The 288,358-nt window shown below is 42.0% G+C and overlaps 1 protein-coding gene across 3 annotated transcripts; it reads right to left on the reverse strand.

Moving 5' to 3' along the window:
* Window positions 1–6,656: 6,656 nt before the first annotated feature.
* Window positions 6,657–238,211, reverse strand: LOC126162762 (ankyrin repeat domain-containing protein 65-like). 3 transcript variants are annotated; one of them, XM_049919449.1, is made up of 6 exons: window positions 238,119–238,211; window positions 229,459–229,626; window positions 222,730–223,008; window positions 28,918–29,146; window positions 15,429–15,545; window positions 6,657–7,228 (listed from the first exon to the last, which is right to left on the reverse strand). In XM_049919449.1, the coding sequence occupies exons 2-6, from the start codon at window positions 229,544–229,546 to the stop codon at window positions 6,742–6,744; spliced, it is 1,200 nt and encodes a 399-aa protein (XP_049775406.1). In that variant the 5' UTR covers window positions 229,547–229,626; window positions 238,119–238,211; the 3' UTR covers window positions 6,657–6,741. The 3 variants fall into 3 exon arrangements, with proteins under 3 accessions (XP_049775406.1, XP_049775407.1, XP_049775408.1); XM_049919450.1 differs by lacking the exon at window positions 222,730–223,008 and having other exon boundaries at window positions 28,918–29,425; XM_049919451.1 differs by lacking the exons at window positions 222,730–223,008; window positions 229,459–229,626; window positions 238,119–238,211 and adding exons at window positions 35,928–36,095; window positions 45,018–45,138 and having other exon boundaries at window positions 28,918–29,425.
* Between the last annotated feature and the right edge of the window lie 50,147 nt (window positions 238,212–288,358).

Here is a 288,358-nt window from a genome sequence, read left to right on the forward strand (position 1 = left end):
TATTGACAGTGTCTGCTTACTACGCTGTGTTGCACGGAATCAGTTGGGAAAGTCTGATTTACACTGGACGAACCTGCCGTTTTTGTATGCTCAACATATCCAGTTACTTCAAATAAATAGGCTAACACGGTCTTACCAGCAGATCTCCGGTCTTCCCCATGTGATCACCGAAAGTTAATAATTATTACAAATTTTGTCAGGAGATTGACTGGCAATTTTCGTCGCACTGAGACTTCGAAATTGCTTCACTGCCTTATGGAATTTAAGTTAAGCTCAATTTAATCAGGATAGAACAGTATTGACCTGTGCGAATGTGATAAGCCTGCTTTGTGAATGAAAATTCCTTAATATACCTATGTTTTTACTATCCTGATCACTGAAGTTAAATGAGGCCGGTGTGAGAGAGGTTTTTAAATTTTAAATCTCACAAAAAAAAAAAATATTAAAAGTTCACTAACTTTATCTCTAATACTTTGTATATTTTGATGGAATATACTAATTCCCTCATTACTCGGATACCTAAGCTTTGTCGAAAGTGGTTCCTCTGTTAGAGAGACTTCCCTTAAGCAGAAATACCTATCAGCTGACTTCAATCTAAAAAACGTTCAGCTCTAACACCCACTACTACCGGAATTTTCCAAGGAGTGATCCCACGACCCCCACCTATGCTGTCACTTATAAGCTTTGCCAACCTCCCCTTCCCATACCTGTTGAGGTGCAGGCCATGTCTAGTGAAACCCGTCTACATCTACATCTACAACTACATCCATACTCCGCAAGCCGCCTGACGGTGTGTGGCGGAGGGTACCTTGAGTACCTCTATCAGTTCTCCCTTCTATTCCAGTCTCGTATTGTTCGTGGAAAGAAAGATGGTCGGTATGCTTCTGTGTGGGCTCTAACCTCTCTGATTTTATCCCCATGGTCTCTTCGCGAGATATACGTAGGAGGGAGCAACATACTGCTTGACTCTTCGGTGAAGGTATGTTCTCGAAAGTTTAACAAAAGCCCGTACCGAGCTACTGAGCGTCTCTCCTGAAGAGTCTTCCACTGGAGTTTATCTATCATCTCCGTAACGGTTTCGCGATTTCTAAATGATCCTGTAAGGAAGCGCGCTGCTCTCCATTGGATCTTCTCTATCTCTTCTACCAACCCTATCTGGTACGAATCCTACACTGCTGAGCAGTATTCAAGCAGTGGGCGAACAAGCGTACTGTAACCTACTTCCTTTGTTTTCGGATTGCATTTCCTTAGGATTCTTCCAATGAATCTCAGTCTGGCATCTGCTTTACCAACGATCAAATTTATATTATCATTCCATTTTAAATCACTCCTAATGCGTACTCCCAGATAATTTATGGAATTAATTGCCTCCAGTTGCTGACCTGCTATTTTGTAGGTAAATGATAAGGGATCTATCTTTCTATGTATTCGCAGCACATTACACTTGTCTACATTGAGATTCAATTGCCATTCCCTGCACCATGCGTCAATTCGCTGCAGATCCTCTTGCATTTCAGTACAATTTTCCATTGTACAACCTCTCGATACACCACAGCATCATCTGCAAAAAGCCTCAGTGAATTTCCGATGTCATCCATAAGGTCATTTATGTATATTGTGAATAGCAACGGTCCTATGACACTCCCCTGCGGCACACCTGAAATCACTCTTACTTCGGAAGACTTCTCTCCATTGAGAATGACATGCTGCGTACTGTTATCTAGGAACTCCTCAATCCAATCACACAATTGGTCTGATAGTCCATAAGCTCCTACTTTGTTCATTAAACGACTGTGGGGAACTGTATCGAACGCCTTGCGGAAGTCAAGCAACACGGCATCTACCTGTGAACCCGTCTCTGTGGCCCTCTGAGTCCCGTGGACGAATAGCGCGAGCTGGGTTTCACACGACCGTCTTTTTTGAAACCCATGCTGATTCCTACAGAGTAGATTTCTAGTCTCCAAATAAGTCATTATACTCGAACATAATACGTGTTCCAAAATTCTACAACTGATCGACGTTAGAGATATAGGTCTATAGCTCTACACATATGTTCGACGTCCCTTCTTGAAAACAGGGATGATCTGTGGCCTTTTCCAATCCTTTGGAACGCTACGCTCTTCTAGAGACCTACGGTACACCGCTGCAAGAAGGGGGGCAAGTTCCTTTGCGTACTCTGTGTAAAATCGAACTGGTATCCCATTAGGTCCAGCGGCCTTTCCTCTTTTGAGCGATTTTAGTTGTTTCTCTATCCCTCTGTCGTCTATTTCGATATCTACCATTTTGTCATCTGTGCGACAATCTAGAGACGGAACTACAGTGCAGTCTTCCTCTGTGAAACAGCTTTGGAAGAAGACATTTAGTTTTTCGGCCTTTAGTCTGTCATCCTCTGTTTCAGTACCATTTTGCTCACAGAGTGTCTGGACATTTTGTTTTGATCCACCTACCGCTTTGACATAAGACCAAAATTTCTTACGATTTTCTGCCAAGTCAATACATAGAACTTTACTTTCGAATACATTGAACGCCTCTCGCATAGCCCTCATCACACTACATTTCGCTTCGCGTAATTTTTGTTTGTCTGCAAGGCTTTGGCTATGTTTATGTTTGCTGTGGAGTTCTCTTTGCTTCCGCAGCAGTTTTCTAACTCGGTTGTTGTACCACGGTGGCTCTTTTCCATCTCTTACGATCTTGCTTGGCACATACTCATCTAACGCATATTGTACGATGTTTTGAACTTTGTCCACTGGTCCTCAACACTATCTGTACTCGAGACAAAACTTTTGTGTTGAGCCGTCAGGTACTCTGTAATCTGCTTTTTGTCACTTTTGCAAAACCGAAAAATCTTCCTACCTTTTTTAATATTGTAAGTAGGCTGTTTATGTTTTCTTATTGGCAACGTTACGTAGCGCTCTGTACGAAAATCACCGGCTGTGCTGTGTGCAGTCTGTGGCTAGTTTGCACTGTTGTCTGCCATTGTAGCGTTGGGCAGCGGCAGCTGGATGTGAACAGCGCGTAGCGTTGCGCAGTTGGAGGTGAGCCGCCAGCAGTGGTGGATGTGAGGAGAGAGATGGCGGAGTTTTGAAATTTGTAATACTGGATATTATGAACTGCTATGTATATTATGATGTTTCAACACTATTAAGGTAAATACGTTGTTTGTTCTCTATTAAAATCTTTCATTTGATAACTATGCCTATCTGTAGTTAGTGCCTTCCGTAGTTTGAATCTTTTATTTAGCTGGCTGAAGTGGTGCTCGCTGTATTGCAGGAATTCGAGTAACGAAGATTTTTGTGAGGTAAGTGATTTGTGAAAGGTATAGGTTAATGTTAGTCAGGGCCATTCTTTTGTAGGGATTTTTGAAAGTCAGATTGCGTTGCGCTAAAAATATTGTGCGTCAGTTTAAGCACAGTCAAGTATAATTGTTCTAAGGGGACTGCATTAATAATATGTTATTTACTTTGTAAAGATGTTTAGACATTATTTATAACGTTCTGTTTTAATGCTCATGTGTTAAGTTAATGTTTCAATAATTATTCTGATCTTTTATGTATGTACTCATGTAATAATTCCTGTAACACTGATGTATATGTTATTCCAATTCTTTTGTAAAGCCTGTACTTCTACAAATGTTATCTGTATTGTTATGTTTTTAATGATGTATATTGTACCTTTGATATTGTATTCTTATGTTATAAAATTGTAATTGACACCAGTTCATCATATTATTAACTTGTAAGTTCCATTTCACTGCACACGTTTCTGATGATCGTACTGTATGGACAATATGTGAGAAGTAGGGACTGTTAGTGTTTGCACGTGTGTTAATAATTCAGCAAGGGACTGGATAACAGCATTGCTGGTTCTAAGGACAATTCCAAAAACTTTGTGAGTGCACAAGTGGTGGTTATGGACTTGCTATATTATCTGCAAGACTCTTCAATGGTGATTGTGCACCTGCACAGTCACAACAGATGGCTGCTGGCCATCTCTACAAGGACTACAGTGGCTCTGCATCTTTGATGACCCACCAATACCATTATTTCTACAAGGACTGCAGTGGGTCTGCACCTCAGATTGCCCACCAATACCATACTGTCTACCAGGACTACAGTGGTCTGCTCTGTGATGACCTACCTACCAATATTCTACAAAACGTCCAATGACTCTGATGTGGGTTTGCTCTGTTGTGGCCCATTACCTGTCAGCATGTCAAGAGTCCGCACTGTCTTTCCGTTGGAAGGACAACACTACTTCTTCAAGACTGCATGGAAATCCACTACTTCCGTGTGCATTTTCTTTTACTGCTCAGACTTTGAGAAAAACACTGCAATTTTACTGTAATGAACAATCTGGACTGTCTCTATGGACTGTGAGAACATTTTAGATTTTGACCAACATTGTATCAATAAGTGTGTGCATTTGATTTCTTTGATATTGTAATTATGAAAATTTTTTTCAAATCTCTATTGGTCACTGTCCAAAACAATTTGTAAAATTTTTTTGTGGGGCGCATGGGGGCTATGTAAGTAGGCTGTTTATGTTTTCTTATTGGCAACGTTACGTAGCGCTCTGTACGAAAATCACTGGCTGTGCTGTGTGAAGTCTGTGGCTAGTTTGCACTGTTGTCTGCCATTGTAGTGTTGGGCAGCGGCAGCTGGATGTGAACAGCGCGTAGCGTTGCGCTGTTGGAGGTGAGCCGCCAGCAGTGGTGGATGTGAGGAGAGAGATGGCGGAGTTTTGAAATTTGTAATACTGGATATTATGAACTGCTATGTATATTATGATGTTTCAACACTATTAAGGTAAATACGTTGTTTGTTCTCTATTAAAATCTTTCATTTGCTAACTATGCCTATCAGTAGTTAGTGCCTTCCGTAGTTTGAATCTTTTATTTAGCTGGCTGTAGTGGCGCTCGCTGTATTGCAGTAGTTCGAGTAACGAAGATTTTTGTGAGGTAAGTGATTTGTGAAAGGTATAGGTTAATGTTAGTCAGGGCCATTCTCTTGTAGGGATTTTTTAAAGTCAGATTGCGTTGCGCTAAAAATATTGTGCCTCAATTTAAGCACAGTCAAGTATAATTGTTCTAAGGGGACGTTTCAATATTTCTATTTACGGCTGAAATCGTTCTGATAGACTCCACCGACACCACTGAAATGTGATCCATGCCTTCTGTCATCAGCGCACCACCAAGTCTCATGTTATTACGCCTGACGGCTGTATTAAGATGAGGCCAATCTTGACGCTGAAACAGCCCCACGAAATGTACATTCCTGTTGCCAGTCTGAGTGGCTATCTTTCCCAGGTCACCATCTATGTCATACTCCCCATTGCTATCAATACTGTTACCAGCCCCACCCACAATCACTACGGCTCCTCTTTAGTAAAATCCCTACATTACCCCCCTCACCCCCCTATGTTAACAGTCTCCTGAGCCAATCCTGCATTAGGCTTCACAATGCTGGTGACCGGGTATTCACTCCCCAACAGTTCCTGCAACTGCTGGCCGACACCTCTGCCATGAGAACTACCTAACAGCAGAACCTCTTTCTTTCTCTTCGACTTTGCAACTGTCCTAGCCACCATAACTTCTGAGGTCTGCTGCGTACTTTCTACATCTACAGCTACTAGAGATTCCTCTCCACTAGACTCTGACAGTTGGTCATATCTATTGCAAACACCTATAGTAAAACTATCTGAAAATCTCCTTCTCCTAGCAGATCTCTTGCCATCAGGCAGCTCCCATTCCGCAAGCCCCTTCTCCCTCCTCATCCTATCTAGCTCCTCCTGTGCGTTTTTCAGCTGCACCTGAAGGGCTGCTGCTCTATCAACTTACTTTTGCTACATACACTGCAGTTCCAGGAGAGGATCTCACCAGAATGCCCACTGGCTTCCCCACTGCATTTCCCCCAGTGAAAATAATTCGAACACGTCTCACACCGCAATCCATTACTCACGAACCTGCGGCAAATCCCACACTTCTCACTCATGGTAAAACTTAACACTTATTGAAACACGAAAACTACTTTATCTAATTTCCGCTACTACAATAAGAAGATGTTAAAAAAACTGACTACAATAATCAAAAACTTACTCTACAAGGGAATTAACTACTATTATTAACGGTATTAATCAACAACAAATGAGAAAATAACAAAAGACTAAGACAGAAAGAAAATCAAACGTCTAATGACACAGTAACGAAACTGAAAACAGTTCCAAAACGCTCTTCTGAAATTATTTCACCAGAAAACACCAGGAACACCGGTTGAAGACTAATAAAGTTCATAAATAAACCACTATACACAAACAATTAATTAGTACTTAGCTTTCGATGCGCCGCTACAGCTGCACCTGGACATCGCGGACTGTAAACACAGGTAAGAGGTTAAGTTGCTCGATACGAAACACTGACAAATATCAGGCCACAACACAAGAAAGGCAGAGGTGAATGATGAAACCACTAATAAGCCACCTATATAGTAAATATTATCACAAAAACCGTTAAAGTATGTGTCTGAAACCTAAAAGTATATAAAAACTTAGAGAGCGATCTCACACGCAGTCACGCAGTCACGCGCTTATGACGTCACACCACTAGTTACAAGTACTACATAAATATGGGCACAGTATGGTTACAAAGAATGAGTAGAGGGTTAACTTTTTTGTATTCTTTATTTTAAAAGTAGCGAAAACTCCTGTGTCGGATGCCTTTTGGTTCCACAAACTTTTGTTAGACTGCTAATCTCGTGTTAGTACTTCTGCCACCTCCTGTTGGTTCCTGGACCTGGCGATGTCCAGTGGGGTTAGCCCGGTGTTTTCCCTGGCCCCGCTGTCGGCTCCGATGTCGAGCAGTGCTTGCGCCGCCTCTGGCTGGCCTTCGCGTGCCGCCAAGTGCAGTGGCGTCCACCCCCACGCATCCCTGGCGTTGGGATCGGCTGAGGACTCCGCCAGCAACCGCACCACAGCCGCGCTGCCGCCTAAGGCAGCCATGTGCAGAGGCGTGTAGTCCTCGTTGTCCCTAGCGCTCACGTCTGCTCCAGCATCGAGAAGAGTCCTCACCGCTTCGACGTGCCTGTTCCATGCCGCAGTGTGCAGTGCAGTCCTCCCGTAGATGTCCTTTCCGTCTATGTCTGCCCCTGCCACCAGTAGAGCCCTCAGCTCTTCCACTCGCCCGTGCTTGGCTGCTTCAATCAGCTTCATGTATTTATCATGTTCTGAAAGGCTCCTGCACAAAACAGATAAATCTCACTCTTTACTACAGACACCGACCCACACACACACACACACACACCCAATCACTCTTACACACACACACACACACACACACACACACACACACGCACACGCACACACACACTGTGTACCTAAATTCCTGTAGCCGTAATTTGTCTGAAGGCACACAGAGTAAATACACGCTTCAGGAACTTGTCTCGATTGCTGTTCTAAATGCTGCTCTAAGCCAGTCTTTGTTTTCTCGAAGACACTAGAGACCACGTGCTGATCATGTACATACTGAGAAATGTAGCAAACTCGCTGCAATGACTCAAATAGATAAGACTTACATTTTGGTACTACAACATGAGTGTTGCAGGTCCTCCGGTGTTAAGATAAAGGCAGGACAGACTCCACACATCTCTTCAAATTAATTTTAATCGATATGAAACACTTACATTGCGATAAATTTAGGCAACTTTGGTGGTTTGAACATTGCACATTGTTACAGAAATCATCGTATTACACAAAAGCATTACAGCAAAGGAACATTTTTATGATGTACAATGGCTTGTAAACTTCAAAAAAATATATTAAATGCCAAGCAAGATGCTGCTGAAGGGAGCAACAGATGGAAAATTAGAAAAGACACTGAAAATGACATTCAATTTGATTTTTGCATTTAAAAATTATTTCTAAATCATCCACACAAGCAACGCATGTTCCCATAGAGGGTGGCTGATTCATGAAGCCATCCCACACATTGAATCTAACGAGAGGTAGACGACGTTTCTTGATTAAGTTCAAGGCACTCTACACATTCGATTTCTTCAACATTTAAATCATCTGAGGAAATATTGAGTAGGGAAATACCATCATCATCTCCTTCTGAAACTGTGTCTTCAAACTAGCGCTTCTTTGATGTTCTTTTTCCTCTGAGTTTGAGGATTTGATTTTTTTTAACTGCTACATTTTTTATGGACAGGCTTTTCCTTTCTTCTTTCCTTCAGTGATTTTTCCATCTTAACATCGCCATGAAGTCGTCGCATGTTAGATTCATTGCTGACTGTTTTCTTTTGGATTTATTTCTCTGAGGTAGTGTAGGAACAGGTGAAATCTGTTCCTGCAAATTCATCGAGTTTCTCCACGAGGAGTCATTAAATTTTTATTGGAACAGCACTTTCCATGGGCAGCTGATCGAACAGTACGAATTTATGAAATGTTTGCAAGTAAAAGGGTGTCCTCTTAACAAATTTGTTTCAGACGTTAGCGTTGATGGCTGATTTGGAGTGAAATCAATAGAGACAGATTTTGTAGTTGGGAATTCTGTCTCCGTATTATTAATGTCTGAAACAAATGTCATGCTTAGAAATTGCTGCTCTCTTAAGCCGTATTGTTTCAGTAGCTCTAAATCTGGATATGCCAGTCTGAACAGACGCAGAAAGAGTCTATGCTTTGAAGAGTAACTCTCCAAACCGCTGGCTTCTAAGTCTTTGCATGCAATTATTGGCAATCCATGTATGTCAAGTCTCTTTAAAGTATGATTTTAGCGGGTTGAAAAACGATAAGTCTAGTGGCTATAAGAAGTGTGTCATATGGCTAGGCAAACGAACTATCGACACTTAGTTTCCAACAGCTAGAACCCAGAAGGGGACAGGATTCGTATGAGAGGCATAACCCTCTAGCAGAAACAGAACAGGGCCAGGTGGCTTCCTAGGAAGGAAATCGTTTTTGAAACAATCCATGAAAATATCAGTGTTGAGATAAGCGGTTCCTCCTCTCATAACAACAACTGATCCTGTAGACATGTTATCTTCAGCCTCTAGTTTTTTATTTGTCCCTTTGTAAAAGCAGTGATGTGATAAGAAATTTCCTTCAGCATTGCAGCACGCCTCTCCACCCGAAGCAGAAGTAATAACATGGACATCTCTGCCGCCTTTTGCGTCCACAGTCTTCTCATGCTCATTGTTTAACTGTAGACCAATTTTTGTCTACGTTGTAGATACTACCTGTTTTATCCAAAAGCCCATTTTCTGTCAACGTTTCTTTCACTAGATCGAAGTAACGATTGGCTTCATCTCTATTCATTCCAATCGCTCTGGCAACAGAAAGTCCTCACGCATTTCTGATGCTTAAGTCTGTATTGCGTTCTAAAAGCGAAAGAAGCCAATCCTTCCCTGTAATTTCCTTTTCGTGATTGAATTTATTTTTCAATCGAATCTGATCAGCTAAATTGAAAGCCATTTGCTTGAGGTCTGATGGTTTGGGAGCAAATCCACATGCTTGCAATTTCTTTACATGGGTAACTAATTTCCTTTCTGCATATTCATCCACGTATGAATATGGTCCATACCCTGTTTTCTTGAAATAGCTTGTAGCAGATCTTCTCCTTAATGTTCATTTTGGAATATTTTTCAGTCGAGCTGCTTTCCATTTTGTATTACCTTACTTTTTGAATGGTATCATGGCCTCGGTCAAAACTTCTGCAGCCCATTTTTCCCTGTCTGTTGTCGTAATGCATTTTCTCGGCATTTTCCTGTAAAACTAAATCGTATGCACTCCTGTTAGCATTGCAAGGATTGCTGCATCTGTCTCACAGTAAGGGTGTGTCAACTGTCCGTTTTCATAGAGACAGATGCCTTGCCGCTATTTTCACCAAAGAAAGAAGCCGTTACTAGACCCTTATAATCTACCACGTTTCTACTGCAGGATCTAACGACTAATCCCATATCTAATAGTGAATACTATTAAAAAGGGATGGTGAAAAATTTCCTTGACTTACCTAGGTCTTTCTTAAATTTCTCCTCTATACTTCACTACTGAAGTACAAAACACTTGCAAATAAATTGATCGCACCAGCGGTTTCAACAACAATGAGCGTCGCATGCACAACAATGTCCACCAAGGAATTTCGTGGACGTGCGCCGTCAGTCACCCAAGTCTTTTACCTTAACTGTTCCTTGTTGTTTATAAAATAAGGTCATTAAGAACAAGCTTATTTCACTATTATCCGAAATGTAATATTAAGACTGATAAATCCATCAGCCATCAATCGATCAAAAACCAACTTTCTGCTTCTCCAAAAAAGCAGCTGATTCATCTGAACATCATACACTTCATACCCTCAAAATGGACCTTACTGTTCTTATAACTGTCAAACGCTTGTTGATCTTTTCTGTGTAATGATGACGCATAAAAATCGAATTCTGTACGCCTTTACAACGGATAACAGCATGGCTGTCTCTTTGAGCCCCACAGTGCTGTCCTAGGCATGGCCCTATTGAAGGTGTTGCACCTTTGCCCTCCTCTAGTTTGCACCGCTTCTCACGGACCAACAGTCGGATTTAAGATTACTAGTGATGTAGCAACTTATTTTAGATCACACAGAGCACTGAAAATGGTCAAGGTCACAGATAAAGATTCAAAACAATCTTACAAAATCGAGTCAGATCCTCAGCTGTGGATCTTGGCAATTTGGTTTGGTGCAACCAAGCTGAATGGCATAGACTGCTGCCGATGTAAAGGCAAGCAGATGCGAACTGATTAGGTTCAGTGATGTTGCAAGACCTTTATCCTACCACGTTCTGTCATTATTACTGTGCACTTTCTGTAACCTGCTCTTTAATTAGGAACTACCTGCCTCATCAGTAGCTTCTAGTGCAAGAAGTCCTCTGCTCAAGTCGACGGGTGTTCTGAATTGCCGAGTTACCGGATGTCTGTACTCTGTTAGGACAATAATACGCACACTGCCGTGCCTCAGTCTTCTTGTCTGTTGGAGCTGAACTCCTTACTCTAAATCTGCAGCTTAAGCTCCTCCAGAAGTCACCTACAGTAGCAGGATCTAGCGTTTTGCATTCGTGTGGTCACCGGAGCAGGCAGTAACGTCAGCCTGTAGCAGTGTGCCTGAGCTGCGAACCAAGGACATCCTCTCCTTCTACTCAAGTTAGTTGTGGCAGAAGACGGTGCGTCAGACAGTTTGATGTATGGCGTTCCAGGCACTGATTTTGGTGGGTATAATAAACGACTTGTAGACCACTACTAGAATCGAGATTTTATTCTTAGAACGAAGTCAGCTTAACCTTCTTTTTTAACAATTCACTTGGAGAGATATTTGAAAGGAGTTCCTTCCTTGTGAATCATGAATGTCTTTAATCTTCCCATCTCAAGTCGTAGAACCCTGACCTAACTAACAAAGAAACGAAGTCTGATCGCACCAATAGAGAGCTGTAGGACCTGTTATGATTGGTCTATTCTTTTGAGGCACGTATTTGGAGACTGATAACCTTTAATATTTTTCCTGAAAAATTTGTAGGTGTTTTTTATGTTTTTCTTTAAAATCCTTCTCCAATTTACTTAGTCTACTTCTGCTGTATGCACATTTCAGTCTTCGAATATCTTTCGTTATTGGTTTCTGGACAATATGGAAATCTTAGCATGTTTCTGTGGTTCTGTTTTTACTACACTTCTTCTATGGTGGCATTCATCATTCAGTGGCCTGATAACAAGTTGTGTTCCACCAACTATATTTGCATTTCCTGGAACTTTGTCTTCAGTGAATTAATGCAATACCTTTTGAACTATCCTCTCAAGGTCTGTTCTACTTTCTGTTGTATTTTCTTTAATTTATACAACACTTTCTTGGTTTTTTGGTTATCTTCAGCTGTTCTGTTTCCGGTATTATAATTTTGTTCTGTGTTAACTTGCTGGTACTAGCACAGTCTTTACTCATAGCAATTGATGATCAAAATCTAAAAATCCTTTCATGTTCCAGAGTTAAAAATTTGTCTTGCAGTTTGGTTTGTCATGGCTACTTAATCTATTTGGAATTCTCCCCACATGTTTAGAGCGTTTTCAGGTTGGGGGATATCGTCTTGGACCTTGATTCCGTTGTAGTAATATAAAAGTATTTTGACACTAATGTGTGAGATGATCCCCTTTCTTGATTGTGCATTAGTGCACTGTGTATGGGCTTAAGATTTGCTTTTACTTGTTACCATTATCTTGTTGTGTGTTAACGTCCCCTAATATAACTGAAAAATGCGTTTCTGCTATGTTGTTTGTTGTTTCTTCTATGTCTGAATAAAGTCTTTCAAGTCTTGTAGTTTCTTTTTCTTGCAATATTTTGTCATTACACATACATTGATGACTGTGCAACTTTTGTTTCCATATCTGAAGACAATTGTGAAGATCTTGTCTCATATTAAACTGGAATGTAATGTTTTCCCTGTCACTGATTTGTGTACTGCAATATTGCCGGTACTCCCTTCCTAACAGCGGGTTTTGCTATGTATTTCCTATTGTTTTCGATGTTGAATGGTTTTTGTTGTGAAAGTTGTCTCTTGTTTTGTGAGGAATATGATGGGAAATTTTTCTGGTTCACCCGTAAGCTGCTAAATTTTACCAAGTTCGAAAACGTATTTTCGTTGAATGTGTCACTATAGAGTTTGTGAAGACGCTTCGAGAATCTCTGACTCTGCACCCTCTGATGTCATTCCAGTTCTCCCAGAAGTACAGCACATTCACTGTGGCCAAGGATAGAGGATATTTTTCCTGTTTATCTACCACATTTGTTTCAAATTGAAAGTGGTTGTGGTGATATCTGTTGGAAATCACAGTTATTAAAGACATCATTTTTGAGACCAAGACATATTTGTCATATCATCACAAACTTGGTGAACGGAATGTCACCGCTAGCTACTGGATGCCAGAACAGAAATTAATGGGCTTAGGCCTGTCTTAGTATTTGGTCTGCCTTGGGTATTTGATTACCACATGACCACACACATCTGGGTGGCTTTCCCTTATCCACCACCTAGGGGGGGGGGGGGGAATCCCAACGGAGTGGCTGTTTTATAAGGTGTTAGTATAGTGAGATGCAGGTACATAAAATTAATGCTTGACTTCTAGACCTCGTTTCGAATCACACAATTACAACGGTCCTCAAACGAGTGTGCCTGGGCAGACAAATTAACAATATGTTCTGTGAAGGAACTGTTTCTGCTTATTCTATTTTCCTTTTCAGAGGGTGTTAAAAATATTCAGTACAACAGATCCTGCAGCCATACCACTAAGAACCTTCCACCTTCTAAATCTGTGGATGTCTTACAGCTCCCTCAACCTCTAAGTAAAATTGCTTTTCCACCGTGTCACGTACAATACATACTGTATTTAGTTTTCTTTGGTTTGTACTCGTAAGAAAATATATCTGCTGTGTAGCTGTGGTCTTTGAGTGGTTGTGATTTTAACTAAGACTGCGTGCGGTTTATGTTTAAAGCAGTTCTTTGTAGCCTCTCATGACCTGTGATTTCTGTATGTAAGGTATTTTGTTCGTCCCTGCAACTGCCTATCGCCCATCAATGATGGAAGTCTTCAATTTATCTCCTTGAACAAAATAATTGTTATTAGGACCATGCAAGTTATTCTTTCTCAGCAATTGTACTACTCTATGCCCTTGATTTCTTATTCTCTTTAACAACTAGTTTTTCACTTCCTTTTCCAAGTGTTGTCCTGGTTAGTTTTGTTTTCCTCTGGTCTAAATCTTTCATGTCCTCGTCCGATTTTCGACTTATCTCGATTTTGATAACCTACTGTGGTTCCTTCACGAAAGTTTTGGTGACACTTTGTACTGGTGCTTTTGTGCTGTTAAGTTCATATATTTCCGTGCCTTGTTTCTGAATCCAGTCCTCTAATTTGTTTTATGTGCCATTCTCTTCTGAGATTCTGCTAATTTCGTTTTCGGTATGTGGTACACAGTTTAAAGTCAGCATGACTGCCCGGATTTCTCAGTTATAGAGAGTGGAAGCCTTAACTGCAGCGCACCTGCAGAGCTGGCTTCTGCTCCCACTGTGTCTGCTGTCTCCACGAATTATTTCCATACTCTACCTACCACCAGAAGATTTCATATACATCTATCGTACTGCACAAAATTACCACCCTCTACACATTATGTATCTCCAGTGATTGTATTCTCACATATGCTGGGATAAAAGCTGATACTAGCGTTGAGAAAACAAAGATGGAAAAATAAGTGACAATAGTTACGGCGACTGCTGCTAACAAGCGAGAAATCCACATTAGAGCCCCATGTATTACAAATTTGCAATGTTAACTACATACGATAAGGTCCATAAAGGTCATTTATAGAAAAATGTATACTAAATAGACATACTTAAATGCACACTCTAGAAAGGGTCAAGTCATTATTCAGCTGCTGAATGTTATTAGTTTGCCTTTATCTGCTCAATATTAATATGCCATTTGGTTTCGACAACTATCACATATTTTCATTTACAATTATATATTCATATAAAATCGAGATTTCCTTGAGTAATGCGGCATGAAAACAGTCTGAAAGATGCATTTCCTTTTGAATTGATATTGCACGCAGAAAACTATGACTGAAAACAGAAATTGCATCCAACACAGCAGTATATTCACTATCTTTGGGGAAGAACTCAGGTATATAGGATCTTTCTCATATAACACCACTGAGAGACTCGTTGGTGATGAAACTGAATACAGTTTACCCTGTGAACCGAGAGAAGGATGCAGAGAAACACTTCGCTCCTTACCGACTATAAAGTCTCAAATCTATAAAAGTACAAAAAATTCTGACAACGATAACATCTGCTTTATCAAAAGATTCAATAAACTGACATTTGACTCATTAATTAATTAATTAAACCTGTCATGATTAAGGCTGTAAGGCATTCTTTTACATCAGGCCAGGGTTTCTCTCATACAGTATCTATTACACCATAGCCACCTAAGAAATATCTAATTTAATCTGACAACTAGTACTGAAATGATTTGAATTTGTGAAGTGTGAGTTAATTATACCATCAACTAAAAAAGGTAATACTAGCATTACTCATAGAACTACAGCTACAGCCACTAATAGTCATATAGTAATAATAATAATGACAATAATTGTGACATTAATTACAATAATTAATTACATGTCGATGGGGATTGATGATAAGAACAACGCAACACTCAGTCCCTGAGCAGAGAAAATCTCCAACCGAGCCAGGAATCCAACCCGAGCTGTTAGAAATAACATTCCGTCGCGCTGACCAGTCAGTTACCAGGGGTGGACACAATAATGTTATAAGAAGAATTTCTTTCTGTACTGCATAGATGTTTCGTAACACATGGATAGCGGTCCCTTTAGTCATACTACGTATGTGAACGCGTGTAGCGACTGAACTCACCGAAACGGAGAGACGTCGTCGGCGTCGGCTAGGGCGGCGCCATCGTCACCTGGGAGGGGCGTCTGGTCGTGGTCGCTGGGCCAATGAGCGGTGCTTCCCTCTGCGGAGGCTGGCGTGCTGCACAGAGAGGCATCACGTGATGTGCGAGGACGGCCACTCCCGTTGGAGGCTTGAGTCCTCCCTAAGGCATGGGTGTGTGTGTGTTGTCCTTAGCATAAGTTATTTAAGTAGTGTGTAAGTCTAGGGACTGACGACCTCAGAAGATTGGTCTCTTAGAAATTCATACACATTTTAACATTTTTGATGTGCAAGGAGGGTGAGGTCTGGTGGAGGCCAAAGGTTACTTTCTACCCAGAGTACTGCCCGTGCACAAACGATGCAGCACACACTGCTGATGACAGTAGAGCGGCTTCTGACACAAGTGACTTACCATCGACCTAATCGGTTTATGCACTGCTTCTCCTTGGTTCCATCCTCTCGCCCAAACCAGTAGCTGAGCATATGAAACTACAGCTCCATTAAATTTCGAGTGTGCAGCTAAATAAGTTTAGCTTATGCTTCTAATATTTTGGCTGTACATCATTCAGCCACCTTCAGAGTGAGCCGAGAGACTGGGCTGGCTGTGGCACAATCCACCACTCTTCAACCAAGTGATACACTTAATAAAAAGATGAAAACAGGACACATAAAAAGCACCAAAAGGAGGGACATAAGAACATAAAAAGGGGAAACAGTAGGGATTAAAATATACATTTACATGGAGACATGCCCTGTGGGACATTTAAAAAGATCGACATAAAGATAAAAAACATAGTTGGCGATTAATGTAACACATAAACTACACTAAAGTCACACATACAGGCTAAAAGTTGGCCACATTATTAAAGCACTCCAGAGTGAAGACACTTTAAAATCACTATAGTAGATGGAGCACACATGACAGAGAATAAAAGCTTTCAGGAGGGACATACCTCTATAGGGGAGGCCTGAGAGGAGGGGAAAAGAGAGGCGCGGAAGGGACAGTGGTGGAGGGGGTCAGAGGAGCTAGTATAAAAGAAAAGGAGGTCAGAGAGCGCACCAAGGGGCAGGACATGACAGGGTGGGAGAGGGAGAGGGAAGTTGGGAGGGAGTTTAGAGACCAAGAAATGGTGCACTGGCGAGGGAGGGGGGTGGGGGAGGGAGGAAAAAACTGCTCAGGAGAAGGGAAGAGGAAGGAAGAGAGAGCCATGAGGAGTGAGAGGGGGAAGGTGGGGTTACGGTTGGTAGGAGGAGTAGATATCAGGATGAAGCACATCATCCTGTAGAAGTAGGTGCTTAAAGTTGCGTTGTGAAAGGAGATGCAGGGTGTGGAGATGGAGTGAGGGCGATACACATCTAGATCTACATCTACGTGATTACTGTGCTATTCATAATGAAGTGCCTGCCAGAGAGTTCAATGAACCTCCTTCAAGCTGTCTCTCCACCATTACAATCTCAATGGTGCGCAGGGAAAACGAGCACTTAATATATCAGTGCGAGCCCTCATTTCTCTTATTTTATTGTGATGATCATTTCTTCCTATGCAGGTGGCTGCCAGCGCAATTTTTTTGCTATCGGAGGAGAAAACTGGTGCAAGTTGAGCTCTGCAGCTGACGATAACCCTAATGTCAGCGTCAGAGAAGTTGCTGCTGTACAAGGTAACGTTGACCACGTAACTTTATGGGGAGTGCTACGGGAGAACCAGTTGTTTCAGTACCATGTACAGCGTGTGCAGGCACTATCAGCAGCTGATTGGCCTCCACGGGTACACTTCTGCGAATGGTTCATCCAACAATGTGTCAATCTTCATTTCAGTGCAAATGTTCTCTTTACGGATGAGACTTAATTCCAACGTGATCAAATTGTAAATTTTCACAATCAACATGTGTGGGCTGACGAGAATCCGCACGCAATTTTGCTAACACGTCATCAATACAGATTTTCTGTGAACGTTTGGGCAGGCATTGTTGGTGAAGTATTGATTGGGCCCCATGTTCTTCCACTTACGCTCAATGGAGCACGTTGTCATGATTTCATACGGGATACTCTACCTGTGCTGCTAGAACATGTGCCTTTACAAGTTTGACACAACATGTGGTTGATGCACGATAGAGCTCCTGCACATTTCAGTCGAAGTGTTCGTACGCTTCTCAACAACAGATTCGGTGACCGATGGATTGGTAGAGACGGACCAATTCCATGGCCTCCACGCTCTCCTGACCTCAACCCTCTTGACTTTCATTTACGGGGGCATTTGAAAGCTCTTGTCTACGCAACCCCGGTACCAAATGTAGAGACTCTTCGTGCTCGTATTGTGGACGGCTGTGATACAATACGCCATTATCCAGGGCTGCATCAGCGCATCATGGATTCCATGCTACGGAGGGTGGATGCGTGTATCCTCGCTAACGGAGGACATTTTGAACATTTCCTGTAATGATGTGTTTGAAGTCACGCTGGTACGTTTTGTTGCTGTGTGTTCTATTCCATGATTAATGTGATTTGAAGAGAAGTAATAAAATGAGCTCTAACGTGGAAAGTAAGCGTTTCCGGACACATGTCCACATAACATATTTTCTTTCTTTGTGTGTGAGGAATTTTTCCTGAAAGTTTGGCCGTACCTTTTTGTAACACCCTGTATATCTCTCAATTGCTGTAGGTACTATTTCTTTGAAACCATTCCCTAACTTTTCTACGTTTACTTGATCAGTTCGGAAGGAGTACTGACTGTCTCTTAAAAAGGCGTTAAGAGCATTTCAATAAGTGTTTTAAATAGATATTCTTTGCGTTTCTTTCTTATGGTTGTAGGAGTTACGGTATTCAGCATAGCAGCTACTGCCTTGTGGTCGCTAACCCCTGTATTCGTCACGATACTATTTGTCCGTGATTATTTATTGCTAAGAGGTCAAATATGCTTTTGCAATTATTTACGCTTCGATTGGGCACATGAACTAATTGTTCAAAATAAGTTTCTGAGAAAGCATTCAGTACAGTTTCGGATGATGTTTCATGCCTGCCTCCGGCTTTAAACTTAAAAAATTTTTCCAGCAAATCGAGGGTAGATTAAGGTTACCATCGACTATAATTGTACGAGTGGGATACCTAATTGAAACAAGACTCAAGTTTTCTTTGAACTGTTTAGCAACTACATCTTCTAAGTCGGGAGATCGGTAAAACGACCCAATTAATAGTTTAGTACTATTGCCAAGTATAACCTCTCCCATACTATTTCGCAGGAATTATCTACCTCAATTTCACTACAAGGCAAACTACTTCTGACAGCAATAAATACCAATTGTATTTCATCTATCCTTTCTGAACACTCTTAGATAGTTAGAAAAAATTTCGGCTGAACTTATTTCCGGCTTTACCCAGCTTTCTGTACCTATACCTTTCGAGCTTCAGTGCTTTCTATTAGTCCTTGGTGTCGTGATTCTTTACCAACAGAAGTACGACAATTTACAACTACAATACCGATCGTTTCTACAACTAACTTGCTGTGTTTTACCTGCCCCCTTTTAGATGGACGCCCTTTCTGTGCTTCCCTGAGGTCCTCTAACCTAAGAAACCGCCCACTCTCTTCCACACAGCCCCCACTACCCGTGTAGGCGCTTCCTGTGTGTAGTGCACTCCAGACCTATTAAGCGGAACCCGGAAACACTCTACCCGATGGCGCAAGTCAAGCAATCTGCAGCCTACACGGTCACAGAACCGCCTGAGACTCTTATTCACACCCTCCACTCGGCTCTGCACCAAAGGACCACAGTCGGTTCTTTCGACGATGCTGTAGGTCGTGAGCTCCGCCATAATCTCGCAAACAAACTGGCAGTCTTTACCATTCCCACTAGCCGCCCAAAACAAGAGAGAATCTCTTCCGATCCAAAGCGATATACGTCATTGTTACCGACATGAGCCACCACCTGCATTTGGCTGCTCCCTGTACTCTTCATGCAATCCGGAAGCAGCCATTCCACATCCGGAATGACTTCCCCCGGTATGCACTCGGAGTACACACTGGCTTCCTTCCCCTCCTTGACAACCATGTTTCTAAGGGGCCCCATTACGTACCTACCGTTGGAGCTTCCAACTACGGAAGGTTACATTTTATCGTGAAATGGGGTGATAAAAGAATTATGTGGACACGGTTTTCGCTTGCTTCGTTTACCACACAAATGAAATTCACTGAAGTGCCCAAAAACTGTTACGTCTGCGTAATATCGTGTAGGACATTCCGAGAACGCAGTGTGCCGCAACGCAACCTGGATGGACTCGAGTAATGTCTAAAGTAGTGCTGGAGGGAACTGACACCATGAATCCTGGAGGGATGTCCATTAAACCGTACATAAAACTGCAATAGTACGAGGGGTGGAGATCTCTTCTGAACAGCACATTGCAAGGTATCCCAGATATGCTCAATAATGTTCATGTCGGGGGAGTTTGGTGGCCATCGCATTGTGTTTGAACTCAAAAGAGTATTCCTGGAGAAACTCTGTCAAATTCTGGACGTGTGGTGTGTCGCATTGTTCTTCTGGAATTGCCCAAGTCCGTCGGAACGCACAATGGACATGAATGGATGCAGATGATCAGACAGGATGCTTACGTACGTATCACCTGCCAAGGTGTTACCTAGATGTTTCACGGGTCCCTCATCACTCCAACTGCACACGCCCCACACCCTTACAGAGACTCCACCAGCTTGAACAGTCCCCTGCCGACGTGCTGGGTCCATGAATTCATGGGGTTGTCTCCATATCGGTACATGTCCCTCCGCTCGATACAATTTGAAACGAGACTCGTCCGACCAGGCAACATGTTTCCAATCATCAACAGTCAAATGTTACTGTTGACGGGCTCAGGGCAGGCATAAAGCTTTGTGTCGTGCAGCCATCAAGGTACAGGAGTGGGTCTTCGGCTCCGAAAGCCCATATGGATGATGTTTCGTTGAATGGTTGGCACGCTGACATTTGTTGATGGCTCAGTACTGAAATCTGTAGGAATTTGGGGAAGGGCTGCACTTCTGTCACATTGAACGATTCTCTTCAGTCGTTGTTAGTTGCAAGATCTTTTTCCGGCCGCAGTGATGTTGGAGATTTGATGTTTTACCGAATTCCTGATGTTCACAGCACGCTCGGGAAATGGTCGTACAGGAAAACTCCCACTTCTTCGCTATCTGGGAGATGCTATGTCCCATCTCTCGTGCGCCGACTATAACAAAACGTTCAAATTCAGTTAAATCTATATAACCTGCCATTGTAGCACCAGTAACCGACCTAACAACTGCGCCAGACACTTATCGTCCTATAAAGGCGTTGCCGACAGCAACGCCGTATTCTGCCTATTTATTTTTCTCTGTATTTGAATACGCATACCTATACCAATTTCTCCGGCGCTTCAGTTTACGATGCCCTTCATGTATAAGTGCAGCGGGATCGTCACCAGATGGCTTCGCAAAGTTTACAAAATTGTCAAACTCGTTGGTAAACGTATGTGTCCGAATCCTGCTTCTAGGGTGGCTAACTGAAGGTATCAAAATACGAGATAGTGTGTCCCAATAGGCGATACTGCAGCGTATTAAGATATCTGTGGGGTCGCATATTCGGAAAAAGCCATCCTGCGCTAGGAATCTAGACTCGTAGTTATTCTGCGTGGCTTGAACTACAGTTCGTTATACACTCTTAAAATCAATAATTCCTGATAAAGCCCAGCTTCTAATGGTCTGCGCTTCTGGCGGTATGAGGACCGAAGTTCTGATACTCCCCAACAAAGGTGAGCTCCTACTTTAGTCAGGATACAGCTGCATCTCACTAGCGATGTCTCCCGTAACAGGCACCTTCCATTAAAATTCAAAATAATTTTTGATAATGATAGTATTCTTTTGTTAAATTAAAAACAATGTCAGGTTAGAACATAATCAGACCTTTTCTCGAACTATATTCTGTGACTGCATTCCAGCGTCTGACACCTCTAAATTCACACCTGCAGACCTTACAAATTATTGAGTTATATTTTGCTTCTAACTTAGAGAGAAACGAAACGTAGTTTTCGTTTGAAAACCACATTCTATGCTTTTCTTGTCAATTGGGAGGTCGTCGAATTTCGTATCTGCTTATCTCTTTTGGATCACTGTACACGTCCAATGAAATATTAATAAATATTTTCTCACACAGTGTGAATGCCTTATTCAGACCTGTAGCGCTGAACAGTTGAAACTATTTTTCCCAGCGTGTTTATAATTTTACTCTGAGATCAAAAATTTTGTGCTCATTACTAAACATCTATTTTCTGTTACTCGATATCACGTTAATGATAGTCCCTGCTGCATCTGCTTTTTCGTTCTGCCTGCAACTTCCGCAAATAATTTTATAAATGTTAAAGAACATTGTCTTCGATAACTTAATTTGGACCAGACTGTTTTCGAAACTGATAGTGCTAGTGCTCCTGAGTAAAGTGGAAAAGTAATGCTGTTGAGCCGGGCACTTACATTTCAATGGGTAACGTGAAAGAAAAGTATATCATTACCAGTTTCACTCATGCCAAAAACTTAATAATTACTCATTTAGTTACTCTCTGTGATGTTTGAAATGGTATCTTTGTAGAAGATAAAATTTTACTGCGCGTGTGACTAATCTAAAAATACTTACCCCTCTAAATAATAATATTATCTCAATCCTATAAAGCAAATCCCGCTAAAATAATTTCGCAGTATTCTGTTTGGTATTTTGTGAGTTCTGTGACACAGTTCTTGCTAGCTCTTACAATAATAATCCTTTTAAACACCAAAAATTATACGCATGAATGTTTTACTCATCCAAACAAAAGAAGCAACCACAGAAAGGCAGTTGGCATCTGCCACAACGAGCACGTAATGGCCATGTGGAGCAACCGCACGAGTGACCAGCTGGGACTTTGACTGTGGACGACTCACACAACTTCTTACGAACTGCATCTACTGTAGTGCTGCTAGTCAAACCACTACACACTTCGCGACCGCTGTTGACATCCTATCCTTCCGTGGATAACGTTTAATTCGTATTAATTTCTAATGTTGCTTATACTACGTCTGCCTGGTGTGATAATATGTAGCTGCTGTAGCCTAATATAGGCAGCAATGGGGCGAAAAAATTGAGAAAATTCGTGACGTGGCTGTACACTCCGTGAATGACTGATGTAAGACTTAGTCATTGGCTGTGCCAAAAGTTTTGTTCTGTCGACTGTACATACCTGTACACGTGTCAGTAACTAAGCAGGACAGATATGAGATCTTGTTGGACAACATTGTTTGTACGCATAACAGTAAGAATCACACAGAACTGGGAATGGCGATTACCTTTTTTTTATTTAATGTAGCACTATAACAGCAGATTGTGTACGTAGCTCGTATGTCAGGGATGAGGCTGTGGGAGGCACAGCTGATAACAGGGGAATAGCAGGATTTCAATTGAGTGGGGATGAAATTCAGAGGAGCAAGGCGTAACAATACATCTGTATGTTGACAATGAGGAGTGCAATTGTCGTAAAATATTATTTATTTATTGTAAGAACTGTAGGTAAACAAATTAAATGCTGAGCACGTGGACAAATATCTCGATATTAGGGTAGCTGCAGACATTATCAACTGCAATAAAGCGGCTCCCTCCAACGCAGAGTATTCTGATACGTTATTGGGATGAGGAGAAGAGGAGTAACCGAGATTGTAGCTTCGCTCTCCAGCTGATGGCGATAATAAACGTCGAAGGGTACATGGAAATTTTCCTGCCACTGTGTTATTGCTTTAAAGACAAGAGTTTAGTTAAGTGCTACGGCTTATAAAAGTCCGTTTAAGAGTAATTAAATGTTATTAAAGGCAAAAGAACATTACATAAATAAAAGTTTGTGAATAGATGAGTTATTTTTCGTTCCAAACGAACTTTATTGGAATGGTTAAGTGTTCACATGTACGTGCATAGACAGTCATCTCCCTTGATGAATGAATGCGTGGTCGAGTCTGCGCACGGTCCAGTTCGAGCGGAATAGGTCTCCTCTCACTGGATCTGTTATAATTTTATCAGTAACTTTCCCCCTGCTGACTCCAGCATTCGAATATCATGGGCGTGCACGACTGCACGTAACACGTAGTGACGTCTGCCCATAGCGAAGCTGTATAAGTACGGAACGTTTCAGAGAACGACGGAATCTAGCAGCATCAGCGGCGTGGAGCAGAAGAGGGCTGCAGCGTTCCATCACAATTCTCTTTTAGATCACGGCGACTGCGAAAACTCTAGTAATGCAGAAATGCTTCCAAAACTTGCTAGATGAACTCTGTCCTGATAAATGGTACTTAGGCATTCAACGGGCGTCACGGACTTTTTAGTATTACATATTCCATATAGCAGAACTATTTGAAACCTTAATAATTGATGAGTAATAAGTAAATATACAAACATTAAAAAGATACAAAGATTTTGTGATATTATGAAACAGTTCTAGTAAAACTTTTAGAAACCATCAAACTTACGGCTCATAAACTGAAACATTGACGTATAAGTATATTTGAATCATAATGGTCGTCGAACACTTCACTGATGTGATGTATATTGAATATCATATGACTGCAAATCGGAATGAGTGAGAGAGGAAAATCATTATAGTAAGCAGAGACAATATTTATACACACATTTACGCCTGAAAACTGATCGTAGGTTGTTACTCCAATGAATTAAATTCCTTTTCATAGTTGTGTTCAGTGTAACTGTAATCATCAGACCGTGATTAGACGATTTCCTAGGGAATGAAGGCGTCAGTATGAATTTAATTAATGAGAAAGAGGTTACATAAGAGAATGGGTACAGTTCAGACTCAAGGATACTTGACTGTACAGAGAAAGAGGTTAACTACTGTGACTTCTGTCAGTGACCAGAAGGTACAGGATAATGTATGTAAACTGAGAGATAATCACTGAAGGGAGCATCTGTTACGTATGTTTTTTGTCTGTGTGTGTGTATGTGGGGGGGGGGGGGGGGGAGGGGTCGGGTGTGGTTGTTGTTGTTGTGGTTGTTGTTGTTATTGTCGTGGTCTTCAGCCTGAAGACTCGTTCGATGCAGCTCTAATCATCTCCTAGTAACTACCGCAGCCTACATTTTTCTGAATTTTTACTGTATTTATCTCTTGGTCTCCCTCGACGATTTTTTACACCCACACTTCCCTCCAGTACTAAACTGGTGATCCATTGAGGTCTCAGAATATGTCCTGTCAATCGATTCCTTCTTTTGGTCAAGCTGCGCCACAAATTTCCTGTCTCCCCAATACTGTTCAGTACCTCTGCTGGACCCACCTAATGTTCAACGTTCTTGCATCACATTTCAAAAGCCCCTGTTCTCTTTTACCTAAACTGTAAATCATCCGGTTTTCAATTTTAAATTTCACTTTCACTTTCATACTTTGCTATACCCCAAAGACATACCTTTAGAAAAGACTTCCTATCACTTAAGTCTTAATTCGTATTAACAAATTTCTCTTCTTCATAACCTTTTCTTGCCATTACCAGTCTAAATTTTATGTCCTTTCCACTTTGTCCATCATCCGTTGCTTTTCTGGTCAGACAGCAAAACTCATCTACTACTTCAATTGTCTATTGATGGATTAGTAACTCAAACAGATATAACGGGAAGGTCCTGGAGTAAGTAACCACTGCAGAACCCACTGGATGGCGTTTAGTAACACCACAGAGAACGTCAAAGAAGACAGACGGGTAGAGACTGGACGGTAGCTCCTGAAAGAAGCAAGTGTGACGGTTGGCCCAGTGAAACCCCCTCCCTGTGTGTGTTGTAGCAGGTGGTATACCATAGGGTGGCGCACATACTGAGGCGCAACTGAACAGAATGGGCAGGGAAATGTGAAACAGAGGCTCAGCGTCACGTGGAACTGACCCAGGCTGCCGTGTTGTTGTGAAGCCTGCATGTGTACTCACGCCACTTTCTTTTATAGGTGTCATCTATACAGGCTTCAGTTGAGAACAACAATCTCCTATTTGAAACATAGTGCACTTCTTAGAAGTTATCCCCAATTCATTAGTGGTTGGCGAGAATCAACGTGTTTTCTTACGGAAATTGTGGGCATATAAGACAAATGTACCTAGAAAGTAAAAGAGAAATTTGCAACACATCCAACTACAGTAATCATCGGCGTTACTACATGTAATTTATGAGCAGATCAGGATTCACAGCATGGCAACATAAAAAAAATGGCTAGTTTTAAATGGGACAAACTTGCTCCTCATCTTCATCTTCGCTTTACGCAGCGCGATTCCATTTACAGGCAAGTCACTGTCGGCAGCAGCACAGACAGCAAACAACAACATAGGCTACTTTCGCATAAACAACTTCACAGTGATTTAAAAATGAACGTAAACCGTCTCGACTCGATGAAAAAAAATATTTATTTTGAGGTATCCGGTTTCGGTCAGTTTTTGACCTTCTTCAGGTACTCATACTATGATGGCAGGTGGTGTGGTGAATGCAGCGGGTGTTATAACTCCACGAAGGTCCACCACTGTGTTTGTTATAACTCCACGAAGGTCCACCACTGTGTTTACTTTAAAAAAAATTTCTGTTGGTGGAGACGTAACACCCTCTCCATTGACCACCACTGCCACCTACCATCATGGTGTGAGAGTCTGAAGATGATCAGAAATTGACCGAAACCGATTACCACAGAATACGAGGCGTGTTTTTTAAGTAAGTACCGCTTTGAAATTAAAAAAAGACGTGCTAAGATATCTCAATAATTTCATTTTTACATGAAATCCTGTACCTTAATCTACTTTTCTACATAATTTCCGTCAATATTGGGGCACTTGCCATAACGTTGTACCAGTTTTTGAATACCCTCCTCGTGGAAGTCTGCCGCCTGTGTTAACCACAGCATCACCACTGTTTTGACTTCGTCATCGTCTGGAAGACGCAGATCGCCCAGGTGTTTCTTAAAGTGCAGGAACAGGTAGTAGTCACCGGGCGCAAGATCGGGGCTGTACGGAGGATAATCTAGAGTTTCCCATAGAAAATATGTGATGAGATCTTTGGTCTGATACGCCACATGCGGACGGGCATTGTCTTGCAGCAAAACGATGCCCTTGCTCAACTTCCATGAACTGTTGCTTTGATTCGGGTGTGACGTAGGCCACCCATGATTCATCGCCCGTAACAATTTGGCTTAAGAAATCATCACCGTAGTTGTGGATCCGCTCAATAAAAGTCAATGCTCTGTCTAAACGTTTGGTTTTGTGCACATCCGTCAACATTTTCGGTACCCAACGTGCGCACAATTTTCGGTAATTCAAGTGCTCGGTCACAATTCCATACAAAACACTACGAGAAACAATAGGAAAGTCATTCGGCAAGGAGGAAATCGTAAAGCGTCTGTTTTCTCCCATCCTATTGTCCACTTCCTGCACCCAACTTTCATTAACGACCGAAGGACGCCCAATCCGTTGTTCATGATGCACATTTGTGCGGTCATCTTTAAATGTTATCACCTACTTTCTTACCATTCCATCACTCATAATGTTTTCTCCGAAAACTGCACAGATTTCACAATGAATATTGATCGCTTTTAGGCCTTTAGCACTAAGAAATCTTATAACAGCCCGTACTTCACAGTCGGCGGTACTCACGATTATCGGAGGCATCTTAAACAGTCAGTACACAACGTAAACAAGGAAGAATCAGACTGTAATGGCGTCAGTGCGTAGATTAAGGTACAGGCTTTCATGTAAAAATAAAATTATTGAGATATCATGGCACGTCTTTCTTTGATTTCAAAACGGTACTTACTTAAAAAACACGCCTCGTAAACGTTTTTTTTCGGTCGAGACTGTATGTACTCATTTTAAAGTATTTTTTTGGGAGATCACTGTACTCCACGGGAAATGATCTCAAAAAATAATTTGCTTACAGTGATCTGAGTTCACCGGCAGACATAACAAATCCTGCACATCCGTGTGACCTGCCTGCAAAGCATGCATGTTACTGTATCTGCTCTGTATGTGTCCTCGACATCACATCACTGGGTCCACAGCTGGAATGCGCCCACAACTTTTGCTCGGAGGCATGGTGCCAGAAACTAAATAACAGCTTGTGGCACGTATGCAATTTAAGAGAACTACTGATGATAAATACAGACGAAACAATTTATGAGCTTATGAAAAACAGGGGCTTTCCAAGATTTTTGTTATCTAGTATCTGCTAATAAATACAGTTAAATTGCTAGTTTCAATGAAGCTGTTATGCTTCAAATGGCTCTGAGCACTATGGGACTTAACGTCTGAGGTCATCAGTCCCCTAGACCAACAACGACTCTAAGGAAGGCCTCGGCGCTTGTCCGTGATGTCACGTCAGCTAGGCACGGTGAACGTCAGGTCTGTTGCAGGCATACTCATAATGGTGGTGTCTCCCTCTCCGACACAGGAAAATGTGAAACTATTGGCGGTAGTTGACCAACACACGTTGTTCTGAGAGATTTCTGCAATCAATTAATTGTGCAATTCATTACACTTCTTAACAAATAGTGTACTCCTGAACTTAAATTTCCACCTGATATACAAAAACAACTTCATGGTCCAGCAGCAACGGAATTCGTGCTTCTTTACCTTATTTGTAAATCAGAGGAAGTTACGTTTGTACTGGGTTGCTTTTACAAGAAACTGTGAACGTATTGGCGCTCTTCTTTAGGTATCTTGGTTGACTATGGGGTGAGGAGCACTGAATGTTAATGAAATGTCTTGCGATTGTACGCGTTGGGGGAGGGGGTGGGGGACATAAGAAGAGGCAAAAGAGAGATACTTTCTAATGTGCATGTTTAAAACAGTTTAAGCTTAGCAGTATTTTCGATGTATGAAGCTATTTTGTTTCCTGTTTAGAATTTCGTTTTCAACGACTGTAATCTAATGACTGGCAACAGTCGGACATTTACACATGTAAATTAGTTCACATTTCCAGTGACGACGTCAAACGAAAATAAATAAATAAGTAAATAAATAAAAGAAACGAGTTCATTGTAAGGGGGTTGGGGTAAGTTTCAATAACAAAATGGATCAAATAAATATAGTTACTGGAATGTAAGATTTCCGAAGCTGGCAATGGGGCAAAGCATCTTCTCATATTGATCTACGTTTGTTTCGTCAGGATTCAGTAATACAGAATTATGATCTTCATTTCTAGCTTTATGATAGTAAGAAAATCTTTAAAGAAATCAGCAGACTCCAAAACAATTCCAAACCTTTTTTCCAAAAATAAGAGATTTATAGTGATAAACATGCCCAGGCGTTTCTGCCTGCAACAGGCCTGGCGTTCGCCGTGCCTAGCTGACGTGACGTCACCAACAAGCACCGAGGCCTTCCTTTGAGTCGGTGTTGCCTACACTCAGTGGCAAGTGCAGTAGTCTTGGAAATACGCACCCACGTAGAACTGGGCCGCAGAGATGCTGGTGTTGTGCTTACCTGTTTTCTGCGGGTGGCTCAGACAACAGTTGACTCACTTTGATGAGGTCTTCTGTGTGAGTGCGCATTGCGTCGGCCCAGCCCTGCGAGGCCATCACGTCAAAGATTCGAGCCTTGATGAAGGCGAGGGCAGCGTCCCTGAGGTCAGTACAGGAGTACCTGACAGCAAGGACGGCCGCGGCGGCCGCAGTCTCCACAGAGAGTTGCGGGGCCGCCTGCAGGGCGCAATCTGCCGACGAGTCGTACTGGGGAGCCGCACTGGGCACGCGGGGGGCCTGCAGAGTGCGGTGGGCGGCCAGCAGTCTGCGCAGCTCCCGGCCGTCCACGTCCAGGAGGCTGACCCGCGGCCTGCCGAGGTCCGGCGCGCCGGGGCGGAGCGCGGAGGCCCCGGCGCCGCCCACCAGCAGGCGCGCGCTTGCCGACAGCCGCGACACCACGGCGCCGTCCGCAGCGCCCGGCACCGCCGCCCACTCCCTCACTTCCTGCAGTGACTCCACCACGAACGGTTCTGAAACAAGCAGCCATTGATACGTCCTCTGCCCTTACGCGGCACTCCCTGTACTTGTGAAAGCCACAGGCAGATCTACACTGAAGAGCCGGAGGAATACGTACATCTGCCTAATATCGTGTAGGGACCTCGCAAGCACGGAGAGGTGCTGCAACACAACTTGGCATGGGGTCGACTAAAGTCTGAAGTAGTGTTGGAGAGAGTTGACACCACGAGTCCTGCAGGTTCAAATGGCTCTGAGCACTATGGGACTTAACTTCTGAGGTCATCAGTACCCTAAGAACTACTTAAACCTAACTAACCTAAGTACATCACACACATCCATGCCCGGTGCAGGATTCCAACCTGCGACCGTAGTGGTCGCGCGGTGCAGACTGTAGCGTCTAGAACCGCTCGGCCACCCCAGCCGGCAATCCTACAGGACTGTCCATAAATCCGTGATAGTACGTGGGGGTGGAGATCTTTTCTGAATAGCACGTTGCAAGGCCCCACAGTTATGCCCAATAATGTTCATGTCTGGGGAATTTGGTGGCACGGGAAATTGTTTAAACTCAGAAGAGTGTTCCTGGAGCCACTCTGTAGCAATTCTGGACGGATTGGGTGTCGCATTGTCCTACTGGAATGGCCGAAGCCCATCGGAACACACAATGCACGTGAATGGATGGAGATGATGAGACAGGACGCTTACGTACGTGTCACCTGCAAGATTCGTATCTAGGCGTATCAGGGGTCCCATTTGACTCCAACTACAAACGCCCCACACCATTACAGAGCCTCTACCAGCTTGAACAGTCCCCTGCTGACATGCCGGTTCCATGGATTCATGTGGTTATCTCCATACACGTATACCTCTATCCGTTCGAAACAATTTGAAACGGTACTCGTTCGACGAGGTAACAAGTTTCCAGTCATAAACAGTCCAATGTCAGTTTTGACGGGCCCAGGCGAAACCTAAAGCTTTCTGTCGTACAGTTCTCAAGATCACACGAGTCGTACTTCAGCTGCGAAAGCCCATATCGGTGATGTTGCACGCTGACACTTGCTGATGGCCCGGAATTGAAATCCTCATCAATTTGCGGAGGGGTTGCACTTCTGTCACGTGGAAAGATTCTCTTCAGTCGTCGTTAGTCCCGTTCATGCGATATCTTTATCCGGCCGCAATGATGTGGAGATACAATATTTTAACGGATTCCTGGCATTCACTTTACACTCGTGATATGCTGGTACGGAGAAATCCCCACTTCATGACTACCTCGAAGACGCTGTGTCCGATGGCTCGTGCCCAGACCTTAGCACCACATTCAGACTCACTTAAATCTATATAACCTGGCATTGTAGCAGCAGTATCCGATCTAACAACTGCGCCAGACACTTGTTGACGTATATAGGCATTGCGCCGAACTCAGCGACGTATTCTGCCTGTTTATATATCTCCGTATTGGAATACGTGTGCCTATACCATTTTTTTTTTTTTTTTGCTTCAGTGTTTATTGAATCTTATTGGTTAAAGTTATACATCACGAATCACTTTCAATAATGACAATGATATCCTTTGTGTGCCAAATTGACGCCACCTTTTAACGCTGACAATAACAACCTAGCGGAAGGGGAATTTACATTCGTCTTATGAAAATAGCACTGCGTTTATATTTTAGTGTTCTGACAAACATATTTATTGTATTAATGAAATGTTTTACCAGATTCCATACGTGTTTGGAATTTTTCAATTAAAATTAACACAAGAATGAATGAATGTTGTGTTCTCTACTTCCAGGTTCACGACCTCTACATATGTTTAAAATATGTTAGAGTAAAGGTCAACATCATTGAAGAAAATGATCGATTAAATTTTTATTTTTGGTGATCATATAATCGGTAGTACAAATTACTGAAAGTGTGTTGATATTCCCAAGAGAGTGCTAAAAGATATTTTGGTTCAGGAACCTTGTTACACATCTGCACCTCTTTAATAAGTATAATATAACTCAACAACAGTTAATAAATTTGGGTTTTTCCATCGTTTTAGGTTAGGAATAAAGTACCTGCTCGTTTGTTATGAGTGTTATGGTAAAATCTTGGTGCTGTTGGGGTAATAGCTGGCAAACTATAATAAAGTCACTTCTAGAATTTCCTTTTTGTTTCTTAACGTTTCCTTTGCACAAGAAGCCGCCGAATAGGTGCAGAACGTTTCCTTAATTAGTTTCTGCAGTTATGTGCTTCACAGTGCCAATAGGCAGTTCGATGGGCTTACGTTTTTTAACGAATGTCTCTCGTTATTGACAAGAGTCACAAAGTTGCATTCAATCCATTATGTCACGTAACTAATTTCTAGTAGAGCCCTCCTCTTTCTCATACGATCTTAATTACCTAAATAAAGAGCGATTTGACGTCAAGAAAGAGTGATTCGACACTTTTGTTGCTGCAAATTGCCTAGAAAATTGTGAACACCTACCGCTGCTTCTTAATTTATTGTTTTCTTTAAATTTTAAACATTTATTGGCTGTAATTCAACAACCGTACGCTATTTAATTACAGAACGTATATACAGCCATTTCGGTTGTACAAAATTTTGTTGGCAATTGACCACGGTTCCGACTGCACTAAGGCAGTTTTCATAGTGTGATTACATATACCCCATGTAACTTTATTTTCCGATGAAGATTACGCTAGTACAATAGAAACCGTGGTCAATTGATAAAATGTTATGCTACGGAAGTAGCTGTATTTACTTTCTGTAATTAATTGTTTTCTTCATGTTCTATGCGAAATATGAAAGCAGTTCTTGACGTGACCTACAATGGAACGGGATTAATAAATTTGCCATTGGCTGAAGGATATTTTAGAAGTTATGCTCTAAGTTCCAACCCACTCCCTAGTGGACTTAAATGCAGAAGCCATTTTCTAAACACAGTCCTTGCAAAATTTATTCCAATCCCTTATGGCGCGGTTGAACGGCAACCTTCTTTACTAATTAATATTAAAAGACAGTCCTAGGTTGCAGAATCTTTATTAGGTTCTAACCGACGAGTTTCACTCGTGTAGGGATGCGTCAAGCTACCTCGTGAGACACCGGTCATCAATGTCACTCTGCGCTTCTATGACTGATAGCCCACATCGTTCGAGATAGCCTGACCGTGCCCCACCCGCATGACGGGCAAAGTTTTTGAGCCAGTAAAGAGTTTTCTGCAACCGAGTACTGCTTATTAGTATTAGCAATCCTTACAGTTTCTGTTCGATACATCTTTCTTCTCTCCAAAGTAGAGTTAAGGGCGTGGGCTTTGTAGGGAAGTTACCGGAGCTCCAAGTGATAACAGAAAGCACCAAAAGCTGGCTAAACTCGGAGATAACTTGAGAAGAGATTTTTCAGACAGGCCAAACTGCGTTCAGAAAGGATAGGCTAAATGCAGTTGGTGGTGGCGGCAGGCCAAACTGCGTTCAGAAAGGATAGGCTAAATGCAGTTGGTGGTGGCGTGGTTGTTACTGTTGATAGAAGCTTACCTTGTAGCGAAATTAAAGTAGATAGTTCTATTGCGTTAGTGTGCGCAGAAGTCGTCCTTGGAAAACGGAATAAAATAATAACTGGATATTCTTACCGATGACCCAACGAAGACGATACAATTGTTGAAATGTACAAAGAAAACTTGATTCTAATTTCAGGAACGTACCCGACGCGTAGAATTGCAGTTGGTGGTGACTTGAATCAACCCTCGATATGATGGCGAAAATACATCTTCATATCCGGAGGTACGCATAAAACATCATCCGAAATTATGCTAAACGCATTCTCTAAAAATTATTTCGAGCAATTAGTCCATGAGCCACTTGCGTAGGAAACGGTTGTGGAAACACACCTGAGCTAACAAGGAGCATCAAAACTGATACATGGATTAGTGAACACAGGGTTGTCGTAGCAAGACTGAATACCGTACCCCCAAGTCCTCCAAGAAAAAACGAAAGATATAATCGTGAAGAGGTCACATACTCCGAGAAGCGTATGGGGACGATGCGGGAGATCCGCACCGCCAACTGGGCAAGGTCCTAGCGGAGGTGGTTTGCCATTGCCTTCCTCCGACCTTAATGGTGATGAATGATGATGATGAAGATGTCACAACAACACCCAGTCATCACGACGCAGGGAAAATCCCTGACCCCGCCTTGAATCAAACCCGGGACCCTGTGCGCGGGATGCGGAAACGCTATCGCAAGACCACGAACTGCGAGCAACCGATACCTATTTAAAGAAGCAGACAAAAATTCGCTTGACGACTTGCTCAGAGACGGTCTTCACTCCTTGCAAACTAACAATGTAAGTGTAGACCAGATGTGGCTTGGATTAGAAGATATATGTCGACAGTAACTCAGAGGTTTACACCAAATAAATTGATAAAGTACGGAGCTGATGCCCATGGCACACAGAACAGCTCAGAACACTGCTGCATGAACAACGGAAAAGGCGTGCTACATTTAAGCGAATCCCAAATCCCAAAGATTGGCGATCTTTTACAGGAACTCGAAATATAGCGCGGACTTGAATGACAGATCCTTAAAATAGTTTCCACAACTAAACTTTATCTCGAAACATTGGAGAAAATCTAAAAAGAATCTTGTCGTATGTAAATTACGCTCGCTGCAAGACATAGTAAATGTCTTTTCTGAGCGACAGCAATGAAAACACAATCAATGGCAGTGCCGAAACTCCTTCACCAAAGAAGACGAAGTAAATATTCCAGAATTCAAATCAAGGACAGCTACCTACTTGAGTAACTTAGAAGCAGATATCGTCGGATTAGTTATGAAACTTAAATCACTTAATAAAAAATAGGGCTTGCGCTCCAGACTGCATACCATCTACGTTACTTTCAGAGCATGCTGAGGCAAGAGCTCCATCATTAGAAATCATATACAACCTCTCACTCTACGAAAGAGCCCTAACCAAAGACTGGAAAGTTGCACAGATCACTCCAGTATTCAAGGAAGCTAATGGGAGTAATCCACTAAATTACAGGCTCATATCATTAACGTCAATATCCAGCAGGAATTTGCAACATATATTGCAGCAGCTTGTAATGGTTTGATAGTTGTCAGGGAGAATTCCAGCTGCTCACGAATGCCAACCGATTCATCCACAGCGTTGACAGTGGAACAAAATTTTGGCTGGCACAATGTTTCACGAAACAGTAAACAAATAATGATAAAATAAGCCTGCTAACTTCTTCATTGATCCCGACACTAGTTGAAGTATGACCGTCTCCAAGGAGATCAGGTGTATTTGCTGCTGTTTGATCCAGTGTATGATTCACTCCTAAATCACTAAAGCTAAAAGTGTTACTAGTTACAGTTAAGATCTGAGGCTATTAGTACGTAAATTGTGATTTCTATTAGCGCAGCAGGAATAAAGTTGCTAATTTCCTGATTTTTTTTGAGATTATACTCGTTAAAAATTCCGAAACAGTGTTAATCTACGATACAAGGAGATAAATTGCACTCCTGTTGAGGTGGAAAGATAATTACAACCCAGTTTGTTAGTCATAGTGTGTTCTACAGAACCAAAATCACAGAAAAAAACTTGCTGCGAAATATTTTATGAACGACACTCGCAACTTACGTAAAATTCTCAAAAACTAACTTTCACTAGTGGTTATGTACACAGAAATCCGGGGTAAACGATTCTTTGAACGAGGATACTGTACTTAAAAATGTATAAACTACAAATATTGATTGCAACTGATGCTATAAGACAAAATACGTCTTCCGCAGTATGAAGTGTATGAAAATACGGAATGCATCACGACAAAAGCACAATGTTTGATACAATTACCAAGAGAAGCACTTTCAAATATTTTGTTTTTGAACCTACGTTTCAGGGGCGAATTTATATGACAACTTCTTTTACCAGGACACAAAGGAAATAACGGAAGTCGGTCTGTACACGTAGCTATATGAAAATAAATGCACGAATTTTTCTCATTTTGCAGTTAGCTGGTTTCATGTCACCTTTTACACGAGGCTTCCAAAGCTGGACATTACTATACTGTATTCCACAAGTACGACGCCAAGTGTGGGGCACATCACAGCACGTATTCGGCTTTGGGTAGCTAACAGTGTGTAGGTAAATCTTTTCGAAAATTCTATGGCCCAACACTCAGGCTACTATTAACAATCTAATGATTTATACGTCTATCAAGTAAATAAACAGCATTCGAAGTAGTACACTCTGTAATACCAAAAGCAATGATATACTGAAACTCAATAATGTTCCAAAGTTCATCCACTACAATCACATGGTTTCAGTACGACTCAAAACAGTTATTAAATCACGAAATAGAACTACCACAGTGATATACGTTAGCATCAAATGAATTACTTGGGCCATGAAATGTCTGTAGGAACAACGAGAAAAAATACTTACCTAAATTGTCCGTTATTACCTTCATTACTTACTAAAAAAAATATTGCTTATCCTGCACAGATTCATACCAAATAAAAAAAGTAAAAGTCTTACCTCTAATCGACTCTACGTCGCTGTAGTCAGTAGCTGTCACTACCGCCACAAAAATGCAGATGAGCCAACTGATGCTACTGCGCGACATAATGGAAGGATGAAGATGTTTCGTTAAGTAAAAGTCTTTTCTCTCAAAATATCTTCGACTCTTGCACAGCGTTGAACAACCTGCAATTTTGTGAATAAATACAGTTACAAAAACTAATTTTCTTTCAAGAAGCTATGTAGGAAATTACGAAATATACATTTATATATCAATATAACATGGATTACATCAGTTTTCAGGGTGAAGTATCATTTCATTCTTCCCAATTCATAATGGATGGTTCAGCTAAGCGATGTCCATCAAAACTTTAGGAGACCATTGAATATACCATAAGTCTGTTTGGATATGATTAATTATACGGAAATGAGGTCTTTCGTCGTACCTATATTAACTGCACTCATACCCTATCAACTTATTTTTTTTTAATACTAACAACACAAAGAAGGAGTTGTGCGACGTAAACGGAAGCTGGTAGTCGTGTTTCTGCATCTAAAACATAATATCCGTTCATATTTTCAAATTTGGCCCCAGTCGCTTAAGAGTGGTGCAAGTAGCTTCACTATGAGGATGCAGATCAGGTTTGCTTTGAATAAACTCTGTAAGGGTCGTGAGCGTTAGGGACCTTTGAGACTGGAGGCGGCGATTTAATGTCAGTCAAGAATGCTTTTAAGGCGACAAAGGCGCTATTATCAACATCTCAAGAGTATGAACAAGGTCGAGTCAAGCGAAAGCTCGTTGCAGAGCTCTGTGGAGGTCTGTTGGATTTTCTGTTGGAAAGTGTTTCTGCGTTGGTGCCAGTGATGGCCGTGTGGCTGAAGACTTGCATTCAACCAGTCTGCGTGCTAGACGCACTGGACATACACCGAGAGCTACAGTGTGGGTTGCAATTTCGTATGAGAGCTGTACCACTCTCCTGATTATCTCACGCACGCTGACTGCAGTATGTACAGTGTGCACAATGTGAATCTGGTGATTCGACCTGTTGTGCTACCACTAATCAATGGCATTCAATAGGGTGTTTTCCGACAGGATTCCGCTGGCCCACATACCGCTGTTGTAACCCAACATGTTCTTCTGAGTGTCGACATGTTGCCTTGGCCTGACAGATCAGCGGCTCTGTCTCCAGTCGATCGCATATGGGGCATCATCGGACGACAGTTGCAGGGTCATCCACGAATAGCGTTAACTGTCCATGAACCGACCGACCAAGTGGAACAGGCTTGGTTCTCCATCCCACAAAACGAAATCCACCACTTCTGCAATACAAGAGATGTATGAGTGCATCCCTGCACGCAACATTTTCGCGTATCTTCTGGTTATTGCTGTACCAACATTTCGCATTTAGAATGGCTTATATCGGACTTACATTAACCCTTTCGTGGTTGATGGGTCATATATGTCCCACTAACTTTGAGCGCCAGTTCGAGTGTCGGGATATATGTTACCCAGCTCTGCACGGTGCAGCCATCTAGGAACGACTGTACTGAACCTAAGAAAAAATCAGGACTGCACTGCAAAGGCAATAGAGAAGCGGTGACTACTTTTGTTGACTGGCGTGTATATATGGCCGCTGCAACGCCACTTATTGGTGTCATTCTTCAGTTTTCATCATATCTCACTTTCCAGCGACGTCTGAAGTAAGTAATTCATCTTATTATTAACTTAATAATCATTTTTAGTACAAGTAGAGTGTGGAATGTACTTCTCAGCGACTGTACTATCTTATAATTGAAATAAAATTAGTGGGACACATGTGTCCCAGCAGAGATTATTTGTAAAGATTAGCAAGACAATTGATTAATGGGTATTCATCCAGGAAAAAGATGGGATCAAAGCCCACTTTCTTCCCAGCAAAGAGAGAAGACTCTAGTGTGCCAGATGACGTCCGGCTCGTGAACGTAGGCAAACATGTACCGAAAGACAGTGGTACTAGGAAGCGATGCAGATTCTGCAGCACAAACTCTAAAGAGAAGAGAACAGAAGTTGTTTGCACTGCTTGTGGTGTACCACTCTGTGCCACACCATGTTTTTCCAAGTTTCGTGGCATGTAAAGTTTTGTAAGTATTGATCATGTATCATGAAAACTGAAATGTAATGAATATTTTTTACACTGGTTCTACACAAATAAAAAGATTACATGCATGTATAATTTGTAGTTATTTTATTCCCTGCAAAATCCTGTTTATGGCTAAAAAAATTAAATTACAAAATCAGTCAGTCAGCGGAAAAGGTATCTTGCGTTGGTTCATGGGACATGTGTGTCCCACTTCCTGTTGTGAAAAAATGGAGAACTTAAAAAATATTTTGGTGGTGAAAATATAATAATGGGACTGAAAAGAAACTGCTAGCACCTTAATATTTTAAAAATCTGTAAAAAATGAATTTTATCCACGAAAGAGTTAAGCTGTGATCTTGCAATGTTAATCACTTAAAAACATTACCTATTGAAATATATTCCAGAAATTTCATTACTCTATTAATTATTTTTTTGCATTGCGATTTTTTTCCGTCAAATTGTGATGTTACGAGGTGACGAGAGGTATGGAGCAGCCTTAGCAGCGCCGTTAGCTGGCTAAGTGAGCCTTAGGCAGCTAACGACAGGCCAGAGGGTAGTTTCCAGCGTGGTGGTGGGCGGAAACCGCTGCCTGACGACTGTAGTGGCTGATAATGAGTGCTGACTCGAATATGGGTGTTACAGTCTCCTGAACACGCTACAATGAAACCAAAGACGCTGCTAAAAACTTGGCCATGAGACCAGATCATTGCAACGCAGATCACAATTTCGCGATAATTATTGCAACAGTTGTCGAATGTATGCGATTATGAATATTACAATAGACAGTAGGAAACTAATAACCACCGAACATTCTGAGCTGTCAAAGGATATGAGCTACGAAATGAAGTCTAAGGATATCAGTAAGAACTGCACAATTCTCATTTCCTTTATTTTATTTGCTCTAAGAGTTTCAGTCTGTTTTATAAGAATTTGAGTGTGTTGATGTGCGATTACTCTGAGCTTCGCTACAGCTGCACGTAATATGTAGGCAGCGTGAGCTACCCAGTTCCGTTCCCGATCAGCCGAGTTAATGAATGTTTAAGGTTTGATAGTTAACTGTTAGTTTGCTGATCGTGGAATTGGGCATTAGTAAAGCTGCTAAATAAAAAACAAACGTTGTACGTTATGTAAAATCTAAATGCAGAAATGAACATAGGACAGGAGGACACATCTATTAGGTTGGATACATTCGTTCCTATAAATTTAGTCAGCGTACTATTTTGGGGTGTGTAGAAAACCATACACGATAAAACTTTAGATTTTTAATAGTACCTTACGTAGTGTTTTATAGATTGTGCCACGAGAAGCCATAACATTACCGCAGTGAATCTAAGGTTAGTATAATGCGTGTGTGTGTTTGAGAACAGACTTAATTTTGGATGTTGCTCCATACTAAATGTGAATTCAGTGCTATTAGTGTAGGTTAATTGAGCTCAGGTTTTACTTTAACTTTAGGTGGGACTTGGTATATTCTGGTCGCACGAGACCCAGAAGGTGGCCACTGTATCCGTGGCCGAAACGTTGGTTCCTCCGCGCTTTAAAATTTTTTTTTAGATCATTTTCGTGGTATGACACTCCGAAAACTTTTATGTCAACCGACTCTGGTTGCAAAAGCATACGTAGTTTTATTATGATCACTGTATCAGTGATTGATTTTCGAAAATTTTTCGAACTTTAATTTTGTGCTTCTGAAGATCGACACAGCAATGGATGTAGAGGCACCTGATGTTCGTGGTTGCACGTTGTAAAGAGTAATGAACAATATTTCAGTTCGTGTTTGATGAAGGTACAATATCTCTTGATCAAATGGTTCAAATGGCTCTGAGCGCTATGGGACTAAAATTCTGAGGTCATCAGTCCCCTATAACATAGAACTACTTAAACCTAACTAACCTAAGGACATCACACACATCCATGCCTGAGGCAGGATTCGAACCTGCGACCGTAGCGGTAGGGCGGTTCCAGACGGAAGCGCCTAGAACCGCTCGGTCAATCCGGCCGGTAATATCTCTTGACTGTGAATGTTTTCACATGGGTTTTCGTAGTTGTTGCTTTGAGAAACTGTTAACCGTTTAAGCTTCACTGTTGTACTATACTCACGATTACTTGTTAATAACTTTGATTTGCATCCGCACTGGTGTGAGGCCACCGTTCACTGATATTCGAACAATGAGCGGTGGGTCATTCCATACGTGTATGCAAGCAAGAGCATTCAAGTACGGTATGCAAGCAGCCCCTACGATACACAGAGGCGAGGTGAGGAGTCTGGCAGCCTCTCCTCTCCAGGCCTCTCCACGTCTGCCACCGCTGCCAGAGGAGAGGGCGGTGGTGTGTTTACAAACAATATTTCATGCTTAGGTGTTACGTGTTTCTGACATCAAATCGAGTGTTTTTTTATTTGTTAATTTGTGACTCTGCTGGAAAACAAGGAAATATGATACTTTCTACTGTGCCAGTACAGAGCTGAATAGTCTGAAAAAGATATACAGTATTTCGTATCGCGATAAATTCAGTACTCTAGTACTCTACTTCTTTAAGAGACCTTTAAAGAAAGGAGAAACAGCTTTATGTATCAAAGAATTCGACGAGTTTGAAAGTAAAATTGTATCTACTGACGCGTCATAAAATCCTAAGGAGACTTAATCTTGTGTTCAATCTGTAAAAGAGATCGAAGCCGCCTGTCCAGACTCTATGTTACCAAAATGGCATGCTAAATCAGGAATACACAGAGTGAGCTGAAATACTAAACCTTTTCTTCAAAAAAACGACTGAGGAGGATCATCCTGTTGTCTCTTGTTTCAACTGTCACACGAAAGTGTAAACGACACATACCGAAATAAGCGACCTCGGGATAGTAGCTCCAATTGCTCAAGACGAAATTTTACTGGGCCGGACGGTATACCAGTAAGCTTATATGTAGATTACCAGATTTAAGTTGCTTTTCTTCTAGAGGCAGTTTACCGTAGGTGAACGCGAGGGAGAAGCGTTTCTAATTAATGGAATCGTACTTTAAAATTCTGATGACGTTAGGGAAGAAAATGAGAGGGAGAGGTTATCTACAAATAATACAGAAACGAGACTGCAGCTATAACGGTCAGAAGTCATGAAAGGGAAGGAGTTACTGAGACGGAAGTTAGACAGAGTTGCAGCCTATCCCAGATGCTGTTCAATGTGTAGACGAGAAACAGTGACACATAGAAGGGAGAGGATGACGCCACATCAGTTACGACACCAAGGGAATAACTTCGATGGTACTAGGCGAAGCTGTAGAGATTAAAAACTGTAGGGAAAGACAGAGACTGCAATACGAGCGACAAATAACTGAGCACGTTGGATGGAAATGTTAGTCAATGACGAAGAGGCTGGCACTATGATGTTTGTCCACTACATTTTCATTACGTCAGAGACAGCGAAAGACTCGGAAGATCAGTTGAACGGAATAGATACCGTCTTCAAAAGAGGTTATAAGGTGAACATCACCAAAAGTAAAACAGTGTTACTGGAATTTATGAGAATTATTTCAACCGGCGCTTGGGGAATCAGTGTAGGACATGAGACACTGAAAGGAACAGACAAGACTTAGCAATTTGTGCAACAAGTAACTGATGATGAGCGATACAGAAAGCATGTAGAATGCAGACTGGTGACAGCAAGAGAACCGTTCTTGAAACTGACTATCGAATATAAATGTAAAATGTTAAGACCTTTTTCTTAGGCGTTTTCCTGGAATGTATCATTGTTCTGAAGCAAAAAGTGGACAACACGGAGATCAGAGGAGAAGAGAATGAAACGTTTTGAAATGTGACGCTACATAAGAATTCTGAAGACCAGACGTCTGTACCGGATAACTGGTGAGGAGGTGACTGAAGTGGAGTGCTGTCTTGCAGCCTCTTCCACTGGAGTTCACTGAGCACCTCCGGAACGCTTTCACGCTTACTGGATAAACCTCTAAGGAAACGTGCTCCACTTCTTTGGATCATCTGTATTTTCTCTATCAGTCCTACCTGGCAGGAATCCCAGTCTGACGACCAATATTCAAGTACTGCTCGAACAGGTGTCTTGAAAGCTAATTCATTTTTTTGCTGCAGAACATTTCCTGAGAATTTCTCTAGTGTATATCAGTCTACCATATGCCTCTCCAGCGATTAATTTTATGTGGTCGTTTCGCTTCATATTTTTCTGTAGGCACACTTCTAGATATTTAACAGATGTAACTTCTTCCAGTGATTGTTCTGTAATCTCGCAGTCATACAATAAAAGGGTCCTACTGTTTATGAATTCGCAGTATGTTACACCTTTTTATGTTGAGGGAGAATTGCTAGTCCCTGCGTGAAGTGTCGATACTATTCAGGACTTCTCCACTTCTCTAGAAGTTTCTAGCGTTGCGACTTAACTGTATTCAAACTTATCATCCGCGAAAAGCGTGATGCAACTTCCCACCTTATCTACTAGGTCGTTTATATATATTTTAATACGTAATAGTCCTATAAGGACCCCTTGGAAAACACCCAAAAACCACCTTTACATGTGAAGACTTCTCTCCGTTTAGAACGACATGCTGTGTTCTCTTTGAAAGAAACTCTTGAGTCATGTCACACATTTTGCCTGATATTCCGTACTCTCGTATTTTCTTCATTAGACGGATATATAGAACTGTACTCTACCCCTTCCGAATGTCGAGGAACATGGCATCTGCTGGTTTTCTGTGTCCCGTAGGCACATATAACAACACGGGTTTGACACGATCATTGTTTTGGAAGCCATGGTAATTCCTGCAGGGGAACCTGTTGAACTCCAGAAATGTCATAATACATGGTCCAAAAATCTACAGCAGACCGATGTCAGGGATATAGGCCTACAGCTTTTTGCGTCTGTATGACGACCTCTCTTGGAAATGTGAACCACCTGAGTCTTCTACCAATCACTGAGAACGCTTCACTCCTGTAGAGACCGACGGTGCACTGCTGCCAAAAGAGGAGAAAATTCTTTGGCATACTCCGTGTACGATGGAATTGGTATATCGACAGGTCAGCAGTCCTGTGTTTAGCGATTTCGGTTGTTTCTCTGTCCCTAGGAAACATATATCGGAATTTGTAATCTTGCCACTCGTGCCACGGTTTGTGGGAAGGTTCACGGAGCGACCTTCGCCTGTGAAACAGTTTTCGAAAACGACGGTTAGTATTTCGGTCTTTCCTGTGTCATCATCAGTATCAATACCATTATGATCATACAGTACAAATGGACTTGCGCTCATGTTGTTTACGAGTGTATAGGCCTGTTACATACGCTGATGCGGATGCTGGTTCGCTTATGGATGGTATTTTGTCTGATAACATAACCTCGATAACGGCTTTGCCGCAGTGGTAACTCCGATTCACATCAGTTCATCAAACTCAAGGGCTTGGTGCTTGGCCACCACTTGGGTGAGTGATCGACTGGATCTGTCCGGTGCTGTTGCCAGATGCCTATGTGAGGCCAACTGAGAAGCTACTTGACTGGGGAGTAGCGGCTCCGGTCACGAGAACCGACAAGGTCCGGCAGAGCGGTGTGCTGACCATCTTCCCCTCTAAATCCGCAGTCAGTAACGCCTGTGGGCTGAGTATGACACAGTGGCTGGTCGGTACCGTTGGGCCTTCCGAGGCCTGTTCATGCGTTGTGCATCATGGAGAGATTTACTATTGAAATTTCGGGACAGCACTTTTCAGGAGGAGTCGTACAACATATAAATGACCTGGGTGACGATCTGAGCAGTTCTCTTAGGTTATACGTAGATGATGCTGTAATTTACCGTCTAGTAAGGTCATCCGAAGACCAGTATCAGTTGCAAAGCGGTTTAGGAAAGATTGCTGTATGGTGTGGCAGGTGGCAGTTGACGCTAAATAACGAGAAGCGTGAGGTGATGCACATGAGTTCCAAAAGAAATCCGTTGGAATTCGATTACTCGATAAATAGTACAATTCTCAAGGCTGTCAATTCAACTAAGTACCTGGGTGTAAAAATTACGAACAACTTCAGTTGGAAAGACCACATAGATAATATTGTGGGGAAGGCGAGCCAAAGGTTGCGTTTCATTGGCAGGACACTTAGAAGATGCAACAAGTCCACTAAAGAGACAGCTTACACTACACTCGTTCGTCCTCTGTTAGAATATTGCTGCGCGGTGTGGGATCCTTACCAGGTGGGATTGACGGAGGACATCGAAAGGGTGCAAAAAAGGGCAGCTCGTTTTGTGTTATCACGTAGTAGGGGAGAGACTGTGGCGGATATGATACGCGAATTGGGATGGAAGTCATTACAGCAAAGACGTTTTTCGTCGCGGCGAGATCTATTTACGAAATTTCAGTCACCAACTTTCTCATCCGAATGCGAAAATATTTTGTTGAGCCCAACCTACATATGTAGGAATGATCATCAAAATAAAATAAGAGAAATCAGAGCTTGTACAGAAAAGTTTAGGTGTTCGTTTTTCCCGCGCGCTGTTCGGGAGTGGAATGGTAGAGAGATGTTCGACGAACCCTCTGCCAAGCACTTAAATGTGAATTGCAGAGTAGTCATGTAGATGTAGATGTAGATGTAGATATTACTTCCACCCACATACATCTCGCGTATTAACCACGAGGAGAAAATTCGAGAAATCAGAGCGAATACAGATGTTTACCGACAATCATTCTTCCCACGCAGTATTCGCGACAGGAACAGGGTTGGATGAATCAGATAGTGGTACCGAAAGCACCCTCCGCCACACACTATTAGCTGGCTAGCGGAATATGATGTAGGTGTAGAGTACCCTCTGCTACACGTCATTAGGTGGCTTGCGGAGTATGATGTAGACGTTGATAAAAAAGAATTCGGCTCTACCTATAGTTTCCCCCATCTTCACAGCCACAGCATTTATAAATGAGTAACAGCGGGAGCAGGATACTGTCAAGTTGAGCAGAGTGATACACACAATACGCTGCTCGGTGACAGCACGTAGAGACAGACTTACCCGGTGTCCTCTCGCAGCCGCAGCAGTGTGGCCTGTGCGCTGGCGGTTCGCTGGCGCCGCCATTTATCGTCCTGCTGGCTTAGACAGGCCACAGATGAGTAGTGAGACGGGGCCCCCCGCCCCACCCCTTTGCCCGCGATCTCTCCCTGCCCCCCTCACCACTGATCCAGCGCTCCCTCCCTCCGCACTGCCACCGCAACGATAACCTATGGACACGGCCGATGTTTGATGTGTTCCGGCAAAACGTCACACACCACTGACCCTATGTGTGAGCGATAACTGCGGCGACTGCCCTTGTGGTCGCTGTCAGCTGGCGACATTAACCTGCTCGATCCCCCAGCATGCATGCTCTCGACCGCAGCGGGCTGTTCATCGGAGAGCCCTCTCTCAACCCTCCCGTGACACACCGAAACCGCACACGGAACTAGTCGGTCTCAATAGTCATCACGCATATACAGTCCGACCGTCTGCTGCCTCAACAGTGATGGTGACTTGGCGTCGAAGATAGTCCTCGGATTTTTTCAAGCATGCGGTGGAAATCGCAACCAGATCTGTAGACCAACTAAGCTGTGCAACGGCCCTAACAGTCCCAGAGGTTTACTATGGAACTAATATCCATCGATCTAGTGGGGTAGTGAAGGTACGATTGTCCTCCAAACGGCGGAGGTACCGCTAAGGACAGTGCACATGGCACACCATCTTGGAAGACTGGAGTGCCCATGGCATAATAATCACGAATATGTGAAACAAAGGGCAATGCTTGCAAAACAATAATGTTAAGATAAACCTCGCTGTTCATGTTTGTGTAACCTGAATGAATGGGCCCATCTACGAGAATCGCCCACAAATACCACAGACCCAACTCCATAATGAACCACATCATCCATGCGTTGAACACCCCATTTTGCCGTTGGTGCTCTCGGCTACTCATAACATTTGATTAGAGGCGAATCTATGACACATCGTTCGCACTACACGCCTACAGCCAGCTACAGGCCACTTTCAGTGTTTTCGGTCCCCCTCAAAAGGTGAAGTCTTACTTGGTGCTGTAATTTTTGTTACGTGCCTGACTATAAATGCATGTTACATTCAGTTCCCTTCTCAGTATTGACATGTGCGTGTATTCAGTGAGAGTAGCAATTCCTGCTGATTTTGAAATCGACTCTCATTGACGAACTGAGCACTTTTCTTCAAACATTGACGCTTAGGCCGGCCGCTGTGGCCTAGTGGTTCTAGGTGCTCCAGTCCGGAACCGCTCTACTGATACGGTCGCAGGTTCGAATCCTGCATCGGGCATCGATGTGTGTCATGTCCTTAGGTTAGTTAGGCTGAAGTAGTTCTAAGTCTAGGGGACTGATGACCTCAGATGTTAAGTTCCATAGTGCTAAGAGCCATTTGAACCATTTCTGACGCTTAGGATACATTTATGACCAGTGTCCACAAATCACGTTATATGACTTCAAGTTGCACACCATTCCTTGTGGACACGTTGGAGAGTCCAGACTGATTCACCTAGCAATCGAACAGCTTCACTCAAGCTGTAGTCAGAGACGCGACCAAACCACAAAATATGTTTGTTCTAATTTATTACCACTCTCACTGTGGTGAACACATAAAAAAATATGGCACCTACAAACCACTTAACTGCTTTTACAGACGTCCACTGTGAAGGTTCACATGACTACCTTGTACGAATTCCGCACCATTTACCCGTACCTTTATCTTCGAATCCTCATAGAATTACCTTTGATAGTCCTTCTTGAGGTCCTCAGTCTGAAGTCTGGTTTGATCTAGCTCTCAAGGCTAGTCCATCTCGCACTAGCCTCTCCAACAGCCGCAAGCTGCATCTATTTGGATCTGATTACTGTGTTCTCTGCTACTTTATCCCCCATTCTCACTTCCTTACCTCACCAAACTAACTACTTCTTGATGCTTAAGGACATGTCATATGAACCGACCCCCTACTTTTTGTCGAGTTGCGCCATAATTTTCCTTTTTCTCTGATAAATTCTTCTGTATACTCATTATTTATTCGATCTACCCATCAAGTCTTCCACATTCTTTTATGCCATCATTTTCCAAAATCTCCCATTATCTTCTATTCTGAAATGTTTATCATCCACGATTCACTTCCGCGCTGGAATACACCAGAAACAAATACATTCAGAGCAGCCTTTCCTACACTAAAACTGATATTACATGTTAACGAACTGCTCATTTCAGAAATGCTTTCTTGCTATTTCCATTGCGTGTTTTATATGTTGTCTATTTCATCTACCATCACTTAGTTTCGTACCACAGTAGCAAAACTAATCAGTAATGTTCGTCTTTGCTTTCCTAATCTAATTACCTCAGCTTCGCCTGATTTAATTCAGCTACAATCAATTACCCTCGTTTTACTTACGTTAATGTGTTTCTTATATCTTGTTTCAAGACACTATCAATTCAATTTAATGGCACTTTTGAGTACTTCGCTTCTCTGACAGAATATCAACGTTATCGATAAACTTCAAAAATTTTAGTATCCTACTAGACTTTAATTCCAATTTCAAATTTCTCCTTGGTATGCTTCTTAGCTTGCTCAACATGCTGAGTGAACTACATCACGGTTAGGTCACAAACCCGTAATATAACCCCATATATTTGCACTCTGGTTTCTCTACAAATTTTAATCAGAATTTCGCTCAGTGTATTTAATCCTTGGTACTTCACTGAACGTTGTGATTAGCTTACTCTAAATCTTTAGAAGCAGTAACTGTTGCTTTGCCTTTCTTGAATCTATCTTGCAGGATAATTCCGGAGGTCAGTATTGCCTCCCTTGTTTTTACATTTCTCGAGTTCATAAACTGATCTTCTACCAAGACGGCTACTATCAATTTTAGAATCTTCTGTAACTAAGTATTGTACTGCAATCATGCTTATTAAAACCGAAGGTTCGGTAGTACTTATGCGTATCAAAAACTGCCTTGTTTGGAATTCCAAATAAGGAATCTGAGGTGTGACATTCTTCCTGAAGGCTGAGGGAATTTCAGTTCTCTCGTATAGTATGTTCCGAACTATGTGGAATAATTATGTCATGTTGGGGTCTCCTACTGACTGAAATAACTGTAAGGGAGTGTCTTCTACTCCAGGACATATTTTCCACTTAGGCCTTTCATCACTCTGCTAAATTTTTGCGGCAGTGCCTTATTTTCACAATGATCTTCACATAATTCCTATTGTCTTTCTATAATACAGTACTCAATTTTTTCTCGTATTTTCCATTGATTATCTCTTTGTGTTCACCCTGTTACGTGTTACTCCCATCTGCATTACAGACTCGGTACAGCCGCCATTTCGTCTTCCACTCAAGCCTGTTCTCGGGCGCATTTGCTTGGTTCCTGTGCTTCCCAACCTCGATCTCCATTACTGCCTGAATAACCTAGCCAGTGGTTGGATCTTTACAGAATACGGGGAGTAGCTTACAGTTGTATCACCTCTTACTTTAACAACAGACAGCAAAATGTCATTATTCACAGTGTTGTAAATGATTCTGATGTAGGGTCTGAGTAGGGTACGGTCAAAGGAGGAGGGGTGTCCCAGGGATGAATGTTGGGGCCACTCCTGTTCCTTATTAATATAAATGGTATGCTCTCTAATATTAAGGGTAACTCGAAAATAATTCTGTCTGATGATGACTCAAGCTTGGCAGTAAATGAAGTTGTGTGCAACATTGGCTCGGTTTCAAACAGTGCCGTTCATGAGATAATTTCTTGGCCTGTAGAATATAAACTAAGGTTAAATCAGAGTGAGACTCAGTTTTTACTGCTTCTAACACACAATTCAACAAAACCCGACGTTTTAATTGCACATTTTTAATGATTTTCACATGAAAAGGCGATGTGTCACTGCCACAACTAAGAAGCGGCTATGCGTAAATTACACAATGTATATCAAGTTTCTCCGTGACATCACATTTAACTTACACAGTTTCTCTTTTGGATTTATTCATTTCCCCAGAAAATTTCATTTGGTTTTAAGACCAACATTCAGATTCGCTCTAAAAGCGTTTCCATTTATTGCTGATAGTCAGTTGCACTAGAGACACTGAGCAGGCCTAGGAAGTCTGCAGCAAAATGAGGGTTGGGTAGCTATGTTCTATTGATACGCACCACTTACTTGTCTTTTTTTTCTTTGTAATGACCTGACGGCGTGCCCTGGGGGCTGCTGAGAACATTTCGGATTGTGTGGACTGTTCCTTGCTTGCCACCTCTCACTAGATCTGCGTTTCTCATTGTTCTGATTAAACGCTATGCAAACTGTGGCGTCGTGTACTCCATAGTATACCACGACAGGCTGAATGAATTCCTTCTTATCAAGGGCAGTCAGTACAGGTTCTGCTGAAACGAAGTCTAATGCATTCGTAAAAATCTGTGACAGCCAGACACCTGTTTCACTCCTGTGTTCCAGAGTTACACCAACGACTTGCCAGTGTTCCATCGCCCTGTATCCCCTACTAAGTCAGCTTCATTTTTGGGCTTTTCTTTAAAACCAAATGTTCTTCTTCTACATGTTGATTATAATATTTCCTAGATATAACGGACAGATAACTGATAAGTTAATACTTGTTTATGTGCTGACCGTCTCCTTTCTTGTCAAGTAAAGCAGTTAAAGCATTGTCTTCGTATGGAAAGTGCTATACATCACTAAAATTCTGCACACGCTTCCTCTAGTATTTATTACTGTCTTGCGACATCTGTTGGAACTCCATCATTTCCTAGGATCTTTTCTTTCTCCATGCTAGGAATGTGTTTATCTACAACATCTGGCAGTACTTTCACAAAGTAAGTACAACCATTGAACGTTCTTTCATATTCTCTGGATGGTTACCTTTACACTGACATATGCTCTTAGGTTCCTGTAACCGTTTGATTGATATTCTGTCCTTTTAATTAACAATAGAGTTCTGAAATAATTTCTTCTGATCCAGTTACTTTTACTAATATTTCTTTAGCACAATGCGTTTTAGAAGCACGCTGTCATCATAACATGCAGTTCAGTTATATGTACTTTGGATGTGTGAATAGTTTCATTTGCTGCATGTGCCAGTGAGGAGATGTATCATAATACAGCCCTATATAGAAAGATACATTTATTTTAGTGTGTACATCAAGGGACTAGATCTTTATCTTGTGTCATTAGTGTCTTCACCTACATTTTTGTGGAGACTTCGTTGTCTAGCAGTCAGAGCACAGTAACAGACACATCACAGGTTCACTCTTCCAAAATTCAGAAGGTTACACAATTCCCTTTACACCATGCTAAACATTCTTAGCTCCAAAGATAATTTCAACTGTCAAGATATTAATATACAGACAACATGGAAGCTTTCCTATGCAGATGTATTCGTCTATGGCAGATATTAAAAAATCTGATTAGATGGTAAAAAGTTTCTTTTTCGTTAGAGACAATGTTTTCAATAAAATAAACAATCCATATTAGAGAAATTTTTGAAGAAATTAATATTTACGACCGTTGCTGCCATTTGTCAAAAGTATATTGACAATAATAGGTTTGTGGTGCTCACGGTTCCCAATGAAATTAGGCATAAATACTTTTAAACAGAGTTTTTTCCATCTTCATTATATATTAATTCCTATCAACTGAAATTAGGTTTGTTTTTCGCAGTTAAGAATGTGTAAAAAGTAAAAATCTGAATACTAAAAGTCAGGTTACCTTCCCATTCGGAAAGTAGGTACACTCAGTGTTACAACCAGTTGTCCTTTTTTAGATTTTATTACGCAAACCCAGATTTCGGCTAGTAGCTAGCCATTCTCAATTAACTATTTTTTATTCTCAATGCTCGTAAGCCCCTGTTGTTCTGGTGTTAGTCACAGTTCTTTCAAGAACTGTGACTGACGCCTCAACAACAGGGACTTGCATTGAGTATAGTAAACAGGGACTAACATGCACTGAGAATAGAAAATAGTACATTGAGAATGGCTAGCTACCAGCCGAAATCTGGAGTCGCGTAATAAAGCCTAAAAATGGACGACTGATTGCTGCACTCTATAATGTATAAATAGTAAAAGTGTTAAGTTCTTATATATTTGTTATAGTGCTCTGTGCGCCTCGCAACTAAATTTCAAGAAAAAATGTAAGTAATTACACTAATTCTACAAGTTAACCGTGCAAATCACTTAGTGTATGCACTGAAGTAAATATATCTTTCTGTACAAGCTCATAAAGCAAATAAACCTAATCTCTCTGAAACGTCCCCTTAGAAAAATTATACATGACTGTGCTTAAACTGACACACAGTATTTTTAGCGCAACGCAATCTGACATTCAAAAATCCCTACAAAAGAATGGCCCTGACTAACATTAACCTATACGTTTCACAAATCACTTACCTCAAAAAAATCTTCGTTACTCGAACTACAGCGAGCGCCACTACTGCCAGCTAAATAAAAGATTCAAACTGCTAAAGGCACTAACTACTGATAAGCGTAGTTAGCAAATGAAAGATTTTGATAGAGAACAAACAATGTATTTACCTTAATAGTGTTCAAAAGTCATAATATATATAGCAGTTCATGACATCCAGTCTTACAAATTTCAAAACTCCACCATTTCTCTCCCCACATCCACCACTGCTGGCGGCTCACCTCCAACTGCGCAACGCTACGTGCTGTTAACAGCCAACTGCCCAAGACTACAATAGCCAACAACAATGCAAACCAGCCACAGACTGCACACAGCACAGCCAGTGATTTTCATACAGATCGCTACGTGGCGTTACCAATATAAAAACCTAAACAGCCTACTTACAACTCTTTATATCGATATGATGTATGTGTAATTGTAACGCTCCCAATGGTAGCAACACGTAGCCAAAAAGCATCATGCTACTAACATATTCATAAAAATATTTTTACTACTAACATATTCATAAAAATTATTTTTTAAATGTACAATACACTCACCGTCCTCAAAACGTTCCATATAACATAGATATATTTAAAAGTAGCCTTGTTACAGTGTATATTTTACTCCCATTTACCACTTTTATATTTTCTGCATCTTCTACTCCTTGCGTAAATATGTTTAATGAGTAACTTCCCATTTCGTTTATGTCTGTATAACAAGTATTTTCCAAAACGAGGAGCCGTGTCATTGTCACTTTCCAATCGTACCAAACTTGCAGCTTAAATGAACGTATTACAAGTTGAAGCATTATTTGCATAAAATCGTATTTGTAGAGTTGAAAACTTTTGTAATTTTGCGGTAAAAGTTTTACATTTCGTACTACTGATAGATGAACTTTGCAAAACCGGGATGCATTTCCATGTAAACTGCATAAAATAACCTTAGCACACAATATTTGTGTCAAATAAATTAAATTTTGTGAAAGTAGTCTACTTAACAGTATGCGTGTGGTGAAATACGGTAATGTGAAATACTACAGATGTAATAAATATGGCATCTAAAATACATATATAGTGCTTTGTGTCGTTGTTTCCCCCTCACTGAGCTCATGTAGTAGAAGAAAAGTAACGTAATTCTTTAGCCGCAGTATCTGAGTTCGTTGGAAAGATGCCGTGGTGAGTGATTCTCTACGAGGAAAGGATGAAGACGCCGGCTGACGGGGTCACGAGGCGAGGACACTGGGTCTTCTGAGATACGGCGAACCTCAGCAGAGCCGCGGCGACAACTGACTCTCGGACGCGATCATGTCGCGTCTGCAGGCAGGCCGGACTAGACCCGCGGGAAGCGTGACCGCAGTCCCCTCAATTGTACTGCATTTCTTTCTTCTATAACTTTTGTCTTTCTGTGGTCATCAGTTTCATGTAATATTTTGTGGATAATTTTGAAGCTAGGTACCTCTTTATACAATTAAATAGAGCGGGTTTTACCTTTATATACATTCCGAGAAAAAAAACCACGGCGCACAATGAAGGAATTACCCGAATGGAACAGAAATCGGTAGACGTGATGTGTCTGTAAAGACGAACAAATGATATCAGTTTCGGTTAAAATTTGAAGATACTTTCAAGACAAATTTAACAAAGTGCGTAACGCATTGGACCATTTTTGGTCCTTACTCGAGCAGTTATACGCCTTGAAATTGATTGATAGAGTTTTTGGATGTCGTCTCGACGAGTAATTTGCCAAATTCTGTCAATTAGCTCGTTAAATTGTCAAATTTCTGAGCTGGTGGGACGGCCCTAGCATTAATGGTCCAAATGTTTTCCAAAGAGGACATATCCAGTGACTTATCTGTCCAAGGTAGGGTTTGAAAAGCACGACCACAAACAGCAGAAACTCCTGCCTAGCGCGGGTGGACGGTATTTTGCTAAAGTTTAAGCTCAGAATCGCTTGCGATGAAGGGCAACAAAACGGGGCGTAGAATATCGTCGATAGACAGCAGTACTGTACGGGTGCAGCGGATGACAACCAAAGGCGTCCTGCTACAAAATGATATGGCAGTCTTGGCTGCCGGGGACGAATTGCGTGTGACAGTCAGACTGTTCCCTCTCTGCTCGGGCATCAGTTCGACGCGGCACTCGTCACTGAAGACAATTCTACTGCAGTGAATGGGATTCCAGACCACGACGACCTGATGTACCCAACAGGGATGGGGTGGTAACTTTACTGTCGGCTGCCATATGCTTGACAAGCAGAAGTGATGGTCTGGGGTGCCATTTAGTTTTATAGTACATCGCCTTAGGTTGTCATCCGTGGCACCCTTACAGCACAGCGATACGTCGACGATATTCTACACCCCATATTGTTACCCTTCATGGCAAGCCATTCTGGGCTTATATTTCAACAAGATAATGCCCTCCCACACACAGCGAGAGCATCTGCTGCTTGTCTTCGTGCTTGCCAAACCCTACCTTCACCAGAAAGTTTGCCGCATCTCTCCACAGCTGAGAATGTTTGGAGCAGTATCGGCAGGACTATCCAATCATCTCGGGAATTTGACAATCTAACGCACCAACTGGACAGAATTTTCCTCTTAGAGTGTATTAACAGGTATTGTCTATGGCAACATTTATGGACTCTGGTCTGCCAGTGTCGTTGTTCTGAGTTCAAAGCTGTTCCTCTCATTAGCACAGGACTGGGAATGTGGACAGTCCTTTACTTCACGTTATGTTTTGAAACATAACGAAATGACAGGTAAACAAATGATCATAGTGTTAGCGCTACGATCACCACAACTCGAATGGCAGGAAGCAGAATACCAACTCTAAAACCAGAACTACAACACTTGCAGAAGAGCAGCCACAAAGTTTGCCACTGAAGACTGCTTTCAAAACCGAAGACCCAAATTCCTTACTTCTGTTTCAGTCAAACGATGCCTAATGCTCTCTATGAAAATCTACATATTCAGTGGGGGTTTGATTTTATCGTGGTCTCACGTACGAAAATTCGCACCGTCTTGCCATTCCTTCAGTTTTAATCTGCAAATATAAAACAAGACTATGGCATTATTGTCCAGGATATCTCCTCTGGGGTTATTCGCCTATCTCATACAGGTCGTCGAACGGGGAATGAACTCGGGACGCCGGCCGGATGGGCACTACAGTCAGGGAACGCGCGACCGCTACGGTCGCAGGTTCGAATCCTGCCTCGGGCATGGATGTGTGTGATGTCCTTAGGTTAGTTAGGTTTAAGTAGTTCTAAGTTCTAGGGGACTGATGACCTCAGAAGTTAAGTCCCATAGTGCCCAGGGCCATTTGAACTGTTTTTGAACTCGGGACGCCGTGTTTCAGTAGCAGAGACTCTAACCACCATTATTGTTGTTTTGGTTATTTTACACATTCACCCCTTACAGCTCGCCGTTATTCGCCTTTCATGACGTGGGTTTCATCTTCCAAGAGAAAAACCGAATTGTATTGTGTAAATGCTCCACTTGCCGATAATAGTATTCATTTCACTTAAATCGAAACGAAACTAATTTCCTTTTATGGCCTTGCCGTTTGGTAACACAGTAAGGCTTTTCTCTCTTTGTTGATATTAAACACTTAAAGTTTCCATTGGGAAGTATACCGTTACGTTCTCTTCTTTATGTTCGAGAAACGCTTAGCTGAAATCATCCTCGTCGTAGAACAAAACAGTTTTCTCCTCTTATTTTTAAAAGGCCACTAGATCACGAACTGAGGTTCATAACCGACAAAATATGTCCACCCACAGCATGTGGCACGTTAATGTTTTGTGGTTTGTAATTTTGTTTCGATACCACTTTTTTATGATTACGTAACCTGTCTGTAACATTCTGGTGACCTCGGGTCTCTTTCACACGCACGCCTACAGTCTTCTTTCAACGCACTTCGTTAGTTACCAATGGAGATCCGAATGGGGAACTATTTTGCTTCCATCATATTTTACCAGAGACGGCGCTATCATCTTTTAATGTAACATTAGAGCCGCATGTCCTCGGGAAAAATAACGGCGGCAGGCTCCCCTTGCTCTGAACCGTTCGCAGTACTAACATAACGAATCCACGTTTACTAATTTAACAAGGTCAGAAAAGCAATATTCGAAAATATAATGTACTCAATAGTAGTTACACACATAAGTGCAAATCATTTACTTCACATTCATAGTTTGGATGCCAGGAAAGTCGCTTAAATGAGAATGGTATTTGTACATTCACTCATCAAATTGTACAAGCCTTGAATAATAGTATATCGCCAGTTGATATTCTTTGTGATTTTACCAAAGTGTTTGTTGTGTGAATCATCATACTCCCATAGAAACACTCAAGTTTTGCGAAACTGGTGGCTTTATATATTGCTAATTTGAATCATACTTGAAAAATAGAATGGAAAAGTTGTGCTGAATAATTCAGATGATGTCGGAAAATCAGAAAAAAATTAGTGACTGGGAAAAAGAAATCGGAGAGGACGCCCCACAGGGTTAAATTCGGAGGCCACTCATATGTCTTGTATTACGTGAAAGACATTTCACTTAACATTCAACAACCAAAATTTGCTCTTTTAGAAAAATATACTAGTGGTTTAATAAATCTTTCTAGAGGGGCAGCAACCGAGGAGTTGCTAACTGATATTTTCCATAGGATTAATAAGTGATTCTCTAAAAACAGATTCTCTCTAAATTTTGAGAAAAAAGCAGTACATTCATTTTGGTACAACGAAAAGTCTAATATCAAGACTGATGTACCTCATGAGCAGGAATCAGTAGGTAGGATAGAATGCTCCAAATGTTTCGGTGCACATATTGACGAAAACTTGAACTGGAAGAAGGATATTACTGAGCTTCTCAAACAGTGAAGTTCAGCTTCATTTGCTCCTCGTGTAATTGCTAATCTTGGAAAAAACGTATCAGCTTTCTGACATTTATGCATATTTCCACTCAAGAATGTCTTACCAAATAATTTTTTGGGGTAATTCATTCCCTAGAAAGAAAGTATCGATTTCTCAAAAGGGAGCAATAAGAGTAATATATGGTGTTCAGACACAGACATCAAATAAGTACCTCTTCAAGAATCTAGCCATTTTAACTGCACTGTTGCAATACATATACTCGCAAATGAAATTCGTAATAGATAATGCATCAAAATTTGAGACGATTAGTGATTCCCATACCTCACAGTTTGAGAAGAACAGTGATTTCCCTACCTACAACACTAGAGGGATGAATGACACTTATTACTCACTGTTAAAACTGTCATTGGTTCAGAGAGGAGTTCAAATGCAGCAACAAAAATTATTGACCTTTGCCCAATAACGTAAAATATCAGACAGGTAGCGAAACAAGTTCTAAATCTAATTTAAAGTCATTCTCCTGGAGAACTCCTCCTACTCCACTAACCAGTTTCTGATTAAAAAATGGTACCCAGTGAAGAGAAAAAAAATCGTAGTTGCATGTGTAGGACTAAAAATAGTCGTGTTTACTTAGTATGCATATTCTGTAAATTGACTCGTTTCGCATCATTTCGGTAATGGAATCGTTCAGAGGACCTATGGAACATGTAACTAATTAACTAAGTAAGTCATCTACATTGTTCCATCCGCATATATATAATCAGTTGCTTATACTCAGTTTTCGTCTGTTAGAATTCTCAATCCTACAAATGAAAACTTTTAGTAACATTACAAAACATCTTTCGTTTGGTTTTCCAAAGTAACTGATCCAATAGGCAGTTATCTAGTTCAAACTTCGTCACAATCACAACACGAATCATGTTTACTAATCTGGCAAAGCTCTTCGGCGTTTCATTAACATTGACTAAACCCTTAAAACGAACATAGTGATCTTTATACGAGTGATCGCCGACGGTGTAAACTGTTCGTGGTGAAGCAAATTTAATATTTCCGTCTCTTTTCTCTTTATAAAAGACTAGAGGAGCTTACAAAGCTACTGCTAACAGATTTTCAGCTCTAAAGTAATGCATGCCCACTATTGCTATTGTAGAGATACGCAACGCACTCAACCTCGCTATACTATCATACCTTAATATATGGCCAATAACTATTGTTTAGTTAAGTGATGTTCTTCCTGGTATTGTGTCAATCTACAGCAGTATATTTATCGAAGCGGAAGTAGTGACATATCTTGCTGCGAAAAAGTACGTATTATTGCTGTACCTTGGGCGCAGTTTTAATTAAGCTAAATTTACACTGAAGCAGGGCCAAGTTACTGATAACACATGGGGCTAATGTGTCTCGTTCCAGAAAGAGAGAGCACTATCAAATTCAGTGGGCCAAAAGAGGCAGAAGTATTAGATTTGCTCCACCAAGAACAATTTACACCATCGGAAATCAGTCGTATAAAAATCACTAGGTTCGTTTTATAGGTTTACTCAATTTTTTTGAAATACCGATTTGCCAGATTAGTAAACATGATTTTTGTAGTGGCTGCGACGAAGTTTGAACTAGATGTTTCAGGCAGTTTATCTTAAGTGCCTATTGTATCAGTTACTTTGGAAAGGCAAAAGATAGTTGTTTCGCATTGTTACTAAAAGTTTTTATCTGTAGGATTGAGAATGTTAACAGTCAAAAACTGAGGCTAAGGAACGAAGCTGCAGATGGTACGCACTCTAGCGACATCAGAACAATAGGGAACGGTGAACGATCCCATAATGTCATGACGTAAAGTGGCTGTGGCATGCTAACTTCCGACCAACAACAGATCCCCATGAACATCTCAGGGCAGTTTGCGGCAGTGTTTGACCCCAGCGTACAGGAGATTTTGCTTCATACCAGACAGAACAAGGCCTTCGATGTGTGCCAAAGAAGCCAAAAACCATTTTATCAGTTGACACTGTGTGCAGCACCATACGTACGGTAACAGTAAATTTATTTCATTGCAGGTCAATGATTTATTTTTCGTATACTTTTAGTGAACATTGCTGCTTAATCTTAACCCTATAATGCAAAATTTGTTCTTAAGCAACTTCCAAACGTCAGTTTTTTTTCTGCTACGATTTTCCAAGTTTCGTCCTTGTATGGACTACGATGCTTTCAGACAACGTATATACGGTCTGATCCAGCCATACTCTGTTCTATTTGCCGTATAGTTTCTAAACGGTACACATCTGCAGCAGTTGGCATGCTAGGTTATGTGAGCAACTTTTACTGATGTAGCTGTTTAATTCGATTCTGAGACGTTGTTTTCTCTTGTGTGACGAAAACTGTATATGACCGAAAAGAGAGATCTTGAAGGTGAGTTAGTACACAAATGTGTTACCAAACTTTTCCTGAGATTTACGTAAATGATGTTTGAAAAAAAGTTGCATGCAGGGAACATTACCCCTATACCGAAGTTTGTAAACGCGTCTGTAACATTTCTGTTACTGGTACGATTACTCACTTACAGCACATTGGCAAATGTTTGGAAGATGTATGGTATCTCTCTATTGTGATGGTGACGGCATGTAACACAGCAACTACGATACAAAGTAGTGTATGAATGTCTCCCGGTCTCAATTCCATTTTACTTGCATTAAAAACCACAAGTAATTACTTTATAATTATAACTTAAGGAATTCACGAAATTCAAACAGATCAATTTCACACCGCCCATTAGGTGACGTATGTAAACTACTTACCTTGTATTTCAATTAACATTAGACGGAGCACGTGACAGAAAATAATTGGACGCCTAGACACTGTGTGTTCGAGGTATATCAAAAGCCGTAAAATATTTCCTGGAGTTCTGAACCCTTCAGCTTAAGAACTATTTAGTTTAATAGTACTCTACAGAAGGCAACAGAGGACAGTATCTAGTGAGTTAGGTTGGTATGTTACTGTTTGTAGGCTTTCATTCATTTTCAATAACGAGTAAAACTACTGTGACTCACGGGCATGGAAGCGTGTATTCAGTGGAGGGGGTGCCAGCTGAGGTGTTAGCGCACATGAAACAAGGCGTCGTTAGTGAGCTGGTATAGATGCAGGACTCATAGATGAATGCATGGCAAACTTAATCGTTTCGATGTAAAGTATAACTTTTGCAGTACTAACGTTTTTCGGACAGTGCTCCGTGTGTCTGAAACACCTGTGTAGTGACAAGTTATTGCGAAATTATTACACACGACTATTGTGCACGAAGTATTGTGTAGGAAGAGACTGAATGCCTGTGAAAGTATCATTTTCAACTGCGACGATCCTCAGAACAACGGTAGATCGCATTCTAGACGAACTATGCCATCGCAACGTAATGGGTGAGTTGTTTTGATGCATGAATTTGCACTTGTGAGAATTTGTAAAGTTTTGTCTTCAAGGTTTAATGATGCAGAAGTCGGACTCTTCGCGTGTTTGAAGTGTCGAATCCTGATCGCTTGTTCAGTGTTATTATGCGCAGAGGAACTCGAGCATATTTTAGAATCATTATGAAAAGACTCGTGTGGCAGTGACATTTTTAATTGCTGGTAGTGCACGTTCTGTGACATAATTATCGTTTTTCCGTTTATACCTGTTTTAAATTACAAAGTGCATGATGTAGATTTTGGTGTCTTAGGAATGGGTGACGTGTGTAAAATTTGTTTTTGTAGTGAGTACCTGATTTGTTATAAGGATTACATTGAACATGGTTGATGGAAGTGTCACTAGAAGGGCAAAGGGAAAGCTTTTCGCGTGCTCTTGTCTTGAACAATAGATGCCAAGTACAACTACAACTATCAGTCCTAAATAGCGTAAGGTGCTGATTGTACGAGCGTTGCACAGAGAGTAATGTACCGCATATTTTTCTTCAACAGTTCTTTATTGAACATAATGAGAACTGCACACACGAAAGAATGGTGTTTTATCTACACACCCTATTTTCCACGTGATCTCCGTCCCGTTTATGATCTTCCTCCAGCGTGAAACGAGGGCTTGTATGTCCTGTCGGTGCAAATCCTAGTCCTGGTGGCGGAGCCAGTGCCTCACTTTGTGAATCAAGTCCTCATCATCCTCAAAATGTCTTCCACGAATGGCATCCTTTAATGAACGATAACATCAACTCGCTGCACCATGTCAGGTGTGACAGCCGTGGATGGTCTCCCCGACCGCATCAAATCTTGGAGCTCCACCGAATCGCCTGCTGATGACCTTACCCTCCGTGCCCAGCGACAAAATGTGCTTGTGTCGACACCAGATGCTCCATACGCTTTGCACAAGCGTTTGTGGACATTCCCCACAGTTTCTTTTTCTGCGGTGAGAGATTCAATGACGGCACGTTGCTTGTAACGTGCCTCACCTATAGACGCCATTTTGAAACTGCCTTGCAGCTACGCTACCTGTCGAAAGTGACGGAAACTTGGTGCGATGACTCAAGAGACTTCAAATAATACATTCGTAAAGTTTCGCATTTGTAGCATTGCTTTCGTCTGAGAAAAAGAATGCTGTGCATTGCTTTCAGGGCAACCTTCGTAAGAAGGCAATGCACCTCTCAGTTATATTACATGGTTCATTGCAGTTATGAGCTTATTATTTGGGGCTAACAAAGCCTACTTCCCAGGCCACATCCAGTTACTACGATAATCCTTGAATCATTCATTACTGACTGTACCAACGAGTGGGGCAAAAGCAAGGCTATCTCTGAGTGCCAGTTTAACAAACGGTAAGATATCGGAGTTACTGACGCTCGTGGCATCCTACAGGCGTGTGAAGCACCTACACACGCAATTAACTGGCCACTGGCATCCAACCGATACAATTCTGCCTAATTTAAGTTTAGGTTTGTGGTAGTCAGATGGAAATCCAATCCACTACCGTTCTTGCTCAGTTCTAAATGTGAGCAGCCGGTCCTGAAACAGTTTCAACACTGTGAAATTGCTGGAAAACTTTTCCATCACGCCGCATAGCTGCAGGAAAAGTGCAGTGGTAACATACATGCGAGTGGACTGTCTTTTATAGGAGACAACCAGGTTCGGAAAATACAGTTTAACATTAGCCAAGAAAATGTAATTTTGAATTTTCGGGAATTAATGAAGACGAACAGCAGGATTTCGCAGTGCGAACCTGTCCGCAGACTCATTATCAAAGAAATTCTTCATTGGTATGGCCATAGTGTCCGTAGTTGCCTTACAATTCTTGAGGGTATTTTTGTTCTGTCATTATAACTACAAGAACACCATAGACGAAGCAATATTGAAACAGATATGAATATCATAAAAATCAGTAAAGATAGACACCTCTTCCCTTTCCATGAAAATTTTGACATATAAAAGCATTACCACAAAATAAAAAGTTGCTCGGTGGTCAAATAAGTATTGGAATCCAGACTCTATATGGAGTAATTGATGAAATTACTTGGAAAGAGAAGAGTCTTTTCCATCCTTCACCCTGCTCACTCCCCTACAACCCCCCTCCCCTACTCACAGTTTCATTTCACTTGTTGCCCCTCATCTTATCCTGTGACTCACACTCCATCACACTGCTACATACTTATGTCCTCCCCTATACTGACAAAAAAATCCTCCATTACTATTCCATACCTACTCTTACACAGTATTTAAATACACAGAAACATAATGAAATAGAATTACATACATACAATAATAAATAAATATGAAATATAGGACAAAGTAGTGGGAAAGTTATGTTGGCAGCACTACAAAACACAAACCACAACACATACTTAGAAAAAAGATAACAACAGAATACAGTGGTGCCCATAAATGTGTGTTGTGAAAAATATAACAAATGCATAGTGCTGCAGAACAAATAAATATTAGACCAAAATTATGAGCGTTTAACGCAGTAAAGTAACGACGTGCTAGCAGACGGCATTTCCCCATGTAAGCGAGAAATCAAGTGAAAATCACTGTTAGTAGAAATCAACATATTCTTAATGAACTGTTTTTCGATCTAAAAGCAAATCAAACTCTAAATATTTTAATTACAGACCACTGATGACGCTTTACCTCAATAAAGCGAAACGTGTCTGGTGAAAAAAAATCACGCACCTTTGTAGTCGCAATGACAGAACAAAAATACACTCAAGAATCATTATCAAATAGTCTGTCAAAACACCGATCAGTAACCGTCAAAGGAAAGTGCTGATCAAGCACGCGGGCGAATGACACCGGCACCCAGCAGGCCGCCCAGCTGGTCGTCGTGCCCCGTGCAGCCAAACAGCCAGCTGGCCAGCCGAGTCGTGGAGTACCTCAGGCGGGCCGAGCGGCAACTGCCACTGCACTACGAGGACCAGCAGGCCACTGCAGAGCACCACTGCGAGCCGATGCTGCAGTATGTCAAGTGACCGAAAATTGTTTCGTTTTGTGAGAAGCGTACTAGTAATTAGTAACCATATGGCTGAGCAAGCAGACAATCCTCTTGATGAATCACGTGAACAACGGAATAGAGATTGTATGTAGTTTACCCCAGTATGCAGCTTAAGGGGAAAGTAAATGAGGAGCGGACAATAGATAGTTCAGACCACTGTCATGCTAAAAGTATTAGGATTTCGGAAGATCCAGAACAACTTGTTGTCGTTGTTGTGGTCTTCAGTCCAGAGACTGGTTTGATGCAGCTCTCCATGCTACTCTATCCTGTGCAAGCTTCTTCATCTCCCAGTACCTACTGCAGCCTACATCCTTCAGAATCTGCTTAGTGTATTCATCTCTTGGTCTCCCTCTACTATTTTTACCCTCCACGCTGCCCTCCAGTACTAAATTGGTGATCCCTTGATGACTCAGAACATATCCTACCAACCGAGCCCTTCTTCTAGTCAAGTTGTGCCACAAACTCCTCTTCTCCCCAATTCTATTCAATACCTCATAATTAGTTGTGTGATCTACCCATCTAATCTTCGGCAATCTTCTGTAACACCACATTTCGAAAGTTTCAATTCTCTTCTTGTCTAAACTATTTATCGACCATGTTTCACTTCCATACATCGATACACTCCATACAAATACTTTCAGAAACGACTTCCTGACACTTAAATCAATACTTACGTCTTCTGAAAAAAATACTTGCTGGAAATGAAAATAGCCTGCTTATGACATTCTTGAGTACATGGAGCACTGAAATAACTGCCGTATGTAACACAATTAGGTGACACAATTATGGGATATCTCCCAATATCGCGTCAGATGTCCCTCTGCCCGGCGTAATACAGTACGTCGACGTGACATGAACTCAACTGGTCGGTGAAAGTCCCCTGCAGAAATATTGAGCCATGCTACTGTGGCGTTCGCTGTGTTATTCAGTGGTTTGGTATTTAACTAATTTGTAAATGGAAATGATAATCCTATTGTATTACATTGAGTAATTACTAAATAATTTTTCTCCCGGCTAAAGATTTGATCAAGTTGCTAAAGAACTCCAAGTTAACGTAGTGTTAAGGTGTTGTCTGTAAGTTGTGTAAGTGTCACTAAATCACAGTTCATACAACAGATTCTATACAACTATTGATTAAGATGGAAACAGTTATCCTCAGCAAAATGATCATTAAAACCACCGAATATCAGCTGCGCACAACACTGACGTATGTTACCTGAAACAATATTCTTCGCAACTCGTGCCTAATTAATTTCGGCTCCATACATCAGCTAGAAAAGTTTGTTATAACGTTCGTGCTATGAGCACTGTTTCTTAAGAACCAATCTGATTCGAATTATTTTCATTAAAATGAGTTCGACACCACCGGTGCACATTTATTTTTACACATTTGTACCACCTTCGGCATTTATTCTGCAGAGTTGCGTAATTTAAATTTGAATTTGCCGCTGAGATAATTGTTAAGATGGCGGCAGACAATTGATAGAGACTTTCTATTGGTAGAGCAAATAAGTAAATATTTAAAATGGTTATTGAACGCTATAAAATCTACTTTCCTATTGTGCACTATTTAGACTTCATCAAGCAAACATTTGATTTGTTTCTAAGGAAAACATAGACAAACACGCGATACAAATCGCTATCATCAATGGCTGCGCTCGTTGCAGCGGAAAGAAATAATTAACACAGATAATGCTTACTGAGAGAGGAATTAGAGTTGCAAATAATTATTCACTCATATTTACAATAATAATAAACTCTATTTTCAAGTAATAATTAACAAATAATTACAATTTCTTAACAGACCTCAGTTTCATATGCGTCCGCAACTTACAAAAGCCAACCAACAAAAGGTAAAAACAAAGGAAGACAAACGCAGATCATAAAAGGAATTTACAATTATCATTATCTTTGTATGATACACATCGATATGTCTCATTAAATCATAGAATATTATATAAATAATTAATATTTACAAGTTTTCATTGTTTTTTCATACGTCGAATACATAATGTTTATAACTGTTAGAGGCATAATTTCCTCTCGTCGCACTGTAGCCAAAAATTTATCTCGTGGATGTTACACTACCTTCACAGCCGTCCATAATTGGGAAGTTGTTGCCGGTGTAGGATTCTGTGCACGAACTGACCTCTCGGTTCTGTCCCATAAATGTTGGACTTGATCTTCTCGAACTGTCCAGAACGTTCTTCAATCCTATTACGAACAGTTGTGCCCTGGTGACATGGTTCACTGCCATTCACAAAAATTCCATCATTGTTTGGGAACAGAGAGTCCATGAATGGCTCCAAATGGTTTCCAAGTAGCCAAACATAACCACATATAATCAACGATGGACTCCGCAGAACCAGAGAACACAACCCATTCCATGTAAACACAGCTCAAACTATTAATTGAGCCACCACCAACTTTTACAGTGCCTTATTAACACCTCTGTCTACGGACTGATAACGGCCTTGCCGCAGTGTTGACACCGGTTCCCGTCAGACTACCGAAGTTAAGCGCTTTCACAGGTCTAGCATTTGGGTGGGTGACCGTCTGATCTGTCGAGTGCTGTTGGCAAGCATGGTGCACTGAGCCCTTGTGAGATAAACTGAGGAGCTACTTGACTGAGAAGTAGCGGCTCTGGTGACGAAAAGTGACAACGGCCGGGAGAGTGGTGTGCCGACTACGTGCCCCTCCGTATCCGCATCCAGTAACGCCCCAGGACTGAGAGGATGACACGGCGGCTGGCCGGTACCGTTGGTACTTCCAAAGCCTGTTCGGATGAAGTTTACTTTCAGTTTTTCTGTCTTTGGGTCCGTGGGGTCTGCAATAGACTCGAACTCTAACATCAGCTCTTACCACCTGAAATCGGACTCATCTAATCAGGCCACGGTTTTCCAGTCGTCCACGGTCCAATCGATATGGTCACGAGCCCAAGAGAGGCGCTGCAGGCGATGTCGTCCTGTTAGAAATGGTATTGTAGTTGACCGCGTGTTTTCGCAGCACATTAACACCAAATATCGTCGTACTGTGCTAACGGATGTGTTCGTCGTATGTCACACATTGATTTCTGTCGCTGTTTCGCGCAGTTATTGCATTCAGTTTAAAACCTCAGAAAACTGCTTCCCAGGTTATGATGCACAATTTAGTCTTCTTATAACACAGTGGATACGTCACAGAACACCGCTACAGAGTCCACATCACACAGAAGCGTATAACATAGAATGCTTCACAAATAAATGTTCTTAGTGTGATAAATACCTAGCAGCACCATGCCGTTGCAGATAGCAGCTTAATGATATGCTACTTTGGTCATAGTATTTTATAAAATCATCCATAAACCACCACCGCTTGGGCTGAAGTCATGTCACAACACAGACGTACATACGGATAATATTCCTCTGTGCTTTACTGGATATGACAGAACTGTTGTCAGAGCTACACTATGTGATCAAAAGTATCCAGACACTTGGCTGAAAATGACTTACAAGTTCGTGGCACTCTCCGTTGGTAATGCTGGAATTCAGTATGGTATTAGCCAAACTTTAGCGTTGATGACAGCTTCCACTCTCGCTGGCAAACGTTGAATCTGGTGCTGGAAGATTTCTTGGCGAATGGCAGTCCATTCTTCACGGAGTGCGCCACTGAGGACAGGTATCGATGTCGTCTTCACGGAATGCGGCACTGAGGAGAGGTTTCGATGTCGGTCGGTGAGGCCTGGCACGAAGTCGACGTTCCATAACATCCCAAAGGTGTTCTATAGAATTCAGGTCAGGACTCAGTGCTGGCCAGTCCATTACAGGGATGTTATTTTCGTCTAACCACTTTACCACAGGCCGTTCAATATGAACAGGTGCTCGATCATGTTGAAAGATGAAATCGCCATCCCCGAATTGCTGTTCAACAATGGGAAGCCAAAAGGTGCTTAAAAATCCCTATAGGCCTATGCTGTGATAGTGCCACGCAAAGCAACAAGGGGTGCAAGCCCCCTGCTTGAAAACATGAGGCTGGTCCCGGCGAAGGTTCGAGTCCTCCCTCGGGCATGGATGTGTGTGTTTGTCCTTAGGATAGTTTACGTTAAGTAGTGTGTAAGATTAGGGACTGATGACCTTAGCAGTTAAGTCCCATAAGATTCCACACACATTTGAACATTTGAAAACATGACCACGCCATATCACCATCGCCTTCGCATTTTACTGTTGGCACTACACACGCTGGCAGATGACGTCCACCGGGCATTCGCCATACTCACACCCTGCCATCGGATCGCAACATTGTGTACTGTGATTCGTCCTCCACACAACGTTTTACCACTGTTCATTCGTCCAATGTCTACGCTCCTTACACCAAGCGAGGCGTCGTTTGTCATTTACCGGCGTGATGTGTGGATTATGAGCAGCCGCTCGACCATGTAATCCAAGTTTTCTCACCTCCCGTCCAACTGTCATAGTACATGCAGTAGATCCTGATGCAGTTTGGAACTCCTGTGTGATGGTCTGGGTAGATGTCTGCCTATTACACATGACGACCCTCTTCAACTGTGGGCAGTCTGTCAGTCAACAGATGAGGTCGGTCTGTACGCTTTTGTGCTGTACGTGTCCCTTCACGTCTCTACTTCACTTTCGCATCGGAAACAGTGGTCCGCACACTCCTTCGGTGGATGACAGTCTTATTCTGCAATCAGCGATGATTTTCGCTGTAGTGTGATCGAAATTTGACATCGATGAAGAGGAAACATTAAACTTCAACCACCCTTCCTATAAACAATATGTGATCCACTCTCTGGCCTAGCGTAGCTATTTTAAGTGATTCTCCGCACCAATTATAAATGTTTTACGTAGTACATGCGATATCTAAGGTTCCCAACAGATTTCTATCCACCGCTCACCTGTAGCGTCCATGATTAGCAGCCATTAAGGATATATTTGCCAACTTGGCCACCCTGCTACAATACTCGATTGGACTGGTGGAACTTACAGACTGCGAAGTAGCATAATAAAGTATGGAACGCTCATGTGGTGGTGAGGGTGCTGACAGTGGTGATGGTAATGATGGAAGCTGTAGTTTGGTGGGCATTTTGCCACATTCAGAGTGTACTTAGTTTGTCATTCTGACAGATTTTGGAGATATTTTGATAAACTTGTTTGCTGTAACATGCATCAGGTGAAATTTTATGTAGTCTAGACTGATAAAACGTCCAAACTTCATTTGAAATAGTTCATAAAAGGACGCATTCACTGTGAATTTTTGGCATGTTATTCAGCTGTGACACTCCAACACGATAAACAATTGAGGATGGTAACGCTATGTCAGTGAAGTCTCCTTATGAGCACAATCCTTCATGGTTCTAAGTTTGGAGTACAAGGTGGCGATCAATGACCTCTTTAATAATGCCAGAATCCAAGATGGCTGACTTCGTGTTGTGACTGCAGTCCTAAATAGTTATTTCAGTTCCCGTAACACTGTGGTCATCTGCCCCCACTAGTCATTCTCAGCGCTCAGTCTTACAAGCCATCAAACGGACTCATCACTTGTGCCCCATATCCTATAGCAAAAGTTTGATCATCATCACGAAGCAACACCAAGGATATAGCACCTCAACGAAGAATAAACTGACAAACATCCGTTCCTTTCAGTAAGCCTGTCAGTGAGTCTCCAGGTCTCAGCTGATACAGATCTGCAGAACGGCAGGTTAAGTGTTCATATTTTCCTGTCTTTTCCTCATAGTATATTTATTAAGTTTCCGTTTAAGAGGTGCAAGCTCGAATTTCGTAAGTGTAAATTCAGGCAGTGTGCAGCACAGTTTTCTTCTCTTCTGGACAGACAGCTATAAACCTCACTGAAGCATCAGCGTCCATTGATGACACATCTGGAGGGTGGTAAGTTGCATGTTTACTACTTTGCCTGCTGTTTACTTCTTCGCCGGCCGAAGTGGCCGTGCGGTGAAAGGCGCTGCAGTCTGGAACTGCAAGACCGCCAGGGTCGCAGATTCGAATCCTGCCTCGGGCATGGATGTTTGTGATGTCCTTAGGTTAGTTAGGTTTAACTAGTTCTAAGTTCTAGGGGACTAATGACCTCAGAAGTTGAATCCCATAGTGCTCAGAGCCATTTGAACCATTTTTTTGTTTACTTCTTCAGTTAGTCCTTTTAGGACTGGTAGGGTGTGTGTATGCTGTGTGCAGATGCAGGAGGATCTGGGCAAAATTCGCGAACAGCTGAAGGCACTTTTGGTTGCGGTCAGTCACATTCAGGCTGTTGCCTCTGGTGGCGGGTCACATGTGGCGCCTCAGGCGTCGCTAGTTTCGCCCATGGGCTCTGCACCTCCTAGAGTATCTCACACATTGGCTCCACCTTGACATCAGAATGAATGGTGGCTGGTAACACGATAGCGTCACTCGAGGCGGAGGGCCAATATGGAGACTGGTCGTCGGGCCTCCCCCAATCACTCTGTGAGTGGACAGGTGGCAGCCACTTCAGCAGGGTCAGAACAGTTACACGGGGGGGGGGGGGGGGGGGGTTGGGTTTGCTAGTTATCAGGAGCTCCAATGTTAGGCGCGTTTTCCAGTTCCTTATGCAGATAGTGTTCAGGGCCAGAAAGAAAGCCGATGTGAAAGCGCTATGTCTGCTGGGGAACCTCATCCGAGATGTTGAGGTGGCCTAATTGCGGCCATCGATCATGCAGACTGCTGTCATCTGCAAGTTGTGGCTCACGTCGGCAACTACTACGTCTGTATGCCGCATGGGTCCTGAGGCCATCCTCAGTTCATACATGCGGCTGGCGGAAGTGGTGAAGGCTGCTGGCCTCATACATGGGATGCAAGCAGAGCTTGCAATTTGCAGAATTGTTCCTAGAGTTGATGGGGGTCTTTTGGTTTGAAGCTGGTTTGAAGGTCTCAACCAAATTATTCTTCTACTCTATGACGGCCCTTACTTTAGATTTCTTGATTTCCATTGTTGGTTGGGAATTTGTAGGACTATCTTTGATAAGTCAGGGGTGCACTACGAAAAGGAAGCGGCTGCTCCTGTAGCAGAGTATTTGTGGAGTGTACTTGATTGCTTTTTAGGCAAGGCGAAAATACATGTTTAAATCTGGAGGTACGAATAAAGCATCATCCGAAATTGTGTTAAAGGCATTATCTGAAAATTATTTCGAACAATTACTTTATGAGTCCACTCGAACAATAACCGGTTGCGAAAACACACTTAAAAACTTTGGAACAAATAAGCCTGAGCTAATAACGAACATCAAAATGGATACGTGGACTAGTGAACACAAGGTTGTCGCAGCGAGACTGAATACCGTAACTTCCAAATCCTCCAAAAATGAACTAAACAGATTACCTATCGGAAAAAGAATATAAAAATTGTGTTAACGCCTCCCTCAGAGACAATCTCCACTCGTTCCAAATTAACAATTTATGTGTAGAGCAAATGTGGCTTGAATTTATAGAAATATTATCGAGAGATTTATACCAAATAAACTGACAGATAGAGGAGTGATCCCACTTGGTACATACAAGACATCAGAGCATCTTACACAAATAACGTAAAAATCATACCAAATTGAAACGAACAATAAATCTACAAGACTGGCGATCTTTTATAAGAGCTCGAAATTTAGCGCGGAGTTCAGTGCGAGATGCTTGTAATAGTTTCCACAACGAAATTTTGTACCAAAAACTGTCAGATATTTCCAAAGAGATTCTGGTCGTATGTAAAGTTTGCTAGCTGCAAGACACGGTCAATGCCTTCTCTGCATGATAACAATGGAAATACTATTGACTATTTACTGCTAAAGCAAGGTTACTTAACACAGCCTTCCCAAATTCCTCCACCAAAGAAGACGAAGTAAATGTTCCGCAATTCGATCAAGAACATCTGCCAACGTGAGTAACTTAGAAGCAGATATCCTAGAGGTGTAGAAGTAACATACGTCACTTAAAAGAAAATCTTACAGTCCCTACCGTATAAAAATTAGATTCCTTTAGGAATATGCTGATGCAATACCTCGATACCGAACGGTCGTGCGTAATCGCTCGCTTGACGGAAGACCAGTACCCAAATGCCGGAATATTGCACAGGTTACACCAGTATTGAAGAAAGGCAATAGGAATAATACACTAAATTATAGACCCATATCATGACTGTCGATAGGCGGCATAAATTTGGAACACGTACTGTGTTCGATCATTACGAATTACCTCAACGAGAACGGTCTATTGACAGGCAGTCAAAACGGATTTAGAAAACATCTTTGTTGTAAAACACAGCTAGTTGTTTAGTTACATTAAGTGCTGAGTGCTGTCGACAAGGTACTTAAAATTTACTCTGTAGTTCTACATTTCCGGAACGCATTTGACACCGTACCTCACAAGTGGGTAGTAATCAAATTGCGTGCTTATGAAATATGTCCCTGTTATACGAATAGACTTGTGACTTTCTGTCAGATAGGTAACAGTTCGCAGTAATTGACGGAAAATTATCAAGTGAAACAGAAGAGATTCCTGCCGTTCCCAAGGTACTGTTATAGGTACTCTGCTTTTTCTTCCGCATGAACGACTTAGGCGACAATATGACCAGCAGTTTAAAGTTCTTTGTAGATGACGCTGTCGCTTATCGCTTTGTAAAGTCATCAGGAGATCAAAACAAATTGCAAAACGACTCCGAAAAGCTAACTGTATGGTGTGAAAAGGGAAAGTTCAAAGGAGCGCTGCACATTCTGTATCGTCGGGAAATAAGGGGAGAGAGTTTCATGTATGTAACACAGGATTAGGGGTGGTCATCATTAAGATAAAGGCGTTGTTTGAAGCGGCGGGCCGGCCGGTGTAGCCTAGCGGTTCTAGGCGCTTCAGTCTGGGACCGCGCGACTGCTCTGGTCGCAGGTTCGAATCCTGCCTCGGGTATGGGTGTGTGTGATGTCCTTAGATTGGTTAGGTTTAAGCAGTTCTAAGTTCTAGGGGAATGCTGACCTCAGATGTTAAGTCCTATAGTGCTCAGAGCCATTTGCACCATTTGTTTTTATTTTTTTAGTGGCGGGATCTTCTCACGAATTTTGTCAAGATCTTTCTGCTCCGAATGCGAAAATATTTTGCTGACGCCGACCTACATAGGGAGAAACGACCATCATAATAAAATAAGGGAAATCAGAGCTCGCACGTAAAAACACAAGTGTACGTTTTTTGCGCTCACAGTTTGAGAATGGAGTAATAGAGATTTTTTTGAAGGTGGTTGTGGTGAACCCTCTGCAATGCACGTAAGAGTGACCTGCTGAGTATCACTGTAGGTGTAGATGTAGATGAGGCTACAGTTTGAAGTACTCTGAACACTCGCCAGTCGATACGCAACATGAAAAGTCAGACCAGGCTCAGAGTAAAGCACTCTGACTTTCAAAATTTTATTAGCAAATTGTCGAAGTGTTCCGAACAAAGTTCCGGAATTTACTGAATTTAGTGATCCGTGTAATGTATATCCGAAAGGCAGATTAGCGTCGAGGCCATAGGATGGGGAGTGTTCATTGGAGTTGACGAAAACATTGTCTCTATTGAGGTCGAAGTTGAGAGTGACAGTGAAGTTATCTGGTCGTGTATAACAGATGTAGGTGAAACCAAGATAAATGTTGTATGTTTTTACCGGCCACCTGAGTCTGTGACGGCTCTACAGTCATTCAAAGAAAGTCTACGGTTAGCAGCAGATAAATATCCATATCATGTGTTAGTAGTTGGAGGCGACCTTAGCCTACCGAGTAGAAAATGGGGTGTGTATGGTTCAATGCAGGAGCTACAGACAGTCATGCGAAGTTCTTTTGAACACGTCTTCTCAAAACTGACTCGAGCAACTAGTTCGACAGTCCCCATGCAATGGAGATATGTTAGCTCCTGTAGCTATAAACGGACATTATCGACAACTTCAGTATAGAAACGGGAATTTACGATTATGGTGTCATTGCAAATATTATTACGAAAGTTAATGCACCATTTAAGATGGCTAGGAGAGTGTTTCTGCTGGAAAGAGCAGATATGCAGTTTTTTGCATCTCACTTAGACAGTGAATTGACATCAGTTACTTCCAATAAGATAGACTTAGAGGAATTAAGGGAAAAGTTTAAGCAGATTGTAATCGTGATCTGGAGAATTATGTGCCTAGTAAGTGGATTAAGAAAGCAAAGCACCCACAATGCTTTAATAATGAGCTTCGGGAAATACTGAAGAATCAGAGGCTGTTGCACTCTCGGTTCAAAAGAGAAAACGCAAATGACGACAAGCAAAAGTTCGTAGAGATTAGTGCCGAACATTTTCAAAGATAGAGGAAAACACCGGTGTTATCTTTTCTTGCAGGATTTCCTCTGCTCGTGGCATACGTGGAATGGAGTACTTTTTCTCTCCCTTTCACTAAATTACCAGGAGTGTGAGAGGTAGAGTGTATAGGAAGATTATTCACTATTTCTTCGACACACACCTAGAAATTATACCCATTTGGTCTGTTTATGAGGCATATAGGTCCTCATAAAACTATTGAATCGCAAGTCCAGCATTTATTTCATCTACTCAGCTTTCGAGAATTCCGTCCATTTAAACAAGTGAAATTTCATGTATTGTCACGTAAACTTGATTCATACTTTCCTACCGTAGGAATACAGTTTTGGTTAAATCCACAGCGACTTCCTTCTCATCAACACGAAGATATCATTTACACAACTCGAAGTCAATTCTGACACAGTTCTCACTTAAGAACTCATTACCAAAAATACACCTTTGCATCAAATCTTCCATTAATAAAAAGATGTATTCCTTGGCTGTGCCTCTTACTATCACATTAACATGGGTTTGGATTGTCGCTGGTTTCGACATACAATTCACTGCAAGTGGGATCCTATAATTTCGAAATGGGTACGTTGACGGCTTATGGGTTTTACTTGTTTCATCAAATAAATGGCTCAATTGGTTCAAGTGGCTCTGAGCACTATGGGACTCAACATCTTAGGTCATAAGTCCCCTAGAACTTAGAACTACTTAAACCTAACTAACCTAAGGACATCACACACGCCCATGCCCGAGGCAGGATTCGAACCTGTGACCGTAGCAGTCCCGCGGTTCCGGACTGCAGCGCCAGAACCGCACGGCCACCGCTGTCGGCTTCATCAAATAATACTCCAGCCTTAACACTGATCATTTCCCAAGAGTCGAGAAAGATAACACTTGGGATAGTTTCTATACTAGCTTGGATAGATGCTTGCACCGTTTCCCTTCATCCTTCAACACACGTGTGAAAATTGTCCTCCAATTCATCTCTCAGATCTAAATCTTCACTGTACCTTACCAAGCGACTGCATAAATGAGTTTCACGCCCACTCCATTGTACGGTCAACATTGGGGGGTTAACTGTCGCCGACATTAGTTTGTTGAACTAGCCACTACAGGACGAATCTCATTTACAACTTCGACAATATTCACTGTGGGATTTTGATTACGCCGACATGTGTCAGGTTCATGATTTACTTCAGGATTCTGAAGAGTAGCAGATTCTGCTGACTGGTGGTTGTTTGAATTACTTTGTTTTGTATTTGAACTGTGATGTGTTTGAAGCGCCGGCGGTGGGACGACATATCCGAAGAGAGTGTCAGCTGATCGTTCGTTACTTTTGTGGCGCTTCCTGATTCATTCCATTCCCTTTCCTGTGATTATTTGCAGTACTACTAGCCCTTGCATCTTCATTTATTAAATCAGTAGAGTCTAGTACAGATAATAACTATTCCAAAGTGGATTCAGTTACGTGTAATAATTTTCCTGTAATGTGAAATGACAACTTGCCTTTCAGTATATGTGCATATTTATGTGACATAGGTTCATTCTAGACATAAGTGTTTAACTATGTCTCAATACACTTTCTTAGTCTTGCTTGTCTAGGACTATACAATTCTGGATTAAAGACATTCCTGCACAATTTTTCTTGGATGCATTTGTCCAATACCTTGCCAAAAAGGAATTTTAGAATTTAGCTTCCATCATTATCGTAGATTTTCAAATTGTTCAAGCGAATGACAACATTCTACAGTCGCTATAGCCCATAGGGCAGTCTCGCCCTGGAAGAACACTCTGATGAACTGCATCTTTTGTGGGTCAGACCACGTTCTAGGCAATACACTTCTAAAAAAAATTTATTCAAATAACAGGATCTGCAGTTTGGTTCTCTGGTGTGAACACGTCAGACTGTTTATGTTTGAGGAAACTTCTCACCAATAAGGCCGAAATAGCCGGCCGGCATGGCCGTGCGGTTCTAGGCGCTTCAGTCTGGAACCGCGTGACCGCTGCGGTCGCAGGTTCGATTCCTGCCTCGAGCATGGATGTGTGTGACATCCTTGGGTTAGTTAAGTTTAAATAGTTCTAAGTTCTAAGGGACTGATGGCCATAGATGTTAAGTCCCATAGTGCTCAGAGCCATTTGAACCATTTAGATCGAAATAAGGGTGGATCCTGCCACTAAACTGCTAGTGGTATCGTTTTGTGACAATTTGTGTACCTGAACATACGTCATCAACACAGGCATGGTTTTGCAGTATCTGACAATGACAGTGGCCACTGGCTCCATTTACTTGAGCTAATGTGATGTGTTATCACCAATTTGCCTTAATTTCCTTTCCACACGATCAGTCTGACCAATTAACTTAACCTGAACCTCTTGTTGCCACTTGAGCAGATCCTGAGTCGACATTTTCCTCAAGAAACCACGTTCGTTTTTGACAGATTGCACTATGATGCCCCGTTCAGCACGTACCCCTGTGAAAGTCTGATCTGTCGCTTTCCTTAGTTCTGCTTCAAATTTTTCAGTAATTAGAGTACCCTTTTCTTCTATAAATTCCTCTGTTTTGCTTTCTGGTTCAGCAAATAGATTTTCTACCCACGAAACTGTTTGTTTCACAGCGAGCTTCAGATTCATTTGCTCTAGTTGCAAAGTACCAAAACTTTTCAACAAATATTTCAAATTTTCAAGAAGGAATTTAATAATATTCCGGTATTTATGTGATCCGGATCTTAACACATATGTTTCGTGGTTAACCACTTCTACTTTCAACTGTACTAAATGATTCTTAACTAGTTCGCTGACGTCCTGCACTTGCTGTTTCAAAGTAGAAGAGTCATTAGACATAGTGTCTTGCTTATGAACTGTGTCATTTATTCTCTGACTCATAGAGGATACGTTACTCTTCACGTGTCTTGTTTTTGATATAATGTTGATAAGTCAGCAGACAAGCTTTCTAATTATTGCAAAATAAGTGAATTAGAATCTTGCGCTGTAGTAAGAGATTCAGTCATCAGGGCGGATGTTACATTACTTACTCCGATAATACGACTAGAAATAATTGCATCTGGATCAATTGCGGGACTTAAACTCACAGTATTAACCTTAGCAGTAGAATTGGAGCTCATAATGTTGGATTCTGTATACGCGTCAGTTTCAGCTGGTAACATGCCAGTGCTCGCCGCAGCTGAACTGGCACTTATGTTTACATCAGCGAACTCGCCGTTAACCGTATGAATATTCTCATTTACAGTATTAATCTGCACAGCTTTCAGCACTTACTGGCGAGCTATCACCGTAAAAATGGATAGTAACTTTCTAAAACGTTATCGCTCTTACTTAATGCAGCTAAAGGTGTCGCAGAGGCTATGCTTGTTGCTCGGTAATGCATGTGGCAAGACGTATTTTTAGTAACAGATACTGATCACACTAATGAATGGCACGCACATAACAACGGTTACCTGTCATCTGGCGGAATTTCCACATACTGTAATTTCAATTACCAAAACTGTGAAGAGTCTAACTAAAAATAAAAAAAAAACAAGTCTCAAATCCAAGGAAATTTATTTCTACTCAAGTGGATGTATTGAATTTAAAAGCATTAAGTGAATTTCTTCTCTTTACCTGGTGCTGTACACGCAAACAATCGTCGTTGTTGTTGTTGTTGTTGTTTGCTTGAATCCAGAGACTGGTTTGATGCAGCTCATCATGCTACTCTATCCTGTGCAAGGTTCTCCGTCTTCCAGTACCTACTGCAACCTACATCCTTCTGAATCTTCTCAGCGTATTCATCACTCCTTACTAATACTTTCAGAAACGACTTCCTGACCCTTAAATCTATACTCGATGTTAACAAATTTCTCTTCTTCAGAAACGCTTTCCTTGCCATAGTCAGTCTACATTTTATATCCTCTCTACGTCGACCATCATCAGTTATTTTTCTCCCCAAATAGCAAAACTCATTTACTACTTTAAGCATCTCATTTCCTAATCTAATTCCCGCAGCATCCCCCGATTTAATTCGACTACATTCCATTATCCTCGTTTCGCTTTTGTTGATGTTCATCTTATATCCTCCTTTCAAGACACTGTCCATTCCGTTCAGCTGCTCTTCCAGGTCCTTTGCTGTCTCTGATAGAATTACAATATCATCCGCGAACCTCAAAGTTTTTATTTCGTCTCTATGGGTTTTAATCCCTACTCCGAATTTTTCTTTTGTTTCCTTTACTGCTTACTGAATATACAGATTGAATAACATCGGGGATAGACTACTACCCTGTCTCACTCCCTTCCCAACCGCTGTTTCCCTTTCATTCCCCTCTACCCTTATAACTGCCATAACCTATCCATTTCCCTTTTTAAATTTTCTAACCTACCTGCCCGATTATGGGATCTGACATTCCATGCGCCAGTTTTCTTTCTCCTGATAACAACGTCCTCCTGAGTAGTCCCCCCCCCCCCTCCCGGAGATCCGAATGGGTGACTATTTTACCTCCTGAATATTTTACCCCAGAGGACGCCATCATCATTTAACCACACAGTAAAGCTGCATGCCCTCGGGAAAAATTACGGCTGAAGTTTGCCCTTGCTTTCAGCCGTTCGCAGAACCATCCCAGCAAGGCCGTTTTGGTTAGTGTTACAAGGCCAGATCAGTCAATCATTCAGACTGCTGCCCCTGCAACTATTGAAAAGGCTGCTGCCCCTCTTCAGGAACCACACGTTTGTCTGGCCTCTCACAGATACCCCTCCGTTGTAGTTGCACCCGTAACTCTTTGATTTCAGGTTTTTTTCTTCCCGATTTTCTTCATTTTTACTGAATTCAGTACGCTTTCTCATCTCTTTCTGGTCAGGTTTCAATTTTTTGTGCATATAATTAATGGCTCGTTGATTTCGTTCGTTATCCATTCTCATGTATCGTCGCATATAACAGAAAAGAACTAAACTGGTAAAAAGTACACAGCGTAAAATTCAAGTCTTTCTAACGAAGGCACCAGTATAATATGCCTTCTCCTACCGAGAAGAAATTACGAGTACATTGGGAAAAAATTGTTTATATTTTGAGGATGAAAATTCGGGCTCCCAAATCCTAATCTGCGATCGCGTGAAGTTTATTATCACATGCACGCCAACTTTATTCGTGATTGGACATCGAATTTCGTAATGAAATTCTAACTGCCGGCTCTAGAAGAGTTTGTTACCGTTAGCAGCGATCTCCATGAAATGTAGAAAATGGCTGATAACTGTTCATAGACAAGCCAATACTCCTGAAAGCGTTACAAGTTGTTGCAGGAACACAAACATCTGGCCTGTCACCTATGAAAATGGTGGCAATTACTCCTACAGTAAATACTCGTACACCATTCTCAGTTGATGAAATTATTATTATCTAATATTCAGAAATGTTTACACAAGGAATGGCCAGGGCAGGAGGGTGTAGGCTAGCAGAAGAAGAAGACAAGAGAGGGAATTTCTTAATGAAAAGACGAACAACTTATGAAAATTCAGATATAACATTTTGTTGATTTTCATCGCAATAACAGATATATCCTTTAAATTTACCTCCTTTGGCCATCTGCATGAAAGGTCATTCAATTACAGATACTGAACAGGATTTATAGCACGATATATAAACAACTTTAAGAATCATTAGACACAGACAGGAAAAGTAGTAGATGTGAGTCCAGTGTGAATACACACGTAGTTTAACATAAGAGAAACAGTTATAGATGGATCCTATGGGGTAGAATGGATAGAGGCTATACTTACAAACCAAAATAGTTAATATTAGGTACCCTTCATCGACCTCTCGGCCCCTCCCGCTCGCTCACGACGCAGATGATGTTGTTGTAGACAGTTCCGAAAATAACTTCAATCTAATTTCAAATAGGCACACTACTCGTACAACTACAGTCCTTGGTGACTTCAATCTACTGTCGATATGCCGAAGAAAATACGTATTTCAATTCTGGGCCCAACATAAAACATAATCCGAAATTGTATTAAATGCTTTTGGTGAAAATTATTTTGAACAATTAGTTCAGTAGCCCAACACATATGTAAATTGGTTTATTCATTTGAAGCTCGAAGGGGGCGATCTATTGTAAGTACTGAGTAAAAGAAGACCTTCTTGGCCGAGAGCACTATAAAAATTTTATTGTATATACCCAGTTTCGGTAAAACTGATGTACCATCTTCAAATCTTCATGAAGGTTATTACAAAAATCTTGTAGCTGGAACACGGTGTTTGTAATAACCTTTATGAAGATGTGAAGATGGTAACTTAGTTTTACAGAAAACTGTTACCTATAACAAAGTTTCTTATAGCGATCTCTGCTAAGAAGTTTTTCTTGTCCTGAGATGTGTAAATGGTTACAATAATATACTTGACGTTTTAATAACAAATAGTCCTACGCAGATATTGATCATCAAGCATGTGTATGACGGGGTACAATCTTTTATGAAGGCAAGTTTAAGTGAACAACGTGCGGCTATGAAATTTTGTTTCTGCTCAATGAAAATGCTGTTGAAACTGCTTTAATGTTGAAAACAGCTTACCAAGATGACGCTATGGCAGAAACTCAAATATACGAGTGCTTTGCTCGATTTAAAAATGGCGACATGTCGATCGATGACAAACCTCGTTCTGGACGTCCATTAACTGTCAGAATCAACGAAAATATTGAAAAAATTGGTAGCTTGTGCTCACAGACCGTCGACAGACAATTTATCAACTGTCAGACATTAGTCAGAGATTGTGCACCAGTGTTCATCAAACAATACCCGTTTGTGGCAGACAGGAGACTGATTCTTCGACCACGACAACGTACCTGAGCGCACAGCCATATCTGTTAGAGAGTTTTCGGCAAAACAGTGGCAGGGTTCCACTGCTCCACGCATCTTACTCGGCTGACCTCGCTCTGTGCAACTTTTCCTTATTTCCACGCATGGAAAAGGGCATGAAAGGACACCAATTTGACAGCTCTGAAGATGTTAAGAACAAACCGAGGGAGGAGCTGTCAGCCATTTCTAATGATAACTACAAAAACTGTTTCGAACAGTTGAGGAAACGGTGGGACAAATGCATTAGTTGTGATGGAGAGTATTTTGAAGGGTATAAGGTTGTTTCGTAAACTGTCTGAAAATACATAGCTTCAAAAATACTTCCGGTCTCTTTGGGTAGAGTCTTGCTATCTGGACGGGAAAGCATCTGACAATGGCAGATGTAGGAGTGATATAAAACACAGACTGACAAATTGTAAGAGAAATGTGTTACAGCCTAACGTATAATTTAATTCTTTGGAAGTCTTTCCTGAGAGCGTTTGCGTTCAGTACAGCTCGTCGATGACGATAAATAGTTCACACAAGAGGGAATGCGAACCTCGTGAAACGCAATACAGAGAAATAGCTCAGAAGATACTGCAGAAAAATGTACATTATATGGGTAGATGGCGTAACTAATGAAGTGGAACTGAATTGAATTGTGGATAAAAGAGTTTTGTGAAACGACTTCACTAACACAAAAATTAGTTTGACGGATACATTCTGAAGCATCAAGAAATGGGTAATTTAATGACGCACGAAGTATATTAATTTAGGTATGCAAAATGGGAGACTTGTACATATGCCGACCTGACAAAGCTTCAAATTACTCACGGCAAATTAGAGGGCTAACGCCATCGACAGGCGCCAGTATGCTGACAGCAGAAGGGCCTGCATTTTTTTTTCTTTTTTCTTTTTGAGTCATCAGTCTTGAGACTGGTTTGATGCGGCGCACCACGAATTCCTCTCCTGTGCCAACCTCTTCGTCTCACAGTAGCACTTGCAACCTACGTCCTCATTTATTTACTGTATGTATTCCAATCTCCCCCTTCTTCTACAGTTTGTGCCCTCTACAGGTCCCTCTGCATACCAAGGAAGTCATTCCCTAATGTTTCAACAGATGTCCATTCTCCTTGTGAGTGTTTTGCACAAATTCCTTTCCTCTTCGATTCTGCGTAGACCCTCATCACTCCTTACCTTATCCCCCTAATTTTCAACATTCGTCCATAACACCACAACTCAAATGCTTCGATTCTCCCCTGTTCCGGTTTAGCCACAATCCTTGTTTCACTACCATACAATACTGGGGTCCAAACATACATTATCAGAAATTTCTTCCTCAAATTAAGGCCTATGTTTGAAACTAGTAGACTTCTCTTGGACAGGAAAGCTTTCTTTACTGGTATCCTCGTTGTTCCGTCCGTCATTGGTCGTAATCCCACTTCTGAACCTTTCTTTTATTCGCATCACTGTTCGATGATATGATTTAACATTAGGGGCGAAAGACCTTTTTTAATCGGAGCACAACTTTCTTGGTCATCCACTCCTATTATCCCCTCTTGGCTCTTGTACATATTGGATGTTACCCCCCTCTCCTTACAGTTTACTCCAATTTTTCTCAGAATTTCGAACTTCCTGAACCATTCTACATGGCCGAAACGCTTTACTATTATCAAAGTCAGGCCTACCTTTCCTAAAGGCTAACTGATCGTCATCTAACACATCCTCAATTTCCTTTTCCATTATTCCATATGTTATTCTTGTCAGCAACTTGGATGCGGGGGCTGTTAGGTAGGTTGTGCGATAATTCTTCCACTCGTCAGCTCGTGCAATCCTCGGAATTGTGTGCATTATATTTGTCCGAAAGTCAGATGGTATGTCACCAGACATGTATATTCGACACACCAACGTGAATAGTCGTTTTGTTGCCATTTTCCGCAATGATTTTAGAAATTCTGATAGAATAGTATCCATCCCTTCTGCCGTGTTTGACCTTAAGTCCTCCAAAGCTCTCTTAAATTGTGAGAGTCCAATAGAGATGACAGGTGGCTAACTTAAGCCGTCGGCTGAAAGTGGTGCGCCAACCAGGCAATCTAAAGGCGGGCTGTCGAGACTTTCAGAGGGCAGACTGCTATAGAGAGCCGGCCGCTGTAGCCCTGCGGTTCTAGGCGCTGCAGTCCGGAACCGCGGGACTGCTACGGTCGCAGGTTCGAATCGTGCCTCGGGCATGGATGTGTGTGATGTCCTTAGGTTAGTTAGGTTTAAGTAGTTCCAAGTTCTAGGGGACTGATGACCTAAGATGTTAAGTCCCATAGTGCTCAGAGCCATTTGAACCATTTCTTTTTACTATAGAGAGTTGCATCAAACCAGCCTTCTGACTGCAGAGCACAGAAACCAGCGCAAGTCTGGCTTATTTAAGAGGAGATCGCGCGATCTCCAACTTCTGTCCAGTAGATTATTTACAGTGAACTAACATGCCCTTCTCTCTCTGACAGCTACTTTTAGACGATCGAGATCAGTGGGACACGGTACGTTGTGTGGTCAGTCAGCTGACGCTTCTCTGGATGATTATTTACCCGTCACTAGATGGTTTAAATGGTTTAAATGGCTCTGCGCACTATGGGACTCAACTGCTGTGGTCATCAGTCCCCTAGAACTTACTTAAACCTAACTAACCTAAGGACATCACACACACCCATGCCCGAGGCAGGATTCGAACCTGCGACCGTAGCAGCAGCGCGGCTCCGGACTGGAGCGCCTAGAACCGCACGGCCACCGCAGCCGGCTCCCGTTACGAGAGGCTGTGTCTTACCGCCGAAACTGCTGGTAACGGCAGTGCATGGTTTCTGACGAAGCGCCACGTTCAAGATTCCTTGGTACCTCAGGACGTAGCCTTCGATTTGGCACCACAGAGGCGAGTATAGAGTCAATAAAACTATATCCGAAGGTGGGCAATACAGAGGGTGAGAGCGACGAGCAGTGATTGAAATATTAAAGTGGACGCAATGATCAGTAGTGCTGCCCGTAAGAGGTTGCTTCCGGATAAGTTAAAAAAGGTGTAGCTACAGGTTCTTTTTATGAGGATACATACAGAAAGCTGTCTTAACATCGACGTATAAAATGTGTTTGCCACATTCTTTGTAGTAAGGATTACGCAACGTAAGAAATGTTGCTGAGGGATATGTGCGATTTTCCTGTGGCACGTTTATAGTACGGTGGGGTGGCCCTGTTTTCAAACTTTCTTTTCTTTTTAGTATTCTTCAGCCTGGTGTTGAGTGCAGTGTGGGCTCAACAGGTAATGTAGAAGGGGCACTCTCGGCCGGTACAATTGAAAGCATGATTCGAATAACCACATGAAGTCTTATTTGTCTCAGAAACCAATGTTCATAAATACCTTGTTAGCCAGTAAGTTTAATAATTCCACATTATTTTGCAACATAGTAAAGACATTTTCTATCCGTTCCCAGATTCATCACAAACTGTGACGTTAGCTAGTAAAATAATTTCAATCGCAGGATAAATAAAGTCTTGAAAATATGTATCAGAAAATATCAAGCTCATTGATAGAACCACGTAGATATCTCACGTATCTCGCTGAGGTGACGACAGAAATCTATCCTTGGAAGATAATGATATCATATAGTCAAAGACATGGCTAGGCACAATAGCTAATAATAGATGGCTCATTGGTCCCACCATCTGGAAGCCACAAGGCCTTTATAAGCAGCACCTGCCAGCTCCAATGACGTATCGTTCCCAAGACATGGCTAGGGACAATAACTGATAATAGATGGCTCACCTGGTCCCACCATCTAGAAGCCACAAGGCCTTTATAAGCAGCACCTGCCAGCTCCAATGACGTATCGTTCCCAAGACATGGCTAGGGACAATAATAGATGGCTCACCTGGTCCCACCATCTAGAAGCCACAAGGCCTTTATAAGCACCATCTGGCAGCTCCAATGACGTATTGTTCCCCGAATGCAGGCTGTCCCCGACAATCTCGCTTCTGGAACGTGACTGCCCTCCACGGGTCAGGGCTGCGGACTGCTATACAGCTTGCTGTGCTGGAAACTTCTCTCGCTCACACAGACCCAGCTCGTTGTGATTTCTAGAATATTAACGTTGTCCTGGGGTGTCTCGTTGTGCACTGCTGTGAACGTTGGTACACACTCCCCACACAAGCCTGTACGCACACTTTTTCTGATCACAGTTTAAGGTCCCGGGAGTCAAACCCAGCATGCGTTCAGTGAAATAAAACATTTACTCAGAGTTTCTTGTAATCACGCATCAGAAATTCCCTCTGTAACGGCAGTCTCTGTATCGGCAAATATATCAACAGCAATAACAATATCACCAACAGCAACTAATTCGATATTGTTCTATTTGTTTCGCAAATTTAACGACTTACTGCAGCCAGAAGATACGAGCAGTGTAATGTGATAGGAGGAAAAACAGAGTTTTTTCGGTTTCACCAAAGGTCTGATTAGTCATACGCTGCATGGACAGCTGAACATGAACGCCCTCCCAATAAATGTCGTTTTCCGCGTAGTAACTCCACTTCAATCAACCGTATGGATGAGATATAACGGTTCGCTCGCTCCAAACAAGAGCCTCTGTTTGCAATAACTACAGTTCCACAATCCTACACTGCAAGTTGTTCCCAGCTTACTGAAGTTTACCGATCTTCATGTCGGGCACAACGCTCGTTTTATGAACGCGGTGTCTCTCTATCGATACTTGATCCTGATCTGAAAGAAAATTACGTAACCAGATGTCAGAGTGATCAACGTGTAGAAGCGACAGCTCTGTGTTTCCCGTTCAGCGTCCATCCTGTTTCCACAGTGAACCCTCGAAATCTGATTCGAACCGCCTTCCCAGAGCCGGCAGACCGAGCAGGCTCTGAATTCTGCTCCGCGCCTCGCCTCGCACAGTGCTTTCGGACGAGGGGCTTCCTGCCTCACACTCAGTGCGGCCCCGAGGTCATCCCCGCAGGGTTATCGCATTCAGCTCCGTCAGCAGCGACTTTTTAAAAGCGCCAGCTCCACGAAAAATCCCAAGGTCAGCCGCATCCTCTTGCGCCCCGGAGTCGGCGTAAACAAATTGACGTCACCCTGCGGCAGTTAGATCCTTTCCAGTGCAACCGCAGAAGCTCTGGACCACATTCGCAGTTTCCGATCGACCTGTTATATTTACTCAGGTATGCACTTCATCACAAACTAAACCAGAATAGCAAATTAAGACATTTCTTTAAGATGCAGGTGATGCATTAATGCAGATTACACAGAAACAGATATAAAGGACAATTATTTCACAAGCACACAGCAAAAGGTGTTCCAAGTGGGCAGAAGATAAATGGCTTGAACATCGTCAATTTAAAAAGTATTTGTTAAAAAGAAACAGTTAGGAAACGGTAGGGGGAGTAAAAAGAAATAATCTAAATAGAACAATACTGTTCTAGAATAGTTGAAATGTTATATGATAAATAATTGAAAGAATAACAGTGTAACAAAAACAAAAGAGAAACCTCTTACAGGCAAACATCACATCATGTGTCCGCTCCCGGTAGCTGAGTGATCAGCGCGACGGAATGTCATTCATAAGGGCCCGGGTTCGATTTCCGGATGGTTCGGGGATTTTCTCCGCTCATGGACTGGGTGTTGTGTTGTCCTAATCATCATCATTTCATCCCCATCGACGCGCAAGTCGCCAAAGTGGCGTCAAATCGAAAGACTTGCACCCGGCGAACGGTGTACCTGACGAGTGGCCCAGTCACACGACATTTATTTATTTATCACATCATGTATGTTAAAACAGCCAGTGGAATGTAACTATCAATAGAGACACAAATACACAATTTTTGTCAGATTTCCTTAAATGTTTCTGCAATCCAAGTCACGAATCAGTAACAGCCATTGTTTTACAAGGTGAAGTGTACACAGTCAGCAGAGGTATTATGATGGAAATAGTAGCAGCAGGAGATAATTCAGTTTCAATAGAAAATATTTGATTCGTGTGAAAATTTGTGCCAATTTTTTTTTTTTTTTTGAAAATACAATAATTTTCATACACTCGAACAAATCTATAATTACTTCATGCTAGAAGAATTACACACAAGATAAATAAAATATATATGGTTGTGAGCCTCCTCTCCATAATATTCCTAAAATTATCAGTAGCAACACAGGAAGTTTTATTTCAAAGAGTTTTACAAAGTGATACAGCACTGTGGCAAGTCGACAGTAGAGTTATGAGTGTGAGGTGGCACTTTCAGTGGGATGCGTGAAATTCGCTGAACCTGTTCACTCTGCTGCGACGAAAACTTCACAAAAAAACGCTTGAAAAATGAGTTATTTACTCAGCCTGTGTTATTATAACGAATGATATTAGACTTCAGACGGAAATCGGTTTGCTGCAGAATTCTACAACATGTTCTGTATTCGAATGTAGTACATTTTCCTTGAGATAGGAAAGCTTCTGTCCAAGAATCAGCACGGATGTAGAATGTATTTGTCGTGCGAAACTCAGTTTGGCGTTTTCTCACATGAATTCGTGTGAACTAAAAATGAACGGAAACAGACAGTTTCCATATTTCTAGGTTTTCGAAAAGTATTTGACACGGCGCCCCGCTATAGAATGTTAACGGAGCTATGAGTGTACAGAATAGGTTAACAGGTATGTCAGTATCCCGAACACTCCTTTAGTAGTAGGGCCAGTAACTGTCCTCGACGGCGAGTGCTCATGAGGTACAACAATATTGTCAGGAGCTCCATGGAAGTGTGATACGACCGCTCTTAAACTCTAAATACATAAATGATCAGACGGACAAAGTGAACACCTGTGTTGCACTAGATGGTGTCGTGTTTGAATGACTGCACTAGGATACAAAATGGCGTAGACAAAATTCCAAGTTGAATGACAGCTAGCTGTAAAGATAGAGATGTATAAGTTAATCTGTATGAGTAGAAAAAACAATCCTGCGATGTTCCAGTACATTACCAGGAGTGTATTGTTTGACACAGTCACATCGATGAAATACCTAGGCGTAGCGTTGCAAAGCGATATGAAATGGAACGAGTGCCCGAGGATTAATAAAGGGAAGGCGAATGGCTGACTTGTGTTTAGTGGGTCAATTTTAGAAATGTGTGGTCTATCTGTAAAGAAGATCACATATACGACAGTAATGAAATCCATTCTTGGGGTCGACACCTAGTCGGATTAAAGGCAGACGTCGGAGAAACTCAATGGTGGGCGCCTAGATTTTTTACCAACAGATTCGTACAAGACGCAAGTATTACGGAGATGCTTCGGAAACTCAAATGGATGGAAGAAACACGACGTTCATGCGAGGAATCTTATTGAGAAAATTTAGATGACCGGCATTTGCCACCGATTGCAAAACGATCCTACTGCCGCCAAACTACATACCGCGTTTAGACCAAGAAGGTATGAGAAATTAGGGCTCGCACGAAGGCTTATAAACCAACTTATTTCCCTCGTTCTGGTTGCGAGTGGAACAGGAAAGGAGTTGACTAGTTGTGGTATGGGGTATCCTCCGTCACTCATCATTTAGTGTCTTGGGGATAATGTATGTGGGTGTTGATCTAGTGCAAAAGTTAATGATCAGTTTTAATCCTCAAAAATATTACATCTACATCAAACTCCGCAAGCCACCTAATGGTGTGTGGCGGAGGATACTTTCGGGACCACTATTTGATCCCTCCAACTATGTTCCACTCGCGAATACTTCGTGGGAAGAATGATTGTTGGTAAGCCTCTGTATTGGCTCTAATTTCTGAATTTTCTCCTCGTGGTCAATTCGCGAGTTGTATGTGGGGGAAGTAATATGTTGTCTGACTCCTCCTGGAAAGTGCTGTCCCGAAATCTCAATAGTAAATCTCTCCGTGATGCATAACATGTCTCTTGTAACGTCTGCCAGTGGGGTTTGTTTAGTATCTCCGTAACGCTATTTCCCCAGTTAAACGATCCCGCGATGAAACGCGCCGCTCTCCATTGGATCTTCTCTGTCTCCCCTATCAGTCCTACCTGATGGGGATCAAAGATAGATGAACAGTATTCAAGAATGGGCGAGCAAGCGCCGTATAAGCCACTTCCTTCGGAGGTGAGTTACATTTCCTTAAGATTCTTCCGATGAATGTGAATCATGTGTTTGCTTTTCCCACTATCTGTTTCATATAGTCATTCCACTTAAGGTCGCTCTGGATAGTTACACCTAGATGTTTTACGGCAGACGCTGTCTCCATCTGTTTGTCATCAATAGTGTAGTTATACAGTAGTGGATTTCTTTTCCTGTGTATGCGCAATATGTTACATTTATTTACGTTCAGGGTCAACTGCCAGAGTCTGCACCATTCATCAATTCTCTGCACATGGTTCTGCAAATTCTTACTATCTTCTGGCGTTGCTACTTTGGTATAAACAACTGCATAATTTGCGAATAGCCTTAAAGAGCATCCGACGATTTCTACTGGATCATTCACATATATTGTGAACAGCAACGGTCCTATCACACTTCCCTGTGGTGGTCCGGATATTACCTTTACACCTGTCGACTTAGTTCCGTTAAGAGCGACGTGTTGAGTTCTCTCTGCAAGAAAGTCTTGAACCCAATCGCAGGTCTGCTCCGACACTCCGTAGCTCGTATTGTTTTCGTTAAACGGCAATGCGGGACGGTGTCAAAAGCCTTACTGAAATCAAGGAACACTGCATCAACCTGAGCGCCGTTGTCCACTACGCTGTGGATCTCACGGAGGAACAGAGCGAGCTGTTAGCGGAATCCATGTTGATTTTTATAGAGGAGCTGTTCATTTTCCAAGAGCGTCATAATTCTTCAGCTAAAACATATACCATAATTGTACAGAAGATTGGCTTCAACGATGTAGGCCCATAATTGTGTGGATCTGTCTCACCGACTTTCTTAAAAACGGGAATGTCCTGTGCTTTTTTCCAGTCGTTAGGTACCTTTCGCTGACCAAGCGATCTACGATAAATTGCTGCTAGAAGGGGAGGACGTTCTTTAGCATAATCTTTATATAATCGTATACGTATGTCATCTGGTCCTGAAGCCTTTACACTACAGGGCTATTACAAATGATTGAAGCGATTTCATAAATTCACTGAGCTCCATTCATTGACATATGGTCACGACACACTACAGATACGTAGAAAAACTCATAAAGTTTTGTTCGGCTGAAACCGCACTTCAAACAGGAGCCGAGAAAGCGTATGTCGTGCTTGAAATGCACTCACATCAGTCAGTCATAACAGTGCAACGACACTTCAGGGCGAAGTTCAACAAAGATCCACCAACTGCTAACTCCATTCGGCGATGGTATGCGCAGTTTAAAGCTTCTGGATGCCTCTGTAAGGAAAAATCAACGGGTCGGCCTGCAGTGAGCGAAGAAACGGTTGAACGCGTGCGGACAAGTTTCACGCGTAGTCCGTGGAAGTCGACGAATAAAGGAAGCAGGGAGCTAAACGTACACAGCCGACGGTTTGGAAAATCTTACGGAAAAGGCTAAAGCAGAAGCCTTACCTTTTACAATTGCTACAAGCCCTGACACCCGATGACAAAGTCAAACGCTTTGAATTTTCGGCGCGGTTGCAACAGCTCATGGAAGAGGATGCATTCAGTGCGAAACTTGTTTTCAGTGATGAAGCAACATTTTTTCTTAATGTTGAAGTGAACAGACACAATGTGCGAATCTGGGCGGCAGAGAATCCTCACGCATTCGTGCAGCAAATTGGCAATTCACCAAAAGTTAACGTGTTTTGTGCAATTTCACGGTTTAAAGTTTACGGCCCCTTTTTCTTCTGCGAAAAAAACGTTACAGGACACGTGTATCTGGACATGCTGGAAAATTGGTTCATGCCACAACTGGAGACCGACAGCGCCGACTTCATCTTTCAACAGGATGGTGCTCCACCGCATTTCGATCACGATGTTCGGCATTTCTTAAACAGGAGATTGGAAAACCGATGGATCGGTCGTGGTGGAGATCACCATCAGCAATTCATGTCATGGCCTCCACGCTCTCCCGACTTAACCCCATGCGATTTCTTTCTGTGGGGTTATGTGAAAGATTCAGTGTTTAAACCTCCTCTACCAAGGAACGTGCCAGAACTGCTAGCTCGCAACAACGATGCTTTCGAACTCATTGATGGGGACATGCTGCGCCGAGTGTGGGAGGAACTTGATTATCGGGTTGATGTCTGCCGAATCACTAAAGGGGCACATATCGAACATTTGTGAATGCCTAAAAAAACTTTTTGAGTATTTGTATGTGTGTGCAGAGCATTGTGAAAATATCTCAAATAATAAAGTTATTGTAGAGCTGTGAAATCGCTTCAATCATTTGTAATAACCCTGTACTAAGCAATTTTAACTGCTTTTCAGTTCCGCGATCGGTTATCTCAATATCTCCCATTTCGACGTTCTCACGACGATTGAAAGGAGGGGCAGTGTTATGATCTTCCGCGGTGAAACATCTTCGGAAGACCGAGTTCAGTATTTCTGCCTCCTCTCCGTTATCTTCCGTTTCAGTGCCGGTGTGGTCGCTGAGAGAATGAATAGATGATTTGGACCCACTTACTGATTTCACATACGACCAAAATCTCTTGTGGTTTATACTCAGGTCGGTTGACAACGCCTTATTTTCGAAATCACTGAACGCTTCTCTCATTGCTCTCCTTACGCTCATTTTCGCTTCGTTCAGCTTCTGTTTGTTAGCTAGGTTTTTACTTCTCCTGAATGTGAGACGAACTGCTCGTTGTTTACGTAGTGCCTTACTAACACGGCTATTGAACTATGATGGATCTTCCCCGTCCCTTAAAACCTTACTCGGAACATACTTGTCTATGGCATATTGAACGATGCATTTAACTTTTTTCCTCTTGTTCTTCACATCTTCGTCCTCATCACTGAATATTTCGTGCTGATTGCTGAGATATTCTGAAATTTGTCTCCTGTCACCCTTGCTGAGCAAATATATCTTCCTACGTTTCTTAACATTCCTTGTAGGACCCGTCATCATAGAAGCTGTCACAGCCTTGTGATCACTGATACCTTCCTCTACGTTAACTGATTCGATACGTTCAGGTCTGTTTGTTGTCAGGAGGTCTAAGACGCTATCCTCAGGAGTTGGTTCTCTAACTATCTGCTCGAGGTGATTTTCGGACAAGACATCCATAACAATGGCACACGATTCCCTGTCTCTTGCACCAGTTTTTATGGTATAACACACCCAATCTATACCTGGCAAGTTGAAGTCAATCCCCATTACAACGGAATAATCAGGAAAATTACTAACGACAACTACAGATCCTGACCCAAGTGGTCTATAAAAACATCGGATCTCTATTTTTGACCGTTCTTTGATACTCATTTTCACCCAGATTAATTAATATTCAGAATCCCTTATAACCTTGCTAGATTTTGTGGAATTTTTTGCTGCAATAAACATACCGCCTCCATTGGCGACTAACCTATCCTTACGCTAAACTTTCCAGTCTGAAATTAGGATTTCTTTGTCACTGACGTCTGGCTTCAGCCAGCTTTCTGTTCCGAATACTATCTGTGCATTATAACCTTCAATAAAAGATACTAATTCTGTGACCTTTCCTTGGATGCTCCTGCAGTTTAATAAAATTATATTAATGTTTTCTATCTCCGATCTGCGAGGATCAAGATCCTACGAGGTCGCTGTGGCTGATTTAACGGGAAAATCATGTTTTCTCGACAGGGAGGGGTCCTCTAACCTAAAAGAACCCAATTTGCCCTACCACTACTGCGCTACCCTAGTAGCCGCTTCCTGCGTGTAAGTGCACGCCTGACATATTAAGGGGAACACTACAGTTCTGCACCCAATAGCGGAGGTCGAGAAATTCGCATTCAATACCGTGGCAGAGCCGTCTGAACCTCTGATTTAGACCTTACTCTCTGCTCCAAATCAGAGGACTGCGATCAACACTGGGTACGATGCTACAAATAGACAGCTTAGCCTGTACCCCGCGTGCGTTGCTAGCTGCCTTCACCAAATCAGCCAGCCGCCGAAAGGAGCCGGGGATGGCCTCAGAAACCAAGTGGCAGGCGTCATTAGTGCTGACATGTGCCACTACATGCAGCCGGTTGCACCCAGTGACAGGGTAGGAAGCTATTATGCTTCATCGTTATGGAGCAGACAGGTGTTCAACAACTGAGTGTGTTACACTTAGGTGACGCAGGTCATGGGATAGCGATATGCACATATACAGATGTCGGTAGTATAACATACACAAGGTATAAAAAGGCAATCCGTTGGCAGAGCCATCAGTTGTACTCAGGTGATTCGTGTGAAAAGGTTTCCGACCCTGATCACATCACGACGGGAATGAACAGACTTTGAACGGAGAATGGCAGTTGGAACTAGACGCATGGGAAATTTCATTTCGGAATCGTTAGGCAATTCGATATTCCGAAATCCAAAGTGACCAGAGTGTGCCGACAACACAAAGTTTCAGGCATTGTCTCTCACCATGGACAACGCAGTGGCCGATGGCCTCCAATTGACGAACTAGAGCAACTGCGTTTGCGTAGAGTTATTAGTTCTAACGATCACGCAACACTGCGTGAAATAATCACAGAAATCAATGAGACGAACGACGTTAGGACAGTGAGGCGAAATTTGGCGTTAATGGGCTATGACAGCAGACGACAGAAGCGACTGCCTTTACTAATAGCACGACATAGCGTGCGGTGCTTTTCCTGGGCTAGTGACCATGTTAGTTGGACCGTAGACGACTGGAAAATATGGAAATGGTCAGATGAGCTGATTGTGGAGTTCGAGTGTGGCGTAGACGAAACGAAGCTATTGACCCAAGTTCTTAATCAGGTACTGCGCAAGGTGGTGGTGGCTCCATAATGGTGTGGGGTGTGTTTACACGGAATGGACTGGATCGTGTGAATACTTGGAGACCGTTTGAGCCACGGATGGACGTACCAAACCCAGACAACGATGGAACTTTTATAGACAACAATGAGCCGTGTCAATGGCCCACAATTGTTCGCGATTGGTTTATTCAACATCTTGGGCAACTCGAGCGAATGGTTTGGGAAAAAAAGGCCGACATTAATCCCATGGAACATTTGTGAGACATAATACAGAGGTCATCCCGTGCACGAAATCCTTCAACGGTAATACTTTTGCATTTATCGATGGCTATAGAGGCAGCATGGCACAATATTTCTGCAGGAGACTTCCAGCGACATGTTGAGTGGATGCCACGTCGAGCAGATGCCGTGGCCCACTGTCGTTTACACAGCCTGTTTTATGGTGGGTCCAGTGACAATTTCAGTTGATGATTACGCTGCACTTAGTCACTGGTGCAGCTAGATTTCAATCAGTTCAAGAACATAAAAGTAAAATTTTGGAAGGTGGCCCGTTAAATGTATCAAAGGTCAAAAACTGTGTCATTAAATATACGTTAAAACTGTAACACTTATTGACGAACTGAAAGGAGACTTTGATGTATTTTGAATTAGAATGTTTGAAGTTAACGACCGGATAGACAGCGAAACAAGTAAACAAATTAATAAAAGTATCTGAAAAGTGTTTGTAAAACGGAGCTTTCAATGTATCATAAATGCAATGAGAGTGCAATAAGTAACTTTCCCTATTTTATTGTGCTAAAAATTATTTTATCTGTGATAAAATAATTTTATTGACATTGTACAATGTTCGTCTAGCTTTTCTACATAGTGAGCATGTTTTTCGAAGCATTTATGGTAACGCGACAAAAGTTACTCCAAACGAGCGTTGTAACAGGTCGGGTCCTGTGATCGTAAATAACTCTTCTCTGTTGATGTGACTTCAACATCGGCGTTGAAGTGCTTACCTGCAAGATGACCTATAGGCTGGGGGAACAAGTGAAAATAACTTGGGGCAAGATCTGCTGAATATACAGCAGCGCTTTCCAATTGGATCTTCCGAGAACCACCTGTGTCATCCGACCTGCATGAGAGCGAGCTTTGTCAGGAAAGATGAGAACTTTCAGAGACAAAAATCCATGATGTTTCCTTTTGATGGCAGCTCGCATATTCCTGAAGACGTTGCAGTAGCTGTCTGCATTCACTGTAGTGTTGCGAGGCAGGTAGTGAACGAATAACACCCTTTGACAGTGCTAAACCGTCGTTGCCGTAACTTCCCATGTCGAATGTGTAACCCTTTCCTTTTTTTGGAACACTCTCGCCAGGTCTCTTCCCCACCGAACTCTGGCGTTTTGTCACAGGGTCGAATTGTGTTCCCAGGTCTCAAGTTCCCATTAGAATGCTCATCCTGATTTCCTCGCAGACAGCGTTTGATTTCCCATGGATATCGGAAGCGGGTGGTTGTTTTGTTGCGAAAAAAGGAATGACAGAGAGCAGCGCATAAGCAGACGCACTTTGTAGTGGTAATTCCTTGGTAACTGGCAGAGCAGTGGCAGGACAGTGCGATATGCTTCATAAGCCGGTGTTACCTTGGTCAGCACATAATAGTCGAACTCGTCGGCCCTCATATGTCACGGGCACGATTTATTTTGCAAAGAAATATAATAGGGAACTTAATCATTTTACTACCCTCGAATAAAGTTAACACCCAATTTGTATTAGAAGTTTTGGCAAGGCAACGAGCCTAAGATATCTGATGTGGGATTCATTCGAATGTATTAGCTCAACAAGCAGTTGACGCTTGTCTATTCTGAAGTACTAGAAGTAACAAGCAAGAAGTTGAATGAATTTGGGATCAATCGAAAAGACTCCTTTTTCGGCTGCAGTGGAGGAACAGAGGTGGCCAGAATACCTAGTGAAGTTTGCAGGTGGGAATTAGACCTGTGAGTATCTTTGATTAATTCCAATAGGCATGAAAAGGCCGAAGCGACAGCTCGATGTATGAGTTGGGGGTGGGTGGTTAGGTAAGAAATATTGACGAGTATGGCTATAGAAAGCGAACGGTTTTGGGGCATGCCTATATGGGCATTGGATGTCAAAGCATTATTTTTAACCGGTGCGACACTCGAAGGCGAAGGGTGTCGGTGAAACACTGTTGTCATACGGAGCGTATTGATCCGAAACTATTTGGCATCCTCACATAAAAACAAAAAAGGACAACGAGAGGCACTGAATTCAGATGAACACAACGGATGTCTGGCAAGCGAATCAAGCACTGTGCCGGCTTTTCTCCATTCATCGCCGTGGTGATCACATAGCGCAAGCGACGACTTGGTGTAACCCAACGCCACCGTTAGCGTCTGTCCTCGGTTCCACGAAAACTCTGCCTCGTCGCGGTAGACTAGGACGGCATGGCGGTCCGCATGACGGAAAGAAATTCACAGCGCCTACTGCTGCTTCGCAGCTGTAGCTGCGGGGCTTATCTTGCCAAGGGCGTCGAGGTCACCCGCAACATTTCCAAACGGCAGCTTCTTGTGTCAAAACAACGACACTTTCCTCTATACAACAGCGTCGTAAGAGATCCTGTCTCATAAATCGTTGACGTAAATTGAACATATTTGTGGTATATCACGCTCCCTCGAATCACACATGGCTTTACTTTCAGCGGAACACTCTTTGTTCAATACACTGCAGCTGTTTCGTTATGCCTGTCATGTTATGCTGGACCCTGCACAGTTCCACCACCGCACCCAGGAGTGCAAACTCACTGGATGTTGTTGTGCCGAGCAGTGGTGCTGTGCACTTACTGCTGCCGATTGACCTCATCTTTTCAATGTTTTCTACTCTCTTAAGCCGATATTACGGTGTGAAGTACATTTTTCTGACATTTGCAAGTCAGCTATGACGTCTTCTCTGGTTAAATAGCATATATTACAATAATTACATTAATAATTGTTCCACATATGATGTATAAGACATTTCGTAATGATGTGGAACGTGTCACATTACCATAAGTTTTCTTCAAACAATATAATTTTTCTTTTTTACATTTACTATTTCGTATCTAAAAAATCATTTATTGAGTAGAAGGTGTTATCATTCAGAAATTCTTTTATTTCGTTTTTAAATAGTGGTTGACTTTCTGTTAGAGTTTTAATGCTGTTTGGCAAATGACCAAAGATATTTGTGGCAGTATAATTCACCCCTTTCTGCGCCTAAGTCATATTTAACCCAGAATAGTGTAGATCATCCCTCCTCCTAGTGTTGTAGCTATGCACTTCGCTGTTGTTTTTGAACTGGGATGGGTTATTAGTAACAAATTTCGTAACTGAATATATGTATTGCGAAGGTACTGTAAATATCCTAAGTTTCTTAAATATTTTTCTGCAAGATGATCTTGGATGGGCTCTAGCTATTATTCTGATTACACACTTTTTCACAATGAATACTGATTCGTTTATCACAAAAATTTGCAATAACCCTAATAGCATAAGAAGCTCAACATAATCGTTTCACAAGATCATTAATGTGTTTCTCGCAATTCAATTTATCATCAAAGCTCACACACAGAAATTTTGAATATTTAGCCTTAGCAACAAACTTCTATTCATAATCTGTATTTATAGTTAGTGTTATGCCATTTACTGAAGAGAAATGTATGTACTGTGTTTTCTCAAAGTTTACTGAAAGTCGATTTCCAGAAAATCACTTAATAATTTCCTGAAAGACATTATTTACAATTTCCTCTGCTGATTCTTGTTTGTTGGGTGTGATTACTATATTTGTATCGTTAACAAAAAGAACTGGCTTTGCATCTTCATGAATATAGAGTGACACGTCATTAATATATATTATGAACAATAAGGGACCCAAGACTGAACCTTGTGGGAAACCTATTGATACCTCCTCAGTTAGAATACTCTGCTGGCGTTTGCAGACTATCTGCACTGTTGATTTCAACCTTCTCCATTCTTCCAGTTAAATATGAATTAAACCATTTGTGCACTGTCCCACTCATACCACAGTACTTAAGCTTATCTAGAAGAATTTCATGAATCACACAGACAAAAGCCTTTGAGAGATCACGAAATATCCAAATGGGTGAAGTTCGGTTACTCAAAGCATTTAATATTTGATTAGTAGAAACGTATATTTCATTTTCTGTCGAAAAGCCTTTCTGCAAACAAGACTGATGTTTTGTTAGTACTTCATTTTTACCCATATGTGATCTACTCTTCAAAACATTATTTTTCAGGAATTTTCGATAAAGCAGTCAGAAGTGAGATTGGGTGATAGCTGTTAACATCTGACCTATTCCCTTTTCTATGAAATGGTTTAACAAAAACGCATTTCAGTCTATCCGCAAAAATGTCCTGTTCCCATGAGCTACTACATATAGGCTGCAAACAAGCTTTTAGTACTCTGTTCGAAATATCATCAATTCCAAGCTTTTAGTTTCGAGTGAATTTATTATTTTCCTAATCTCAGTAGGAGAGGTGGGTTGAATTTCAGTTTTATCAATTTGCATAAGTATTGCTTCTTCCTAACTCTTCCATACATTTTCTAATGAATAGCTAGATCCAATTTTCTGTACAGCACTTAAAAATAATTCTTAAAAGTATGACATATGAAGTTGTTGTTGTGTCGGCAGATTAGCCAACACAACGCACTAATTTAGAGAGGAGGCCGAAATGCACGCGTCAACTCACGCCGGCTTGCGTTAAGTCTGAAACAGGATACGTAATGAATGCTATAAAGAAATGTACGTAGCTGCTGGAATACTTAACTTTAATCCATCATTTGTATACAGCATTCTTGATGGTACAAGTGAGACTCTCTCTAGAAATGGTTAATGGCGCCTTGCTAGGTCGTAGCCATGGACTTAGCTGAAGGCTATTCTAACTATCTCTCGGCAAATGAGAGAAAGGCTTCGTCAGTGTAGTCGCTAGCAAAGTCGTCGTACAACTGGGACGAGTCCTAGTACGTCTCTCTAGAACTGCCGTGTGGTGGCGTTCGGTCTGCAATTACTGACAGTGGCGACACGCGGGTCCGACATGTACTAATGCACCGCGTCCGATTTAATGCTACCACCTAGCAAATGTGGTGTCTGGCGGTGACACTACATTCCCCCCCGCAAATCGGCGAACGGTCGTGTGATAAGGCTTCCGCCCGCCGTGGGGAGGGCCCCATGTTGACGTATGCGATGATGTGGGGAGCCTAACAACAGGCGAGGCTGTGCCACCCGCACCCGGCCATTCGGCCCGAGGGGAGCTAGGAAACGCCTGAAAACCTAGTCCAGGGTGCACGTCAACATGCGGTGTATGCGCCCGTAAAGAGACAGGAGGGGCCGAAGGGTCGACCTCCATTGCATCGTGGTATCCGACGCGCAATGACGCCCTGTGGTCCGGAGCGGGCAAGAGTTCCATGGCGGAGAACTGCTGGTGACGGGAAGTGATCGGCGGCGCATGACCCAGGGAGACGCTTGGCGGCTACAGCGAAGCGTCCACTGCGGGCGGCGCCGGCGGGAGAACAGGCGGCGGCGGCGCGTCGCCATGGGGCAAAATGGAAGGCATCGTCGGTAACACCTGGGGATGAGGTGAGCCAGTAGATAGGTCCCCAGGGCGCTGACCGGACGGCACCGTCGCGGAAAGCAGACGGGGAGCGGCAGAACCCGTGCGACGACAGAGGCGCAGCTGATTGAGATGCCGACGCACCTCACCAGAGGCCCCCAAAACCAAATACATCGCGCGGTCGAGGCAGCGAAGAATGCGCCCTGCGAGCCAACGCCGTGAACGGCGATAGTTGCGATAGAATACAACGTCGCCTGGAGCAAAAGCAGGAGTCTGCCGCTGCACAGGAACCTGATGCGACGGATGCTGCAAAGACATCAAGGTTCGATGAGGACAACCATGGAGCAACTCAGCCGGCGAGCGACCATCGCGGGGCTGAGAGCGATACGAGGACGAAAAGAGCAACAACGCGTCCTCCCGAGAATGCGACTCTTTCAACTTCAACATCTGTGACTTGAAAGTCCGGACTAAACGTTCAGCGGCACCGTTGGACTGAGGCGAAAATGGCGCGGATGTCAGTTGTTGAATACCATTGGCCTTGCAGAATGACTGAAATTCTGCGGACATGAATTGTGGGCCATTGTCGGAAACAATAGTCTGCGGAAGACCTTCAATGCAAAAGATAGCGGATAACGCTTGGATTGTGGCAGATGACGTCGTGGAAGACATGTGGACAACAAAAGGAAAATTACTGAAGGAATCGACAACAACCAACCATCGAGCATTCCAGAAAGGACCAGCAAAATCGATATGTAAGAGTTGCCAAGGGGAAGTGGCTGTCGGCCATGCAAAGAATTTCCGCGGTGGTGCGGATTGTTGTTCGGCACACGCCATGCAAGAAGAGCACATATTCGTAATCGCAGCATCGATTCCGAACCAAGTACAGTGCTGACGAGCAAGTTGTTTCGTTCGCACTATACCCCAATGTCCTTGGTGGAGAAGCGCTAAGACAGAGGACTGTAAAGAACGTGGGACCACGACCCTAGACTGATCATTATCAGAACGCAACAGCAAAATACCACGTCGTACAAAAAGTCTCTCCTTGTGAGCAAAAAATCGGCGAACCAAGGATCCTCGATCCGTAACTTTGACAAGAGCCATTGCGTAGCAACAAAACGCAAAACGGTAGCAAGGGCTGGGTCAGCTGCTGTGGCTGTAGCTACACGACGAAAATCAATCGGAAACGATTCGACCACGTCATCAGTTTCCGCATCAATGAACATGCAAGCAAGTTCAGAAGAATCGAATGCTTTATCCTCGGCAACAGGCAAACGGGACAACGCATCGGCGTTTCCGTGCTTAGCAGTGGACCGATACAAGATATCGTAGCGGTACTGCGAGAGGAAAAGAGACCAGCGAATGAATTTCTGCGCTGTACGTGGAGGTACAGGCTTGTTCGGATGAAAAAGCGATGTCAAAGGTTTGTGGTCTGTGATGATGGTAAAGTGATGACCATACAAGAAATCATGAAACTTGGTAACACCAAATACGAGAGCGAAAGCTTCTTTCTCTATCTGGGAATAATTTCTTTGCGCAGACGACAGCAATTTGGACGCAAAGGCAATAGGGCGATCATGCGAACCATCTTTGTGCGCAAGCACAGCACCGATCCCGAAATCAGAGGCATCTACCATCAACAAAAGGGGTTTCTGGGGATCGAATGGCGTAAGGCAAGTATTTGAAAGCAACGCCGATTTCAACCGGCGAAAGGCGCGTTCGCATTCCGTCGACCAGACGAACGGAACACCTTTACGGCGTAAGCGATGAAGCGGAGCTGAAATGGAAGAGACATGGGCGATATAACGGTTATAATAATTAATTTTTCCCAACACACTCTGTAGCTGCTTCAAATTCTGCGGCGAAGGCAAGTCCTGTATGGCACGGAGGTGCTCTGGACTCGGATGTATGCCTTGGGCATTGATTACATGTCCCAGATATGGTAAGTCACGAGCAAAAAACACACATTTGTCCTTCCTCAAGCGAAGACCATTCTGTCGCAAGACCTGAAATAATGTTCGTAGATTGATTAAATGGTCTTCTGCTGTCTTTCCGGAGATCACAATATCGTCCAGATAGTTTGCTGCAGTAGGGACCGACGCACAAACAGTTTGTAAATATTGCTGAAACAATGCAGGGGCGGACGCACACCCGAATGGCAGTCTTTTGAATCGGTACAAACCAAGATGCGTGTTAACCACCAAGACGCGCTGGGATTCTTCGTCCACCGGTATTTGCAAGTACGCATCTGCTAGGTCCAACTTTGAAAAATATTTTCCCGGGCACAGTTTGTCAAAAAGATCTTCCGGGAGGGGTAAAGGAAAAGTTGCAGTCACATGTTGTGGATTCACTGTTGCCTTGAACTCCATGCAAAGTCTCAATTTTCTGGAAGGTTTTTGCAAAATTACTAAGGGTGATGCCCAGAGAGAAGCCTGCACACGCTCAATTACACCTTGTGATTCTAAATCATTTAATGTTCTTGCGACCTCATCACGCAATGCATGGGGAACATTGCGCGCTCTGAAAAATTTCGGTTGCGCGTTGACTTTCAGTTCCAAATGTGCTTTATAGTTCTTAGCGCAACCAAGGCCCGGTGCAAAAATGTCTGCAAATTCTTCACATAGACGAGAAACACTAGTGGAAGGCACAGTCTGGTTCACTGATAGGACCTGATTTACGATAGACAAGTTAAGCAACTGAAATAAATCTAAACCAAACGAGTTCACTGTAGAAGAAGAACGAAGAACGTAAAATGACACAAGTTTTGTTTGTCCCTTGTATGTTGCAAGAAGGCTGTACTGTCCTAACACAGGGATATGCTGTCCTGAATAACTAGTGAGCTGAACATTTGCGGCATGTAACGGAGGTGCGCCCAGTTGTTTGAGTAGTGAGTAGTGAAACTGCAGCTCCGGTATCGAGCTGGAATGGTATCACGCTGCGATTAATTTCCAAGTCTACAAAAAGTTTATTGTAATGCTGACGACAAGAGCGACTGTCTCGTGCAACGTGAACTGTTTCTGGGACAGAAGCACTGGCGACTTGACAGGATTTCCGTCGACGTTGACGCACACTTTTTGTGGGACGAACACAGTCACTGTTAGAGAGAGTAGCACTGGACGGTGTGGAATTAACTACATGAATGTCCATGGGCGAAGGTTCACAAGCCTGAATGTCCTTGGTTCGATTCCGGCGCGAAGCAAAGGGCCTGGAATGGTTGTGAGAGTCCGATCTAAGCTTTTTCTGGCAAACACTTTGAACATGTCCTTTTTTATTACAGAAAAAGCAAATAGCTTGGCGTGACGGGCAATTCTCACGCGAATGTCTAGTTGCACACCGCGGGCATGATTTCACTGCATTTGCAGGCTTGCACGGCACACGTGGCTGCGCGGACGTGCGCGAGGGCTGTTTACAGTTCCGTGCAGTTCACCCGGTGTGCCAGTTAATGTGACACACAGCTGGCGAAGTTTCAAATGATTCCTGAGCAAAGTCAAGTGTGTCTTGCCTATCCAATGTGCTATGCACTTGTGGGTTCGTATCCCATCCTCGTCGACAAAATATTTGTTGTGTTGGCAGATTAGCCAATACAATGCACTAATTTAGAGAGGAGACTGAAATGCACGCGTCAACTCACGCCGGCTTGCATTAAGTCTGAAACAGGATATGTAATGAATGCTATAAAGAAATGTACGTAGCTGCTGGAATACTTAACTTTAATCCATCATTTGTATACAGCATTCTTGATGATACAAGTGAGACTCTCTCTAGAAATGGTTAATGGCGCCTTGCTAGGTCGTAGCCATGGACTTAGCTGAAGGCTATTCTAACTATCTCTCGGCAAATGAGAGAAAGGCTTCGTCAGTGTAGTCGCTAGCAAAGTCGTCGTACAACTGGGACGAGTCCTAGTACGTCTCTCTAGACCTGCCGTGTGGTGGCGTTCGGTCTGCAATTACTGACAGTGGCGACACGCGGGTCCGACATGTACTAATGGACCGCGGCCGATTTAAAGCTACCACCTAGCAAGTGTGGTGTCTGGCGGTGACACCACAGTTGTCACAATAGATATTTTTCCAGTGTGAAGACGATCAGTTATTGAAAGTGGTTGTAGATATGTGTATTGTAAGACACCACAGTGTGTACCTTACATTTCTCTAAGTATATTCGGGCTGTTGAAAGTTGGTCAGAAAAAATTTTTGCTCACCAAAACATTTACTTCCATCTGACTCATTTTGTAAACAACTTTTAATTGCTTGCATTATTGAGGTTCTTGAGTAATAGATTCATATGCAAAGAAAAAATTTTAATAATAAAATTTAAGCTTTAGTCGAAAATTTACTACTAGAACACAGAATTGTTCTGCAAACCTCCCATCTCATGTGGAGAAACCCTGGGCTAGACTACCCAGGATTTAAAAAAAATGCCTAGTCTTGGAACAGGATTCAAAAGACAAAACGTCTTTGGTAAGTATTTCGTGATTAGAAATATGCTCACCTTATGAGCTGAGCTACCACACAAGGCACTGTAATCCACTTTAATCCTGCATCTCAGGCAGCACACAGCACTGCCAGCTAGTCATGAGGCCCATGCAGTTATACGTCAGGTACCACTTGCTCGCATCGAAATAGATCGATTTTTGTGTATGTGTCTGCCAAACCTTAACCAGTTTTAAAAGTGTGTCAAGCAATGACTAATAAAACAACTGATTATTTTTTCTATTTGCTTGAACTGTAATAAATAAAATGAAATATCACATTCTGATGAGTTATAGAAATTTATAATATCTAATTCAAAATTCTACTTACCACTCAATACAGTGACCTCCACAGTTTATAGTTCACAAGGTAATGCCGGAATTTTTAAATTTATCAAAATATTTTCTCATTGTTCAATCTCATAACTAACTTTATATTGAACTAACTATACAAATTTGTAGATTTTGTAGATTCTACCACAATTCTACCTTCATTTGGAAGATTCTCTTTTATTTCAATTCCAGCAGTATTGTAATCTGCCCATCTAAGAACAGCATCCCCAGTCCTTGAAATCCACATAAAGATTACAGACAAATCGACCTCTAACGGACCTCTTTGCAATTTTTGAAAAATACACTGAGCATTTCAATGGGATAAAGTACCTCACTTTTCTTGGTCTAAATAGCGAACTAAAATTTTACCCTTATGAAACGAACAAGATTGAAAGCTGTTAGCTTTACTGACACCTGTGAATGAGAAAATTATAGGCTAAATGATCTTAACAATGGTAGTGAAACTAACATCCGATAGTTGAAAAATGTCTTCATCATCATGCTCAATATGTACTTGAGGTTCGGGGTTGTTAGTGCTGATGTGTCAGATTACCCAACATATGATGTTATACCCAATAAAAATTAATCGATAATTATGTGGCCAACATTTTTGATTTTATAACTGTAAAGAAAGGAAACAGTAACTTAGCTAAAACTTATCACCACTTCATTTTTTCATCAGTTTTGTAGAATTTGACTTAATTTCTTGTTGATAAAATAACTCACAAAGCACCACTGACGTCAATTAAATTATAGTTGTTGGTCGATCGTGAATAGCACCAAAAACTAGGATATATACAGGATAATGTGGTTAGATGAATCACTGGCCCTCCAAATTCGTAATTAAACTAGAATGATGCGATATTATTTATTTCTCAATGAAAGTGACCAATATGCTTCACAAGCATTCCATCAGTCAAATTAAAATTTGTGATGATTAATTCGAATGGTATAAGTTTAGGAACATCGTTCTAAACTGTCTTTCCATTATCAAGAATAATTTGGCCACTAAATCCAAGGACACTTCTAATAATGTCATTCATATCCATATACAGTAATAACTCCATTTAAAATTTCATCATCCTTAAAGTGAAAATTTGGAATTTTTGGATGAGTAATTTTTTAAAGTTTTACGAAGTATTTTGACCAATAAGTATTTTTTTACCTCTCCAGTGCTATTCAATTTATTATTTTTCGAACTTATATTTGGAGTTGTAGAAGTCGTGGTCCTCAGTCCAAACACTAGTTTGATGCAGCTACCATGCTACTTTACCCTGTTCAAGCCTCTTCGTCTCAGGGTAAGTACATAAACCCACATCCTTCTGAATCTCCTTACTGTATTTATCTCTTGGTCCAGCTCTACGATTGTACCCCTTCCCCCACCCCCACCCCCACACACACACTTCACTCCAGTACTAAATTGGTGATTCATTGATGTCTCAGAAAGTATCCTACCAACTGATCCCTTCTTCTAGTCTGGTTGTACCGCACATTTCTCTTCTTCCCAATTCAATTCGGTACCTCCTCATCAATTTTGTGATTTACCTATCTAAACTTTAGTGACCTTCTGTAGCACTCTATTTCAAAATATTCTACTCTCTTTTTGTCTAAACTCCTCATGAACATGTTTAACTTCCATACATGGCTACGCTCCATACAAACACTATTACAAAGGACTTCCTGATGCTTAAATCTATACTCATTTTTAACATATTTCTCTTCTTCAGGAAGGCTTTTCTTACCATTGCCAGTCTACGTTTTATACTCTCTCTACTTTGAGCATCACTGGTTATTTTGCTTCCCAAGGAGCAAAACTCATCTACTTCTTAAAGTGTCTCACTTCCTAATCTAATTCCTTCAGCATCACCTGATTTAACTTGACTATATTCCATTGTCTACGTTTTGCCTCTTTTGATACTGCCCATTCCGTTCAGTTTCTCCACCAAATAATTTTCTGTCTCTGACAGAATTACAATGTCATCAGCAAACCTGAACGTTTTTGTTTTTTCTCCCTGGACATTAATTCTTACTCAGTTATTTTCTTTTCTTTCCTTTATTGCTTTCACAATATACAGATTGAATAACACCAGGGATAGACTACAACCCTGTCTCACTCGCTTCTCAACCACTGCTTTCCTTTCGTTCCCCACGACTCTTATAACCGCCATCCAGTTTCTGAACAAATTGTAAATAGACTTTGGCTCCCTATATTTCATCCCTATCACCTTTAATATTTGAAAGAGAGTATTGCAATCAATATTATCAAAAGCCTCCTCTAAATCTACAAATGATATAAATGTATGTTTCTCTTTCCCTATCCTATCTTCTGTGAGAGGTTATAGGGTCCAAATTGCCTAGCATGTTCGTAAATTTCTTCAGAACCTATACAGATCTTCTCTGACATGGCCTTCTACCAATTTTTCCATTCTTCATAAATTGTATGTGTTACTATTTTGCAACGATGACTTATTAAACTAATAGTTCCATAATTTTCAAAACTATCGGCATCTGCTTTCTTGTTCGTCTTGAAGTCTGAGGATATTTCGCCAGTCTCATAGATCTTGCTCACCAGGTGGAAGGGTTCTCTCGTGGCTGGCTCTCCCAAGTTGATCAGTAGCTTTAACAGGTTGTTGTATAGTCCCGGCGCCTTGCTTCGACTTAGGTCTTTCAATGTTTTGTCAAATTCTTCTCATTATTGCCCTCAAGTACATCTCCATTGTACAGATCCTCGACCTACTCCTTCCCTCTTTCTGATTTCCATTCTTCGCTTACGATTAGTTTACCATCTGAGCTCTTGATATTCATACATGTGGTTCTCTTTTTTCCAAACGTCTATTTAACTTTCCTGTAAGCAGCATCTATCTTACCCATCATGACAGACTTCTACATCCTTAAATTTATCCTCTGGCCATTCTTGCTTAGCCATTTTACACTTCCTGTCGATCTCATTCTTTAGACATTTGTATCCCCTTCGTCTGCTTTAGATATTGCATTTTTACATTTTCTCCTTTCATCAATTAAATTCAATATGTCTTGCATCACACAAGGATTTCTACTAGCCCTCAGGTTTCTACCTACTTAATCCTCTGCTGCTTTCACTATTTCATCTCTCAAAGACAGACTCTATTCCTTTCTTCTGTTCTTATCAATCATGCCCTAATGCTCCCCCTGAAACCCTCTACCACTTCTGGTTCTCTCAATTTACCCACGTCCCATGTGCTTTAATTCACGCCTTTTCGCAGTTTCTTCAGTTTTAATCTGCAGTTAAAAACCAATAAATTGCTGTCAGCGTCCACATCTGTCTCTGTAAATGTCTTACAATTTAAAAGATGGTTCAAAATTCTCTGTCTTACCAACATATAATCAATCTAAAACCTCCCAGTATCTCCAGGTCTCTTCCAGATATGGAGCCGTATTTCATGGTTCTTAAACCAATTGTTAGCGGTGGTTAAGTTATGCTCTGTGAAAAACTCTACCAGATGGCTTCTTCTTTCATTCATTTCCCCAGTCCACATTCACCTACTGCTTTTCCTTCTCTTCCTTTTCCTGCTATCGAATACCCATTTCCCATGGCTACTAACTTTTCGTCTGCCCTTCAGGCTGAGCTAGATCAGGCTAGGGAAGATCTGGACAGGTTAAGGAGGGAGAAGGGCAAAGAGAGTTGGTTAGTGGCTACAGGTAACAGAAGGAACAGGCCTAGAACTAATTCTGCCAATTTTTTGGTGAATCTCAAAAATAAGTTTGACCTGTTGCTTCAATTAGAAACTGACAAGCCTCAAGTAGAGGTAGGTGTAGACAGGACACAACAAACTTTCAATAGGAAATAGAGAAAGAATGTAGGAAAGTCATCGAAAAGGAAGATAGTTTTGTTGTTAGGCAATTCTCATGCCGGCCGCGGTGGTCTAGCGGTTCTGGCGCTGCAGTCCGGAACCGCGGGACTGCTACGGTCGCAGGTTCGAATCCTGCCTTGGGCTTGGGTGTGTGTGATGTCCTTAGGTTAGTTAGGTTTAAGTAGTTCTAAGTTCTAGGGGACTTATGGCCTAAGATGTTGAGTCCCATAGTGCTCAGAGCCATTTGAACCAATTGTCATTCCAGTGGTGTAGGCCAACTTCTGCAGGAGGAATTAGGACCATAATACCAGGTCACAAATTTTTTCAAACCAAGTGCAGGTCTGGATCAGGTGACAGAGGATTTAGGTTCACTCTGTTAGGGATTTACCAGGGAAGACACAGTGGTTATTGTGGGAGGGCCAGGGAACAGCATCGGCAGAGATCCTGGGTACAGTATAGAGTGTGACCTGGTAAAGATTGCGTCGGCATTGAGACACACCAATGTTGAGTCTTTATCTGTCCTGGGACGCCATGACCGGCCTCATTTGAACTCTTTTGTTGGGAGAGTTAATTTGGAGTTGGAACAGCTGCTTTGGTCAGGTGCAGGGGCTCATATTGGTGTCGTTCCTGTTGATTCTCTCAGTAGGTGGGACTATTCGAGGCACGGCCTACATCTCAACAGGAAAGGGAAGGGTAAACTGGCTGGGGTAATAGTAGGAAATTTGAGGGGGGGGGAGGCACTGCCATGAATGGTAAAATACCAGTGGTTATAGGTGTTGGAGCAGCACCTTTTTTAGGATAAGTAAGACAGAAAGATGTCAAGTTCTACGAGAGGTCGGGATTGAAACAAATCTTCAGTTTAGGAAAGAAATTAAAGAGCACAATTCTAGCACAATGGATCACGAATCACAGCTGTCAATTATAAATTTTCACCAATCACCAGAAATTTTATCTCCACCAAGTTGTATCTCAGTCCTAGGTAATTGCATTGATGAATTAAAGTCACCCAACCCAGTTGACATAAGCAGCCTCTCTGAACACCATGTGTCCACTGGTATAGGAACTAGGCCTAAGCACAATGAGAAACTCAGACAGGAGAGTACTGTAAATGTTAGAATAAGGAAAGGTTCTCATAAAAGTATAATTAAAGATAATGTAAGTATATTTCATCAAAATATTGGGAGTTTAAAGAATAAAATAGATGAGCTTCTGGTTTGTTTAGAAGATTTAGAAGCTGAGGATGAAATAGATATACTATGCCTGTCTGAGCATCACATTGTTACTGATATGGATAAGGTAAATGTAAGTCGATATAAGCTCTCTGCACATGTAATTAGAGAAAATATGGAGAAAGGAGGAGTTGCCATATATTTCAAAAGTTATCGTTGTGCAAAATGTATAGAAACAAAAAAGTTTTGTGTGGAGAAACATATAGAAGAATGTGCCTGTGAGCTTAAATTAAATAAAGGCACATTTATAATTGTAACTGTATATAGGTCCCCATCGGGAAATTTTCATCTATTTCTGAAAAAATTGGACTCCTTATTGTGCTATCTGTCAGACAGGGGAAGCAAATTATTATTTGTGGGGACTTCAACGTAGATTCTTTGAAAGAGGATAATAGGAAAAATGACCTTGAAGTATTACTCAGTTCTTTCAATTTGACACCCGTTATTGGTTTTTCTTCATGGGTGGTAAAGGATAGCAGCTCACTGATAACTTCTTTATAGACCAAGATAAGTTTAACCAGATAAATGCTCAGCCTGTTGAGGATGGTCTTTCTGGTCATGGTGCACAGCTAGTTACAATATATGTCATAGCTCCATTCAGCAGTACTAAACAGTCCTCTAAAGTAGTATGTTCAGTCAACGTTGTAACAATTGCAAATTTCAGGGAAAGCCTACAGCAGTTAGACTGGGATGAGGAGTACCGTGAACCTGATACCAATTTAAAATATAATTTATTTCACGACACTTTTGTAAATTCATTTGAAAGCTGCATCCCCAAGAAAATATTTAAATATACTCGTAAGAAACCATGTAACAAACCATGGCTTACCGGAAAAGGGAAATGTATCTGACAGCAAGAAATAGTAGTGACCCAGAAACTATGAAACATTATAAAAACTACTGTGCTATATTAAGAAAAGTTATTAAAAATCCAGAAGTATGTGTATCATGTCTAAAATTGGCAACTCTGATAATAAAATTAAAACAATGTGTAATATTATTAAAAGAGAAACAGGTCAACCAAGAGCACAGGAAGACAGTATTACCATCAAATTGAATGAAAACTTAATGAACAAAAAGTCAGAAGTTGGAAATATTTTTAATAATCATTTTCTAAATGTTGTGGATATAGTATGATCCAGGTGTTCATAAGAAGATGCTAGGCTGTTAATGGAAGAGGCTATACCTATGCAATTTGATACAATTGAAATCTCACCCACTTCTCCCTCTGAAATTAGGACAATAATAAACTTGCTCACATGAAATTGATGGCATTTCCAGCAAAATACTAACAGCTTGTTCTCAACAGATAAGTAAGATTCTTAGCCACCTGTGTAATAGCTCTCGGGAACAGGCATTTTCCCTGATAGACTGAAATATGCTATTGTTATACCTTTGCATAAAAAAGGGGATAGATCTGATGTCCACAATTACCGTCCAATCTCCCATCTAACAGCTTTATCCAAAATTTTTCAGAAAGTAATGTATTCAAGAGTAGCTTCACAAGGGTCGGTCTTGGGTCCCTTGTTGTTCTTAATATATATATTAATGACTTGCCATTCTATATTCGTGAAGAGGCAAAGTTAGTTCTCTTTTCTGATGATACAAGTATAGTAATCACACCTGACAAACAATAATTAACAGATTAAATTGTCAATAATGTCTTTCAGAAAATTACTGAGTGGTTCCTTGTAAACGGACTCTCACTGAATTTTGATAAGACACAGTACATACAGTTCCGTACAGTAAATGGTATGACGCCATTAATAAACATAGACAATAATCAGAAGCATATAGCTAAGGTAGAATATTCAAAATTTTTTACGTGTTTCCATTGATGAGAGATTAAATTGGAAGAAACACATTGATGATCTGCTGAAACATTTGAGTTCAGCTACTTATGCAATAAGGGTCATTGCAAATTTTGGTGATAAACATCTTTGTATATTAGCTTAGTACGCCTATTTTCACTCATTGCTTGCATATGGCATCATATTTTGGGGTAGTTCATCACTGAGGAATAAAATATTTAGCGCACAAAAGCGTGTAATCAGAATAATAGCTGGAGTGCACACAAGATCATCCTGCAGACATTTATTTATGGATCTACGGATATTCACAGTAGCTTCTCAGTATATATACTCTCTTATGAAATTTGTTAGTAACAACCAAACCCAATTCAAAAATAATAGCAGTGTGCATAACTACAATACTAGGAGAAAGGATTATCTTCACTATTCAAGATTAAATCTAACTTTGGCACAGAAAGGGGTGAATTATATTGCCACTAAAGTCTTGGGTCACTTACCAAATAGTATCAAAAGTGTGACAGATAACCAACAAGTAGTTAAGAAGAAATTAAAATAATTTCTGAATGACAACTCCTTCTACTCCACAGAGGAATTTTTAGATGTAAATTAAGAAAAAAAAGAAAAAAGGTTGTTATATTAACGTAATTATGTTGTTAAATTTGACTCGTTCCACATCATTACGAAATATCGTATTCATGATCCATGGAACTAGTATTAATCTAATCTAATCCTTAACTATCTGGATATTTCTTTTATCTCATCGTACGTTTCCTCAATGTCTTCCTAATCTGCTGAGCTAGTTGACATATAAGCTTGTAGTAGTGTGGTGGGTGTGGGCTTTGTGTCTATCTTGGCTTCAATATTGTGTTTGCTGTGTTGTTCATATCCACATTTCTACTTTTTTATTGATTATTAAATCTTCTCCTGCATTACTCATGCTTAATTTCGTACTTAAAACACTATATTCACGTGACCAAAAGTCCAGTCCTTCTGCAACCGAACGTCTTTAATTCCGCTGTATCTGGCTTTAATCTATCCATGTCCTTTATTAAATTTTCAAACCTACCTGCCCAGTTAAGGGAGGTGACATTCTTTGGTCCGATCTATAGAACACCAGTTTTGTTTCTCCTGATAATGACGTCCCCCTTAGTAGCCTCTGCCTGGAGATCCAGATGGAGGACTATATTGCCTCCAGAATATGTTGCTCAAGAGGATCCCATCATCATTTAACCACACAGTAAAGTTGCATACCCTCGGGAAAAATTACAGCTGTACTTTCCCCTTGTATCAGCCATTCACAGTACCAGCACACCAAGACCGTTTTGGTTGATGTTTCCAGGCCATATCAATCAGTCATCCAGACTGTTACCCCTACAACTACTGAAAAGGCTGCTACTCCTCTTTAGTAACCACACATTGGTCTGGCCTCTTGACAGATAGACCTCCATTGGACCTATGGCATGGCTATCTGTATCATTGAGCTCTGCAAGCCTTCACACTAATGACAAATTCCTTGGCTCATGGAGAAGGTATTCAAAGTTAAAAATGCAAAAAAATCAACTAGTGCAACATTGTTATAGCTGTCTCATACACGTACAGTCAATCTCTTTTTTGGGAACAGATGACCTACCACTCATCAGAAATAGGTCACTCATTTACTACTAGTAATTATATTATTAACTGAAGGATAACTGATTAGCAACCATACATAAGAATTCCGTGGAAGAAATCAAGAATACACATGGCAATTTCTTACCTAATTCTATTCAGTGTGCTAGGGACTCTTTGGTCTGCAAATACAGTATTAACGGTTGATAGGTGTATTCTGCCTCTAGAATAGTTGAACTGGAATAAAATCCATCATCTGTATGTTTACCCTAAAATCTTATATCAGCCAAATTATGAAGAATTTTCAAAAATGTGCAGATATATGCATGACGAAAATAATGAGAAAATTACGACTTTTAATGTCAATAATAATGAGATCATAGCACTTGTTTAATGTCACACTAATTAACATGTATTATTCGATGAACTCATTCTCGAAACTCAGGATGTAATTGGAGAAATTTTTCTAGATGCAGACATAAAGGAATAGATCGTTTTTACTTATCCCTGACATTTTCAAAAATATCACAACAGTTAGTGACAGATAGTCTAAACGGTTTCAATATTTTTAGACAAGATGATACAAATTTTAAACATTATACCATGAGTCCGTTGTCACAACACAAGTACCATAATTCCTGTCAGCAACAACACCAATACCAAATGTTCTGTAACAGATAAGGTCTCTGTCATAGTAAGCCTCCAATCCAGCTTTAGGCTTCTCATCGCCCCTCACTACAGCAATGGTCATCCATGAATTCCCTGATACAACTTCATTTGTTGTACAAGAAAAATTAATCTTACAGCCAACAAAGGTTATTGACCCACTTAGTGTCTCCTGTTGAGACACTGGGTTTGGTGTCTCATCAAAACTGATAACAGTCTTGTACACTGGCATTCTGCTCCTCCTTGCATATCTTCTACGGCGGTAAGGCATGGCTGTGTGCTCCGTGCGGCTGCCTCGAGTCGACTGAGCATGCTGCTGCCTGTGCGCGGAGACCCCAGCGCGCCTTATCAGGGAACTTCCGGTTGCGCAATCTTAATTTTCCAGCAACACGGGCTAAGTAATACTAGAGCCCGTGTTGCGCTCTCTCTCACACAATCGAGCAACTCCACTTCCCCATCGAGCTCGCTCAGCGGCTAAGTCTGCTTCAATGTCATGCGCCTATATGGCGACACACACAGCCATGGTATAACAAATTTTAAACATTATACCATGAGTCTGTTGGTGGTGATTTAAAGTTTGGTGATTTTAGAGAGTATTATACTAAATGCTGAAATGAGGATCAGATCGGATTTCTTACCACAGACAAGTGTAGGAAACCTAGTGAAGAAAAGTACAGACAGGAAATTAATCACTGTCTTACAACATCCAAATGTTAAATGTAAAAAACGTTTAATTAATTTCTTTTTTAATTTCTTTAATCGATTGATTAGCTGTAATTCATGGAGAAAAATTAGGTGGAAATAAAAATTATTGCAGCAAAAATATAGGAATTACACAAATGTTGGCGAAATAGGACCCAGAAGTTGTTCAAAAAGTTAACAAAATAGAAAAAGAAATTAAAGAATTGAACAAAGGATCCAAGCTTTGGGAGCAACAACCATGAACAGAATTTAAAAAATATATTAAGAAAAGAAGATCAGCTTGTTATTGATGCAATTGAGCAGGTGAAACAAGGAAGTGAAGGATTAGGTGACAATGTGTGGAGAGCTATCAAACAAAACAGAGAAACTGAAAAAAAGATTCCATATCCACCAATTAAGGGATGACAAAGTCCACATTATGAATGGTTTGACGATTACCCCGCTAAATATGACTACAGGTCAAGGGAATCAGAATTGCAGACTCCACTGAAAAGTTATATTGCAGTTATAAATAAAAACAAAGTTGGCAAATAATTAGAAAAACAAAAAGGGCATAGTCAAGCAATGGAAGAAACTGTTTAATAGTTAAAAAACGAAATTCCAAAAAGTAATTAACATGTTTTATCACACATTAAGTAATTGCAACGTAGAAAAATTTTTGGCGTTGGATGAAACACTTATAACTGTGTCCAGGGCTGTTGCCTTTCTGAAGATGTAATATGTGTGCTTAACGCTGTCTCTCTTTATAGTTATATCCACAAATGTGTTTGCTATAGTGTTTCTTTTTCCACAGTCAGTTGAATATTTGTATATATGTTGTTTATATCTGTATGAAGTTTATCTACTTTCTCTGTAGGTTCATTTATCATAAAGATTATGTCATTCATATATCTGTGCCACTAAACAATTTTGCATCTCTTCTTTATGACATCTGTACCGAAGATTGTGTTTCCTATATGGTTGATTTATACGAAGACTGTATTTTTATGTGGGTGATGAATATGTTTGCCAATGTACCTGATATTGGGGATCCCATTTAAAGCTCATCTTTTTGTAAGTAAAGTTCCTTGTCAAATTAGGAGTAATGTTGGGATGTGATTGCTTTGAGTGGTTTGGTTGTTTTGTTAATGATGTCTGAAAGTAGTTTCTTGAGCATCAGTAAGTTTTCTTCAATTTATTTTATTTTGTCTGCTGTGAGTATCGAGGTGTATATGTTCTGTATGTCAAATGAGATGAGTGATGCTCGTTGTGTAATGTGTAAGTCTTCTATTCGTGTTATGAGTTAATTTTGATCTTTCGTTCTTGTGCTGGTCTTCATTCCATAATGTTACATTAGGATGTTCTTCTTGTGTTTCACCACGTGGTATGATGGTGGATTCATGATATTAATAACATGTCTCAGGGGAATAATGGGTGTTGTTCTGTTGGGTTCTTTAGTATGATGTGTTGTTGTTTTGACGATACTACAGCCACATTAGGCATTTCTCGCCAAGTTATACAACAGTTTCAAGAGTATCCATCTCAGACTCGACAAAACCATTCAACACATCAGATTCACTCAGAGTTGGAAAACAAGTAATGTGATTCCAAATTATATTAATATAAAGGTCAGAAACAACTCTTTGATAACACAAAGATCAAAATCATTTTCAGCGAACACTTGGTTAATAAATGAAAGCAAGTTGGTTACAACAAGAAATGCATGCTTAGTAGAATATTATCGAATGTACATCTCATTTTACCTGCATTTATTAACAACAAAACCAGTGGTGATTAAAGGAATACAAGAATCTCAACACTTAGTAGCAACTACATTGCAATACATGTGGAACAAACACAAACGAATAATCGGTACATTCACTAAGAAGAATAAAGAGAAAGTGAAACATGACAAATTGCAACAGACCCACCACCACCACCACAAGTTTCATCCAAAATTGCTAAACCTTACAGATACAGAATTAACAGTGAGAGAAACACAGTTATTAGAGAAAGGATTCAAACACAACATCGGTAAAAAGACAGATAATCACCACACAGAAAATTCGGTTGTACGAACAGGGAGCATCGCGAAAGAGGTAGAGAAACAAGAAAATAGCATTGTAAATATTGGGATAACACGAGAACTAGTTGAGAAAGAAATAAATAACATTATCAGAATGTTAAATAACATCGAAACAGGAATCTTCAAATGGAAAACAACACTATTAACAAATTAAAAGGAAAAATACACTCTAACAACATCATAGTTAGAAGAGCTGATGAAGTGAACAGCACAGTCCTCATCAAAAAGAAAAACATGTAGAAAAAACAAAAGTTTCCATCTTTTCTGACAATGTCATGAAACTAAAATCTGATCCAATAACGTGTTTCTAGACTTACATAAGAAATCCTCAGACATTGAAGACATTGTAACATAAACAAGAACAGCACATCTCTCAGAAGAACCCAAAAGCTCTAACACTCAGAAGTGAACCCAGGGTTCAAAGAGCGCTTATTCGGTTCAAGTCTATTATTAATTTCTTGAATGAACCATCATGCCATGTGACAAACCACATACACCAAACCATAATGTTATATCATCAAATGAAGAACAGCACATCAGTGGAAAACACAAACAAACTAAAAACACAAATAGAGGTCCTCCACATTTCACAAACACCATCACTCATCTCTTTCGAGAGAGAATATCTACACCTTGATACCCACAGCAGACGCAATAAGAGTAATCGATGAAAACTTACTGACATGCAGTAAAGTACCTGGTGACAGTATTAATCAAATAACCAAAACACTCAAATAATCACCTCCCACAATTACCTCCAATTTGAAAAATAACTTTATTGACAAAAAGATGGGCTTTCAATGGGAATCACACTATCAGAATAACTGGCAAACATATTCATCAGCCACAGAGAAAATACAATCTGCAATAGAGACATCATGAAGAAGGGATATAAAATTGTGAGCTGGTATATATCTGTGGATGATGTAAACTTTGTGGTAGATGAACCAACAAACAAAACAGATAAACTTCATACAGAAATAAGCAATACACATACAAATATTCATTTCACGATGGGAAATAAAATATAAAGGCAAATACATTTCTTGGATATAACAATAAAGTGAGACAGCAATAAGCTTACACTGACATCTTCTGAAAGTGAACAGTCACAAGTACAAACCATGCTTCATCCGACCACTTCCAAAATCTAAAACCAGCAGCTTTATGACACATCACAAAGACTAAATGTTGTCACACACAAACAAAAGACAAACCAGATATATTCCAAGGAGCAGGCATATAACCAGTTATAATGCCAAGGATGTCAATCAATATACCTAAGGATGACAGGTCAGGAATTTCAAAACTGCATACAGGGAACATATAAGAATCTGGAACAATGAAAACAAGCATTCTATCTTTGCAAAATACATGATAAAACATGGATATGGTCAGTCCACCAAGGATGAAGACATTAAAATAATTAGAGTGAATAATCACAACAAGAAACTTCTAACAGTAAAAGAAAAGCTTTCATGTACAAAGAGCCCTTGTAATAAAAAAAGTAATTAATAACCAAATCAGTATGAGCAGTAACTCACTGATTCTGTTAGCCACTAACAAGAAACAGAAATATGATACATAAGCAGAATAAATAATGAATCTTCCTTTCCCCTTCTTTCACTTTATGTCTCTGTCTGACCTTCTCTCTGTAGCCATCTCCCCTCCCCTCCCTCTCTCTCTCTCTCTCTCTCTCTCTCTCTCTCTCTCTCTCTCTCTCTCTCACACACACACACACACACACACACACACACACACACACACACAGAGAGAGAGAGAGAGAGAGACACATACACACACACATATATATCCACCATAAAAAATGAAAAAGAAACAACACAGTGTAAACATACATATATAGAACGAAAAATGGAGCTGATTTATTGTAGTACATTCGAGTGAAAAACGCAAGAAATTGGCACAGTCATATAGATTAACAACAGTGGGAATTGTAAGTACCACCAAAAGATAACCACACGAAATTTATGCTACAATAGTTGTTCCTGATATGAAAAACAAGAGAAAAACATGATAGAATGTAACATAGTAACATACTGTAAATAGTACATATCACATTTATCATATGTATAAAAAGAGAACAACCCACTGAACATTCTTCATACAAAGAAAGGGAAATATGGATGACTAAAAAGCTTTCGTTTAGCTGCATAGACTGAATATACCTCCTTGAACTAGTTAAGTATGTGGAAAAACTTAACAGCACTATAGTTTCGAGGGAATACAAAATTTTAACGAAGCCATTTCTATTTATTTGTGTATGTCTGTATTAAAGAAGTTGTCAGATAATTACAAATTTAATAATATTTTAAGCCTAATAAACAAACATTTTTGGAAAGAAGATAAACGAATGAGATAATGCTGCAGTAATTTCATTAAACGATTTCAAAAAGAATTATTTAACATATTTAAAGTAACTAAAGGTTACATTGATCTTGCACAAAAGGAATTAGTAGATATAAAAGATACAGCAATTTGTTCTAATGCAGCTACTGAACAATAATTAAGCAATGAATTAATAATGACATTGTCAAATCTGAATATGGAAGTATTCTAACACAATTAAATGATTATGTCACTACAGTACATCTGAATGAAAAGTAATCAGATTCATGAAGATAAGCTTACCACTTTAGAACCGCCAGAAAATAATTGCTCTACAAAATAGAAAGTAGATAAAGCGTTTTCAGAATATTTCTAAAAGACAAATTTAACTCCAGACATATACAAATTAAGCTATCTTCAAAGCGGAATGGGTGACAAATTTAAAGTGAATTTTCATGTTGTTAATGATAATAAAGTACGAAAATATGTATTGGAGTATGATGTAAAAGTTAAAGTCAAGGGAATTTTTACTTTGGAAGGTATGTAGATAGTGATATGTCGCTTACAGGTTTTAGAATAGACATTAAAAGGTTTATTGTCGATGAACAGCATATTTTGTATCCCATCAACTAAATAATCCATGACTTGAAATGAAAAAAGATCAAATTTTAATATATCTGGATCAGTCTACTGGAACTTCATGTGTTTCAGGTGCTGTACTTGTATTTGTGGAATTGTTTCTAAAATTAAATGATGATGATGAGAGGATGGACTGATTATAGCTGAAGACTCTCCAAGATATATGTTGGAAGAAGCTTAAATCTTACTAAACCTTCAACCTATTGAATGGTCATCCTGTCTGCTGACTGAAGTGCAAATAATTTACTGAAATGTATAAATCTTCACAGAGTAACACTTAATAATGAAAGTGTTTTTGCACAATTTGTAATATTGAAAAGAGTAAATTTGTAAAAAAACTGTAGGTTATTAACTTTAGTGTAATATTCCAGAAGAATATTCCAGGAAATGTGTGCATAGTTGAAGTGAATATTGTGCATTCCTTCTTCTTTTATCTACTCAATCTACAACAGTATATGTATTAAGCATATGCTCTCCTGGTTTATAATCTGTGTAATAGCACATGTCGATGTAAAATAGTTACCTTATTTCGACAAATTTTACTTCATCCATAAACCAATTAATCTACCTTCAAAATAGAATATGTGACAAAGATAAGGGAAATTTAATTTTGTTAATGACAATCAAGTATTGAAATATGTATTTGAGTATGACGTAAAAATTAACGGAATTTTTGTTTTTGGAGCCAATGTAAATGATGACGAAGATGGTGCAATTGCTATAATGAATGCTTAAGTATAATTATAAACAGGTACTCACCAAAATGAAAACTTGAGTCTAATTTTAAACAGGCAACCGCCAAAATGAAAACTTGAATCTAATTTCAAACAGATACCCGCCTCATGGAACTATAGTTACTGGTGACTTCAATTTTCCCTACATACGTAGGCGAAACCCAATGTTTACATACGGAGATACGCATAAAGCATCATCCGAAATTGTGCATTCTCTGAGAATGGTTTCCAGCAGTTAGTCCATGAGCCTACTCGAATGGTATACATTTCTGAAAACTCATTTGACCTGTTCGCAACAAATAATCCTGAGCTAATAGCGAACATCAAAACGGATACAGTGATTTGTGAACAAAGAATTGACGTAGCGGTACTAAAAGACTTAACTCCCAAATTCTCCAAGAATAAACGAAAAATACACCTATTCAAAGCTGCAGATAAAAGTATCCTCGCAACCTTCTCGATAGACTATCTCCAAGCAGTCCTAATTGACACTGTAAGTATAGACCAGATATGATTTGAATTCAGAGAAATAGTATCGACAGCCACTGAGAGATTTATACTAAATAAATTAATACTAAATAAATTAAACGATGGAGTTGACCATCCTTGGTACAGTAAACGGGTCAGAACAATGTTGCAGAAATAACGGGAATAGCATGTCAAATTTAAACGAATGCAAAATACCCAAGATGGGCGATCTTTTACAGAAACTCTAAATTCAGCGCAGACTTCAATCCGAGATGCTTTTAATAGTTTCCACAACGAAACTTCCTCGCGAAACTTGGCAGAAAGTCCCAAAAGATTCTGGTATCTAACGTATGCTAGCATCAGAACACAATCAATGCCTTCTCTTTGTGATTGCAATCGATATACCGTTGATGACATTGATGTGAGAGCAGAGTTACGAAACACAACATTCTGAAATTCCTTCACCTAAGAAGACAATGTAAATATTTCATAAATCTAATCAAGATCTGCTGCCAACATGAGCAACTTATAAGTAGGCATCCTCTGACTAATAGCTTGATAAAAGCTGGTCTTCTGTCTAGACTGCATGCCAGTTATGTTCCTTTCAGAGTATGCTGATGATATAGCTCTATACTTCACAATCATCTACAACCGCCCGCACGCTGAAAGATCTGTAATCAAAGATTGGAAAGTTGCATCTGTATCACCAATATTTTAGAAAGGCAATAGGAGTAATACACTAAATTACAGGCCCATATTATTAACGTCAATATGCAGCAGGATTCTGGAACGTGCATTATGTTCGAACACGATGATTTACCTCAAAGAGAGCGGTCTACTGGCACACGTTCAACAGGAATTTAGAAAACTTCGTTCTTGTGGAACACGCTAGCTCTTTACTCATACAATGTACTGAGCGCTATTGAGAAGGTTTTTCAAATTGACTTAGTATTTGTAGATTTTCAGATGGCTTCTGACATTGTACCTAACGAACAGCTTGTAATCAAACGCTGGAGAATTGTCCAGTAGAAGGAGGGTCTTACTCATTGGTCTGAAGATGATCACAGAAGTGGTCGAAACCGGTCACGTAATAAATAAATTGTAATCAAGACTGTTGCTGGTGGTAAATATTCGTATAGCTCAATTCTAAAATACAAAATTTTTGCGGAGAATAAGAACTCTGAATCACGAAATGTGCGCGTATTCACTTGGGCGAGAAACTGTGTCAACGGTCGTTGATAGAAAGGTGGGCCACATCAACTAATACAAGGTAGGAAAAATAATTATACGGTAGTATAATTATTAAATTATTACAAACAATAATCTTGCGTGTCACAATAATGGCTACCCCAACTTGGCCTCGTGTGTGAACTAGTATGAAGGTGATAATTAGTAAATGTTTCTGGTCTCCCCCATTAATATTTGATTTGCTTATAGTGAAGTGCGTTACATAAAATATACAGGTTAAACTCTTGTATCTATGGAAAAATTCAGATTTTAATGCCTATTTATGGAATGGAGACTTGAAAAATTTTCCCACCATAGGATAGTAAGTGTTCTTGCGGCCCCAGCTCAGTAACGTGGTGTTGTTTCGGAACACAGAACTAAACTAGAAGTTGCAATCATAATACAGTGGACCACTTGCTACCCCTCTTCAGCGAACGTTTTAATTAAATTTGAATTATTTAGCATATACTCGTCCGCTCTGACCGAGTTCACTTGTAATGTCTTTTGCTAAATTTGTTCTAAGTGACCTACAGTAATTAAATATAATATTCACAGAAGGCATGGGTTTAGGTATAATTGTGTGCATGCATAAAATTCCCTGTAGACAGGTCCGCGCTCACCTCTCCCTTTCCATAATTATGTGGTGAAAGTAAATCCTGTTGACTAGAGAGACCGTTTGTAATGATGTATAACATGAGAGGCACTGCTGTTGCATAAGAATGGACAGTAACTATTCCCATAAATACATGGCTAATTTTTCAGATGCTATAGTTAGACAATAAATATCAATTACTCTAGATCCTCTACTAATTATTTCCTCCCTTCATCATTAACAACTTAAAGAATAGGGGAAACCGAAAGTATCAGAACCTCCCTAGAATATGGAAAATAGGATTGATAAAATATCCCTTGCAGCTGACAGGCAATCAGCCACAAATTTGTCCCTACCTCAGTCACGCGCTGGGTCTACAAATAAAAACATTTAAAGGCACTATGGTCCCTATTAAGCCCTGCATTGGTGCCTTCTGTAATGGTTATAAAGATTGTGTTATCCGTTGCCTTGAAATTTTTGCCAATAGGTTAAACCCACACACCAAAAATTATTAATACCCCAGCAGTAACTCGCAGAGGCCTGTAATTTCGTGGAGCACGCGAGTTTTGTAAACCAGTACTAAAGAGGGTAGCTTGCAGAAGCAGTAGGACACGATAAGCGACAGTAAACAACCTACCCGGTCGAATATTATCAGTACCATCGGTAGGATGGTTACGTTACAAAGTTTCCAATAATCCAAGGTCGAATGGCAATGGTCCCGTGCCCACTGATATCGTAATTGTCGATCAGCATGTAAACACGTCGGGGTGGTCTGCTACGGAGCCCCATGTTCAAAAATGTACAATGAACGGTGTGCTCCCGAACCCTTGAAAGTGCACCATCACTGTGCTCTTTCGGCAGAGATGCGACATATCACCATATGTCCTACTTTAGAGTGCAGGCAAGTCTCAGAATCTTCCGTTCTGTGGAGAGTCCTGGACTTCCATCCATTTAGCCCGTAGTAGTGGTTTCACTGTCCTTCTTTCTCTTTCGGTAGGTGCTCACGTCAGTAGCACGTGAACATTCGACCACCTTCGCCGTTTCCGAGATACTCGTTCAGACACTCTGTGTAATAAGAGTCTGCCCATTGTCAAAGTCGCTTATCTCAATGAATATCCCCATTTGCAGAGCACGTCTTCGGTAGGGTGATCCCCCGTCCGTGTATGCTCCGCTAAAGTACAGGTTGCTTCAAAAAGAATATACATATTACAAAGTATTATTTCGTCCAACCTATCGATCGCTGCGCCTCGGGTCGGCTATTGGAGAAACAAATACATAATCTAGTTTAAATTAATAGTCGCTAGATGACAGTAGTTCAATTTTGCTTGGTACCCGTCATATGTTTAAAATGGCTACTCCGCAGCAGAAATCATTTTGTGTTCTCCAGTTCAGTTCCGTGATTACAATCCAAAACGTTTGAGGTTGAGGTACCAAAGTGATCCTCCGAATGGGTGGAACATTCGCGGATGGTATCGACAGCTTCCAGATACAGGATGTGTATGTAAAGGAAAGAGCCCTGGTAGCCCTTGTGGTCCCGAAGACAATTTTGCACGAATTCAAACTGCTTTCCAACGTAGTCCTTCAAAATCTACTCGTCGTACCAGTTACAGCTTCCTACAACAAGAATTTGGCGTGTTTTGAGACGTCGAGCAGCGCGGGGTATCCGAGCGGTGTTGGGCGTCTTGCCATGGTTCGCGTGGCTCCTCCCGTCGGAGGTTCGAGTCCTGCCTCGCGCATGGGTGTGTGTGTCGTTCTTAGCGTAAGTTAGTTTAAGTCAGATTAAGTAGTGTGTGAGCCTAGGGACTGATGACCTCAGCAGTTTGGTCCCATATGAGCTTACCACCACAAACGTTTTGAGACGTCGCTTGCTTATGAAGCCGTAGAAGTTACAGCTGTTACCAGTTCAGCGTCCTGATGACAAACGCAAACGTGTGGCATTTGGTAACGAGATTCTTGATGCTACTGACAACGATAACACTTTTTCGCAAACCAACATGTTCAGTGATTAAGCGACTTTCCCTGTTAGTGGTCAGGTTGACAAACACAATGTTCGAATTTGGGGTCCACAGAACCCACATGCAGCCATTAAACATGTACGAGATTCGCACGAAGTCAATGTGTTTTGTGCGATATCCCGATCATCTGTTTACGGCCCAATCTTCTTTGGTGGAAACGCGGCTCAAATGGCTGTGAGCAGAATGGGACTTAACTGCTGAGGTCATCAGTTCCCGAGAACTTAGAACTACTTAAACCTAACTAACCTAAGGACAACACACACATCCATATCGAGGCAGGATTCGAACCTGCGACCATAGCGGTCGCGCGGTTCCTGACTGTACCGCTTAGAACCGCTCGGCCACTCCAGCCGGCGATGGAAACACGGTTAACCGTCAGTAGTATCTCGCCATGTGACTAAACTGGTTGTGTCCGAGGTTGCACGAAGACAACTTTATTTTCCAAGACGGGACACCCCTCACTGGAGTCGCCAAGCGCGTGAATATCTGAATGAAACTCTACTGCACCGCTGGATTGGTCGTCAAGGAGCTGGCATGTTAGCATGTCTCAACCGGGTTCCACGGTCACCGGATTTGACACTGTCTGACTTCTTCCTGCGGAGTTTCGTTAAAGACAACGTTTATGAACCACCACTCCCACAGAACCTGGAAAAGTTGACGAACCGGATCCCTGCTGCCATAACATCAGTGACGAAGGACATGCTTGCCCAAGTATGGGAGGAATTTGAGTATCGATGTGATATTGTTCGCGTCGCTGATGGAGGACATATTGAACAACTGTAATCTGAGCTTGAGAGGTTCGTAAATATGTGTGTAAAGTTTCATATTCGTATGTCTTAAAGTTTAAATACATCTATTAGAAATACGTATATTCATTTTGAAACAACCTGTACATTTTTTGCGGCGTCACGTGCCCGCATCTCCACCAGGTGGCATCCAACGTCTCGATGGGCCATGGTCACAATGTTTTCGTTTATCAGTGCATAGATGTCATATTTGGGGCGGAAAATTGTATCCCTATCGTTAACACTTTTTATTCTAAGGACACCCCCTTCAGTCCAGTTCTTACTGTTCGCTCTCGGCTCTTGTACAAATTGTACAAAGGTCTACTGAAAAAGTAATCCCTCCAGCTTTTACCATGAAAGTTCTTGAGGTTTAATAAGTAAAACAAATTTTATTAATATTCTGCACGTTTAAACATCATGTCAACGTATTTAGTTCTCAACATACTCATTCTGGCGATGAACGTTTCTCCCAAAGAGAGACAGTTTGTTGCTTCCATCACTGTACAATGTTCGACTTTGTTGACACAGCTACAACCTCACCTCTTCCTCTAGCGCTTCATCACTATCAAAGTGAAGTCCTCAAAGACGTTCCTCAAGTCCTGAAAACAGCTGAAAACCGGATGGGGTCAAGTGTGGACTGTATGGAGCCCGGCCGATGACGGCGAACCCAAGGCGTCGGATTGTCACAGATGTCGCAACGCTCGTATGCGATCTGGTACTGTCGTGCTGAAGTACAACCGCCATGTTACAAACTGTGATCCGGAGCTGTCTCGAGGCAGTGGGTTGCTTCAACGAGGCGGGAGGTCGACTGCGTGATACGCATGATATGCAACACCTCTGCCGATACTGAGCACAGAATACAAATTTCGGAGGCCTTACCATTCAGCACGCCCTCGAATATTACCCGTTTTCCCCGTAATTTACCCAGAATCTCGAACAGCTTGAACCGTTTTAAATTTTCGAACACTTCTTCCACATCGAAAAATCCTATGGTACGTGTCTTGCTTCCATTATCAAACGGAACCTCGGATCTATGTTAATGGTAACTTTACTTTTCCCAAAGCCAAACTGATCGTCATGCAAAAGGTTCTCAATATTCTTAATCATTCTTCTGGGAACAATTCTGTTCAAACACTTGGATGAATGGGCTGCAAGGCAGGTTGCAAGGTACTTCTCGCACTTCTGCCACAGCTTTGTAAGTGATTCTGTGGACGATACTTTTGCGGCGGAATGACGGCATGTCTCCAATCTAATAGGTTCTACAAAACAACATGAACTGTAGCTCGGTTGTGGCTTCCACCAGTTGTTTTAGGAACTCAGATGGGATGTTGTTTTTCTCTCCGGCCACATTTCAGCGCAAGTTTTCCAGCTCTGTTGGATCAGGCCTCTAATACTACATCCACCATGTCTTCAGTACCGACTAACGTTACTTCTATGACGTCATGAGACATTCAATATATTCATTCCACCTACCAGCTCTCTTCTCTCCGATTAACAGTGGATGGTATTGTTAATGTTGACACCGTGTCTTTAATTTCACTGGTGATTGTTTTTACTCTTGTGTTTGCTGAGCGAAATCTTCTGAGAACCATTTGCTTTAGATTTTTTCACATTTTTCTAGCAGCCATTTCACCTTTTCTCCCGTACGCTACCCATTCTTTCCATTACCAAATGATTTATACTGATGTTTACGTTCCCTTTCCATGACTTTTTGTGCTCTATTCCGTCATCGATGAACTGAAGTGTTTCTTCTCTAAATCCACGATTTCTTGGCAGTTCCTGCCTTGTATCTATGTTAATCTTTTCACCTTCTATGATCTTCTGTGATTATCCTTGTGAGATATGTATATTCCTCTTCGATTGAACTATTAGCTGAGGTATTCATTATCGCAGAGTCTACAGCTTTAAACAACTTCACTCAAATCTCAACCTTCGTCAGTACTCCAGTATCCCTCTTCTTTGAACATTGATTAATCCCTATTAAACTTCAGTCTATTCTCCATCATTTCTAAATTGAGGTCCGTGTTTATATTTGCTCCTGGGTTCACTTTACTATCTAGTATCTCGTTTCGGAATCTGTATCTGACCTTGACGTAGTCCTACTGGAATCTTCCCGTGTCTCTTGAATTTGCAAAGTATACCTCCTACCATTGTAATTCATGATCAGTGTACCCTCTATGAAATTTATTTCAGAATCCATTCATCTTTTCCCGTCTCTTATTCCTACTTAACCCATATTCCTCTGCGATTCTTTCTTCTTTTCCAAACCATTACTACCGCGTTCCAGTCCCCTACGATTATTAGATTATCATTTATTTTTACATGCTGAACCTCCCCTTCGATGTCTTCATTTACTTTCTATATCTCTTCATGTTCTACCCTGTGTTCCTTAACTGCTTTTGTTGACATTCGTTTGCTTTCGATTCTGATCAGAGTAATAATATCACTCAATTGTTCACAGCAACGGACTCCCGGCTCTCTTAAGTTTAATGCCGGTACCTCGTCATTTTTTTACATTATTCTACGAAATACATTCTTTTTTTTCAAAATCTGGTAAATAGTGGCTTGACGTAACTGCTTGTTTGTGAATAAATTTTAGTACAACGACTCTTCGTGGTTACGTGAGCAGTACTTTTACAAAAATAATTGATTACAAATGTTCTTTCTCCAGAACGGTTCCACTAACCCTTTTGTGTTGCTGTTTGGTTAAGGTGGAGATTCCCTTTACTCATCTTCCGGGGCAAACTACAAATTCCGATTGGACCTGTTACGCTACTGACTTTTCTTTATATTGCTCCAAATGTTGCTAGTCACCTGTACTTAGAAACGTGTCGCAAAAATACTGTTTACCAATCTTGTTGACTGACGTCTGTGCTCATAATACAGTGATGTGCCAAAAAACCTGCTTTAGGCAGGCGTAGTCAAACACAAGGATACGTAAATAGGCAGAATACGGCGCTGCGGTCAGCAACGCCTATACAAGACAACCAGTGTCTGGCGCAGATCTTAAATCGTTTACTGCTTCTACAATGGCAGGTTATGAAGATCTAAGTGAGTTTGAAGGTGGTGTTATAGTCGGCGCGTGAGCGATGAGACACGGCTTCTCCAAGGTAGCGATGAAGTGGAGAGATTTTCCCGTACGACCATTTCACGAGTGTACCTTGAATACCAGGAATACGGTGAAACATTAAATCTCCAACTTCGTTGTGTAGGAAAAAGATCCTGCAACAACGGGACCAACGACGACTGAAGAGAATCGTTCGACGTGACAGAGGTGCAACCCTTCCGCAGATTCCTGCAGATTTCAATGTTGGACCATCAACAAGTGTCAGCGTACGAACCATTCAACGAAACATCATCGATATGGGCTTTCGGAGCCGAATGACCACTCCCTTACCCTTGATGACTGCACGACACAAAGCTTTGCGCCTCGCCGGGGCCCGTCAACCCCGACATTGGACTGTTGACGATTGGAAACATGTTGCCTGGTCGGACGAGTTTCGTTTCAAATTGTATCTAGCGGATCAACGTGTACTGGCATCGGGACAACCTCATGAGTCCCTGGACCCTGTATGTCAGCAGTGGACTGTTGGAGCTGGTGGAGGCTCTGTAATGGTGCGGGGCGTGTGCAGCTGGAGTGATATGGAACCCCTGATACGTCTAAATACGACACTGACAAGTGATACGTACATGAGCAACCCGTCAGATCACTTGCATCCATTCATGTCCATTGTGCATTCCGAAGAACTTCGGCATGTCCAGCACGACAATGCGACACACATACGTCCAGAATTGCTACAGAGGAACACTCTTCTGAGTTTAAACACTTCCGCTGGCCACCAAACTCTCCCGACATGAACGTTATTGAGCACATCTGGGATGCTTTGCAACATGCTATTCAGAAGAGACCTCCATCCCCTCGTTTGTGGACAACCCTGCAGTATTCGTGGTGTCAGTTCCCTCCAGCACTACTACAGACATTAGTGGAGTCCATGTCACGTCGTGTTGCGGCTTTTCTGCGTATTCGCGGGAGCCCTACACGATATTAGGCAGATGTACCAGTTTCTTTGTGTCTTCAGTGTATTTGTACTGTACTGAGAACCAGAAGTAGCAGGAAATACACATTGCAATTGGGAAACAGTGGTGACGAGACAAAGCAGGAAGCATACGAGGAAGAATCACTTCGAGGAAAACCGCGTATGCGCAAGTGGTTATCTCGGAGTTAACACTCCTAGATACACCCAGGGTCACCTCTTGCCTCAAGAGCGAAAACTGTTGACTGCATTTTACTTGGCTCGCACTTAACTGGCAAAAACGTAGCGCAACTGTAGTACCAACATTTCCTCCTTATTATTCGGTAACATCATATATACCTACATCAACATCTATATCTCTTTTCTGCAGGTAACCTTAGGGTGCGTAGCATAGTTAATTTCTCGTACCACCCCTCCCTTTTCATTTACTATAGGCGACAGTAGCTTCGGGTGAATGATTGCCATTAAACCTCGGAATTAGCATTAAGTTCTCGGATATACACGTCTTGGGAATTACGTAAAACTTACGTTGATGGAATGTGACTAGGTAACGCGTTGGCCGTCTCTTCCGGGAATTTACGCTAGTTTCCTGCGTATTGCAGAACGCTTCTCTTGTAGTGTCTGCCTTCGGACTTTGTTGAGCATGTCCGTAACGCTCTCGCGCCGTCCTGATGATCCAGTGACGAAACGCGCCGCCTTTAGTTGGATCTTCGCTATCGCTGCTATCCGTTGTACTTGGTTTCATGCTGATGATCTACACTCAAAAATCGGTCTACCAAGTGTGTTATAAGCAACGTTTTTCGTGGGTGAGTTACATTTCCGTAAGATTGGTCCAAATGGCTTTGAGCACTGTGGGACTTAACATCTGAGGTCATCAGTCACCTAGAACTTAAAACTACTTAAACCTAACTAACCTGAGGACATCACATACATCCATGCCCAAGGCAGGATTCGAACCTGCGACCGTAGCAGTTGCGCGGTTTCGGACTGAAGCGCCTAGAACCGCACGGCCACAACGGCCGGCTCCGTAAGATTCTTCCTGTCAATGTCCACCTATAATTTGCTTTCCCTAAAATTTGTTTTATGTTGTGATTCCACTTTGGTACACTATGATTATTAATCCTGGCATTTTATGAATCTTACTGCTTCTAGTGAGTTGTCACCGGTAGTGTAATTTTGTGTAATTGTTCTTCTTTGCTTTTTTTGAGTCATCTACTTATAATTGATACTAATAGACTTCTGTTGGCCAGGAACGCCCTTTATCTAGCACGTGTCTGCTTTTTACGAAATCTTTTCTCTGTCCATCATGGGCTATTTTGCTGCCTAGGTAGCAGAATTCCTTATGTCGTCTTCTTCGTGATCACCAGATTTCATTTTGAGTTTCTCGATGATCTCATATCTGCTACTTCTCATTACTTCCGTCTTTCTTCGATTGACTCTCAGTCCGTATTCTGTACTCACTACACTCTTCATTCTGTTGAACAGATCCTGTGATTCTTCTTCACTTTCACTGAAGATAGCGCTGTCGTCAGCGAATCTTACCACTGATATCCTTTCAATTGAAAATTAGTCCCAATCTTGAACTTGCCATTTCTGCCATTGCTTCTTCGAAGTATAGATTGAACAGTAGGGGTGAAAGGCTACTTCGTTGTCTTACACACTTTCTAATCTAGGGCTTCCGTTCTTGGTCTTGCACTCTTATTCTCCCCTCTTCGTTTCTGTACGTATTATATATTATCTGTCCTTACCTACAGCCTACTCCTATTTTTCTTATGATTTCCAAAATCTTGCACCATCTTACTCTGTAGAACGCTTTTTATAGGTCGACAAATCACGCGAACGTGTTTTGATTTCCTTCAGTCTTACTTTCATTATCAATCGCAACTTCAGAACTGCCTCTGGTGACTTTACCTTCTCAAAAATTGTCAAATGACAGGTCCTCAGTTTTATTTTCCGTTCATCTGTATATAATTCCTATCAGAAACTTGGAAGACCTAAAAGTATTAACTGACCCCTCTTTGTACATCTTTGAGGTGATTCTTTCCCTAGGTAGCAGAGATGACCTATTAAAAGAAAAAAAAGACATTTGAACACTTATACAACACAACACATAAAAACTACATGCTCACCTCGCATCGCTTAAAACTGTGTGCTCAGACTCCTCAGTATATGGTGATAAAATTCCATAATGAATATGGAGCTAAATATCTTAATAAGCAAGTTACTTGATTCCCTAAAATGGAATAAAAATTTTTAGTGAATGGAAGTAATGAAATCCCGCTAGAAATAGTCTTCTATAAACTGTTCAATAAGTAGTATTGTAAGTTTGACAAATTTTAAATAATCAAATATTCACCAAGTAAGTGTGACAAAATTACAAATAAGTAAACTGAAACCTTGATATGTCTCCTATACATCAAACTTATGTTCTGAAATCCTCTACGTTGTGAGATTAATAAAATATATTTCACATTTCACATTGGATGCATGAGCTGGTAAGTTGACTGTGCGATAATTCTCGCACTTGTTGGATATTGCAATCTTGGGAATTGTGTAGATGCTATTTATCTGATGGTACATCGCCAGTTTCATATATTATACCTAGCAAAATAAACAATCGTTTTCTTACGAATTCCCTCAATGATCTCATAAATTTCGATGGAACATTATCTATCCCTTCTGCCTTAATTGATTTCAAGTCATCTGAAGCTCCCCAGAATTGTATTTCTAATACATGGTTCTCTATCTCTTCCCTATCAATGTGTTTCTTATTCTATCACATCATCAGATAATTATTCCCCCTCATACAGGCCCTAAATTTGTACTTCTCCACCAATCCGCACTCTCCTCTGCCTTTAACAGCAGAATTGCCATTGTACTCTCACTGTTACCTCCTTTGCGTTTAATCTCATCGAAGTTTGTTTTCATTTTTCCATACTTTGAGCCAGTCCTTCTGACAATAATTCCTTTTTCGATTTATTCACATTTTTCATGTATCGATTTGCCTTCACCTCTCTTTACGTACTGAATTATCCGTTTGATATTCTCTCACACTTCTCTGTCTCTTCATCTTTTGCTAGCGATGTCGGCATATTTACCTAAACTATCGTTGCCAGTGTTGGTTTGCTGCCGGCCCTTGATGAGGACGAGCATATATCTGAACTGTTTACGGTGACTCGCTCTGTATCTTACCTTAATACTGATAGCGAATCTGACTCCCGTTATTCTATTCGCTGCAGTTGTTGACATTACCCTATACCGTCCGACCAGAAATCCTTGTCTTCTTTCCATTTCAATTCACTGACGCCTGCTATATCTATATATAGCCTTACCATTTCCCTACGTATCTCTAGATAATCTTTGTGGTACAAACTCTTCCGTTATGGTCGACGTTAGCCTCACAGGAGGTGATGTACAAGTGCGCTATGTACACTATTATGGTCGCTATATGCTGCCTGTCTCTGAGCTAGCGGCGGAATTAACTGCTACTGGGACTCCCACTGCGCTGCGACTGATGACTAACTGGAACTCACTGCGTGATTCAGACTGGCCGTCCGGTCAGTGGCGGCGATCTACACTACTGGCCATTAAAAATGCTACATCGAGAAGACATGCAGACGATAAACGGGTATTCATTGGACAAATATATTATACTAGAACTGACTTGTGACTACATTTTCACGAAATTTGGGTGCATAGATCCTGAGAAATCAATACCTAGAACAACCACCTCTGGCCGTAATAACGGCCTCGGTACGCCTGGGCATTGAGTCAAACAGAGCTTGGATGGCGTGTACAGGTACAGCTGCCCATGCAGTTTCAACACGATACCACAGTTCATCAAGAGCAGTGACTGGCGTATTGTGACGAGCCAGTTGCTCGGCCACCATTGACCAGACGTTTTCAGTTGGTGAGAGATCTGGAGAATGTGCTGGCCAGGCCAGCAGTCGAACATTTTCTATACCCAGAAAGGCCCGTACAGGACCTGCAACATGCGGTCGTGGATTATCCTGCTGAAATGTAGGGTTTCGCAGGGATCGAACGAAGGGTAGAGCCACAGGTCGTAACTCATCTGAAATGTAGCGTCCACTATTGAAAGTGCCATCAATGCGAAGAAGAGGTGACCGAGACGTATAATCAATAGCATCCCATACCATCACGCCGGGTGATACACCAGTATGGCGATGACGAATACACGGTTCCAATGTGCGTTCACCGTGATGTCGCCAAACACGGATGCGACTGTCATGATGCTGTAAACATAAACCGGATTCATCCTCAAAAATGACGTTTTCCATTTGCGCTCCCAGGTTCGTCGTTGAGTACACCATCAAGGGCGCTCCTATCTGTGATGCAGCGTCAAGGGTAACTGCAGCCATGGTCTCCGAGCTGATAGTCCATGCTGCTGCAAACGTCGTCGAACTGTTCGTGCGGATGTTTTTTGTCTTTCAAATGCCCCCGTCTGTTGACTCAGGGATCGAGGCGTGGCTGCACGATCCGTTACAGCCATGCGGATAAGATGCCTATCATCTCGATTGATAGTGATACGAGCCCGTTGGGATCCAGCATGGCGTTACGTATTACCCTCCTGATCCCACCGATTCCCAATTCTGTTAAAGTCATTGGATCTCGACCAACGCGAGCAGCAATGACGCGATACGATAAACCGCAATCGCGATAGACTATAATCCAACCTTTATCAAAGTCGGAAACTTAATCTTCGTGGTATAGCAATTTTAATGGCCAATAGAGTAAATACTGGCGGCTGAGAGGGTGTTGGCAGCGTGTTTCCTTTGCCACACCGTGTTCTGGCGCCAGCGTAGGCCAGCACACAACATTTCTGTGCTGGCAGTAGGGAGGCAGACCGACGACTCTCCTCCCTTAGTTCGAGCCTTTAAGTTAATCGTGTGCCTGTTGTATCTGCCATATTCAGCTGTAACTTCTAAGGCAGACGACATAGTACGAGGGGAACGAGAACGGCACTTCGAAGGGCCAAATCTCGAAGCGCAGTACACGGGAAACAATTCATTCTTGTACCGGTAATAGAATGTGGGCCTCACGCCTGAAACACAGTGTCCTAGACACCAAATCACAGCAGCTACGCAGGACTGTGAGATGGTTTGACAGCTACACATTGTGTGTCGAATTTGGCACCAGCGCTGTTCCCTGTTCCCGAACGTGTCTGTGCATACTGACTAACAAAGATCGCAGCTCAGAAACCACAGATCTTTGGTGTTAGCTCCATGTTTTAGTTGGGAAGGAGACGTAACAATGCAGTAAGTGGTAACAGAAAATAAAGATCGCATATAAAGGGTGAGTCACCTAACATTACCGCTGGATATATTTCGTAAACCACATGAAATACTGACGAATCGATTCCACAGACCGAACGTGAGGAGAGGGGCTAGTGTAATTGGTTAATACCAACCATAAAAAAATGCACGGAAGTACGTTTTTTAACACAAACCTACGTTTTTTTTTAAATGGAACCCCTTTAGTTTTGTTAGCACATCGGAACATACAAGCAAATAAGTAATCAGTGCCGATTGTTGCATTGTAAAATGTTAATTACATCCGGAGATATTGTAACCTAAAGTTGACGCTTGAGTACCACTCCTCCGCTGTTCGATCGTGTGTATCGGAGAGCACCGAATTACGTAGGGATCCAAAGGAAACGGTGATGGACCTTAGGTATAGAAGAGACTGGAACAGCACATTACGTCCACATGCTAACACCTTTTTATTGGTCTTTTTCACTGACACACATGTATATTACCATGAGGGGTGAGGTACACGTACACACGTGGTTTCCGTTTTCGATTACGGAGAGAAATAGAGTGTGTCCCGACATGTCAGGCCAATAGATGTTCAATGTGGTGGCCATCATTTGCTGCACACAATTGCAATCTCTGGCGTAATGAATGTCGTACACGCCACAGTACATCTGGTGTAATGTCGCCGCAGGCTGCCACAATACGTTGTTTCATATCCTCTGGGGTTGTAGGCACATCTCGGTACACATTCTCCTTGAACGTACCCCATAGAAAGAAGTCCAGAGGTGTAAGATCAGGAGAACGGGCTGGCCAATTTATGCGTCCTCCACGTCCTATGAAACGCCCGTCGAACATCCTGTCAAGGGCCAGCTTAGTGTTAATTGCGGAAAGTGTAGGTGCACCATCATGCTGATACCGCATACATCGACGCGTTTCCAGTGGGACATTTTCGAGCAACGTTGCTAGTTCACTCTGCAGAAACGCGATGTATGTTGCAGCTGTTTGGGCCCCTGCAATGAAGTGAGTACCAATGAGGTGGTCGCCAATGATTCCGCACCATACATTTACAGTCCACGGTCGCTGTCGCTCTACCTGTCCGAGCCAGCGAGGACTGTCCACGGACCAGTAATGCATGTTCCGTAGATTCACTGCCCCGTGGTTTGTGAAACCCGCTTCATCGGTAAACAGGTAGAACTGCAACGCATTATCTGTTAACGCCCATTGACAGAATTGCACTCCATGATTAAAGTCATCACCATGTAACTGCTGATGTAGCGACACATGAAACGGGTGAAAGCGGTGACGATGCAGTATGCGCATGACACTACTTTGACTCAGTCCACCGGTTCTCGCAATGTCCCGTGTACTCATGTGTGGGTTCATGGCAACAGCAGCTAACACACCAACTGCACCCGCTTCTCCTGTGACGGGCCAGTTACAGACCCGTTTGCGTGCTACAACCATACCTGTTGCATACAGTTGGCGGTAGATGTTTTGCAATGTGCGGCACGTTGGATGCTCTCTGTCCGGGTACCGTTCTGCATACACCCTGCAGTACGATGCAGTATGCGCATGACACTACCAACTGCTTCAGCTGCGTTTCGTCGACACTCGCCATAGATGAGTATCACACCGCCTTTTCAGAGTTCGAATACACCTTGGTCACAGTTCCTACAACACTACACTATCACAGACGTCTGGTAACACGGTGTACTACAGTTGGTCTGCGTGCGGAGACGAATGCAGAATAACAATAGCAGCAAGCGCTACATGCGGACTCTGCCACAGCTAGACCAAACCACAACAGTGCACTACAGCCACACTCGTAAACACGGTCGTCATCGTAAACATGTCCCTGCAGATGCTGCTCGCCGACCGTGGCCCGTGTTTGTTACAACACGCAACTGAACGTCGGAGGTTTCAAGCGTCAACTTTAGGTTACAATATCTCCGGATGTAATTAACATTTTGTAATGGAACAAACGGCACTGATTACGTATTTGTTTATATGTTCAGATGTGCTAACAACACTAACGTGGTTCCATTTTAAAAAAAACGTAGGTTTGTGTTAAAAAAACATACTTCCGTGCATTTTTGTATGGTTTGTATTAAACAATTACACTAGCCCCTCTCCTCACGTTCGGTCTGTGGAATCGGTTTGTCAGTATTTGATGTGGTACACGAAATATATCCAGCGGTAACGTTAGGTGACTCACCCTGTATATAAGGGTGGTCCATTTATAGTGACTGGGCAAAATATCTCACGAAATAAGCATCAAACGAAAAAACTACAAAGAACGAAACTCGACTAGCTTGAAGGGGGAAACCAGATGGCGCTATCGTTGGCCCGCTAGATGGCGCTACCATAGGTCAAACGGATATCAACTGTGGTTTTTTAAAAATAGGAACCCCCATTTTTTATTACATATTCGTGTAGTACGTAAAGAAATATGAATGTTTTAGTAGGACCACTTTTTTAGCTTTGTGAAAGATGGCGCTGTAATAGTCACAAACGTATAAGTACGTTGTATCAAGTAACATTCCGCCAGTGCGGACGGTATTTGCTTCGTGTTAAAATGGACCGTTTACCAACTGTGGAAAAAGGTCGATATCGAGTTGATGTATGGCTATTGTGATCAAAATGCTCAACGCACGTGTGCTATGTATGCTGCTCGGTATCCTGGACGACATCATCCAAGTATCCGGACCGTTCGCCGGATAGTTACATTACTTAAGGAAACAGGAAGTGTTCAGCCACATGTGAAACGTCAACCACGACCTGCAACAAATGACGATGCCCAAGTAGGTGTTTTAGCTGCTGTCGCGGCTAATCCGCACATCAGTTGCAGAAAAATTGCGCGAGAGTCGGGATTCTCAAAAACGTCGGTGTTGAAAATGCTACATCAACATCGATTGCACCCGTACCATACTTCTGTGCACCAGGCATGGCGACGACTTTTAACGTCGTGTACAATTCTGCCACTGGGCATAAGAGAAATTACAGGACGATGACAGATCTTTTGCACGCATTCTATTTAGCGACAAAGCGTCATTCACCAATAGTGGTAACGTAAACCGGCATAATATGCGTTATTGGGCAATGGAAAATCCATAATGGCTGCGACAAGTGGAATATCAGTGACATTGGCGGGTTAATGTATGGTGCGGCATTATGGGAGCAAGGATAATTGGCCCCCATTTTATCGATGGCAATCTAAATGTTGCAATTTATGCTGATTTCCTACGTAATGTTCTACCGATGTTACTACAAGATGTTTCACTGCATGACAGAATTGCGACGTACTTCCAACATTATGGATGTCCGGCACATAGCTTGCGTGATGTTGAAGCGGTATTGAATAGCATATTTCATGACAGGTGGATTGGTCGTCGAAGCACCATACCATGGCCCGCACGTTCACCGGATCTGTCCTCCCCAGATTTCTTTCTGTGGGGAAAGTTGAAGGATATTAACTATCGTGATCCACCGACAACGCCTGACAACATGCGTCAGCGCATTGTCAATGCATGTGCGAACATTACGGAAGGCGAACTACTCGCTGTTGAGAGGAATGTCGTAACACGTATTGCCAAATGCATTGAGGTTGACGGACATCATTTTGAGCATTTATTGCATTAATGTGGTATTTAAAGGTAATCACGCTGTAACAGAATGCTTTCTCAGAAAAGATACGTTCTCAAAGGTACATGTATCACATTGGAACAACCGAATAAAATGTTAAAACGTACCTACGTTCTGTATTTTAATTTACAAAACCTACCTGTTACCAACCGTTCGTCTAAAATTGTGAGCCATATTTTTGTGACTATTACAGCGCCATCTGTCACAAAGCGAGAAAAGTGGTCCAACTAAAACATTCACCTTTCTTTACGTACTACACGAATATGTAATAAAATATGGGGGTTCCTATTTTAAAAAACGCAGTTGATATCCGTTTACCTATGGCAGCGCCATCTAGCGGGCCAACGATAGCGCCATCTGGTTTCCCCCTTCAAGCTAGACGAGTTTCGTTCTTTGTAGTTTCTTCGTCTCATGCTTATTTCGTGAGATATTTGGCCCTGTTACGATCAATGGACCAGAAAATTGGTGAAATAAAGTAAAAACCACGTTTGTTTAGGTAATTTACAATGTTTCACTAAGAACCTACAATTGATTTAATTACGATATATTATCTGCGATTAGACCCTTTTGGATCGTACAGAGCTTCTTCATTCTTTTTCCGTTTTTGCCATACTGCTCTCGTTTTTCCTGCATGGGCTCTTTTCCTTTCCTCTGTCCATTTTTTTCCTCCTTTGTTAGGAGCTTCGATTTCTGACTTAACTTCCAAACTTTCAATTTTCTGCTTAAATACTTTTCTGTCCAAAATACATGAATTGTTTATCTGACCTTTTTGTAGATCCTTTTTGACCTTTTGTATCCAGAGTATAGTTTTAGGTCCTTCAACGTACACTCCTGGAAATGGAAAAAAGAACACATTGACACCGGTGTGTCAGACCCACCATACTTGCTCCGGACACTGCGAGAGGGCTGTACAAGCAATGATCACACGCACGGCACAGCGGACACACCAGGAACCGCGGTGTTGGCCGTCGAATGGCGCTAGCTGCGCAGCATTTGTGCACCGCCGCCGTCAGTGTCAGCCAGTTTGCCGTGGCATACGGAGCTCCGGTTCTGTCAGTGTGATCATGTGATGTATCTGACCCCAGGAATGTGTCAATAAAGTTTCCCCTTCCTGGGACAATGAATTCACGGTGTTCTTATTTCAATTTCCAGGAGTGTATAACAGACTCCCATAAGCAACGGCTTTATGACCATGCTAACATTATAAAAATGCGCTAACAAGAAATATACCTTCATTAATGTTCAAGCCCCCGCCAACAGTGCTAACAGAAAGGATCCACAGGCTGTGGAGGAGTTGTTGGCCGATCTTGAGAAAGTAAAGGCTAAAATTCCAAAGCAGGACATCAAAATCTTATTGGGTGATTTCAATGCTCAGATAGGCAAAGAAAAACAACACTGGAAAACTGTAGGAAAATATCCCGCCCAGAAATTTACCAACAAAATGGAAAAAGGCTTGTAGAACTACGCCAACAAAACAACTTTAAATTCAGGTCAACATCGTTGAGGAAGAATATCCGTAAATAAATACCTGGAGATCCCCAATAAAAGAGCACAGTAAATATCAGATTGATCATGTTGCCATCTCGTATCCTCTACAGACTGAAGTTCATGACGTACATGTCTGTAGAGGTTCCAACATAGATTCACACCACTATCTAACACGGGTAAAAATGAAATTTATCCCAAAGTGAGTACTCCGCAAGAAATTGCACCAGCAGAAATTTGACAACAGAAGAGTCAAAGAAAATAAGCTTGGAGAAGAAATGGAAAAAGTCCAGGCAGATACTTGGGAAAAATTTCACAGCAAAATAATCCAGAACGCGAAAGGTATAGTCCACCTGAAGAAAAACACAGGCCATCCATGGTGGGTTACAGAGTGTGATGAAGGTTTGGAAAAACCAATAAATGGTTTTCTTAACTACTACAGAAAGAAAACACCAGAAAATCTTCACTACTTCTATGAAACTAGGAAACAAGTGGCGAAAATCATTAGGCAGACCAAAAGAAAATATCTGCAAACCCAACAGAACTTAGTCAAAGAAAACTTCCGCAGCTACAATATACGAGATTTTTAGAGAAGTTTTGTATTAAAAATTCGCGGATACAGCCAAAAAAATTTATGTTTCAAGAAATCTGACGGAAAGCTTGCACTCACTAACCAGGAAAACTGAAAGGAACTGACACATTATTTTTCGACACTCCTTAATTGTCTGGAACCACCTTCGAGAGACCCAAAAGAAAGACCTACCTACACGCACATTGAATCATCCCCACCAACAGAAGAAGATATTCACAAACACATTATTAAATTAAAAAACAATAGAATATCTGATGAAGATGGAATTATTGCTGAGCTAATGAAAACTCTATGACCAAATTCTCTCAGGGAGATAACCAATATCATTGCAGATATTTGGGAGACACAAGAATTATCCCAGGAATGGAAATGTGCGCTTATTCATTCATTACACAAGAAAGGAGACAAATCAGATATAAATAATCATCGAGGCATATCCCTAGTTCAGTTCGCACACAAAGTTCTATCAGCCTGTCTTCTTCAAAGAGCACAAGAGCAACTGGAAAACAAAATTGGTGAATACCAAGGTGGCTTTTGCCCCAGTAGATACTGCAGAGAACAAATTTTCAATCTAAAGACAGCGCTAAAATTCAAAGCAGTCAGAAACGGCCCAATAATTTGCACGTTTGTTGACTTTAAAAAGACATACGACCCAGTTGACCGACAAGCACTTTTCGATATCCTTGAAGTACGAGGGTTAGATCCAAAAACCCTTGACCTTATCAGAGAAACATTGATTGATACTACCTCCAAAGTGGAATTCATGGGTGAAATATCCGAGCCCTTCCTGATCAAAACTGGCGTTCGACAACGTGATGATCTAGCTCCTCTCCTATTCAACGTTGTATTGGAGATCATCCGCGAATGGGAAAAGGAATTGAACAGTAAGAACTGTTGGAAAGCCATACACATGGGGCGAGTCAAGGACGACATAAAAATTTCATGTTTCGCTTTTGCTGACGACGTAGCCTTACTAGCTGCTGAGATAACAGCAATTGAACAGGCTGAAACCCTTGAAGAATGTGCAGAAAATGTAGGTCTACACATATCTTTCCTAAAGTCTGGGTTCATAGCCACAAAAACTGACACCCAAAACATGAATACAAAATACCGTCATATAATAGAGCCCCATATTTTAAATACGGAGGTGAAGTCCTTGAACCTACGGGGCGAGAGGAAAGCGCACAAAACATTCGCCTCCTACTAAAGGGAGCGTATGAAAGAACCTACAAGGTGTACAATAAAAAATGCTTGTCCAAAAACACTAAAACTATGGACTATAATCCAGTATTAAAACCTGAAGTCCTGTTTGCCAGTGAATCCCTGACAGTCCACATAAAAGGTGATCTAGAAAACTTATTAAAGGAAGAACGTAAAATCATCAGAATTATACCAGGGCCAAAGAAAACAGAAGAGGGTTATAGACTACAATCTCGTCAAACAACTGAGAAATTGTCCAATCTTGCAGCAGACATCAGAAAAGGGTGAATAAAATTTTATGGACTCGTCTCTAGGATTACCAAAAGAAGACTTACCCACAGAATTCTTAAATACACTCCTGGAAATTGAAATAAGAACACCGTGAATTCTTGTCCCAGGAAGGGGAAACTTTATTGACACATTCCTGGGGTCAGATACATCACATGATCACACTGACAGAACCACAGGCACATAGACACAGGCAACAGAGCATGCACAATGTCGGCACTAGTACAGTGTATATCCACCTTTCGCAGCAATGCAGGCTGCTATTCTCCCATGGAGACGATCGTAGAGATGCTGGATGTAGTCCTGTGGAACGGCTTGCCATGCCATTTGCACCTGGCGCCTCAGTTGGACCAGCGTTCGTGCTGGACGTGCAGACCGCGTGAGACGACGCTTCATCCAGTCCCAAACATGCTCAATGGGGGACAGATCCGGAGATCTTGCTGGCCAGGGTAGTTGACGTACACCTTCTAGAGCACGTTGGGTAGCACGGGATACATGCGGACGTGCATTGTCCTGTTGGAACAGCAAGTTCCCTTGCCGGTCTAGGAATGGTAGAACGATGGGTTCGATGACGGTTTGGATGTACCGTGCACTATTCAGTGTCCCCTCGACGATCACCAGTGGTGTACGGCCAGTGTAGGAGATCGCTCCCCACACCATGATGCCGGGTGTTGGCCCTGTGTGCCTCGGTCGTATGCAGTCCTGATTGTGGCGCTCACCTGCACGGCGCCAAACACGCATACGACCATCATTGGCACCAAGGCAGAAGCGACTCTCATCGCTGAAGACGACACGTCTCCATTCGTCCCTCCATTCACGCCTGTCGCGACACCACTGGAGGCGGGCTGCACGATGTTGGGGCGTGAGCGGAAGACGGCCTAACGGTGTGCGGGACCGTAGCCCAGCTTCATGGAGACGGTTGCGAATGGTCCTCGCCGATACCCCAGGAGCAACAGTGTCCCTAATTTGCTGGGAAGTGGCGGTGCGGTCCCCTACGGCACTGCGTAGGATCCTACGGTCTTGGCGTGCATCCGTGCGTCGCTGCGGTCCGGTCCCAGGTCGACGGGCACGTGCACCTTCCGCCGACCACTGGCGACAACATCGATGTACTGTGGAGACCTCACGCCCCACGTGTTGAGCAATTCGGCGGTACGTCCACCCGGCCTCCCGCGTGCCCACTATACGCCCTCGCTCAAAGTCCGTCAACTGCACATACGGTTCACGTCCACGCTGTCGCGGCATGCTACCAGTGTTAAAGACTGCGATGGAGCTCCGTATGCCACGGCAAACTGGCTGACACTGACGGCGGCGGTGCACAAATGCTGCGCAGCTAGCGCCATTCGACGGCCAACACCGCGGTTCCTGGTGTGTCCGCTGTGCCGTGCGTGTGATCATTGCTTGTACAGCCCTCTCGCAGTGTCCGGAGCAAGTATGGTGGGTCTGACACACCGGTGTCAATGTGTTCTTTTTTCCATATCCAGGAGTGTATTTTTATGTATGGCAACAGCTATTCTCAGAATAGGAGCACCTTTAGCAATACGTTTTTCTGTGTTACACTTAAAGATGCGGTAATTTCCATAATCTACTGTGACTTCCATCTGTGAATTGTGTTTCTTGACGGGCTAAAATTTGAAATTTTTTCGACATAGCTTCTGTCGTAAGTTGTGTAACCTGCCCGATTGAATTAGAGTGATGATATTAAATTTGTCAATATAAATGATAGTTTTGAATGGAAGTCTGCCAGAGAACTCAGACTTCCTCTGTGATCGTGACTGCCCAGATCCCCCAGACTCCGAAGACCCGGCTACTGCCTGTTGGCGGGTGGATTGAGTACCACCTGGGATAATATTGTTATTACTTTCACGAATCATGGTAGCTTATAGTTGTTTGTCCAATGTTTCCACTGGGTTATCTGATGGGATTGTTAGTTGCTGGAGCGATTATTGCAGTCGCCCCTAACATGGGGAACATACGCCGACCAGAAAGCCGCCCATTACGCTTTCAGATACATCTGGTTTTGCTATAGTTAGTTTTTTTACTAACCCTAAAAGCAGGGCCGCCTCTTCCGCCAACTCCGCCATACTGATGACATTCATCTCCGCCTTCACTGCCGCTGACCCTCCCATGGTACTATCACCCGGGCAGAGTAAGAGTTTTTACTCATCTCGCATGTGTTAATTTGTAAATCATCATATTGAGCTCTGAACTGTTTTTAGCTAGTGAATATTTCGTTTAATGTAATTACGAAAACGACTTAATTTTCGTATACCTTTGATGACTATTTAGTTTGGGGATTTGCTACCATTCTTATAACGCTCCAACATAATTGCATTTCACAAGGCCATTTTCTGCCTGTTGTTGAATTGGGTATCGCAGGACCAGTTCCATTTATTCGAGGTGTTCTTTCTTGAATAAACGTTAACATTATTCTCTGGAGTCTACAGTAATTGCAGCGTATTGGAAAAGAATCCTTGTTATTAAATTATTCATTTAACTTTTATTTTTTATTCTGTGTATTTTATTAACTAGCAATTCTAGCCAATGCATAGGCAATTTGACTGCAGGATCACAGCTACAGCGAATTAGCTGTGGGCAACGAAAGCAGATGTGCGCGGCTCGACCTTATGACTACATTGAGCTGTTCTTTTAAAAGGGAGCCACGCTTAGCCCAAGTACCTGAAGTATGAGTTGTCGCAGGTGAAGACGGAACTGGTTTACTTGTATGGGATGTTGCTTAGAGCCGCAACTATGCTAGCAGCAACTGTTAGGTACAGTAGCGGTTGAAGATTCCTCCTCCACTACACGAGTCTAATCCCCTTACGATTGCAGTTGTAATTCTAACACTTTGCGATATTCTATGATACAGGTCTAAAGTCTATCGCATTATATGTAGTTTGCTTGGGGGATGGGAGCATAAGATTTTGTAGCAGTTACATGTATTGGGATCGGTAGCAAAAGTTAGGTGTTGGGAAGTGAGCCGTGGAACTTCAAGAAGGAAGAAGACGTCTCGAAGTAGACGTGCTGAGTCCGAACCAGCTGCGGCCAGGCTTAGAGGGGGCGCAAGCAGCAGCGGCGCCGGCGTCGGCGACTCGAGCCACCGCCGGCGACTTGAAGATCATCAGCAGCACCGAAGCTTGAGGCTGCAGCAGCAGCCAGCGCGACCGACAGCGTTAAAATGTGTGAGCCTGCGGAGTCATCAGCAGTGATGGAGCTTCCGGCTATTAAGCAGACACCCAGTGTGAGCGGTTCAGAGAATGTGAGTTGGCCAGTTAGCCAAAAAACTGAACATGGTAGTGTTGCCAGAGACGATGTTAGTGGGGTTGATAGTCCAACATCAGAGATTGGTGAGGTATATATGACTGATTCAGTGGCGTGGTTAAGGGAAATTCAGACTAATTTGAACTCTAAAATGGGGGTACTGGGTACAGAGGTAGGCTCAGTAACATCATAGATACGTTCAGTGGAGACAAATATAGCAGAAAGTTTATAAGCTGAGGTGAAGTAAATTAAATCTGATACAGAAGGGATGATAGATTCAAGGGGAGACGTAGGGAAAATTTCCGGAGGCGTTGGCCTGTTTGACATTAGAGTCGACACAATGGAAAAAGATTTAGGTGGTAAGTTGGAAAAGATACATTACAAGACGGGTGGAGAGCTGACCGCTGAGTCTCTTAACAGTTTATCTGGCAGAGTTGTTGAATCCGAAAAAGAGGGGGTGAAAAATAGATAACAGTAGGAAGCCGATATTAATAACGAAATTTTACACGGGTAACAACAGATTAAAGATGTTCAGGGAGAATTAGGCTAATACTACAATAGGTATTCAATGGGATACTACAGGAACGACTAAGTGTTCTACAGATGATGAAAAATACCATCCAGCTGATTTTCATGCTGCATGTAGACACTATTTTGTGGAAGGAATGTCAGAAGAGAAAAAAAATTAAGTTCACTTAAAGATGTCTCGACGGCAATGCAACAGCACGGGCGAAATTATTGGGTGACTCTATTACAACCTATGAAAGGTTTGGAGTGAAGGGAAACAAACGCGACATCACAATGAATTTCTACACGCAGCAAGTTTCTGATATGGCAGTGGCTCGATGCGGGATCTAATTATAAACAAGGACCAGAGAGTGGACGACATTTAATTAGAACTACAAATAGCCTTGGGAGAGTCAGGCATGACAAAACTGGTCCATCTGGTTCAAAATGGCTCTGGGCACAATGGGATTTAACAACTGAGGTCATCAGTCCCCTAGAACTTAGAACTACTTAAACCTAACTAACCTAAGGACATCACACACATCTCTGTCCGAGGCAGGATTCGAACCTGCGACCGTAGCAGTCAGGCTGTTCCAGACTGAAGCGCCTAGACTCACGCGCCCACCGTGGCCGGCGGTTCATCTGGTGTGCAAGATGTATGAGACAGGCGAAATATCCTCGACTTTAAGAAGAATGTAGTAATTCCAGTCCGGAACATAGCAGTTGCCGAAATGTGTGAAAATTACCGAACTATCACTTGGTTTGTCTCGATTGCAAAATACTAACACGAATTCTTTACAGATAATTGGAAAAACTGGTAGAACTCGACTTCTAGGAAGATCAGTTTGAATTTCGGAGAACTGTTGGTACACGAGAGGCAATAATGAACGTACGACGTATCTTAGAAGATAGGTTAAGGAAAGGCAAACCTACGTTTATAGTATTTGTATTCCTAGAGAAGGCTTTTAACAATGTTGCCTGGCATTTCCTCTGTGAAACTGTGAAGGTATCTGAACTAAAATGCAGGGAACAAAAGACTATTTACAACTTGTACAGAAACCAAATAGCAGGAAAGGAAGCAGTGGTTGAGAAGGAAGTGAGACAAACCTGTAGCCTACCCCCATGTTACTCAGTGTATACATTGAACAAGCAGTAATGGAAACAAAAGAAAATTGTGGGAGTAAGAATTAAAGTTCAGCGAGAAGGAAAAAAACTTTGAAGTTTGGTGATGGCATTATTGTCCTGTCAGAGACAGCAAATGACTTTGAAGACCAGTTGAACTGAAGAGACAGTATTCTGAAAGGAGGATATAACATGAAAATGCCGCCGAGCAGTGTCTCAGCAGTGCGCAAGTAGCAGCAAGTGGCTTATTTAGCGTTCATATAAGTGTAGTAGTCAAGTTGAAAATTTGTTTGAGTGTTCTTAGCGCACTTGTTTAGTTAAATCCGTCAAATCATCGTGTAGTTTCATAATTAGCAGGGGAAGATTTGTATTTTAATATCTGTGATGTGTAAAGTCGCGAAGTCGTATTTCATTTCTTTATTTCTTTCAAATAGTCTTGGACGTTACTAACAGTACAGTTAGCCTTCAGCCGCCGAGCAGTGTGTCAGCAGTGCGCAAGTAGCAGCATTACTGCATTTACTAGGCAGTTTTGTATTTTAATAACCGTTTGAATTTTGTGTCGAATTGTTTGTGCTCTCTGCAGATTAGTTCAGACTTTTTTTGCACAACAGTATTTATTTAACATGGATAGGGACTGCGAGTGCTGTGTTCGGACGCAGGCTGAGTTGGCATCCCTTCGCTCCCAGCTTCTGGCAGCGTTGACTTCGGTTACACAGCTTGAGGCTGTTGCGAATGGGCATCACTGTGGGGGTCCGGACGGGGGTTTGTCGGAGACGGCCAGCTCGTCTCACGCATCGCCCAATCGGACTACGGCTGTGGCTGCCCAGGACACTGGCCACATTGAGGCTGACCCCTCACCCGTGTAGAGTGGGTGGTCGTCTTGAGGTGTGGCAGGAGGCGAAAGACACTCTGGAGGGCTGAACGGAAGGCCTATCCAGTTTGTCTGACGAACCGGTTTCAGGCTGTGGCTCATACTGATCTTTGGCCAGACATGGCTGCTTGTCCTGTTCCAGATGTTGCCCCTCAGTCTGCAAGATCTGGGCGGTCGCAGAGGGTGGGCTTACTGGTAGTTGGGAGCTCCAACGTCAGGCGTGTAATGGGGCCCCTTATGGATATGGCTGCAAGGGAGTGGAAGATAACCAATGTGCACTCTGTGTGCATACCGGGGGGAGTCATTCCAGATGTGGAAACGGTCCTTCCGGATGCCATGAAGGTTACAGGGTGCCCCCATCTGCAGGTGGTCGCTCATGTCGGCACCAATGATGTGTGTCGCTATGGATTGGAGAAAATTCTTTCTGGCTTGCGGCGGCTATCTGATTGAAGACTGCCAGTCTCGCTAGCAGGATGAAAGCATAGTTCACCATCTGCAGCATCGTCGACAGGACTGACTGCGGACCCTTGGTACAGAGCCGAGTAGAGGGCCTGAATCAGAGGCTGAGACGGTTCTGCGACCGTGTGGGGGAGCAGATTCCTCGACTTGCGCCATAGGGTGGTGGGGTTTCGGTTTCCGCTGGATAGGTCAGGAGTCCACTACACACAGCAGGCGGCTACACGGGTAACAGGGGTTGTATGGCGTGGACTGGGCGGTTTTTTAGGTTAGATGGCCTCGCGAAAGTACAGAAAGGGCAACTGCCTCAAAGGGTGTGGGGCAAAGTCAGGACATGCGGGGACCAAGCAGACAGATTGAAGAGTTATTTGCAAACAGAACACAGCATGTTGTTCTTAATGGAGAGACGTCTACATACGTAAGAGTACCCCTGGCGTGCCACAGGGGCGTGTTATGGGACCATTGCTTTTCACAATATATATAACTGACCTAGTAGATAGTGTCGGAAGTTCCATGCGGCTTTTCGCGGATGACGCTGTAGTATACAGAGAAGTTGCAGCATTAGAAAATTGCAGCGAAATGCAGGAAGATCTGCAGCCGATAGACACTTGGTGTAGGGAGTGGCAACTGACCATTAACATAGACAAATGTAATGTATTGCAATACATAGAAGGATCCTTTATTGTATGATTATATGATAGCGGAACAAACACTGGTAGCAGTTACATTTGTAAAATATCTGGGAGTATGCGTACGGAACGATTTGACGTGAAATGATCATATATAATTAATTGTTGGTAAGGCGGGTGCCAGGTTGAGATTCATTGGGACAGTCCTTCGAAAATGTAGTCCATTAACAAAGGAGGTGACTTACAAAACACTCGTTCGACGTATACTTGAGTACTGCTCATTAGTGTGGGATCCGTACCAGGTCGGATTGACAGAGGAGATAGAGAAGATCCAAAGAAGAGTGACGCGTTTCGTCACAGGGTTATTTGGTAAGCGTGATAGCGTTACGGAGATGTTTAGCAAACTCAAGTGGCAGACTCTGCAAGAGAGGCGCTCTGCATCGCGGTGTAGCTTGCTGTCCAGGATTCGAGAGGGTGCGTTTCTGGATGAGGTATCGAATATATTGCTTCCCCCTACTTATACCTCCCGAGGAGATCACGAATGTAAAATTAGAGAGATTCGAGCGCACACGGAGGCTTTCCGGCAGTCGTTCTTCCCGCGAACCATACGCGATTGGAACAGGAAAGGGAGGTAATGACAATGGCACGTAAAGTGCCCTCCGCCACACACCGTTGGGTGGCTTGCGGAGTATAAATGCAGATGTAGATTTAGATGTAAATTCAACAAAAGCAAAACAAAGATAATACAATGAACTCGAATTAAATCAGATGCTGCTAATGAAATTACGAAAGGAAACCAGATGAGTTTGGTTCTTTGAATAGCAAATTAACTGATGGTGGCCGAAGTAGGGAGGGTACACAATGTAGAATGGCAATGGCAAGAAAAACTTTTCGGCAGAAGAGAAATTTGTTAACATCGAATATAGATTTAAGTGTTTGGAAGTGTTTTCTGGAAGCATTTGTACGGAGTGAGCTTTGTCTGAAAGTGAAACGTGGATTATAAAGTGTTTAGATAAAAAGGGAATAAAAGCTTTTGAAATATGGCGAGAGAAGATTTATCTACCCATTCGATTTATCCCCCCACGACCACCACCACTGCGACCGTCATTCAAGGCCGCAGTGCTGTCGGACTTAGCCTGACACACCTGAGGCGCCATGGCGATTCTAACGTGTTGCCTTAGTTAGTCTTTCAGCTCAGCTCCGCCGGATTGTTACATGCAGGAGCGCTCTGCTGCTGGTTTGTGTTACCAGCTGCTACATCGTATTTCCAATATGTACCTGTAGCGCCTTTGATTCATAATCAAAACGTCTTTAGTCCCGGGTTCGAATCCCACCGCTGTTTATATTTTGATTACTAATCAGCAATGGCGGCCGAAGACTTCCGGCATAAGAAGTCACCCCTCATTCTGCCAACGGCCTTGTCAAAGAGGGCGGAGGAGCGGACAGAGATTCAGGGCACTCTTTTGTCCTAGAGGTGGGAAACTGCCCCTAAAGGCGGAAGAATCAGTAACGATCAACGGCATGAGGATGCAGAAGGTAATGGAAGCCACTGAATTGAAGACAGGACATGTGGCCTGTAATTGAACAAGTGTCATGATGATCTCTCCATTGGCAAAAGATTCCCGAATAATCCCCATTCGGATCTCCGAGAGGGGACTGTCAATGGGGAGGCTACCATGAGAAAAACATTGAATAACGGAAGGATAAACGTTCTACAAGTCTGGGGTGGAATGGTAGAAGCTTGAGGATGGCAGGGAAACTAGAAACTCTGACAAGGGAAATGCAAAGGGTCGCTCTAGATATAGTAGGGGTCAGTGAAGTGAAGTGGAAAGAATCCAAGGATTTCTGGGCAGATGAGTATAGGGCAATATCAACAGCAGCAGAAAATGGCATAACGGGACTAGAACTCCTTATGAAAAGGAAGGTATTGCAGAGAGTCTGTTACAGTGAACAGTTCACTGACAGGGTTGTTCATAACAGAATCGACAGCAAACCAGCACCGACAACGATAGTTCAGGTATACATGCCGACGTCGCAAGCTGAAGATGAAGAGATAGGGAAAGTGTACGAGGATACTGAAAGGGTAATACAATATGAAAGGGGGATGAGAATCTAATAGTCATGGGGTACTGGAATGCAGTTGTAGCGGAAGGAGTAGAAGAAAAGGTTACAGGAGAATATGGGCTTGGGACAAGGAATGACAAAGGAGAAAGACTAATTGAGTTCTGTTACAAGTTTCAGGCAGTAACAGCGAATACTCTGTTCAAGAATTACAAGAGGAGGAGGTATACTTGGAAAAGGCCAGGTGATACGGAATGAATTAGATTACGTCATGATCAAACAGAGATTCCGAAATCAGATACTGGTTTGTTAGGCGTACCCAGGAGCAGACATTGACTCAGATCACAATACAGTAGTGATGAAGAGTAGGCTGAAGTTTAAGAGATTAGTCAGGAAGAATCAATACGCAAAGAAGTGGGATACGGTACTACTAAGGAATGACGAGATACGGTTGAGGTTCTCTAAGGCTATAGATACAACAACAAGGAATAGCTCAGTAGGCAGTGCAGATGAAGAGGAATGCACATATCTCAAAAGGGCCATCACAGAATTTGGCAAGGAAAACATAGGTACAAAGAAGGTAAATGTGAAGAAACCACGCATAACTGAAGAAATACTTCAATTGATCGATGAAAGGAGGAAGTACAAAAATGTTCTGAGCAACTAAGGAATAGAGAAATACAAGTCACCGAGGAACGAAATAAATAGGAAGTGCAGAGAAGCTAAGACGAAATGGGTGCAGGAAAAATGTGAAGACATCGAGAAACAAATAATTGTCGGAAGGACAGATTGAGGATACAGGTAAGTCGAAACAACCTTCGGCGACATTAAAGCAAGGGTGATAACATTAAGAGTTCAACGGAAAGTCCACTGTTAAATGCAGAGGTGACAGCAGATAGACGGAAAGAATGCATCGAAAGCCTGTATGAGGAGTAAGATTTGTCTGATGTGGTAAAAGAAGAAACAGGAGTCGATTCAGAAGAGATAAGGGACCTAGTATTAGAATCAGAATTTGAAAGAGCTTTGGAGTACTTAAGATCAAATAAGGCAGAAGGGATAGATAACATTCCATCAGAATTTCTAAAATCATTGGGGGAAATTGCAACAAAACAACTATTTACGTTGGTGTGTAGAATGTATGAGTCTGGCGACATACCATCTCACTTTCGGAAAAGCATCATTCACACAAATCCGAAGACGGCAAGAGCTGATAAGTGCGAGAATTACCGCACAATCAGCTGATCAGCTCATGCATCCAAGTTCCTGACAAGAATTCTACGCAGAAGAATGGAAAAGAAAATTGGGAATGCGCTAGGTGACGATCAGTTTGGCTTTAGGAAAGGTAAATGCACGAGAGAGGCAATTCTGACGTTGCGGTTAATAATGGAAGCAAGACTAAAGAAAAATAAAGACAAGTCCATAGGCTCTGTCGATCTGGAAAAAGCGTTCGAGATGTAAAATGGTGCAAGATATTCGAAACCCTGAGAAAAATAGGGTAAGCTATAGGGAGAGACGGGTCATATACAATATGTACAACAGCCAAGAGGGAATAATAAGAGTGTACGACAAAGAACGAAGTGCTCGTATTAATAAGGGTGTAAGACAAGGATTTAGCCTTTCGCCCCTACTCTTCAATCTGTACATCGAGGAAGCAATGATGGAAATAAAAGAAAGGGTCAGGAGCGGAATTAAAATTCAAGGTGAAAGGATATCACTGATACGATTCGATGATGACATTGCTATCCTGAGTGAAAGTGAAGAGGAATTACATGATCTGCTGAACTGAATGAACAGTCTAATGAGTACAGAGTATGCATTGAGATAAAATAGAAAAAAGGCGAAAGTAATGAGGAATAGTAGAAAGGAGAACAGTGAGAAACTTAACATCACGATTGATGGCTACGAAGTAGATTAAGTTAAGGAATTCTTCTACCTAGGCAGTAAAATACCTGATAACGGACGGAGCAAGGAGGACATCACAAGCAGACTAGCACTGGCAAAAAGAGCATTCCTGGCCAAGAGAAGTCTACTAGTATCAAATATCGGCCTTAATTTGAGGAAGAAATTTCTGAGAATGTACGTCTGGAGTGCAGCATCGTGTGGTAGGGAAACATGGACTGTGGGAAAACTTGAACAGCAGAGAATCGAAGCATTTGAGATGTGGTGCTACAGACGAATATTGACAATTAGGTGGACTGATAAGGAATGAGGAGGTCCTGCGTAGAATCGGAGAGGAAAGGTGGAAAACAGTGATAAGGGAAGGGACAAGATGATAGGACATCTGTTAAGACATGAGGGAATGACTTCCATGGTACTAGAGGGAGCTATGGAGGGCAAAACTGTAGAGGAAGACAGAGGTTGGAATACACTGAGCAAATAATTGAGGACGCAGGTTGCAAGTGCTACTCCGAGATGAAGAGGTTGGCACAGGAGAGGACTTCGTGGCGGGCCGCATCAAACCAGTCAGAAGACTGGTGACCAAAAAAGAAAAGTTGCCAGTTACTGCGCTGACTATTATTTCAGGGAGGTTGCCGGTTATTTCCGTTCTGAAAACACTCAGGGTTATAGCGTGCACTACTACACCTACGTTTTTTCAAATGTGACGAATTTACACCATCACTTATCCGGCTATTTGGAGATTATTTATGTGTCGTTGACACGCCGTTATTCTTTTCATTACCGTAGGTGTTGTAACTACCATAGAGAATCTTACAGTTCGTAACAGTTATGCCATTAACGTTACCGTTGTTTAACGTAGTCCCCTAACGTAAGAAATCAGTAGAGGTAAGGGTACACAAGAGTAGATCTATGTCAGTCTCGATTATGTGTACCAACTTTTCCTTAATATGAACAGGGCGTTCGGAATTTAACAGACGTATCACCTCTTGTTGTGACATGGGGTCAACTCTGTACCGAGTTTTATTTACATATTTATCAAAATAATTTCGTAGCGTGCCCTGCTTATTATTACAAGGCTTAGAATAATTTTAGTTGACAAGTATTTGTTTAGGAAGGCCTTCTCGAATTGTGCGTATGATAGGAATCTGCTGTTTCACTGGCCCACAAGGTGCCATCTCCTTTGAATGTGTAAAGACGTAAACTGCATTTCCTGATTACCTGCTCACGCCTTTGGCATCACGCCCCAAAAAGTATTGATGAAAATACCAGAATGTGATTTTTCTTTCCTTTTTTTTCGGTGATATGAGGCTCTCCCGGATAAGTATAGACGATACATAGGGGTCCCACGCCACAAGGTAAGCGACTTACTGGTTCTCTGACATATCCTGTGATACACATGTTTACATCCACATCTCTCAGTGAAACAGTGTACGTTTCAGCGGGTCCAACAGCGACAGACGTTGCATCTTCGACAATGTCTTTTACCGGTGAAAGCTCCCTTTCAATTTTATTTGCTTCTTCAGTCATGTCGTCACGCCACAGTGTAAGATTTAGTGTTATTCAGTGAGATAGCCCTCATAAGGTATTCGGCTCTATTTTGACCCACAATGATTTTTGATGGTCTACAACTTTGAAAATATTTGGTTCTAATGCACTGCCTTCAGTGACTTTTTTGCCTCTTAGTGAAATGTAATCAACACAAAGAAAATATTTTGGAGCTTTAGTCTGGCATCCATACAAATAGTACGCCTCAAGCTGGTAGAGTCTTTTTAGACTCTATGTATTTTAACCTCCATCATAACTGTAAATTATGACAACATTCAATTTGCGAACAATGGTACACACAGTAAGGTGGATATAAAGAATGGAGACCATCGTTGTTTCTGCGGAAAGGAGGCAAACGGGAAATTGAGTCATTGTTTTTTCCTGTAAGCAAATGAGTTTGTAAAGTGATTCACTTCCAATCAGGTCGCTAGTTTTATACTTTCCCGGTTCATATAATCTGTAACACTTTTTGCTCAAGACAATGCATTTTTACGCCGGCCGGAGTGGCCGAGCGGTTCTAGGCGCTACAGTCTGGAGCCGCGTGGTTGCTACGGTCGCAGGTTCGAATCCTGCCTCGGGCATGGATGTGTGTGATGTCCTTAGGTTAGTTAGGTTTAAGTAGTTCTAAGTTCTAGGGGACGGATGACCACTGCAGTTAAGTCCCATAGTGGTCAGAGCCATTTGAACCATTTTTAATGCATTTTTGCAAGATAATGAAATAGCAGACATACTAATGAACGCGTCTGATGTTGAAGAAGTAGTTTCGAAGGATTAATATCATGTTTTGAATGCAGCTCTTCATCTTCATTAGAAGGCGCCGATCATACACCAGAACAGCAAATGGTAAGCGGCGCAACAATGTCAAAGGATAAATAAATTGAAGATAGAACCTCTACCTCAACTGGACGGCATGCAGCATGAAATATGTAGTTCACACAACTCCAGGACCAACACGGCATGTCACTTCTCGCTTTACAAATTAATACTCAGGTTTCAGATTGGTTCTTCCTGCTTCAAATGAAAACATTATACTTATCCATTCTAATGCTGAAGGAATGCGTTTATATGGAGGTAAGTGAAAAAAATTCGACGTTCTTGTTCCAGATTATTATGTAGGTTATAAGTCATATAACGAGTCTACTGAAAGTTTATCGGCTGAGTAAAAGGGTTGCCCAGTTTACAGAGCTATAACGTCACTAGAAATGTTCAAAACGATAGCGAGGGTTATTCGATTTGATGACCGTGAGAGGAGTACAAAGGCGTGAACAAGATAAGTTCGGACGTATAAGGCATCTGTGGGAAAAATGGGAAGAGGTAACATTTCTGTTCCAGTAGACGAACAACGTGTCACATACAGGTAAGACTATCCGCCAGTATAAAGCTAGTAAACCGGTAAATTGTGCCATAAAGTTTTGGGTGTTTCCTGACACTGAAACAACTTATGTATGGAATATTCAGCCATATGCTGGGAAACGGCCAGGTAGTGTCCCCGACAAGAACCAAGGTTCTAAGGCTGTAACTGACTTGTTCTATGGCTTGAAAGGGCATAACGCTACCTGGGACAACTTTATGACCTCCTATGAGTTGGGACAAATGTTGATCAGGAGAAATAGCACAATGACTAAAACTGTGCGAAAGAACAAGTCTTGCACCCCACCAAAACTACTGCAGACTAGGGAGATTAGTAACTACACGTCATCATTTCCTTTCACAAATGACACAACGTTTGTACCATACATCCTAAAGAAAAACAAATGTGTTATTGTGCTAAGCACTCTACACTACGATGCAAAAGTTAGTGATGGCGCAAGTGAAGGAACCTAAAATTATTTGCGACTACAACGCTATGAAAGGAGATGTGGACACAATAGACAAAGTGGTCGTGAATTATACAGCAAAGAGGAAGACAAAAACGTGGCCTATTGTTGTGATCTCAAATATCATACATCAGCCGAGGTCCGCAGCATGAGACAGACGTCAGCAGCTCTCATGACAGCCTAAAGAACAACTCGACTGTGACAATTGTCTGCACACACGTCGAGACTGGGGACTGGTGACGTATTAATTAGTAGCTCAGGCACAGTAGGCACTTAGATGAGTTACGCCTGTGTCCTCAACAGTGAGCACGCCTGCATTGTCGCGGCAGTAGTCCTTGTTTGAGTGTGAACTGTGTTTACTTGCTTTGGTACCCAATCACTATTCCACAGTGTAGTTCTACTTAGTCAGTTAGGAATTATAATCCTTTCCACAGTAGATGATAAGGAACTGTAGTCACTTGTTAGGCTCCAACTTCATCATTCCTAATTTATCATTCTTAGGTAACATTTATATTTCTTTGTGCGTGTATGTGCCCTTGATTTTGATATCATTTGATTTCTATGTTTCCAATTAATAAATCTGAAGCTTCTGCAGGAACACACTATCATTTCAGCAGCAAAGCAGGGTAGTTCCCTGCCCTCACTGACATTTTTTGTGGTATGTTACTCAATCAGATAATTAATTATGCAGAGGTGTCAACTGTACTGTTCACTAAGGGCCAAACAGATTATTTTTGCTTCATATATTTGCACAGTGTATCAAATATAGTATAACAGATGAAGGTGCCGTGTATTTTATAAAATCAGGCAGCTTACTTTCGCCTCATCACTGCGGTGCATTTCAGTTTTGCTGAATACTTAGACTTACTCAAAGCGTGTTTTTAGCTATGCTCTTTGTACCCTATCTGCTATGTGTGATCGGAACTAGTCCTGATGGTTCTAACTTGTTTATCAGAATTTTATCGTTGATAGTACTAAAACTCTTAGCATCATCTAAAAATATGCCGGCGACGTAGTAACATTCGGCAAGAGTATCAAGTAGAGCTATTGTGAATTTCACTACGCATCATTCTACAATTACACTAATTTGGAAACCGAACTGTGCTTCAATTAAAAGGTTGTATTTTTCCAAGTACCCCATTAATCTGTCTTTCATAACTGATGCTACTATTTTTGAGATGGGTGTCAGGAGGAAAATGGGCCAATAATCTTCTGTGTCTTTTGCTTAATCTTCCTTTTAGCAGAGGTGCAACTCTAGCCTATTTCAAATACTCTGGAACTGGCCCTGATAAGAAGAATTAATGCATTATGTATTTTAAGGGGACTTGTAACCACTGTATTCATTCTTTCAGCACACACGTTGGTTGTTCCCGTAAGCCCATTGCCTGTTATATTTTTTTAGATTTTGTAGAGTTTTAATGACTTCATGGGTTTTAATGACTTCATGGTCTGGGGTTGGTACTATTCTCAGTGTAATTAGTGAATTATTATTTAGAGGTGTTATATTGATTTTTGTTCGTTTTTGTTTTAAACTGTCTAAAATACTGGTAAATGTCTCATTCGCAAAGTATACTAGGTGATGTGGATCATTTACTGTTTTCCCCCTCTCCCTTAAGGGTATATTATAATTTACTTCTTTGTCTCTTCTTGTTACACTTTCTAATGTCTTCGCACACTGCTTTGTTTCCATTCCCTGCGTTCATATTATATTTTCGTTAAATGAGTTTCCTGCAGCTATCGGCACCTACCTATAAATGTTTTTCTACCAATGACAAAAATTTGAGAACTCTGGGTCTTTATGACTCCCTTTCATGGAATTGGGATACTTTAGATTTTGACAAAATTTCTTAATACCTGCTTTTTGTTTTTGTGAGGGGCGATACTGATGTAACTACTTTTGAGACTGTCTTTTGAATGTTCATTTTAAATAGCGTTGAGAATTTAGAAAATTTCGCATTTACATTGGTTTTCCTACAAATTTCATCCCAACTTTGCTTTGCTGCTTCGACTAAAACATCGTGGATTTTTTTTCCAATTGATTTTTAAACTGTGCAACACAATTAAAGGGTCACTTTTTCAAAGGCCTCTAATTGTCCTCAACTGCAATGGAAAAGACTGAAATAGTTTTAAAGTGAACATTTCTGCATTAAAAATTTAGTAAAATAGGTCTCGCAGTAGCTAAGAACGTTAAAGTTGCTGCAAAGAGGTTGTGAGCTGACACAGATTGCCTCATACTCTGTCCGTATTCCTGTGCACCTGGTGTATTAATTTGCAGTACCTGTGGACAGGTACTTTCAGTCATAAGCGTGTAATTATGGCAATATTTCGAGTGGAATCGTACTTCCTTCAGAAAATTAGTGTATCATTTGCGTTCTTAGGTAAAAGTTTTTGCCCAGGTTTTTCTTTGCTGTGTCTCAGTACACTCACGTGGAACAACTACGGCTGCGGGCTGTCAGTTCCCAGCGCAGAACGTGGCCACACGGCAGCCCTCGGAGTGGTTATAGATATTACTCACGGAGTCGAGGCCGGCGATAGACTTCCGGCGAAATATCAATAGCGGTGTCGCCAGCGAACCGTCGCTCGTACGTAACGGCGTCTAGTTTTGCGTGGAACTGTCGTATGCAATCGAGAAGCATCAAACTGTATAAACAATTTTCAGATGTTGATGAAATATGAGTGTGAAAGTTTTTCGTCGAATGTTAGGGCTGCTGTCAGTGATTATTACTTGAATGATCATTAAGGCGATCGTGAACTTTTGTAGCGTTACAATTTTCTTCGGAAAAGCGACAGAAGAAAATCATACATTAGAACGCAAATGGATGTAAATGTAACTGTTGGTATAAGCATTGTTGTGTTTAACCACTGTTATAAAGTCTGTTACTAAAGAACTCAATAAACAAAGTATAGCATTTGAAATATTCTGCTCCCGAATCAAACCTTACACTAAATCTGAAGAACTGACGACTTTAATATTCGTTAAGAAAAGAGAAGGGTTTTCATTTTAGGACCGCAGCCAGGTTTGGTACGAAGCGCACTGTGCCTATTAATCGTGCCTCACCCGTGTGCGTTCGTCACAGAGGAGGCTGTTTCGATTAGTCAATCAGTAAAATGTTGTGGAAGGAAGTTACAGGACCACTCAGTTAGCTCCTTAAGTGGAGTCATTTTCCACGGTTGTGAAGTGCCTGAGCCGCAGACCAGCGCTGACACACAGAAACTCGCAGCTGCTGAGAGGACGGCCACCACATGAAGTGCAGCTGCAAATCTGGGCTACTGGCGAAACAAACGCGGACAGTTTGTTACGGCCAGAACAAAAACGGTGGTGGCTGCAGAGCACATAGTTCAGAAGAACACTACTCCTTGACGCCAAGAGAATAATGAGAATAAAACGAATGCTTCTTAGAGAACAATCGTAGTCTTCGAAATGCAAATCCCTCTCACCCTGCCACTTTGATTTTTTTCTGAAACATCAGATGACATCGATTTGCACATTAGGGACGTATGTGTCTGCCGCCGAGTCACTCACCTCCCCCCCCCCCCTTTCCCTTTTCTTTTCTAGGGGGTAGCGGGCACCACGGACAAACTACCAGTCAAAACAAAAGGGACATATAATGAGAATTATGACCTCCTGAACAGGGAATACCAGTGTGCATCTAACCTCAAGGAATAGATGTTTAATTTCCTGAAACCAGTATGTTGCATGATTACAGCACTTACAGTGTTTTCTTAAGTCGGGAGAGAACTAGCTGGCGAGCGACTACTTTTGTAAGCTTCGTATTCCATTTCTGGCCTCCCCCACTCAACAGAATCTTACAAGAAGTCAATCAGTGCAGATGCCTCATATGAAACCTATAAAGCCTCCGTTCCGCAGCCTCAGGACCTTCTACAAAGGCAGCCTGTCCCCTCGTCGAGTGACAAAAGGCTCTCTGGAATTGTGGACTGGATGGTGGCTCTGCGTATTTTCTGATATTATCCAAATCCAGAGAACCCTGCAGGCTTCCTGGTCAGCTAAATGTCTTTGAATTATGGTGGAGAACAAGAAATGACAATGAGAATAGCTCCTGAAGATCGTAAGCCGATTCGGCGATAGTACTGCTACCGTACGGAGGGCCGCCAGGAGGGAAGATCGTTCAGCTACCCCGCGCGATCTTCAGGCGCCTCGTCACGGTTCGCACGGTCACTCCCCCCCCCCCCCCAGTTCAAGACCTCCCTCACGCATGGGTCTGTGAGTTGTCCTTAACGTAAGTTAGTTTAAGGTACATTAAGCAGTCTGTAAGCTTAGGGACCGATGAGCTCAGCAGTCTGATTCCATAAGACCTTCCCATAAATTTCCAAATAGGAGGAAGCTTCCCACGCCGTCCTACCCTGAGCCTCCAGGCCAACCTTTACACGTTTCACCACAGATGCGAACACTCAGGATCTAAGCTGCTGATGTCCACAGAGTGGCCGCAGAGTGTGCCAGTTGGCAATTGAGTTGCACCAGTGGCGAAGCACAGCTGGCACTTCCTCAGGAGGACGCGGATACACCGCTTGATACATCATCACTCGGTGGCGATAGGTCACATTACAATATGAAACTTCCTGGCTGATTAAAACTGTGTGCCCGACCGAGACTCGAACTCGGGACTTTTGCCTTTCGCGGGCAAGTGCTCTACCATCTGAGCTACCGAAGCACGACTCACGCCCGGTACTCACAGCTTTACTTCTGCCAGTATCTCGTCTCCTACCTTCCAAACTTTACAGAAGCTCTCCTGCGAACCTTGCAGAACTAGCACTCCTGAAAGAAAGGATACTTCTGCTGCAGAGTGAAAATCTCATTCTGGAAACATCTCCCAGGCTGTGGCTAAGCCATGTCTCCGCAGTGTCCTTTCTTTCAGGAGTGCTAGTTCTGCAAGGTTCGCAGGAGAGCCTCTGTAAAGATTGAAAGGTAGGAGACGAGATACTGGCAGAAGTAAAGCTGTGAGTACCGGGCGTGAGTCGTGCTTCGGTAGCTCAGATGGTAGAGCACTTGCCCGCGAAAGGCAAAGGTCCCGATTTCGAGTCTTGGTCGGACACACAGTTTTAATCAGCCAGGAAGTTTCATATCAGCGCACACTCCGCTGTAGAGTGAAAATCTCATTCTGGCACATTACAATATGTTATGGAACCTCACAGTGAAAATTATAGGTGTTCTCCTAGTCTTTCATAATTCTATTTGACTGGTCGGACGGTTCTCCGATTCATGGAGGAAGGTTGAGTCAGTCAGCACTAAGTTCTGACATGCAGTTAACTGAAGACGTTTACCAAAACCTTTTGGGTCCAAAACAGCTTATAGAAGAGCCAGTGAACATCCTTAAATAGCTAAATACAAAATTAATTCGAAAGGGTTCCAATTACGTCTACATCTAGATACATATTCCGTAAGCCACAGAATGGTGTATGACGGAGAGTACCATATTCCACTATTAGTCATTTCCTTTTCTGTTCCACTCGAAAACAGAGCGACGGACAAACGACTCACTATATACCTCTTTGTGATCCCTAATTTCCCATACCGTATCTTCCTGCTCCTTTCGCGGAATATGCGTCGGTGGGAGTAGCATCATTCTGCAGTCGGCTTCAAATGTCCATTCTCAAAGTTATCTCAATAGCCCTTGGCGAAAAGAATGTCATCTTCCCTCCAATAATTCCCATTTGATTTCACGAAGCATCTCTGTAACATTCACATCGTGATGGAATCTACTTGTAACAAAACCAGAAAGACAGTGTTGAATTGTTTCAATGTCTTACTATAATCCAGCCTGGTGTGGATCCCAAACATCCGAACACTACTCGAGAATGGCCTGCACTAAGGTCCTATACAACGAGTCTTTCAGAGATCAACCACCTTCTCCTAAAATTCTCCCATTAAATCGAAGTCGACCATTCACCTTCACTGCTACCGTCCTTATTATGCTGTTATGCCATTTCATATCGCTTTGCAAGGTTGGGCAACTGCTGCTCACTCTGACCCTCAGACCACTTACATATGCCGAAAACAATAGCAGTCCTCTCGCACTCCAAAAGGGCACTCCTCACTCTTCCCTAGTCTCTGATGAACATTTGCCGTCGAGGACATAGTACTGGCTTCTATTACTTACGAACTCTTCGAGCCATTCACATATTTGTGAACTTACTCTATATCTTTTGACTTTGGTCAACAATCTTCAGTGGAACACTGTGTGCGTTTTCTGGAAATCTAGAAATGCGGAATCTGCCTGTTATCCTTCACCTACTGTGTACACGATATCATGTGGGAAAAGGAAAAAAACTCAGTTTCGCACGAGCGATACCTCCTAAACCCATGCCGATCTGTGGACAGAAGCACTTCCGTCGCAAGAAAGTTTAATATATTCGAACTGAGAATGTGCTCATAATTCTGCAGCAACTCCTTGTTAAGGAGACTGATTTGTTGCAGCTCCCCAAGTCGCCCTATCCTGTGTAAGCATCTTCAACTTGGAACAGCTGCTGCAAACTACATTCTTCTGAATCTGCTTACTCTATTCGTCTCGTGGTCTCCTCCTACCATTCTCTCCAGTTCTATTTCATACCTCCTCATTAGCAACACGATCTACCAGTCTCTCTTTATCATTCTTCTTCTTCTATTGCATCACATTTCATAGGCTACTATTCTCTTCTTATCTAAACCGTTTATCGTCCGTGTCTCACTTCCATACAACGCTTCACACCAGACAAATATCGTATAACAAACTTTCTATCAGTTAAATCTATATTCGATGTAACTCTTTTCTCTTCTAAAGGATATTGATCTGTAAATTTGCGAGTCCGTTCTTTCACTCTTCCCATATACAGGAGTCACCTTTGGCATAGTTGTTTGGGAGTTTGCGCTGTGTGAGAGATTCGCAATAAATTCAAACTAACTAAGAAGCCAATGCCAAAGGGCAGTCTCTGTAAAACCGAGCTGAGATTCCACCTGGTCCTGGCGACTTACTTGTTTTCAACTCTTTCTTTTGTTTCTCAACTCCAGGAATGTCCATTGCTATGTCCTCCATTTGGGAGACTGCGGGACGGTCACACGACGGTACGTTTGTGCAACCCTCCTGCGTGGATGATTCCTTAAATGCGAAATTAAAAACTTCAGTTTTCCCTCTACTGTTTTCTGTTGTCACACAAGACTGGTTCAATAGTACTGCTTAGAAGCGTACGATCCGCTTAGGTAATTTTCCTAGGACCAGAATTTTCTCGGTTTCTCGACCAAGTCTTTCGCTAAGGTATGGCGGTGGAAGTTTTTGTATGCTTCGCGCATTGATCGTCTTACGGACGCACAGCAGTATCTGTTCCCTCGGCATTTTTCGAATCTGATAATGAAGCCACAGAAGATCTTTTCCATCCTCAATCCACTTATCTGGCACGAACGTAATTCAGAGTGCGCTTTACAGTCTGTTTAAACGGAACAGGATGGCGCAATGGTTAGTTTACTGGATTCGCATACGGAAGGACGACAGTTCAAACACGTGTCCGGCCGTCCTGATTTAGGTCCTTCATGATTTCCCTAAATCGCTTCAGGAAAATGCCGGTATGGTTCCTTCGAAAGGGCACGGCCGATTCCTTCCCTATTCTTTCCTATTCCAAACTTGTGCTCCCTCTCTAATCACCTCGCTGTCGACGGAACTTTGAACACTAATCTTCTTCCTCCTCTTCAATCAGTTTAAACTTTGCCCATTATCCCTCTACAACCTTCATATTGGAACTAAATGGTACGTGGGGCTCTGAGGAAAGGAGCTGTTAGACCACCCAAGGGAAACAATATGACGCAGTGAACCATTCCCCAGCGTGCTGTCATTTCGCTGCTCAGTCGGGGACATACAGTTGAGGGACGAGGAGCGGCTGGCAGTAGAGGAAAGTAACATGAAGTCAATGGACGCAGTCGTGCGGTCGTTGTGTGCCTCATATCTGTTCCACTGTCGGAATGAAATCACTCAGAATTTTCTCCGAACAGGACATTGTCCGTCAACTCGTGACATCATATTCTGGCGTAGGAAACTCCAGTGTGTGACGGCTGTTCTGTAGAAGTCAATGGTCGCAACGTTTCCAAAGAGTGAACATTAAAATCTGACAAGTGGTCAGAAGAAAATGTAAGTGAAAGGACCTGCCTTACATTTTTGGTGATGACAACACTTATACGATCGAACAACTACATTTTATGTAGTATCTCGACTCAAGCGTAGAGGCTGTGGTTCCCGGTCTCAGTGTGTTTCAGTGTGACTGGCTTATGTTTCCTTAGCGCATTGATCAGCCAGTCACATTTATCAGCTGCACAGTTTTCGATATTTCCATTGAATACTTTATCATTATTACTAAAAGCCATAAACTGACAGTAGCTTTGAACTTTGTATTCCTGCGAGAGTGAGTGTGTGTCTGGGTGTCTGTGAGTGTGTAAATGATTGATACAGAATACTAGACATTAATATTTCATTAACTTCACTCATCTGATAAGGCTTATTTGAAAGTGCGCCAACAACATGGCTGCCTTCCACCCTAACAAAAATCCATCATCATTAGCGTTCACGGCACCGACAGCTCAGCTGATCAAATAACAACACATCTAGAACGCGCAGAGGGACTGGATCCATTATATGTTTTCGGGAGAGGCGCAGTATGAGTTGTTAGGAACGATGTACCTCTCGGCTTCAGGAACACCAGAACAGCATGTCTGTGGTTGTACGTAATTAAAAGCTTCCAAGGGAAATCAGCAACATCCCATGAGCGATGTGACATTCTTGATGGTGCTGTCTATGTGACCATGATGTTGTTGGAGCACGGTTCGCCACCTTAGTTACTGGCGGGCACACCTAAATCTTACTTGTCTGGTGTCTTTTTTTATATACAGAACACAGGAAGGCCCAATCCTGAAGATATAAAGTTTACGGGATGTGATAGTGTACTTGTAAAGCAGAATATCACCTTCGTTATTTCTTATTCCCGTATGTTCACAATTTTAAAATACTGCAGTTCTATAATACGAATGTCCATTTACTAGCCGGAACAGATAACCTTTATAGCTGGTGTAAAGCAGTGCCATAAAACAAGTGCCTATTTAGCATCAGTAGCAGATAACCTTTGTAGCGTGCGTACGCTTTATGAACTGATTTCAAGGACGCTTCGGTGACGTGGAATATTTACGGCTGACGGCAGCGCTAGAAGCTACTTGTATCAATAATTTTATGAGGCGGTTGTTTAACATGTGACTGGTGTAATAGGAGAATAAAAGTTCGCCATAACGAAATTTTCAACGTAAACGGACAAACTTCTTGACAATCACTCAGTATGTGACACTGGCAAAAAGAAAAAAAAAAGTTTTTGGATTTGATACCAGTGACGTCTTTGCGCTTGTAAAATACAATTTCGATGGAGGTTCAAGTTAAAAAAAAAAATTCCATATATCTCACAACTGCAACATTGGTTATCACGGAAGCAGACTGTTTTACTAGGGAGGAGTCGTGCAGAACACTAAACGACCTAGATCTAAATAAGGCACGTGGAACAGACGAAATATCGTTGGGAGAACCAACGATAGCAAAAATGTTACAGTAGGCATGTAGAATTGATATGAAGCGCGCAAGACCGTTAGACTTCAGGAAGATTCTAATGATTCCGATAGAAGGAGGTGGTGAGAGATGCATTCCCGAACCATCAGGAGGAAAAATGCTAACATAAATCTTCTACAGCAGAATGGAACGACAGGTGAAATCCGATGTGGGTGATATCAGTCTGGATTACGGAGAAATGTATCCAATACTAAACCCCTCAACTCGTTAGACTGAAAGAAGATAAACCAACATATATAACGTTTGTAGCTTTATAAATGATTTTTTACTTTGTGTAGAGCGATACCGTTGTTGAAATTTTATAGTCACCTGGGGAAAATGCAACCAGCTAAAGTTTATATATAAGTATTACCTGAAGCAATTCGCAGTTATACGAATCTGACAAGTGAAAGGGAAGCAGAAAATCCGAGTTACGGTGGTAGCCTGTCCCTCATCTTATTCAGTCTTTACACGCATAAAGCAGCGTAATAAATTAAGGGCACATTGAAAAGATGGTTTAGAATTATGGAAAAGTAACAATATCCTTGACGTTTGCCGATCACGTCACATTGGTGTCAGAGAAGGCATAGCATTTGGAAGACGAGCTGAATGTTTTGAAGAAAGAAAAAAGATGTTTCTGTGATCTGGTTTCTGCAGTCTTCTTGCCGTGCAGGTACATCACGACGCAGTTCAATAGTGATAGGTTCTTCTTGGTAGCGGCACTGGCGGTGGCAGAGTCAGAGACATTTTCTGCCGTCAGCGGGAAGGGCAGTTACGATTAGGTCGCTTTAAGTGCGACAGCGGGGACAGTTGCTTTCTCTCAGTGACCAGGTGTCAAGCGGTTTGTGTGGCGACGGCTGGTAATGAACACTGTGACGTCATGAGCAGCAGGGCAAAGTGTGTCCTGACGAATTTTGTTTCTGTTGGTCGCTTACATTCAGAGGCACACCTATTGTTATACTGCTTGATTTATGACCCCATGGAGTTGATTTCTTACCCCTTGAGGATAATCTGCCCTTCTGAGAAACCACCCACTCCTCCTCCTCCCTCTCCTCCACCCCTACTTCTCTGGGAAATCCCCCATACACCACTTCCCCTAGTCGATAAAAGCACACATTTGATATCAAATCAATTGACTGATTAATTGAATCGATGACTTAATTACCCCATGAACCGTCCTGTGAATACCTAGCGTCCCCTTTCCTCTCCTCACTTCCCCTTCCCCACCTACCAAAGTAATCGTTCAGAATGTGGAGAGCTGTTGGTATGGAAGGTGCAAGTATTACACTCTGGAGCAACTACATGCCCTAATTATGTAATTACATTGCTGCAGTTCGGAGGTGTAGTCTCCTCAGAAATTTTTTGTATGTGTGCTCGCTTTGACATGCAAGGATCGACTACGCTTGTGCAAAATGACACCGCCAGAGAATGTCCTACCCCCCCCCCCACTCCACAGGAAAATTGGTGGAAATAAGATTCTGTACTGGAGAGGAAGGCTCTCACAACATAAAATTCAAAACAGTACCATTAGTAGATTCATTTAGGGGGTTTAGCCAAAGGTTTAGCCAAAACTGGCCTAGTGATCCAGAACCCACCTAATGTATCTACTTTTACCCCAATCTTTCAGCTGAAATTTCTCTCAAAACATTCTGAGGTTAGCGCAAGCGTTCACCTTTGTTCACCGTCGTTCACACCTTTATTCTCTTGCGTTTCTCCTCTTTGTAGAGAGGGAAACGAATCCTAGTCTCTTCAACAGCGATAAGATTTTTGTGAACTGCCAATTCTCTATGCTGTGTGAGTTATGTATTGAATACAGTTCCACTACATTCACACGCCGAGTGGTCTAAGGCGCTGCAGTCATGGACTGTGTGGCTGCTCCCAGCGGACGTTAGAGTCCTCCCTCGGGCATGGATGTGTGTGTTTGTCCTTAGGATAATTTATGTAAGCTTAGGAACTGATGACCTTAGCAGTTAAGTCCCATAAGATTTCACACACATTTGAACATTTGAACACACTCACACGTAATTTTTATCTTTTTTAAACGCCATTAAATTTTGTATGATATAAATGGACGCCAGCAACAACTCTACAATGGTCTACATTTTTGAAGAGCTAGCAGAAATGATATACAACAGACCTGAACTAAAAGCTTTATTTGAATCTGGAGATGAATCAGTGATCATGAATATGTTGACTATACTGATTATGAAGAAGATTGCAATAATGAGTAGTGTGACTGCTTCCCTAGGTGAATGTAAGAAAAAAGTGCAAATCATTCTCTATCGAACACCTTCCACTCAGTGATCACTGAGCTTCTGGGCCCTGCCTACTGTACATCAACTCAGCACGGAGTCCCATCTCTGAATAAACAGAGCCGCTCCATTTTTCAGGTTGAAGCACGCCAATGGATGGCGTACAGAACAGAGGATAGAAAATGTTTTGTCAAATGGCTAGCTCTCCTCGAACCACTGAAACCTGATGACTCTATGAGATGATGGCCTAAATCCTTCTATGTACTCGGTTATGAGGTTTGACAGAGTAAAGAGGCTCTTTTCTTTTTCGTTATTGGATTTGAGCTGGCAGCAGCATAATATGCTGCTCTAAAGCTTACATAAAAGTTAAAAAACATGATGAGAATATAAACAAACGAGAGAAACAGGCGATAAAACGGTGACATTGTAAAAATATGTAAAATGGCGGAAGTTATAGAATTTAAAATATAAAAACACTGCAGTGACGATGTGGAAGAAGATACACAAGAAGGAGAGAGGTACAATTAAAAAACACGGCGGCAGTTTGGTTTCTGTTGGCACGAGATAAAAAACACAAGTAGCGACCCATGGTAGCTCTTCCCAACACTGACACGGAAAGCACAACACAGAACACTCACTTATAACTGCACTATACAGGTGACATGGCGGCAGATGGGGGGGAGGGAGGACCCAGACCCTTCAGAGGAAGGAGATGAAAAGAAAAAAATGGGGAGCTGATGGAGGGAGGGGGCATAGAAAAATGGGGCCTGTGCAGATGCAGGACGGAGTGGGAAAGGCAATGGAGATGAGAGCAGAAAGGACTAGGGGGAGAGAAGGGAGACAGGGAGAAGTTGGGCAGAGAAAAAACAAGATGGAAGGGAGGGGGGAATAGGGAGCCCAGGGAAAGGACAGAGGAAGGGAAGGGGAGGTGAGGATCAGAGTTGATAGGAGGGATAAATGGACGGAGAGAGGGCATTTCTGTGAGGGGGAGTCAACAGAAGCCACCTTGGCAGTTGGCAGTTGAAGAGCAGGGGGGACACAACGGTGAAGGTGCGGTAGAGGGTGGGGGTTGGAGAGGAGAGGAGCAACCAGGGAATGAGGGAGATCAAGGCAGTGGGAGGTGTAAAGGATGCAGATATGTTAGAGGAAAACTAGCAGATGGAGGATCCATGTGGGGAACGAGAGGCGTATATGGAACGTGAGGCGGAGTGCAAGGCACTTGAGGATCTGCCGGGACTTGTAGAATTTGGGGGAGGGGGGGTGTGGGTTTCCAGCAAGGACTGGCATAACAGAGGATGGGACAGATTCAGGATTTGTGGAGGTTGGTAGAGGGGTTCATCCCCCATCTCTGGCCAAGGCAGTTTTGGGCTTTGGATTGGATAGATCAGAGATGAGGTATCCAGGTGAGGTGACAGTCAATGGTGAGGCCAAGGTAGGTGAGGGTGGGGAAGAGGCCGACGGGATGGGTGCAGATGGTAAGGGAGAAATCAAGGACCCTGAAGGAGCGAGTGGTACAACCTATGATAATTGCCTGTGTCTTGGAAGGATTGATTTTCTGGAGCCACAAGGTACACCATGCAGCAAAAAGTTTAAGGTGATTCTGGAGAAGGCGTTGGGACCGTTGATAGGTAGGAGTGAGGCCAAGGAAGGCGGTGTCATCGGTATATTGCAGAAGGTGTACTGGACTGCGGAGAGGAGGTTTGGGGATTATCTTCCGTGTACAGGAGGTAGAGGAGAGGGGAGAGGACAGAGCCTGGTACACACCCACAGAGGGGTAGAAGGTGCGGGAATCGGCAATATGGATGGTAACGTAGGAGGGGCCGTAAAGAGGCTCTTTCTTATTTTTTACTGAATTTCAATTCCCCATCGGGGTCGGCTGGCAGCAGCATATCCGCTGCTCTTCTGCCAAAAGACAGTAATGCTACAACAGAAGACATTTAAAATTACAAAGGAGAAAATATGGCGGACAAAAATATAAAAAGTGGAACATAATGGATGAGAACAGACTGTAAAATGGAGGCAAAAACCTTGAAAAGTATTGAGCACAAAAAACCACACACTGGGACAATTAAAAGAGCACAAGGCAAAGTATGGCTTCAGCATATGGACGGCCCAGCACATAACAAACACTATGTACAAGTCCAGCACACAACTAAAATCACAGCTCTGGACACGCAGGAGAACAGCACCAAACACAACACTGATGTAGCACATTGATGACGATGAGCAAAATGGAGGATCTGCCAGGCACAAGGAGATGAGGGAGAAGGGAAGAAGAGAGAGAGGGGTAGCGAGGGGTAGACAGGTGTGGGGCTCGCCAAGGAGGGTCAGGGATGGAAGGACATAGGAGGGAAAGAGGTGAGGATAGGGTGCTTGACTCAGGGTGAGGGGAAAGGAGGAAAAACCGCTCTGGGAGAAGGAGGGAAGAGGAAAAGGGGGGCCCTGGGGAGGCGGTAAACAAGACAAGGTTACAGTTAGAAGGAAGGGTTATGTCATCGTGAAGTTCAACATCTAGAAGGGGGAGATGCTGGAAATTGCCCTGATTGAGATGGAGGGTTTGGAGGTGGAGAGAGGGAGGGATACAGTGATAGAGACCCGGCAATGGGTGGGGGATGGAGAGGATGGAGGAAACCAGGGGGTGGGGCCACTTCCCACTTTCTACGCCATAATAACTGTAAGCAGTGTAGTAGTCTCCGTTTTTACCAACCTGTGGATACAAGGTGCGTTCCATAAGTAATGCGACCAAATTCATAAAAAATTATTTATTGAATATATTCTTACAAATAATCAAATATTTTCAAAATGGCACGCTCTTGCGTCTATATACTTCTGGAGGCGGTGTTTCCATGCCTGGAAGGCATCCTGGAATACCTTTACCTGAATGTCCTTTAGAGCTGATGTAACATGCGCCTGGATGCTTTCAATCGTGTCCCAATGTTTTCCTTTCATGACTCCTTTTAGCCGAGGAAACAAAAAAAAAATCAGCGGGAGCCAGGTCAGGACTGTAGGGAGGCTGGGGAACCAATGGGGTCTTGGTCCCGGCCAGGAAGTCGTTGACAATGAAGGCGCTGTGACTTGGCGCATTGTCGTGGTGAACTTTCCATGTGTCCTTGATGTCGCTTCGGCATCGCGAGTCCCACCTTTTCAGTCTTTTGAGCACTTCCAAGTAGAAAGCTGAGTTCACTGTAGTCCCGGTAGGTACGAATTCGTGGTGGACATTGCCTCTGACGTCAAAGAAGACAATGAGGATGGTTTTGATTCTGGACTTGCTCATGCGTGCATTCTTGGGACGGGGCGTTAATGGGGTGTGTCACTCTGAGCTCTACCTTTTTGTCTCAGGGTCGTACTCAAAAATCCACGACTCATCACCAGTGATAACTGAGTTTAAAAAGTGAGGATCATTTTCACACATTTCCAACATTTCTCGGCACCGAAGCACTCGCATGTGTTTGTGTTCGTCGGTCAACAATTTTGAGACGAGTTTGGCACACACTTGTTCAAATCTTCGGTCAGAATGCGTAAAACGGTTGTTTTCAACATGTTTAGAGTTTGTGCTATCAATTGAAGGCTCAGTCGTCTGTCAAGAGTTCAAACAATCGCGCACACGCGTCACATTTTCGTCGGCTCGTGCGGTTGATGGTCGTTCACTGCGAGGTTCGTCGGTGATCTCCTCTAGGCCCTCCCTGAACGACTTGTTCCATCGGAAAACTTGTAATTTGGACAAGCAATCATTTCCAAAGGCATGCTGAAGTAATGGAAACGTATCGGTGGCGGACTGCAAAAGATTAACGCAAAATTTGATAGCGTACCGTAGCTCTACAGAAAGATCCACTGGGCCGTGTTACATAAACTCAAAACGGGGTAGACGGAAACGCACGTCCTGACTCTCCGGCAGCTCGCATCCGAATGAGACAAAGAGCTTTTTGAAGCTAACACCCCTCTCCAGTTAGCCAGCCGGTTACAACACGTTCTGGTGTACGTTGCGTCAGAAAAAAATTGGTCGCGTTACTTATGGAACGCACTCTGTATGTCTGTCATCTAGGATCCGCCACAGAAGTCAAAAACCTCCCAATGTTCTAATTACAGATCACATTACTAAATACTACCGACCACAGACCGGACGTCGCATTCCTTTGACCCCATGGTCCCAAACAAACCATCAGATGGCGACATTCTGTTGATCGGCGAATTCCAGACTCACTTCCAGTCTTTGTCTGTTTCAAGTTTCTAATCTCTGTTAGTGTGTTGCCAACGTCTCCAAAAACACAGACAGAGATTTTCACCTCTCCTCAGAACACTGTGTTGCTATTGGGTAATGCTGGTGACAAAGAGAGAGCTGACGTAATTTCGATATCAAAAATAGAGGGAAAGAGTCCATTAGAACTACTCTCTCAACTTAATTGTTTAACGATTTACAGGAGTCAATGACTCTGAGCACTATGGGACTCAACATCTGAGTTCATCAGTCCCCTATAACTTAGAACTACTTAAACCTAAGTAACCTAAGGACATCACACATATCCATGCCCGAGGCTGGAGTCGAACCTGCGACCGTAGCAGTCACGCGGTTCCGGACTGAAGTGCCTAGAACCGCACGGCCACCTCGGCCGGTTACAGGAGTCAAGTAGTTCTCGTCAGACACTCACTACCATCTTATGACGATCCTTCCCTATAATAAAAGGCATTTTCAACGACTGAGTATCACAAGTAAATGTAAAACTTTATACAAATCAATTCCGCCACAAATAGATCTTAGCACTAAATCTTTCCGAGGTCTTCTATGCACTGAAGTTTGAGAACGCAAGCACCCTTCTCCACCGGACATTTGCAATGAACTTATCAGACGAAAAAAAAAAAAATACGTATCGTAATCGCGATCGCTAAACGACCGCCGGACAACAGCACATGCCATCTGCCGGTCTTCTCGAAACCGCACCGCACCACTGGGAGACAAGTGTGCTGCATGTATCGACCATATCAACAGTTAAGCACCAATTGCTTGGCATTCGTTCACATTCCGTACCAGATCCTCAGCGGCCAGGAAGAGTATCACCTTGGGCACCCAGCCATCAACCAATTAATTTATATGAGGGGGATAATTGTCCACCATAAACATTCGCCTTATTGATTCTTCTTACGCAGCACACACGTCCATTTTTGACACTGCTCTACCAGCACAGTCTCTAGTTCACTAATCAGTTATCGCGAGGCCCACCACTGGGACTTGTCCCTGGTAGCAGAAAGAGTCGACCAGCCAGTAGCCAGAATATTTTCTATGTGTCTATTGTTCATGCAAGGGTAAGCTATCACTTCCAGTAAGGCACTGGCCGCAGACATTGCAAGACAAGCAGCAGCGGCTCAGATGCATACTTTAGTTATAATCAATTCCACCCTAACATTGACCAATCAGTTAAAAAAATCCACTTTACCCTATTTGAAACAGCAATGTTGTTGACCACATACCTCGAATTTCTTCCGCAAAATATAGATTTCTCACTTTTATACGACTTATTTTTGGAGACAGAAGAAATCGAATCATAAACGAGTTTTCACATCGCTAAAGTATTGTTATTTGTAGTGAAAATGCTTTAACAGTATGGAATAGACTGCATTTCCTCTAAGCATTCTCTCATTAGGAATAAAAGAATCTGATATATTCAGGTTAATATCTGTTAGGTTCTGCATCACAGGACTAGAACACTTAACTCATTTTTGACTCATGACAGAGTGCTACGAACAAGCTCTACCTCTGTCACAGGATGCTTCCTCACTTTCAGACTCTCTTAAAGCAACGAAATGCTTCGTCACATACCGATCCTCTTAAAGCAACAGCACAGAGAAAAGGAAATATTACGTTTATACTGTTATCATATTTCAAATTCGGTACTATATCTGACTGTATTATGATGGTCATCTCTCCGTGCATAGATGGGAGATTGAAATTTCGTTAAAAGATCTTGCAGCAACAAAAAAAAAAAAGAAAGGCTGATTACGGCTCCCATTCCTCAGCCATATCCATGCTGCTCTATTCCCCACTTCCACCGGCCTGCTGGCACGTTAGTTAGTAGGCTAACTCTAGAATGAAATTTTCACTCTACAGCGAAGTGTGCACTGATATGAAACTTCCTGGCAGATTAAAACTGTGTGCCGGACCGAGACTCGAACTCGGGACCTTTGGCTTTCGCGGGCAAGTGATCTACCGACTGAGCTACCCGAGCTCGACTCACGCCCAATCCTCACAGCTTTACCTCTGCCAGTAACTCGTCTCCTAGCTTCCAAACCTCACAGAAGCTCTCCTGCGAACCTTGCAGACCTAGCACTCCTCGAAGAAACGAGTGCCAGTTCTGCAAGGTTCGCAGGAGAGTTTCTGTGAAGTTTGGAAGGTAGGAGACGAGGTACTGGCGGAATTAGAGCTGTGAGGACGGGGCGTGAGTCACGCTCGGGTAGATCAGTTGGTAGAGCGCCTGCTACCGCTCATCGCTTTTGATAATTTAAAACGCTTTATTATTATTAAATGTTGCTCCATAGAAAATTTCTACGATTTCCATTCACGCTCGAAAGCAAAACAGATCCACGCCCTGATTAGTAGATGGGTACTGTATTATTTAAAAAAATGTTCAAATGTGTGTGAAATCTTATGAGACTTAGCTGATAACGTCATCAGTCTAAGCTTACACACTACGTAATCTAAATTATCCTAAGGACAAACACACACACCCATACCCGAGGGAGGACTCGTGCCTCCGCCGGGACCAGCCGCACAGTCCATGACTGTATTACATTAATCGGTAAGAGCTGCGTATGGTCCGAAATTAATTTGACAGACTTAGACAAAATTAAACCACCTCACTACATTCGATGAATTTTTTCCTTTCAAAGTGCATTATTTGTGCAACTTTTGGCCAATATTCGGATGTTTTCGTCAAGCCAGAGTGAGCGTCTGTGGTGTAAAGTGTATTACAGTTTTTGTTTCATTCCTTATGGTGAGTCTATGCGATAAACTGTGTAAATACCTTCCAATGCCTGCTCTGCAGCAGTGCAGGAATACTGCACGTTTGGAGTTCCATGTATGGATTCATTAAGTATTTAACGTTGATCGGAAGAGATAGTTAAGGACATCAGATTTAAACCAGGAAACGTTATCGATTTTGAGCTTTCATAGAATGGAAAGGTACTGCTAACGCCGGTGTCAGCAAACGTCTACAGTTAAATGCTATTACAAAATTTAGAAGAGAGGAACTATATTTACCTACATGTTCACTTCATAAACAACCCCCTGACATGTTAGACCTATATGACGAATAAAACTCAAATTCGGATCGTTGACAGTATGTTTGAATCTTTTCGGAAACTATTTTACAGTGGAGCACCTTGGCATTTGCAAAACAGACATTCATGATATTAACATAATTTACTAAGTCGAAATTGCAAGAAGATTTGTGTGTAAAGGCATTCTTCAGATTTAGCAGTTTGCAACGCCATTAGTTAAAATGGAAAATAAAACTTGTGTTCAGCGGCCTTCATCGAGATTGGAACTGGCATTTCATATAGCACCAGCATCGCAACGCATAAGGGAATCGTTGAGCTAACGACACACTGGGGGCAACAGGCGGACTATAGTCATTGCGATATTGCCTGAGCCTCAAAACGCAACATTAAACATACAAACAGATGTTACTTATGTGAAGAATACCGTTGTTGGAATCCAGAAATTAAATATTCTTTCTAAGTGTCTCATCTTACAGTGGATTATATAGTATGAGTCTTCGATGTGAAAAATGAATTGCATGTGAATTTAGCGACGTAATCCCGGGCTACACCCGGAAGTAAATGCACTCTCACAGTGTTGACAAATACTTGCTACGACGCTGCCAATTCTCAGCTCTCTTACGAGACAGCTCTTTAGCGAAATGCTTGTCGTGATTGTCCGATACGGTTCTTCAGAGGGGAAATGCGCGCGCATGTTTGGTTTTCATGCGGCGTTCTCCCCTGATAGTTTCTAACGTTGCCTTGTTGGCTATGTATACATTTGAGGCATTCACTTATCATTGATCCAGAATGAATTAAGTTTCACGTTCCAGCGTGGAAGAAGGCTGTTGACGCCGACATTATATCATTACAACGCAGGCTAAGCAAAACGGATGATTCAGTGTTTCTCTTCAGCATAAAGCATGTGATATAATTTTCCGTAACGTTCATAATCATCTCAAAATACAAACGAAGTAAAAATACATCGAAAGCTTATTTTAATTGAATATAATGTAGGATATCAGACACTTTGCACTTCGATGTCGAATGTGTCCACGTGCAATCTTTTGCAGCATACCTATAAAATGTCATAATTACCACGAGAATGAAGAAATATGTTAGTATGAATGGAAGTAAGAAGAGAAGCAATCAACAAATATTTGATTCCACATGGCATTGATTTCATTTGAGATTTAAGAAGAGGTAAAGCAGGATATTACTTTCGTGAACACGAAAGATATGCCGCACATATGGACAACGAGGAAATCTGTGTCTTCATAAGTTTCCTCCTTGAAATGTGTATGCTCTATTATATATTAAGTAGCCTGATCATTGTTTCCGTGATGTTATCCTCTTGTTTGGCCCCTAAACGATGAGCAGATTTGCAAATGCATGTATCTGTATGAAAGTAGTTGTTCGAACCCTTCCTGAGTTAATTTTTGTGTATTTGCTTGGAATTCATTAAGCAGACCCCCTCGAGGGTTAGGTCTCAAAACTAAATCGTTTTTTTATCCACTGGCATAATTTATTCAGACATCATCAGCACAAGACATCAAACAAGGCCTTCCATTTACAGATGCAACACTCTAACCAGCAGCTCACCCAAGAGACATTCACGGCAATGGTCCGAAATTAGCAGCTCTCTGCTACTGTGGCATAGACTGTACTAAATTTTTGATTCCGCAGCACCAGTTATTTGGTAACACTGTTAAATCAACAGTTGTAGTTGCAGAGTTGTGCCAGCGTATCTGTCCTCCTATTGACATCTTCATATATCTCACTTCTTCTGAAGCGTTGATCACGAGGTGCCGAAGTAAATGAGTGTATTCTGCATGACGTAACATTCTTTATTCCCTTCTTTCTTAGCCACTCTTCATGTGCATCGATACCAAATAGGTATATGAAAAGTCTTGCGAGTGAGAGAATGACAGTAATAATCGTAACAAGAACAAGCAAGTAATGAATGAAGTTTATTTCAATGGACAACGAGAATAGCTGTGAAAATAAAAATCTATAAAAATAGGCTGATCGTTGAGCTTGGCACAATGCAAATACCCTCTTAGCGTTTGGTTATTGAATTTAGTTCTGGATATTTGCAGAGAAAAAGAAAAATTCGGTACTTCTCGCTAGTGTAATATAATGTGAACCAGCAACTACCCTTTTTTTAGAACACGACTCAAGCAGGTCCCCAAGTAAATACCAAGGCACTGCTGCATTCTATTCCCTGACATTGCTCTGATGACGGTTAATGTAGATAGTTCTGATTTTGAAATACAAAACATATTGCAGGTTAGTTCCTAGGATCGTAATATTAAATTTGCGTTGTAGATGGCACTTGAACATGACGACTAACCAGATGACTCATTAATATAAAAAGACAATATTAAGACAATTTAGCAGGGTTACTCAACATGTATTCTGAAATTGGGTGACTGGCCGCAAAGGTACTATACGTCGTCAAGAATATACGAAGTTTCAATCGCACTAATAATATGAAGATCGTCTTCGACAGCTCGCCACTTTCACATTGCTATCTCCACCCCACTCCAGACAGCCCTCGGTGGAGCTGCAAGCTGCACTAAGTTGCCGATGTAATTGAAGGCCTTCAAACCGACAACAGACCACAGATTGAAAAATACAAGCCAACTCTCTTGCAGGTAAGCTTATTTTAACTAAACCTCAAAAAAGTAAAATGTTACACACTGTTGACGTCAAACGGACAATATCTACGTTCTGTCTTGTGTCCTACTCATCTACATTATGAGGTGTACTATCAAAATGATTAGATTTAATGGTTGTTAATGTAAAGCATTGATACCAGATGGTGGGTTCACAACAATATTGACGCAAAAATAAAATACAAGTTCGCAAAAGTGCAGTTTTGCATTTTCGTACGTTTTCACCTCCAGATCTACCACAGATAATGCATACTAACAAACTTGGTCATTATCCCTGTAATTTTTGCCCTCTTATTTCAGACCGAGTTGATGAACAAAGTAAAATTCGTGGCTCTCATAGATGCTTCGAATCTGTTCACTAATTTTATCAGTAATTTTGATGTGACTTAAGATTAGTGAGGTGTACGATCATGGCAACTCCTGCCAGTTTGCTAGGACACTCTTACATGTGACAGGTACCACCTGATTAAAAACTTACCGAAAGGAATTGATAAGACACGTCTTTTGCAGCAAACCTGGATCTGCTTTCGGAAGCGACTACCGTTTTATAAAGTCACTACTTTACAACTATGATGCCAAAGGATTTCCTGCATAAACTCACTCATTGCCATAATCGCGGCTGCAGTAGATAACCGATAAATCACAATGTGAAGGATGAGACAAGGGATAGCTTCTGCATGAAATGACCTTGTACTCACAAAAATTACTAACTCAATAAGATATCATCAGAGGGAGTATTCACAGTATTTCATACAGATGACAAGAAAATGTCAGGCGAATTTAGCAGGATAAATCAGTCCCACAGCTGCAAATCATTGTTATGCCAACAGGGTTGCCAAACGATGCCTACAACGTTGCAGTCTGGACCACGCTGACAGCAAGAAGAACGTGTTTTCGTAACCTGAATATTTCATGATGGGATCCAGACATCCAATCTATCGCGAGAGAGTCTGCACTCCAAATTTTAGATATGTGGTGTGGCCATGTGCCTACAATTTAGTAATAACCCTCTGACATATTCCCATTTATGTGATTCGGATGACGAGAAAGCTCTACCATGGGTTATCTATATGTCTACTGAGAGCAAGCGTCATAATAGCAGGAAGCCTGTCATATACTTTCAGATAAGGTTTCCTGAGCGTCAGGTAGATATGATATTCGCATCCTTACCTCATCAAAAATGATTTCAAATGGTTCGAATGGCTCTGAGTTCTATGGGGCTTAACATCTATGGTCATCAGTCCCCTACAACTTAGAACTACTTAAACCTAACTAACCTAAGGACAGCACGCAACACCCAGTCATCACGAGGAAGAGAAAATCCCTGACCCCAAAAAAAGGATTTCTTGTTATTGAACTTTACATACATTTTACTACTGAAGGCCTCAGGTTTCTTGCTTCCCACAGAGCAAACAACGGCCACCACTCTCGCTGTCGCATGTCATAACCTGGTTTAACTTCGACTACAGCTCGTTATCCCTAAACATATGCCTTTACTTCAAAAACTACAAATATCATCTCTAGGTAATGTCCACTACGGGATTACTCAAGAAGCTTTTCGAATAGAAGCGAAAATCGTTTAGGGGATGATAATTTTATTTCGTGGTACACCTCAGAACGAAAGAAACAAAATAACACTAAGAGCAGCAGGCTCATCATATCGAGCGAGGGCACCGTCAACGCAGCGCCCTGAATGTGGCCATATTCCTCCGAATTTACTTCCTCATAGCCCAAAGGCACTGTACTTCAAAAATATCAGCCTATTCGCACGGGAATTACTATTCACACGTAACTGTTAGAATATGTTGCTACGTCAGGTATCAGGTATCTGTTATCAGACGCTCGATCTGAGCTGTTGATTTTTATTGAACCAACCTGCTGTGTTTAGGAAATTGATCAAAGCAACTGGATGAATTTATTATTTTGGTATAATGTATGAAAACCCACTTTTCCCACTTATCTTACCCTAAATAGTCCACGATTGGGTTGAGAGCAAGGTACATAGTATGCATTATGGATAGAATGGGAGTGAATATTGAAACGCAATTATTGTAATCATGGGACGGCAATGATGTATCGATAGGCAGTGACATGAGAGTTTTCTGAGGTAAAGGTCTGTCTCTGACATTGGAGAGAAGGTGGCTAGGTTTGTCTGTATTCTTACGTTAAGCTCATTGAGTAGAAAAGCGCGGGTAGATTTCATTGTGTGCTGGGAAGAAGACAGCTGGGAGTTTCAAATGCTTGAAATTCTGGAGCCTTGATTGGCCAGGGTGCACACCACCCTCGCCGCAGGCGGGGGGAGAGCGGTAGCGTGGTAAGAGAAAGACACTTGCCTGGGGACGACTGAAGCAGCCGGATGGACTGAGGAAGTGGCGGAGCAAAATGCTCTCCGCAAAGGGAAAGGAAATGAGTTATCTAAGGCTCTAATGTTCCACCTTACGTGGTAACATTCTCTTTCAGAGTATATTTAATTTAATATAAAATTCTTGAGGGAACAAAATTGTTTACAAACAGGTAAAAGATAGGCAAATGTTCGAATACTATGTCACGACCGCGAAGAGTAACTTGAAAGTTTACGGAATTTGATATTTCGATTGAGTAATTCGGTGAACAGTAAAGTGTTAAAATTCAATTGTAAAGCAGGTACGACACAAATAAGATACATGAGACGAGCTATTATAGTCTAAAGACCTGGCACTCACCACATGGGGTTAATGAAGAAAATGATGAAGAGTGGATGACTGAGTGCTAGAAACCATTAGTTTATAAGTAGTAATGTGTTGGTTTACCATAATTCTTTTTAGTAATGGTCAATTTAAATTGATGATTCTGCTTAGTTTGTTTCAAAATCTGATCTGGAAGTGTAGGAAAATATTATGTCGTGGCTTTAACTAATCAGGCTGCTAACAGAAATTCACGGTAGAAAGTAATGCTCTTAATTTTGATCTGAAAGAATTAGTTTTCAAAGAAGCCATTTGTAGCTTGCGTGTGTTTTAATTTGTAATTTGACGAGTTTCTGAAATTCATGGATAAAGGCAAGGTTGCTAATTTAATATAAAAGAATAAGAAGTCACCTTTTGTGGAATGAGTCAGTAGAAATTTACGTGTGAAGCTGATTTTTAGAACAACTGGATTTGAAAGATACGTGGGAATCACTGAGATCGCTTTCCTGAATTAAGAAAAGGAGAAACAGCGTAATGCTAATTCGTGTTGCCATGCTATCCGCGCTATACACGAACTGTAACTACCGTGAAAAGTTCGGTGTGTGTGTATTTATGTATCTTTTGGAGGGGAGGCTTTGGATGGTATATTATTTAATGGTGCCGACATATAATTAGGAAATCAGTCTAGGTAACTTGTGGAGGGCATTTTTTCAGTGGAAATAACGTGCTGCGAGCGAATACGATGGGAACGTAAATTTCGGAATCGTGACCGCGTGACCTTTCCACCCACGCAGAACTTAGTTAACATCGAGGCACGTCAATAAATGAGAAGTTTCATTGAAGAAGTTAGACTTTTTCTAGTACTGGTCAGCGTGGAGATACGATCATTACTTTGCCCAGTGGTAATAAGAGTGATAGTGTGTTGCTGTGACGTTATGAATCAAGCATTGTGGGCTATCCTCCATTCCTTCCTGTGGGTGAGAAACCATAGGAAGTAAAATATCTTTATATGTGCTGTTACAAGATCAGCTGTTAGGAAATTTTATCCTGCATGTTACTGGTAATACCGTTATTATGTTTTGAGAGATGGAAGTAAGACTGAATGAAAACAAAAAGCATACAGAACGGAGGAGGAGTTATTATGCAGGCCCAGTTACGATTCCTGTTACTTACGTATTTTCTTTAAACACAGTCGGGTGATTAACAATGTACCAAATTTGGGGTTAATACTACCAAATTAAACATTTATCAATTGCGCATGCATTTGTTTATTTATTTCTTTGAGTAAAGAATTTAATTAGTAGTTGTTATGTGTAAGAATCACGTAGTGACACATTTGATGGGAATACACATGAACCATTTACCATTAGTAGGTTTCCGGAACACTTTAGGACCTCGCAACTGGTTCGCTTTTATTTTTCTTTCAGTACCCTACCCATCCTCTCTCGTTGTCTATGTCTGCTCGAAGGCGTCGGGGAAATGATAAGGCTAAATTCATCGAGAGATTGTGATGATCGTTTATCTCCCACCATGTATTCTCTATATTTTCCCACAGAGTTTCTGAATTCCTTGACCCAGGTGGTAACGACCTCGCAACCTCCTCCCACATATTTCCGCCGGCCGTTGTGACCGAGCGGTTCTAGGCGCTTCTGTCTGGAACCGCGCGACCGCTGTGGTCGCAGGTTCGAATCCTGCCTCGGGCTTGGATGTTTGTGATGTCCTTAGGTTAGTTAGGCTTAAGTAGTTCCAAGTTCTAGGGGATTGATGACCTCAGATGTTAAGCTCCATAGAGCTCAGAGCCATTTTTGAACCACATATTTTCAGTGGGGTTGAGGTCTGATGATTTTGGCACGAAAGGAAGAAGTTTTATTCTCTGCTGACCTTGGGACCAGTTCTGGACGGCTCTGCTATTATGAATCGGGCTATGGTCCTGTAAAGAAATGATCATCCATTAACTTAGAAATTAAATACTTCTGACTAATACTATGAATTCCCATAGTGTGAACAAATTCGACAACTGCATTGGCTATGTAGTCTAAGCTACAGATTTATAAATTATTCGGAGGATTCCACATTGCAAAATCGTTTGCTGAGAGCTGTTGACAAAAACCTACATTGACAAGGGAAGGGTGCTGGGACGGGGATCAGAATATAGTTTAAGGCGTCAATTATAAGAGGCAGGTAGGACTTCTTTCAGAATATGCCGTCCTCCTATGCTTTGGTAATGATGAGGTGGGGTGTAAGTTGTTCAGTACAGTGCAGATGTCTAATGAACTGTTGGACTCTGTTGCATGGTTGTAAGGCTAATCTGCTTCGCTTATTCAAAACGATTGCTAGCCTTCACTATACAATTCTTTTTTCCATCTTTCCACTAACAAAGATATATAGAAGAAAGAAATCTCTTTTATAGCGAGATATTCTCTACGGACTTTACACGTGCTCGTTCGCTCAGTGTGTTGTATTTACTGGAGGAGACCTGGCCGCTGACATCGCCTGTTCACACCTCGTATCAACGCGGCCCGCGCTCGGAGTAAATGCCTACAGTTGAGATAAACAGCTGATTTCATGAATGTTAGTGAAATAAGTCATCCCTTCATATTAGTGAGAACTATATACCACTACGAGTACGTATCTTTATGTAATGCTCATTGTTCAAGAACAATTCGTGTATGCAGCGTTGCTGTTATGACTAAGATCATAAAATTTGTAAATCGTAACCCAGTTCATATATTTGTATGCGCCTACGGAATATTAAACATGAAAACAATTTTTTTCTTTCTCATATAATTTTTAATCAAGGCAATGCAGGTAGTTGTCAGCTGATATCAAAATTGAATGTAAATGAGGAATAAAGGAAAATATTTACGAGAAACAAATCTCGTGAACAACTGTGTACTATCTTGGAAACGTGCTGATGCGGCTATCTGACAATTTCAAAGGAAGATAAAACCATCCTGTCCACTTTCCGAGGACGATATTTCCTGACAGAAAGCACACTAAGGTGAACGGCTTTAGGTTGAGACACCAGAACCACAAACTACGTCACCAGTACGTTCACTCTCCGGTTCCTAGCCCCGTCATCAGGCACTTCCCATGTCAAAGTGGATGGCAGAAATGAGCGCGAACGACCTGGAATTAAGTGATACAGACCTCGCCTCTCCTGTTTAACAGATGTGTTATTATTCACCCATGCCAGGAGGTGAGGAAATACACTTACGAAACGTTGAACACATTTTAATTTTACATGTGGACATTACTGCGCAATTATATTCTAAGTTTCGAGAAGTGACCTGGAGAAAAAGACCTTGGGGGATATGTTATAGTTCATTATTGTAATGTTATTAAAGTACTGTAAAGTATATTTTATCTTATGCCTAACTTTAAAAGGAAAATCAGCCAAGGCGTTCAACAGTGAAAATACAGCATGCCTCCAAGAAACACACGAATATCGTACAATTTTAATAAAAGGAAATATAGATCGGTTTATTGGGGCAGGCCCATTAGGGAAGAAAATGAGAATAACTAAATCATTACAGGTTTGTATGTGCTGCTAGTTAAAAGAGAAGACATGAACCGGTAAAGAAATGATTCCTTCATTGATATAGGTATGGTTCGAAATGGAAGGTATAATTTTATTATTATGAATAGCTGGCCTGGACTGAGTTGATGTCGGCCGGGGTGGCCGAGCGGCTCTAGGCGCTACAGTCTGGAACCGAGCGACCGCTACGGTCGCAGGTTCGAATCCTGCCTCGGGCATGGATGTGTGTGATGTCCTTAGGTTAGTTAGGTTTAAGTAGTTCTAAGTTCTAGAGGGCTGATGACCTCAGATGTTAAGTCCCATAGTGCTCAGAGCCATTTGAACCATTTTGAACTGAGTTGATTGGTTCCAATTTTTGAATACATTAGAGCCCAATAACAAATACAAATGGAATAAAATAGGAATATAAAGTCTGGAAATGAGTATGGACGTCCTTTGTCTACATATCTGCTTCGAATACAGGGTATTAAAAACATGTAATCCACATTTCGAGAGCTGATAGGATGGACATAAAAAAGACAAACATATCCACTAAACAAGAAAAATGAGTCTGAAATCAATATCTTAAGAGCAATGAGCACTTCTTCACTTTTACTACTGTGAAACACGTCTGCTGTTGTACTTAAAACACTTCTCTTGCACTGAAGAAGTGCGCGTATCTCCTACAATATGTAGGTTGTCTTCTTTTAGTCCATACTACCGACTCGCAAGTATGGAATACCACTTTCCTTAGCACCATATATTACAGAAGCAATACAAGCAACGGAACAAGAAATATTAACAGTTAAATTCAATTGTGAAAATATACGCTGCATCACATTTGTTAACAAATTCCTAATAGTTCCAGATTTAGACAGAATAAACAACATTTTGCAGGTATTATTCGAAAATCGACAAAAGAATAATACTGGAATGTGAGAACAACAACAAATGGATATGGCAATGAGAAAATGTAATAAACATATGAACACAGCAATAAAAACTGATGGCATTAAAAGTACAGCACTTCAGGACCAGAATGAGAGAGAAATAGATGCTTAACAAAAGTAAAGCGTAGAACAGCGATAGCAAACCATTTATGTTTACGAATAATATTCTTTGAAGTAAACATACAAGTGATAGAAATATAGAAACACACTGCAAAATGGATGATGTGGAGTACTCTTTTCTTTGGAAGTGAAAGATGGGATCTGAAAAATTAAAGTATGGTCCGCCTACAGATCACAGGATACTGAATGTAGCGGAAAATGACCAAAACAAGGTAGAAGGAGATATAAACGAATCTCAGAGTCGTATAAGAATTACCTGTGGAGAGAAGCCTAAGAAGAGAAAATGTAATGGCTGGAAGCATTGTCCTCGTGGGCGGTATACCGAACGTTAAAAACATTTGCGTGTTAATGCAAATATTCACAAATTCAAAGGTCACATTTATTTAGCAGATAAGGGATGAACTACTAAAATCTTGATATAGGGAAATGTTTATATTTATAATTTTGTGCCTACTACAAATCTAAAGTTACTAACAGCATAAACTGATAAATTTACGGAGAAAATTTCGTGTCTCACATGAACAGGGGTGTCGCTACAGGAAGAAAATATTTTATCATCCGATAAGGTTACTCTACTCCTGTCAAAGTCGACATATTCTGTTGAAAAAGCCATGCGGTCACCCCTCTGATAATCGGTTAATTGCTGCTTTATGACAGCTCTCCGACAGTATAATTCGACGTCTTTCGGTCTCCTCGTAACAGTCTTTCCGCTGCCGGGAAACTGAGATAGCGCTTTCAGGGCACGGCTACTGAGGAATGGATTAGCACGTATATTCGCCAAAACACGTTGATCATCTGCTGCGGTAGACACACGGAGCCGTCCACTTCCTCTTTTCCGCCCTATACAGCCCCTTTCCATGTATCCTTTCCACCAGCGTCTAGCTGTTCTTGCCGATACTCCACACTTTTCTCCAGGTTCTGATGCCGAATAGCTGCCATGCTCAGTCAGTGCAACCACACGCACACTACTCTCTCGATTCCACTGCGACTGCATTGCGACAGTTGCCCTTGTGATGCTACTACGTGTTTATAAAGAGAACCATATCCAACTCAGTGGAGAAAGGAAGACTGACAAAATAAATGAATATCTTTTTTCAGTTATCTGTCACACACAAATATAAACTTCATGAAAATGCTATGTCAAGGCTCACTATTAAGAAAGAAACGACAGTCATTAGGCTTGATATTAAACGAAGGCTTTGTTTGATAATCTTGTGCTGATGCTGTCTGAATATATTATGCAGTGGATAAAAAACGGTTTGGTTTTGCGACCTAACTCTCGAGGGGGTCTGCTTAATGAATTCCAAGCAAATACACAAAAATTAACTCAGGAAGGGTTCGAACAACTACTTTCATACAGAGACATGCATTTGTAATCTGCTCATCGTTTAGGGACCAAACAAGAGGATAACATCACGGAAACAATGATCAGGCTACTTAATATATAATAGAGCATACACATTTCAAGGAGGAAACTTATGAAGACACAGATTTCCTCGTTGTCCATATGTGCGGCATATCTTTCGTGTTCACGAAAGTAATATCCTGCTTTACCTCTTCTTAAATCTCAAATGAAATCAATGCCATGTGGAATCGAATATTTGTTGATTGCTTCTCTTCTTACTTCCATTCATACTAACATATTTCTTCATTCTCGTGGTAATTACGACATTCTATATGTATCCTGCAAAAGATTGCACGTGGACACATTCGACATCCAGGTGCAAAGTGTCTGATATCCTACATTATATTCAATTAAAATAAGCTTTCGATGTATTTTTACTTCGTTTGTATTTTGAGATGATTATGAACGTTACGGAAAATTATATCACATGCTTTATGCTGAAGAGAAACACTGAATCATCCGTTTTGCTTAGCCTGCGTTGTAATGATATAATGTTGGCGTCAACAGCCTTCTTCCACGCCGGAACCTGAAACTTAATTCATTCTGGATTAATGATAAGTGAATGCCTGAAATGTATACATAGCCCACAAGGCAACGTCAGAAACTATCAGGGGAGAACGCCGCATGAAAACCAAACATGCGCGCGCATTTCCCCTCTGAAGAACCGTATCGGACAATCACGACAAGCATTTCGCTAAAGAGCTGTCTCGTAAGAGAGCTGAGAATTGGCAGCACCGTAGCAAGTATTTGTCAACACTGTGAGAGTGCATTTACTTCCGGGTGTAGCCCGGCATTACGTCGCTAAATTCACTTGTAATTCATTTTTCACATCGAAGACTCATACGATATAATTCACTGTAAGATGAGACACTTAGAAAGAATATTTAATTTCTGGACTCCAACAACGGTATTCTTCACATAAGTAACACCTGTTTGTGTGTTTAATGTTGCGTTTTGAGGCTCAGGCAATATCGCAATGACTATAGTCCGCCTGTTGCCCCCAGTGTGTCGATAGCTCAGCGATTCCCTTATGCGTTGCGATGCTGGTGCTATATGAAATGGCAGTCCAACCTCGATGAAGGCCGCTGAACACAACGTTTCATTTTCCATTTTAACTAATGGCGTTGCAAACTGCTAAATCTGAAGAATGCCTTTACACACAAATCTTCTTGCAATTTCGACTTAGTAAATTATGTTAATATCATGAATGTCTGTTTTGCAAATGCCAAGGTGCTCCACTGTAAAATAGTTTCCGAAAAGATTCAAACATACTGTCAACGATCCGAATTTGAGTTTTATTCGTCATATTGGTCTAACATGTCAGGGGGTTGTTTATGAAGTGAACATGTAGATAAATATAGTTCCTCTCTTCTAAATTTTGTAATAGCATTTAACTCTAGACGTTTGCTGACACCGGCGTTAGCAGTACCTTTCCATTCTATGAAAGCTCAAAATCGATAACGTTTCCTGGTTTAAATCTGATGACCTTAATTATCACTTCCGATCAACGTCAAATACTTTATGAATCCATACATGGAACTCCAAACGTGCAGTTTTCCTGCACTGCTGCAGAGAAGGCATTGGAAGGTATTTACACAGTTTATCGCACAGACTCACCATAAGGAATGAAACAAGACTGTAATACACTTTACACCACAGATGCTCACTCTGGCTTGACGAAAACATCCGAATATTGGCCAAAAGTTGCACAAATAATGCACTTTGAAAGGAAAAAATTCATCGAATGTAGTGAGGTAGTTTAATTTTATCTAAGTCTGTCAAATTAATTTCGGACCATACGCAGCTCTTACCGATTAATGTAATACAGTCATGTACTGTGCGGCTGGTCCCGGCGGAAGTTCGAGTCCTCCCTTGGGCATGGGTGTGTGTGTTTGTCCTTAGGATAATTTAGATTACGTAGTGTGTAAGGTTAGGGACTGATGACGTTATCAGCTAAGTCCCATAAGATTTCACACACATTTGAACATTTTTGAAAGTAATACAGTACCCATCTACTAATCAGGGCGTCGGTCTATTTTGCTTTCGAGCGTGAATGGAAATCGTAGAAATTTTCTATGGCGCAACATTTAATAATAATAAAGCGTTTTAAATTATCAAAAGCGATGAGCGGTAGCAGGCGTTTTCGATAAAGAACAGGGGAGTGCTGCGCCGCTGCTGTCGCCACGACCGCTGCCAGTAGCCAGCAAATGGATCCCGGAGCTTTGCCACGTGCGACGTCCAGAGGAGGACACTCTGCAAGACATGTGCCGCAAAATGGTTACTGGATAAAAGGTGTGACAGAAAGTGAAAAATATTGAATCTGCATTACCATTCAAAAATGGCTGTGAGCACTATAGGACTTAACATCTGCTATCATTAGTTCCCTAGAACTTAGAACTACTTAAACCTAACTAACCTAAGGACATCACACACATCCATGCCCGAGGCAGGATTCGAACCTGCGACCGTAGCAGTCGCGCGGTTCCGGACTGCGCGCCTAGAACCGCGAGACCACCGCGGCCGGCCTATATTACCATTAAATTCACGTCATCAGCATTCAGATGGAAGAGTCTATAAAAATTTTTTGCACCAGCTAGTTTCGATCCACAGAAGTTGTAGACAGGAACAACGCACTGTACCGCTATACAACGTGCGTAAACAGTGTGTGATTTCTCTTACATTGGACAAGACTTTCTCCAAGAAGTGCCGCAGTCTACAGTGTTGCCAGATTGTGCAGATTGCCGGACTTAGAGAATTGGCGAGTTGGCCAGTTTATTTTTCCCATGTCGCGATCGGCGCCGACTTAGCCTCTGCAGCGGCCGGCCGCCGGTCGAGTTTTATGTCAAAGAGTGTGCCATCTGCAAACGAGTGCAGCACTCTATAGAGTGCATCGAAAGCTAACAATAGACGTGTCATTATGGAAGAACAAAGCAGAAAAACTGTGATAAATGGGTGCATTTTGCCACTTTAGTGTGACATACCACCTTCATCAACTGGCTTACTCGATTCCAATTATTTCTCAGGGGAGTACAACATATTCCTGAGTTGTAACAACATGATCCTGGCAAAGTCGAATACAACTATGACGGTTCCATAGCAGACATTAAGGATGGGCTGCAATACATGTATCAGATGGTGAAGTGTTTTAGTAAGAAGTGTAAGAAATGAAAAACGAAGGATGGACTGCTCCACATGCATCTGATGGCAAGGAGTTTAGTAAGAAGTGTAAGGAGAAGAAAAACGAATACTATGATCTCACTCAAAACCCAAAAGAGTTTAAGGCATGACACAGACTATTATTACATAACAAATGTATGAGAGGAGGGTGGTCAAATAGGTCCATGAAGAGGAGGTCCCTGTGTTGTAAGGCCTAATGAATCGAATGTTCAAATGGTTCAAATGGCTCTGAGCACTATGGGACTCAACTGCTGTGGTCATAAGTCCCCTAGAACTTAGAACTTCTTAAACCTAACTAACCTAAGGACAGCACACAACACCCAGGCATCACGAGGCAGAGAAAATCCCTGACCCCGCCGGGAATCGAACCCGGGAACCCGGGCGTGGGAAGCGAGAACGCTACCGCACGACCACGAGATGCGGGCGAATCGAATGTAATGCTGCAATTAACGAATAAGAAGACAAAAGCAGTGCATGCGAATAGATGAAAGGAGTTCTTTTAACTGTCGTCATGTGACGTTATTCTAAATTAATAAACAGAAGTAAAAGGCTAAATCCTGTTTTGAAATTATTTAAAGGAGGTCTTGGAAATAGGTGTTCTAGAGGTGCAGGCGACTGACCCACTGAGATTGGTGCTCTGAGACAGGCTGACACCCAGTCACTTTGCTGTCCTAGTCTAAATCTGACCTCAGTAATCACAGGAATGATTCCTAGACATATCAAACGAGGGATGCTACATGAAGACAAGTGTGTGACCATGTGCATGTGAATTGTGAATCAGCTAGTGGTGAAATCTCACGAAAAATGCAACCCCTAAATGAAATTATTCATAATCCCACTCTGCACCACCAGAACTAGAGGATCACAAATAAAGGATGGAAAAGACGTGATTATGTGTTGTACATACTTCTGTTTCAGGCCCATACTAATTATTTCAATGGAAAGATTTATGTATGATCGTTCAAATGTTGAAACAAAAGGGAAAATCATGTATTTGTGTATGCATAACTGCACACATAAGTATCTCATATAAGGAAGAAGTGTAAAATTAATGTCTAAGATTTGAGGAGAAATCTTCTCCCTGCGTGGTAGACGTAATGACTGAATACTGAAATGGTTAACGATTTGCTTCGTTGTTTGTACATTTCTCTACAGATACCTCTATGCGTTTGTTATTTCCTTGTGACATGCAACTAAAAGTAAGGGTTCGTTTAGAGCAATAGAATGTGACCCTTCGATAATTTCAGGACTGTAGTACCAAATGTTAAGTGCTAGTGTGGCCATTAGTTCTGGAAACTGATTGGGGAATCCCGTAAGTTTCATCTGCGTTTTACAGTTACTGAAGTTATAAACCAGTATTTGTGCTCTACAGCATCTTTATTATAAACACGTGAAGATGCAAACCAGTAAGTCAACCCAGAGACTCACCTCCTTACCATACCATCTCTTCCTCCTTAGCCAGACATACGATTCATTTTGTCCATGTTTACAGTCACAATCCCCTGAAAAATCTCAGCTTGATCGCATCGCCTTCCCACTATCGCATTCCAAGATATGGATGATCTTAAATTCTGTGTCACCCCTCTTCTGAGTAAGTACATTGCGACCCACATCAGTTTACCACAGAACCCTCGTCGTTAATCTGCAGGAGGATTCGGTCTCAGGCTGGCACACCTCTTTGAAATCCAGAAACTGCTTGCTAATATTCACTGTGTATCTATATAGGGCAGTCAGAGAAATAGTACGATTTCCATTCTTAAGGTTATCAACAATTCAGTCAGTTATTGTAACGCTGTCTGAAGGGAGAATTATTTACTTGATTTATAGGCCAAAGGAGATAATTTTACTTCTTGTACTTTTATTATTTTGATTAGCATGTCAATTACCCCATTCTCCCTAATCAATGGCATACTTTGTCTGGTGAAATATGTGTTACAGTCTTGGGCTCATAGATAAGAATCTATCTTGTGTCGGAAGTGAAACTTCAGTTCTTTCGATGGATGCAGTTTGATGACGAAAAGTGTACAAGACAATGACTAGACAAAATTGATTAAATTTTTTTTCATTTATGACAGTGTTACTGCATCTGATTATTGCTTTAGCCTTTTTTAATGTAGACAAACTGGATCATTGGTACACATTTATTTGGGGTTCACTTTGTTTGTGCTTGACTGTCTTAAACTTGGGTACATTACATTGATATTATGTAACAGTTTTTAAGATAGGCTGTAGCTACTACCTGGTAGTCGGTGGGAAGACATTGCCTGAAAAGTGACACTATTGGCCATAATCTTTCACTACTCATATCATGAAATTGTGAATTTCTATGTATTTGTGTTCGAATATTTTTTAATGTTACAAGCAGTACTGGTTTTCAGCCCTTTGCAGTGGAGTAGTATTCATGCAGTATATTACATGCTCAGTTTTCTAACTGGATTGCCTACCCAAATTCTCATTCAGCTTTACAGTTTCCGTGTGTCATACTTCTGCAGCCACCAGTGGGGGCTATGGGATGTCTGTTGGTAGTGGCTGTACGGTGGGCTGTGTGATGACCCCTGCAGTTGGTATGCTGATTTGAAGCCAGGCTGAGTGAACTTAACTTAAAATAAATGTATAGAAAATGTAAAAAGAGGGAAATTTCCTGAAGGACACTGTATTGTGTCAGTGAATATATACTTACCTTCATACATCGTTTTATGTCTTGTAAGAGCAGCATTAGAGTTATTTGAGTAATATATTATTGGAAGTTGCTATACAGTTGTTATTAATAGATAATAAACAGGTATTATGATTTTAGATGATAAGCATGTACCACTGTGGGAATATTGCTAGCAATGTCACTTTGTAATGAAATACAGTAGCTATTAATGCAGTAGTACTGAAGACACATGAGTAAATTCTGTCTGGGATCAGAACTAGTGTCATGTGAATATTTTTTAATAATGTCACACTGTACTTACAGACAGGAAATCATTACACCATCAGCACGATGGACACAGAAGTAAAAAATTTTATATGTGACATCCAGTTTGAGTCTAGCGACAGAGGTTGTGTGACAGTGATCTGGTAATGGTGATATTTATTGTAATTTGTAATAGGAGCAAAAATGCCTGCACCAAGTACTTTTTAATAATCCAATACTGTAGGAAACTGGTGTTTATTAGTACTGCACTATTTTTCGAATTTTGTTGCGTTTTCACGAAAGGAAGCATGCCTCTTATTACATACATTAGTTTATATATATCTCCTACTCTTTTGTTGTGATGCCACTAGACTATTTTTTTATTTATTTATTGTTTCGTGGGACCAAATTAAGGAGATGTCTCCATGGTCATGGAACGAGTCATTACATGAAATCATAACACGATAGGAGAAATAGACAAAATCAAATATAAGAAATATATTCAGGCGACAAATCGTAAGTTTCAATAAAGAAAATCATTAATGTAACACTGGAATTTGCTTAATTTTTCAGCTCTTCCAGGAGCACCTCGACAGAAGGAGTGAGCCATGAAGAAACTAATCAGTTTGACTTAAAAGTGCTTGGGCTACTGGTAAGATTTTTGAGTTCTTGTGGTAGTTATTGAAAATGGATGCAGCAGAATACTGCACTCCTTTCTGCACAAGAGTCAAGGAACTGCATACCACATGCAGATTTGATTTTTTGCCTAGTATTAACTGAGAGAAAGCTGCTAACTCTTGGGAATAAGCTAATATTGATATCAACAAACGACATTAAAGAAAATGTGTACTGTGAGGGCAACGTCAGAATTCCCAGACTATTGTATAGGGGTCGACAAGAAGTTCTCGAACTTACACCACATATAGCTCGAACAGCCCAGTTTTGAGCCAAAAATACCCTTTTTGAATCAGAAGAGTTACCCCAAAAAATAATACCATATGACATAAGCGTATGAAAACATGCAAATTAGAGTACTTTTCGTGCTGAACTGTCACTTATTTCAGATACTGTTCTAATGGTAAATAAAGCAGCATTTAGTTTCTGAACAAGATCCTGAGCATGGGCTTTCCACAGCAGCTTACTATCTATCCGAACGCCTAGGTACTTGAACTATTCCGTCTCGCTTATAATATGCTCATTCTGTCTGATCAAAATATCGGCTCTTGTTGAATTGTGAGTTAGAAACTGTAAAAACTGAGTCTTAGTGTGATTTAGCATAAAATTATTTTCCACAAGCCATGAACTTATTTCATGAACTACATTATTTGATACTGTTTCAATATTACACACAAGATCCTTCACTACCAAGCTCGTGTCATCAGCAAATAGAAATATTTTTGAATCACCTGTAATACTAGAAGGCATATCATTTATATAAATGAGAAACAGCAGTGGCCCCAGCATTGACCCTCAGGGAACGCCCCACTTAACAGTGCTCCATTGGGACTGAACAACAGTACCACTCTCAAAATTTCGGAGATTTACCTTCAGCTTTCTGTTCTTAAAGTAAGATGCTAACCAATTGTAAGCTACTCTCCTTTCTCCATAATGGTCCAACTTCTGCAGTAATATTTTGTGGTCAACACATTCAAAAGCCTTTGTTAAATCAAAGAAAACACCTAGCGTTCGCAACCTTTTATTTAATCTGTCCAAAATCTCACAGAGAAATGAGAATATAGCATTTTCCGTTGTTAAACCATTTCTAAAACCAAATTGTACATTTGACAGCAAATTATGTGAATTTAAATGCTCCAGTAACCTTGTATTTACAACCTTCTCGATAACTTTAGCAAACACCGATGGCATAGAAATAGGTCTAAAATTGTCAACATTATCCTTATCTCCCTTTTTATAAAGTGGCTTCACTACTGAGTACTTTAATTGGTCCAGAAACTGACCACTCCTAAAGGAAAAGTTACAGATATGGCTAAGTACTGGGCTAGCATACATAGAACAATACTTCAGTATTCTGCTAGATACCCCGCCATATCCATGAGAGTTCTTGGTCTTTAGTGATTTACTTATTATCTCAATCTCCCTCTTGTCAGTATCATGGAAGAGCATTTCAGATAACAGTCTTTGAACACTTTTTTCTAAGAGCGCTATATGATTCCCTGTTGAGGCTAGGTTACTGTTTAGTTCACCTGCTATATTCAGAAAGTGTACATATATGCGACTTATCAGTAACACTTAAATTCCCACTACATACTGATTCTATACCCTAGACCTGTCTCTGCAGACCAGCCACTTCCTTTACGACTGACCATATGGTTTTAATTTTATCCTGAGACTTAGCTATTCTATATGCATACCACATACTTTTTGCCTTCCTACTAACATTTTTAAGCACCTTACAATACTCTTTGTAATGGGCTACTGCATTTATATTTTGACTGTTTCTTACGTTTTGATATAGCTGTCACTTTGTTCTACTAGATATTCTTATCCCTCTAAACAGCCGCCGAGGCTCCCTGTTTGTGCTAGTACCCTGTTTTGAACGTTCTAACGGAAAGCAACTTTCAAAAGCACGAGGAAAGTCTTGAGGAAAGCATTATTTTTATCGTCTACTGTACCACCACTATAAATATATTGCCACTCTTCTTCCTTGATAAGATTTACAAAGGTCTCTACAGCAACTGGATCAGCTTTCCCAAACAATTGATAACTACATTTAACATGTGTTGCTGCACAAAAATCTTTTACAGATAAAATTTGTGCATCATGATATGAAAGGCCACTCACCTTTTTGCTAACAGAATGCCCTTCTAGTAATGAGGTATGAACAAAAATGTTGTCTATGGTTGTTCTACTGTTCCCTTGCACTCTCGTTGGAAAGAATACGGTTTGCATAAGAGTATATGAATTAAAGAGGTCTACCAGCATCCTTTTCCTTGCACAATCATTTATACAATTAATCTTGAAGTCACCCCATATAACTAACTTTTTGTATTTCCTATAAAGTGAACCAAGAACCTCCTCTAGCTCTAGCAAAAAGTTTGTGAAATCGGAGTGTGGGAATCTATAAATAACAACAGTTAGAAGTTTAGCTCCACTAAATTTAACCACACCTGCACAACATTCAAACACCTTTTCAGTGCAGTATTTTGAAACATCAATTAACACAAATGGGATGCATTTTTTCACATATATGGCTACTCCACCACACCGCAAAGAGCTCCTAGAAATGCTGCCAGCCAACCTGTATCCTGGTAAAGGAAACCTCTGAATTATCTCCTTATTTAAGAAGTGTTCAGATATACCAATAATTTCAGAGTCAACGTCTATAAGCAGTTTGTAGTGTCTCTTGCAGCGGTCTCTCCGCGATATTTTCAGAAATTTTATAAATTATATAACTCAGTACATATCTCGAAATATCTCTTCTTATCTTACCGATTCCTAAACTTTAATATACGATAATTATCAATGCAAAGTAGTTTGAAGCCCTATTATTCCTTGGATCGTCCATTTACTCCATGGAATAGCTTCTCTGCTATCTAGGTTTTCTCTTATGAAAAGAATTAAGAATATTTGCCGATTAGCCATGAAAGAAGGGGGATGTATATGTATGTATTGTTGAGCTAGTCGCCATCTTGATGAGATTCTGTATCAGAAGGAATTTAATGCATGCACTAAACTAAAGTAAGTGTGTTCGTGTATTATTTAACTGATTATTATTGACAGTGTCTGCTTACTACGCTGTGCTGCACGGGATCAGTTGGGAACGTCTGATTTACACTGGACGAACCTGCCGTTTTTGTATGCTCAAGATATCCAGTTACTTCAAATAAATAGGCTAACACGGTCTTACCAGCAGATCTCCGGTCTTCCTCATGTGATCACCGAATGTTAATAATTATTAGAAATGTTGTCAGGAGATCGATTGGCAATTTCGTCGCACTGAGACTTCGAAATTGCTTCACTGCCTTATGGAATTTAAGTTAAGCTTTATTTAATCAGGATAGAACAGTATTGACCTGTGCGAATGTGATAAGCCTGCTTTGTGAATGAAAATTCCCTCAACATACCCATGTTTTTACTATCCTGATCACTGAAGCTAAATGAGGCCGGTGTGAGAGAGGTTTTTAAATTTTAAATCCCACAAAAAAATATTAAAAGTTCACTAACTTTATCTCCAATACTTGGTATATTTTGATGGAATATACTAATTTCCTCATTACTCGGATACCTAAGCTTTGTCCAAAGTGGTTCCTCTGTTAGAGAGACTTCCCTTAAGCAGAAATACCTATCAGCTGACGTCAATCTAAAAAATGTTCAGCTCTAACACCCACTACTACCGGAATTTTCCAAGGAGTGATCCCACGACCACCACCTATGCTGTCACCTATAAGCTTTGCCAACATCCCCTTCCCATACCTGTTGAGGTGCAAGCCATGTCTAATGAAACCCGTCTACATCTACATCTACATCTACATCCATACTCCGCAAGCCGCCTGACGGTGTGTGGCGGAGGGTACCTTGAGTACCTCTATCAGTTCTCCCTTCTATTCCAGTCTCGTATTGTTCGTGGAAAGAAAGATGGTCGGTATGCTTCTGTGTGGGCTCTAACTTCTCTGATTTTATCCCCATGGTCTCTTCGCGAGATATACGTAGGAGGGAGCAATATACTGCTTGACTCTTCGGTGAAGGTATGTTCTCGAAAGTTTAACAAAAGCCCGTACCGAACTACTGAGCGTCTCTCCTGAAGAGTCTTCCAGTGGAGTTTATCTATCATCTCCGTAACGGTTTCGCGATTTCTAAATGATCCTGTAACGAAGCGCGCTGCTCTCCGTTGGATCCTCTCTATCTCTTCTATCAACCCTATCTGGTACGGATCCTACATTGCTGAGCAGTATTCAACCAGTGGGCGAACAAGCGTACTGTAACCTACTTCCTTTGTTTTCGGATTGCATTTCCTTAGGATTCTTCCAATGAATCTCAGTCTGGCATCTGCTTTACCAACGATCAAATGTATATTATCATTCCATTTTAAATCACTCCTAATGTGTACTCCCAGATAATTTATGGAATTAATTGCCTCCAGTTGCTGACCTGCTATTTTGTAGGTAAATGATAAGGGATCTATCTTTCTATGAATTCGCAGCACATTACATTTGTCTACATTGAGATTCAATTGCCATTCCCTGCACCATGCGTCAATTCGCTGGAGATCCTCCTGCATTTCAGTACAATTTTCCATTGTACAAACTCTCGATACACCACAGCATCATCTACAAAAAGCCTCAGTGAATTTCCGATGTCATCCACAAGGTCATTTATGTATATTGTGAATAGCAACGGTCCTATGACACTCCCCTGCGGCACACCTGAAATCACTTTTACTTCGGAAGACTTCTCTCCATTGAGAATGACATGCTGCGTACTGTTATCTAGGAACTCTTCAGTCCAATCACACAATTGGTCTGATAGTCCATATGCTCCTACTTGGTTCATTAAACGACTGTGGGGAACTGTATCGAACGCCTTGCGGAAGTCAAGCAACACGGCATCTACCTGTGAACCCGTCTCTATGGCCCTCTGAGTCCCGTGGACGAATAGCGCGAGCTGGGTTTCACACGACCGTCTTTTTTGAAACCCATGCTGATTCCTACAGCGTAGATTTCTAGTCTCCAGATAAGTCATTATACTCGAACATAATACGTGTTCCAAAATTCTACAACTGATCGACGTTAGAGATATAGGTCTATAGTTCTACACATATGTTCGACGTCCCTTCTTGAAAACAGGGATGATCTGTGCCCTTTTCCAATCCTTTGGAACGCTACGCTCTTCTAGAGACCTACGGTACACTGCTGCAAGAAGGGGGGGCAAGTTCCTTCGCGTACTCTGTGTAAAATCGAACTGGTATCCCATCAGGCCCAGCGGCCTTTTCTCTTTTGAGCGATTTTTATTGTTTCTCTATCTCTTTGTCGTCTATTTCGATATCTACCAGTTTGTCGTCTGTACGACAATCTAGAGACGGAACTACAGTGCAGTCTTCCTCTGTGAAACAGCTTTGGAAGAAGACATTTAGTATTTCGGCCTTTAGTCTGTCATCCTCTGTTTCAGTACCATTTTGGTCACAGAGTGTCTGGACATTTTGTTTTGATCCACCTACCGCTTTGACATAAGACCAAAATGTCTTACGATTTTCTGCCAAGTCAATACATAGAACTTTACTTTCGAATACATTGAACGCCTCTCGCATAGCCCTCCTCACACTACATTTCGCTTCGCGTAATTTTCGTTTGTCTGCAAGGCTTTGGCTATGTTTATGTTTGCTGTGGAGTTCCCTTTGCTTCCGCAGCAGTTTTCTAACTCGGTTGTTGTACTACGGTGGCTCTTTTCCATCTCTTACGATCTTGCTTGGCACATACTCATCTAACGCATATTGTACGATGTTTTGAACTTTGTCCACTGATCCTGAACACTATCTGTACTTGAGACAAAACTTTTGTGTTGAGCCGTCAGGTACTCTGTAATCTGCTTTTTGTCACTTTTGCAAAACCGAAAAATCTTCCTACCTTTTTTAATATTTCCATTTACGGCTGAAATCCTTCTGATAGACTCCACCGACACCACTGAAATGTGATCCATGCCTTCTGTCATCAGCGCACCACCAAGTCTCATGTTATTGTGCCTGACGGCTGTATTAAGATGAGGCCGATCGTGACGCTGAAACAGCCCCACGAAATGTACATTCCTGTTGCCAGTCTGAGTGGCTATCTTTCCCAGGTCACCATCTATGTCATACTCCCCATTCCTACCAATACTGTTACCAGCCCCACCCACAATCACTACGGCTCCTCTTTAGTAAACTCCCTACATAACCCCCCCCCCCCTATGTTAACAGTCACCTGAGCCAATCCTGCATTAGGCTTCACAATGCTGGTGACCGGGCATTCACTCCCCAACACTTCCTGCAACTGCTGGCCGACACCTCTGCCATGAGAACTACCTAACAGCAGAACCTCTTTCTTTCTCTTCGACTTTGCACCTGTCCTAGCCATCATATCTTCTGAGGTCTGCTGCATACTTTCTACATCTACAGCTACTAGAGATTCCTCTCCACTAGACTCTGACAGTTGGTCATATCTATTGCAAACACCTATAGTAAAACTATCTGAAAATCTCCTTCTCCTAGCAGATCTCTTGCCATCAGCCAGCTCCCATTCCGCAAGCCCCTTCTCCCTCCTCATCCTATCTAGCTCCTCCTGTGCGTTTTTCAGCTGCACCTGAAGGGCTGCTGCTCTATCAACTTACTTTTGCTACATACACTGCAGTTCCAGGAGAGGATCTTACCAGAATGCCCACTGGCTTCCCCACTGCATTTCCCCCAGTGAAAATAATTCGAACACGTCTCACACCGCAATCCATTACTCACGAACCTACGGCAAATCCCACACTTCTCACTCATGGTAAAATTTAACACTTATTGAAACACGAAAACTACTTTATTTAATTTCCGCTACTACAATAAGAAGATGTTAAAAAACTGACTACAATAATCACAAACTTACTCTACAAGGGAAGTAACTACTATTATTAACGGTATTAATCAACAACAAATGAGAAAATAACAAAAGACTAAGACAGAACGAAAATCAAACGTCTGATGACGCAGTAACGAAACTGAAAACAGTTCCCAAAACGCTCTTCTGATGTTATTTCACCAGAAAACACCAGGAACACCGGTTGAAGACTACTTAAGTTCCTAAATAAACCACTATACACAAACAATTAATTAGTACTTAGCTTTCGATGCGCCACTACAGCTGCACTTGGTCATCGCGGACTGTAAACACAGGTAAGAGGTTAAGTTGCTCGATACGAAACACAAATATAAGATCACAACCCAAGAAAGGCAGAGGTGAATGAAGAAACCACTAATAAGCCACTTATATAGTAAATATTATCACAAATACCGTTAAAATATGTGTCTGAAACCTAAAAGTATATAAAAACTTAGAGAGTGATCTCACACGCAATCACGCGCTTATGACTTCACACCACTAGTTACAAGTACTACAAAAATATGGGCACAGTATGGGTACAAAGAATGAGTAGAGGGTTTATTTTTTTGTATTCTTTATTTTAAAAGTAGCGAAAATTCCTGTGTTGGATGCCTTTTGGTTCCACAAACTTTTGTTAGACTGCTAATCTCGTGTTAGTACGTCTGCCACCTCCTGTTGGTTCCTGGACCTGGCGATGTCCAATGGGGTTAGCTCGGTGTTTTCCCTGGCCCCGCTGTCGGCTCCGATGTCGAGCAGTGCTTGCGCCGCCTCTGACTGGCCTTCGCGTGCCGCCAAGTGCAGTGGCGTCCACCCCCACACATCCCTGGCGTTGGGATCGGCAGAGGAGTCCGCCAGCAACCGCACCACACCCGGGCTGCCTCCTATGGCAGCCATGTGCAGAGGCGTGTAGTCCTCGTTGTCCCTAGCGCTCACGTCTGCTCCAGCATCGAGAAGAGTCCTCACCGCTTCGACGTGCCTGTTCCGTGCCGCAGTGTGCAGTGCAGTCCTCCCGTAGATGTCCTTTCCGTCTATGTCTGCCCCTGCCACCAGCAGAGCTCTCAGCTCTTCCACTCGCCCGTGCTTGGCTGCTTCGATCAGCTTCATGCATTTCTCATGTCCTGAAAGGCTCCTGCACAAAACAGATAAATCTCACTTTGTACTACAGACACCGACCCACACACCCACCCACTCACCCACTCACTCTTACACACACACACACACACACACACATACACACACACACACACACACACACGCACACACACACTGTCTACCTAAATTCTTGTAGCTGTAATTTGTCTGAAGGCACACGGAGTAAATACATGCTTCATGAACTTGTCTCGATTGCTGTTCTAAATGCTGCTCTAAGTCGATCTTTGTTTTCTCGAAGACACTAGAGACCACGTGCTGATCATGTACATACTGAGAAATGTAACAAACTCGCTGCAATTACTCAAATAGATAAGACTTACATTTTGGTACTACAACATGAGTGTTGCAGGTCCTCCGGTGTTAAGATAAAGGCATGACAGACTTCACACATCTCTTCAAATTAATTTTAATCGATATTAAACACTTACATTGCGATACATTTAGGCAACTTTGGTGGTTTGAACATTGTACATTGTTACAGAAATCATCGTATTACAAAGAACGTTACAGCAAAGGAACATTTTTATGATGTACAATGGCTTGTAAATTTCAAAAAAATATATTAAATGCCAAGCAAAATGCTGCAGAAGGGAGGATCAAATGGAAAATTAGAAAAGACACTGAAAATGACATTCAATTTGATTTTTGTATTTAAAGTTTATTTCTAAATCATCCACACAAGCAACGCATGTTCCCATAGAGGGTGGCTGATTCATGAAGCCATCCCACACATTGAATCCAACGAGAGGTAGACGACGTTTCTTGATTAAGTTCAAGGCACTCTACACATTCGATTTCCGCAAAATTTAAATCATCTGAGGAAATATTGAGTAGGGAAATACCATCATCATCTCCTTCTGAAACTGTGTCTTCAAACTGGCGCTTCTTTGATGTTCTTTTTCCTCTGGGTTTGAGGATTTGATTTTTTTAACTGCTACATTTTTTATGCACAGGCTTTTCCTTTCTTCTTTCCTTCAGTGATTTTTCCATCTTAACATCGCTATAATGTCGTCGCATGTTAGATTCATTGCTGACTGTTTTCTTTTGGATTTATTTCTCTGAGGTAGTGTAGGAACATGTGAAATCTGTTCCTGCAAATTCATCGAGTTTCTCCACGAGAATTCATTAAATTTTTATTGAAACAGCACTTTCCATGTGCAGCTGATCGAACAGTACGAGTTTATGAAATGTTTGCAAGTAAAAGGGTGTCCTGTTAACAAATTTGTTTCAGACGTTAGCGATGATGGCTGATTTGGAGTGAAATCAATAGAGACAGATTTTGTAGTTGGGAATTCTGTCTCAGTATTATTAATGTCTGAAACAAATCTCATGCTTAGAAATTGCTGCTCTCTCAAGCCGTATTGTTTCAGTAGCTCTAAATCTGGATATGCCAGTCTGAACAGACGCAGAAAGAGTCTACACTTTGAAGAGCAACTCTCCAAACTGCTGACTTCTAAGTCTTTGCATGCAATTATTGGCAATCCATGTATGTCAAGTCTCTTTAAAGTATGATTTTAGCGGCGTGAAAAACGATCAATCTAGTGGCTACAAGAAGTGTGTCATATGGCTAGGCAAACAAACTATCGACACTTAGTTTCCAACAGCTAGAACCCAGAAGGGGACAGGATTCGTATGAGAGGCATAACCCTCTAACAGAAACAGAACAGGGCCAGGTGGCTTCCTAGGAAGGAAATCGTTTTTGAAACAATCCATGAAAATATCAGTGTTGAGATAAGCGGTTCCTCCTCTCATAACAACAACTGATCCTGGAGGCATGTTGTCTTCAGCCTCTAGTTGTTTGTTTGTCCCTTTGTAAAAGCAGTGAGGTGGTAAGAAATTTCCTTCCGCATGGCAGCAGGCCTCTCCACCCGAAGCAGAAGTAATAACATGGATATAACATTGCTTATTTGTTGATCAGTTTTTGTCTACGTTGTAGATACTACGTGCTTTATCCAAATGCCCATTTTCTGTCAATGTTTCTTTCACTAGATCGAAGAAACGATTAGCTTCATTTCTATTCATTCCAATCGCTCTGGCAACAGAAAGTTCTCACGGTTTCCTGATGCTTAAGTCTGCAATAAGTTCTAAAAGCGAAAGAAGTCAATCCTTCCCTGTATTTTTCTTTTCGTGATTGAATTCATTTTTCAATCGAATCTGATCAACAAAACTGAAAGCCATTTGCTTGAGGTCTGATGGTTTGGGAGTAAAGACACGTGCTTGGAATTTCTTTACATGGGTAACTAATTTCCTTTCTGCATCTTCATCCACGTATGAATATGGTCCACACGCTGTTTTCTTGAAATAGCTTGTAGCAGATCTTCTCCTTAATGTTCATTCCGGAATATTTTTCAGTCGAGCTGCTTTCCATTTTGCATTACCTTACTCTTTGAATGGTATCATGGCCTCGATCAAAACTTCTGCAGTCCATTTTTCCCTGTCTGTTGTCCTAAAGTATTTTCTAGGCATTTTCCTGTAAAACAGAATTGTATGCACTCCTGTTAGGATTGCAAGAATTGCAGCATCTGTCTCACAGTAAGGGCGTGTCAACTGTCCAACTGTCCGTTTTCATAGAGACAGATGTCTTGCCGCTATTTTCACCAAACGTGGTAGCGAAAGAAGCCGTTACTAGACCCATATAATCTACCACGTATCTGTGTTGTGTGATGTCCTTAGGTTAGTTAGGTTTAAGTAGTTCTAAGTTCTAGGGGACTGATGACCATAGATGGTAAGTCCCATAGTGCTCAGAACCATTTGAACAATTTCTACCACGTATCTATTGGACGATCTAACTGCTAGGCCCTTATCTATTAGTGCATACTATTAAAAAGGAATCGTGAAAAATTTCCTTGACTTACCTTGGTCTCAGATTTCTAATTTCTTAAATTTCTCCTCTATTTTTCACTACTGAAGTACAAAAACTTGCAAATAAGTTGATCTCACCAGCGCTTACAACAACAATGAGCGTCGCATGCACAACGATGTCCACCAAGGAATTTCGTGGACGTGCGCCGTCAGTCACCCAAGTCTTTTACTTTAACTGTTCCTTATTGTTTATTAAATAAGGCCATTAACAACTAGTTTATTTCACAATTATCCAAATTGTAATACAAAGTTTGGTAAATCCAACAGCCACCAATCAATCAAAAACTTTCTGCTTCTCCAAAGAAGCAGCTGATTCATCTGAACGTCATACACTTCATACCCTCAAAATGGATCTTACTGTTATTATAACTGTGTCGAAAGCTTGTTGATCTTTTCTGTGTAATGATGACGCATAAAAAACAAATTCTGAACGCCTGTACAGTGGGCAACAGCATGGCTGTCTCTTTGAGTCCCATAGTGCTGTCCTAGGCATGGCCCTATTGAAGGTGTTGCGCCTTTTCCCTTCTCTAGAGTTTGCACCGCTTCTCACGGACCAACAGTCGGATTTAAGATTACTAGCGATGTTGCCACTTATTTTAGATCACACAGAGCACTCAAAAAGGTCAAGGTCACAGACAAAGATTCAAAACAATCCTACAAAATCGAGTCAGATCCTCAGTTATGGATCTTGGCAATTTGGTTTGGTGCAGCCAAGTTGGATGACATAGACAGCTGCCGATGTAAAGGAAAGCAGATGCGAACTGATTAGGTTCAGTGATGCTGCAAGACCTTTATCCTACCACGTTATGTCATTATTACTGTGCATTTTCTGTAACCTGCTCTTTAATTAGGAACTGCTTGCCTCATCAGTACTTCTACTACAAGAAGCCCTCTGCTCAAGTCGACTGGTGTTCTGGATTGCCGAGTTACCGGATGTCTGTACTCTGTTAGGACAATCATATGCATACTACCGTGCCTCAGTGTTTTTGTCTGTTGGAGCAGAACTCCTTACTCTAAATCTGCAGTTTAAGCTCCTCCAGAAGTCACCTACAGTAGCAGGATATAGCGTTTTGTATTCGAGTGGTCACAGGAGCAGGGAGTAACGTCAGCCTGTAGCAGTGTGCCTGAGCTGCGAACCAAGGACATCCTCTCCTTGCACTCAAGTTAGTTGTGGCAGAAGACGCTGCATCTGACAGTTTGATGTAAGGCGTTCCAGGCACTGATTTTGGTGGGTATAATAAATAACTTGTAGACCACAACTAGAATCGTAATTTCATTCTTAGAATGAACAGTCAGCTTAACCTTCTTTTTTAACAATTCAATGTTTGTCGAATTCACTTAGTCGACTTCTGCTGTATGCGCTTTTCATTCTTCGAATATCTTTCGTTATTGGTTTTTGGACAATGTGGAAATCCTAGCATGTTTCTGTGGTTCTGTTTCTGCTACACTACTTCTATGCTGGCATTCATCATTCAGTGGCCTGTTCACAAGTTGTGTTCCACCAACTATTGCATTTCCTTGAACATTGTCTTCAATGCATTAATGCAATACCTTTTGAACTACCTTCTCATGGTCTGTTCTACTTTTTGTTGTATTTTCTTTAATTTCTACAATATTTTTTTGTTTTTGGTTATTTTCAGCTTTTCGGTTTCTGGTATTATAATTTTGTTGTGTGTTAACTTGCTGTTTCTTGGTACTGGCAACGTGTTTACTTATAGCAGGTGATGATCAAAATCTAAAAATACTTTCATCTTCCAGAGTTATAAATTTCTCGTGTAGTTTTTTTTTTTTTTTTTTGTCATGGCTACATAGTCTATTTGGAATTCTACCCATATGTTTAGGGCGTTTTGCAGGTTGTGAGAGCTCGTCTTGGACCTTGATTCAGTTGTAGTAATATAAAAGTAAATATTTTGACACTAATGTCTGAGATGTTCCCCTTTCTTCATTGTGCGTTAGTGCACTGTGTGTGGGCTTAAGATTTGCTTTTACTCTTTACCTTTATCTTGTTGTGCGTTAACGTCCCCTAATATAATTGTAAAATACCTTTCTGTTATTTTGTTTGTGGTTTCTTCGATGTCTGAAAAAGTCTTTGAATTCTTGTGGTTTCTATTTATTGGAACATTTTGTCATTACACGTACATTGGTGACTGTGCAACTTTTGTTTCCATATTTGAAGCCAGTTTTCATATTGTTTCCCATGTTGAATGGTTTTTGTCTGTGATACTCGTCTCTTGTTTTGTGAGGAATATGATGTGAAATTTTTCTGGCTCGTTCGTAAGCTGCTTAATTTTACCAAGTTAGAAAAATTATTTTCGTTGAATGTGTCACTATAGACTTTGTGAAGATGCTTCGAGAATCTCCGACTCTGCACCCTCTGATGTTATTCCAGTTCTCCCAGAAGTACAGCACGCTCACTAGGGCCAAGGACAGAGGATATCTTTCCTGTTTATCTATCACATTTGTTTCAAATGGAAGTTGGTTATGGTGATATCTGTTGGAGATCACAGTTACTTAGGACATCATTTTTGAGACCAAGACGTATTTCTCATATCATCACAAACTTGGTGAACGGACTCTCACCACTAGCTAAGGGATGCCAGGACAGAAGTTAATGGGTTTAGGCCTGTGTTAGTATTTGGTCTGCCTTGGGTATTTGATTACCACATTACCACATACATCTGGGTGGCTTTCCCTTCTCCGCCAAATGGGGGGGGGGGGGGGGCGAATCCCAACGGAGGATACTTCTGTCGTAGGCTGTTTTATAAGGTATTAGTATGATGAGATGCAGGTACATAAAATTAATACTTGACTTCTAGACATCGTTTCGAATCACACAAATACAGTGGTCCTCAAACGCGTGTGGCTGGGCACACAAATTAACAATATGTTCTCTGAAGGAACTGTTTCTGTTTATTCTACTTTCATCGTCAGAGAGTGTAAAAATATTCAGTACAACAGATCCTGCAGCCATACCACCGAGTATCTTCCATCTTCTAAAACTGTGGATGTCTTACAGTTCCCTCAACCTCCAAGTAAAATTGCTTTTCCACCACGTCACTACAATACATACTGTATTTACTTTTCAATGGTCTGTATTTGTAAGAGAATATATCTGCTGTGTGATTGTGAACTTTGAGTGTTTGTTATTTTAATTAAGACTGCATGCAATTTACGTTTAAAGCAATTGTTTGCAACCTCACATGACCTGTGATTTCTTTATGTAAGGTATTTTGTTCGTACCTTCAACTGCCTATTGCCCATCAATGATTGAGGTCTTCAATTTGTTCACTCTTCAATTTCTTCACCTTGAACATAATTATTGTTCCCAGAATGAGAAGCTTTTTGCTTTCTTTCCCAAGTGTGGTCCTGGTTACTTTTGTTTTACTTTGATCTCCTCGTCAGATTTTGGACTTATCTCGATTTTCACTAGTGCTTTTGTGCCGTTAATTTCTTATGTTTCTGTGTCTTGTTTCTAAATCCAGGCTTCTAATTAGTTTTATGTGCCATTCTCTTCTGAAATTCTGCTAATTTCGATTTCAGTATGTGCTACACAGTTTAAAGTCAGCATGACTGCCCGGATTTCCCAGTTATAGCGAGTGGAATCCTTAACTGCAGCATGCCTTGACGGCTGGCTTCTGCTTCCACTGTGATTGATGTCTCCACGAATTATTTCCAAACTCTTCCTACCACCAGAGGATTTCATATACATCTATCATACAGCACAAAATTACAATCCTCTACACATTATGTACAATCACTAATAGTGATGTCGTCATAGTAATAATGACAATAACTGTGACATTAATTACAATAATGGAAATCCCGTGTGGCTAGATCCTCCTGTCGGGTAAACCGTTCGCCTGGTGCAGGTCTTTCGAGTTGACGCCACTTCGGCGACTTGCATGTCGATGGGGATGAAAGGGTGACAACACAACACTCAGTCGCTGAGCGGAGAAAATCTCCGACCAAGCCAGGAATCGAACACGAGTCGTTAGGCATGACTTTCCGCCGCGCTGACCTCTCATTTACCAGGGGCGGACACAATAATGATATAAGAAGAATTTCTCTCTGTACTGCATAGATGTTTCATAATATAGTGAGTTCTGCGAAAAAGAAATTTAAGTGGTCTGGATCGACTAAGATTATTGGACCTGAGTCAGCAGCTCGTGGTCTTGCGGTAGCATTCTCGCTTCCCGAACACGGGGTCCCGGGTTCGATTCCTGGCGGGGTCAGGAATTTTCTCTGCCTGGTGATGACTGGGTGTTTTGTGTTCTCCATCATCATTTCATCATCATTGACTCGCAAGTCACCGAAGTGGCGTCAACTAATAAGGGCTTGCAATACGGCGGCCGAACTTCCCCTGCATGGGGCCTCCCGGCCAACAATGCCACACGATCATTTCATTGGGCCTGAGGTAGGAAGGAGGGCTGTAAAACGGCAACGAGTGCGTATAGTGACAATGGTAATCTCATTTTTGCCTCAGTAAATATGTGGTTATCTGTCTTCTGATGGTGGCGATGTTATTTACTTCATTTAGTAATGCGGGAGGCTGTTCCAAATTCAGGTTCCTGGTGCTAAGCTGGACTCCAAGAAGATGGCTGGCTGATGAAATGGGACAGCAACGATTTTGATCTGTTTGAAAGAGGTTTTTCTACCATGCAGTTCAGACAAGCTCGTTGAGATTGAAGACAGATACGAGGAACAGTGTTTGTTGGTAAGACAGTACAGAAGACAGAGCATATGGAAATCTCTTTGCTTGTCTGCGTAAAGCCAGTAAATATGTGCATATGGTGGTGAAATGTGATCAGAGAGTCAAACGTCATAGATATAACGAACACACCCATTCATAGCTAGTCACAAGTGCCATGAGCTTTCTCAGAAAAATTTGCAGAATAACAGCAGTGTAATCAATAATTCGGTCAAGTAGGAAGCCCTTTTATGTTTTTGTACGGCATGAAGAGAATGCTTTCTTGCACATTGGAGTCATGTGCTCAGGTCACTTGAGATGTTCATCTGTTATTACGCCTAGACTCTTTGTTGAAGAAGAGAATTTCATATTTACCACATTTAGGATATTTTGGGCGAATCGGCCAAGAGTGTCCAACCTATACTGCATGGGTTTTGGATGGGTTGAGCTCTAGATCTGATTATTGATCGTAACACATGGATAGCGGTCCCTTTAGTCATACTGTGAATGTGGAAAGTGACGTGTGTACCGGCGGAACTCACCGGAATGGAGAGACATCGCTGACGTCGGCTGGGGCGGCGCCATCGTCATCTGGGAGGGGCGTCTGGTCGTGGTCGTCGGGCCAATGAGCGGTGCTTCCCTCTGTGGAGGCTGGCATGCTGCACAGAGAGGCATCATGTGATGTGCGAGGATGGCCCGTTGGAGGCTTGAGTCCTCCCTAAAGTATGGGCGTGTGTGTTGTTCTTAGCATAAGTTAGTTTAAGTAGTGTGAAAGCCTAGGGACTGATGACCTCAGCAGGTTGATCTCTTAGAAATTCATACACATTTTAACATTTTTGATGTGCAAGGAGGGCGAGGTCAGGTGGAAGCCAGGGGCTTCTTGCTTTCCGGAGTACTGCCCATGCACAAACGATGCAGCACACCCTGCTGATGATAGTAGAGCGGCTTTTGACAAGCGACTTACCATCGACCTAATCGGTTTATGCACTGCTTCTCCAGGGTTCCACCCTCTCGCCCCCACCAGTAGCTGAGCATATGAAACTACAGCTCCATTAAATTTCAAGTGTGCAGCTGAGTAAGTTTAGCTTATGCTTCTAATATTTCGGCTGTATATCACTCAGCCACCTTCAGAGTGAGCTGAGAGACTGGGCTCAAGTTCCAATTTCTTTTTTGTAATTTCATTCTCCGGCTAGGCAGAGGAGGGCTGGCAGTGGAACAAATGGTTCAAATGGCTCTCAGCACTATGCGACGTCTGAGGTCATCAGTCGCTTAGAACTTAGAACTAATTAAACCTAACTAACCTAAGGACATCACACACATCACACACAGGATTCGAGCGTGCGACCGTAGCGGTCACGCAGTTCCAGACTGAAGCGCCTAGAACCGCATGGCCACCTCGGCGGGCTGGCAGTGGCACAATCCACCGCTCTTCTATCAAGTGATACACAATAAAAAGACGAAACGGGACACATAAAAAGAACCAAAAGGAGGGACATAAAAACATAAAAATGGGAAACAGTAGGGATTAAAATATACATTTACATGGAGACATTCACTGTGGAACAGTTAAAAAAATCGACATAAGGATAAAAAAAAGTTGGCGATTAATGTAGCATGTAAACTACACTAAAGTCACACACACAGGCTAAAAGTTGGCCACATTATTAAAGCATTCCAGAATGAAGACACTTTAAAATCACTGTAGTAGATGGAGCACACATGACAAAGAGGTTTTCAGAAGGGACCTACCTCAGTAGGGGAGGCATGAGAGGACGGGAAAAGAGAGGCGAGGAAGGGGCAGTGGTGGAGGGGGGTCAGAAGGGCTAGGATGAAAACAAAAGGAGGTCAAGGAGCGCACCAAGGGGCCGGGCATGACAGGGTGGGAGAGGGAGAGGGAAGTCAGGAGGAAGCTTAGAGACACAGAAGTGGTGCACTGGAAAGGGAGGGGGGGCGGGGGATGGAGGAAAAAACTGCTCAAGGGAAGGGAAGAGGAAGGGAGAGAGAGCCCTGAGGAGTGGGAGGGGGGGAAGGCAGGGTTACAGTTGGTAGGAGGTTAAAATGGTTCAAATGGCTCTGAGCACTATGGGACTTAGCAGCTCAGGTCATCAGTCCCATAGAAGTTAGAACTACTTAAACCTAACTAACCTAAGGACATCACACACATACATGCCCGAGGCAGGATTCGAACCTGTGACCATAGTTGTCGCGCGGTTCCAGACTGAAGAGCCTAGAACCGCTCGGCCACCCCAGCCGGCTTGGTAGGAGCACATCATGCTGTAGGAGTAGGTGCTTAAAGTTGCGTTGTGAAAGGTGATGCAGGGTGTGGAGATGGAGAGAGGGCGGAACACATCTAGATCTACATCTACGTGATTACTCTGCTATCCACAATAAAGTGCCTGCCAAAGGGTTCAGTGAACCACCTTCATGCAGTATCTCTACCGTTATATTCTCGAACGGCACATGGGGAAAACGAGCACTTAATATATCAGTGTGAGCCCTCATTTCTCTTATTTTATTGTGATGATCATTTCTCCCTATGCAGGTGGCTGCAAACAGAATGCTTTCGCAATCGGAGGACAAAACTTGTGATTGAAATGTCATGAGAAGATCCCGTCGCAGCGAAAAGCGCCTTTGTTTTAATGACTGCCACTCTAGTTCATGTATCATGTCTGTGGCACTATCTCCCCTATTTCGTGATAATACGAAACGAGCCACCCTTGTTTGCACTTTTTTGATGTCATCCATCCATCCCACCCATGTGGATCCCACAATACACAGCAATAATCTAGAATAGGGTGGACAAGGGTGGTGTAAGCAGTCTCTTCAGTAGACCTGTTGCACCTTCTAAGTGTTCTGCCAATGAAGGGCAGGCTCTGGTTTGCTCTACCAACATCATTATCTATGTGATTGTTCTAATTTAGGTTATTTGAAATTGAAATTCCTAAGTATTTAGTTGAATTTACAGCCTTCAAATTTGTGTGATCTATTGCGTAGACCTAATCGAAATTTAGCGGAGTTCTATTAGTTCTGGTTTGCGTAACTTCACACATTTCTTTATTCATGGTCACTTGTCACTTTTAGCATCATACAGATATCTCATCTAAATCATCTGATGACTTTACAAGACGGTAAATCACAGCATAATCTGCAAACAATTCTAAGAGTGCTACTCAGACTGTCTCCTATGTAGTCAGTATAGACCAGGAACAATAGAGGGCCTATAACACTTCCTTGGGGAACGCCGGATTCTCGTCTATTACTACGAACTGCGACCTTCCTCACATTTAATCAGGAACAATAGAGGGCCTATAAAACTTCCTTGGGGAACGCCGGATACTGTTTCTGTTTTACTAAAAATGGTTCAAATGGCTCTGAGCACTATGGGACTCAACTGCTGTGGTCATAAGTCCCCTAGAACTTTGAACTACTTGAACCTAACTAACCTAAGGACATCACACACATCCATGCCCGAGGCAGGATTCGAACCTGCGACCGTAGCGGTCGTGCGGTTCCAGACTGTAGCGCCTTTAACCGCTCGGCCACTCCGGTCGGCCTGTTTTACTAGATGACTTTCCGTCTGTTACTACGAACTGTGACCTTTCTCACATTTAATCAGGAATCCAGTCACACCACTGACGCGATATTGGCTAGAAGACGCTCGTGGAGAACGGTGTCGAAAGCTATCTGGAAACTTAAAAATATGGAATCAATTTGACAACCCCTGTCGATATCAATAATTACTTCATGAGTATAAAGAGCTAGTTGTGGTTCGCAAGAACGATATTTTCTAAATCCGTTCTGACTACGTGTCAATAAATCGTTTTCTTCGAAGTACTTCATCATGTTCGAATACAGTATATGTTTCAAAACCATGCTGCAAGTCGACGTTAGTGATATGGGTCTGTAACTCAACGGATTACTCCTACTTCCCTTTTTGGGTATTGGTGTGACTTGAGCAATTTTCAGTCCTTAAGTACTGATCTTTCTGTGAGTGAGCTGTTGTATATAATTGCTAAAAATGGAGCTATTGTGTCAGCATACCCTGAGAGGAACCTGACTCTTATACAATCTGGACCAGAATCCTTGCCTTCATTAAGTGATTTAAGCTACTTCGCCACAACGAGGATATCTATTTCTATGTTTCTCATCTTGGCAATTGTTCTTGATTGGAATTCGCCGTTGTCATCTCGCACTGAAGGTATTGATTGCGTCTTGCCACTGTTGTGCTTTATGTATGACGTGAATCTCTTTGGGTTTTCTGCCAGATTTCGAGACAAAGTGGAATTTACTGAAAGCATCTCGCATTGAAGTACGCATTATATTTCGAACTTCTGCAAAACTTAGCCAGTCTTGGGGATTTTGAGTTCTTTTTTAATTTCTTCTGCAACAGCGATCTGACCTGTTTTGTGTACCATGGCGGATCAGTACCATCACTTATTAATGTATGTGGTATATATATCTCAACTGCTGTAGATACTATCTCTTTGAAATCATTCCACAACTTCTCTACGCTTACATGATCAGATCGGAAGGATTGGGTTCATGAACTAACTGTTCAAAATAATTTTGTGAGAAAGCATTCAGTACAATTTCGGATGAAGTTTCATGCCTGCCGCCGGCTTTAAAACTATAATTTTTCCAGCATATCGAGGGTAGATTAAAGTCACCACCAGCTATAACTGTATGAGTGGGGTACCTATTTGAAACGAGACTCAAGTTTTTTATTAACTGTTCAGGTCAAGTATAACCTCTCCCACACTATTTCGCAGGAACTATCTACTTCAGTTGCAACACAATGCAAAATACTTCTGACAGCAATAAATACCACCACTAATTGTATTTAATCTATCCTTTTTGAACACTCTTAGATCGTTAGAAGAAATTTCGGCTGATCTTATTTACGGCTTTAGCCAGCTTTCTGTACCTATAACTTTTGAGATTCGGTGCTTTCTATTAGTCCTTGGAGTTCTGGTTCTTTCCCAACACAGGTACGACATTTTACAACTACAATACCGATTGTTTCTGCAGCCAACTTGCTGTGTTTTACCTGCCCTTTTTAAACGGATGCCCTTTCTATGGTTCCCTGAGGCCGTCTAACCTAACAAACCGCTCAGTCCCTTTCACACAGCCCCCACTACCCGTGTAGCCGCTTCCTGTCTGTAGTGAACTCCTGACCTACTAAGAGGAACACTGAAACACTCCACCCGATGGCGCAAGTCAAGCAGTCTGCAGCCTACATGGCCGCAGAACCGCCTGAGCCTCTGATTCAGACCGTCCACTCGGCTCTGCAGCAAAGGACCACAGTCGGTTCTATCGAGATGCTGCAGATGGTGAGCTCCTCCTTAACCTCGCAAACAAGCCGCCAAAACCCAGAGAGAATCTCCTCTGATCGAAAGCGATATACGTCATTGGTACCGATATGAGCCATCACCTGCAGTTGGCTGCTTCCTGTACTCTTCATGGCATCCGGAAGCAGACTTTCCACTTCCGGAATGACTTCCTCCGGTATGCACACGGAGTGCACACTGGCTTCCTTCCCCTCCTTGGCAACCATGTTTCTAAGGGGCCCCATTACTTGCCTAACGTTGGGGCTCCCAACTACGAGAGGTTACATTTTATCGTGAAATGGGTAATAAAAGAATTATGTACCACGGTTTTCGGATGTTTCGTCTGCCATGCAAATGAACTACACTAAGGAGCCTACAACACTGTTACAACGTCTTCATATCGTGTAGGATCCTTGCGAGAACGCAGAAGTGCCGCAACACGACGTGGATGGACTCGACTAATGTCTGAAGCAGTGCTGGAGGGAACTGACACCACAAATCCTGGAGGGCTGTCCATGAAACCATACATAAAACCGTAATAGTACGAGCGGTGGAGTCTATTCTGAACAGCACGTTGCAAGGCATCCCAGATAAGCTCAATAATGTTCACGTCTGGGGAGTTTGGTGGCCAGCGGAAATGTTAACACTCAGAAGAGTATTCCTGGAGAAACTCTGTCAAATTCTGGACGTGGGGAGTGTCGCATTGTTCTTCTGGAATTGTCCAAGTCCGTCGAAATGCACAATGGACATGAATGGATGCAGGTGATCAGACAGGATGCTTACGTACGTATCACCTGCCAAGGTGTTATATAGGTGTTTCACGGGTCCCTCATCACTCCAACTGCACACGCCCCACACCCTTACAGAGACTCCACCAGCTTGAACAGTCCCATGCCGACGTGCTGGGTCAATTAATTCATGGGATCGTCTCCATATCGGTACACCTCCCTCCGCTCGATACAATTTGAAACGAGACTCGTCCGACCAGGCAACATGTTTCCAGTCATCAACAGTCAAATTTCAGTGTTGACGGGCCCAGGGCAGTCATAAAGCTTTGTGTCGTGCATTGTCATCAAGGGTACAGGAGGGGCCTTCGGCTCCGAAACACCATATCGATGATGTTTCGTTGAATGGTTGGCACGCTGACATTTGTTAATGGCTCAGTACGAAATCTGTAGCAATTTGGGGAAGGGCTGCACTTCTGTCACGTTGAACGATTATCTTCAGTCGTTGTTAGTTGCAGGATCTTTTTCCGGCCGCAGTGATGTTGGAGATTTGCTGTTTTACCGAATTCCTGATATTCATTGTGCATTCGGATATGGCCGTACAAGAAAACTCCCACTTCACCGCTATCTGGGAGATGCTATGTCCCATCTCTCGTGCGCCGACTATAACACCACGTTCAAATTCACTTAAATCTATATAACCTGTCATTGTAGCAGCACTAACCGACCTAACAAATGCGCCAGACACTTATCGTCCTATAAAGGCGTTGCCGAGAGCAGCGCGGTTTTCTGCCTGTTTACATATCTCTATATTTGAATACACATACCTATACCAATTTCTCTGGTGCTTCAGTTTATGATGCTCATCATATATACGTGCAACGGGATCATCACCAGACGACTTCGCAAAGTTTACAAAATTGTCAAGCTGGACAGTAAACGTAAGCGTCCGAATCCCGCTTCCAGGGTGGCTAACTGAAGATATCCTAATACGAGATAGTGTGTTCCAATATGCGATGCTGCAGCGTATAAATATACCTGTGGGGTCACATATTCGGAATAAGCCACCCTGCGCTATAAACCTAGACTCGTAGTTATTCTGCGTGGCTCTAACGACAATTCATTATACACTTTTAAAATCAATTACTCCTGATAATGTCCAGCTCCTAATGGTCTTAGGGTCACTGATTTGCGCCTCTTGCGGTATGAGGACCGAAGTTCTGATACTTCCCAACAAAGGTGAGCTCCTACTTTAGTCAGGATACAGCTGCATCTCACTAGCGATGTCTTCCGTAACAGGCACCATCCCTTCAAATTCAAAATAATTTTTGATAATGATAGTATCCTTTTGTTAAATTAAAAACAATGTCAGGTCAGAACATAATCAGGCCATTTCTCGAACTAAACTCTGTGACTGCGTTCTAACATCTGACACCTGTAAATTCACACCTGCAGACCTTACAAATTATTGAGTTATATTTTTCTTCTAACTTAGAGAGAAACGAAAGGTAGTTTTCGTTGGAAAACCATATTCTATGCTTTCCTTGTCAATTGTAAGGTCGTCGAATTTCTTTTGGATCACTGTACACGTCCAATGAAATATTAATAAATATTTTCTGACACAGTGTGAATGTCTTATTCAGACCCGTAGCGCTGAACAGTTGAAGTCATTTTTCCCAGCGTGTTTGTAATTTTACTCTGTGATCAAAAATTTTGAGCTCATCACTAAACATCTATTTTCTATTACTCGATATCATATTAATGATAGTTTCAGCTGCATCTGCTTTCTCGTTCTGTCTGCAACATCCGCAAATAATTTTCTAAATGCACACAAAACGTTCTCTTCCGTAACTTAATTTGGACCATACTGTTTTCGAAATTGATAGTTCTAGTGCTCCTGAGTAAAAGTGGAAAAATAATGCTGTTGAGCTGGGCACTTACATTTCAGTGGGTAATATGAAAGAAATGTATATCATTACCAGTTTCACTCATGCCAAAAACTTAATAATTACTCGTTTAGTGACACTCTATTATGTTTGAAATAGTACCTTTGTACAAAATAAAATTTTACTGTACGTCTGAATGATCTAAAAATACCTACTCCTCTGAAAAATACCTACTCCTCTGAAAAATACCTACTCCTATAAAGCAAATCCCGCTAAAATAATTTCGCAGTATTCTGTTTAATATACTGTGAGTTCTATGACACATTTCTTGTTAGCTCTTACAATAATAATCCCCTTATACACAAAAAATTATACGCACCAGTGTTTCACTCATCCAAACAAGAGAAGCTACCAGAGAAAGGCAGTTGGCATCTAACACAACGAGGACGTACTGGCAACGTGGCGCAACCGAACGACTGATTATCTGGGTCTTTGGCTGTGAACGTCTCACACACCTTCTTCTGTAGTGCTGCTGGCCAAACCACTACATACTTCACCACCGCTGTCGACATCATATCCACCCGTGGATAATGTCTAATTCGTGTTAATTTCTAATGTTGTTTATACTACGTCAGGCTGGTTTGATAATATGTTGCTGCTGTAGCCCATTATAGGCAGTAATGGGGCGAAAGGACTGGCAAAATTCGTGACGTGGCTGTACACCCCGTGAATGACTGACGTGGGACTTTGTCATTTGCGTGCCAAAAGTTTCGTTTTGTCGACTGTAAATACCTGAACAAGTGTCAATAGCTAAGCAGGACACATATGAGATCTTATTGAACAACATAGTTTGAATGCATAACAGTAACCACCACACAGAACTGGGAATGGCGATTACGATTCTTCTATTTAATGTAGCACTATAATTAGCAGAATGTGTACGTAGCTCGTGTGCCAGGGATGAGGCTGTGGGACATACAGATGATAAGAGGATAGCAGGTTTTAATTGGGTGGGGATGAAATTCATAGGAGCAACGCGTAATAATACATCCGTATGTTGACAATGAGGAGGGAAAGTGTCATAAAATATTATTGTGTCAGTTTTATTATTTATTTCTTGTAAGAACTGTAAATAAACAAATTAAATTTCTCGATATTAGCGTAACAGCAGACATCATCAACTGCGATAAAGAGGCGCTCTCCAATGCCGAGTATTCTGATCTGTTATTGGGATGAGGAGAAGAGGAGTAACCGAAATTGTAGCTTCGATCTTCAGCTGATGGCGGGAATAAACGTCGAGGGGCACATGGAAATTTTCCTGCCACTGTGTTATTGCTGTAAAGACAAAAGTTAAGTGCTAAGGCTTATAAAAGTCCGTTTAAGAGTAATTAAATATTATTAAAGGCTAGAAGAACATTACATAAATAAAAGTTTGTGAATAGATGAGCTATTTTTCGTTCCTAACGAACTCTATTGGAATGTGTCAGTGTTCACATGTACATGCATAGACAGTCGTATCCCTTATGAATATATGCGTGTTCGAGGCTGCGAACAGTCCATTTCCATCGGAATAGGTCTCCTTATATAGGAACTGTTTTAATTTTATTAGTAATTTTCCCGCAGTCTGATGTCAGCATTCGAGAATCATGTGCGTGTACTACTGCACGTAACACATTGTGACGTCTGTCCATAGCGAAGCAGTATAAGTACCGACCGTTTCAGAAAACGACGGAATCTGGCAGCATCAGCGGCCTGGAGCAGAAGAGGGCTGCAGCGTTCCAGCACAATTCTCTTTCAGATCACGGTGACAGCGAAAACTCCAGTAACGCAGGAATGCTTCCAAAACTTGGTAGGTAAACTCTGTCCTGATAAAGGGTACCGAGGGATACAAGAGGCTTCACGGACTTTTTAGTATTATACATTCCATATAGCGAAAGTATTTGAAACCTTAATAATTGATGAGTAGTAAAGAAATATACAAACATTAAAAAGAGACAAAGATTTTGTGATATTATGAATCAGTTCCAGTAAAACTTTTAAAAGCCTTTATAATTATGGCCCCAGAAACTGAAACATTGACGTATAAGTATATTTGAATCATAATGGTCGACAAGCACTTCACTGATGTGATAGATACTGAGTATCATATGAGCTGAATGGGTGAGAGAGGAAGATCTTTATAGTAAGCAGAGACAATGAAACTTCCTGACAGAGTAAAATTGTGTGCCGGACCGAGACTCGAACTCTGGACCTTTGCCACACAGGTTTTGCACACAGTTTTAACCTGTCAGGAAGCTTCATATCAGCGCACACTCCGCTGCAGGGTGAAAATCTCATTCTGGAAGCGGAGACAATATTTATACACACATTTACGCCTGACAACTGATCAGAGGTTGTTACTCCAATGAAATAAATTCCTTTTCATAGTTTTGTTCAGTGAAACTGTAATCATCAGACCGTGATTAGACGATTTCCTTGGGAATGAAGGCGTCCATATGATTGTAATTAATGAGAAAGAGGTTACATAAGAGAATGGGTATAGTACAGACTCAAGGCTACTTGACTGTACAGAGAAAGAGGTAAACAGCTGTGACTTCTGTCAGTGACCTGAAGATACAGGCTAATGTCTGTAAACTGACAGATAATCACTTGAGGGAGCATCTGTTATGTGTGTTTGTTTGTATATGTGTGTGTGTGTGGGTCGGATGTGGTTGTTGTTGTTGTTGCTGTTGTTATTGTTGTCGTCTGCAGTCTGAAGTCTCGTTTGATACAGCTCTCAGCACTGTTTCATTATATGCTAGCCTCATCATCTCCTAGTAACTACCGCAACCTACATTTTTCTGAATCTCCTTACAGTACTCATCTCTTGGTCTCCCTCCACGATTTTTTACTCCCCACACTTCCCTCCAGTACTAAACGGGTGATCCATTGAGATCTCAGAATATGTCCTGTTAATCGATTCCTTCTTTTGGTCAAGGTGCGCCACAAATTTCTTGTCTCCCTAATTCTGTTCAGTACATCCTTATTAGCTAGGTGCTACACCCATCTAATGTTCAACATTCTTGCATCACATTTCAAAAGCCCCTGTTCCCTTAAATCTCAGCCGGCTGGTGTGGCCGTGCGGTTCTAGGCGCTTCAGTCTGGAACCGCGTGACCGCTACGGTCGCAGGTTCGAATCCTGCCTCGGACATGGATGTGTGTGATGTCCTTAGGTTAGCTAGGTTTAAGTAGTTCTAAGTTCTAGGGACTGATGACCACAGATGTTAAGTTCCATATTGCTCAGAGCCATTTAAACCTAAATCTGAATTCATAGTTAACAAATTTGTCTTCTTCATAAATGTTTTTCTTGGCATTATCAGCCTAAATTGTATGTCCTTTCTACTTTGGCCATCATCAGTTACTTTTCTGGCCAGACAGCAAAACTCATCCACTACTTCACTTGTCTAGTGATGGATTAGTAATTCAAACAGATATGACGGGAGGATCCTGGAGTAAGGAACCACTGCAGAACCCACTGGATGGCGTTTAGTAACACCATTGACACATTCAAATAAGACAGACTGGTAGAGACTGGACGGTAGCTCCTGTAAGAAACAAGTGCAACGATTTGCCCAGTGAAACCCCCTCCCTCTCTGTGGTGTAGCAGGTAGTGGACCACAGGGTGGCGCACATACTGAGGCGCAGCTGAACAGAAAGGGGAGGGAAACGTGAATCAGAGGCTCGGCATCACGTGGAACTGACCCAGGCTGCCGTGTTGTTGTGAAGACTGCATGTGTACTTACGCCACCTTCTTTGCTGGGTGTCATCTATACTTCCTTCAGTTGAAAACAACCGTCTTCTATTTGGAACCTAGTGCACTTCTTAGAAGTTATCCCCAATTCAGTACTGGTTGGCGAGAATCAACGAATTCTGTTACGGAAATTGTGGTAATATAAGACAAATGTACCTAGAAAGTAAAAGAGAAATTTGCAACACACCGTTGTAATCATCGGCGTTACTACGTGTGATTTATAAACAGGTCAGCATTTACAGCATGGCAACATAAAAAAATGGATAGTTTTAAATGGGTCAAACTTGCTCCTCATCTTTATCTTCGCTTTATGCAGCGCGACGCCATTTACGGACTCATCACTGTCGGCAGCAGCACAGACAGCAAACAACAATGTAGGCTACTTTCACATAAACAAGTTCACAGTGATTTAAAAATGGACGTAAACAGTCTCGACTCGAAGGAAAAAAATATTTATTTTGAGGTATCCGGTTTCGGTCAGTTTTTGAAGATCTTCAGGTCCTCATACTATGATGGCAGGTGGTGTGGTGAATGGAGCTGGTCTTATAACTCCACGAAGGTGAACCACTGGTTCACTTTTAATTTTTTTTTTTTGTGGGTGGAGACGTAACACCCTCTCCATTGACGACCACTGCCACCTACCATCATGGTTTGAGAGTCTGAAGATGATCAGAAATTGACCGAAACCGCTTACCACAGAATACCAGGCGTGTTTTTTTTTTTAAGTAAGTAGCGCTTTGAAATTAAAAAAAGACGTGCTAATATATCTCAATAATTTTATATTTACATGAAAGCCTGTACCTTAATCTACTTTTCTACATTATTTCCGTCAATATTGGGGAAATTGTCATGACGTTGTACCAGTTTTTGAATACCCCCCTCATAGAAGTCTGCCGCCTGACTTGTTAACCACTGCATCACCACTGTTTTGACTTCGTCATCATCTTGAAGACGCTGATAGCCCAGGTGTTTCTTCAAGTGCAGGGACAGATAGTAGTCACAGGGCGCAAGATCGGGGTTTTACGGAGGATGATCTAGAGTTTACCATCGAAAAGATGTGATGAGATCTTTGATCTGATACGCCACATGCGGACGGACATTGTCTTGCAGCAAAACGATGCCCTTGCTCAGCTTCCATGGACTGTTGCTTTGATTCGGGTGTGACGTAGGCCACCCATGTTTCATCGCCCGTAACAAATTACCTTAAGAAATCATCACCGTCGTTGTGGTACCACTAAATAAAATTCAGTGCTCTGTCTAAACGTTTGGTTTTGTGCACATCCGTCAACATTTTCGGTACCCAACGTGCGCACAATTTTCGGTAATTCAAGTGCTCGGTCCCAATGCCGCTACGATAAACATTAGGAAAGTCATCCCGTAAGGAGGAAATCATAAAGCGTATGTTTTCTCTCACCTTATTGTCCACTTCCTGCACCCAACTTTCATTAACGACCGAAGGATGCCCACTCCGTTGTTCATCATGCACATTTGTGCGGTCATCTTTAAATGCTCTCACCCACTTTCTTACCATTCCATCACTCATAATGTTTTCTCCGTAAACTGTACAGATTTCACGATGAATATCGATCGCTTTTTGGCCTTTAGCACTAAGAAATCTTATAACAGCCCGAACTTCACAGTCGGCGGGACTCACGATTATCGAAGGCATCTTAAACACTCAGTACACAACGTAAACAAGGAAGAATCAGACTGTAATGGCGTCAGTGCGTAGATTAAGGTACAGGCTTTCATGTAAAAATAAAATTATTGAGATATCATGGCACGTCTTTCTTTGATTTCAAAACGGTACTTACTTAAAAACACGCCTCGTAAACGTTTTGTTTCGGTCGAGACTGTATGTACTCATTTTAAAGTATTTTTTTGGGAGATCACTGTACTCCACGTGAAATGATCTCAAAAAATAATTTGCTTACAGTGATCTGAGTTCACCGGCAGACATAACAAATCCTGCACATCCGTGTGACCTGCCTGCAAAGCGTGCATGTTACTGTATCTGCTCTGTATGTGTCCTCGACATCACATCACTGGGTCCACAGCTGGAATGCGCCCACAACTTCTGCTCGAAGGCATGGTGCCAGAAACTAAATAACAGCTTGTGGCACGTATGCAATTTAAGAGAACTACTGAGGATAAATACAGACGAAACAATTTATGAGCTTATGAAAAACAGGGGCTTTCCAAGATTTTTGTTATCTAGTATCTGCTAATAAATACAGTTAAATTGCTAGTTTCAATGAAGCTGTTATGCTTCAAATGGCTCTGAGCACTATGGGACTTAACGTCTGAGGTCATCAGTCCCCTAGACCAACAACGACTCTAAGGAAGGCCTCGGCGCCTGTCCGTGATGTCACGTCAGCTAGGCACGGTGAACGTCAGGCCTGTTGCAGGCATACTCATAATGGTGGTGTCTCCCTCTCCGACACAGGAAAATGTGAAACTATTGGCGGTAGTTGACCAACACACGTTGTTCTGAGAGATTTCTGCAATCAATTAATTGTGCAATTCATTACACTTCTTAACAAATAGTGTACTCCTGAACTTAAATTTCCACCTGATATACAAAAACAACTTCATGGTCCAGCAGCAACGGAATTCGTGGTTCTTTACCTTATTTGTAAATCAGAGGAAGTTACGTTTGTACTGGGTTGCTTTTACAAGAAACTGTTAACGTATTGGCGCTCTTCTTTAGGTATCTTGGTTGACTATGGGGTGAGGAGCACTGAATGTTAATGAAATGTCTTGCGATTGTACGCGTTGGGGGAGGGGGTGGGGGACATAAGAAGAGGCAAAAGAGAGATACTTTCTAATGTGCATGTTTAAAACAGTTTAAGCTTAGCAGTATTTTCGATGTATGAAGCTATTTTGTTTCCTGTTTAGAATTTCGTTTTCAACGACTGTAATTTAATGACTGGCAACAGTCGGACATTTACACATGTAAATTAGTTCACATTTCCAGTGACGACGTCGAACGAAAATAAATAAATAAGTAAATAAATAAATAAATAAAAGAAACGAGTTCATTGTAAGGGGGTTGGGGTAAGTTTCAATAACAAAATGGATCAAATAAATATAGTTACTGGAATGTAAGATTTCCGAAGCTGGCAATGGGGCAAAGCATCTTCTCATATTGATCTACGTTTGTTTCGACAGGATTCAGTAATACAGAATTATGATCTTCATTTCTAGCTTTATGATAGTAAGAAAATCTTTAAAGAAATCTGCAGACTCCAAAACAATTCCAAACCTTTTTTTCCAAAAATAAGAGATTTATAGTGATAAACATGCCCAGGCGTTTCTGCCTGCAACAGGCCTGGCGTTCGCCGTGCCTAGCTGACGTGACGTCACCAACAAGCACCGAGGCCTTCCTTTGAGTCGGTGTTGCCTACACTCAGTGGCAAGTGCAGTAGTCTTGGAAATACGCACCCACGTAGAACTGGGCAGCAGAGATGCTGGTGTTGTGCTTACCTGTTTTCTGCGGGTGGCTCAGACAACAGTTGACTCACTTTGATGAGGTCTTCTGTGTGAGTGCGCATTGCGTCGGCCCAGCCCTGCGAGGCCATCACGTCAAAGATATGAGCCTTGATGAAGGCGAGGGCAGCGTCCCTGAGGTCAGTACAGGAGTACCTGACAGCAAGGACGGCCTCGGCGGCCGCTGTCTCAACAGAGAGTGGCGGGGCAGCCTGCAGCGCGCAACCTGCCGACGAGTCGTACTGGGGAGCCGCACTGGGCACGCGGGGGGCCTGCAGAGTGCGGTGGGCGGCCAGCAGTCTGCGCAGCTCCCGGCCGTCCACGTCCAGGAGGGTGACCCGCGGCCTGCCGAGGTCCGGCGCGCCGGGGCGGAGCGCGGAGGCCCCGGCGCCGCCCACCAGCAGGCGCGCGCTTGCCGACAGCCGCGACACCACGGAGCCGTCCGCAGCGCCCGGCACCGCCGCCCACTCCCTCACTTCCTGCAGTGACTCCACCACGAACGGTTCTGAAACAAGCAGCCATTGATACGTCCTCTGCCCTTACGCGGCACTCTCTGTACTTGTAAAAGCCACAGGCAGATCTACACTGAAGAGCCGGAGGAACAGGTACCTCTGCCTAATATCGTCTAGGGACCCCGCGAGCACGCAGAGGTGCTGCAACACAACTTGGCATGGGGTCGACTAAAGTCTGAAGTAGTGTTGGAGAGAGTTGACACCACGAGTCCTGCAGGTTCAAATGGCTCTGAGCACTATGGGACTTAATTTCTGAGGTCATCAGTACCCTAAGAACTACTTAAACCTAACTAACCTAAGTACATCACACACATCCATGCCCGGTGCAGGATTCGAACCAGCGACCGTAGCGGTCACGCGGTTCCAGACTGCAGCGCCTAGAACCGCTCGGCCACCCCTGCCGGCAATCCTGCAGGACTGTCCATAAATCCGCGGTAGTACGTGGGGGTGGATATCTTTTCTGAACAGCACGTTGCAAGGCACCCCAGTTATGCCTAATAATGTTATTGTCTGGGGAATTTGGTGGCAAGGGAAATTGTTTAAACTCAGAAGAGTGTTCCTGGAGCCACTCTGCAGCAATTCTGGACGTATAGGGTGTCGCATTGTCCTACTGGAATTGCCGAAGTCCACCGGAACACACAATGCACGTGAATGGATGGAGATGATGAGACAGGACGCTTGCGTACGTGTCACCTACAAGAATCGTATCTAGGCGTATCAGGGGTCCAGTTTGACTCCAACTGCAAACGCCCCACACCATTACAGAGCCTCTACCAGCTTGAACAGTCCCCTGCTGACATGCAGGTTCCATGGATTCATGAGGTTATCTCCACACACGTATACCTCTATCCGTTCGATACAATTTGAAACGGGACTCGCTCGACGAGGTAACAAGTTTCCAGTCATAAACAGTCCAATGCCAGTTTTGACGGGCCTACGCGAAACGTAAAGCTTTCTGTCGTGCAGTTATCAAGGGCACACGAGTCGTACTTCACCTGCGAAAGCCCCTATCGGTGATGTTAGCACGCTGACACTTGCTGATGGCCCGGAATTGAAATCCCCATCAATTTGCGGAGGGGTTGCACTGCTGTCACATGGAAAGTTTCTCTTCAGTCGTCGTTAGTCCCGTTCATGCGATATCTTTCTCCGGCCGCAGTGGTGTTGGAGATACGATATTTTAACGGGTTCCTGGCATTCACTTTACACTCGTGATATGCTGCTACGGAGAAATCCTCACGTCATGACTACCTCGAAGATGCTGTGTCCGATGGCTCGTGCCCCGACCTTAGCACCACATTCAGACTCACTTAAATCTTGATAACATGGCATTGTAGCAGCAGTAACCGATCTAACAACTGCGCCAGACACTTGTTGTCTTATATGGGCATTGCGCCGAACTCAGCGACGTATTCTGCCTGTTTACATATCTCCGTATTGGAATACGTGTGCCTATACCATTTTTTTTTTTTTTTGCTGCTTCAGTGTATATTGGACCTTATTGGTAAAAGTTATACATCACGAATCACTTACAATAATGACAATGATATCCTTTGTGTGTCAAATTGACGCCAGCTTTTAACGCTGACAATAACAACCTAGCGGAAGGGGAATTTATATTAGTCTGATGAAAATAGCACTGCCTTTATATTTTAGTATTGTGACAAACATATTTATTGTATTAATGAAATGTTTTACCAGATTCCATACGTGTTTGAAGTTTTTCAGTTAAAATTAACACAAAAATGAATGAATGTTGTGTTCTCTACTTCCAGGTTCACGGCCTCAACAAACGTTTAAAAATATGTTAAAGGTCAACATCACTGAAGAAAATGATGGATTAAATTTTTATTTGTTGTGATCGTATAATCGGTAGTACAAATTATTGAAAGTGTGTTGATATTCCTAAGAGAGTGCTAAAACATATTTTGGTTCAGGAACCTTGTTACACATCTGCACCTCTTTAATAAGTATAATATAACTCAACAACAGTTAATAAATTTGGGTTTTTCTATCGTTTTAGGTTAGGAATAAAGTACCTGCTCGTTTGCTATGAGTGTTATGGTAAAATCTTGGTGCTGTTGGGGTAATGGCTGGATAACTATAATAAAGTCACTTCTAGAATTTCCTTTTTGTTTCTTAACATTTCCTTTGCACAAGAAGCCGCCGAATAGGTGTAGAACGTTTCGTTAATTAGTTTCTGAAGTTATATGCTTCACACTGCCAATGGGCAGTTCGATGGGTTTTCGTTTTTAACGAATTTCTCTCGTTATTGACAAGAGAGACATAAAGTTGCATTCAATCCATTATATGTCATGTAACTAATTTCTAGTAGAACCCTCCTCTTTTTCAAACAATCTTAATTACCTAAATAAAGAGTGATTCGACGTCAAGAAAGAGTGATTCGACACTTTCGTTGCTCAAATTGCCTAGAGAATTGTGAATACTTACCGCTGCTTCTGAATTAATTGTTTTCTTTAAATTTTAAACATTTATTGGCTGTAATTCAACAACCGAACGCTATTTAATTACAGAACGTATATACAGCCATTTCGGTTGCACCAAATTTTGTTGGCAATTGACCACGGTTCCGACTGCACTAAGGCAGTTTTCATAGTGTGTTTACATGTACCCCATGTAACTTTATTTTTCGACAAGGAATTACGTTAGTGCAATAGAAACCGTGGTCAATTGATAAATTGTTATGCTACGGAAGTGGCTTTATTTACTTTATGTAATTAATTGTTTTCTTCATGTTCTATGCGATATATGAAAGCAGTTCTTGACGTGACCCACAATGGAACGGGATTAATAAATTTGCCATTGGCTGAAGGATATTTTAGAAGTTATGCTCTAAATTCCAACCCACTCCCTAGTGGACTTAAATGCAGAAGCCATTTTCTAAACATAGTCCTTGCAAAATTTATTCCAATCCGTTGTGGCGCGGTTGAACGGCAACCTTCTTTACTAATTAATATTAAAATACAGTCCTAGGTTGCAGAATCTTTATTAGGTTCTAACCGGCGAGTTTCACTCGTGTAGGGATGAGTCAGGCTACCTCGTGATCCACCGGTCATCAATGTCACTCTGCGCTGCTATGACTGATAGCCCACATCGCTCGAGATAGCCTGACCGTGCCCCACCCGCGTGACGGGCAACGTTTTTGAGCCAGTAAAGAGTTTTCTGCAACCGAGTACTGCTTATTAGTATTAGCAATCGTTACAGTTTCTGTTCGATACATCTTTCTTCTCTCCAAAGTAGAGTTAAGGGCGTGGGCTTTGTAGGGAAGTTACCGGAGCTTCAAGCGATAACAGAAAGCACCGAAAGCTGGCTAAACTCGGAGATAACTTGGGAAGAGATTTTTCAGACAGGCCAAACTGCGTTCAGAAAGGATAGGCTAACTGTAGTTGGTGGTGGCGTGGTTGTTGCTGTTAGTAGAAGCTTACCTTGTAGCGAAATTAAAGTAGATAGTTCTTGTGCGTTAGTTTGCGTAGAAGTCGTCCTTGGAAAACGGAATAAAATAATAACTGGATATTCTTACCGACCTCCCAACGAAGATGATACAATTGTTGACATGTACAAAGAAAACTTGATTCTAATTTCAGGCACGTACCCGACTCGTAGAATTGCAGTTGGTGGCGACTTGAATCTACCCTCGAAATGATGGCGAATATACATCTTCATATCCGGAGGTACGCATAAAACATCATCTGAAATTATGCTAAACGCATTCTCTGAAAATTATTTCGAGTAATTAGTTAATGAGCCACTCCTGTAGGAAACGGTTGTGAAAACACACCTGACCTCTTAGCAAGAAATAATCCTGAGCTAACAAGGAGCATCAAAACTGATACATGGATTAGTGAACACAAGGTTGTCGTAGCAAGACTGAATACCATAACCCCCAAATCCTCCAAGAAAAAACGAAAGATATAATCATGAAGAGGTCACATACTCCGAGGAGCACCGCCGACTGGGCAAGGTCCTAGCGGAGGTGGTTAGCCATTGCCTTCCTCCGACCGTAATGGTGATGAATGATGATGATGAAGATGACACAACAACACCCAGTCATCTCGAGGCAGGGAAAATCCCTGACACCGTCTACAATCTAACCCGGGACCCCGTGCGAGGGATGCGAAAACGCTATCGCAAGACCACGAACTGCGAGCAACCGATACCTATTTAAAGAAGCAGATAAAAATTCGCTTGACGACTTGCTCAGAGACGGTCTTCACTCCTTGCAAATTAACAATGTAAGTGTAGACCAGATGTGGCTTGGATTAGAAGATATATGTCGACAGTAACTCAGAGGTTTACACCAAATAAATTGATAAAGTACGGAGCTGATGCCAATGGCATACAGAACATGTCCGAACACTGCTGCAGGAACAACGGAAAAGGAGTGCTACATTTAAGCGAACGCCAAATCCCAAAGATTGGCGATCTTTTACAGGAACTCGAAATATAGCGCGGACTTGAATTACAGATCCTTAAAATAGTTTCCACAACTAAACTTTATCTCGAAACATAGGAGAAAATCTAAAAAGAATCTTGTCGTATGTAAATTACGCTCGCTGCAAGACATAGTAAATGTCTTTTCTGAGCGACAGCAATGAAAGCACAATCAATGACAGTGTCGAAACTCCTTCACCAAAGAAGACGAAGTAAATATTCCAGAATCCAAATCAAGGACAGCTACCTACTTGAGTAACTTAGAAGCAGATATCGTCGGATTAGTTATGAAACTTAAATCACTTAATAAAAAATAGGGCTTGCGCTCCAGACTGCATACCATCTACGTTCCTTTCAGAGCATGCTGAGGCAAGAGCTCCATCATTAGAAATCATATACAACCTCTCACTCTACGAAAGAGCCCTACCCAAAGACTGGAAAGTTGTACAGATCACTCCAGTATTCAAGGAAGCTAATGGGAGTAATCCACTAAATTACAGGCTCATATCATTAACGTCAATATCCAGCAGGAATTTGCAACATATATTGCAGCAGCTTGTAATGGTTTGACAGTTGTCAGGGAGAATTCCAGCTGCTCACTATTGTCAACCGATTCATCCACAGCGTTGACAGTGGAACAAAATTTTGGCTGGCACAATGTTTCACGAAACAGTAAACAAATAATGATAAAATAAGTCTGCTAACTTCTTCATTGATCCCGACACTAATTGAAGTATGATCGTCCCCAAGGAGATCAGGTGTATTTGCTGCTGTTTGATCCAGTGTACGATTCACTCCTAAATCACTAAAGCTAAAAGTGTTACTAGTTACCGTTAAGATCTGAGGCTATTAGTACGTAAATTGTGATTTTTATTAGCACAGCAGGAAAAAAGTTGCTAATTTCCTTAATTTTTTTTTGAGATTATAGTCGCTAAAAATTCCAAAACAGTGTTAATCTACGACACAAGGAGATAAATTGCACTCCTGTTGAGGTGGAAAGATAATTATAATCCAGTTTGTTAGTTGTAGTGTGTCCTACAGAACTAAAATCACAGAAACAAACTTGCTGCGAAATATTTAATGAACGAGACTCGCAACTTACGTAAAATTCTCAAAAACTAACTTTCACTAGTGGTTATGTACACAGAAATCCGGGATAAACGATTCTTTGAACGAAGTTACTGTACTTAAAAATGTATAAACTACAAATATTGATTGCAACTGATGCTATAAGACAAAATACGTTTTCCGCAGTACGAAGCGTATGAAAATACGGAATGCATCACGACAAAAGCACAAGGTTTGATACAATTACCAAGAGAAGCACTTTCAAATTTTTTGTTTTTGAACCTACGTTTCAGAGGTGAATTTATATGACAACTTGTTTTACCAGGGCACAAAGGAAATAACGGAAGTCGGTCTGTACACGTAGCTATAAGAATATAAATGCACGAATTTTTCTGATTTTGCAGTTAGCTGGTTTCATGTCACCTTTTACACGAGGCTTCCAAAGCTGGACATTACTATATTCCACAAGTACGACGCCAAGTGTGGGGCACATCACAGCACGTATTCGGCTTTGGGTAGCTAACAGTGTGTAGGTAAATCTTTTCGAAAATTCTATGGCCCAACACTCAGGCTACTATTAACAATCTAATGATTTATACGTCTAACAAGTAAATAAACAGCATTCGAACTAGTACACTCTGTAATACCAAAAGCAATGATGTACTGAAACTCAATAATGTTCCAAAGTTCATCCACTACAATCACATGGTTTCAGGACGACTCAAAACAGTTATTAAATCACGAAATAGAACTACCACAGTGATATACGTTAGCATCAAATGAATTACTTGGGCCATGAAATGTTTGTAGGAACAACGAGAAAAAATACTTACCTAAATTGTCCATTATTACCTTCATTACTTACTAAAAAAATTATTGCTTATCCTGCAGAGATTCATACCAAATAAAAAAAGAAAAAGTCTTACCTCTAATCGACTCTACGTCGCTGTAGTCAGTAGCTGTCACTACCGCCACAAAAATGCAGATGAGCCAACTGATGCTACTGCACGACATAATGGAAGGATGAAGATGTTTCGCTAAGTAAAAGTCTTTTCTCTCAAAATATCTTCGACTCTTGTACAGCGTTGAACAACCTGCAATTTTGTGAATAAATACAGTTACAAAACTAATTTTCTTTCAAGAAAGCTATGTAGGAAATTACGAAATATACTTTTATATATCAATATAACATGGATTACATCAGTTTTCAGGGTGAAGTATCATTTCATTCTTCCCAATTCATAGTGGATGGTTCAGCTAAGCGATGTCCATCAAAACTTTAGGAGACCATTGAATATACCATAAGTCTGTTTGGATATGATTAATTATACGGAAATGAGGTCTTTCGTCGTACCTATATTAACTGCACTCATACCCTATCAACTTATGTTTTTTTTTTTTAATACTAACAACACAAAGGAGGAGTTGTGCGACGTAAACGGAAGCTGGTAGTCGTGTTTCTGCATCTAAAACATAATATGCGTTCATATTTTCAAATTTGGCCCCAGTCACTTAAGAGTGGTGCAAGTATCTTCACTATGAGGATGCAGATCAGGTTTGCTTTGAATAAACTCTGTAAGGGTCGTGAGCGTGAGGGACCTTTGAGATCGGAGGCGGCGATTTAATGTCAGTCAAGAATGCTTTTAAGGCGACAAAGGCGCTATTATCAACATATCAAGAGTATGAACAAGGTCAAGTCAAGCGAAAGCTCGTTGCAGGGCAGTGTGGAGGTCTGTTGGATTTTCTGTTGGAAAGTGTTTCTGCGTTGGTGCCAGTGATGGCCGTGTGGCTGAAGACCTGCATTCAACCAGTCTGCGTGCTAGACGCACTGGACATACACCGAGAGCTACAGTGGGGGTTGGAATTTCGTATGAGAGCTGTACCACTCTCCTGATTATCTCACGCACGCTGACTGCAGTATGTACAGTTTGCACAATGTGAATCTGGTGATTCGACCTGTTGTGCTACCACTAATCAATGGCATTCAATAGGGTGTTTTCCGACAGGATTCCGCTCTCCCACATACCGCTGTTGTAACCCAACATGTTCTTCTGAGTGTCGACACGTTGCCTTAGCCTGACAGTCGATCGCATATGGGGCATCATCGGACGACAGTTGCAGGGTCATCCACGAACAGCATTAACAGTCCATGAACCGACCGACCAAGTGGAACAGGCTTGGTTCTCCATCCCACAAAACGAAATCCACCCATTCTGCAATACAAGAGATGTATGAGTGCATCCTTGCACGGAACAATTTCGCGTATCTTCTGGTTATTGCTGTACCAAAATTTTGTATTTAGAATGGCTTATATCGGACTTACATTAACCCTTTCGTGGTTGATGGGTCATATATGTCCCACTAACTTTGAGCGCCAGTTCGAGTGTCGGGATGTATGTTACCCAGCTCTGCACGGTGCTGCCATCTGGGGACGACTGTACTGAACCTAAGAAAAAAATCGGGACTGCACTGCAAGGGCAATAGAGAAGCGGTGACTACTTTTGTTGACTGGCGTGTATATATGGCCGCTGCAACGCCACTTATTGGTGTCATTCTTCAGTTTTCATCATTTCTCACTTTCCAGCGACGTCTGAAGTAAGTAATTCATCTTATTATTAACTTAATAATCATTTTTTTAGTACAAATACAGTGTGGAATGTACTTCTCAGCGTCTGTACTATCTTATAATCGAAATAAAATTAGTGGGACATATGTGTCCCAGCAGACATTATTTGTAAAGATTAGGAAGACAATTGATTAATGGGTATCCAGGAAAAAGAGGAGATCAATGCCCACTTTCTTCCCAGCAGAGAGAGAAGTCTCTAGTGTGCCAGATGACGTCCGGCTCGTGAACGTAGGCAAACATGTACCGAAAGACAGTGGCACTAGGAAGCGATGCAGATTCTGCAGCACAAACTCTAAAGAAAAGAGAACTAAAGTTGTTTGCACTGCTTGTGGTGTACCACTCTGTGCCACACCATGTTTTTCCAAGTTTCATGGCATGTAAAGTTTTGTAAGTATTGATCATGTATCATGAAAACTGAAATGTAATGAATATTTTTTACACTGGTTCTACACAAATAAAAAGATTACATGCATGTATATTTTGTAGTTATTATTCCCTGAAAAATCCTGTTTATGGCTAAAAAAATTAAATTACAAAATCAGTCAGTCAGCAGAAAAGGTATCTTCCGTTGTTCATGGGACATGTGTGTCCCACTTCCTGTTGTGAAAAAATGGAAAACTTAAAAAATATTTTGGTGGTGAAAATATAATAATGGGACTGAAAAGAAACTGTTATCACCTTAATATTTAAAAAAAATCTGTAAAAAATGAATTTTATCCACGAAAGAGTTAAGCTGTGATCTTGCAATGTTAATCACTTAAAACCATTACCCATTGAAATATATTCCAGAAATTTCATTACTCTATTAATTATTTTTTGGCATTGCGATTTTTTTCCGTCAAATTGTGATGTTACGAGGTGACGAGAGGGACGGAGCAGCCTTAGCAGCGGCGTCAGCTGGCTAAGTGAGCCTTAGGCAGCTAACGACAGGCCAGAGGGTAGTTTCCAGCGTGGTGGTGGGCGGAAACCGCTGCCTGACGACTGTAGTGGCTGATAATGAGTGCTGACTCGAATATGGGTGTTACAGTCTCCTGAACACGCTACAATGAAACCAAAGACGCTGCTAAAAACTTGGCCATGAGACCAGATCATTGCAACGCAGATCACAATTTCGCGATAATTATTGCAACAGTTGTCGAATGTATGCGACTATGAATATCACAATAGACAGTAGGAAACTAATAACCACCGAACATTCTGAGCTGTCAAAGGATATGCGCTACGAAATGAAGTCTAAGGATATCGGTAAGCACTGCACAAATCTCATTTCCTTTATTTTATTTGCTCTAAGAGTTGCAGCCTATTTTATAAGAATTTGAGTGTGTTGATGTGCGATTACTCTGAGCTTCGCTACAGCTGCACGTAATATGTAGGCAGCGTGAGCTACCCAGTTCCGTTCCCGATCAGCCGAGTTACTGAATGTTTAAGGTTTGATAGTTAACTGTTAGTTTGCTGATCGTGGAATTGGGCAATAGTAAAGCTGCTAAATAAAAAACAAACGTTGTACTTTACGTAAAATCTAAATGCAGAAATGAACATAGGACAGGAGGACACATCTATTAGGTTGGATACATTCGTTCCTATAAATTTACTCAGCGTACTATTTTGGGGTGTGTAGAAAACCACACGTGATAAAACTTTAGATTTTTACTAGTACCTTACGTAGTGTTTTATAGATTGTGCCATGAGAAGCCATAACATTACCGCCGTAAATCTAAGATTAATATAATGCGTGTGTGTGTTTGAGAATAGACTTAATTTTGAATGTTGCTCAATACTAAACGTTAATTCAGTGCTATTAATATAGGTTAATTGAGCTCAGATTTTACTTTAACTTTAGGTGGGACTTGGTATATTCTGGTCGCACGAGACCCAGAAGGTGGCCACTGTATCCGTGGCCGAAACGTTGGTTCCTCCGCTCTTTTAAAAATTTTTTAAGATCATATTCGTGGAATGACACTCCGAAAACTTTTATGCCAACCGACTCTGGTTGCAAAAGCATACGTAGTTATACTATGATCACAGTATCAGTGATTGATTTTCGAAAATTGTTCGAACTTTAATTTTGTGCTTGTGAAGATCGACACAGCAATGGATGTAGAGGCAGTTGATGTTCGTGGTTGCACATTGTAAAGAGTAATGAACAATATTTCAGTTCGTGTTTGATGAAGGTACAATATTTCTTGATCGAATGGTTCAAATTGCTCTGAGCACTATGGGACTTAACTTCTGAGGTCATCAGTCCCCTAGAACTTAGAACTACTTAAACCTAACTAAACTAAGGACATCACACACATCCATGCCCGAGACAGGATTCGAACCTGCGACCGTAGCGGTTGGGCGGTTCCAGACTGAAGCGCCTAGAACCGCTCGGCCACTCCGGCCGGTAATATCTATTGACTGTGAATGTTTTCACATGGGTTTTCGTAGTTGTTGCTTTGAGAAACTGTTAATCGTTTAAGCTCTACTGTTGTACTGTACTCACGATTATTTGTTAATATCTTTGATTTGCATCCGCACTGGTGTGACACCACCGTTAACTGATATTCGAGAAATGAGCGATGGGTCAATCCATACGTGTATGCAAGAGCACTAAAGCACGGTATGCAAGCAACCCCTACGATACACAGAGGCGAAGCGAGCAGTCTGACAGGCTCTCCTCCCCAGGCCTGTCCACGTCAGCCACCGCTGCCAGAGGAGAGGGCGGTGGTGTGTTTACAAACAATATTTCATGCTTAGGTGTTACGTGTTTCTGACATCAAATCGAGTGCTTTTTCATTTGTTAATTCGTGACTTTGAAGGAAAACAAGGAAATATGATACTTTCTACTGTGCCAGTACAGAGCTGAATAGTCTGAAAAAGATATTTTTCGTATCGGGAGAAATTCAGTACTCTAGTACTCTACTTCTTTAAGAGACCTTTGGAGAAAGGAGAAACACCTTTATGTATCAAAGAATTCGACGAGTTTGAAAGTAAAATTGTATCTACTGACGCGTCAGAAAATCCTAAGGAGACTTAATCTTGTGTTCAATCTGTAAAAGGGATCGAAGCCGCCTGTCCGGACTCTATGTCACCAAAATGGCAAATGGCATGCAAACTCAGGAAGACACAGAGTGAGCTGAAATACTAAACCTTTTCTTCCCAAAATTGGCTGAGGAGGATCATCCGGTGGTCTATTGTTTCAACTGTCGCATTAACGTGTAAATGATGGATACCGAAATAAGCGACCTCGGGATATCAGCTGCAATTGCACAAGACGAAATTTCACTGGGCCGGACGGGATACCAGTAAGCTTATATGTGAATTACCAGACTGAAGTTGCTTTTCTTCTAGAAGCAGTTTACCGTAGGTGAACGCGAGAGAGAAGCGTTTCTAATTAATGGAATACGTACTTTAAAATTCCGATGACGTTAGGGAAGATAATAAGAGAGAGAGGTTATCTACAAATTATACAGAAACGAGACTGCAGCTATAACGGTCAGAAGTCATGAAATGGAAGGAGTTACTGAGACGGAAGTTAGACAGAGTTGCAGCCTATCCCAGATGCTGTTCAATTTGTAGACGAGAAACACTGACACATAGAAGGGAGAGGATGACGCCGCAGCAGTTACGACACCAAGGGAATAACTTCGATGGTACTAGGCGAAGCTGTAGAGATTAAAAACTGTAGGGAAAGGCAGAGACTGCTATACGAGAGACAAATAACTGAGCACGTTGGATGGAAATGTTAGTCAGTGACGAAGAGGCTGGCACTCTGATGTTTTGGCCGAGCGGTTCTAGGCTCTACATTCTGGAACCGCGCGACCGCGACGGTCGCAGGTTCGAGTCACCTCCGGGACGCTTTCACGCTTACTGGGTAAACCTCTAACGAAACGTGCTCCACTTCTTTGGATCTTCTGTATTTACTCTATCAGTCCTACCTGGCAGGAATCCCAGTCTGACGATCAATATTCAAGTATTGCTCGAACGGGTGTTTTGAAAGCTAATTCATTTTTTTTGCTGCAGTACATTTCCTGAGAATTTCTCTAGTGTGTCTCAGTCTACCATATGCCTATCCAGCGATTAATTTTATGAGGTCGTTTCGCTTCATATGTTTCTGTAGGCACGCTTCTAGATATTTTATGGATGTAACTGCCTCCAGTGAATATTCGGCAATCTCGCAGTCATACAATGAAGGGGTCCTTCTGTTTATGAATTCGCAGTACATTACACCTTTTTATGTTGAGGGAGAATTGCTAGTCCCTGCGTGAAGTGTCCATACTCTTCAGGACTTCTCCACTTCTCTAGAAGTTTCTAGCGTTGCGACTTAACTGTATACAACCTTATCATCCGCGAAAAGCGTGATGCAACTTCCCACCTTACCTACTAGGTCGTTTATATATATTGTAATACGTAATAATCCTATAAGGATCCCTTGGAAAACACCCAAAAACCACCTTTACATGTGAAGACTTCTCTCCGTTTAGAATGACATGCTGTGTTATCTTTGAATGAAACTCTTGAGTCATGTCACACATTTGGCCTGATAATCCATACTCTCGTATTTTCTTCATTAGACGGATATACAGAACTGTACTCTACCCCTTCCGAATGTCGAGGAACATGGCATCTGCTGGTTTTCTGTGTCCCGTAGGCACATATAATGACACGGGTTTGACACAATCATTGTTTTGGAAGCCATGGTAATTCCTGCAGGGGAACCTGTTGATCTCCAGAAATGTCATAATACATGGTCCAAAAATCTACAGCAGACCGATGTCAGGGATATAGGCCTACAGCTTTTTGCGTCTGTATGACGACCTCTCTTGGAAATGTGAACCACCTGTGCCTTCTACCAATCGCTGAGAACGCTTCACTCCTGTAGAGACCGACGGTGCACTGCTGCCAAAAGAGGAGAAAATTCTTTGGCATACTCCGTGTACGATGGAATTAGTATATCGACAGGTCAGCAGATTTTCCTGTGTTTAGCGATTGCGGTTGTTTCTCTGTCCCTAGGAAACATATATCGAAATTTGCAATCTTGCCACTCGAGCCACGGTTTGTGGGAAGAATCACGGATCTTGCCACTCTTGCGACGGTTTGTGGGAAGAATCACGGAGCGACCTTCGCCTGTGAAGCAGTTTTCGAAAGCGACGGTTAGTATTTCGGTCTTTCCTGTGTCATCATCAGTATCAATGCCATTATGATCATACAGTACAAATGGACTTGCGCTCATGTTGTTTACGAGTGTATAGGCCTGTTACATTCGCTGATGCGGATGCTGGTTCGCTTATGTATGGTATTTTGTCTGGTAACATAACCTCGATAACGGCTTTGCCGCAGTGGTAACTCCGGTTCACATCAGATCACCAAAGTCAAGGGCTTGGTGCTTGGCCACCACTTGGGTGAGTGATCGACTGGATCTGTCCGGTGCTGTTGACAGATGCCTATGTGAGGCCAACTGAGAAGCTACTTGACTGGGTAGTAGCGGCTCCGGTCACGAGAACCGACAAGGTCCGGCAGAGCGGTGTGCTGACCATCTTCCCCTCCAAATCCGCAGTCAGTAACGCCTGTGGGCTGAGTATGACACAGTGGCTGGTCGGTACCGTTGGGCCTTCCGAGGTCTGTTCATGCGTTGTGCATCATGGAGAGATTTACTATTGAAATTTCGGGACAGCACTTTTCAGGAGGAGTCGTACAACATATAAATGACCTGGGTGACAATCTGAGTAGTTCTCTTAGGTTATTCGCAGATGATGCTGTAATTTACCGTCTAGTAAGGTCATCCGAACACCAGTATCAGTTGCAAAGCGATTTAGGAAAGATTGCTGTATGGTGTGGCAGGTGGCAGTTGACGCTAAATAACGAAAAGTGTGAGGTGATCCACATGAGTCCAAAAGAAATCCGTTGGAATTCGATTACTCGATAAATAGTACAATTCTCAAGGCTGTCAATTCAACTAAGTACCTGGGTGTAAAAATTACGAACAACTTCAGTTGGAAAGACCACATAGATAATATTTTGGGGAAGGCGAGCCAAAGGTTGCGTTTCATTGGCAGGACACTTAGAAGATGCAACAAGTCCACTAAAGAGACAGTTTACACTACACTCGTTCGTCCTCTGTTAGAATATTGCTGCGCGGTGTGGGATCCTTACCAGGTGGGATTGACGGAGGACATCGAAAGGGTGCAAAAAAGGGCAGCTCGTTTTGTATTATCACTTAGTAGGGGAGAAACTGTGGCAGATATGATACGCGAATTGGGATGGAAGTCATTACAGCAAAGACGTTTTTCGTCGCGGCGTGATCTATTTACGAAATTTCAGTCACCAATTTTCTCATCCGAATGCGAAAATATTTTGTTGAGCCCAACCTACATATGTAGGAATGATCATAAAAATAAAATAAGAGAAATCAGAGCTCGAACAGAAAGGTTTAGGGGTTCGTTTTTCCCGCACGCTGTTCGGGAGTGGAATGGTAGAGAGATAGTATGATTGTGGTTCGACGAACCCTCTGCCAAGCACTTAAATGTGAATTGCAGAGTAGTCATGTAGATGTAGATGTAGATGTAGATATTACTTCCACCCACATACATCTCGCGTATTAACCACGAGGAGAAAATTCGAGAAATCAGAGCGAATACAGAGGTTTACCGACAATCATTCTTCCCACGCACTATTCACGACAGGAACAGGGTTGGATGAATCAGATAGTGGTACCGAAAGTACCCTCCGACACACACTATTAGCTCGCAAGCGGAGTATGATGTAGGTGTAAAGTACCCTCTGCTATACGCCATTAGGTGGCTTGCGGAGTATGATGTAGACGTTGATAAAAAAGAACTCGGTTCTACCTATAGTTTCCCCCATCTTCACAGCCACAGCATTTATGAATGAGTAACAGCGGGAGCAGGATACTGTCAAGTTGAGCTGAGTGATACACACAATACGCTGCTCGGTGACAGCACGTAGAGATAGACTTACCCGGTGTCCTCTCGCAGCCGCAGCAGTGTGGCCTGTGCGCTGGCGGTTCGCTGGCGCCGCCATTTATCGTCCTGCTGGCTTAGACAGGCCACACATGAGTAGTGAGACGGGGCCCCCCGCCCCACCCCTTTGCCCACGATCTCTCCCTGCCCCCCTCACCACTGATCCAGCCCTCCCTCCCTCCGCACTGCCACCGCAACGATAACCTATGGACACGGCCGATGTTTGATGTGTTCCGGCAAAACGTCACACACCACTGACCCTATGTGTGCGCGATAACTGCGGCGACTGCCCTGGTGGTCGCTGTCAGTTGGCGACATTAACCTGCTCGATCCCCCAGCATGCATGCTCTCGACCGCAGGGGGCTGTTCATCGGAGAGCCCTCTCTCAACCCTCCCGTGACACACCGAAACCGCACACGGAACTAGTCGGTCTCAGTAGTCATCACGCATATACAGTCCGACCGTCTGCTGCCTCAACAGTGATGGTGATTTGGCGTCGAAGATAGTCCTCGGATTTTTTCAAGCATGCGGTGGAAATCGCAACCAGATCTGTAGACCAACTAAGCTGTGCAACGGCCCTAACAGTCCCAGAGGTTTACTATGGAACTAATATCCATCGATCTAGTGGGGTAGTGAAGGTACGATTGTCCTCCAAACGGCGGAGGTACCGCTAAGGACAGTGCACATGGCACACCATCCTGGAAGACTGGAGTGCCCATGGCATAATAATCACGAATATGTGAAACAAAGGGCAATGCTTGCAAAACAAAAATGTTAAGATAAACCTCGCTGTTCATGTTTGTGTAACCTGAATGAATGGGCCCATCTACGAGAATCGCCCACAAATACCAAAGACCCAACTTCATAATGAACCACATCATCCATGCGCTGAACACCCCATTTTTCCGTTGGTGCTCTCGGCTACTCATAACATTTGATCAGAGACGAATCTCTGACACATCGTTCGCACTACACGCCTACAGCCAACTACAGGCCACTTTCAGTGGCTCTGAGCACTATGGGACTTAACATCTATGGTCATCAGTCCCCTAGAACTTAGAACTACTTAAACCTAACTAACCTAAGGACATCACACAACACCCAGCCATCACGAGGCAGAGAAAACCCCTGACCCCGCCGGGAATCGAACCCGGGAACCCGGGCGTGGGAAGCGAGAACGCTACCGCACGACCACGAGATGCGGGCCACTTTCAGTGTTTTCGGTCCCCCTCAAAAGGTGAAGTCTTACTTGGTGCTGTAATTTTTGTTACGTGCCTGACTATAAATGCATGTTACATTCAGTTCCCTTCTCAGTATTGACATGTGCGTGAATTCAGTGAGAGTAGCAATTCCTGCTGATTTTGAAATCGACTCTCATTGACGAGCTGAGCACTTTTCTTCAAACATTGACGCTTAGGCCGGCCGCTGTAGCCTAGCGGTTCTACGTGCTCCAGTCCGGAACCGCTCTACTGATACGGTCGCAGGTTCGAATCCTGCATCGGGCATCGATGTGTGTCATGTCCTTAGGTTAGTTAGGCTGAAGTAGTTCTAAGTCTAGAGGACTGATGACCTCAGATGTTAAGTTCCATAGTGCTAAGAGCCATTTGAACCATTTCTGACGCTTAGGATATATTTATGACCAGTGTCCACAAATCACGTTATATGATTTTATCACGCAAACCCAGATTTCGGCTAGTAGCTAGCCATTCTCAATTAACTATTTTTAATTCTCAATGCTCGTAAGCCCCTGTTGTTCGGGTGCCAGTCACAGTTCTTTCAAGAACTGTGACTGACGCCTCAACAACAGAGACTTACTTGCATTGAGAATAGAAAACAGGGACTAACATGCATTGAGAATAGAAAATAGTACATTGAGAATGGCTAGCTACTAGCCGAAATCTGGATTCGCGTAATAAAGCCTAAAAACGGACGACTGATTGCTGCACTCTATAATGTATAAATAGTAAAAGTGTTAAGATCTTATATATTTGTTATAATGCTCTGTGCGCCACGCAACTAAATTTCAAGAAAAAATGTAAGTAATTACACTAATTCTACAAGTTAACCATGCAAATCACTTAGTGTATGCACTGTAGTGAATATATCTTTCTGTACAAGCTCATACAGCAAATAAACCTAATCACTCTGAAACGTCCCCTTAGAAAAATTATACATGACTGTGCTTAAACTGACACACAGTATTTTTAGCGCAACGCAATCTGACTTTCAATAATCCCTACAAAAGAATGGCCCTGACTAACATTAACCTATACGTTTCACAAATCACTTACCTCACAAAAATCTTCGTAACTCGAACTACTGCAATACAGCGAGCGCCACTACTGCCAGCTAAATAAAAGATTCAAACTGCTAAAGGCACTAACTACTGATAGGCGTAGTTAGCAAATCAAAGATTTTGATAGAGAACAAACAATGTATTTACCTTAATAGTGCTCAAAAGTCATAATATATATAGCAGTTCATGACATCCAGTCTTACATATTTCAAAACTCCACCATTTCTCTCCCCACATCCACCACTGCTGGCGGCTCACCTCCAACTGCGCAACGCTACGCGCTGTTAACAGCCAACTGCCCAAGACTACAATAGCCAACAACAATGCAAACCAGCCACAGACTGCACACAGCACAGCCAGTGATTTTCATACAGATCGCTAAGTGGCGTTACCAATATAAAAACCTAAACAGCCTACTTACAACTCTTTAGATCGATATGATCTATGTGTAATTGTAACGCTCCCAATGGTACCAACATGTAGCCAAAAAGCATCATGCTACTAACATATTCATAAAAATATTTTTACTACCAACATATTCATAAAAATTATTTTTTAAATGTACAATACACTCACCGACCTCAAAACATTCCGTATAACATAGATATATTTAAAAGTAGCCTTGTTACAGTGTATATTTTACTCCCATTTACCACTTTTATATATTCTGCATCTTCTACTCCTTGCGTAAATATGTTTAATGAGTAACTTCCCATTTCGTTTATGTCTGTATAACAAGTACATTCCAAAACGAGGAGCCGTGTCATTGTCACTTTCCAATCGTACCAAACTTGTAGCTTAAATGAACGTAGTACAAGTTGAAGCATTATTCGCATAAAATCGTATTTGTAGAGTTGAAAACTTTTGTAATTTTGCGGTAAAAGTTTTACATTTCGTACTACTGATAGATGAACTTTGCAAAACCGGGATGCATTTCCATGTAAACTGCATAAAATAACCTTAGCACACAATATTTGTGTCAAATAAATTAAATTTTGTGAAAGTAGTCTACTTAACAGTATGCGTGTGGTGAAATACGGTAATGTGAAATAGTACAGATCTAATAAATATGGCATCTAAAATACATATATAGTGCTTTGTGTCGTTGTTTCCCCCTCACTGAGCTCATGTAGTAGAAGAAAAGTAACGTAATTCTGTAGCCGCAGTATCTGAGTTCGTTGGAAAGATGCCGTGGTGAGTGATTCTCTACGAGGAAAGGATGAAGACGCCGGCTGACGGGGTCACGAGGCGAGGACACTGGGTCTTCTGAGATACGGCGAACCTCAGCAGAGCGACGACTGACTCTCGGACGCAATCATGTCGCGTCTGCAGGCAGGCCGGACTAGACCCGCGGGAAGCGTGACCGCAGTCCCCTCAATTGTACTGCATTCCTTTGTTCTATAGCTTTTGTCTTTCTCTGGTCATCAGTTTCGTGTAATATTTTGTGGATAATTTTGAAGCTAGGTACCTCTTTATACAATGAAATACAGCGGGTTTTACCTTTATATACATTCCGAGAAAAAAAAAAGCACGGCGCACAATGAAGGAATTATCCGAATGGAACAGAAATCGGTAGACGTGATGTGTCTGTAAAGACGAACAAATGATTTCAGTTTCGGCAAAAATTTGAAGATACTTTCAAGACAAGTTTAACAAAGTGCGTAACGCATTGGACCATTTTTGGTCCTTACTCGAGCAGTTATACGCCTTGAAATTGATTGATAGAGTTTTTGGATGTCGTCTCGACGAGTAATTTGCCAAATTCTGCCAATTAGGTCGTTAAATTCTCAAATTTATGAGCTGGTGGGACGGCCCTGGCATTAATGGTCCAAATGTTCTCCAAAGAGGACATATCCAGTGACTTATCTGTCCAAGGTAGGGTTTGAAAAGCACGACCACAAACAGCAGAAACTCCTGCCTAGCGCGGGTGGACGGTATTTTGCTAAAGTTTAAGCTCAGAATCGCTTGCGATGAAGGGCAACAAAACGGGGCGTAGAATATCGTCGATAGACAGCAGTACTGCACGGGTGCAGCGGATGACAACCAAAGGCGTCCTGCTACAAAATGAAATGGCAGTCTTGGCTGCCGGGGACGAATTGCGTGTGACAGTCAGACTGTTCCCTCTCTGCTCGGGCATCAGTTCGACGCGGCACTCGTCACTGAAGACAATTCTACTGCAGTGAATGGGATTCCAGACCACGACGACCTGATGTACCCAACAGGGATGAGGTAGTAACTTTACTGTCGGCTACGATATGCTTGACAAGCAGAAGTGATGGTCTGGGGTGCCATTTAGTTTTATGGTACATCGCCTTAGGTTGTCATCCGTGGCACCCTTACAGCACAGCGATACGTCGACGATATTCTACACCACATTTTGTTACCCTTCATGGCAAGCCATTCTGGGCTTATATTTCAACAAGATAATGCCCTCCCACACACAGCGAGAGCATCTGCTGCTTGTCTTCGTGCTTGCCAAACCCTACCTTCACCAGAAAGTTTGCCGCATCTCTCCACAGCTGAGAATGTTTGGAGCAGTATCGGCAGAACTATCCAATCATCTCGGGAATTTGACAATCTAACGCACCAACTGGACAGAATTTTCCTCAGGAGGATATCCAACAACTATCAATCAATTCCAAGCTGAGTAACTGCTAGCATGTGGGTTGGAGGCCAACCAGCACGTTATTGACTTGCTCACTTTGTGAAGCTCTTTCTCTTGACTAAATCATACAATTTTTAATGAAATTGTAACCATTTGTCAGTCCCCAAGTGTACATCACAGTGTACATCACGTCTACCGATTCCCTTCCCGTTCAGAGAATTCCTCTGGGGTGTTTTCCTTTTTCTTGTCTTAGAGTGTATTAACAGGTATCGTCTATGGCAACATTTATGGACTCTGGTCTACCAGTGTCGTTGTTCTGAGTTCAAAGCTGTTCCTCTCATTAGAACAGGACTGGGAATGTGGACAGTCCTTTACTTCACGTTATGTTTTGAAACATAACGAAATGACAGGTAAACAAATGATCATAGTGTTAGCGCTACGATCACCACAACTCGAATGACAGGAAGCAGAATACCAACTCTAAAACCAGAACTACAACACTTGCAGAAGAGCAGCCACAAAGTTTGCCACTGAAGACTGCTTTCAAAACCGAAGACCCAAATTCCTTACTTCTGTTTCAGTCAAACGATGCCTAATGCTCTCTATGAAAATCTACATATTCAGTGGGGGTTTGATTTTATCGTGGTCTCACATACGAAAATTCGCACCGTCTTGCCATTCCTTCGGTTTTAATCTGCAAATATAAAACAATACTATGGCATTATTGTCCAGGATATCTCCTCTGGGGTTATTCGCCTATCTCATACAGGTCGTCGAACGGGGAATGAACTCGGGACGCCGGCCGGATGGGCGAGCGGTTCTAGGCACTACAGTCAGGGAACGCGCGACCGCTACGGTCGCAGGTTCGAATCCTGCCTCGGGCATGGATGTGTGTGATGTCCTTAGGTTAGTTAGGTTTAAGTAGTTCTAAGTTCTAGGGGACTGATGACCTCAGAAGTTAGGTCCCATAGTGCTCAGGGCCATTTGAACTGTTTTTCAACTCGGGACGCCGCGTTTCAGTAGCAGAGACTCTAACCACCGTTATTGTTGTTTTGGTTATTTTACACATTCACCCCTTACAGCTCGCCGTTATTCGCCTTCCATGACGTGGGTTTCATCTTCCAAGAGAAAAACCGAATTGTATTGTGTAAATGCTCCACTTGCCGATAATAGTATTCATTTCACTTAAATCGAAACGAAACTAATTTCCTTTTATGGCCTTGATGCCGTTTGGTAACACAGTAAGGCTTTTCTCTCTTTGTTGATATTAAACACTTAAAGTTTCCATTGGGAAGTATACCGTTACGTTCTCTTCTTTATGTTCGAGAAACGCTTAGATGAAATCATCCTCGGCGTAGAAAAAAACAGTTTTCTCCTCTTATTTTTAAAAGGCCACTAGATCACGAACTGAGGTTCATAACCGACAAAATATGTCCGCCCACAGCATGTGGCACGTTAATGTTTTGTGGTTTGTAATTTGGTTTCGATACCACTTTCTTATGATTACGTAACCTGTCTGAAACATTCTGGTGACCTCGGGTCTCTTTCACACATACGCCTACAGTCTTCTTTCAACGCACTTCGTTAGTTACCAATGGAGATCCGAATGGGGAACTATTTTGCTTCCATCATATTTTACCAGAGACGGCGCTATCATCTTTTAATGTAACATTAGAGCCGCATGTCCTCGGGAAAAATAACGGCGGCAGGCTCCCCTTGCTCTGAACCGTTCGCAGTACTAACATAACGAGTCCACGTTTACTAATTTAACAAGGTCAGATAAGCAATATTCGAAAACATAATGTACTCAATAGTAGTTACACACATAAGTGCAAATCATTTACTTCACATTCATAGTTTGGATGCCAGGAAAGTCGCTTAAATGAGAATGGTATTTGTACATTCACTCATCAAATTGTACAAATTGTACACTATTGAATAATAGTATATCGCCAGTTGATACCAAAGTGTTTGTTGTGTGGATCATCATACTCCCATAGAAACACTCAAGTTTTGCCAAAAAAATGGCTCTGAGCACTATGGGACTCAACATCTTAGGTCATAAGTCCCCTAGAACTTAGAACTACTTAAACCTAACTAACCTAAGGACATCACACACACCCATGCCCGAGGCAGGATTCGAACCTGCGACCGTAGCAGTCCCGCGGTTCCGAACTGCAGCGCCAGAACCGCTAGACCACCGCGGCCGGCGGTTTTGCCAAACTCGTGGCTTTATATATAGCTAATTTGAATCATACTTGAAACATAGAATGGAAAATTTGTGCTGAATAATTCAGATGATGTCGGAAAATCAGAAAAAAATTAGTGACTGGAAAAAGAAATCGGAGACGGCGCCCCACAGGGTTAAATTCTGAGGCCACTCATATGTCTTGTATTACGTTGTATTAACATTCAACAGCCAAAATTCGCTCTTTTAGAAAAATATACTAGTGATTTAATAAATCTCTCTAGAGGGGCAGCAACAGAGGAGTTGCTAACTGATATTTTCCATAGGAGTAATAAGTGATACTCTGAAAACAGACTTTCTCTAAATTTTGAGTACAAAGCAGTACATTAATTTTGGTACAACGAAAAGACTCATATCAGCAACTGATGTACCTCATGAGCAGGAATCAGTAAGTAGGGTAGAATGCTCCAATTGTTTCGGTGCGCATATTGACGAATACTTGAACTGGAAGAAGCATATTACTGAGCTTCTCAAACAGTGAAGTTCAGCTTCTTTTGCTCTTCGTGTAATTGCTAATCTTGGAAAAAACGTATCAGCTTTCTGACATTTATGCATATTTCCACTCAAGAATGTCTTACCAAATAATTTTTTGGGGTAATTCATTCTCTAGAAAGAAAGTATCGATTTCTCAAAAGGGAGCAATAAGAGTAATATATGGTGTTCACCCACAGACATCAAATAAGTACCTCTTCAAGAATCTAGCCATTTTAACTGCGCTGTCACAATACATATACTCGCAAATGAAATTCGTAATAGATAATGCATCACAATTTGAGACGATTAGTGATTCCCATAGCTCACAGTTTGAGAAGAACAGTGATTTCCCTACCCACAGCACTAGAGGGATGAATGACACTTATTACTCACTGTTAAAACTGTCATTGGTTCAGAGAGGAGTTCAAATGCAGCAACAAAAATTATTGACCTTTGCCCGATAACGTAAAATGTCAGACAGGTAGCGAAACAAGTTCAAAATCTAATTTAAAGTCATTCTCCTGGAGAACTCCTCCTACTCCACTAACCAGTTTCTGATTAAAAAATGGTACCCAGAGAAGAGAAAAAAAAATCGTAGTTGCATGTGTAGGACTAAAAATAGTCGTGTTTACTTAGTATGTATATTCTGTAAATTGACTCGTTTCGCATCATTTCGGTAATAGAATCGTTCAGAGGACCTATGGAACATGTAACTAATGAACTAAGTCAGTAATCTACATTGTCCCATCCGCATATATATATATATATATATATATATAATCAGTTGCTTATACTCAGTTTTCGTCTGTTAACATTCTCAATCCTACAGATAAAAACTTTTAGTAACAATGCGAAACAACAATCTTTTGTCTTTCCAAAGTAACTGATACAATAGGCATTTAAGATAACTGCCTGATGTATCTAGTTCAAACTTCGTCACAGTCACAACAAGATTCATGTTTACTAATCTGGCAAAGCTCTTCGGCGTTTGATAAACATTGACTAAACCCTTAAAACGAACACAGTGATCTTTATACGAGTGATCGCAGACGGTGTAAACTGTTCGTGGTGAAGCAAATTTAGTATTTCCGTCCCTTTTCTCTTTATAAAAGACTAGAGGAGCTTACAAAGCTACTGCTAACAGATTTTCAGCTCTAAAGTAATGCTATTGCTATTGTAGGGATACGCAACGCACTCAACCTCGCTATACTATCATACCTTAATATATGGGCAATAACTATTGTTTAGTTAAGTGATGTTCTTCCTGGTATTGTGTCAATCTACAGCAGTATATTTATTGAAGCGGATGTAGTGACATATCTTGCTGGGAAAAAGTACGTGTTATTGCTGTACCTTGGGCGCAGTTTTAATTAAGCTAAATTTACACTGAAGCAGGGCCAAGTTATTGATAACACATGGGGCTAATGTGTCTCATTCCAGAAAGATAGAGCTCTATCAAATTCAGTGGGCCAAAAGAGGCAGAAGTATTAGATTTGCTCCACCAAGAACAATTTACACCATCGGAAATCAGTCGTATAAAAATCACCAGGTTCGTTTTATAGGTTTACCCAATTTTTTTGAAATACCGATTTGCCAGATTAGTAAACATGATTTTCGTAGTGGTTGTGACGAAGTTTGAACTAGATATGTCAGGCAGTTTATCTTAAGCGCCTATTGTATCAGTTACTTTGGAAAGACAAGAGATAGTTGTTTCGCATTGTTACTAAAAGTTTTTATCTGTAGGATTGAGAATGTTAACAGTCAAAAACTGAGGCTAAGGAACGAAGCTGCAGATGGTACGCACTCTAGCGACATCAGAACAATAGGGAACGGTGAACGATCCCATAATGTCATGACGTAAAGTGGCTGTGGCACGCTAACTTCCGACCGACAACAGATCCCCATGAACATCTCAGGGCAGTTTGCGGCAGTGTTTGACCCCAGCATACAGGAGATTTTGCTTCACACCAGACAGAACAAGGCCTTCGATGTGTGCCAAAGCAGCCAAAAACCATTTTATCAGTTGACACTGTGTGCAGCACCATACGTACGGTAATAGTAAATTTATTTCATTGCAGGTCACTGATTTATTTTTCGTATACTTTTAGTGAACATTGCTGCTTAATCTTAACCCTATAATGCAAAATTTGTTCTTAAGCAACTTCCAACGTCAGTTTTTTTTCTGCTACGATTTTCCAAGTTTCGTCCTTGTATGGGCTACGATGCTTTCAGACAACGTATATACGGTCTGATCCAGCCATACTCTGTTCTATTTGCCGTATAGTTTCTGAACGGTACACATCTGCAGCAGTTGGCATGCTAGGTTATGTGAGCATCTTTTACTGATGTAGCTGTTTAATTCGATTCTGAGGCGTTGTTTTCTCTTGTGCAACGAAAACTGTATATGACCGAAAAGAGAGATCTTGAAGGTGAGTTAGTACACAAATGTGTTACCAAACTTTTCCTGAGATTTACGTAAATGATGTTTGAAAAAAAGTTGCCTGCAGGGAACATTACCCCTATACCGAAGTTTGGAAACGCGCCTGTAACATTTCTGTTACTGGTACGATTACTCACTTACAGCACATTGGCAAATTTTTGGAAGATGTAGGGTATCTCTCTATTGTGATGGTGACGGCATGTAACACAGCAAATACGCTACAAAGTAGTGTATGAATGTCTCCTGATCTCAATTCCATTTTACTTGCATTAAAAACCACAAGTAATTACTTTATAATTACAACTGAAGGAATTGACGAAATTCAAACAGATGAATTTCACACCGCCCATTAGGTGACGTATGTAAACTACTTACCTTGTATTTCAATTAACGTTAGACGGAGCACGTGACAGAAAATAATTGGGCGCCTAGACACTGTGTGTTCGAGGTATATCAAAAGCCGTAAAATATTTCCTGGAGTTCTGAACCCTTCAGCTTAAGAACTATTTAGTTTAATAGTACTCTACAGAAGGCAACATAGGACAGTATCTAGTGAGTTAGGTTGGTATGTTACTGTTTGTAGGCTTTCATTCATTTTCAATAACGAGTAAGACTACTGTGACTCACGGGCATGGAAAAGATTGGGTAATTGTACGGGCGCTGATAACCACGCAGTTGAGCGCCCCACAAACCAAACATCATCATCACGGGCATGGAAGCGTATATTCAGTGGAGGGGGCGCCAGCTGAGGTGTTGGCGCACATGAAACAAGGCGTCGCTAGTGAGCTAGCATAGATGCAGGACTCACAGATGAATGAATGGCAAAATTAATCGTTTCGATGTAAAGTATAACTTTTGCAGTACTAACGTTTTTCGGACAGTGCTCCGTGTGTCTGAAACACCTGTGTAGTGACAAGTTATTGCGAAATTATTACACACAACTATTGTGCACGAAGTATTGTGTAGGAAGAGACTGAATGCCTGTGAAAGTATCATTTTCAACTGCGACGATCCTCAGAACAACGGTAGATCGCGTTCTAGACGAACTATGCCATCGCAACGTAATGGGTGAGTTGTTTTGATGCATGAATTTGCACTTGTGAGAATTTCTAAAGTTTTGTCTTCAAGGTTTAATGATGCAGAAGTCGGACTCTTCGCGTGTTTGAAGTGTCGAATCCTGATCGCTTGTTCAGTGTTATTATGCGCAGAGGAACTCGAGCATATTTTAGAATCATTATGAAAAGACTCGTGTGGCAGAGACATTTTTAATTGCTGGTAGTGCACGTTCTGTGACATAATTATCGTTTTTCCGTTTATACCTGTTTTAAATTCCAAAGCGCATGATGTAGATTTTGGTGTCTTAGGAATGGGTGACGTGTGTAAAATTTGTTCTTGTATTGAGTACCTTATTTGTTATAAGGATTACATTTAACATGGTTGATGGAAGTGTCACTAGAAGGGCAAAGGGAAAGCTTTTCGCGTGCTCTTGTCTTGAACAATAGATGCCAAGTACAACAACAACTATCAGTCCTAAATAGCGTAAGGTGCTGATTGTACGAGAGTTGCACAGAGAGTAATGTACCGCATATTTTTCTTCAACAGTTCTTTATTGAACATAATGAGAACTGCACACACGAAAGAATGGTGTTTTATCTACACACCCTATTTTCCACGTGATCTCCGTCCCGTTTATGGTCTTCCTCCAGCGTGAAACGAGGGCTTGTATGTCCTGTCGGTGCAAATCCTAGTCCTGGTGGCGGATCCAGTGCCTCACTTTGTGAATCAAGTCCTCATCATGCTCAAAATGTCTTCCACGAATGGCATCCTTTAATGAACGACAACATCAACTCGCTGCAACATGTCAGGTGTGACAGCCGTGGATGGTCTCCCCGACCGCATCAAATCTTGGAGCTCCACTGAATCGCCTGCTGATGACCTTACCCTCCGTGCCCAGCGACAAAATGTGCTTGTGTGGACACCAGATACTCCATACGCTTTGCACAAGCGTTTGTGGACATTCCCCACAGTTTCTTTTTCTGCGGTGAGAGATTCAATGACGGCACGTTGCTTGTAACGTGCCTCACCTACAGACGCCATTTTGAAACTGTCTTGCAGCTACGCTACCTGTCGAAAGTGACGGAAACTTGGCGCCATCACTCAAGAGACTTCAAATAATACATACGTACAGTTTCGCATTTGTAGCATTGCTTTCGTCTGAGAAAAAGAATGCTGTGCATTGCTTTCAGGGCAACCTTCGTAAGAAGGCAATGCACCTCTCAGTTATATTACATGGTTTATTGCAGTTATGAGCTTATTATTTGGGGCTAACAAAGCCTACTTCCCAGGCCACATCCAGTTATTACGATAATCCTTGAATCATTCATTACAGACTGTACCAACGAGTGGGGCAAAAGCAGGGCTATCTCTGAGTGCCAGTTTAACAAATGGTAAAATATCGAAGTTACTGACGCTCGTAGCATCCTACAGGCGTGTGAGGCATCTACACACACAATTAACTGGCCACTGGCATCCAACCGATACAATTCTGCCAAATTTAAGTTTAGGTTTGGTTGATATAATAGCATTCTTGCAGTTAATGTGGTAGTCAGATGAAAATCCAATCCACTACCGTTCTTGCTCAGTTCTAAATGTGAGCAGCCGGCCGGAAAATAGTTTCAGCACTGTGAAATTGCCTGGAAAACTTTTCCATCACGCCGCATAGCTGTAGGAAATGTGCAGTGGTAACATACATGCGTGTGGACTCTCTTTTGTAGGAGACAACCAGGTTCGGAAAATACAATTTAACATTAGCCAAGAAAATGTAATTTTGAATTTTCGGGAATTAATGAAGACGAACAACAGGATTTCGCAGTGCGAACCTGTCCGCAGACTCATTATCAAAGAAATTCTTCATTCGTATGGCCATAGTGTCCGTAGTTGCCTTACAATTCTTGAGGTTATTTTTGTTCTGTCATTGTAACTACAAGAACACCACAGACGAAGCAATATTGAAACAGATATGAATATCATAAAAATCAGTAAAGATAGACACCTGTTCCCTTTCCATGAAAATTTTTGACATATAAAAGCTTTAACACAAAATAAAAAGTTGCTCAGTGGTCAAATAAGTATTGGAATCCAGACTCTATATGGTGTAATTGATGAAATTACTTGGAAAGAGAAGAGTCTTTTCCATCCTTCACCCTCCTCACTCCCCTACAACCCCCCTCCCCCACTCACAGTTTCATTTCACTTGTTGCCCCTCCCCTTATCCTGTGACTCACACTCCATCACACTGTTATATGCTTATGTCCTCCCCTATACTGACAAAAAAAAATCCTCCATTACTATTCCATACCTACTCTTACACAGTATTTAAATACACAGAAACATAATGAAATAGAATTACATACAGACAATAATAAATAAATATAAAATGCGGTAGGACAAAGACAAAGTAGTGGAAAAGTTATGTTGGCAGCACTACAAAACACAAACCACAACACATACTTAGAAATAAGAAAACAACAGAATACAATGGTGCCCATAAATGTGTGTTGTGAAAAATATAACGAATGCATAGTGCTGCAGAACAACTAAATATTAGACCAAAATTATGACGTCTAACGCAGAAAAGTAACGACGTGCTAGCAGACGGCATTTCCCCGTGTAAGCGAGAAATCAAGTGAAAATCCCAGTAAGTAGAAATCAACATATTGTTAATGAACTGTTTTTCGATCTAAAAGCAAATTAAACTCTAAATATTTTAATTACAGACCACTGATGATGCTTTACCTCAATAAAGCGAAACGCGTCTGGTGAAAAAAAATCACGCACCTTTGTAGTCGCAATGACAGAACAAAAATACACTCAAGAATCATTATCAAATAGTCTGTCAAAACACCGATCAGTAACCGTCAAAGGAAAGTGCTGATCAAGCACGCGGGCGAATGACACCGGCACCCACCAGGCCGCCCAGCTGGTCGTCGCTGCCCCGTGCAGCCAAACAGCCAGCTGGCCAGCCGAGTCGTGGAGTACCTCAGGCGGGGCGAGCGACAACTGCCACTGCACTACGAGGACCAGCAGGCCACTGCAGAGCACCACTGCGAGCCGACGCTGCAGAAAGTCAAGTGATCGAAAATTGTTTCGTTTTGTGAGAAGCGTACTAGTAATTAGTAACCATATGGCTGAGCAAGCAGACAATCCTCTTGATGACTCACGTGAACAACGGAATAGAGACTGTATGTAGTTTATCCCAGTATGCAGATTAAGGGGAAAGTAAATGAGGAGCGGAAAATAGATAGTTCAGACCACTGTCATGCTAAAAGTATTAGGATTTCGGAGGATCCAGAACAACTTGTTGTTGTTGTTGTTGTGGTCTTTAGTCCTGAGACTGGTTTGATGCAGCTCTCCATGTTACTCTATCCTGTGCAAGCTTCTTCATCTCCCAGTACCTACTGCAGCCTACATCCTTCTGAATCTGCTTAGTGTATTCAATTCTTGGTCTCCCTCTACTATTTTTACCCTCCACGCTGCCCTCCAATGCTAAATTGGTGATCCCTTGATGACTCAGAACATATCCTACCAACCGAGCCCTTCTTCTAGTCAAGTTGTGCCACAAACTCCTCTTCTCCCCAATTCTATTCAGTACCACATCATTAGTTATGCGATCTACCCATCTAATCTTCAGCATTCTTCTGTAGCACCACATTTCGAAAGCTTCAATTCTCATCTTGTCTAAACTATTTATCGACCATGTTTCACTTCCATACATCGATACACTCCATACAAATACTTTCCGAAACGACTTCCTGACACTTAAATCAATACTTTCGTCCTCTGAAAAAAATACTTGCTCGAAATGAAAATAGCCTGCTTATGACATTCTTGAGTACATGGAGCACTCAGATAACTGCCGTAAGTAACACAATTAAGGGACACAATTATGGGATACCTCCCAATATCACGTCAGACGTCCCTCTGCCCGGCGTAATTCAGCACGTCGACGTCACATGAGCTCAACTGGTCGGTGAAAGTCCCCTGCAGAAATATTGAGCCATGCTACTGTGGCGTTCGCTGTGTTATTCAGTGGTTTGGTATTTAACTAATTTGTAAATGGAAATGATAATCTTATTTTATTACATTGAGTAATTACTAAATAATTTTTCTCTCGGCTAAAGATTTGATCAAGTTGCTAAAGAACTCCAAGCTAACGTCGTGTTAAAGTGTTCTCTGTAAGTTGTGTAAGTGTCACTAAATCACAGTTCATACAACAGATTCTATACAACTAATGATTAAGACGGAAGCAGTTATCTGCGACAAAATGATCATTAAAACCACCGAATATCAGCCACGCACAACACTGACGTATGTTACCTGAAACAATATTCTTCGCAACTCGTGCGTAATTAATTTCGGCTCCATACATCAGCTACAAAAGTTTTCTAAGGAAAACACAGACAAACACGCGATACAAATCGCTATCATCAATGGCTGCGCTCGTTGCAGCTGAAAGAAATAACTAACACAGATAATGCTTGCTGAGAGAGGAATTAGAGTTGCAAATAATTAATCACCCCCCCCCCCCATGAACCATGGACCTTGCCGTTGGTGGGGAGGCTTGCGTGCCTCAGCGATACAGATGACCGTACCATAGGTGCAAACACAACGGAGGGGTATCTCTTGAGAGGCCAGACAAACTGTGGTTCCTGAAGAGGGCAGCAGCCTTTTCAGTAGTTGCAGGGGCAACAGTCTGGATGATTGACTGATCTGGCTTTGTAGCATTAACCAAAACGGCCTTGCTATGCTGGTACTGCGAACGGCTGAAAGCAAGGGCAAACTACAGCCGTAATTTTTCCCAAGGACATGCAGCTTTACTGTATGATTAAATGATGATGGCGTCCTCTTGGGTAAAATATTCCGGAGGTAAAATAGTCCCCCATTCGGATCTCCGGGCGGCGACTACTCAAGAGGACGTCGTTATCAGGATAAAGAAAACTGGCGTTCTACGGATCGGAGCGTGGAATGTCAGATCCCTTAATCGGGCAGGTAGGTTAGAAAATTTAAAGAGAGAAATGCAAAGGTTAAAGTTAGATATAGTGGGAATTAGTGAAATTCGGTGGCAGGAGGAACAAGACTTTTGGTCAGGTGATTACAGGGTTATAAATACAAAATCAAATAGAGATAATGCAGGAGTAGGTTTAATAATGAATAAAAAAATAGGAGTGCGGGTTAGCTACTACAAACGGCATAGTGAACGCATTATTGTGGCCAAGATAGACACAAAGCCCATGCCTACTACTGTAGTACAAGTTTATATGCCAACTAGCTCTGCAGATGATGAAGAAATTGATGAAATGTATGACGAGATAAAAGAAATTATTCAGGTACTGAAGGGAGACAAAAATTTGATAGTCATGGGTGACTGGAATTCGTCAGTAGGAAAAGGGAGAGAAGGAAACATAGTAGGTGAATATGGATTGGGGGGAAGAAATGAAAGAAGAAGCCGCCTTGCAGAATTTTGCACAGAGCATAACTTAATCATAGCTAACACTTGGTTCAAGAATCATAAAAGAAGGTTGTATACCTGGAAGAATCCTGGAGATACTAAAAGGTATCAGATAGAATATATAATGGTAAGACAGAGATTTAGGAACCAGGTTTTAAATTGTAAGACATTTCCAGGGGCAGATGTGGACTCTGACCACAATCTCTTGGTTATGAACTGCAGATTGAAACTGAAGAAACTGCAAAAAGGTGGGAATTTAAGGAGTTGGGACCTGGATAAACTGAAAGAACGAGAGGTTGTAGAGAGTTTCAGGGAGAGCATAAGGGAACAATTGACAGGAATGGGGGAAAGAAATACAGTAGAAGAAGAATGGGTTGCTCTGAGGGATGAAGTAGTGAAAGCAGCAGACGATCAAGTAGGTAAAAAGACGAGGGCTAATAGAAATCCTTGGGTAACAGAAGAAATATTGAATTTAATTGATGAAAGGAGAAAATATAAAAATGCAGTAAATGAAGCAGGCAAAAAGGAATACAAACGTCTCAAAAATGAGATCGACAGGAAGTGCAAAATGGCTAAGCAGGGATGGCTAGAGGACAAATGTAAGGATGTAGAGGCTTGTCTCACTAGGGTTAAGATAGGTACTGCCTACAGGAAAATTAAAGAGACCTTTGGAGAAAAGAGAACCACTTGTATGAATATCAAGAGCTCAGATGGCAACCCAGTTCTAAGCAAAGAAGGGAAGGCAGAAAGGTGGAAGGAATATATAGAGAGTTTATACAAGGGCGATGTACTTGAGGACAATATTATGGAAATGGAAGAGGATGTAGAATGAAGGTGAAATGGGAGATACGATACTGCGAGAAGAGTTTGACAGAGCACTGAAAGACCTGAGTCGAAACAAGGCCCCGGGAGTAGACAACATTCCATTGGAACTACTGACGGCCTTGGGAGAGCCAGTCCTGACAAAACTCTACCATGTGGTGAGCAAGATGTATGAGACAGGTGAAATACCCTCAGACTTCAAGAAGAATATAATAATTCCAATCCCAAGGAAAGCAGGTGTTGACAGATGTGAAAATTACCGAACTATCAGTTTAATAAGTCACAGCTGCAAAATACTAACGCGAATTCTTTACAGACGAATGGAAAAACTGGTAGAAGCGGACCTCGGGGAAGATCAGTTTGGATTCCGTAGAAATGTTGGAACACGTGAGGCAATACTGACCTTACGACTTATCTTAGAAGAAAGATTAAGAAAAGGCAAACCTACGTTTCTAGCATTTGTAGACTTAGAGAAAGCTTTTGACAATGTTGACTGGAATACTCTCTTCCACATTCTGAAGGTGGCAAGGGTAAGTACAGGGAGCGAAAGGCTATTTACAATTTGTACAGAAACCAAATGGCAGTTATAAGAGTCGAGGGGCATGAAAGGGAAGCAGTGGTTGCGAAAGGAGTGAGACAGGGTTGTAGCCTATCCCCGATGTTATTCAATCTGTATATTGAGCAAGCAGTAAAGGAAACAAAAGAAAAATTCGGAGTAGGTATTAAAATTCATGGAGAAGAAGTAAAAACTTTGAGAGTCGCCGATGACATTGTAATTCTGTCAGAGACAGCAAAGGACTTGGAAGAACAGTTGAATGGAATGGACAGTGTCTTGAAAGGAGGATATAAGATGAACATCAACAAAAGTAAAACAAGGATAATGGAATGTAGTCGAATTAAATCGGGTGATGCTGAGGGAATTAGATTAGGAAATGAGACACTTAAAGTAGTAAAGGAGTTTTGATATTTGGGGAGCAAAATAACTGATGATGGTCGAAGTAGAGAGGATATAAAATGTAGACTGGCAATGGCAAGGAAATCGTTTTTGAAGAAGAGAAATTTGTTAACATCGAGTATAGATTTAAGTGTCAGGAAGTCGTTTCTGAAAGTATTTGTATGGAGTGTAGCCATGTATGGAAGTGAAACATGGACGATAACTAGTATGGACAAGAAGAGAATAGAAGCTTTCGAAATGTGGTGCTACAGAAGAATGCTGAAGATAAGGTGGGTAGATCACGTAACTAATGAGGAGGTATTGAATAGGATTGGGGAGAAGAGAAGTTTGTGGCACAACTTGACTAGAAGAAGGGATCGGTTGGTAGGACATGTGTTGAGGCATCAAGGGATCACAAATTTAGCATTGGAGGGCAGCTTGGTGGGTAAAAATCGTAGAGGGAGATCAAGAGATGAATACACTAAGCAGATTCAGAAGGATGTAGGTTGCAGTAGGTACTGGGAGATGAAGAAGCTTGCACAGGATAGAGTAGCATGGAGAGCTGCATCAAACCAGTCTCAGGACTGAAGACCACAACAACAACAAGAACAACATATTTATAATAATAATGAACTCTATTTTCAAGTAATAATAAACAAATAATTACAATTTCTTAACAGACCTCAGTTTGATATGCGTCCGCAACTTACAAAAGCCAACCAACAAAAGGTAAAAACAAAGGAAGACAAACGCAGATCATAAAAAGAATTTACAATTATCATTGTCTTTGTATGATACACATCGATATGTCTAATTAAATCATAGAATATTATATAAATAATAAATATTTATAAGTTTTCATTGTTTTTTCATACGTCGAATACATAATGTTTATAACTGCTAGAGGCATAATTTCCTCTCGTCGCACTGTAGCCAAAAATTTATCTCGTGGATGTTACACTACCTTCACAGCCGTCCATAATTGGGAAGTTGTTGCCGGTGTAGGATTCTGTGCACGAACTGACCTCTCGGTTCTGTCCCATAAATGTTGGACTTGATCTTCTCGAACTGTCCAGAACGTTCTTCAATCCTATTACGAACAGTTGTGCCCTGGTGACATGGTTCACTGCCATTCACAAAAATTCCATCATTGTTTGGGAACAGAGAGTCCATGAATGGCTCCAAATGGTTTCCAAGTAGCCAAACATAACCACATATAATCAACGATGGACTCCGCAGAACCAGAGAACACAATCCATTCCATGTAAACACAGCTCAAACTATTAATTGAGCCACCACCAACTTTTACAGTGCCTTATTGACACCTCTGTCTACGGACTGATAACGGCCTTGCCGCAGTGTTGACACCGGTTCCCGTCAGACTACCGAAGTTAAGCGCTTTCACAGGTCTAGCATTTGGGTGGGTGACCGTCTGATCTGTCGAGTGCTGTTGGCAAGCATGGTGCACTGAGCCCTTGTGAGACAAACTGAGGAGCTACTTGACTGAGAAGTAGCGGCTCTGGTGACGAAAAGTGACAACGGCCGGGAGAGTGGTGTGCCGACTACGTGCCCCTCCGTATCCGCATCCAGTAAAGCCCCAGGACTGAGAGGATGACACGGCGGCTGGCCGGTACCGTTGGTACTTCCAAAGCCTGTTCGGATGAAGTTTACTTTCAGTTTTTCTGTCTTTGGGTCCGTGGGGTCTGCAATAGACTCGAACTCTAACATCAGCTCTTACCACCTGAAATCGGACTCATCTAATCAGGCCACGGTTTTCCAGTCGCCCACGGTCCAATCGATATGGTCACGAGCCCAAGAGAGGCGCTGCAGGCGATGTCGTCCTGTTAGAAATGGTATTGTAGTTGACCGCGTGTTTTCGCAGCACATTAACACCAAATAGCGTCGTACTGTCCTAACGGATATGTTCGTCGTATGTCACACATTGATTTCTGTCGCTGTTTCGCGCAGTTATTGCATTCAGTTTAAAACCTCAGAAAACTGCTTCCCAGGTTCTGATGCACAATTTAGTCTTCTTATAACACAGTGGATACGTCACAGAACACCGCTACAGAGTCCACATCACACAGAAGCGTATAACATAGAATGCATCACAAATACTTGTTCTTAGTGTGATAAATACCTAGCAGCACCATGCCGTTGCAGATAGCAGCTTAATGATATGCTACTTTGGTCATAGTATTTTATAAAATCACCCATAAACCACCACCGCTTGGGCTGAAGTCATGTCACAACACAGACGTACATACGGATAATATTCCTCTGTGCTTTACTGGATATGACAGAACTGTTGTCAGAGCTACACTATGTGATCAAAAGTATCCAGACACTTGGCTGAAAATGACTTACAAGTTCGTGGCGCTCTCCATTGGTAATGCTGGAATTCAGTATGGTATTAGCCAAACTTTTGCGTTGATGACAGCTTCCACTCTCGCTGGCAAACGTTGAATCTGGCGCTGGAAGATTTCTTGGCTAATGGCAGTCCATTCTTCACGGAGTGCGCCACTGAGGACAGGTATCGATGTCGTCTTCACGGAATGCGGCACTGAGGAGAGGTTTCGATGTCGGTCGGTGAGGCCTGGCACGAAGTCGACGTTCCATAACATCCCAAAGGTGTTCTATAGACTTCAGGTCAGGACTCAGTGCAGGCCAGTCCATTACAGGGATGTTATTTTCGTCTAACCACTTTACCACAGGCCGTTCAATATGAACAGGTGCTCGATCATGTTGAAAGATGAAATCGCCATCCCCGAATTGCTGTTCAACAATGGGAAGCCAAAAGGTGCTTAAAAATCCCTATAGGCCTATGCTGTGATAGTGCCACGCAAAGCAACAAGGGGTGCAAGCCCCCTGCTTGAAAACATGAGGCTGGTCCCGGAGAAGGTTCGAGTCCTCCCTCGGGCATGGATGTGTGTGTTTGTCCTTAGGATACTTTAGGTTAAGTAGTGTGTAAGATTAGGGACTGATGACCTTAGCAGTTAAGTCCCATAAGATTCCACACACATTTGAACATTTGAAAACATGACCACGCCATATCACCATCGCCTTCGCATTTTACTGTTGGCACTACACACGCTGGCAGATGACGTCCACCGGGCATTCGCCATACTCACACCCTGCCATCGGATCGCAACATTGTGTACTGTGATTCGTCCTCCACACAACGTTTTACCACTGTTCATTCGTCCAATGTCTACGCTCCTTACACCAAGCGAGGCGTCGTTTGTCATTTACCGGCGTGATGTGTGGATTATGAGCAGCCGCTCGACCATGTAATCCAAGTTTTCTCACCACCCGTCCAACTGTCATAGTACATGCAGTAGATCCTGATGCGGTTTGGAACTCCTGTGTGATGGTCTGGGTAGATGTCTACCTATTACACATGACGACCCTCTTCAACTGTGGGCAGTCTGTCAGTCAACAGATGAGGTCGGTCTGTACGCTTTTGTGCTGTACGTGTCCCTTCACGTCTCTACTTCACTTTCACATCGGAAACAGTGGCCCGCACACTCCTTCGGTGGATGACAGTCTTATTCTGCAATCAGCGATGATTTTCGCTGTAGTGTGATCGAAATTTGACATCGATGAAGAGGAAACATTAAATTCCAACCACCCTTCCTATAAACAATATGTGATCCACTCTCTGGGCTAGCGTAGCTATTTTAAGTGATTCTCCGCACCAATTATAAAAGTTTTACGTAGTACATGCGATATCTAAGGTTCCCAACAGATTTCTATCCACCGCTCACCTGTAGCGTCCATAATTAGTAGCCATTAAGGATATATTTGCCAACTTGACCACCCTGATACAATACTCGATTGGACTGGTGGAACTTACAGACTTCGAAGTAGCATAATAACGTATGGAACGCTCATGTGGTGGTGAGGGTGCTGACAGTGGTGATGGTAATGATGGAAGCTGTAGTTTGGTAGGCATTTTGCCACATTCAGAGTGTACTTAGTTTGTCATTCTGACAGATTTTGGAGATATTTTGATAAACTTGTTTGCTGTAACATGCATCAGGTGAAATTTTATGTAGTCTAGACTGATAAAACGTCCAAACTTCATTTGAAATAGTTCATAAAAGGACGCATTCACTGTGAATTTTTGGCATGTTATTCAGCTGTGACACTCCAACACGATAAACAATTGAGGATGGTAACGCTATGTCAGTGAAGTCTCCTTATGAGCACAATCCTTCATGGTTCTAAGTTTGGAGTACAAGGTGGCGATCAATGACCTCTTTAATAATGCCAGAATCCAAGATGGCTTACTTCCGGTTATGACTACAGTCCTAAATAGTTATTTCAGTTCCCGTAACACTGTGGTCATCTGCCCCCACTAGTCATTCTCAGCACTCAGTCTTACAAGCCATCAAACAGACTCATCACTTGTGCCCCATATCCTATAGCAAAAGTTTGATCATCACCACGAAGGAACACCAAGGATATAGCACCTCAACGAAGAATAAACTGACAAACATCCGTTCCTTTCAGTAAGCCTGTCAGTGAGTCTCCAGGTCTCAGCTGATACAGATCTGCAGAGCGGCAGGTTAAGTGTTCATATTTTCCTGTCTTTTCCTCATAGTATATTTATTAAGTTTCCGTTTAAGAGGTGCAAGCTCGAATTTCGTAAGTGTAAATTCAGGCAGTGTGCAGCACAGTTTTCTTCTCTCCTGGACAGACAGCTATATACCTCACCGAAGCATCAGCGTCCATTGATGACACATCTGGAGGGTGGTAAGTTCCATGTTTACGACTTTGCCTGCTGTTTACTTCTTCGCCGGCCGAAGTGGCCGTGCGGTGAAAGGCGCTGCAGTCTGGAACCGCAAGACCGCCACGGTCGCAGATTCGAATCCTGCCTCGGGCATGGATGTTTGTGATGTCCTTAGGTTAGTTAGGTTTAACTAGTTCTAAGTTCTAGGGGACTAATGACCTCAGAAGTTGAATCCCATAGTGCTCAGAGCCATTTGAACCATTTTTTTGTTTACTTCTTCAGTTAGTCCTTTTAGGATTGGTAGGGTGTGTGTATGCTGTGTGCAGATGCAGGAGGATCTGGGCAAAATTCGCGAACAGCTGAAGGCACTTTTGGTTGCGGTCAGTCACATTCAGGCTGTTGCCTCTGGTGATGGGTCACATGTGGCGCCTCAGACGTCGCTAGTTTCGCCCATGGGCTCTGCACCTCCTAGAGTATCTCACACATTGGCTCCACCTTGACATCAGAATGAGTGGTGGCTGGTAACACGATAGCGTCACTCGAGGCGGAGGGCCAATATGGAGACCGGTCGTCCGGCCTCCCCCAATCACTCTGTGAGTGGACAGGTGGCAGCCACTTCAGCAGGGTCAGAACAGTTACACGGGGGGGGGGGGGGGGTTGGGTTTGCTAGTTATCAGGAGCTCCAATGTTATGCGCGTTTTCCAGTTCCTTATGCAGATAGTGTTCAGGGCTAGAAAGAAAGCCGATGTGAAAGCGCTATGTCTGCTGGGGAACCTCATCCGAGATGTTGAGGTGGCCTAATTGCGGCCATCGCTCATGCAGACTGCTGTCATCTGCAAGTTGTGGCTCACGTCGGCAACGACTACGTCTGTATGCCGCAAGGGTCCTGAGGCCATCCTCAGTTCATACATGCGGCTGGCGGAAGTGGTGAAGGCTGCTGGCCTCATACATGGGATGCAAGCAGAGCTTGCAATTTGCAGAATTGTTCCCACAGTTGATGGGGGTCTTTTGGTTTGAAGCTGGCTGGAAGGTCTTAACCAAATTATTCTTCTACTCTATGACGGCCCTTACTTTAGATTTCTTGATTTCCATTGTTGGTTGGGAATTTGTAGGACTATCTTTGATAAGTCAGGGGTGCACTACAAAAAGGAAGCGGCTGCTCCTGTAGCAGAGTATTTGTGGAGTGCACTTGATTGCTTTTTAGGCAAGGCGAAAATACATGTTTAAATCTGGAGGTACGAATAAAGCATCATCCGAAATTGTGTTAAAGGCATTATCTGAAAATTATTTCGAAAAATTACTTTATGAGTCCACTCGAACAATAACCGGTTGCGAAAACACACTTAAAAACTTTGCAACAAATAAGCCTGAGCTAATAACGAACATCAAAATGGATACGTGGACTAGTGAACACAAGGTTGTCGCAGCGAGACTGAATACCGTAACTTCCAAATCCTCCAAAAATGAACTAAACAGATTACCTATCGGAAAAAGAAGATAAAAATTGTGTTAACGCCTCCCTCAGAGACAATCTCCACTCGTTCCAAATTAACAATTTATGTGTAGAGCAAATGTGGCTTGAATTTATAGAAATATTATCGAGAGATTTATACCAAATACACTGACAGATAGAGGAGTGATCCCACTTGGTACATACAAGACATCAGAGCATCTTACACAAATAACGTAAAAATCATACCAAATGGAAACGAACGATAAATCTACAAGATTGGCGATCTTTTATAAGAGCTCGAAATTTTGCGCGGAGTTCAGTGCGAGAATCTTGTAATAGTTTCCACAACGAAATTTTGTACCAAAAACTGTCAGATATTTCCAAAGAGATTCTGGTCGTATGTAAAGTTTGCTAGCTGCAAGACACGGTCAATGCCTTCTCTGCATGATAACAATGGAAATACTATTGACTATTTACTGCTAAAGCAAGGTTACTTAACACAGCCTTCCCAAATTCCTCCACCAAAGAAGACGAAGTAAATGTTCCGCAATTCGAATCAAGAACATCTGCCAACGTGAGTAACTTAGAAGCAGATATCCTAGAGGTGTAGAAGTAACATACATCACTTAAAAGAAAATCTTACAGTCCCTACCGTATAAAAATTAGATTCCTTTAGGAATATGCTGATGCAATACCTCGATACCGAACGGTCGTGCGCAATCGCTCGCTTGACGGAAGACCAGTACCCAAATGCCGGAATATTGCACAGGTTACACCAGAATTCAAGAGAGGCAATAGGAATAATCCACTAAATTATAGACCCATATCATGATTGTCGATAGGCGGCATAAATTTGGAACACGTACTGTGTTCGATCATTACGAATTACCTCAACGAGAACGGTCTATTGACAGGCAGTCAAAACGGATTTAGAAAACATCTTTGTTGTAAAACACAGCTAGTTGTTTAGTTACACTAAGTGCTGAGTGCTGTCGACAAGGTACTTAAAATTTACTCTGTAGTTCTACATTTCCAGAAGGCATTTGACACCGTACCTCACAAGTGGGTAGTAATCAAATTGCGAGCTTATGAAATATGTCCCTGTTATACGAATAGACTTGTGACTTTCTGTCAGATAGGTAACAGTTCGCAGTAATTGACGGAAAATTATCAAGTGAAACAGAAGAGATTCCTGCCGTTCCCAAGGTACTGTTATAGGTACTCTGCTTTTTCTTCCCCATGAACGACTTAGGCGACAATATGACCAGCAGGTTAAAGTTCTTTGTAGATGACGCTGTCGCTTATCGCTTTGTAAAGTCATCAGGAGATCAAAACAAATTGCAAAACGACTCCGAAAAGCTATGTGTATGGTGTGAAAAGGGAAAGTTCAAAGGAGCGCTGCACATTCTGTATCGTCGGGAAATAAGGGGAGAGAGTTTCACGTACGTAACACAGGATTAGGGGTGGTCATCATAAAGATAAAGGCGTTGTTTGAAGCGGCGGGCCGGCCGGTGTAGCCTAGAGGTTCTAGGCGCTTCAGTCTGGAACCGCGCGACTGCTCAGGTCGCAGGTTCGAATCCTGCCTCGGGTATGGATGTGTGTGATGTCCTTAGTTTGGTTAGGTTTAAGTAGTTCTAAGTTCTAGGGGAGTGCTGACCTCAGATGTTAAGTCCCATAGTGCTCAGAGCCATTTGCACAATTTTTTTTTTTTTTTTTTTTTAAGCGGCGGGAGCTTCTCACGAATTTTCAGTCAAGATCTTTCTGCTCCGAATGCGAAAATATTTTGTTGACGCCGACCTACATAGAGAGAAACGACCATCATAATAAAATAAGGGAAATCAGAGCTCGCACGTAAAGACACATGTGTTCGTTTTTTGCGCAGTTCGAGAATGGAGTAATAGAGATTTTTTGTGAAGGTGGTTGTGGTGAACCCTCTGCAATGCACGTAATAGTGACCTGATGAGTATCACTGTAGGTGTAGATGTAGATGAGGCTACAGTTTGAAGTACTCTGAACACTCGCCAGTCGATACGCAACATGAAAAGTCAGACCACGCTCAGAGTAAAGCACTCTGACTTTCAAAATTTTATTAGTAAATTGTCGAAGCGTTCCGAACAAAGTTCTGGAATTTACTGAATTTAGTGATTCATGTAGTGTATATCCGAAAGGCAGATTAGCGTCGAGGCCATAGGATGGGGAGTGTTCATTGGAGTTGACGGAAACATTGTCTCTATTGAGGTCGAAGTTGAGAGTGACAGTGAAGTTATCTGGTCGTGTATAACAGATGTAGGTGAAACCAAGATAAATGTTGTATGTTTTTACCGGCCACCTGAGACTGTGACGACTCTACAGTCATTCAAAGAAAGTCTACGGTCAGCAGCAGATAAATATCCAGATCATGTGTTAGTAGTTGGAGGCGACCTTAGCCTACCGAGTAGAAAATGGGGTGTGTATGGTTCAATGCAGGAGCTACAGACAGTCATGCGAAGTTCTTTTGAACACGTCTTCTCAAAACTGACTCCAGCAACTAGTTCGACAGTCCCCATGCAATGGAGATATGTTAGCTCCTGTAGTTATAAACGGACATTATCGACAAGTTCAGTATAGAAACGGGAATTTGCGATTATGGTGTCATAGCAAATATTATTACGAAAGTTAATGCACCATTTAAGATGGCTAGGAGAGTGTTTCTGCTGGAAAGAGCAGATATGCAGTTTTTTGCATCTCACTTAGACAGTGAATTGACATCACTTAGTTCCAGTAAGATAGACTTAGAGGAATTAAGGGAAAAGTTTAAGCAGATTGTAATCGTGATCTGGAGAATTATGTGCCTAGTAAGTGTATTAAGAAAGCAAAGCACCCACAATGCTTTAATAATGAGCTTCGGGAAATGCTGAAGAATCAGAGGCTGTTGCACTCTCGGTTCAAAAGAGAAAACGCAAATGACGACAAGCAAAAGTTCGTAGAGATTAGTGCCGAACATTTTCAAAGATAGAGGAAAACACCGGTGTTATCTTTTCTTGCAGGATTTCCTCTGCTCGTGGCATACGTGGAATGGAGTACTTTTTCTCTCCCTTTCACTAAATTACCAGGAGTGTGAGAGGTAGAGTTTATAGGAAGATTATTCACTATTTCTTCGACACACACCTGGAAATTATACCCATTTGGTCTGTTTATGAGGCATATAGGTCCTCATAAAACTATTGAATCGCAAGTCCAGCATTTGTTTCATCTCCTCAGCTTTAGAGAATTCCGTCCATTTAAACAAGTGAAATTGGATGTATTGTCACGTAAACTTGATTCATACTTTCCTACCATAGGAATACAGTTTTGGTTAAATCCACAGTGACTTCCTTCTCATCAACACGAAGATATCATTTACACAACTCGAAGTCAATTCTGACACACTTCTCACTTAAAAACTCATTACAAAAATAAACCTTTGTATCAAATCTTCCATTAATAAAAAGATGTATTCCTTGGCTGTACCTCTTACTATCACATTAACATGGGTTTGGATTGTCGCTGATTTCGACGTACAAAGCACTGCAAGTGGGATCCTATAATTTAGAACTCGGTACGTTGGCGGCTTTTGGGTTTTACTTGTTTCATCAAATAATACTCGAGGCCTTAACACTGATTATTTCCCAAGAGTCGAGAAAGATAACAGTTGGGGTAGTTTCGATACTAGCTTGGATAGATGCTTACACCGTTTCCCTTCACCCTTCAACACACGTGTGAAAATTGTCCTCCAATTCATCTCTCAGATCTAAATCTTCACTATACCTTACCAAGCGACTGCATAAATGAGTTTCACGCCCACTCCATTCTACGGTCAACATTGGGGAGTTAACTGTCGCCGACATTAGTTTGTTGAATTAGCCACTACAGGACGAATCTCATTTGCAACTTCGACAATATTCACTGTGGGATTTTGATTACACCGACATGTGTCAGCTTCATGATTTACTTCAGGATTCTGTTTCGGGTAAGCATTAATATTTTCATTAAAGGGTAGCAGATTCTGCTGACTGGTGGTTGATTGAATTACTTTGTGTTGTACTGAACTGTGATGTGTTTGAAGCGCCGGCGGTGGGACGACATATCCGAAGAGAGTGTCAGCTGAACGTTCGTTACTTTTGTGGCGCTTCCTGATTCATTACATTCCCTTTCCTGTGATTATTTGCAGTACTACTAGCCCTTGCATCTTCATTTATTAAATCAGTAGAGTCTAGTACAGATAATAACTAATCCAAAGTGGATTCAGTTACCTGTAGTAATTTTCCTGTCATGTGAAACGACAACTTGCCTTTCAGTATATGTGCATATTTATGTGACATAGGTTCATTCTAGACATGAGTGTTTACCTATGTCTCAATACACTTTCTTAGTCTTGCTTGTCTAGGACTATACAATTCTTGATTAAAGACTTTCCTGCACAATTTTTCTTGGACGCATTTGTCCAATACCTTGCCAAAAAGGAACTTTAGAATTTAGCTTCCATCATTATCGTAGATTTTCAAATTGTTCAAGCGAATGACAACATTCTGCAGTCGCGGTAGCCCATAACGCAGCCTCGCCTTGGACAAACACTCTGATGAACTGCATCTTTTGTGGGTCACACAACGTTCTAGGCAATACACTTCTAAAAAATTATTCAAATAACAGGATCTGCAGTTTGGTTCTCTGGTGTGAACACGTCAGACTGTTTATGTTTGAGGAACCTTCTCACCAATAAGACCGAAATAGCCGGCCGGTATGGCCATGCGGTTCTAGGCGCTTCAGTCTGGAACTGCGTGACCGCTGTGGTCGCAGGTTCGAATCCTGCCTCGGGCATGGATGTGTGTGATGTCCTTAGGTTAGTTAGGTTTAAATAGTTCTAAGTTCTAAGGGACTGATGGCCATATATGTTAAGTCCCATAGTGCTCAGCGCTATTTGAACCATTTAGATCGAAATAAGGGTGGATCCTGCCACTAAACTACTAGTGGTATGGTTTTGTGACAATTTGTGTACCTGAACATACGTCATCAACACAGGCATGGTTTTGCAGTATCTGACAATGACAGTGGCCACTGGCTCCATTTACTTGAGCTAATGTGATGTGTTATCACCAATTTGCCTTAATTTCCTTTCCACATGATCAGTTTGACCAATTAACTTAACCTGAACTTCTTGTTGCCACTTGAGCAGATCCTGAGTCGACATTTTCCTCAAGAAACCACGTTCGCTTTTGACAGATTGCACTATGATGCCCCATTCAGCACGTACCCCTGTGAAAGTCTGATCTGTCGCTTTCCTTAGTTCTGCTTCAAATTTTTCAGTAATTAGAGTACCCTTTTCTTTTATAAATTCCTCTATTTTGCTCTCTGGTTCAGCAGATAGATTTTCTACCCACGAAACTGTTTGTTTCACTGCGAGCTTCAGATTAACTTGCTCTAGTTGCAAAGTACGAAAACTTTTCAACAAATATTTCAAATTTTCAAGAAGGAATTTAATAATATTCCGGTATTTATGTGATCCGGATCTTAACACGTCTGTTTCGTGGTTAACCACTTCTATTTTCATCTGTACTAAGTGATTCTTAACTTGTTCGCTGACGTCCTGCACTTGCTGTTTCAAAGTAGAAGAGTCATTAGACATAGTGTCTTGCTTATGAACTGTGTCATTTATTCTCTGACTCATAAAGGATACGTTACTCTTCACGTGTCTTGTTTTTGATATAATGTTGATAAGTCAGCAGACAAGCTTTCTAATTATTGCAAAATAAGTGAATTAGAATCTTGCGCTGTAGTAAGAGATTCAGTCATCAGAGCGGATGTTACATTACTTACTGCGATAATACGACTAGAAATCATTGGATCTGGATCAATTGCGGGACTTAAACTCACAGTATTAACCTTAGCAGTAGAATTGGAGCTCATAATGTTGGATTCTGTATACGCGTCAGTTTCAGCTGGCGACATGCCAGTGCTCGCCGCAGCTGAACTGGCACGTATGATTACATCAGAGAACTCGCCGTTAACCGTATGAATATTCTCATTTACAGTATTAATCTGCGCAGTTTTCAGCACTTACTGGCGAGCTATCACCGTAAAAATGGATAGTAACTTTCTAAAACGTTATCACTCTTACTTAATACAGCTAAAAGTGTCGCAGAGGCTATGCTTGTTGCTCGGTACTGCATGTGGCAAGACGTATTTTTAGTAACAGGTACTGATCACACTAATGAATGGCACGCACATAACAACGGTTACCTGTCATCTGGCGGAATTTCTACATATTGTAATTTTAATTACCAAAACTGTGAAGAGTCTAACTAAAAATAAAAAAACAAGTCTCAAATCCAAGGAAATTTATTTCTACTCAAGTGGATGTCTTGAATTTAAAAGCATTAAGTGAATTTCTTCTCTTTACCTGGTGCTGTACACGCAAACAATCGTTGTTGTTGTTGTTGTTTGCTTGAATCCAGAGACTGGTTTGATGCAGCTCATCATGCTACTCTATCCTGTGCAAGGTTCTCCATCTTCCAGTACCTACTGCAACCTACATCCTTCTGAATCTTCTCAGTGTATTCATCACTCCTTACAAATACTTTCAGAAACGACTTCCTGACCCTTAAATCTATACTCGATGTTAACAAATTTCTCTTCTTCAGAAACGCTTTCCTTGCCATTGCCAGTCTACATTTTATATCCTCTCTACGTCGACCATCATCAGTTATTTTTCTCCCCAAATAGCAAAACTCATTTACTACTTTAAGCGTCTCATTTCCTAATCTAATTCTCGCAGCATCCCCCGATTTAATTCGACTACATTCCATTATCCTCGTTTTCTTTTGTTGATGTTCTTCTTATATCCTCCTTTCAAGACACTGTCCATTCCGTTCAGCTGCTCTTCCGGGTCCTTTGTTGCCTCTGATAGAATTACAATGTCATCCGCGAAACTCAAAGTTTTTATTTCGTCTCCATGGGTTTTAATCCCTACTCCGAATTTTTCTTTTGTTTCTTTTACTGCTTACTGAATATACAGATTGAATAACGTCGGGGATAGACTACAACCCTGTCTCACTCCCTTCCCAACCACTGTTTCCCTTTCATTCCCCTCTACCCTTATAACTGCCATAACCTATCCATTTCCCTTTTCAAATTTTCTAACCTACCTGCCCGATTATGGGATCTGACATTCCACGCGCCAGTTTTCTTTCTCCTGATAACAACGTCCTCCTGAGTAATCCCTCCCTCTCCACCCTCCCGGAGATCCGAATGGGTGACTATTTTACCTCCTGAATATTTTACCCAAGAGGACGCCATCATCATTTAACCATACAGTAAAGCTGCATGCCCTCGGGAAAAATTACGGCTGAAGTTTCCCCTTGCTTTCAGCCGTTCGCAGTACCATCCCAGCAAGGCCGTTTTGGTTAGTGTTACAAGGCCAGATCAGTCAATCATTCAGACTGCTGCCCCTGCAACTATTGAAAAGGCTGCTGCCCATCTTCAGGAACCACACGTTTGTCTGGCCTCTCACAGATACCCCTCCGTTGTAGTTGCACCCGTAACTCTTTGATTTCAGGTTTTTTTCTTCCCGATTTTCTTCATTTTTACTGAATTCAGTACGCTTTCTCATCTCTTTCTGGTCAGGTCTCAATTTTTTGTGCATATGATTAATGGCTCGTTGACTTCGTTCATTATCCATTCTCATGGATCGTCGCATGTAACAGAAAAGAACTAAACTGGTAAAAAGTACACAGCGTAAAATTCAAGTCTTTCTAACGAAGGCACCAGTATAACATGCCTTCTCCTACCGAGAAGAAATTACGAGTACATTAGGAAAAAATTATTTATAGTTTGAGGATGAAAATTCGGGCTCCCAAATCCTAATCTGCGATCGCGTGAAGTTTATTATCACATGCACGCCAACTTTATTCGTGATTGGACATCGAATTTCGTAATGAAATTCTAACTGCTGGCTCTAGAAGAGTTTGTTACCGTTAGTAGCGATCTCCATGAAATGTAGAAAATGGCTGATAACTGTTCATAGCCAAGCCAATACTCGTTAAAGCGTTACAAGTTGTTGCAGGCACACAAACATCTGGCCTGTCACCTATGAAAATGGTGGCAATTACTCCTACAGTAAATACTTGTACACCATTCTCAGTTGATGAAATTATTATTATCTAATGTTCAGAAATGTTTACACAAGGAATGGCCAGGGCAATAGGGTGTAGGCTAGCAGAAGAAGAAGACAAGAGAGGGAATTTCCTAATGAAAAGACGAACAACTTATGAAAATTCAGATATAACATTTTGTTGATTTTCATCGCAATAACAGATATATGCTTTAAGTTTACCTCCTTTGGCCATCTGCATGAAAGGTCATTCAATTACAGATACTGAACAGCATTTATAGCACGGTATATAAACAACTTTAAGAATCATTAGACACAGACAGGAAAAGAAGTCGATGTGAGTCCAGTGTGAATACACACGTAGTTTAACATAAGAGAAACAGTTATAGATGGATCCTATGGGGTAGAATGGATAGAGGCTATACTTACAAACCAAAATAGTTAATATTAGGTACCCTTCATCGACCTCTCGGCCCCTCCCGCTCGCTCACGACTCAGATGATGTTGTTGTAGACAGTTCCGAAAATAATTTCAATCTAATTTCAAATAGGCACACTACTCGTACAACTACAGTCCTTGGTGACTTCAATCTACTGTCGATATGCTGAAGAAAATACGTATTTCAATTCTGGGCCCAACATAAAACATAGTCCGAAATTGTATTAAATGCTTTCGGCGAAAATTATTTTGAACAATTAGTTCAGTAGCCCAACACATATGTAAATTGGTTTATTCATTTGAAGCTCGAAGGGGGCGATCTATTGTAAGTACTGAGTAAAAGAAGACCTTCTTAGCCGAGAGCACTATAAAAATTTTATTGTATATACCCAGTTTCGGTAAAACTGATGTACCATCTTCAAATCTTCATGAAGGTTATTACAGAAATGTTGTAGCTGGAACACGGTGTTTGTAATAACCTTTATGAAGATGTGAAGATGGTAACTTAGTTTTACAGAAACCAGTTACCTATAACAAAGTTTCTTATAGCGATCTCTGCTAAGAAGTTTTTCTTGTCCTGAGATGTGTAAATGGTTACAATAATATACTTGACGTTTTAATAACAAATAGTCCTACGCAGATATTGATCATCAAGCATGTGTATGACGGGGTACAGTCTTTTATGACGGCAAGTTTAAGTGAACAACGTGCAGCTATGAAATTTTGTTTTCTGCTCAATGAAAATGCTGTTGAAACTGTTTTAATGTTGAAAACAGCTTACCAAGATGACGCTATGGCAGAAACTCAAATATACGAGTGCTTTGCTCGATTTAAAAATGGCGACATGTCGATTGATGGCAAACCTCGTTCTGGACGTCCATTAACTGTCAGAATCAACGAAAATATTGAAAAAATTGGTAGCTTGTGCTCACAGACCGTCGACAGACAATTGATCAACTGTCAGACATTAGTCACAGATTGCGCAACAGTGTTCATCAAACAATACCCGTTTGTGGCAGACAGGAGACTGATTCTTCGACCAGACAACGTACCTGAGCGCACAGCCATATCTGTTAGAGAGTTTTCGGCAAAACAGTGGCAGGGTTCCACTGCTCCACGCATCTTACTCGGCTGACCTCGCTCTGTGCGACTCTTCCTTATTTCCACGCATGGAAAAGGGCATGAAAGGACACCAATTTGACAGCTCTTAAGAAGTTAAGAAAAAACCGAGGGAAGAGCTGTCAGCCATTTCTAATGATAACTACAAAAACTGTTTCGAACAGTTGAGGTAACGGTGGGACAAATGCATTAGTTGTGATGGAGAGTATTTTGAAGGGTATAAGGTTGTTTCGTAAACTGTCTGAAAATACATAGCTTCAGAAAATACTTCCGGTCTCTTTGGGTAGAGTCTTGCTATCTGGACGGGAAAGCATCTGACAATGGTAGATGTAGGAGTGATATAAAACACAGACTGACAAATTGTAAGAGAAATGTGTTACAGCCTAACGTAATATTTAATTCTTTGGAAGTCTTTCCTGAAAGCGTTTGCATTCAGTACAGCTCGTCGATGACGACAAATAGTTCACACAAGAGGGAATGCGAACCTCGTGAAACGCAATACAGAGAAACAGCTCAGAAGATACTGCAGAAAAATGTACATTATATGGGTAGATGGCGTAACTAATGAAGTGGAACTGAATTGAATTGTGGATAAAAGAGTTTTGTGAAACGACTTCACTAACACAAAAATTAGTTTGACGGATACATTCTGAAGCATCAAGAAATAGGTAATTTAATGACGCACGAAGTATATTAATTTAGGTATGCAAAATGGGAGACTTGTACATATGCCGATCTGACAAAGCTTCAAATTACTCACGGCAAATTAGAGGGCTAACGCCATCGACAGGCGCCAGTATGCTGACAGCAGAAGGGCCTGCAACTTTTTTTTTCTTTTTTCTTTTTGAGTCATCAGTCTTGAGACTGGTTTGATGCGGCGCACCACGAATTCCTCTCCTGTGCCAACCTCTTCGTCTCACAGTAGCACCTGCAACCTATGTCCTCATTTATTTACTGTATTTACTGGTATCCTCGTTGTTCCGTCCGTCATTGGTCGTAATCCCACTTCTGAACGTTTCTTTTATTCGCATCACTGCTTGTTCGATGATATGATTTAACATTAGGGGCGAAAGACCTTTTTTAATCGGAGCACAACTTTCTTGGTCATCCACTCCTATTATCCCCTCTTGGCTCTTGCACATATTGGATGTTACCCCCCTCTCCTTACAGTTTACTCCAATTTTTCTCAGAATTTCGAACTTCTTGAACCATTTTACATGGCCGAAACGCTTTACTGTTATCAAAGTCAGGCCTACCTTTCCTAAAGCCTAACTGATCGTCATCTAACACATCCTCAATTTCCTTTTCCATTATTCCATATATTATTCTTGTCAGCAACTTGGATGCGTGGGCTGTTAGGTAGGTTGTGCGATAGTTCTTCCACTCGTCAGCTCGTGCAATCCTCGGAATTGTGTGCATGATATTTGTCCGAAAGTCAGATGGTATGTCACCAGACATGTATATTCGACACACCAACGTGAATAGTCGTTTTGTTGCCATTTTCCGCAATGATTTTAGAAATTCTGATAGAATAGTATCCATCCCTTCTGCCGTGTTTGATCTTAAGTCCTCCAAAGCTCTCTTAAATTGTGAGAGTCCAATAGAGATGACAGGTGGCTAACTTAAGCCGTCGGCTGAAAGTGGTGCGCCAACCAGGCAATCTAAAGGCGGGCTGTCGAGACTTTCAGAGGGCAGACTGCTATAGAGAGCCGGCCGCTGTAGCCCTGCGGTTCTAGGCGCTGCAGTCCGGAACCGCGGGACTGCTACGGTCGCAGGTTCGAATCGTGCCTCGGGCATGGATGTGTGTGATGTCCTTAGGTTAGTTAGGTTTAAGTAGTTCCAAGTTCTAGGGGACTGATGACCTAAGATGTTAAGTCCCATAGTGCTCAGAGCCATTTGAACCATTTCTTTTTACTATAGAGAGTTGCATCAAACCAGCCTTCTGACTGCAGAGCACAGAAACCAGCGCAAGTCTGGCTTATTTAAGAGGAGATCGCGCGATCTCCAACTTCTGTCCAGTAGATTATTTACAGTGAACTAACATGCCCTTCTCTCTCTGACAGCTACTTTTAGACGATCGAGATCAGTGGGACACGGTACGTTGTGTGGTCAGTCAGCTGACGCTTCTCTGGATGATTATTTACCCGTCACTAGATGGTTTAAATGGTTTAAATGGCTCTGCGCACTATGGGACTCAACTGCTGTGGTCATCAGTCCCCTAGAACTTAGAGCTACTTAAACCTAACTAACCTAAGGACATCACACACACCCATGCCCGAGGCAGGATTCGAACCTGCGACCGTAGCAGCAGCGCGGCTCCGGACTGGAGCGCCTAGAACCGCACGGCCACCGCAGCCGGCTCCCGTTACGAGAGGCTGTGTCTTACCGCCGAAACTGCTGGTAACGGCAGTGCATGGTTTCTGACGAAGCGCCACGTTCAAGATTCCTTGGTACCTCAGGACGTAGCCTTCGATTTGGCACCACAGAGGCGAGTATAGAGTCAATAAAACTATATCCGAAGGTGGGCAATACAGAGGGTGAGAGCGACGAGCAGTGATTGAAATATTAAAGTGGACGCAATGATCAGTAGTGCTGCCCGTAAGAGGTTGCTTCCGGGTAAGTTAAAAAAGGTGTAGCTACAGGTTCTTTTTATGAGGATACATACAGAAAGCTGTCTTAACATCGACGTATAAAATGTGTTTGCCACATTCTTTGTAGTAAGGATTACGCAGCGTAAGAAATGTTGCTGAGGGATATGTGCGATTTTCCTGTGGCACGTTTATAGTACGGTGGGATGGCCCTGTTTTCAAACTTTCTTTTCTTTTTAGTATTCTTCAGCCTGGTGTCGGTGCCAAAAACTTGAGTTGAGTGCAGTATGGGCTCAACAGGTAATGTAGAAGGGGCACTCTCGGCCGGTACAATTGAAAGCATGATTCGAATAACCACATGAAGTCTTATTTGTCTCAGAAACCAATGTTCATAAATACCTTGTTAGCCAGTAAGTTTAATAATTCCACATTATTTTGCAACATAGTAAAGACATTTTCTATCCGTTCCCAGATTCATCACAAACTGTGACGTTAGCTAGTAAAATAATTTCAATCGCAGGATAAATAAAGTCTTGAAAATATGTATCAGAAAATATCAAGCTCATTGATAGAACCACGTAGATATCTCACGTATCTCGCTGAGGTGACGACAGAAATCTATCCTTGGAAGATAATGATATCATATAGTCAAAGACATGGCTAGGCACAATAGCTAATAATAGATGGCTCATTGGTCCCACCATCTGGAAGCCACAAGGCCTTTATAAGCAGCACCTGCCAGCTCCAATGACGTATCGTTCCCAAGACGTGGCTAGGGACAATAACTGATAATAGATGGCTCACCTGGTCCCACCATCTAGAAGCCACAAGGCCTTTATAAGCACCATCTGGCAGCTCCAATGACGTATTGTTCCCCGAATGCAGGCTGTCCCCGACAATCTCGCTTCTGGAACGTGACTGCCCTCCACGGGTCAGGGCTGCGGACTGCTATACAGCTTGCTGTGCTGGAAACTTCTCTCGCCCACACAGACCCAGCTCGTTGTGATTTCTAGAATATTAACGTTGTCCTGGGGTGTCTCGTTGTGCACTGCTGTGAACGTTGGTACACACTCCCCACACAAGCCTGTACGCACACTTTTTCTGATCACAGTTTAAGGTCCCAGGAGTCAAACCCAGCATGCGTTCAGTGAAATAAAACATTTACTCAGAGTTTCTTGTAATCACGCATCAGAAATTCCCTCTGTAATGGCAGTCTCTGTATCGGCAAATATATCAACAGCAATAACAATATCACCAACAGCAACTAATTCGATATTGTTCTATTTGTTTCGCAAATTTAACGACTTACTGCAGCCAGAAGATACGAGCAGTGTAATGTGATAGGAGGAAAAACAGAGTTTTTTCGGTTTCACCAAAGGTCTGATTAGTCATACGCTGCATGGACAGCTGAACATGAACGCCCTCCCTATAAATGCCGTTTTCCGCGTAGTAACTCCACTTCAATCAACCGTATGGATGAGATATAACGGTTCGCTCGCTCCAAACAAGAGCCTCTGTTTGCAATAACTACAGTTCCACAATCCTACACTGCAAGTTGTTCCCAGCTTACTGAAGTTTACCGATCTTCATGTCGGGCACAACGCTCGTTTTATGAACGCGGTGTCTCTCTATCGATAGTTGATCCTGATCTGAAAGAAAATTACGTAACCAGATGTCAGAGTGATCAACGTGTAGAAGCGACAGCTCTGTGTTTCCCGTTCAGCGTCCATCCTGTTTCCACAGTGAACCCTCGAAATCTGATTCGAACCGCCTTCCCAGAGCCGGCAGACCGAGCAGGCTCTGAATTCTGCTCCGCGCCTCGCCTCGCACAGTGCTTTCGGACGAGGGGCTTCCCGCCTCACACTCAGTGCGGCCCTGAGGTCATCCCCGCAGGGTTATCGCACTCAGCTCCGTCAGCAGCGACTTTTTAAAAGCGCCAGCTCCACGAAAAATCGCAAGGTCAGCCGCATCCTCTTGCGCCCCGGAGTCGGCGTAAACAAATTGACGTCACCCTGCGGCAGTTAGATCCTTTCCAGTGCAACCGGAGAAGCTCTGGACCACATTCGCAGTTTCCGATCGACCTGTTACGTTTACTCAGGTATGCACTTCATCACAAACTAAACCAGAATAGCAAATTAAGACATTTCTTTAAGATGCAGGTGATGCATTAATGCAGATTACACAGAAACAGATATAAAGGACAATTATTTCACAAGCACACAGCAAAAGGTATTCCAAGTGGGCAGAAGATAAATGGCTTGAACATCGTCAATTTAAAAAGTATTTGTTAAAAAGAAACAGTTTGAAGGAAACGGTAGGGGGAGTACAAAGAAATAATCTAAATAGAACAATACTGTTCTAGAATAGTTGAAATGTTATATGATAAATAATTGAAAGAATAACAGTGTAACAAAAACAAAAGAGAAACCTCTTACAGGCAAACATCACATCATGTGTCCGCTCCCGGTAGCTGAGTGATCAGCGCGACGGAATGTCATTCATAAGGGCCCGGGTTCGATTTCCGGCTGGTTCGGGGATTTTCTCCGCTCATGGACTGGGTGTTGTGTTGTCCTAATCATCATCATTTCATCCCCATCGACGCGCAAATCGCCAAAGTGGCGTCATATCGAAAGACTTGCACCCGGCGAACGGTGTACCTGACGAGTGGCCCAGTCACACGACATTTATTTATTTATCACATCATGTAAGTTAAAACAGCCAGTGGAATGTAACTATCAATAGAGACACAAATACACAATTTTTGTCAGATTTCCTTAAATGTTTCTGCAATCCAAGTCACGAATCAGTAACAGCCGTTGTTTTACAAGGTGAAGTGTACACAGTCAGCAGAGGTATTATGATGGAAATAGCAGCAGGAGATAATTCAGTTTCAATAGAAAATATTTGATTCGTGTGAAAATTAGTGCCAAATTTTTTTTTTTGAAAATACAATAATTTTCATACACTCGAAAAAATCTATAATTACTTCATGCTAGAAGAATTACACACAAGATAAATAAAATATATATGGTTGTGAGCCTCCTCTCCATAATATTCCTAAAATTATCAGTAGCAACACAGGAAGTTTTATTTCAAAGAGTTTTACAAAGTGACACAGCACTGTGGCAAGTCGACAGTAGAGTTATGAGTGTGAGGTGGCACTTTCAGTGGGATGCGTGAAATTCGCTGAACCTGTTCACTCTGCTGTGACGAAAACTTCACAAAAAACGCTTGAAAAATGAGTTATTTACTCAGCCTGTGTTCTCAATTCGAATATAGTACATTTTCCTTGAGATAGGAAAGCTTCTGTCCAAGAATCAGCACGGATATAGAATGTATTTGTCGTGCGAAACTCAGTTTGGCGTTTTCTCACATGAATTCGTGTGAACTAAAAATGAACGGAAACAGACAGTTTCCATATTTCTAGGTTTTCGAAAAGTATTTGACACGGCGCCCCGCTATAGATTGTTAACGGAGCTATGAGTGTACAGAATAGGTTAACAGGTATGTCAGTATCCCGAACACTCCTTCAGTAGTAGGACCAGTTGCTGTCCTCGACGGCGAGTGCTCATGAGGTACAACAATATTGTCAGGAGCTCCATGGAAGTGTGATACGACCGCTCTTAAACTCTAAATACATAAATGATCAGACGGACAAAGTGAACACCTGTGTTGCACTAGATGGTGTCGTGTTTGAATGACTGCACTAGGATACAAAGTGGCGTAGACAAAATTCCAAGTTGAATGACAGCTAGCTGTAAAGATAGAGATGTGTAAGTTAATCTGTATGAGTAGAAAAAACAATCCTGCGATGTTCCAGTACATTACAAGTAGTGTATTGTTTGACACAGTCACATCGATGAAATACCTAGGCGTAGCGTTGCAAAGCGATATGAAATGGAACGAGTGCCCGAGGATTAATAAAGGGAAGGCGAATGGCTGACTTGTATTTAGTGGGTCAATTTTAGAAATGTGTGGTCTATCTGTAAAGAAGATCACATATACGACAGTAATGAAATCCATTCTTGGGGTCGACACCTAGTCGGATTAAAGGCAGACGTCGGAGAAACTCAATGGTGGGCGTCTAGATTTTTTACCAACAGATTCGTACAAGACGCAAGTATTACGGAGATGCTTCGGAAACTCAAATGGACGGAGGAAACACGACGTTCATGCGAGGAATCTTATTGAGAAAATTTAGATGACCGGCATTTGCCACCGATTGCAAAACGATCCTGCTGCCGCCAAACTACATACCGCGTTTAGACCAAGAAGATATGAGAAATTAGGGCTCGCACGAAGGCTTATAAACCAACTTATTTCCCTCGTTCTGTTGCGAGTGGAACAGGAAAGGAGTTGACTAGTTGTGGTATGGGGTATCCTCCGTCACTCATCATTTAGTGCCTTGGGGATAATGCATGTGGGTGTTGATCTAGTGCAAAAGTTAATGATCAGTTTTAATCCTCAAAAATATTACATCTACATCAAACTCCGCAAGCCACCTAATGGTGTGTGGCGGAGGATACTTTCGGGACCACTATTTGATCCCTCCAACCCTGTTCCACTCGCGAATACTTCGTGGGAAGAATGATTGTTGGTAAGCCTCTGTATTGGCTGTAATTTCTGAATTTTCTCCTCGTGGTCAATACGCGAGTTGTATGTGGGGGAAGTAATATGTTGTCTGACTCCTCCTGGAAAGTGCTGTCCCGAAATCTCAATAGTAAATCTCTCCGTGATGCATAACATGTCTCTTGTAACGTCTGCCAGTGGGGTTTGTTTAGTATCTCCGTAACGCTATTTCCCCAGTTAAACGATCCCGTGATGAAACGCGCCGCTCTCCATTGGATCTTCTCTGTCTCCCCTATCAGTCCTACCTGATGGGGATCAAAGATAGATGAACAGTATTCAAGAATGGGCGAGCAAGCGCCGTATAAGCCACTTCCTTCGGAGGTGAGTTACATTTCCTTAAGATTCTTCCGATGAATGTGAGTCATGTGTCTGCTTTTCCCACTATCTGTTTCATATAGTCATTCCATTTAAGGTCGCTCTGGATAGTTACACCTAGATGTTTTACGGCAGACGCTGTCTCCATCTGTTTGTCATCAATAGTGTAGTTATACAGTAGTGGATTTCTTTTCCTGTGTATGCGCAATATGTTACATTTATTTACGTTCAGGGTCAACTGCCAGAGTCTGCACCATTCATCAATTCTCTGCACATGGTTCTGCAACTTCTTACTATCTTCTGGCGTTGCTACTTTGGTATAAACAACTGCATAATTTGCGAATAGCCTTAAAGAGCATCCGACGATTTCTACTAGATCATTCACATATACTGTGAACAGCAACGGTCCTATCACACTTCCCTGTTGTGGTCCGGATATTACCTTTACGCCTGTCGATTTAGTTCCGTTAAGAGCGACGTGTTGAGTTCTCTCTGCAAGAAAGTCTTGAACCCAATCGCAGGTCTGCTCCGACACTCCGTAGCTCGTATTGTTTTCGTTAAACGGCAATGCGGGACGGTGTCAAAAGCCTTACTGAAATCAAGGAACACTGCATCAACCTGAGCGCCGTTGTCCACTACGCTGTGGATCTCACGGAGGAACAGAGCGAGCTATTAGCGGAATCCATGTTGATTTTTATAGAGGAGCTGTTCATTTTCCAAGAGCGTCATAATTCTTCAGCTAAAACATATACCATAATTGTACAGAAGATTGGCTTCAACGATGTAGGCCCATAATTGTGTGGATCTGTCTCACCGACTTTCTTAAAAACGGGAAAGTCCTGTGCTTTTTTCCAGTCGTTAGGTACCTTTCGCTGAGCAAGCGATCTACGATAAATTGCTGCTAGAAGGGGAGGACGTTCTTTAGCATAATCTTTATATAATTGTATACGTATGTCATCTGGTCCTGAAGCCTTTACACTACAGGGCTATTACAAATGATTGAAGCGATTTCATAAATTCACTGTAGCTCTATTCATTGACATATGGTCACGACACACTACAGATACGTAGAAAAACTCATAAAGTTTTGTTCGGCTGAAGCCGCACTTCAGGCTTCTGGCTACAGAGCGCTCGAGAGCGCGAGAGAGACAAAATGGCGACAGGAGCCGAGAAAGCATATGTCGTGCTTGAAATGCACTCACATCAGTCAGTCATAACAGTGCAACGACACTTCAGGGCGAAGTTCAACAAAGATCCACCAGCTGCTAACTCCATTCGGCGATGGTATGCGAAGTTTAAAGCTTCTGGATGCCTCTGTAAGGGGAAATCAACTTGTCGGCCTGCAGTGAGCGAAGAAACGGTTGAACGCGTGCGGGCAAGTTTCACGCGTAGTCCGCGGAAGTCGACGAATAAAGGAAGCAGGGAGCTAAACGTACACAGCCGACGGTTTGGAAAATCTTACGGAAAAGGCTAAAGCAGAAGCCTTACCTTTTACAATTGCTACAGGCCCTGACACCCGATGACAAAGTGAAACGCTTTGAATTTTCGGCGCGGTTGCAACAGCTCATGGAAGAGGATGCATTCAGTGCGAAACTTGTTTTCAGTGATGAAGAAACATTTTTTCTTAATGGTGAAGTGAACAGACACAATGTGCGAATCTGGACGGCAGAGAATCCTCACGCATTCGTGCAGAAAATTGGCAATTCACCAAAAGTTAACGTGTTTTGTGCAATTTCACGGTTTAAAGTTTACGGCCCCTTTTTCTTCTGCGAAAAAAACGTTACAGGACACGTGTATCTGGACATGCTGGAAAATTGGTTCATGCCACAACTGGAGACCGACAGCGCCGACTTCATCTTTCAACAGGATGGTGCTCCACCGCATTTCGATCACGATGTTCGGCATTTCTTAAACAGGAGATTGGAAAACCGATGGATCGGTCGTGGTGGAGATCACCATCAGCAATTCATGTCATGGCCTCCACGCTCTCCCGACTTAACCCCATGCGATTTCTTTCTGTGGGGTTATGTGAAAGATTCAGTGTTTAAACCTCATCTACCAAGGAACGTGCCAGAACTGCGAGCTCGCATCAACGATGCTTTCGAACTCATTGATGGGGACATGCTGCGCCGAGTGTGGGAGGAACTTGATTATCGGGTTGATGTCTGCTGAATCACTAAAGGGGCACATATCGAACATTTGTGAATGCCTAAAAAAACTTTTTGAGTTTTTGTATGTGTGTGCAAAGCATTGTGAAAATATCTCAAATAATAAAGTTATTGTAGAGCTGTGAAATCGCTTCAATCATTTGTAATATCCCTGTACTAAGCAATTTTAACTGCTTTTCAGTTCCGCGATCGGTTATCTCAATATCTCCCATTTCGACGTTCTCACGACGATTGAAAGGAGGGGCAGTGTTATGATCTTCCGTGGTGAAACAACTTCGGAAGACCGAGTTCAGTATTTCGGCCTCCTCTCCGTTATCTTCCGTTTCAGTGCCGGTGTGGTCGCTGAGAGAATGAATAGATGATTTGGACCCACTTACTGATTTCACATACGACCAAAATCTCTTGTGGTTCATACTCAGGTCGGTTGACAACGCCTTATTTTCGAAATCACTGAACGCTTCTCTCATTGCTCTCCTTACGCTCATTTTCTCTTCGTTCAGCTTCTGTTTGTTAGCTAGGTTTTTACTTCTCCTGAATGTGAGACGAACTGCTCGTTGTTTACGTAGTGCCTTACTAACAGAGCTATTAAACTATGGTGGATCTTCCCCGTCCCTTAAAACCTTACTCGGAACATACTTGTCTATGGCATATTGAACGATGCATTTAACTTTTTTCCTTTTGTTCTCCACATCTTCGTCCTCATCACTGAATATTTCGTGCTGATTGCTGAGATATTCTGAAATTTGTCTCCTGTCACCCTTGCTGAGCAAATATATCTTCCTACGTTTCTTAACATTCCTTGTAGGACCCGTCGTCATAGAGTCTGTCACAGCCTTGTGATCACTGATACCTTCCTCTACGTTCACTGATTCGATAAGTTCAGGTCTGTTTGTTGTCAGGAGGTCTAAGACGCTGCCCTCAGGAGTTGGTTCTCCAACTATCTGCTCGAGGTAATTTTCGGACAAGACATCCATAACAATGGCACACGATTCCCTGTCTCTTGCACCAGTTTTTATGGTATAACACTCCCAATCTATACCTGGCAAGTTGAAGTCAATCCCCATTACAACGGAATAATCAGGAAAATTACTAACGACATTTTGCAAGCTCTGTCTGAAGCGCTCGACAACTACAGATCCTGACCCAAGTGGTCTATAAAAACATCGGATCTCTATTTTTGACCGTTCTTTGATACTCATTTTCACCCAGATTAATTAATATTCAGAATCCCTTATAACCTTGCTAGACTTTGTGGAATTTTTTGCTGCAATAAACATACCGCCTCCATTGGCGACTAACCTATCCTTACGCTAAACTTTCCAGTCTGAAATAAGGATTTCTTTGTCACTGACGTCTAGCTTCAGCCAGCTTTCTGTTCCGAATATTATCTGTGCATTATAACCTTCAATAAAGGATACTAATTCTGTGACCTTTCCTTGGATGCTCCTGCAGTTTAATAAAATTATATTAATGTTTTCTATCTCCGATCTGCAAGGATCAAGATCCTACGAGGTCGCTGTGGCTGATTTAATGGGAAAATCGTGTTTTCTCGACAGGGAGGGGTCCTCTAACCTAAAAGAACCCAATTTGCCCCACCACTACTGCGCTACCCTAGTAGCCGCTTCCTGCGTGTAAGTGCACGCCTGACATATTAAGGGGAACACTACAGTTCTGCACCCAATAGCGGAGGTCGAGAAATTCGCATCCAATACCGTGGCAGAGCCGTCTGAACCTCTGATTTAGACCTTCCTCTCTGCTCCAAATCAGAGGACTGCGATCAACACTGGGTACGATGCTACAAATAGACAGCTTAGCCTGTACCCCGCGTGCGTTGCTAGCTGCCTTCACCAAATCAGCCAGCCGCCGAAAGGAGCCGGGGATGGCCTCAGAAACCAAGCGGCAGGCGTCATTAGTGCTGACATGTGCCACTACATGCAGCCGGTTGCACCCAGTGACACGGTAGGAAGCTATTATGCTTCATCGTTATGGAGCAGACAGGTGTTCAACAACTGAGTGTGTCTACACTTAGGTGACGCAGGTCATAGGATAGCGATATGCACATATACAGATGTCGGTAGTATAACATACACAAGGTATAAAAAGGCAATCCGTTGGCAGAGCCATCAGTTGTACTCAGGTGATTCGTGTGAAAATGTTTCCGACCCTGATCACACCCGCACGACGGGAATGAACAGACTTTGAACGGAGAATGGCAGTTGGAACTAGACGCATGGGAATTTTCATTTCGGAATCGTTAGGCAATTCGATATTCCGAAATCCAAAGTGACCAGAGTGTGCCGACAACACAAAGTTTCAGGCATTGTCTCTCACCATGGACAACGCAGTGGCCGATGGCCTCCAATTGACGAACTAGAGCAACTGCGTTTGCGTAGAGTTATTAGTGCTAACGAACACGCAACACTGCGTGAAATAACCACAGAAATCAATGAGACGAACGACGTTAGGACAGTGAGGCGAAATTTGGCTAATGGGCTATGACAGCAGACGACCGAAGCGACTGCCTTTACTAATAGCACGACATAGCGTGCGGTGCTTTTCCTGGGCTAGTGACCATGTTAGTTGGACCGTAGACGACTGGAAAATATGGAAATGGTCGGATGAGCTGATTGTGGAGTTCGAGTGTGGCGTAGACCAAACGAAGCTATTGACCCAAGTTCTTAATCAGGTACTGTGCAAGGTGGTGGTGGCTCCATAATGGTGTGGGGTGTGTTTACACCGAATGGACTGGATCGTGTGAATACTTGGAGACCATTTGAGCCACGGATGGACGTACCTTTCCCAGACAGCGTTGGAACTTTTATAGACAACAATGAGCCGTGTCAATGGCCCACAATTTTTCGCGATTGGTTTATTCAACATCTTGGGCAATTCGAGCGAATGGTTTGGGAAAAAAAGGCCGACATTAATCCCATGGAACATTTGTGAGACATAATACAGAGGTCATCCCGTGCACGAAATCCTTCAACGGTAATACTTTTGCATTTATCGATGGCTATAGAGGCAGCATGGCACAATATTTCTGCAGGAGACTTCCAGCGACATGTTGAGTGGATGCCACGTCGAGCAGATGCCGTGGGCCACTGTCGTTTACACAGCCTGTTTTATGGTGGGTCCAGTGACAATTTCAGTTCATGATTACGCTGCACTTTGCCACTGGTGCAGCTAGATTTCAATCAGTTCAAGAACATAAAAGTAAAATTTTGGAAGTTGGCCCGTTAAATGTATCAAAGGTCAAAAACTGTGTCATTAAATATACGTTAAAACTGTAACACTTATTGACGAACTGAAAGGAGACTTTGATGTATTTTGAATTAGAATGTTTGAAGTTAACTATGGGATAGACAGCGAAACAAGTAAACAAATTAATAATAGTATCTGAAAAGTGATTGTAAAACAGAGCTTTCAATGTGTCATAAATGCGATGAGAGTGCAATAAGTAACTTTCCCTATTTTATTGTGCTAAAAATTATTTTATCTGTGATAAAATAATTTTATTGACATTTTACAATGTTCGTCTAGCTTTTCTACATAGTGAGCATGTTTTTCGAAGCATTTATGGTAACGCGACAAAAGTTACTCCAAACGAGCGTTGTAACAGGTCGGGTCCTGTGATCGTAAATAACTCTTCTCTGTTGATGTGACTTCAACATCGGCGTTGAAGTGTTTACCTGCAAGATGACCTATAGGTTGGGGGAACAAGTGAAAATCACCCGGGGCAAGATCTGCTGAATATACAGCAGCACTTTCCAATTAGATCTTCCGAGAACCACTTGTGTCATCCGACCTGCATGAGAGCGACCTTTGTCAGGAAAGATGAGAACTTTCAGAGACAAAAATCCATGAAGTTTGCTTTTGACGGCAGCTCGCATATTCCTGAAGACGTTGCAGTAGCTCTCTGCATTCACTGTAGTGTTGCGAGGCAGGTAGTGAACGGATAACACCCATTGACAGTGCTAAACCGTCGTTGCCGTAACTTCCCATGTCGAATGTGTGACCCTTTCCTTTTTTTGGAACACTCTCGCCAGGTCTCTTCCCCACCGAACTCTGGCGTTTTGTCACAGAGTAGAATTGTGTACCCAGGTCTCATGTTCCCATTAGAATGCTCATCCTGATTTCCTCGCAGACAGCGTTTGATTTCCCATGGATATCGGAAGCGGGTGGTTGTTTTGTTGCGAAAAAAGGAATGACAGAGAGCAGCGCATAAGCAGAACGCACTTTGTAGTGGTAATTCCTTGGTAACTGGCAGAGCAGTGGCAGGACATTGCGATATGCTTCATAAGCCAGTGTTACCTTGGTCAGCACATAATAGTCGAACTCGTCGGCCCTCATATGTCACGGGCACGATTTATTTTGCAAAGAAATATAATAGGGAACTTAATCATTTTACTACCCTCGAATAAAGTTAACACCCAATTTGTTTTAGAACTTTTGGCAAGGCAACGAGCCTAAGATATCTGATGTGGGATACATTCGAATGTGTTAGCTCAACAGGCAGTTGACGCTTGTCTATTCTGAAGTACTAGAAGAAACAAACAAAAAGTTGAATGAATTTGGGATCAATCGAAAAGACTCCTTTTTCGGCTGCAGTGGAGAAACAGAGGTGGCCAGAATACCTAGTCAAGTTTGCAGGTGGGAATTAGACCTGTGAGTATCTTTGATGAATTCCAACAGGCATGAAAAGGCCGAAGCGACAGCTCGATGAATGAGGTGGGGGTGGGTGGTTAGGTAAGAAATATTGACGAGTATGGCTATAGAACGCGAACAGTTTTGGGGCATGCCTATATGGGCATTGGATGTCAAAGCATTATTTTTAACCGGTGCGACACTCGAAGGCGAAGGGTGTCGGTGAAACACTGTTGTCATACGCTTCATTGATCCGAAACTATTTGGCATCCTCACATAAAAACAAAAAAGGACAACGAGATGCACTGAATTCAGATGAACACAACGGGTGTCTGGCAAGCAAATCAAGCACTGTGCCGGCTTTTCTCCATTCATCGCTGTGGTGATCACATAGCGCAAGCGACGACATGGTGTAACCCAACGCCACCGTTAGCGTCTGTCCTCGGTTCCACGAAAACTCTGCCTCGTCGCGGCAGACTAGGACGGCATGGCGGTCCGCATGACGGAAAGAAATTCACAGCGCCCACTGCCGCTTCGCAGCTGTAGCTGCGGGGCTTATCTTGCCAAGCGTGTCGAGGTCACCCGCAACATTTCCAGACGGCAGCCTCTTGTGTCAAAACAACGACACTTTCCTCTATACAACAGCGTCATAAGAGATCCTGTCTCATAAATCGTTGACGTAAATTGAAAATATTTGTGGTATATCACGCTCCCTCGAATCACACATGGCTTTACTTTCAGCGGGACACTCTCTGTTCAATATACTGCAGCTGTTTCGTTATGCATGTCATGTTATACTGGACCCTGCACAATTCCACCACCGCACCCAGGAGTGCAAACTCACTGGATGTTGTTGTGCCCGAGCAATGGTGCTGTGCACTTACTGCTGCCGCATAACCTCATCTTTTCAATGTTTTCTACTCCCTTAAGGCGGTATTATGGAGTGAAGTACATTTTTCTGACATTTGCAAGTCAGCTATGACATATTTTCTGGTTAAATAGCATATATTACAATAATTATATTCATAATTGTTCCACATATGATGTATAAGACATTTCGTAATGATGTGGAACGTGTCACATTATAATGTATTAATGTAAGAATAGAATAGATGCTGAATGATGAATGCATGCAGCTTGCCGCTAACTTTGTGTAATGTCTTGTCTGTATAGACGTGTATCTGTTGCCTTTAAGATCCCTTCAATTTCACACATAAATCTATACAGTAAAGTAAGGGCCACCCGTTTTGTCTTTAGGCTGATCCGTGATAAGACAGGCGAAAAGTTAGACTAATGGAGGATTATTAGTATGTCTCTAATTTCATTTGCTCTCTCTCTCTCTCTCTCTCCTTTATCTATGTATAGTTTTAAATATTATATTTCATTACGTGAAATCAGCCCAATAGAATCTCTGGTGGAGCCCTTCGTCTTAGTATTCAGCGGCTGGCTTGCTGTGAAAGATCTTTACTTTTATTATTATTGTTAAGCGCTGCATTCAGTGGGAAAATCAATCGTTTGAACAATTCGTTCCTTTTACGAAAGATTTCGAATTCTAGATGTGTACGAAGCCTTTTTGGACGATTTTACAAAGACTCGTTGATTGCAGGTTCTCTTCGACACAGCTGAAACTTCCCCACTAATTACAGTGCCAACGCGATCATCAATGATTCAGACAAAGAACTCATTCGTTCATTCAC

This window comes from Schistocerca cancellata, chromosome 2 (assembly GCF_023864275.1).
Source record: "Schistocerca cancellata isolate TAMUIC-IGC-003103 chromosome 2, iqSchCanc2.1, whole genome shotgun sequence".
Taxonomy (NCBI): Eukaryota; Metazoa; Arthropoda; class Insecta; order Orthoptera; family Acrididae; genus Schistocerca; species Schistocerca cancellata.

What these genes read in the sequence shown, in the direction of transcription:
- LOC126162762 (XM_049919450.1), bottom strand. Translation starts at nt 229,546, where the DNA reads ATGTCGTGCAGTAGCATCAGTTGGCTCATCTGCATTTTTGTGGCGGTA. An exon ending in GAGCCACCCGCAGAAAACAG is followed by an intron (nt 15,546 to 28,917) that starts GTAAGCACAACA and finishes CTCTCTGTGCAG; the next exon opens with CACGCCAGCCTCCGCAGAGG. An exon ending in GACGACGTCTCTCCGTTTCG is followed by an intron (nt 7,229 to 15,428) that starts GTGAGTTCAGTC and finishes TGTTTTGTGCAG; the next exon opens with GAGCCTTTCAGAACATGATA.